Source organism: Polyodon spathula, chromosome 26, assembly GCF_017654505.1.
Source record: "Polyodon spathula isolate WHYD16114869_AA chromosome 26, ASM1765450v1, whole genome shotgun sequence".
NCBI lineage: Eukaryota > Metazoa > Chordata > Actinopteri > Acipenseriformes > Polyodontidae > Polyodon > Polyodon spathula.
In genome coordinates, this window is record NC_054559.1 from 2,528,354 (window position 1) to 2,793,780 (window position 265,427).

A 265,427-nucleotide genomic window follows, 5' to 3' on the forward strand; every position below is an offset into this window, starting at 1 on the left:
TTTGTATCATTTGATTTACACAACATGCCTACTACTTTGAAGATGCAAAATATTTTTTATTGTGAAACAAACAAGAAATAAGACAAAAAAACAGAAAACTTGAGCGTGCATAAGTATTCACCCCCCCAAAGTCAATACTTTGTACAGCCACCTTTTGCAGCAATTACAGTTGCAAGTCTCTTGGGGTATGTATCTATAGGCTTGGCACATCTAGCCACTGGGATTTTTGCCCATTCTTCAAGGCAAAACTGCGCCAGCTCCTTCAAGTTGGATGGGTTCCGCTGGTGTACAGCAATCTTTAAGTCATACCACAGATTCTCAATTGGATTGAGGTCTGGGCTTTGACTAGGCCATTCCAAGACATTTAAATGTTTCCCCTTAAACCACTCGAATGTTGCTTTGCAGTATGCTTAGGGTCATTGTCCTGCTGGAAGGTGAACCTCCGTCCCAGTCTCAAATCTCTGGAAGACTGAAACAGGTTTCCCTCAAGAATTTCCCTGTATTTAGCACCATCTATCATTCCTTCAATTCTGACCAGTTTCCCAGTCCCTGCCGATGAAAAACATCCCCACAGCATGATGCTGCCATCACCATGCTTCACTGTGGGGATGGTGTTCTCAGGGTGATGAGAGGTGTTGGGTTTGCGCCAGACATAGAGTTTTCCTTGATGGCCAAAAAGCTCAATTTTAGTCTCATCTGACCAGATTACCTTTTTCCATATGTTTGGGGAGTCTCCCACATGCCTTTTGGCAAACACCAAACGTGTTTGCTTATTTTTTTCTTTAAGCAATGGCTTTTTTCTGGCCACTCTTTGTAAAGCCCAGCTCTGTGGAGTGTACGGCTTAAAGTGGTCCTATGGACAGATACTCCAATCTCCGCTGTGGAGCTTTGCAGCTCCTTCAGGGTTATCTTTGGTCTCTTTGTTGGCTCTCTGATTAATGCCCTCCTTGCCTGGTCCATGAGTTTTGGTGGGCGGCCCTCTCTTGCCAGGTTTGTTGTGGTGCCATATTCTTCCCATTTTTTAATAATGGCTTTAATGGTGCTCCGTGGGATGTTCAAAGTTTCGGATATTTTTTTATAATCCAACCCTGATCTGTATTTCTCCACAACTTTGTCCCTGACCTGTTTGGAGAGCTCCTTGGTCTTCATGGTGCTGCTTGCTTGGTGGTGCCCCTTGCTTAGTGGTGTTGCAGACCCTGGGGCTTTTCAGAACAGGTGTATATATACTGAGATCATGTGACACTTAGATTGCACACATGTAGACTTTATTTAACTAATTATGTGACTTCTGAAGGTAATTGGTTGCACCAGATCTTATTTAGAGGCTTAATAGCAAAGGGGGTGAATACATATGCACGCACCACTTTTCAGTTATTTATTTTTTAGAATTTTTTGAAAGAAGTTATTTTTTTCATTTCACTTCACCAATTTGGACTATATTGTGTATGTCCATTACATGAAATCCAAATAAAAACCAATTTTAATTCCAGGTTGTAAGGCAACAAAATAGGAAAAATGCCAAGGGGGGTCAATACTTTCGCAAGCCACTGTATATTGTGAGCAGGTAGGTGCACACGAAGAAAACAGACAGTAGTTTCCAAAACAAAGCAAGTCTTTATTCCAGTATTCTATACGGCTTGCTCTTATATTGCAATGTCCAAAAGAAAGTAAACAGTTCAAACAAGATTTCAAACAAAACAAAACCACCAAAACAAAAATGCTGATCTAAACCAACTGGACCAATAACCACGTCCAGTTGGTGAATAGGTAATTCCACCTGGGTTTTGGGTTTTTCCTAGCTTGCTTGGTTTCTTCTTTAGGAAACCCTTCTCCTACCCTTATTCTGCAGTCCAGTCCCTTTGCGAATCCCAGCAGTGGACAGGCCATTCCTCGTAGCCCCTGTAGAGAACAGGGAATGACAGATGCAAAGGATCACAACGTTATCCGACCCTGATTCCAGTTATCCCATTCCGGTCTTATTGCAGATAATCCTCAGAAGTTCTCAGGCAGGCAAACAAAACAAACAACCCACCAGACTGGCGGCACATGCTCCATTTTACCAGCCAGGCATTTGGCTGTTACAGGCTACAGGTGTGGGCCAATTAAGGCCAATGATAGTCTAACAATAGTCAAACCCTAATTGCCTACCTAACCACACCTGCAGCCTGTCGGTCCGTTAACTCCTTGACGTCATGGCAGGCATGTATGCTGCCCACAGGTCCATCTGATCATTACTGGCAACCTCTCGACTCCTGGTGGTAAACTTGTGAGCTGGCTCACAATATATATATATATATATATATAAAATATTGGGTACGCATATTTCGAAAATAGTATTACATGTGTATTTGTTTTGTTCTCTTTCTTTGAACACAATCACACAGGGTCTGGGGTTCTTTTCAGGGTCTCAGTTTATTCACCAAAATTTGTAAAAAAGAAGGATTTGAGAGAGAGGTAGCACAGGGGAAGGGTACAAATGAATAGAGCAGGTAAAGATAGAAATAGGGTTTTGTTTTAAAGATAGGTGAACAATCTTATACAGAGCAAGAGGGTGGTGGCGGCCTCTGTAAGAAACAGATACACATTTTCATTCAGGGCCTGCCATCTCCCCATATGTTACATCATCTCTTGTCAAACAGTCAAATTTAACATGTTCTATACACACATTTGACTAAATCAACAATAGCGAAATCATACCTTTATTATGTGAAAGTATACACCCCCGCTATTTCTCTTTTCAGGTTTCCCAGAAAATCTGCGCAAACGATGCTTCAACACAGCTCTTTCTCCATCCAGAGATATTCGCGCTCTGCTGAAACTGTTCTGATGCACTCTCTTTTAACTCAGTGCCTTAAAGGGATAGTCCTGCATTTGGCCGATATATTAAAAAAACCACTTGCTTTTAACCACCCGTCACATTTAAAAACAAAGGGTTGATGTGTGTTGAAGACCAGGTGCAGGCGTCAAGTGTTGACATCCCTTCGCTGAAAAATATTCATAGCAGGATATGTTATTTACCCAGATGTATTTAAATTTTCGTCTGTAACGCTGATCAAAGGTTTTTTATTTTTTACTGGACCAAGCAGGGTGCCGGCGGGTAGTGCCCCCAAACCCTGAACACAGCCCATATAAGCAGAGCATTAAGACTGACTAACCAGTATATACTTTTTAATATCAACAATGAGCAACGCTTCAAGGGGTGAGTTTTTTCTTGTAATATTGGTATGGTTATTTTTGACTTACAGACTTTGTTTGAAATGTGTTGTATTTTAAGGATGTTTTCTGAATTTATAGAACAGTTTTGGTGGGAATTAAGAGAAAAATACCCAATGCATGATTTTATTTTGGCTACCTTTGAAATATTAGTTGTTTTTTGTTTGGTTGTCTATAATGGGTCTGAAGTCTCGACTGTTGTTGTTTTGTATTCTCAGGAAGTCTGCTGCCAAGAGATGTTTAAAGTATCCCCAGGAAATTAGAACCCCCCAGACATCTACAGTATCTACTCAAACGATTCCTAACCACCTGTCGCTTAACACTTCTCAAAGTATTGTTACAGCAGGTTGTATCGAGATATGTAGCCACATGCCCAGACTGCCAGCGAGTAGCGCCGGGTCGAATGCGCCCCTCCCCTTTGGTCCCACTACCGATTATTTCCACTCCTTTCAAGTGCATTGCAATGGACATAGTGGGACCTTTGCTACCTTCTTACTGTGGATCCATTGAGTCCACTAGTGCAGCTGCAATAGCCACCGTTAGCGCAGATTATGGCTAGAGTAGGGATCCCCAAGGAGATTTTGACCGATCACGGAACCAATTTTTTGTCCAATACTTACAGCAGATGTACAAAATATTGAAATACGTCCCATCAGGACGTTCGTTTATCATCCACAACTGGACGGTCTGGTGGAACGTTTTAATCAGACCTTAAAATCGATGCTGAGGCGATTCGTAACACAGGAGCAGAAACATTGGGCATCTCTTCTTCCCTACCTCCTTTTTGCAGTGAGAGAAGTGCCGCAGAGTTCAACTGGGTTCTCCCCCTTTGAGCTCCTGTAAGGCCAGCAGCCTCGCGTCATTCTCGCCCTGCTGAGAGAGGGGTGGGAGGAGCACAAAGGCCCGTCCAAAAATGTAGTGAAGTATGTGCTCCTACTAAGAGATCACCTGGATTTGGTCGGTCGTTTGGCCCAAGACAACCTCAGATCGTCTCAGCACCTACAGCAGCAGCATTACAACAAAAATGCACAGATTCAAACCTTTCGACCAGGGGACAAAGTAATGCTGCTACTTCCCTCATCAGAGTCAAAACTGTGTGCTAAATGGCAGGGGCCGTATGAGGTGAGTCGAGCTATAGGGAAAGTAAATTATGAAATTAGACAGCCCGATCGCCGGAATGAACATGAAATTTACCATGTTAATATGTTAAAACCCTGGCAGGCAAGGGAGGTCTTATTTATAGCTCCAAGGCAATATGGAGGATGATTTAGGCCCCTGTCCAGAGTCCAGAGAAGACCGATTTCAATGGGGGAACAATTAATTCCGGATCAGCAAAGAGAGCTGCGTAAGCTTATTGAGGAGTTCAGCGATGTTTTTTCTGACGTGCCCGGCAGGACAAACTTAGTTGAATATGAAATTATCTTTCCACCAGGTGTCACAGTGCGAGAGAGACCATACCGAATCCCGGAAAGTCGGCGAAGTGGCATTCGCAAAGAGGTATGGGATATGCTCGAGCTTGTGGTGATTGAACCTTCCAGTAGCGAGTGGTGCAGTCCAATTGTCATAGTGGCCAAGAAAGACGGTACCAACTGCTTCTGCGTTGATTTCAGAAAGGTAAACGCTATTGCTAAGTTCGATGCATATCCCATGCCTCGGGTCGACGAACTTTTAGACAGACTGAGAAAAGCGAGGTTTATTTCCACTCTGGACCTGACGAAGGGATACTGGCAAATCCCCTTAACCCGCAGCTCCAGAGAGAAAACCGCATTTTCAACACCAGAAAGGCTGTTCCACCTTAAAACCATTCCATTTGGGCTACATGGTGCGCCTTCTGCCTTTCAGAGACTGATGGACCAGGTTTTACGCCCACATCATGAATATGCAGCAGTGTATATTGATTACGTGGTTATTTACTGCTCCACCTGGCGAGAGCATTTCGCTAGGTTTACAACCGTTTTTCAGTCTCTAAGGGCAGCCTGGCTGATAGCTAACTTGAGGAAATGTGCGTTTGCCAAAACAGAGACTCAATATTTGGGATTTGGGAATGGAAGGGTGAGACCTGTGGTCACCAGAATCCAGGCTTTGGTTGATGCAGCGATCCCCAAAACTGGGCTTAGCCGGTTATTACCATCGCTTCATCCCCGAGTACGCCACAGTGGTTAACCCATTAGTCGACCTCACCAAAAAGAGTGCTCCAAATTTAATTAAATGGTCAGCTGAGTGTCAGGGGGCGTTTGATACTATTAAGCGTAGACTTTGCCAGGCCCCCACTCTTATTACTCCAGATTTCACCAAGGGATTCATCCTTCACACCGATGCATCGGATGTAGGTTTGGGTGCAGTCTTGTCCCAAAAAGTAGCTGGAGTAGAACACCCAATATTGTACCTGAGCAAAAAGATGTTACCTCGGGAACGTAACTACTCCGTAGTCGAAAAAGAGTGTTTGGCCATTAAATGGGCTACTCACTCTTTACGATACTACCTGCTGGGACACTCATTTGATCTAGTCACAGACCACGCCCCACTCATGTGATTAAGCACAATGAAGGACAGCAATGCCCGGATAACTCGGTGGTATCTGGCGTTGCAGCCCTTCATGTACCATATGGTACACCGTGCAGGGAAAGACCACCAAAATGCGGATTATTTTTCCAGTGAGGGGGGAGTAATGAGAAAGGTAGATTTAGCCGAGTGTTCCTTTGGCTCCACTCTGAGCGGTGGGATATGTGACAGAAATACAATGAGTTCTGGTGATAAATCTCCCCCCCGACCTGTGAGGGCACTAAAGAACGGGAGGAGAAGTATCTGGAAGGGCTGGCCTGACAGTTCGTTTCTGGGACCAGGAAGTTGGTCAGCCTGGAAAGAAGCGAGACTCTGTTGTAAGACCGTATTGACCTGAAAGGTAAACGAGGGGCAGCTGCAAGTAATAAGGCAGCTGCAACTGTTTACCTAGATGTCATGCGGGAGTATATATAGGGGCTAGTGTAACGCTTATCTTTTCGTTCGTTTGGGTTAACGCTAGGAGAGAAGGACTGAGAGAGGAGCTCTCAGAGAATATAAAGAAAAGTGTTATACGTGTTTTGTGTTATTTCTGTCTGTCTGTAATTGTCTGTCTTTGTCGCACTACTAGATAGTTAAAGCACACCCCCGGAGCTGTCGCCACGAAAGCACTATCTGGAGCACCACAGCACGAGCACCTGCACGTTTGCATTCACCCAGAACTGGTGACCGTGCCTTTGTTTTCTGTTCAGGACTGTACCGCGTTATTCACCCTCCGTGCGCTTTACACATTGTTGTGTACTGCCGGGGATTTATTATTTGACGGTCACCAGACCTGGAAACGGAACAATAAACACTTATTCACTAAATTACTGTTGTCTGTTCATCACTCCTGCACCGCATCACTGCTACACCTGTTCCCCTTACAGTAAAAAACAATGCATAACACATTAAATACAGTGGAAAGTGCATAATACATGATAGTAACATAATAGTAGCAGTGAAATAGTAGCAGCAGCTAATAGCAGATATCAGGCTTAAAGAGCATGGAAAGCAAGAGAGAACAGGTGGGTCTTGAGAATTGATTTAAAGCGTGCGATGGTGGGAGCATCATGCACCAAAGCTGGGAGAGAGTTCCAAAGAGTCGGAGCCATGAAGCTAAAGGAGCGTTGTTCAAGTGTAGTGCACTTTTGCTTGGGGATAACAAGCAGGCCAGAGTCAGGGGCCTCAGCTTGCTCGTTCCAGATCATCAATAGGAACTGAGTAAGCTTATTGAGGAGTTCAGCAATGTTTTTTTTCTGACGTGCCCAGTAGGACTAACTTGGCTGAATATGACATTGTCTCTCCCTCAGGTGTCATAGTACGAGAGAGACCTTACCAGATCCCAGAAAGTCGACGAAGTAGCGTTCGCAAAGAGGTGTGGGACATGCTTGAAGTTGGGGTGATTAAGCCTTCCAGGAGCGAGTGGTGCAGTCCAATTACAACAGCAAGAGAACATTCAAAGAGGAGATTAAATGTTTAAGAGATACAAATGGCAAAATCGTAGAGGAAGAAAAAAAAATAGCAAATATGTTAAATGATTACTTTTCACAAGTTTTTACAAAGGAAGATACTGACAACATGCCCCACATGTCATCCAGTTCCTATCCAGTTTTAAATAACTTTAGCATAACTGAGGCAGAAGTGTTAAAGGGACTAGGAGCTCTTAAAATAAACAAATCCCCTGGGCCGGGTGAGATCCTCCCAGTAGTACTCAAAGAAATGAAAGAAGTAATTTACAAACCGCTAACCAAGATCATGCAGCAGTCTCTTGACACAGGGGTGGTACCGACAGACTGGAAAATTGCAAACATAATACCGATCCACAAAAAGGGAAACAAAACTGAACCAGGTAACTACAGACCAGTAAGCCTGACTTCTATTATATGCAAACTTATGGAAACTATAATAAGATCCAAAATGGAAAATTACCTATATGGTAACAGGGTACTGGGAGACAGTCAACATGGTTTTAGGAAAGGGAGATCGTGCCTAACTAACTTGCTTGATTTTTTTGAGGATGCAACATCGATAATGGATAATTGCAAAGCATATGACATGGTTTATTTAGATTTCCAGAAAGCTTTTGACAAAGTCCCGCACAAAAGATTAATTCTCAAACTGAACGCAGTTGGGATTCAAGGAAACGCATGTACATGGATTAGGGAGTGGTTAACATGTAGAAAACAGAAAGTACTGATTAGAGGAAAAACCTCAGAATGGAGTGTGGTAACCAGCGGTGTACCACAGGGATCAGTATTAGGTCCCCTGCTATTCCTAATCTACATTAATGATTTAGATTCTGGTATAGTAAGCAAACTTGTTAAATTTGCAGACGACACAAAAGTAGGAGGAGTGGCAAACACTGTTGCAGCAGCAAAGGTCATTCAAAATGATCTAGACAAGATTCAGAACTGGGCAGACACATGGCAAATGACATTTAATAGAGAAAAGTGTAAGGTACTGCACGCAGGAAATAAAAATGTACATTATAAATATCATATGGGAGATATTGAAATTGGAGAAGGAATCTATGAAAAAGACCTAGGAGTTTTTGTTGACTCAGAAATGTCTTCATCTAGACAATGTGGGGAAGCTATAAAAAAGGCTAACAAGATGCTCGGATACATTGTGAAAAGTGTTGAATTTAAATCAAGGGAAGTAATGTTAAAACTGTACAATGCATTAGTAAGACCTCATCTTGAATATTGTGTTCAGTTCTGGTCACCTCGCTATAAAAAAGATATTGCTGCTCTAGAAAGAGTGCAAAGAAGAGCGACCAGAATTATTCCGGGCTTAAAAGGCATGTCATATGCAGACAGGCTAAAAGAATTGAATCTGTTCAGTCTTGAACAAAGAAGACTACGTGGCGACCTAATTCAAGCATTCCAAATTCTAAAAGGTATTGACAGTGTCGACCCAAGGGACTTTTTCAGCCTGAAAAAAGAAACAAGGACCAGGGGTCACAAATGGAGTTTAGAAAAAGGGGCATTCAGAACAGAAAATAGGAGACACTTTTTTACACAGAGAATTGTGAGGGTCTGGAATCAACTCCCCAGTAATGTTGTTGAAGCTGACACCCTGGGATCCTTCAAGAAGCTGCTTGATGAGATTTTGGGATCAATAAGCTACTAACAACCAAACGAGCAAGATGGGCGGAATGGCCTCCTCTCGTTTGTAAACTTTCTTATGTTCTTATTTTCTAATTGTCATAGTGGCCAAGAAATACAGCACCAATCGCTTCTGTATGGATTTCCGGAAGGTAAACGCTATTACCAAGTTCGATGCATACCCTATGCCTTGGGTCGACGAACTTCTAGATAGACTGGGAAAAGCGAAGTTTATCTTCTAAGACTCTGAGACCACTGGTGCGTTTTATTTTTAAGGAAAGGGAATAATGTCCTTAGGTACACTTTCCAGTGCTCCGGCTCACGAGGTGCGGAGTTGAGATATGCCACCCTAAATACATTGTCTTTATTTTACAACTTAAAAAATAGTCAGCACCAATTTTTTACCCCGGTTTCTCAAAAGGGAGGGGTTAAAATCATACGGTATAATAATAGATATAGGTGTCGACAGGTGAGTGTGGGGGGACGCTGGTGGGGGATCCTGCCTAGGACCTTCATCAGATCCAGAGTGGAAATTCTCAGTGCCATCCCCAGTCTATCTAGAAGCTAGTCAATCCGAGGTATGTGCTAGGCATCAAAATCAATGCAGAAGCGGTTGGTGCCGTCCTTTTTGGCCACTATCACAATCAGACTGCACCAGTCATTCCTGGAAGGCTCAATCACCCCAACTTCGAGAATGTCCCATACCTCTTTGCGAACGCCACCTTTCTTGGATCCATTAAGATCTCTCTCGCACTGTGACACCTGGGGGAGAGACAATGGCATACTTGACAAGGTTAGTTCTATCTGTATAGACGGGATGGACTGCACTTAAATAAAAAGGGAACCAGTCTACTTGGAGAAAAGATCCTCGAGCAGGTTCAGAAGCATTTAAACTAGAAAGGAAGGGGGGAGAAACCAACAAAAAAATGGAAGGGAGACCGCATCAAAACAAGGACAACTCAGGTAAGACAACCATTAAAAGTATTTATCTAAATAGTTAAACAAGGCAGTCTTCCCAGCGATAGCGAGTGGAAGCGACAGCGAGTGGCAGAGTACAGGCGTGGAAAAGTACAGAGCAGTTTAGAAGCAGAAAGGAGAAATTGCATCTTTAATTGCTTTAGTCAGAAAACAGAGGACATTGGGGAAACACAGCAGCAGCTCAAAGTCAAACAGCCGCATGTGTTTTTCTGATAACAAACAAGCTGAAACTCGGAGCAGCCGATTCAAATTCAGCGCCGTTCTGAGACACGGGCGAGGGGAGGAACCAACAGCACAGCAGAACAACGCAGTTAAACGAGGCAGTCTTACCAGCGACAACGAGTGGAAGAAGTACAGGCGTGGAAAAGTACAGAGCAGTTTAGAAGCAGTTTGAAAGCAGGTTGACGGCTGCGGAAGAAACTAAACTTCAAAAAAAAAAAAAACCCTCAACATGGTCTTCAAGCCAGTAATCTGTGACACCTGCTTGATGTGGGAAATCTGAGAAAACCCAACAGAGCTAAATCAAGTGTGCATAAGTGCTGCGCGATCCAGGACTTGCATAAACTAGTAAATATGCTAGAAATGGAGCTGGAAGAAGTGAGACAGCAACAGGATCTTGAGGAACTGGCTCACCCACAATTCATGGAAGTCTGCATCACCCCTAACAGACTGAAAGCCACCAAGGAGATAGAAGGTCATAACAGCTGGGTTCAGGTAGGCAGAAGCAGGGAAAAAAAGAAACTTCGTCAAACACAACCACCAGAAATCAAAACAACCAACAGATTTGAGTCACTTCAGAATTTTGATGAGCAGAACCAACAACAAGAGAATGAAAGGAACAACATCCAGGATCCCATTGACTGTGGTGACCAGACAGCAAAAAGAAGGGAAGGCATGATTGTTGGGGACTCCATATTGAGAAACACAGCAAGTTCAATTCGCAGTTTGGACCCCCTTACTACAACAGTGTGCTGCCTTCCGGGAGCCTCGGTCAAGCACATCACTGAGAACGTGGACAGGCTCCTAGAACGAACAGGAGACGACCCGGTAGTAGTCGTCCACATCGGTACAAACAACATTGGAAGAGACAGACCAAAATCCCTGCAAAACAAATTCAGAGCGCTAGGAAGGAAATTAAAAGAGAAAACCAAAACTGTGGTATTTTCTGGTATACTACCGGCACCTTGCAAAGGACCATATGGACAGCTGGAAATAATTAATCAAAACGCATGGCTGAAGACGTGATGCACACGGGAAGGCTTCACCTATCTTGATCATTGGACCACATTCTACAACGAGGACTATCTGTATAGACGGGATGGACTGTACTTAAAAAACAAGAGAACCAGACTACTTGGAGAAGTATCAGAAACAAAATTCTAGAACTTGAAGCTACTGCACTAACAGGTAACTATGATGTGATAGGTGTTACTGAAACATGGTTGTCTCAGAGGTCATAGAACCACTGGCAAACTCAGACCACAACATGGTCTCATTTGAAGTGTTTTTTAGAACCCTAAAAGTAATGACTAAAGCTAAGGTTTACAATTTTAGAAAAGCAAACTATGAAGGTATGAAACAGAGACTAACAGAAATAGATTGGAGTAAAATAGAGAAAACACCCACAGAAGAAGGATGGTTGTTCTTCAAAAATGTAGTACTAGAGGTGCAAAACAATTACATCCCTAAAGTAGACAAATCTAAATGTAAAACTAAATTGCCAAATGGTTTAATAGATCAATTAAAAAAAATATTCAGTGAAAAAAGGCACTTTACAGAGCATTAAAAAAGGACCAAAAAGAAAGTACGCAGAAAGAGTACACAGAACTGCAAACGCAAGTCAAAAAAGAAGTTAGAAAGGCCAAGAGAGAAATAGAAATGAACATTGCTAAGGGAGCTAAAACCAATTCCAAAATGTTTTTCCAATATTACAACAGCAACAGAACATTCAAAGAGGAGATTAAATGTTTAAGAGATACAAATGGCAAAATCGTAGATGAAGAAAAAAAAAATAGCAAATATATTAAATGATTACTTTTCACAAGTTTTTACAAAGGAAGATACTGACAACATGCCCCACATGTCATCCAGTTCCTATCCAGTTTTAAATAACTTTAGCATATCTGAGGCAGAAGTGTTAAAGGGACTAGGAGCTCTTAAAATAAACAAATCCCCTGGGCCGGATGAGATCCTCCCAGTAGTACTCAAAGAAATGAAAGAAGTAATTTACAAACCGCTAACCAAGATCATGCAGCAGTCTCTTGACACAGGGGTGGTACCGACAGACTGGAAAATTGCAAACGTAATACCGATCCACAAAAAGGGAAACAAAACTGAACCAGGTAACTACAGACCAGTAAGCCTGACTTCTATTATATGCAAACTTATGGAAACTATAATAAGATCCAAGATGGAAAATTACCTATATGGTAACAGGGTGCCGGGAGACAGTCAACATGGTTTTAGGAAAGGGAGATCTTGTCTAACTAACTTGCTTGATTTTTTTGAGGATGCAACATCGATAATGGATAATTGCAAAGCATATGACATGGTTTATTTAGATTTCCAGAAAGCTTTTGACAAAGTACCGCACAAAAGATTAATTATCAAACTGAACGCAGTTGGGATTCAAGGAAACACATGTACATGGATTAGGGAGTGGTTAACATGTAGAAAACAGAAAGTACTTATTTGAAGAAAAACCTCAGAATGGAGTGTGGTAACCAGCGGTGAACCACAGGGATCAGTATTAGGTCCTCTGCTATTCCTAATCTACATTAATGATTTACATTCTGGTATAGTAAGCAAACTTGTTAAATTTGCAGACTGCACAAAAGTAGGAGGAGTGGCAAATACTGTTGCAGCATGACATTTAATAGAGAAAAGTGTAAGGTACTGCATGCAGGAAATAAAAATGTACATTATAAATATCATATGGGAGATACTGAAATTGGAGAAGGAATCTATGAAAAAGACCTAGGAGTTTTTGTTGACTCAGAAATGTCTTCATCTAGACAGTGTGGGGAAGCTATAAAAAAGGCTAACAAGATGCTTGGATACATTGTGGAAAGTGTTGAATTTAAATCAAGGGAAGTAATGTTAAAACTGTACAATGCACTAGTAAGACCTGATCTTGAATATTGTGTTCAGTTCTGGTCACCTCGCTATAAAAAAGATATTGCTGCTCTAGAAAGAGTGCAAAGAAGAGCGACCAGAATTATTCCGGGCTTAAAAGGCATGTCATATGCAGACAGGCTAAAAGAATTGAATCTGTTCAGTCTTGAACAAAGAAGACTACGTGGCGACCTAATTCAAGCATTCCAAATTCTAAAAGGTATTGACAGTGTCGACCCAAGGGACTTTTTCAGCCTGAAAAAAGAAACAAGGACCAGGGGTCACAAATGGAGATTAGAGAAAGGGGCATTCAGAACAGAAAATAGGAGGCACTTTTTTACACAGAGAATTGTGAGGGTCTGGAATCAACTCCCCAGTAATGTTGTTGAAGCTGACACCCTGGGATCCTTCAAGAAGCTGCTTGATGAGATTCTGGGATCAATAAGCTAAACGAGCAAGATGGGTCGAATGGCCTCCTTTAATTTGTAAACTTTCTTATGTTCTTATATTCTTATGACCATTTTTCCCTCGCTTACCCACTTCGGATGCCAGATTGCATGTGGCCATGTCACACTCCATCGCAGATGGGCATGACTTGGTCTGATGACCCGGCTGGTGGCACCTAAAATAGAAAAGGAGAAAGGAGGGCACAAGGGTTAGATATTTGTCCTGCTGCTGGTAAGGCAACGGGCTGGGGGAAGAACCTCTACCCCAGCTTGGGGACAACCTTGATCTCCATGGAAGGGAGGCAAGGTTGCCCAACAGGACAGGCGGTCTAGGAGGTCGTTGGCCTGGTCCCGGTGGTGGGGGTGGTGGAACAGAGAGAGGAGGTGGTGCTCGGATGCTCCGCTGAACTGGAGTGGTGAGTAGCCCAGACAGGGATGACACCAGAGAGTCCTGAAAGTCCTCTACCAGTTTCACGGCTTGGTCCAGGGTGTTAGGGTTTTGGGCCGTATCCATGTTTAGGTCTCAGCGCTGACCACATGGCAAAACTGCTCTATTACAATGGCCTCCCCCATCTGTGCGCTTGTTTTTAGCGTGGGGTGAGCCAGTGTACCATGTGGTCACACAGTTTTTGCGCAACCACCCTGGGATGTGTATTTGGGGACCTTTTGTACTCCCTGAGCCTCACACAATGGGTTTCCTCCGTTATATTAAGACAGTGGAGAATGGCCAGCTTTACCAGGTCACATAAGAACATAAGAAAGTTTACAAACGAGAGGAGGCCATTTGGCCCATCTTGCTCGTTTGGTTGTTAGTAGCTTATTGATCCCAGAATCTTATCAAGCAGCTTCTTGAAGGATCCCAGGGTGTCAGCTTCAACAATATTACTGGGGAGTTGATTCTGGACCCTCACTATTCTCTGTAGAGCGGCGTCATCATCAGCCATTGCCTGGTATGCTGCCTGTGCTTCACCAATCAGGCAGGGTCCCAGCTGGCTTGTCCAGATCTGTCGGGGCCATGAAGTGGTGGTAGCCAACCGCTCAGATGCCACCAGGTATGCTTCTGGGTCATTCTCCACCGTCATTTTCTACGTCCTCGCCTTTGGGGCTGCTATAATGGATGCTGCTGCTGCTGTGGGCGGTATTGTCAGCCCAACTCTCTCAATCAGTGCCATGTAACGCTCCTCTCTTAGTCTCTCCTCAGACTCCCATCTGCTGTCCAGCTGCTCCAGCAGTGCCAACAGTGTTGCGTAGTCCATCCCACCCTGACACCACGTGTGGCAAAGTGATGAGTGATTACAGATGCATCCAGTGCAGAACAGATAAAAAAACAGACAGACAATGATTTCCAGATGCAATGGTGTTTATTAAATCAATTAGCAATGTCCAGAGCCTTATGGTGAACACCTGTAAATATTAAATGATAGAAGTGAGTACAGCAGCGTGTATCACTTCGTTTGAAAAATCCCACGGGTTTGACCTGCAATCAAAAAGTCCAGTTTAACACACCAACACTACACACAAAACACAAACACAGTTCTTAGTGACAATGAATAAGTGCTTGTGGTGTATTTACAGTTCTCTGTGAAAATGTAGGGGTGAAGGTGATGTCCGGGTTTATGCTGGCTTTCGCTACCACTCCGGATCATGCTATTGGTAGTCTATTAAAAAACAGACAACAGTTAACAGACACAAGACAAAACTCACGGTTCACAATATGGCAGCACAGACTCCTTGTAGGTTAAAACACTAACCATTTACCAAGGAACAGATCACTTATCTTATCAGATCGCCCCCTATTATACCCTCACTCATGACACCTAAGTTAACAAGCAAATCCGCTCCTCCAATCCTCGGATGCCACGCTGTCTCCCAACCAAATCATTCAGCTTGGGTGCCATAGCTCAGCCCCCTTCCTAAATGACCGTCTTCCACCTACCCTAAGGAATAAATTGTCATGCCATTTGATTAAGGATACTCTGTTCTTTTTACATAGTGCCCTCACAGGTCAGGAGGGAGATTTAACACCAAGAATCATTCAGTCTCTAACAATCACCCAGCATGTGCACTACTGCACGTACCCAGGACAGGTAATCTTGTCGGTATTATTGTGGGGCAGATGCATATGGTCTTTAAGCCCATAATTGTCTATCCTGCGCAGTACACACTGCTGTGTATTGCTGGGAGATTATTCTTTATTGGTCACCAGACCTGGATAAAAATAAAGCGCACTTTCCAAACTGGATTACAAGGCTCTGTCTGATTAATTACTGCACTACATCACTCCTACACCTGTTCCACTCAGCCACATTGTCACAACCACCCACAAACCGATGGCTTGCTGGAACATTTTAACAAAACTCTAAAAAAAAAAAAGTATGTATAAAGGTAATTGATAGAGATGGGAAAGACTGGGACTTGCTGCTTCTGTACTTAATGTTTGCTGTCTAGGAAGTTCCTCAGTCAACTATGGGATTCTCTCCTTTTTGATTATTGTATGGCCTACGCCCTGAGGTATTCTGGACATAGCTAATGAAATTTGGGAGGGACAAACAAATACAGGAACGAATGTAATTGACCATGTAATGGAACTCTGCAATATTGGTTCCAGGTCCAGCACTCGAAGAATATCATGGACATTTGCAGAGCTTTTTTGAGATGTTATAGTAATCAATATCGAACTGCTATTTTTGTCACTAGTCCTCTCCTAAATAGTCATACGCACAGATATTTCTCCATACACTTTTATGTTGTTTGTTCCCCACCCCGAACCAGAAATCTATGTCATTGACTACATCACAAAACACGGTACGTTGACACAAAATTTTGGACAAAATGGAGAGACTTTTTTTTGAAAAATTTGTCGCACACATTTTATTTGTCACGGTACACTTTATTTACCTGGACTTGGAACTGATGTGCCTGACACTAACAAGGACTGTTCGCGACTTATTTACCCTGGCGTTTCCCTTAAAATATATTTTTTTCAGAGTAAAACAGGTTTAAAAGACTCTGCAAATGTCTGTGATATTCTTTGAGCATTGGATGTGGAAGCATCTATCTTCTTTGTTTGTGTCCATGTTATCTCCGTGGTGAGGGGCAATGTGGATTGCACAAATCCGCCCCCTCCCCTTTTTTTTTCTCGGCTCCTATTGGTCTCACTCAGCCCTTGAAAGGTATTATTGGCTTTTTCCAGAGAAAAAACGACTAGAGACCTGTGCTTGATGTCTTTTTGATCATGCCGACATCAAAAGGAAAAGGAAACATATAATGTTGGGCCTGGTCCGACATAGGACTGCAAAGGGTTAAGCCTGATATCTGCTATTAGCTGCTGTGTTGCTGCTACTGTTACTACCATGTATTATGCACTTTCCACTGTATTTTATGTATTATGCTACTATCATGTCACTTTTCACTGTATTTAATGTATTATGCATATTTTTTTGAACTGTAAATCATGTATTATGCATGTAGTATGTAGTACTAGAGGCGCAAAACAATTACACTCCTAAAGTAGACAAATCTAAATGTAAAACTAAATTGCCAAAATGGTTTAATAGATCAATTAAAAAAAATATTCAGCGAAAAAAGGCATTTTACAGAGCGTTAAAAAGGGACCAAAAAGAAAGTACACAGAAAGAGTACACGGAACTGCAAACGCAAGTCAAAAAGGAAGTTAGAAAGGTCAAGAGAGAAATAGAAATGAACATTGCTAAGGGGGCTAAAACCAATTCCAAAATGTTTTTCCAATATTACAGCAGCAAGAGAACATTCAAAGAGGAGGTTAAATGTCTAAGAGATACAAATGGAAAAATCATAGATGAAGAAAAAAAATAGCAAATATATTAAATGATGGCTAGTGGCAAACACTGTCGCAGCAGCAAAGGTCATTCAAAATGATCTAGACAAGATTCAGAACTGGGCAGACACATGGCAAATGACATTTAATAGAGAAAAGTGTAAGGTACTGCACGCAGGAAATAAAAATGTGCATTATAAATATCATATGGGAGATACTGAAATTGGAGAAGGTATTTATGAAAAAGACCTGGGAGTTTTTGTTGACTCAGAAATGTCTTCATCTAGACAATGTGGGGAAGCTATAAAAAAGGCCAACAAGATGCTCGGCTACATTGTGAAAAGTGTTGAATTTAAATCAAGGGAAGTTATGTTAAAACTGTACAATGCATTAGTAAGACCTCATCTTGAATATTGTGTTCAGTTCTGGTCACCTCGCTATAAAAAAGATATTGCCGCTCTAGAAAGAGTGCAAAGAAGAGCGACCAGAATTATTCAGGGTTTAAAAGGCATGTGATATGCAGACAGGCTAAAAGAATTGAATCTGTTCAGTCTTGAACAAAGAAGACTACGCGGCGACCTAATTCAAGCATTCAAAATTCTAAAAGGTATTGACAATGTCGACCCAAAGAAATTTTTCGACCTGAAAAAAGAAACAAGGACCAGGGGTCACAAATGGAGAGGACAAAGGGGAGTTCAGAACAGAAAATAGGAGGCACTTTTTTACACAGAGAATCGTGAGGGTCTGGAATCAACTCCTCAGTAATGATGTTGAAGCTGACATCCTGGGATCCTTCAAGAAGCTGCTTGATGAGATTCTGGGATCAATAAGCTACTAACAACCAAACAAGCAAGATGGGCCGAATGGCCTCCTCTCGTTTGTAAACTTTCTTATGTTCTTAATAAGTCTCTCACGTGGCTTTACAGTTCTGGGTACAGCTACTAACAACCAAATGAGCTTTGAAATGAAAAGTTTGTAAACTTTCTTATGGTGTTATGTTCTTTAAACCTGTCTGCAAATGACATACCTTTTAATTAGGAATAATTCTGGTTGCTCTTCTTTGCACTCTTTCTAGAGCAGCAATATCCTTTTTGTAGTAAGGTGACCAAAACTGAACACAATATTCAAGATTACTAATGCATTGTACAGTTTTAACATTACTTCCCTTGATTTAAATTCAACACTTTTCACAATGTATCCAAGCATTTTGTTTGCCTTTTTTATAGATTCCCCACATTGTCTAGATGAAGACATTTCTGAGTCAACAAAAACTCCTAGGTCTTTTTCATAGATTCCTTCTCCAATTTCAGTATCTCCCATATGATATTTATAATGCACATTTTTATTTCCTGCATGCAGTACCTTACACTTTTCTCTATTAAATGTCATTTGCAATGTGTCTGCCCAGTTCTAAATGACCTTTGCTGCTGCAACAGTGTTTGCCACTAGCCCTATTTTTGTGTCGTCTGCAAATTTAACAAGTTTGCTTACTATATCAGAATCTAAATCATTAATGTAGATTAGGAATAGCAGAGGACCTAATACTGATCCCTGTGGTACTCCACTGGTTACCACACTCCATTCTGAGGTTTCTTCTTTAATCAGTACTTTCTGTTTTCTACATGTTAACCACTCCCTAATCCATGTACATGTGTTTCTTTGAATCCCTACTGTGTTCAGTTTGAGAATTAATCTTTTGTGTGGGACTTTGTCAAAAGCTTTCTGGAAATCTAAATAAACCATGTCATATGCTTTGCAATTATCCATTATCGATGTTGCATCCTCAAAAAAAAAAAAAATCAAGCAGGTTAGTTAGACAAGATCTCCCTTCCCTAAAACCATGTTGAGTGTTTCCCAGGATACTGTTATCTGGCTCAGTTTTGTTTCCCTTTTTGTGGATCGGTATTATGTCTGTTGGTACAACCCGTGTCAAGAGACTGTTGCATGATCTTGGTTAGCGGTTTGTAAATAACTTCTTTCATTTCTTTGAGTACTATTGGGAGGATCTCATCCAGTCCAGGGGATTTGTTTATTTTAAGAGCTCCTAGTCCCTTTAACACTTCTGCCTCGGTTATGCTAAAGTTATTTAAAACTGGATAAGAACTGGATGACATGTGGGGCATGTTGTCTGTATCCTCGTTTGTAAACTTTCTTATGTTCTTATTTCTCTGTATTTAAAGTAGTATGGATTTCGTTATTGTTACTGCATCTTGTAAAGTGCTTTGTGATGATGGTCCACTATGAAAAGGTGCTATATCAAATAAAGATTGATTGAAAGATTGATAGTCCCCCTCTGACATGTGATGGGTTCACATTACTGTCAGTCCCGCCCCTTTTCAAAGGTACACCTTCCACCTCCACTCCTAACAGAAAATGACTGAATGAAAAAACTGTGATTCTGTGACTTAACAGAAAATAAATTACAAAACATACTACAAAAGAAAGAAAAAAACTTTGATAACTATGGTACGAACTTCCATGGAACAAGATATTATATATGGATGATTCTGCTTTGAAAGATGCTCTGTGCTGTTACTGGAAGCAGTGGATTGGACAGTGGAGCAGAATGAATGAGTCTCCTGTTTAATATTTATAGTTTTCTTTAATTTTGCTTTGTCTAAAAAACCTGAATAAAAACCACTGAAATCTCCAGCATTCAGTTCATCTTTGATACAACCCATAAACCAGCTGAGTCTTCCAGTATCGGCTGCTTTCAGCAAGGTTTTAGACAGTGACAAATATATCATTTTATTATTATTTAAATGATGAGGCCCCTGGTAAACCCGCTCTGAATTAACTGATCACACTTAACTCATCACAGCAGGCTGTAGGGTTTCTATTTATTCATGTTGACTCCCCTCGTCTGGTGAAAACACCAGTTGAGCTTGTTTGAGCTGTTACATAGATACCCCATATCTCTGGTGGGAGTGTCGTTGGTATTTGAGCTGGTCTGATCTGTTATATTCACTCCTCCTGTCTCTGGTGGTATTTGAGCTTGTCTGATCTGTTATATTCATTCCCCGTCTCTGATTGGTATTTAAGCAAGACGGCACGAGAATGTGTTTTTGTGGGATGTCGCCATGCAGGTGCTTTATGAGGCATGTGTTGAGACGTGGCGAAATCCCACACCACCACACATGCTGGAGTGCCATATTGCAATTATATAATAGTTATGAAATCATTTTGAATGGAAAAAGAGAGAAAAAGTAAGTTTTAAAATATAGTTTTAATGAAAATGTGACATTCCACCCAAGAAAATAGTTCTCCAACTGTGTTCAATAGTAAACAAATAAATATGTAGTTAACATGTAGATAACAAATTGATAATCTGAATACTAACTTTTCAAACAATCATAGATAATTTTTTAACTAGAGAAGTGGTGTCAAACATACAGCCCGCGGGCCGAATCTGGCCCATAGAATATCGCAGAACGTAATTTTTTTAATCAATAGAAAAAATTGCAAAAAATGAGTACATGTATTTGAAGGCGGGATTTACTCTGCTGGAGCCGCTGCTCACTTTCCCTTGCTTCACTGCTGCTGCGAGTCGGTGGCATGTCCTGCCAGTGCACCATTGGCAGAGGTGGAGCAGGGGGGAGGAGTGTCCTGCCAGCACCCCTTTGTCAGGGGGAGAGCAGTGGGGGGGGGGGGTTCTCCTGGTGCCCTGTGACTGCCAGCTAAAATCAGCCCCACACGCTGGTGGTGTTGCTGTTCACTCTATTTGCTAAATACAAGAGTTATCAATTTTGGAAGATAAAAGTTGTTTGCTTGGATTCTATCCGGCGCTACAACATATCAATATTTAAGAAGCAAGTCAATAGGGATCCGTTTCCATCTGTATATTTATGATACTGAAATGACCCGTACAGTACTCAACGTTTTAATTTCCTTTCATGATGCAATCCTAGTTTTTGTAAGTGGAATGCACAAAAATATTAAATAAAAACAGTGAGTAAATAGTTTTTTTCATTGTACGTGCCCCATTTTTCACATTTATTTTATTTGAAGTGTTTATTCAAGTTAAAACCTAATGTTATTACTTTATGAAAATGTGTCTACTACCACTTTGTTTTTACTTGAAATAGACAAAAGATTTTACTGAAATGCTTTTTGTTTTGTAGTTAATTCACAAGAGTAAAGTAAGGCCTTTCTTCTGGGATATTTTTCAACTTTAATACAGTTTTACATATAATGGCTTTAACGTTTTAAAAACAAATATCCAAAATGACTATCTAAATCTTGAACGAATATGCCAACATAAAACTACCATGTTCTTCCCAGAATTAATAAATAAATGTTCTTCCCAGAATAAATAAATAGCAAAATATAAATAGGTATGGACCAATTATTTATTAGCACTCACCAAAAGATAAAGACAAAGAATATTAGTGACTGCTACTGCTGCTCCTCATACCTGGAACCTCTTTGCTTGAACCAGGGCATCAACATCTGGAGCAAATGGCTGGGCTGAGGATAGCTTGAAAATCAAGTTAAGTCGAGAATTACATTTTGATTTGTTGATGATCATGACGGAGAAAGCCTGCCACTTCGCAGGACACACTATTTCAGCAGCTTTTAGCAGCATTTCTTCAAAATCTCTCCATCAGAAAATGGTTTAGAAGAAATACTTATTTTGTGAGTAATCACAAAGCTTGCCTTAACAGCATCACTTATGCTACAAGCATTAGTAAACATCGATTGCCGCTTTTTCAATGACTGTGCTAATTCAGATTATCTTCACATTAAACTTTCCTGTATATTTACCATATTTCTTGCCATGGTTTGCTTCATAGCATCTTTTAATGTTGTATTATTGCATTTCCATTGAAAACACAACCTTGAAAGTAGCTTATTTGGCCTCTATATGGCGCAACAGTAATGTCCCGTTACTGTCTTTAGTTACCATTCTTTGAGTCGAGCACTGGAGAGCAAGTGCACGGCTATGCTTCGAGTAAATTATGGTAAGCCCTGCTTCTTTGGATATGTGCTTCTTGTTCATCAAGGAGAGTCTGAGGTACGAGGAGTGGGTGGCAGTAGAGGGCTGTAGCATTTGGTGGCAATTCTTTTAAATTGATGCGATGAGAAAGTGAATTAATAAACAATCTCTGAAAGTCAAAATCAACAACCATTTAATCAGACATAGTGAAAGAAAAATGTATACGAAAACAGACAGAACTGCCATTAGGTAAGTGGAGTAGTGATATGTTTGTTTACCTGTGATAAGGCCGTAGTTCCAAACCGTGGGGATGTCTGGAGATATCACCACGGCTCTGATGTAACAAAACCCACTGAAATGAATAGCATGGCAATCCTTACCATTGTATAATTCACGTTGTCTGATCTGTTATATTCCCCCCCCCCCCCACTGTTATAGTCACTCCCTATGTCTCTGGTGATATTTGATATCTGATCTTTTATATTCACCCCCCCACCACCACCCCTGGTGGTATTTCAGGTTGTCTGATCCGTTACGGCGAATCCCCCTCTCTCTGGTGGCACCGCTGGTGGTACTTTAGGTTGTCGGAGCAGCGGAACCTCTTTCCGCAGTCGTTGCAGGGGTAGGGCAGCTCGCCCGTGTGGATGCGCTGGTGCTTGATCAGGCTGCTCAGGTGCCGGAAGCTCTTGTCGCATTGCGCACAGTGGAAGGGAGTCTCCCCGCTGTGGATCCTCTGGTGCGACTTGAGGCTGCCCAGCTGGTTGAAGCTCCGTCCACACTCCCCGCAGCTGTATGGAGTCTCCCCAGTGTGAATGCGTCGGTGGATGCGCAAGTCTCCCAGCCGACGGCAGCTCTTCCCACAGTCCGGGCAGCAATACAGAGTCTCAGCGGTGTGGATCACCTTGGGGAGAGGAGGAGGATCAGTCCACTACATTAATAAACTACTTTTAGAACTGCTTTCACAGGCCCTGATTAGCACTAGTCTTCCTCACCTAAAGTAACATTCGATAGTCCAAGATTTTTAGTGCTAGTCAGGGTCTGTGAAACAGCCATTAAACTTTACATATTGTGAATGGTGAGAACCAACAGTAGTATCATCACTGGAGCTGCCATGCAGATCTCTGACAACAGTTTTTGAAAAATTGTTAAACATCACGAAACACTAAGGAAAGTTCAACTGTTTTTTTTTTGTTTTTTTTTTTAAACCAGGAGATTTACCCATTGAGACCGATACCTCATTTACAGGGGGTCTTGGAAAACAATGAAAAGAGATCAAAGAATACAACTGTAGCAGGGCAGGAGCCCTGCACACGAAGAGTCGGTTTTGTGTGCAAATATTATAAATTAGTGTGTAAATTGTTGTAATTAATTTAAGGAAGTACCTGATGCTCCTGGGATAGCCTGCCTACTGTGGATAATCAGCAGGTAGGTGCCGGCGTTTCAACTTCAACCCCTGTCTTGATCTCCTGCCTGTCACTCAGCAGCGAATGCACACACCCAGAAGCAAGACCCTGTTACATATGGTGGTAGTAGTGGGATTCGCTGCGTTTTGCCGAGGCAAGGCGGGACATCAGGAGGAGATCAAGACAGGGGTCGAAGTTGAAACGCCGGCACAGGCGCGCAGGATTTATTCACATACAAACAGAAAGTGAAAGTAAATACAAATGGTCATGTGACGTTACCAACGATGGTAACGCACAGAGGACTGCTACAGCAAGCTGTACAAAAAAAGTAATGCTAAATAAAACAGCACAAAAAACTATCAAAATAAAGGTGCCGTAATAATGGTGTGCGCTACTCCCTAAGACATGGAGGTCCCGCTTTATACACCTCACTCACTATATATTAGTAGGATTTACAATCCCTGAACTAATCTTTTCTGTTCAATCATAAACAAACCCCAACTTCCTACTACTAGCAGGGCCGTCGGCGGTTTCGCTTCTAATCCCGGGTCACTCTCACAGCGACCAGGATTACGCAGCCAGGTCTCCATGTCTGGGTAGCATGGACGATCTTTTGCCCATTGTCCGTGGCTTTGCAGCAGCCCCGAGGTGAACAAACAGGACCTCTTTATACCCGATGCCATGCTGGAACACACCTACCTGCTGATTATCCACAGCTGGCAATCACACACAGCAGGCAGGCTATCCCAGGAGCATCAGGTACTTCCTTAAATTAATTACAACAATTTACACACTTATTTACAATATTTGCACACAAAACCGACTCTTCATGTGCAGGGCTCCTGCCCTGCTACAACAATAAATAAGACATACAGTGCCTATAGTAAGTTAAGGGGAAAAGATTTTTTTACTGATAAAAAAAATGATATATTAAAAATACAAAACTGAAAGATCATAATTGGAGAAGTCTCCACCCCCGAGTTAATACATGGTAGAAGCACCTTTGGCAGCAATTAAAGCTATGAGTCTGTTGGGATAGGTCTCTACCAATTTTGCACACCTAGATTTGGCAATATTTGACCATTCTTCTTTAGAAAACTGTTCAAGTTCTGTCAAGATCCTTGGGGAGCACTGATGGACAATCTTCAAGTCATGCCACAAATTTTCAATTGGGTTTAGGTCAGGGCTCTGACTGGGCCACTCAAGGACATTTACTTTTTTGTTCCTTAGCCACTCGTGTAGTTGTGGCTGTGTGCTTTGGGTCGTTGTCATGCTGAAAGGTGAACTTCCGTCCCAGTTTCGGATTTCTTGCAGAGGGCAGCAGGTTTTTCTCAAGGACTTCTCTGTACTTTGCTTCATTCATTTTCCATTCTACCCTGACAAGTGCCCCAGTCCCTGCCAATGAGAAACATCCCCATAACATGATGCTGCCACCACCATGCTTCACAGTAGGGATGATGTTATTTGGGTGCTGCGCTGTGTTGGGTTTGCCCAAACATAACGCTTTGCATTCAAGGTGAGCTTTCTTGAGTAATGGCTTCCTTCTTGCCACCCTACCATAAAGGCCAGATTTGTGGAGTGCTTGGGATATTGTCACATGCACACTTTGACCAGTCTTGGCCATAAAAGCCTGTAGCTCTTGCAAAGTTGCGATTGGCCTCTTGGTAGCCTCTCTGATCAGTCTCCTTGCTCAGTCATCCAGTTTGGAGGAACGGACTGATCTAGGCAGGGTCTTGGTGGTGCCATACACCTTCCAGTTCTTAATAATTATCTTGACCGTGCTCCAAGGGATATTCAAGGCCTTTGATATTTTTTTATACCCGTCCAAGGGATATTCAAGGCCTTTGATATTTTTTTATACCCATTCCCTGATCTGTGCCTTTCAACAACTTTGTCCCGGAGTTCTTTTCAGGAACTGCTGAATTTATCCTCTAATCATGTGAACCACTACAATTTAACACAGGTGGAGGCCACTTAACTTGGTGTGTGATTTTGAGGCGATTGGTTACACCTGAGCTAATTTAGGATTGCTATTACAAGGGGGGTGGACACTTAATTTTCTACAAATTTCTAGAATATTTTTTCACTTGGAAATTGTGGGGTAGGATGTGTAGATAAATGAAAAAAAAAAAAAAAAAACTATTTTAATGCATTTTAATTCCAGGTTATAAGGCAACAAAGTGTGAAAATTTTCAAAGGGGGTGTAGACTTTCTATAGGCGCTGTATCTATTTGTTGATGTTGACTGAAGGAGGAGAAGCAATTTCCAAATGCAATCTTAAAACCAGAGAAGGAAATATTCACAAATAACATCTTCACACTAGGATGGAAACAATTCCTTGTCTACGTCAGTTGATGTGCAAAAGATAATTCTCCCGTTTGTGTTTGAACTCTGGAAACAGTCAAGGATTCTGTTTACCTGTTTAAACTTCCCTCTCTTACCTGGTGTGATTTGAGGTGCCAGTCTCTCTTGAAGCCCTTGCCACACTCTGTGCAGGTGTAGGGAGTGTCTGTGCTGTGGATGCGGTGGTGAGATTTCAGCTGGCTGTCTCTCTTGAAACTCTTGCCACACTCAGTGCAGAGATGCGGTGCCTCGCCTGTGTGATAGCGCGTGTGTTTCTGCAACGCAGAGAGCAGGGAGAAGCGCTGCCCACACTCTGGGCAGCTATGAGGGCCCCTGTCCAGGGCGGCCTGCCGTTCGGGGGCCATAGGTTGGTCCAGCTCCACGGGCTCCTCTTTAATGTGGACCGGCTCCGGTTCCTCGATCACGTGGACTAGCCCCAGCTCACTGACATCCTCTGCAATGTTGTCCCACTTTACTGGCCTGTCCTCTTTAATGTGGATAGACCCCATATTCTCCTCCTCCTCCTTTTTAACAGAGACAGACTCCACTTCCTCTGCCATGCTCTCTGGGTCTGTCTCTCCTTTCTCCTCCTCTTTAATATGGACCTGGTCCATCGGTAAAACTCTTCACCTGTGAGGTTCAGAATCAGAGCACAGAGGAATTTATTATGAGCCACATTATTCCATTTTTTTCTTAGCCTAATCTAAAATAATTGAATCTGTTCAGTCTTGAACAAAGAAGACTACGCAGCGACCTGATTAACCATTCAAAATTCTAAAAGGTATTGAAAATGTCGATCCAAGGGACTTTTTCGACCTGAAAAAAAGAAACAAGGACCAGGGGTCACAAATGGAGATTAGACAAAGGGGCATTCAGAACAGAAAATAGGAGGCACTGGAACGTGCCCCAGTAATGTTGCTGAAGCTGACACCCTGGGATCCTTCAAGAAGCTGCTTGATGAGATTCTGGGATCAATAAGCTACTAACAACCAAACGAGTAAGATAAGCCGAATGGCCTCCTCTCGTTTGTAAACTTTTTGTTCTTAAGTGTTCTTTGTTATCTGTCATTTCTTTAGTTTATTTTTGTGTTTCTATCGTGTTCCCGAAGAGATGACATCATCCATTTACTTTCCTTTCCGAAATCCAAACTAACACAAGCGTTTAATAGACTAACAATAGCTCTACCATCTCGGTAAAAGAAATAAACCGATAGTATTATCTTGGAAAATATCGCGGACGTGCTGCAGACACTGTTCAAAACAAACCCGACTCATCTCTTCATCTCCTCGTCAAAACAACCTGTCCAACACTGCCCGCCCCCTCGGTGGCTGGCCAATCACAAGGCCAAGTTTTTTTTTTTTTTTATTAGTATAAAACAAATAAGCATGTCAGTGACATTCCTCTGTTCATCATGGCTGTAAATTCAACTGCAGAGTAACAAGAAAGAGTCTGACTTTCAGACATGATGTGCAGATGTGTTCAGACACCCCGGGAATATTCTCTACGTTATGATGAAGACATACTAAATGTTAAGAAGAACAATGCAGTGACTAATAAGAAAAGGCAAGATACTTGAGTTGGAAAGGAGTTATTTTTTTAACTCTGGACTGCAGTTCGATGTAAAACTACCGTCTACTGTTGAGTTTCTGTGAATGGATGGAGTAACGTCAACATTTGCACTGACCATTAAAAGTACAACCAGGTATCCTTGTTTTGAATTATTTACAGGTTATTAAATAAACAAAGTAACTTGACTTAGATTCATCTGATGTCAGTACTTGATGGCTAGTTGTAATTAGTAATGTTAAACTATTGTAATGTAGAAATGTATTCTCTATTGTTTGGCCAGGATACAATATTTACACAATTAAGTTATAATTAAACAAATATAGAATATTTAGGTTGCTATAAGATAGGTGTTATTTTATTCTGAATACACTACAACAAAAAATTATTTGATGGTTTGCGCAATATTATGCTACTGTTACTTTGACTGGAAGAGTTACGCGCTGTGACGTTGCTGCTCACAGAGTTCTGTTTTTTAATTCAGTAAACAAAAGGAAAAACTTGTGCCTAAGGTAATAGGGTACTGAACGAAGAAATCTAGTCTTGTACATTGTACACTTTGCGAACCCGGCTAAACCTTACCGGCGTACATTGTTATGCTGTCTGCTTGTACACACGCATTTGCTTTTTACTCTTGGGAGCGTAAGGGACCAGAGTTCAGGTAATCGAATACACAAAAATGTTGCACCCTGTGTATTCAAATAGGAAACTACTCGCAATTTCCATCCCTAATCCTAACAATAAACAATATTCAGAACGCAAAATAACAATCCTTCTCAGAGCATTGTCGCCAGTGTAGCCTCTCCCAAGTCAGCGCCAGTCTTGCTGATTGATACCAAGATTGTAAATGGCATTTTTGACCTTAACATGTCGGATCCCAAGTCAATAAAGTAGCCAATTCGATCGCGTATCTGGGTGTTGATCGGGACATCTTACTGTGAGACTGGATATGATGCAAGTGAAGTGTTGAATTCACAACAAATAAAGATGCTGTTTTATTTGCAACTCTGGGAAACTGATGCCAAACAAGGCAGAACATTACTTTTTTTTAGTCATAAAAGCCTCCACTTTAATGTTCTTCTTGATTTTTTTTCATAATTACTTTTATTTATTGATTTCAGCGCTTTCCTTCTGGCTTATTGGTTGCTTAGTTGTAGAAAACCTGATTTGTAAAAGATTTAACATATCACAGGAACGAGTATCAACTCAGCACTTTGGTACGCAGTCTCAGATTCTAACTGTACAACGAATATGAAGTGCGGTGGGAAAGTTAGGATTAGTTCGTAGTTTTGTTTTTAATGAATGGTTTGTAAATCAGTTTTCAGCTTTTTGGTATACTGGCCCAATTTCCTGGATTCATAAAACGGAAGACATGTGCACTATTGTGACAGAAATACAATGAGTTCTAGTTGTAAATCTCCCTCTCGACCTGTGAGGGTGCTAAATAGCGAAAGGAGAAGTCTCTGGACGGGCTAGCCTGACAGTTCGTTTCTGAGGTCGGGAAGTCGGTCAGCCTGGATGGAAACAAGACTCTGTTGCAGGAACATATTGACCTGGAAGGTAAATGAGGTAGCAGCTGCAAGCAATAGACACAGCTGTAATAGTTTACCAAGGGGTCATGTGGGATAGCATAAAGGGGCCAGAGAAACACTAATCTTTTCCTTCGTTTGGCTTAAGACACAAGGAACCAGAAGGACCGGGAGATTGTCCCTTGAAAATAAGAGAAAGTATTCATGAGTGTTCTGTGTTTCTTTTGTCTGTTAGTCTGTGTTTTGTATAATCACCAGACAGCTAACACGGATCTGGAGCTGTCGCTTTCAGCCAGCACGAACTGGATCAAAAGATTATCACCCACCACGAGCACCCGGACTGGTGACAGTGTTCTGTATTATTGTGGGACAGATAAAAGACGCTTTATTATTATTTGGTTGTGCAGAACCAGTTGTGTTTTTCCTCTGTGCTTTAAACACGTGTGTATTGCCGGAAACTTATTGTTTGGTCAGAAAAGTGCTCAACACAGACTGAAGTGTTCCTTCAAGCAGTACTACAGGAGACAAAGATAGACAAGGAATGGAAGAGGCGTCATCACAGGCGCAGACAAGTATGCTTTGGGAAGGCACAGGTAGATGAGGGCACACAGACAGACATTTAGCCTATACATGCAAGAATATGTGAAAGAGCATGAAGCAATATATTTCCAACAATGAAGATGATGAACAAGACCAATAATGGCAACGAGTGCAAGAGATGAGAATGCAAGGCATTGCAGATCCAGGGCTGGGGTGTTGGAGCCTTTTTTTTGGTTGTACATTGTCAATGTTTTTTGTTGCAGATGTGACTTTTGAGCTAATAAGGGAATGGTCACAATGCCTTTGAAGTTGTACAAAGAGCGATGAAAAAAGAAAAAAGAACAATTGCGTGAATGTTGGGCCCCAGCACCTTTCCAACTGTGCCTATTTGCTTGATGTTTGACAAGGTTGCCCCAATTGCTTCTCCTAACTTGGGCTTTTGTGTTTGATATCACCACTTTAAACAGCTGTTGTGTTTTTCTAACTTGTTTTTTTACATTGACAATGTTTTTGTTACAGCTATCACTTTTTTGTTTACTTGATCAAATAACACTATGTAACACAATTTTTGTTCCTGGGTAGTAAGTGTTATTTCCTAATTGCTTATGCCTCAAAAGTATAGAAAATGGCTATTATTCCCCACAAACTTTGCTTTTGTAAGCAGGACAGTGATATTTCAAAATATCACTATTTCCAATGGGAAAACGGGCAAATGTGTGTCTTTTCGTTCACATAAAGTCAGAAAAAAACAACATATGAATCCAAAATTAACATGTATTTATATTAAAGTAATACAAAAATGACTACAAAAGATTTAGAAGTGAGTAGTTTTTCGAGATTTACGATTATAAACATGTTGCTGTTTATAAATAAGAACTCAACTTTATTATGAATATTGTGTTATTATGTTTTAAGCAACATACTACGATAGTGTTCATTATATAATTGTTTGTTTATTTGTGTTAAAATGTTTAGTAAAACGTGACTTACTGTTTGACCTCGTTAGTACAACCGGCCCCCTTTGCTAACGACATCTTCAGTCTGGGTCATAACCAAGTATAAATCTCCACATTTTTTATTTCTAAAGATGCAACACATTTCAGTAAATTCAAACGATAAACTTCACATCCCACGCAGAAAGAGAACACAAACGGAAAACACCATTAAGTGGGGTTGGCACTGCATGGGAGATGACAGGAGGTTTCAGAGTTCCTGTCACATTTTTCTAAGTATTATTTGTGAATGCTTATTTACCATTGCTACATCCTGTTAGAAAATTGCCTTCCTTGCATTTTTTTAAATTATTCATTGTTTAATCATGAAATCACAATTTACAAGATTACACTACTATACTCCTCCTGGGCTCTGCCATAATAGGGTCACACAACTGTGATACTGTACGTCGACTGGCTAAGTGGATATGACGGATTTTGCTAAATTAGCCTGGCGTATAGTTATGAAAAGAAACGTCATTTGAGTTGTATTTAACATAGTGTATATAGTGTTTTGAGGACAAAGGACGCTGAACATCAGAAAGTAGGCACTGTGAAACAAATGATCCTGCTTTAAACTCAGCTTTGGTGAAAATATAATATATACACATATATTATATTCCTGATTGTGCAGCTGCATTTGTGCCATATAAAAATGAGAAACATCATCCGTGTGTGTGTCCCCTTCTGTCTGCAGTTATTGTTCTTATACAGTTCTACGGTTATGCACCACACAGCACTGTGAACATGGTTTATATTTTCTGCACTCTTAAATTAAGGACAGTTCACACACTAGTACAGCCAGTTTGGTCCGTCAGCCCCATTGACTCACTCATATGTGTTTGTGGGTCCCGATGAGACAGACATTCGGACACAAATAAGCCCTGTATGAAGCTAATTTGATATGAATCATATGCAAAGTTTGAAATGTGCGCATGGATTTCAGAACCAAACAATAATAATGAGAAAGCATCTTCGAATTCAATTAGATAACTTCTCTGAGCACTTTGTTGGCTTTTTTGCATAGCTGTTTTTAACTTGAGTCAAGGTATGTGATTAATAAGGACAATTAAATGATATTCCTTTCTGAATGTACAATACATCTTTTCATCTGCAACCGGCAACACAATAGGGGAAAAACAGCTAGTTTATTTACTTATTATATATAAGTTGCCACACACACCCACAGCCACAGACAGCCCTTCCTCACCCCAGAGCACTACTCTGCCTCTCAAGGTAACATCCACATATTATACAAATAACACCGGAAGGGTAATGCATTTAACAATATTGGAACTTTACAATAACTAATAATGAAATGCAACAATAATAATTCAGCTTTCCCCTACCATATTTCTCACTCCCAGCATCCTCTGCTACAGATTAACTTAAGTGAAGAAAACTGGCTCTTAGTATGGCACTCCATTCGCCAACAGGTGGCAACATCGAGTCAGTCCAGCTGTGCCCATCACAATATAAACACGTATTAATTTCTACATTTATTTAAAAATATTTCTAAATGTATTTATTCCTCCATGCATTTGTTTAAATCATTTATCTATTTCTACCAAATAAATCATTACTTTATTTTTAATTAACACTAGAACCGCCACGGTAGTCATTTGGACTTTTTCACTTTTAAAATTTAAACTACTCTGCGTGTTAAAGATCAGCGGTTGTCTGTTCTTGACTTTTGCTAAATAGTTATAGTAAATATCCTGCTGGCGTTTGAAAGACAGAATCGCAAAAACAAAAAAGTTATAAGCACTTCTACCTAGAACCGCCAAAAGTAGTCATTTTAACGGTATGTTACATTACATGCTTTTGTCAATATAACCTACAATACGCTATTTTGTATATGTATACAATCCTGTTTGTTATCTCTACCTCCTCCTAGTTTACAGCAGTATGTATTTGAATAAAATATTGCTCTTGAAGTCTAGATATATATTATCCAAATCTCTATTGTAATCTTATCATTTCCTTGGAGAACTACCGTCTGGCTGTCGACGTGAGCATAAAGTCTGCTGTCTTATAATATTACTATTACAAGAGTTTTTTGAGAAATCTTGATACTTTTGCATTTTTATTTTGAGAGCAACTACAGATATATTTGCATTGGCAGCAGGAATTTGTAACGACTTCACTGAAAACAGCATTGCCTGTTTCAAGCTAAACATAAAACAATACATGGACAAGCAGATGTTTCTGACAAAATCACTGTGTTGGTGGACACAATACATGTCAAACAAACCTGTCAAATTTGGGATCAAGTTTTGGCTGGCAGTGGACAATACCCCTACCTCTGCAAAGATGAAACTCGTCCAGCTGGTCAGAGACTGGGTGGCAATGTGGTACTTTAGGCAGTAACCGTGCTTAGGAAAAGGGATGAACGTTACCAATGACAATTTTTATTTCACTGTAATTAGCAAAACAGTTGAAGGGGGAAAAAAAAAAAAAAAAACACAGCCCGATTGGAACAGTAAAAGCGAGAAGAGAGTTTCCACCATCTGTGCAAAACTCTGTGAAAGCAATCACCGGTGTCCAGTTGCTGTATTTTACAATGTACTGGACATGGCAGCTGTCAATTTCTTCGTTTTGTACAATGAATGCACAGGGGAAAATATCTTATGAAGCCAGCCACAGAGCTTTGGCAGAAACATTTCAATCAGAAAGCTGCAAAGAGGCAGGGAAACGCAGCTCAACCATTATGTGGTAAATCCACACAAGCTGATAAACGTTACATCCGTGTGGATTGTGCTAATATGGGGGCTACTTTGAAGTATGTTCCCTGAATGCACATTCCCGTTACACAATGTGAACAGAGTTATTTTTTCATTATAGTAATTATTTCGATTTTACAGTTTTGTATGTAGGCCTACATATAACCAGTTTACAGCTGGTTACACAATAGTTTCTTTTGAAATGTTTATTTTATTATAGTTTTCATTTTTTTAAGTCGTGCTATGCTGTAGGCTAATGTGAAGGAAGTGGTTAACATGTAGAAAACAGAAAGTACTTATTAGAGGAAAAACCTCAGAATGGAGTGTGGTAACCAGTGATGTACCACAGGGATCAGTATTAGGTCCTCTGCTATTCCTAATCTACATTAATGATTTAGATTCTGGTATAGTAAGCAAACTTGTTAAATTTGAAGACGACACAAAAGTAGGAGGAGTGGCAAACACTGTTGCAGCAGCAAAGGTCATTCAAAATGATCTAGACAAGATTCAGAAATGGGCAGACACATGGCAAATGACATTTAATAGAGAAAAGTGTAAGGTACTGCACGCAGGAAATAAAAATGTACATTATAAATATCATATGGGAGATACTGAAATTGGAGAAGGAATCTATGAAAAAGACCTAGGAGTTTTTGTTGACTCAGAAATGTCTTCATCTAGACAATGTGGGGAAGCTATAAAAAAGGCTAACAAGATGCTCGGATACATTGTGAAAAGTGTTGAATTTAAATCAAGGGAAGTAATGTTAAAACTGTACAATGCACTAGTAAGACCTCATCTTGAATATTGTGTGCAGTTCTGGTCACCTCGCTATAAAAAAGATATTGCTGCTCTAGAAAGAGTGCAAAGAAGAGCGACCAGAATTATTCCGGGCTTAAAAGGCATGTCATATGCAGACAGGCTAAAAGAATTGAATCTGTTCAGTCTTGAACAAAGAAGACTACGTGGCGACCTAATTCAAGCATTCCAAATTCTAAAAGGTATTGACAGTGTCGACCCAAGGGACTTTTTCAGCCTGAAAAAAGAAACAAGGACCAGGGGTCACAAATGGAGTTTAGAAAAAGGGGCATTCAGAACAGAAAATAGGAGACACTTTTTTACACAGAGAATTGTGAGGGTCTGGAATCAACTCCCCAGTAATGTTGTTGAAGCTGACACCCTGGGATCCTTCAAGAAGCTGCTTGATGAGATTTTGGGATCAATAAGCTACTAACAACCAAACGAGCAAGATGGGCCGAATGGCCTGCTCTCGTTTGTAAACTTTCTTATGTTCTTATGTGAAAAAAAAAAACCTTGTTATTTTTGTAAATAATTACTTTGCTTTTACAATTGTATATGGGCATACAGCAGTTTATATATATATCTTTTTTGAAATGTTTCTTTTATTATAGTTTTTCATTTTAATACATCATGCATTATATGCGTGAATTTTGAAAATAAAGTATTTTATGTTTATTTTTTCATTTAAATACGGTGTTGCTGCTATGCAAATATTAGATATGATGTTCACAAATAAATCTTTTTAGTTGTATCTGACAGATCCAGGATCAGTAAGAGAAAAATACAGAAAACGATTTTCAGAATATAATAGTACAAGGTTATGGCTAAGGTTAAGGTTAAGGTACAGTTACGTAAGGTTTGCCTATCTGGACTATTTTTCGTTTTTTGTTTCTCTCACTGATCCTAGATCAGTACTTGGGGCAACAATCTGCCCGGAGCACCACATTCTACCAAAAGGGAAACCAGATATTTTGAAACAGGAAATAGAGCATTTCTAGAATCAAGCAAAACCTTTGTTTTCAGCAAACCATGGTAAAAAATAAATTTCTGTGATGTGCTGTTTTAAAATATACATACATTGTTTAATATAAATGGTGTGGATCTCAAACTGCTTGCAATCCCTGGTTTATTTTGACGCTGACCAACATGTGGAATCACATGATTGTTAGATGTCTAGTTATTTAGCGTTTCTGTTTGAATAGTCACTACACACTTAAAAAAAGTAAAAAGGAAGAGGAAGGAGAATAACAATTTTACCTTAGTTTGACTACTTATCTCATTGTGTATAAGAGGTATTTACGTTTTTTTTTCACATTTGATGCAAGAAAGTTTCAAACTTTAGGTGCTGGTACAGATGGTAATTTAAGTGATTTAGTTTTCCGCTGCAACATGGTGAAAACAGCAAAACTCTTGGAGCTGCACAGAGACTCACAGTATTTTCAAACAAGTTTTTCTAACGTGTACGAGGAACTACCATTCCTCTTAATCACGGTAGTTTCAGACAAGTTTTTTTTTTAACTTGTTCTCTAGATAGATAGATAGCTAGACAGACAAAAAAATACTAGTTAAATGTAACCGGCCCAGTCGGGCCTGTGGTGCTTCATAACTACAGGCCAAACTGCGACCTCCACTGGCCCCAGGCCTCCTTGTCAAACCCTGGGCAAGGTGACTCCATACACCCCCAGATTCTGACAGTAACTTGTGTGGAATCATTTTCTGTTGCAAATTTCATCATAAATCGGATAATCGTGCTAGATTATACCTCCCAGCAGGGTATTAATACATTTGTACAAGGTAAAGGTGTAACAGCAATGCTGCAGCCAGACACATTGACACAAACAATGAGCCACAAACAAACATAGCCATAGATACACTAACAGACAAAACACAAAAACTAACACACTGAGCCACAGACACATAGTCTAGACACACTGACAAAGCCACAACACACATAGCTAGCCTAAAACACACACACAGTCTGACAATGACAGAGCCACACACAAATAGCTAGCCTATAAACGCAAATACAAAATCCCACACAACCTGACAAGCAGGCACAGCAGTCCTACAGTTACTATAGGCATGGTGAACCACATTCTCACAGCGCCGGCTTCTGATTGGCTGAGCCATTAAAGGCCACACATTCAGGGCCACAGCAACCTCCTTCGAGACAAAATCCCGACGTGGCTGAGTGATACCAGGACAAAAAGCCACAGAGGCACAGAGCACTGCACTCGCCTAGATTTATGGGTGTTTAAGGGCTCTGGGTGAGCATGTTACTGTGTATCCTCAGATACTACTGTGACCTACTTAATGTAGAACTCGGCAGGTTGCTAAATTACCAGTGCAGGTACAGCAAGTGCAGAATTTAAAGCTTGTAACGCGGCCTGGACCGGTAAACAAAACACTCACACCCGCAACATAGAGAGTTTAACGGGGTTCCACTTGCAGGCAGGTCACATTCATTTTTTTTTTGTACTTACCCTTTTCTTGAGTATTCTTTGGCATCTGTTTTCTTTTTCTTTTTATTTTTGTGTGTTTCTATCGTGTTCCTGAAGAGCTGGCATCATCCGTTCACTTTCCTATACAAACTCTGAAGTAACAATAAACTAACTATCGTTTCGGTAAAAGACATAAACAGAAAATATGATTTCTGACAATATTGCAAACACTGTTCAAAACATACAACCCACCTCTCCGTCTCCTGTCCCAAAGCAACCTGTCTTACACCGCCTGCCCTCTGGGCGACCGGCCAATCACAATGCCACGCTTAGATACTGGCAGTGGACAGCCCAATCAAACTTCCAGGCTGGGGCAGGTGTTTCGCGGCAGCCAATAACTTGCGAGGTGCTGCTCAGGCACAGCCACCATGTTTGTAATCTCGTCCGCCTTGTTAACCTATCAGTGACCGGCCAAAGGTGTTTACATACAATATTTATATTGTATATTTAATTTGTTGTAGGTGTCGTCTTCTTCTTCTTAGGAAGTTATACATTATCATGTTTGTTGTGCATCTGTTCATATTGTTTTAATACAATAATAAAAGTCGTTTTGCAGTTATTCTGACAGGGTGGGATTATTTTTGAGTGAAAGCGCGATTCAGGGTCACGAGATGTACCGAGTAGAAACCACGCATCTTAAAACTGCACAGCGTGCGAATGTGATTAGCTGGCTTCGTTGTCAGTTGCTGAGTTCTGACGTGTGATTGGTCAGTAGCGGGAGGGAGGGGACGACCGTGTTGCGTTTTGGGAAAGATCGTTTTGTTATGTCCACCGCTGGTTCCAGTCAATGAGAGGACTTTCTTCGGAATTCCGGAGATTGTCGAAGATCAGTGTACAGTGTATGTGTTCAAATATGTGTTTGAATGTGGAGATACAGAAAAAAAAAAAAAAAAAAAAAAAACATTGTGAAACGTTTAAACTAAATAATAATAGCGCATTAGGGAAAACGAAAGAAAAAGTCAATCACAGAAGAAAACTGCCTCAACAGAGATTGTGTAAGAAACACGTTTTACAAAACTTTGATACAACCAATTTGGGACATTTCTTTCACTTAAAAAAAAAAAATGAATATAAACTGAATACTGAAAACAGGTTGCAATGCTGTATTCTGAAATTCTATAGTGCTGTTGGTCCATAGAATACAGTGCTGCATTCTATAATGCTGTTGGTCCATAGAATACAGTGCTGCATTCTATAATGCTGTTGGTCCATAGAATACAGTGCTGCATTCCATAATGCTGTTGGTCCATAGAATACTGTGCTGCATTCCATAGTGCTGCACTCCAGTGCTGTTGGTCCAAGTGTTCGTTTCTGCCTGATGTCTAAACCCCGCCCAACGCCTTTTACAGTTACTAACAGCACTGATATTAATAAAATTCCTATAAAACTTTCAAATTTCCATAAACAGATTATTTTATGCTGGTCTCTGTTATGCTTGTTCCTTTAATAATGACAAACAGGGCGTAGGTTTATAACCTTTATTAACAAACGTAAACTAGCTAATCGGATACAACTCAGAATTACCATACCGAGCTCAGCTCCCCGGTTAGTAACATATCCATGTACGTCATTTCCGCTCTGCCCATCGGGAACTGGAGTCCTTGTTATTAACACATAACAACACATCTTCCCCCCTTTAAAAGAAACTACTTTTCTTTATAAATAAGGAAGTTTTAAACAGAACACGTTTGTTTCATTTTTTCCTTTTTACTCCGTCTACCCCATCCTCAGCGTATCTCTGTTTACACAAACATACTTTTTTACTTTTTTTTAGTCTGTCAAGTTGTTGCCTAACCACATTCCCTATGCTATTGCAATTTAGCAAGTTTCAATCGACAGCGACAGCGAGTGGAAGCGACAGAAAGTGGGAGAAGTACAGGCATGGAAAAATACAGAGCAGTTTAGAAGCAGAAAGGAGAAATTGCATCTTTAATTGCTTTAATCAGAAAACAGAGGACATTGGGGAAACACAGCAGCAGCTCAAAGTCAAACAGCCGCATGTGTTTTTCTGATAATAAACAAGCTGAAACTTGGAGCAGCTGATTCAAATTCAGCGCCGTTCTGAGACACGGGCGAGGGGAGGAGCCAACAGCACAGCAGAACAACGCAGTTAAACGAGGCAGTCTTCCCAGCAACAGCGAGTGGGAGAAGTACATAAGAACATAAGAACATAAGAAAGTTTACAAACGAGAGGAGGCCATTCGGCCCATCTTGCTCGTTTGGTTGTTAGTAGCTTATTGATCCCAAAATCTCATCAAGCAGCTTCTTGAAGGATCCCAGGGTGTCAGCTTCAACAACATTACTGGGGAGTTGATTCCAGACCCTCACAATTCTCTGTGTAAAAAAGTGTCTCCTATTTTCTGTTCTGAATGCCCCTTTTTCTAAACTCCATTTGTGACCCCTGGTCCTTGTTTCTTTTTTCAGGCTGAAAAAGTCCCTTGGGTCGACACTGTCAATACCTTTTAGAATTTTGAATGCTTGAATTAGGTCGCCACGTAGTCTTCTTTGTTCAAGACTGAACAGATTCAATTCTTTTAGCCTGTCTGCATATGACATGCCTTTTAAGCCCGGAATAATTCTGGTCGCTCTTCTTTGCACTCTTTCTAGAGCAGCAATATCTTTTTTATAGCGAGGTGACCAGAACTGCACACAATATTCAAGATGAGGTCTTACTAGTGCATTGTACAGTTTTAACATTACTTCCCTCGATTTAAATTCAACACTTTTCACAATGTATCCGAGCATCTTGTTAGCCTTTTTTATAGCTTCCCCACATTGTCTAGATGAAGACATTTCTGAGTCAACAAAAACTCTTAGGTCTTTTTCATAGATTCCTTCTCCAATTTCAATATCTCCCATATGATATTTATAATGTACATTTTTATTTCCTGCGTGCAGTACCTTACACTTTTCTCTATTAAATGTCATTTGCCATGTGTCTGCCCAGTTCTGAATCTTGTCTAGATCATTTTGAATGACCTTTGCTGCTGCAACAGTGTTTGCCACTCCTCCTACTTTTGTGTCGTCTGCAAATTTAACAAGTTTGCTTACTATACCAGAATCTAAATCATTAATGTAGATTAGGAATAGCAGAGGACCTAATACTGATCCCTGTGGTACACCGCTGGTTACCACACTCCATTCTGAGGTTTTTCCTCTAATCAGTACTTTCTGTTTTCTACATGTTAACCACTCCCTAATCCATCTACATGTGTTTCCTTGAATCCCAACTACTTTCAGTTTGAGAATTAATCTTTTGTGCGGGACTTTGTCAAAAGCTTTCTGGAAATCTAAATAAACCATGTCATATGCTTTGCAATTATCCATTATCGATGTTGCATCCTCAAAAAAATCAAGCAAGTTAGTTAGACACGATCTCCCTTTCCTAAAACCATGTTGACTGTCTCCCAGTACCCTGTTACCATATAGGTAATTTTCCATTTTGGATCTTATTATAGTTTCCATAAGTTTGCATATAATAGAAGTCAGGCTTACTGGTCTGTAGTTACCTGGTTCAGTTTTGTTTCCCTTTTTGTGGATCGGTATTACGTTTGCAATTTTCCAGTCTGTCGGTACCACCCCTGTGTCAAGAGACTGCTGCATGATCTTGGTTAGCGGTTTGTAAATTACTTCTTTCATTTCTTTGAGTACTACTGGGAGGATCTCATCCGGCCCAGGGGATTTGTTTATTTTAAGAGCTCCTAGTCCCTTTAACACTTCTGCCTCAGTTATGCTAAAGTTATTTAAAACTGGATAGGAACTGGATGACATGTGGGGCATGTTGTCAGTATCTTCCTTTGTAAAAACTTGTGAAAAGTAATCATTTAATATATTTGCTATTTTTTTTTCTTCATCTATGATTTTGCCATTTGTATCTCTTAAACATTTAATCTCCTCTTTGAATGTTCTCTTGCTGTTGTAATATTGGAAAAACATTTTGGAATTGGTTTTAGCTCCCTTAGCAATGTTCATTTCTATTTCTCTCTTGGCCTTTCTAACTTCCTTTTTGACTTGCGTTTGCAGTTCTGTGTACTCTTTCTGCGTACTTTCTTTTTGGTCCTTTTTTAATGCTCTGTAAAGTGCCTTTTTTCGCTGAATATTTTTTTAATTGATCTATTAAACCATTTTGGCAATTTAGTTTTACATTTAGATTTGTCTACTTTAGGGATGTAATTGTTTTGTGCCTCTAGTACTACATTTTTGAAGAACAACCATCCTTCTTCTGTGGGTGTTTTCTCTATTTTACTCCAATCTACTTCTGTTAGTCTCTGTTTCATACCTTCATAGTTTGCTTTTCTAAAATTGTAAACCTTAGCTTTAGTCATTACTTTTGGGGTTTTAAAAAACACTTCAAATGAGACCATGTTGTGGTCTGAGTTTGCCAGTGGTTCTCTGACCTCTGTTTTAGTTATTCTATCTTCGTTATTTGAAAAGACTAAATCAAGGCATGCCTCCCCTCTAGTCGGTGCCTTCACAAATTGTGTTAGGAAGCAGTCATTTGTCATTTCCACCATTTCTATTTCATCCTTCGCGCTACCCACCGGGTTTTCCCATTTTATTTGGGGGAAGTTGAAATCCCCCATTAGTATGGCTTCTCCTTTGCTACACACATTTCTAATGTCATTGTATAACAGATTATTGTGCTCACCGTCTGAATCTGGCGGTCTATAGCATGCTCCTATTATTATGCCTTTTGAATTTTTGTCTGTTATTCTGACCCATATTGATTCGGTTTTATTTTCTTTGTCCAGGTTTAACACCTGGGCTTCAAGACTGTTTCTTATGTATAGCGCTACCCCTCCTCCTCTTCTGTCCTGCCTGTCTTTCCTATACAGTGTATACCCACAAATATTATATTCGTCCCCATCACTCTCAGACAACCAAGTTTCTGTAACACCTATCACATCATAGTTACCTGTTAGTGCAGTAGCTTCAAGTTCTAGAATTTTGTTTCTGATACTTCTAGCATTTAGATAAATACATTTAATGGTTGTCTTACCTGAGTTGTTGTTCTTGTTTTGATGCGGTCTCCCTTCTGTTTTTTTTGTTGATTTCTCCCCCCTTCCTTTCTAGTTTAAATGCTTCCGAACCTGCTCGAGGATCTTTTCTCCGAGTAGACTAGTTCCCTTGTTATTTAAATGCAGTCCATCCCGTCTATACAGATAGTCCTCGTTGTAGAATGTGGTCCAATGATCAAGATAGGTGAAGCCTTCCCGTGTGCACCACGTCTTCAGCCATGCGTTTTGATTAATTATTTCCAGCTGTCCATATGGTCCTTTGCAAGGTGCGGGTAGTATACCAGAAAATACCACAGTTTTGGTTTTCTCTTTTAATTTCCTTCCTAGCTCTCTGAATTTGTTTTGCAGGGATTTTGGTTTGTCTCTTCCAATGTTGTTTGTACCAATGTGGACGACTACTACCGGGTCGTCTCCTGTTCGTTCTAGGAGCCTGTCCACGTTCTCAGTGATGTGCTTGACCGAGGCTCCCGGAAGGCAGCACACTGTTGTAGTAAGGGGGTCCAAACTTGCTGTGTTTCTCAATATGGAGTCCCCAACAATCATGACCTCCCTTCTTTTTGCTGTCTGGTCACCACTGTCAATAGGGTCCTGGATGTTGTTCCTTTCATTCTCTTGTTGTTGGTTCTGCTCATCAAAATTCTGAAGTGACTCAAATCTGTTGGTTGTTTTGATTTCTGGTGGTTGTGTTTGACGAAGTTTCTTTTTTTCCCTGCTTCTGCCTACCTGAACCCAGCTGTTCTGACCTTCTATCTCCCTGGTGGCTTTCAGTCTGTTAGGGGTGATGCAGACTTCCATGAATTGTGGGTGTGCCAGTTCCTCAAGATCCTGTTGCTGTCTCACTTCTTCCAGCTCCATTTCTAGCATACTTACTAGTTTATGCAAATCCTGGATCGCGCGGCACTTTACGCACACTTGGTTTAGCTCCGCTGGGTTTTCTCGGATTTCCCACATCAAGCAGGTGTCACAGATTACTGGCTTGAAGACCATGTTGAGGGTTTTTTTTTTAAGTTTAGTTTCTTCTGCAGCCGTCAACCTGCTTTCAAACTGCTTCTAAACTGCTCTGTACTTTTCCACGCCTGTACTTCTTCCACTCGCTGTCGCTGGGAAGACTGCCTCGTTTAACTGTGTTGTTCTGCTGTGCTGTTGGCTCCTCCCCTCGCCCGTGTCTCAGAACGGCGCTGAATTTGAATCAGCTGCTCCGAGTTTCAGCTTGTTTGTTATCAGAAAAACACACGCGGCTGTTTGACTTTGAGCTGCTGCTGTGTTTCCCCAATGTCCTCTGTTTTCTGATTAAAGCAATTCAAGATGCAATTTCTCCTTTCTGCTTCGAAACTGCTCTGTACTTTTCCACGCCTGTACTTCTCCCACTCGCTGTCGCTGGGAAGACTGCCTTGTTTAAGTACAGGCGTGGAAAAGTACAGAGCAGTTTAGAAGCAGGTTGACAACTGCAGAAGAAACTAAACTTCAAAAAAAAAAAAAACCCTCAACATGGTCTTCAAGCCAGTAATCTGTGACACCTGCTTGATGTGGGAAATCCGAGAAAACCCAGAGGAGCTAAACCAAGTGTGCGTAAAGTGCCGCGCGATCCAGGATTTGCATAAACTAGTAAGTATGCTAGAAATGGAGCTGGAAGAAGTGAGACAGTAACAGGATCTTGAGGAACTGGCACACCCACAAATCATGGAAGTCTGCATCACCCCTAACAGACTGAAAGCCACCAGGGAGATAAAAGGTCAGAACAGCTGGGTTCAAGTAGGCAGAAGCAGGGAAAAAAAGAAACTTCGTCAAACACAACCACCAGAAATCAAAACAACCAACAGATTTGAGTCACTTCAGAATTTTGATGAGCAGAACCAACAACAACAAGAGAATGAAAGGAACAACATCCAGGACCCTATTGACAGTGGTGACCAGACAGCAAAAAGAAGGGAGGTCATGATTGTTGGGGACGCCATATTGAGAAACACAGCAAGTTCAATTCGCAGTTTGGACCCCTTTACTACAACAGTGTGCTGCCTTCCGGGAGCCTCGGTCAAGCACATCACTGAAAACGTGGACAGGCTCCTGGAACGAACAGGAGACGACCCGGTAGTAGTCGTCCACATCGGTACAAACAACATTGGAAGAGACAGACCAAAATCCCTGCAAAACAAATTCAGAGAGCTAGGAAGGAAATTAAAAGAGAAAACCAAAACTGTGGTATTTTCTGGTATACTACCGGCACCTTGCAAAGGACCATATGGACAGTATTATCTGGTATTATAAAAGGACCAAAAAGAAAGTACGCAGAACGAGTACACAGAACTGCAAACGCAATTCAAAAAGGAAGTTAGAAAGGCCAAGAGAGAAATAGAAATGAACATTGCTAAGGGAGCTAAAACCAATTCCAAAATGTTTTTCCAATGTTACAACAGCAAGAGAACATTCAAAGAGGAGATTAAATGTTTAAGAGATACAAATGGCAAAATCGTAGATGAAGAAAAAAAAATAGCAAATATATTAAATGATTACTTTTCACAAGTTTTTACAAAGGAAGATACTGACAACATGCCCCACATGTCATCCAGTTCCTATCCAGTTTTAAATAACTTTAGCATAACTGAGGCAGAAGTGTTAAAGGGACTAGGAGCTCTTAAAATAAACAAATCCCCTGGGCCAGATGAGATCCTCCCAGTAGTACTCAAAGAAATGAAAGAAGTAATTTACAAACCGCTAACCAAGATCATGCAGCAGTCTCTTGACACAGGGGTGGTACCGACAGACTGGAAAATTGCAAACGTAATACCGATCCACAAAAAGGGAAACAAAACTGAACCAGGTAACTACAGACCAGTAAGCCTGACTTTTATTATATGCAAACTTATGGAAACTATAATAAGATCCAAAATGAAAAATTACCTATATGGTAACAAGGTCCTGGGATACAGTCAACATGGCTTTAGGAAAGGGAGATCGTGTCTAACTAACTTGCTTGATTTTTTTGAGGATGCAACATCAATAATGGATCATTGCAAAGCATATGACATGGTTTATTTAGATTTCCAGAAAGCTTTTGACAAAGTCCCGCACAAAAGATTAATTCTCAAACTGAACGCAGTTGGGATTCAAGGAAACGCATGTACATGGATTAGGGAGTGGTTAACATGTAGAAAACAGAAAGTACTGATTAGAGGAAAAACCTCAGAATGGAGTGTGGTAACCAGCGGTGTACCACAGGGATCAGTATTAGGTCCTCTGCTATTCCTAATCTACATTAATGATTTAGATTCTGGTATAGTAAGCAAACTTGTTAAATTTGCAGACGACACAAAAGTAGGAGGAGTGGCAAACACTGTAGCAGCAGCAAAGGTCATTCCAAATGATCTAGACAAGATTCAGAACTGGGCAGACACATGGCAAATGACATTTAATAGAGAAAAGTGTAAGGTACTGCACGCAGGAAACAAAAATGTGCATTATAAATATCATATGGGAGATACTGAAATTGGAGAAGATATTTATGAAAAAGACCTAGGAGTTTTTGTTGACTCAGAAATGTCTTCATCTAGACAATGTAGGGAAGCTATAAAAAAGGCTAACAAGATGATCGGATACATTGTGAAAAGTGTTGAATTTAAATCAAGGGAAGTAATGTTAAAACTGTACAATGCACTAGTAAGACCTCATCTTGAATATTGTGTGCAGTTCTGGTCACCTCGCTATAAAAAAGATACTGCTGCTCTAGAAAGAGTGCAAAGAAGAGCGACCAGAATTATTCCGGGCTTAAAGGGCATGTCCTATGCAGACAGGCTAAAAGAATTGAATCTGTTCAGTCTTGAACAAAGAAGACTACGTGGCGACCAAATTCAAGCATTCAAAATGCTAAAAGGTATTGACAGTGTCGACCCAAGGGACTTTTTCAGCCTGAAAAAAGAAACAAGGACCAGGGGTCACAAATGGAGTTAAGACAAAGGGGCGTTCAGAACAGAAAATAGGAGGCACTTTTTTACACAGAGAATTGTGAGGGTCTGGAATCAACTCCCCAGTAATGTTGTTGAAGCCGACACCCTGGGATCCTTCAAGAAGCTGCTTGATGAGATTTTGGGATCAATAAGCTACTAACAACCAAACAAGCAAGATGGGCCGAATGGCCTCCTCTCGTTTGTAAACTTTCTTATGTTCTTAATAAGTCTCTCACGTGGCTTTACAGTTCTGGGTACAGCTGTCAGACCAAAGTCTGTTTGATTCAGGGAACTGTGATCAACCTGTTCACTGATGGTGGCTTTTGACCATTCTGGAGTGTTTTTTTGATGAGTATCAGCCTCTTGGTTTGAAGTTTGATAACGAGGATCCACACGATTTCTCCTCAGAGCTGTTCCATGCTCTGTCTGGATCTCATAAGAACAAGGTGCGATTTCTTGTTTCACGCATCCTTGCTGTGTCCAGGTTCCTGTGAAGTAGTCTCTGAGTCGTACTTCATCTCCAGGCCTCGGGTTGGGTAGCTGTTTTGCACTCTTGTCATATTGCTGTTTTTGTTTCTTCTTCTGTTGCTCTTTAGCGTGTTTGACTTTGTGTGCTCCCTTAGGTGTCAGCAGGTCTTTGTGCATTGGAAGGTTGGTGCATATGCGTCGTCCCATCAACATCTGGTCTGGTGACAGGCCGTTCTGCAGTGGCGCCACTTCCGGATAGTTAGAGTAGTAATCAGTGACTACAATGTGACTTTTTCCATTACAGTCAAATAGGTCAACTCCAACTTTGAAGTAGGGTCTGTCGGGCACAGGATGACACATAAGCGGCTCTGCTTGCTGTTTGGGTCTGTAGGTGAGACATATTTCACATGAAGCTGTGGTCTGGCTGATATCTTGGTTCATTCCCGGCCAGTACATAACTTCTCGTGCTCTGCGTTTGCATTTTTCCTCACCTAAATGTCCTTCATGTATCTTTTGTAGCATTTCCTTGCATAGTGCTGTCGGAATCACAAACTTGTTTCCCTTGAAGATGATGTCATTCACGACGGAGAGTTCTTCTCTGCACGTCCAATAGTTCTGGATTCTCCTTGTACAGTCGTTCTTCTGTGCAGGCCATCCTTTCAGTATTCTCTCTAAGCTCTTTCATTGTCTCATCTGATTCTGTCTCTTGTCTGATCTGCTCAGTTCTCATGGCAGACACAGGAAGTGATGTCACAATCATGTCGACATAAGCTTGTATTTCTACACTTTTCTTGTTATCTGCGCTTTCTTCCTTGTCTACAGCTCGAGAAAGAGTGTCAGCCACAAACATGCATTTTCCCGGTGTGTATATCATCTTCACATCATATTTTTGCAGTCTGATCAACATGCGTTGTATCCTCATAGGACAATCGTTCAATGACTTGGCCATGATGGACACCAGCGGCTTATGGTCAGTTTCTACTTCAAAGGCTTGTCCGTAGACGTACTGGTGGAACCTTTCACTTGCATATGTGCTGGCTAGGAGTTCCTTCACTATTTGAGCATATCTGGATTCTGTGCTCGTTAAGACTCTCGACACTCAACAGGTTGTCAGGTCTCTTCGTGCCGTTGGAGTAGCACTGCACCTAGGCCATACTGTGATGCGTCTGCAGAAATCCTGGTGCTCCTCTCTGGGTCATAGAACTTAAGCACCAGCTCCTCCATTATTGTCTTTTTCAGGTTTTTGAAGCATTCTTCCTGCTGATGGGACCACATCCACTCAGTTTTCTGCTCGAGAAGACACCTGAGTGATGCTGACTGCATTGACAGTTGGGGTATGAACTTTGCCAGGTATGTCACCATCCCTAGAAACCGTCTAACTTCATTTGGTTCTGGGGACGTTCCATGTTCTCGATGGCTGATGTTTTCCTTGGGTCTGGCTTTACTCCTGCCTCGGAGAGGACATCTCCCACGAAGGTAAGTGTTTTCACGCCAAACTTTCAAACTTCTTTTCGCCAAAGTTTACTTTTCGTGTCAAGTCTAGTACTTGTCTCACTCGTGCGTCATGTTCTTCTCGCGTGGACGCCCATATGATGATGTCATCCATCATGGTCTCTACCCCTGGTATATGCTCGAATATCATATGCATTGTCTTGTGGTAGACCTCTGGTGCTGAAAGAATCCCGTATGGTAGACGAAGAAATCGGTACCTGCCTTTGGGTATATTGAAGGTGCATGGCTTCGAGCTTGCCTCGTCTAGCTTCATTTGCCAGAAGCCTGATGACGCGTCCAGCTTACTGAACCACTTGGCACCAGCAAACTGCAACATGATCTCTTCTCTTGTGGGCAACTTCAACTTGAGATCCCTTGGGTCTAGACATATCCGCAGCTGTCCGTTTTTCTTGGTCAGTGTTACCAGCGAACTCACCCAGTCTGTAGGTTCATCATTTCTCTTTATCACTTTCATCCTTTCCATACGTGCAAGTTCCTTCTTAAGTTTTCCTCTCAGTGCAAAAGGAACTTTCCTGCAGGCATGGACAACTGGAGTCACACTCTCATCCACTTGTATTTTGTGTTCACCAGGTAAACATCCAAGTCCCTTAAAAACATCTGCGTACTCCTTCAGGAGTGAGTTTTGGTCGTTTTCAGTCTGTGATGCTACTACAAACACTCTCTTTACCAGGTTGAGCCTTTCACATGTTCTGAGTCCTAGGATTGGCTTTACGCTCTTCTCCACGATCAGTAGCTGTGTCTTGATCTGTTGTCCCCTGTGTTTGAAGGTTACCATGCAGCCTCCTTTGACTGGTACATTTTCTCCGGTATAGCCAGTCACTTTCACTTTCACAGGGTGAATTTTGCTCTTAGTTTTTAGCGTCTTGTAGTCATCAGTGGATAATTGGTTTACCTGGGCTCCAGTATCAAGCTTGAATGGCATTATAGTCTCACTTACAGTCAATGGCACAATCCATTCAGCTTTATAATCATCGCAACTCTGCACAGAATCAACAAAGAATTTTTATGGCTCTTCACTGACTGTGTGGACCTTTTTCTTTGCAGCCCCAGCTCTGCAGCATTTTGAGAAATGGTTCCTTTTCCTGCAGTTGTTACATGATTTGCTGAATGCTGGACATGACTTCGGTTTGTGACTGCCTCTGCATCTGCCACATTTGTTCTCTGGTATTTTCTCTCTCTCTCTTGCGTTTGTTTTGTAGAGCGTTTTGTGTGCTGCTCCTCTCTCTTTAATGCATGCATGACTGTCTCATCCCTGCACAGCTCCTTAGCTTGTGCACAGGTGGTCTCTGCTGCTCTACACATGTTCACTGTCAAATGTCAAATCTTGCTCACGTAGTAATCTTTCCCTAAGTCCATTATCAGGTATTCCACAGACTACTCTGTCTTTGATGAGAGAGTCTTTTAAATTTCCAAAATAACATGTTTTACTCAGTGTGTGTAGCTCAGCTATATACTGATCAAAACTTATTCCCTGTTTCTGATCACAGGAGAAAAACTTGTATCTCTCAAACGTGATGTTCTGGCTTGGTACAAAGTACTCCTCAAACTTAGCCATGAGCACATTCAAAGTTAAATTTGCCTCGTCAAGTTAAAAGCTATTATAAATATCCAAAGCATCTTCCCCTATGACATGCAGAAAAATGGACGCTTTCAGTTTTTCATAGTTTCCCCCAGCTCCACTTGCAGCTAGATATATATTGAATCTCTGCTTGAAACGTTTCCAGTTATCAGCAAGATTGCCAATCAACTGCATAGGTGTGGGCGGGCTTAACTTATCCATGACGGGAAACACTCCTGGTACAAGAATTTCTCTTACTTGGTTTGATTGCTGATCATCGGCAACAGTATTCTCTCCTGCTTGGGTGAGTTGCTCCTCAGTTTCACTTGCACTGGTATTGCTTGTTGTTTTGCTCATCTGTGTTAGCTAGCGTTTTCTCTCCACTACTCATGCTTCCCTTTCAGCCTCGTGTAGCAGCTGTTTACTTTCGTTTTCACTCGCGGCACTTGTGGCATTTTACTGAGTCTTTTCTTTGTTTGCTCCGTCTATGCTCGCCAACATCCCACGGCTGACACCATGTTATGTTTGTTCCTTTAATAATGACAAACAGGGCGTAGGTTTATAACCTTTATTAACAAACGTAAACTAGCTAATCGGATACAACTCTCAGCTCAGCTCCCCGGTTAGTAACATATCCATGTACGTCATTTCCGCTCTGCCTGTCGGGAACTGGAGTCCTTGTTATTAACACATAACAACACAGTCTCTGATTTACAAAAATAATTTCTCACCTCATAAATATTTCATTTGGAACAACAGAGATATTAGATTAAAAAATAAGTCTTTATTTTTCCGCAATTGGTTTGTTAAGAATATACTCTTAGTTAGTCAACTTCTCCATGCTACAGGTCAACTTTTCAGTTCTGCGGTTTCTATCTGAATTTACATTTCCTGTCACAGTTAAGGGATATGCTATTGTTTTTGATGCCATTCCCTGTGCTGTGAGAATGCTTTACAGAGTGCAACCAAAGGTGCTTCTTGCCCTTTGCCCTCTTTAGAACCAAATGATATATTTATGGGACATGATTACCTTCTTCATGACAAAAAGAATAACAATAACGAGATCGGGTCTCTTATTCAAAGTGACAGTATCTCTGTTGCCTCTGCTGTTGCATACTGGAATTGTGTTTTTGTAGGTGTTAACTGGGAAGACTCCTGGGCACTTTGTAGAAAATACTTATTGACCAACAAGGTTAAGGAGATATCATATAGGATTATCCATAAATGTTACCCAGTTAAATACAACCTAAAAAAAAAATTAAACCTGGCATTGACCTTAACTGCGCCTTCTGCGATATTTACTCTGAAACTATAACTCATTTATTTGGAATTGTAGTTACTGATTTTTTTTTTTTTTTTGGACTGACCTAACCAACTGTATACATAAACAGATAAATAATAAAATAAAATTTAATTAAATTTGGGATGCGTCTTATTCGGAATAATAAAATATGTGAAAACAGACCTAAATGAAATTTTTCTGGTAATTCTCTTGATCTTGTTGGCCAAATTCCATATCCATAAATGTAAATTTACTCTCCAAAAACCTAATTCGTTCATGTTTTCAAAAGAAATTGAACAATATGTTAGTATAATAAAGAAAATCTAATAACAAAAAAAGCTATAAAGTCTATGTATAATTATATGTTGCGATTCTTGCCCCCGTCCATGATAATTTTATATTACAACTGATGTCTATTGATTGAAACCATTTTGCCTCTATTTTCTGTTTTGCTTTTTTCTTGATTTCCTATCCTGCGACAGTCAAAAAAAAAAAAGTTACTAACAGCATTTAAATTGACCATATAATTAATATCGCAACGAATGTATTAATATAACTGTACTGTTAAAATAAATAATACAAAAATCATAAACATCAAGATTCTTTTTTAAAATTCTCTTGTCAGCACGCGGTGATGACGTAGAGGCAAGCAAACGGTTAGCGTAACAGAGTGACGTGCGGTTCGGAGAGAGAGAGTTTAAATTTGAATTTGAAGTTCAGTTTGAGAGAGCGAGAGCGGGAGAAGGACAAGGACAAGCACACGTGCAACATGGAGTTTTAATCGTCGAGCAAAGACAGGTCTTAATTGTGCCTACAGGTACCTGTTTTCATGCTGCCAGCTAACATTTTAAAATAATGACAGCTTTTGTATTATATTATTTTCAAGACAAATCAATGGAGGTAGGAAGGGATGATTTACATAGGAACATAAGAACATAAGAAAGTTTACAAATGAGAGGAGGCCATTCGGCCCATCTTGCTCGTTTGGTTGTTAGTAGCTTATTGATCCCAAAATCTCATCAAGCAGCTTCTTGAAGGATCCCAGGGTGTCAGCTTCAACAACATTACTGGGGAGTTGATTCCAGACCCTCACAATTCTCTGTGTAAAAAGTGCCTCCTATTTTCTGTTATGAATGCCCCTTTGTCTAAACTCCATTTGTGACCCCTGGTCCTTGTTTCTTTTTTCAGGCTGAAAAAGTCCCTTGCGTCGACACTGTCAATACCTTTTAGAATTTTGAATGCTTGAATTAGGTCGCCACGTAGTCTTCTTTGTTCAAGACTGAACAGATTCAATTCTTTTAGCCTGTCTGCATATGACATGCCCTTTAAGCCCGGAATAATTCTGGTCGCTCTTCTTTGCACTCTTTCTAGAGCAGCAATATCTTTTTTATAGCGAGGTGACCAGAACTGCACACAATATTCAAGATGAGGTCTTACTAGTGCATTGTACAGTTTTAACATTACTTCCCTTGATTTAAATTCAACACTTTTCACAATGTATCCGAGCATCTTGTTAGCCTTTTTTATAGCTTCCCCACATTGTCTAGATGAACACATTTCTGAGTCAATAAAAACTCCTAGGTCTTTTTCATAGATTCCTTCTCCAATTTCAGTATCTCCCATATGATATTTATAATGTACATTTTTAATTCCTGCGTGCAGTACCTTACACTTTTCTCTATTAAATGTCATTTGCCATGTGTCTGCCCAGTTCTGAATCTTGTCTAGATCATTTTGAATGACCTTTGCTGCTGCAACAGTGTTTGCCACTCCTCCTACTTTTGTGTCGTCTGCAAATTTAACAAGTTTGCTTACTATACCAGAATCTAAATCATTAATGTAGATTAGGAATAGCAGAGGACCTAATACTGATCCCTGTGGTACACCACTGGTTACCACACTCCATTCTGAGGTTTTTCCTCTAATCAGTACTTTCTGTTTTCTACATGTTAACCACTCCCTAATCCATGTACATGTGTTTCCTTGAATCCCAACTGCGTTCAGTTTGAGAATTAATCTTTTGTGCGGGACTTTGTCAAAAGCTTTCTGGAAATCTAAATAAACCATGTCATATGCTTTGCAATTATCCATTATCGATGTTGCATCCTCAAAAAAATCAAGCAAGTTAGTTAGACACGATCTCCCTTTCCTAAAACCATGTTGACTGTCTCCCAGGACCCTGTTACCATATAGGTAATTTTCCATTTTGGATCTTATTATAGTTTCCATAAGTTTGCATATAATAGAAGTCAGGCTTACTGGTCTGTAGTTACCTGGTTCAGTTTTGTTTCCCTTTTTGTGGATCGGTATTACGTTTGCAATTTTCCAGTCTGTCGGTACCACCCCTGTGTCAAGAGACTGCTGCATGATCTTGGTTAGCGGTTTGTAAATTACTTCTTTCATTTCTTTGAGTACTACTGGGAGGATCTCATCTGGCCCAGGGGATTTGTTTATTTTAAGAGCTCCTAGTCCCTTTAACACTTCTGCCTCGGTTATGCTAAAGTTATTTAAAACTGGATAGGAACTGGATGACATGTGGGGCATGTTGTCAGTATCTTCCTTTGTAAAAACTTGTGAAAAGTAATCATTTAATATATTTGCTATTTTTTTTTCTTCATCTACGATTTTGCCATTTGTATCTCTTAAACATTTAATCTCCTCTTTGAATGTTCTCTTGCTGTTGTAATATTGGAAAAACATTTTGGAATTGGTTTTAGCCCCCTTAGCAATGTTCATTTCTATTTCTCTCTTGGCCTTTCTAACTTCCTTTTTGACTTGCGTTTGCAGTTCCGTGTACTCTTTCTGCGTACTTTCTTTTTGGTCCTTTTTTAATGCTCTGTAAAGTGCCTTTTTTTCGCTGAATATTTTTTTTAATTGATCTATTAAACCATTTTGGCAATTTAGTTTTACATTTAGATTTGTCTACTTTAGGGATATAATTGTTTTGCGCCTCTAGTACTACATTTTTGAAGAACAACCATCCTTCTTCTGTGGGTGTTTTCTCTATTTTACTCCAATCTACTTCTGTTAGTCTCTGTTTCATACCTTCATAGTTTGCTTTTCTAAAATTGTAAACCTTAGCTTTAGTCATTACTTTTGGGGTTTTAAAAAAACACTTCAAATGAGACCATGTTGTGGTCTGAGTTTGCCAGTGGTTCTCTGACCTCTGTTTTAGTTATTCTGTCTTCGTTATTTGAAAAGACTAAATCAAGGCATGCCTCCCCTCTAGTCAGTGCCTTGACAAATTGTGTTAGGAAGCAGTCATTTGTCATTTCCACCATTTCAATTTCATCCTTCGTGCTACCCACCGGGTTTTCCCATTTTATTTGGGGGAAGTTGAAATCCCCCATTAGTATGGCTTCTCCTTTGCTACACGCATTTCTAATGTCATTGTATAACAGATTATTTTGCTCACCGTCTGAATCTGGCGGTCTATAGCATGCTCCTATTATTATGCCCTTTGAATTTTTGTCTGTTATTCTGACCCATATTGATTCGGTTTTATTTTCTTTGTCCAGGTTTAACACCTGGGCTTCAAGACTGTTTCTTATGTATAGCGCTACCCCTCCTCCTCTTCTGTCCTGCCTCTCTTTCCTATACAGTGTATACCCACAAATATTATATTCGTCCCCATCACTCTCAGACAACCACGTTTCTGTAACACCTATCACATCATAGTTACCTGTTAGTGCAGTAGCTTCAAGTTCTAGAATTTTGTTTCTGATACTTCTAGCATTTAGATAAATACATTTAATGGTTGTCTTACCTGAGTTGTTGTTCTTGTTTTGATGCGGTCTCCATTCGGTTTTTTTGTTGATTTCTCCCCCCTTCCTTTCTAGTTTAAATGCTTCTGAACCTGCTCGAGGATCTTTTCTCCGAGTAGACTGGTTCCCTTGTTATTTAAGTGTAGTCCGTCCCGTCTATACAGATAGTCCTCGTTGTAGAATGTGGTCCAATGATCAAGACAGGTGTAGCCTTCCCTTGTGCACCACGTCTTCAGCCATACGTTTTGATTAATTATTTCCAGCTGTCCATATGGTCCTTTGCAAGGTGCCGGTAGTATACCAGAAAATACCACAGTTTTGGTTTTCTTTTTTAATTTCCTTCCTAGCTCTCTGAATTTGTTTTGCAGGGATTTTGGTCTGTCTCTTCCCATGTTGTTTGTACCAATATGGACGACTACTACCGGGTTGTCTCCTGTTCGTTCTAGGAGCCTGTCCACGTTCTCAGTGATGTGCTTGATAGAGGCTCCCGGAAGGCAGCACACTGTTGTAGTAAGGGGGTCCAAACTTGCTGTGTTTCTCAATATGGAGTCCCCAACAATCATGACCTCCCTTCTTTTTGCTGTCTGTTCACCACTGTCAATGTGATCCTGGATGTTGTTCCTTTCATTCTCTTGTTGTTGGTTCTGCTCATCAAAATTCTGAAGTGACTCAAATCTGTTGGTTGTTTTGATTTCTGGTGGTTGTGTTTGACAAAGTTTCTTTTTTTCCCTGCTTCTCCCTACCTGAACCCAGCTTTTCTGACCTTCTATCTCCTTGGTGGCTTTCAGTCTGTTAGGGGTGATGCAGACTTCCATGAATTGTGGGTGTGCCAGTTCCTCAAGATCCTGTTGCTGTCTCACTTCTTCCAGCTCCATTTCTAGCATACTTACTAGTTTATGCAAATCCTGGATCGCGCTGCACTTTACGCACACTTGGTTTAGCTCTGCTGCATTTTCTCAGATTTCCCACATCAAGCAGGTGTTACAGATTACTGGCTTGAAGACCATGTTGAGGGTTTTTTTTTTTTTTTTTTTTTGAAGTTTAGTTTCTTCTGCAGCCGTTAACCTGCTTTCAAACTGCAAATTTGATAGATGGGGAAGATCAGACGGAATACAGTAAAACAATAACCCAGTGCCAAGCAGTTGACGATGATGAGGGCTGGGCGCAAGTGTATTGGCCCAGTTCTGCAAATAATGCACGTAAAAAATCTGTGGATGCAGCAAATTTTGCTAAGTACCCCGCGAAGATACTAATGATGAGTGGTGAGTATATGGCTGTAATTGTTCGCTTATTTGGAAGTTTAAATGTGCAGACATGCCATACAAGTTGCAATGTAATAAATTACATCATTAATACAAACGTTTGTTTTTAAATCCTATGTAACTGAGAAACTTTTAAACCGATATTCCAGAGTTTATTTCAAATAGAAATGTAAAAAAAAAAAAAACGTTTATTATAATTAACGGCTTTACCCTTTTTAATAATCAACAGCACTGGCCGTCCAAGCAGTAACGAGTTCGGAACCACATTACTTTTGATTCAATAACGTTTTTATTGTTCCTTAAGTCATGTACAGCAAAGTCACCTGCTCTAATAGCATATCGCTCCTCCCCCCGATGGACCTCTGGGCTGGCAATCATCTCAGTAGTGCACAAGACATTGTTAGGACTGCAGGGGGGCTAGCACGCTACATACAATACGTTATAAATCAGTAATTTGTCATAGCTACATTGCTTTAGACATTAAATGTGTTTTTGTTAACTGGTGCCTACAATTACCGGGGGGAAAAGGAACAATTTTATAAGGGGAGAAGATATCTGGAAACCGGAGACTGTCCAGAGAGAATAAAATTAAATAAAATAAATAAAAACATAAAAGATTTGCTTATGATGAAGAGAGCGATAGGGTCAATTGCAACGAACTTGCAGAGTTAGTACGGAGCTGCGTACTAGCTAGTACGGTACTATCTCGGGATCACCCCCAACTGCGTACTAATTTAATACAAATTGCAAAGAAAAAAAAAATGCGGAACAAAGTTGAGGACTAGCTGATCTCCAGCTTTAGACGATAAGGATTGTGGTTTGTTTTGGTGTGCTTCTAAGCAAGAACTGCGGAGGACCGGGGCTCAAAATCTGAGCGATTGGTACAAATTATATTTTAATAGGGTGTTTTTTAGTAAAAGCTTTTTTTTAAAACGAAACCTAAGCATCTCAGTTTATTTATTTTGAATTATTCATACTTAAGTTTTAAACTTGAAAGGGTATATTTACGCACAACAAATACTGAGTTGGCCCTTAGCTTTTTTTTTTTTTTAAATCAAAATGAGACCTCCCCCACGCAAGCATCGACAAACTTGCTTTGTGTTTGTATGTAGTCTAAACATTGAATACAATATGTATGTATTTATTTTAAATATTTAAAAAAAGAAAATGCATTGCACAGACAGAGATTGAACCCAGCACCTGCAGCCCAGCGCCGATCCGCTGTACGAGAGCCGCGACACCTTATCAATGTATCAATATAGTTGTATTGCGTCACCTACCAGTCCTGACCCCTATTCCATGCAAGCTACAGACTACTAAAAGCATACATTGACAAGTATATTGCAATGCCATCCCTATATATAATTATGTAAATGTATTTTATATGTAAAATATGGGTACGTGGATTTGTGATTATGAATTGTTGAGTTACAAAAATTGTCAATACATTTTGGGAATGCACATTTGTTCCACTTAGTAGGGTACTATAAATCGTTAGTCTACAAAAAGGATTAGACTAACTTAGGTCTCGTACTAAGAGCTCGTATCCTCTAGAGTAGGGGTTCCCAAACTATGGGGCGCGCCTCCCTTGACGTGTCAAGGTAAGCGCGAGCTGTGTGGTTTTTTTTTTTGGAGGTTGGACGATTTGAAAAAAAACGAATACATTATAATATTTTAAATATATTATATTTAAAAATAACTAAAATAAAATTACACAAAAAGCTTTTGTTTAGCGTGCTAATGTTCCTATCAACTGTGAAACGTCACACGTACATTGTGTTGTTCCCCCTCCCCGCCCCCAAGTAAACTTAAAAACTTTATCAGCAGCGCGCATACAGTGAGAAACAGCTTTAATGAGAAATTGGTTGTTTTGTGACAAAGGTAGAAAAACGTAGAATGCAAGCCGAAGTGAGGGCAGTTGAGGTGATTCCAGTAAAACGCAGAAACCTGAAATATAAGGAAGCATATTTAAAACTGGGCTTTACATGGAGCGGGTCCAGCGGTGCACCGAATCTCGAATGTGTTTTAAACAGCAAGAATTGCAAACCACGGTGTGCAGCCCTGCAAGCTACGCCGGCATCTCGAAACAACGCACCCTACCTTAGTATCTAAACCAGTGAAGTATTTTCCGAGGAAGCTCAATGAGTATTTATTTATTGCCTTTATGTAGCGCTTTTTATACAAAGTATCGCAAAACGCTGTACAATACAGTAGTTTGTATAGCATGTCACACATACAACTGCCATAATCAAACCATTTAAATAACAGTATACACAATAATACAAAAGCAGCAATTAAGTTACAGTAAAACCCACTAAGAAGAAAGTTAACAGGACAAAAAAAAACATTTTAGTTGCCTAAATGTGTACTCTTTTTAAATAAATTTTTCTGAAACTCATACTGCTCTATATTGAACAAATCCCATCTACTTTTTTATTCATTTTTTGCAACATATAGGATTTTCAGTTTGTTGTATTGTTTTAGTAAACTAGGGAGGCACAATAACTCCACTGCTCTAGAGGGCAGCAGGAGTTATTTTTTGGTTTATTGCAACTGAGACATTTTTTATTATGCAGCTGACTTAACTTCAGCTGCCAAGTTCGTTGCAATTGGTATTTAACTTGCATACTAGTTTAGAACAGAGCTGCATACTAACCACGGGATCATCCCCAGTTAGTACGCTGCTTTCAGCTCATTGCAATTAACCCATAGCGATGAAGTAAAAAGAAAGAAGGTACAATCTCTTGGTGTTTATAATTAACCGAAGAGGTACACCAGTTTCAAATGTGGGTACTGTACATTTGCAGCAAAATTCCACAATAATTTATGTTTCTGTTGTGCAGCATTTGTACGTTTTTATTGTGGATTGCTCATTTTCAGCACACATTTTCTAAATGAAAGCAGAGCATTTAAGAATGTCTATTCCGATGACATTATACATTGACAGCAGATTAATTTGGGAGAGCGATGTTTTTGTATTTCTCAATGTTTCTCTTTATATCTGAAATGACATTCTATCATTTTAGCACTGTTCAAAAGGAAGACATGAAGGTTGTGCACCAAGAGGCAGCAAACAAAATGATAGAGGATTTAAAGAGAGAGCTGGCTGTTAAAGGGGGAAAGGCAGAAGGAGAACATACCTTTGAAGCTGACCATGATGTAGTAATAATAATTTGATTCTGACATGGATGATTACAAAAGATATCTTCGGTGATAAATGGGCAAACTTATAGATGTAAGTACTGGAAACAATCAGGTAGAGCGACTTAACATATCTATACCAGATTGTAGATTACTTTTGACATCAGATTTATATTTAAAAAAATTGTAACATTAATAGATTAAGCATTTCTGTTAATTGTATATGCAAAGTACTAATCAGCTCAAACTTAACAAATATAACTGTCAAAATCAATCTGAAACAAAGTGCCCTGTTTGTCTAAACATGATTCTGGGCAACCCTGGGCAGCTGCTGAATTCCTTCTCTTGTTCTCCATAATTAAGTGTATACTAATGTCTTATGATCTTACCATGATGTGTGATGTTCTTAAATAATTACCAAAACTGTTTTAATGTGATTTTTATCAAGGATAGAAAACAGTATTAGTGTATGCACATTGACCTAAAGGTGTACTTTAAGGATTATAGATCACTTTTTACATGCTTTATTTTACTCTTTTAAATGTGCATAAAACACCAAAGAACTTTGTTATACCTAATATACCATTTTGTGTACAATTATCAACTGTGGTCTGTCAACTTACGTCATAAAAGAATTGGTGTTTTCATTTCTACAAAAAGACAATTTACTTTGCCCATACAAGTGATCACTTGCTGTTTTGCTAGATCATTAGCCATAACAATAACAATACTGATTAGAAACTATGTACATAAGATACACATTTATATAAATCCAGTGTCATTTGAGTTTTTTTTTTTTATATATTGCTTTGTAACTTGCTGTTGACTTGGATATAGATGAAGAAGTTGAGCTTGATGAAAGGTGGAAGAGCAACAGAGTCTTAGAGGAAGGAGTTAAAAAACTAAAGGAAGAAAGGGCAGCTAAAGCCCAGTAGATCAAGAGGATAGGAATTGCCGAGATATTCTAAGTGTACTAAAATGTGAAATTCATGATTCCAGGGTAGTTGGTATCTATTTAGGCAGCTGCTTATGCAAAATGTAGATGGCCAACCTTACATAATTGCATTACGGAAACAGCTGGCTCTCTGGAGTCCTTGGACAAAATATGTCTCGTAGTTTTAATATTTCAAAAACAGTGTACTAAGTAAATAAGTCTTAACTCCTACTAACAAGGAAAATCTGCATGATTTATGAATTGACCTGGCTTCCCAGTGCTAAAGTGACCAGGCAATCCAGAAAGTGAGCCTACTGCTGAAAATGCTAAAAAGCTTAATTTCCTAATATGGAGCAAATATTTTGTAACCACTCCGCATGATAAACATATTAATATTGTTTGAAACAATTTTATTCAAAGCATTTCAATGGTTCTCTGTGTCAAAGTGTAGACTACACTTAGAGAAAGTGTAGTTATCTTGGGCTAGATCCTTTTAGTTTTAGCAGTATTTGAGTGTGGTCCAATAAACACATTCAGATTACACTTTTTACTTTTATAATGTTTGTGTGTATGCAACAGTACTTTAAAGCAGCAATTAGTCCCATTTTAAAGAGCGGAAGGTGTAAAAACAAGCTTTGCAGGCAGGACCAGCTCACAATACAGCTATCAATGGTTTCTTTTTAAATTTGTTTTTATATAGAACTGCCTGCAATGGTAACCAGTTTCAAAGCTCTATGGAACAAAATGTGTCTTAAGTCCAAATCCAGTGAGTCTCAAAATTCTTTCACTTCAAGCTATGATATGCCAAGTTCCCAATAGTTTTCACCATCACCCAGCCTCTCATCACTAGCTTCTGAATCTAGCTGTTTGCATGAAAATCAGGTAAAAGAGCCTAATTGCAAAACACAACCTAGCTTTTCAACGTATGTTCATGCAAGTTTTTGGTAATACAGCGGCTCTTAAAAGTATTTTAGTGGAGTTTTTGCCACTGATCAACACAAAAAAGTCCATAATGTCAAAGTGAAAAATAAAATCTACAAATTGTTGTAAATTAACATAAGTATTCACCCCCTTTGCTGTGACACACCTAAATAAGCTCTGGTGCAACCAATTGTCTTTAGAAGTCACATAATTAGTTGAATGGAGTCCACCTGTGTGCAATTAAGGTGTTTCACAAGATTTCAGCATAAATACACCTGTCTCTGGGAGGTCTCACAGTTGGTTAGTACATTTCCTAACAAAAACTACATCATGAAGACGAAGGAACATTCAAAGCAAATCCAGAATAAGGTTCTTCAAAAGCACCAATCAGGGGTAGGATATAAGAACATTTCCAAGGCATTGAATATCCCCCAGAGCACAGTAAAGTCCATTATTAAGAAATGGAGAGAATATGTCAGAAATGTGAACCTATCTAGAACAGGCCGTCCTCAAAAACCGAGTATCCGGGCGAGAAGGGAACTAGTGGGAACCACGAAGAGGCCTATGGCAACTCTAAAGGAGTTACAGTCTTCCATGGCTGAGCTGGGAGACACTCTGCATACAATTATTTTCTGTTTTGTATTTGTAATTAATTTAGAACAATTTGTAGATTTTATTTTTCACTTTGACATTATAGGCTTTTTTTGTGTTGATCAGTGGCAAAAACTCCTAATTAAATCCATTTTGTTTCCATGTTGTAACACAATAAAATGTGGAAAAGTCCAAGGGGGGTGAATACTATTGAGAGCCACTGTATCTTGGTTACTGTATTGCATGCTTTGCTGTCTGTGCAGTTATGTGTTGGAGACCAAACATACATTTAATTTGCAGCTTTGTAAGTATGTTTTGTTGTAATGCACTGAGAATATATAGTATATTTTCTATATTCACACATGTATATTTAGTTCTAGTTATTCATTATTTAAAGGTATTTTATTTGTGTTTTTTTTTTTTTGTTATACTGTACCTGTTCAGATTCTTTAAATAGGGCACAGATTATGTTAATAGCTAAGAAGATAGGTATGTATGCAGATAACCAAGGCTTGGACAGAAAAGTATCGAAACAATAAAAGCCTTTGTTCTACATTGTATTTTCAGTTTTATTGCTGCATCCTTTTATTGTTCATAAAAATCCCTTACAACCTTTTAACCTTAATTTTCAGTTTATCCTCTCTATATATATATATATATATATATTATATATATATATTATATATATAATATATATATATATATATATATATATACCCACATGTAACAATTAAGGGAATCTAATTGCAACCGGATCAACATTTGTGTTCCAAGGCACAAGGTTCCGTGTTTAACTTGTCCTATGTTTGTACACATGGGTGTTACTGGGTTTAGAGGCACAAGTTCAAACTCAACCGACAAATTTCCGAGCGTGTGTGTGGTCTGCGGTGTGTAAAAATGGACACGACAAATTAGCTGCGAAAACACAGTGCACACCAGAAGCGATCACAGAAACGACGCAACAGCTGGAAACTTGCCAGATATTTCAGAAAGTATGATTACTAGAAAATGGCTTATTTATTATTATAGGTCAGGGAAATTAGGTACGGGGTGCCCACCCCTTGTGTGCATTTTATTATTTATGTAGGTATTCATTTATTATTATTATTATTAGTAGTAGTAGTAGCATATAAATATATTGTGTTTATGTGCGGACAGATGAAAGCTGTCTGACATGATTATTTATTATTTAAGATGATGGCAAAAAGCAGTGCGTTTTGTTTATTTAAAAACCTTGTGCAGAAGGTGACCATCTCCCGAGTTAATTCATTGATTAATTGTTGCTAATTGGGACATGTTCAAATATATAAAAGGGCACTCTGACAAAAGTGAAAAAAACACTAACAATTATAAACAAGCATATTTAAGATATAGCAGTTGTTTCTCTATTAAGAAGTCTTCCCAGCGACAGGAGGCAGTCTTCCCAGCGACAGCGAGTGGGAGAAGTACAGGCATGGAAAAGTACAGAGCAGTTTAGAAGCAGTAAGGAGAAATTGCATCTTGAATTGCTTTAATCAGAAAACAGAGGACATTGGCGAAACACAGCAGCAGCTCAAAGTCAAACAGCCGTGTGTGTTTTTCTGATAACAAACAAGCTGAAACTTGGAGCAGCTGATTCAAATTCAGCGCCGTTCTGAGACACGGGCGAGGGGAGGAGCCAACAGCACAGCAGAACAACGCAGTTAAACGAGGCAGTCTTCCCAGCGACAGCGAGTGGGAGAAGTACAGGCGTGGAAAAGTACAGAGCAGTTTAGAAGCAGTTTGAAAGCAGGTTGACGGCTGCAGAAGAAACTAAACTTCAAAAAAAAAAAAAAAAAAACCCTCAACATGGTCTTCAAGCCAGTAATCTGTGACACCTGCTTGATGTGGGAAATCTGAGAAAATGCAGCGGAGCTAAACCAAGTGTGCGTAAAGTGCAGCGCGATCCAGGATTTGCATAAACTAGTACGTATGCTAGAAATGGAGCTGGAAGAAGTGAGACAGCAACAGGATCTTGAGGAACTGGCACACCCACAATTCATGGAAGTCTGCATCACCCCTAACAGACTGAAAGCCACCAGGGAGATAGAAGGTCAGAACAGCTGGGTTCAGGTAGGCAGAAGCAGGGAAAAAAAGAAACTTCGTCAAACACAACCACCAGAAATCAAAACAACCAACAGATTTGAGTCACTTCAGAATTTTGATGAGCAGAACCAACAACAAGAGAATGAAAGGAACAACATCCAGGACCATGTGTACTGCATTTAAATAACAAGGGAACCAGTCTACTTGGAGAAAAGATCCTCGAGCAGGTTCAGAAGCATTTAAACTAGAAAGGAAGGTATCAACAAAAAAACAGGAAGGGAGACCGCATCAAAACAAGAACAACAACTCAGGTAAAACAACCATTAAATGTATTTATCTAAATGCTAGAAGTATCAGAAACAAAATTCTAGAACTTGAAGCTACTGCACTAACAGGTAACTGTGATGTGATAGGTGTTACAGAAACGTGGTTGTCTGAGAGTGATGGGGACGAATATAATATTTGTGGGTATACACTATATAGGAAAGAGAGGCAGGACAGAAGAGGAGGAGGGGTAGCGCTATACATAAGAAACAGTCTTGAAGCCCAGGTGTTAAACCTGGACAAAGAAAATAAAACCGAATCAATATGGGTCAGAATAACGGACAAAAATTCAAAGGGCATAATAATAGGAGCATGCTATAGACCGCCAGATTCAGACGGTGAGCAAAATAATCTGTTATACAATGACATTAGAAATGCGTGTAGCAAAGGAGAAGCCATACTAATGGGGGATTTCAACTTCCCCCAAATAAAATGGGAAAACCCGGTGGGTAGCACGAAGGATGAAATAGAAATGGTGGAAATGACAAATGACTGCTTCCTAACACAATTTGTCAAGGCACCGACTAGAGGGGAGGCATGCCTTGATTTAGTCTTTTCAAATAATGAAGATAGAATAACTAAAACAGAGGTCAGAGAACCACTGGCAAACTCAGACCACAACATGGTCTCATTTGAAGTGTTTTTTAAAACCCCAAAAGTAATGACTAAAGCTAAGGTTTACAATTTTAGAAAAGCAAACTATGAAGGTATGAAACAGAGACTAACAGAAGTAGATTGGAGTAAAATAGAGAACACACCCACAGAAGAAGGATGGTTGTTCTTCAAAAAATGTAGTACTAGAGGCACAAAACAATCATATCCCTAAAGTAGACAAATCTAAATGTAAAACTAAATTGCCAAAATGGTTTAATAGATCAATTAAAAAAAATATTCAGCGAAAAAAGGCACTTTACAGAGCATTAAAAAAGGACCAAAAAGAAAGTATGCAGAAAGAGTACACAGAACTGCAAACGCAAGTCAAAAAGGAAGTTAGAAAGGCCAAGAGAGAAATAGAAATAAACATTGCTAAGGGGGCTAAAACCAATTCCAAAATGTTTTTCCAATATTACAACAGCAAGCGAACATTCAAAGAGATTAAATGGTAAAATGATGCAAATGGCAAAATCGTATATCAAGAAAAAAAATAGCAAAAATATTAAATGATTACTTTTCACAAGTTTTTACAAAGGAAGATACTGACAACATGCCCCACATGTCATCCAGCTCCTATCCAGTTTTAAATAACTTTAGCATAACCGAGGCAGAAGTGTTAAAGGGACTAGGAGCTCTTAAAATAAACAAATCCCCTGGGCTGGATGAGATCCTCCCAGTAGTACTCAAAGAAATGAAAGAAGTAATTTACAAACCGCTAACCAAGATCATGCAGCAGTCTCTTGACACAGGGGTGGTACCGACAGACTGGAAAATTGCAAACGTAATACCGATCCACAAAAAGGGAAACAAAACTGAACCAGGTAACTACAGACCAGTAAGCCTGACTTCTATTATATGTAAACTTATGGAAACTATAATAAGATCCAAAATGGAAAATTACCTATATGGTAACAGGATCCTGGGAGACAGTCAACATGGTTTTAGGAAAGGGAGATCGTGTCTAACTAACTTGCTTGATTTTTTTGAGGATGCAACATCGATAATGGATAATTGCAAAGCATACGACATGGTTTATTTAGATTTCCAGAAAGCTTTTGACAAAGTCCCGCACAAAAGATTAATTCTCAAACTGAACGCAGTTGGGATTCAAGGAAACACATGTACATGGATTAGGGAGTGGTTAACATGTAGAGAACAGAAAGTACTGATTAGAGGAAAAACCTCAGAATGGAGTGTGGTAACCAGCGGTGTACCACAGGGATCAGTATTAGGTCATCTGCTATTCCTAATCTACATGAATGATTTAGATTCTGGTATAGTAAGCAAACTTGTTAAATTTGCAGACGACACAAAAGTAGGAGGAGTGGCAAACACTGTTGCAGCAGCAAAGGTCATTCAAAATGATCTAGACAAGATTCAGAACTGGGCAGACACATGGCAAATGACATTTAATAGAGAAAAGTGTAAGGTACTGCACGCAGGAAATAAAAATGTACATTATAAATATCATATGGGAGATATTGAAATTGGAGAAGGAATCTATGAAAAAGACCTAGGAGTTTTTGTTGACTCAGAAATGTCTTCATCTAGACAATGTGGGGAAGCTATAAAAAAGGCTAACAGGATGATCGGATACATTGTGAAAAGTGTTGAATTTAAATCAAGGGAAGTAATGTTAAAACTGTACAATGCACTTGTAAGACCTCATCTTGAATATTGTGTTCAGTTCTGGTCACCTCGCTATAAAAAAGATATTGCTGCTCTAGAAAGAGTGCAAAGAAGAGCGACCAGAATTATTCCGGGCTTAAAAGGCATGTCATATGCAGACAGGCTAAAAGAATTGAATCTGTTCAGTCTTGAACAAAGAAGACTACGTGGCGACCTAATTCAAGCATTCCAAATTCTAAAAGGTATTGACAGTGTCGACCCAAGGGACTTTTTCAGCCTGAAAAAAGAAACAAGGACCAGGGGTCACAAATGGAGTTTAGACAAAGGGGCATTTAGAACAGAAAATAGGAGGCACTTTTTTACACAGAGAATTGTGAGGGTCTGGAATCAACTCCCCAGAAATTTTGTTGAAGCTGACACCCTGGGATCCTTCAAGAAGCTGCTTGATGAGATTTTGGGATCAATAAGCTACTAACAACCAAACGAGAAAGATGGGCCAAATGGCCTCCTCTCGTTTGTAAACTTTCTTATGTTCTATTGACCCTAATAAAAGGAACAGGTTGGTGAAACTTACACCCACATTATGGAGCAAGTGAATTGCTGGCTGCTGCTGGCGATCTAGCAGTTGGTAGGGTCAGTGGATGGAGCAGGAGCAACAACGATTAATCGATCCAGTGGGCCTCTGATGGTCCTTCCAAGTGCTAATACTGCAGGAGAGAAGCCAGTGGTTTCATGTTTGGCGGTGTTGAGGGCGAAATGGAACTCATGTAGCCACTGATCCCACAGCTGATGGTTTTTTCCAACGAAGGATGCCACCATGGTTTTTAAGGGGCGGTTAACCCGTTCCGTCAGGTTGGTCTGTGGGTGGTAGCTGGTTGTGAGTTTTTGTACGACTCTCTAGGTTTTGCACATCTCTGCAAGTAGCTGGCTCGTGAACTGAGGACCAAGGTCTGACAGAATATGTTGCAGGGTTCCCCATTGGGTGAAGATTTCCTGCGTCAAAATATTCACAATCTTGGTGGTCTTCCTGTCCCGTAACGGAAATAGCTCAACCCACTTTGTGAAGTAATCGACAATTACCAGGATGTAAGTATTACCTTTTTAACTTCTCAGCAAAGGTCCCATTAGGTCCAGACCCAACATCTCTCCGGGCTCCTTCACAGTAGTGGACTGGAGTTGACCTGTGGGTTTGGTGTTGGAAGGTTTGTACCTCTGGCAGGTTTGACACTCCTTTATGTGGCGCCACATATCTTTATGAATGGATAGCCACCATTCCAGCTCCAGCATACACAACAAGGTCTTCATCCTGCCCAGGTGACCTCCCAAAGAGTTGTCATGGTAATGTAGGAGGAAGGAATCCATCAGCTGTTCCAGAATAACCAGCTGGTATCGGAATCCTTGTTCCTTGTTGGATGGGCAGCCGGCGATACACCAGTCCTTGCTGTTGGATGAATGTGATATGATTATTACTGTCAGTCTTTGAACCTTTGTTACAGATGATATCGGAGATAGTTGGGTCTTTGGACTGAGCGGCGAAATCTGGTCCATGGTGGTAGGAAGATCCATGCTACTCGCAGAGGCATTGCTGACACATACTGCTGCAGAGGGAGTTGAAGGAGGTACAAGAGGAGCTAGGGAGAGTGCATCAGGTACCAGATTAAGACTGCCTTTCCTGTAAATAACAGTAAAAGTGAATTGTTGTAGGCAAAGAGTCCAGCGGGTCAGTCTGGAAGAGGTTTTCGGGTTATTGAATGCCCAGGAGAGTACAGCGTGGTCTGTGACTACCTCAAACTCTACCCCCTCCAGATAATGCCGCCAATGCAGTTCTGTGTACTCTTTCTGTGTAAGTTATTTTTGGTCCCTTTTTATGCTCTGTAAATTTAGTTTTACATTTAGATTTGTCTATTTTAGGGGTGTAATTGTTTTGCGCCTCTAGTATACATTTTTGAAGAACAGCCATCCTTTTTCTAAGGTTGTTTTCTCTATTTTACTTCAATCTACTTCTGTTAGTCTCTGTTTCATACCTTCATAGTTTGCTTTTCTAAAATTGTAAACTTTAGCTTTAGTCATTACTTTTGGGGTTTTAAAAAGCACTTCAAATGAGACCATGTTGTGGTCTGAATTTGCCAGTGGTTCTATGACCTCTCAGACAACCATGTTTCAGTAACACCTATCACATCATAGTTACCTGTTAGTGCAGTAGCTTCAAGTTCTAGAATTTTGTTTCTGATACTTCTAGCATTTAGATAAATACATTTAATGGTTGTCTTACCTGAGTTGTTGTTCTTGTTTTGATGCGGTCTCCCTTCGGTTTTTTTGTTGATTTCTCCCCCCTTCCTTTCTAGTTTAAATGCTTCTGAACCTGCTTGAGGATCTTTTCTCTGAGTAGACTGGTTCCCTTGTTATTCCAATGCAGTCCATCCCGTCTATACAGATAGTCCTCGTTGTAGAATGTGGTCCAATGATCAAGATGAGTGAAGCCTTCCCGTGTGCATCACGTCTTCAGCCATGTGTTTTGATTAATTATTTCCAGCTGTCCATATGGTCCTTTGCAAGGTGCCGGTAGTATACCAGAAAATACCACAGTTTTGGTCTTGTCTTTTAATTTCCTTCCTAGCTCTCTGAATTTGTTTTGCAGGGATGTTGGTCTGTCTCTTCCAATGTTTTTTGTACCGATGTGGACGACTACTACCGGGTCATCTCCTGTTCATTCTAGGAGCCTGTCCAAGTTCTCAGTGATGTGCTTGACAGAGGCTCCCGGAAGGCAGCACACTGTTGTAGTAAGGGGGTCCAAACTGCGAATTGAACTTGCTGTGTTTCTCAATATGGAGTCCCCAACAATCATGACCTCACTTCTTTTTGCTGTCTGGTCACCACTGTCAATGGGGTCCTGGATGTTGTTCCTTTCATTCTCTTGTTGTTGGTTTTGCTCATCAAAATTTTGAAGTGACTCAAATTTGTTGGTTGTTTTGATTTCTGGTGGTTGTATTTGACAAAGTTTTCTTTTTTTCCCTGCTTCTGCCTAGCTGAACCCAGCTATTCTGACCTTCTATCTCCCTGGTGGCTTTGTCTGTTAGGGGTGGTACAAACTTCCATGAATTGTGGGTGTGCCAGCTCCTCAAGATCCTGTTGCTGTCTCATTTCTTCCAGCTTCATTTCTAGCATACTTATTAGTTTATGCAAGTCCTGGATCACGCGGCACTTTACGCACACTTGGTTTAGCTCTGCTGGGTTTTCTCGGATTTCCCACATCATGCAGGTGTCACAGATTACTGGCTTGAAGACCATGTTGATGTTTTTTTTTTTTTTTTTTTTTATATTTAGTTTCTTCTGCAGCCGTCAACCTGCTTTCAGACTGTTTCTAAACTGCTCTGCACTTTTCCACGTCTGTACTTCTCCCACGCTGTCGCTTCCACTCGCTGTCGCTGGGAAGACTGCCTCGTTTATAGCTGCGTTGTTCTGCTGTGCTGTTGGCTCCCCCCCTCCCCCGTGTCTCAGAACGGTGGTGAATTTGAATCCGCTGCTCTGAGTTTCAGCTTGTTTGTTATCAGAAAAACACACGCGGCTGTTTGACTTTGAGCTGCAGTGTTTCCCCAGTGTCTTGTGTTTTTTGATTTAAAGCAATTAAAGATGTCATTTCTCCTTACTGCTTCTAAACTGTTCTGCCCTTTTTCACACCTGTACTTCTCCTTTTAACTTTTAAATCTCTCCTGTCCACACCCGTTCTCCACTTAAGTACACACAACCCCGAGTGAGTGAAAACATGCTGCTTTTTTGCAGCTGTACAGAGACTCGATTGCTAATCATTCATTCGATTGTAGTCTCGGTACAACTGCACGTGAAATAATTAAGTGCAATTTCCCATGCTTACATATTATTACATTTTACCTGCACGAGAAGTGCTGTGCAATCCTCATGCCTAAATGCAAATATACATTTTTAATCACTCGTGTTACACAGACCCATTTATATCCCATGTACCAATAACTATACATAAACACCAACATTAACACACTACATACAAAATAAAACACTAATAAACACAAAGGAGTTGGACACTCCGCCTCACTTATCTAATCAGATTCGAAGTAAAAACCCAATCCCCACAGCATGTCAATAAAGACAACAGAATTAAAAATCTGAGAATTGCTTATATTAAAATGAATTTAACCATGAATTTCCTTGACAGAGCTGTGTTCCTCTCCAGAAATATTAGTGTGAGCTATATTCCTCTCTCCATTTAATATTAACCTGTGAGCTGTGTTCCTCTCCATTAATATTAATCTGTGAGCGGTGATTCTCTCCAGAAATATTAGTATGAGCTATATTCCTCTCTCCTTTTAATATTAATCTATGAGCTGAGTTCCTCTCTCCAGTAATATTAATCTGGGACCTGTATTCTTCTCTCCAGAAATATTACTCTGCGAGCTGTGTTCCTCTCTCCAGTAATATTAATCTATGAGCTGTTTCCTCTCCTGTAATACTACTGTGAATGGTGTTCCTCTCATATCTCCAGTAATATTAATCTCTCAGCTGTGTTCCTCTCCAGAAATGTTAGTGTGAGCGATATTCCTCTCCATTAATATTAATCTGTGAACTGTGTTCCTCTCTCCAGTAATATTAACATGCGACCTGTGTTACTGTCTCCAGTAATATTAATCTGTGAACTGTGTTCCTCTCTCCAGTAATATTACTCTGAGCTGTGTTCCTTTCTCCAGTAATATTAATCTGCGAGTTTTGTTCCTCGTATCTCCAGAACTATTCATGTGAGCCGTGTTCCTCTTTCCAGTAATATTAATCTGTGAGCTGTGTTCCTCTCTCCAGTAATATTAATCTGTGAGCTGTGTTCCTCTCTCCAGTAATGTTAATCTGTGAGCTGTGTTCCTCTTTCCAGTAATATTAATCTGTGATCTTTTTTGCTGTCGTATCACCAGTAATATTAATCTGTGAGCTGTGTTCCTCTCTCCAGTAATATTAATCTGTGAGCTGTGTTCCCCTTTCCAGTAGTATTAATCTGTGATCTTTTTTGCTCTCGTATCGCCAGTAATAATTAATCTATGAGCTGTGTTCCTCTCTCCAGTAATATTAATCTGTGAGCTGTGTTCCTCTCTCCAGTAATATTAATCTGTGAGCTGTGTTCCTCTCTCCAGTAATATTAATCTGTGAGCTGTGTTCCTTTCTCCAGTAATATTAATCTGCGAGTTTTGTTCCTCTCATATCTCCAGAACTATTCATGTGAGCTGTGTTCCTCTCTCCAGAAATATTAATCTATGAGTGGTGTTCATCTCGTATCTCCAATAATATTAATCTGTGAGCTATTTTCTTCTCCAGTAATATTAATCTTGAGCTGTGTTCCTCTCTCCAGTAATAAATCTGTGAGCTGTGTTCCTCTCTCCAATAATATTAATCTATGATCTGTATTCATCTCTCCAGTAATATTAATCTGTGAGCTGTATTCCTCTCTCCAGTAATATTAATCTGTGAGCTATTTTGCTCTCGTATGTCCAGTAATATTAATCTGGAGCTGTGTTTCTGTCTCCAATAGTATTACTCTGTGAGCTGTTTTCCTCGCTCCAGTAATATTAATCTGTGAACTATGTTCCTCTCATATCTCCAGTAATATTAATCTGTGAGCTGTGTTCCTCTTGTTTCCCCAGTAATATTAATTTGTGAGCTGTTTTCCTCGCTTCAGTAATATTAATCTGTGAGCTGTGTTCCTCTCGTATCTCCAGTAATATTAACACTATGTAACACAATTTTTGTTCCTGGGTAGTAAGTGTTATTTCCTAATTGCTTATGCCTCAGAAGTATAGAAAATGGCTATTATTCCCCACAAACTTTGCTTTTGTGACCAGGACAGTGATATTTTGAAATTTACCTATTTCCAATGAGAAAACGGGTGAGTGTGTGTCTTTTCGTTCACATAAAGTCAGCAAAAAACAACATATGAATCCAAATTAACATGTATTTATACTAAAGTAATACAAAAATGACTACAAAAGATTTAGAAGTGAGTAGTTTTTCGAGATGTATGATTATACTGTAAATCACTTTCACGAATCAGCCCCCAAATGTAGTCTCCCATCATGTTCTCGTTATAGTGTCCTTGGTAGCGGCGTTCAAAGTCCAGTATATCCTGGTGGAAGCACTCGCCTTTCTCCTCCAAGTACGCTCCCATGTTCTCCTTGAATTTATCAAAAGGAGCGTCAAGGATATGGACTTTGAGGGACATCCTACAGCCCATTATGCCGTAGTTCTTCACCAGAGTCTCAACCAGCTCCACATAGTTTTGGGCCTTGTGATTGCCCAGGAAGCCGCTTTCTCCTTACTAGTGAGCTTCTTGGGGAATTCATTGCACTCCAGGATCTTCTTTATCTGTGGTCCGACGAAGACACCGGCTTTGACCTTTGCCTCAGACAGCTTAGGTAAGAAGTCTTGACGGTACTTGAAGGCTGCCGACTCCTTATCTAGAGCTCTGACAAATTGTTTCATAAGGCCCAATTTGATGTGCAGTGGTGGCATCAGCACCTTCCGGGGGTCCACCAGTGGCTCCCACTTGACGTTGTTCCTCCCCACAGAGAACTCGGTCCGCTGTGGCCAGTCCCGCCTGTGGTAGTGCGCCTTGGTGTCCCTGCTGTCCCAAAGGCAAAGATAGCAGGGAAACTTAATAAAACCGCCTTGGAGACCCATCAGGAATGCCACCATTTTGAAGTCTCCTATGACCTCCCAGCCGTACTCATCATACTTCAAGGCGTCCAGCAAGGTCTTGATGCTGTTATAATCCTCTTTGAGGTGCACCGAGTGAGCCAGGGGAAGAGATGGGTACTTGTTACCATTGTGGAGCAGCGCGGCTTTGAGGCGCCTGGATGAGCTGTCAGTGAAGAGGTGCCACTCATTCTGGTTACAGGCGATTCCGATTGCCTCGAACAGACTGGTCACATGGTGGCAGAAGCAGAGCCCATCTTGACGGCTGAAGAAGCCGGAAAAAGGTTGGTGACGCTTCCTCTGATCTGCTACCTGCACACTTTCATCCAACAAGTTCCACTGCTTGAGCCTAGACGTCAAAAGCTCAGCATTGGACTTGGTGAGACCAAGATCTCTAATCAAGTCGTTGAGGTCTTTTTGGTTGGGATAGTATGGGTTTCTTTCCTCAGCTCCACCTCTGCAATTGTCATCTGGATCTACAACGTCTTCCTCGCTCTCTGACTTGCTGCTCTCTCCCCGGAGGAGTGGGTACGGGGAGCTCATGGCAGTGTGGCACCGGGGCGATAGATGAAGGAAGGTCCGGATACGTGATAGCAGGTGCATTCTTGCCAGTCCGACGTTTGGAAGGGTCCACCATGCAGAAGTAGCAGTTGCTTGAGTGGTCAGTGGGTTCCCGCCAAATTCTTTGGAAAGCGAACTTTATGGCTCTCTTTTCCCCTCTGTACCATCCTACAAAAATACATTTATTTCACCCATGACTAATGTGTAAGAGATTTTTCATATATGATATATTTTTTCAATAACATTGAAAATTGTAAAACATTATAAAATTAAAAACTTTTACAATTTTAAAAATTCTAACAAATTTTATAACATAAAATTCCGAGCAACAAATGTCCATCTTACCTTCCAGAGTTTTTTTGCAGTGCTCGCAGGTGAAATGAGGTGCCCAGGGTTTGTCTTGATCCCCAACATGCATGCCGAAATATGCCTTGGAGGCCTCACACATCTTAGCAGATGCTTCCACGGAGTACTTTTTCTGCTGTTGTCTTGATAAATTGGCCGCAGACATAGCAAAATGCATCTGCCGGATTCTTGCAGCCTCTTGATGCCATCTCAGAAAAATGCAGATATGTATCCACTTAGGCAGCTGGAACTAAACTGAACTGGTGGGCTTAAGGCCCCTGTATTTATACTACTATTTATATTACTGGAAAGTTCTAGAAGTTACTCCAAGTTTACTCAGCACTGAATCTATCTGGAATGTTCTAGAAAACAGGTAAATTTCAAAATATCACTGTCCTGGTCACAAAAGCAAAGTTTGTGGGGAATAATAGCCATTTTCTATACTTTTGAGGCATAAGCAATTAGGAAATAACACTTACTATCCAGGAACCAAAAAAAAAAAAAAATTGTTACACAGTGTAATCTGTGAGCTGTGTTCTTCTCCAGAAATATTAGTGTGAGCTATGATCCTCTCTTCATTAATATTAATCTGTGAGCTGTGTTCCTCGCTCCAGTAATATTAATCTTTGAGCTGTGTTCCTCTCGTATCTCCAGTAATATTAATCTGTGAGCCGTGTTCCTCTCGTATCTCCAGTAATATTAATCTGTGAGCTGTGTTCCTCGCTCCAGTAATATTAATGTGTAAACTGTGTTCCTCTCGTATCTCCAGTAATATTAATCTGTGAGCTGTGTTCCTCTCCAAAAGTATTAGTGTGAGCTATGTTCTTCTGTCAATTAATAAGCTGTGAGCTCTGTTCGTCAGGTATCTCCTTTAACATTAATCTGTGAGCTGTGTTCCTCTCTCCGGTAATATTAATCTATGAGCTGTATTCCTCTCCAGTAATATTAATCTGTGAGATGTGTTCCTCTCTCCAGTAATATTAATCTGTGAGCTATGCTCCTCTCATATCTCCAGTAATATTAATCTGTGAGCTGTGTTCCTCTCTCCAGTAATATTAATCTGTGAGCTGTGTTCCTCTCTCCAGTAATATTAATCTGTGAGCTGTGTTCCTCTCTCCAGTAATATTAATCTGTGAGCTGTGTTCCTCTCTCCAGTAGTATTACTCTATGAGCTGTGTTCCTCTCTCCAGTAATATTAATCTGTGAGCTGTTTTCCTCTCTCCAGTAATATTAATCTGTGAGCTGTGTTTCTCTCCAGTAATATTAATCTATAACAAAACAAAAAAAAACAAGTTAGAAAAATGCTTTTTAAAGTGGCGATACCAAACACAAAAGCTCAAGGTAGGAGATGCAATTGGTGCAAACTTGTCAAGTATCAAGCAAATAAGCACAATTGGAAAGGTGCTGGGGCCCCACATTCACACTTTTTTTACATTGACATAAATTTTTTGTTATAGATATCAGTTCTTCTTTTACTTAAATCAAATAATGAATAAAGCGAAGGAAAGATATTTGAGAATGTGCATGGTAAATAAACAGACAGACAAGACAAAAAAGTAATATAAGTAATAAAAGAATTGAGAAGATTTTAAAGTAAAATAATAGTAGAAGGGACTTTTGGACCATATTGAAAGTGTAAACATTGTATTTTAGTTGCAAATATACACCCATGAGTGGTGAAACTGTATGTCTATTTTGGTAGGTATTGATATTTACGTAGGTACAAATGTTATGAATGGTTAAAAAGGTACATATGCACGTCAGTGCTAAAGGGTAGCATACTAACACATTTTAATGCTGAAAAAAACATTGTCCTTGTTACAGAGGTTTTATGAACTTAGGTCAACGTAAGGCATTTGTAAAGCATTAGATCTCTTCATAAAAGGCTATATCCATGTCCTTTGCATTTGTTGGCCATGGTTTGACTTCAATGAGTGCATCATTTGCATGCACCCATTTTCCAGTAGCACCCACAGCAAGAAGAGACACATAGTGTCCTGAAGTAAATCCCTGTCCTTGGTGTATGATAATGGAAGCTAATTGGTCATTAAGACCATAAGAAAGTTTACAAAAGAGAGGAGCCCATCTTGCTCGTTTGGTTGTTAGTAGCTTATTGATCCCAGAATCTCATCAAACAGCTTCTGAAGGATCCCAGGGTACAGCTTCAACAACATTACTAGGGAGTTGATTCCAGACCCTCAAAATTCTTCATGTTAAACAGTGCCTTCTATTTTCTGTTCTGAATACCCCTTTGTCTAATCTCCATTTGTGACCCCTGGTCCTTGTTTGTTTTTTCAGGTTGAAAAAGTCCCTTGGGTCGACATTGTCAATACCTTTTAGGATTTTGAATGCTTGAATCAGGTTGTCACATAGTCTTCTTTGTTCAAGACTGAACAGATTCAGTTCTTTTAGCCTGTCTGCATATGGCATGCCTTTTCAACCCTGAATAAATCTGGTCACTCTTCTTTGCAGTCTTTCAGAGCAGCAATATCCTTTTTGTAGCGAGGTGACCAGAAATTAACACAATATTCTAGATGAGGTCTTGCTAATGCATTGTACAGTTTTAACATTACTTCCCTTGATTTAAATTCAACACTTTTCACAATCTATCCAAGCATCTTGTTGGCCTTTTTTATAGCTTCCCCACATTGTCTAGATGAAGACATTTCTGAGTCAACAAAAACTCCTAGGTCTTTTTCATAGATTCCTTCTCAATTTCAGTATCTCCCATATGATATTTATAATGCACATTTTTTTATTGCCTGCGTCCAGTACCTTACACTTTTCTCTATTAAATGTAATTTGCCATGTGTCTGTCCAGTTCTGAATCTTGTCTAGATCATTAGACAAAGGGGCATTCAGAACAGAAAATAGGAGGCACTTTTTTACACAGAGAATTGTGAGGGTCTGGAATCAACTCCCCAGTAATGTTGTTGAAGCTGACACCCTGGGATCCTTCAAGAAGCTGCTTGATGAGATTCTGGGATCAATAAGCTACTAACAACCAAACGACCAAGATGGGCCGAATGGCCTCCTCTCGTTTGTAAACTTTCTTATGTTCTTATGTTCTTATTTTGTAACAATCTCAACTCTGGCGGCAAATCAGTTATTTCAACTAATTGATAGAAATTGTATTCCTACCTATAATTACAAAAAATTAAAAGGTAGGTGAGCTGAGTGCCAGAAACCAAGAATAAAAATGCTGGGTAAGACAGTAATCCCTATAATAAATATGTATTGAGGTGTGGAGAACAACAAAATAGAAATACTGGTTGTGAGTCTGCCAAAGAAAACAAATAAAGAAAAATACATCCACAATTAGAACAAAAAACAGAATTTTCCCGCAGAATTGGGCTACTTCAAAAACACAGTCCTGGGAAATATTAAGGAGTCACTGGTTGATAATGTAATTAGATTGCTGGTGTAACTTTAAAAGATTGAACTGGTTTTCATGTTTGCAGTATTGTTTCGGATACAGTACCAGCATTAGTATTTCAATAAAGGGATTACGCTGTAATTCTGTTGCTGGCCTGGTACGAATGCTGATTTGTCCTTTCAGAACTTCTGTACGAATTTGTTGATAGTGACGTGTGGATGAGCTGTACTGGGGCTTGTAGTTATCAAATTTATACTAGGTGTCTTTTCTTCCGAAAGCTTTGAATTTTTCTTTTTTTTATGCATAGGCGTACGTGTTAATAACGTGCTTGCTTTCAGGTAAAACAAATAATTGTGCTCTTTTAAAGTGACTTTGGGCTATAAACCCAGCAGAAATCTGGCAACCCTGCTGTGGGTGAGTGAATGGAGGAGAGTAAGAGCGTGAGAGAGACGCAGAGAGAGAGAGAGAGAAAAATTAAAAACAAAACATATAGGTTCAGTGAAGGCGATTGCCCAGCCTGACCTGAGTTTTGTTATTTTTATTGTCTTCATGATTTGTTTTATTTAGAAACTTTATTTTACAGAAAGCTCTGTGACCAGTGTTTTCTGTTTGTTTAAATAGTTACTTTTATTTTTGTTATTTATTTAAATAAACAGCACACCGTGCGTCTTTTGGACTGCAGTACCTGGGTGTGTTTTGCTTCCTCATTCTGGCCTGACGTCACCACTCAGTCATAAGAACATAAGAACATAAGAAAGTTTACAAACGAGAGGAGGCCATTCGGCCCATCTTGCTCGTTGGTTGTTAGTAGCTTATTGATCCCAAAATCTCATCAAGCAGCTTCTTGAAGGATCCCAGGGTGTCAGCTTCAACAACATTACTGGGGAGTTGATTCCAGACCCTCACAATTCTGTGTGTAAAAAAGTGCCTCCTATTTTCTGTTCTGAATGCCCCTTTTTCTAAACTCCATTTGTGACCCCTGGTCCTTGTTTCTTTTTTCAGGCTGAAAAAGTCCCTTGGGTCGACACTGTCAATACCTTTTAGAATTTTGAATGCTTGAATTAGGTCGCCACGTAGTCTTCTTTGTTCAAGACTGAACAAATTCAATTCTTTTAGCCTGTCTGCATATGACATGCCTTTTAAGCCCGGAATAATTCTGGTCGCTCTTCTTTGCACTCTTTCTAGAGCAGCAATATCTTTTTTATAGTGAGGTGACCAGAACTGAACACAATATTCAAGATGAGGTCTTACTAGTGCATTGTACAGTTTTAACATTACTTCCCTTGATTTAAATTCAACACTTTTCACAATGTATCCGAGCATCTTGTTAGCCTTTTTTATAGCTTCCCCACATTGTCTAGATGAAGACATTTCTGAGTCAACAAAAACTCTTAGGTCTTTTTCATAGATTCCTTCTCCAATTTCAATATCTCCCATATGATATTTATAATGTACATTTTTATTTCCTGCGTGCAGTACCTTACACTTTTCTCTATTAAATGTCATTTGCCATGTGTCTGCCCAGTTCTGAATCTTGTCTAGATCATTTTGAATGACCTTTGCTGCTGCAACAGTGTTTGCCACTCCTCCTACTTTTGTGTCGTCTGCAAATTTAACAAGTTTGCTTACTCTACCAGAATCTAAATCATTAATGTCATATCCTGTCACAGTTTCTAACTAACAAACAAACTGACTAACAAATGCCACACCCTTCTCTCTCCACCAAAAACTACCTCCGTAAACCAGTCAGTTGCCTGTTATAAAGAAATGGCTTAATGAGAACAAAGATAATTTAATTAAATGAGAACCAGGGCATTACAATAAAAGCACTTAATTAACCAGGTAACTAAGATCTACTGCAAAAAAATAGCTAAGTAGTGTGGAGTAGAAAACATTAGATTGAATAAATTTATTTTCAGCATTTACCACAAAACTCTTGAAAACATTACATTTGATTCCTTTATATTTAATGGCTTACGAATTTTTATTAGACATGATAATAACCTGGCCAGGTTTTCTGCCAGACAAGGAGCTTGCTGACTGCTGCACTTAATTATGCTGCACAGATGTAGTTGATGCTAAACTGCAACAGTGTTTGCCCTTCCTCCTATTTTTTTTTGTCATCTGCAAATTTAACAAGTTTGCTTACTATACCAGAATCTAAGACATTAATGTAGATTAGGAATATACAGAGGACCTCATACTGCTCCTTGTGGTACACCACCTCACTCCATTTTGAGGTTTCTCCTCTAACCAGTACTTTCTGTTTTCTACATGTTAACCACTCCCTAATCCATGTACATGCATTTCCTTGAACCCCTTGCTTCGTTCAGTTTGAAAATTAATCTTATGCGAGACTTTGTCAGAAGCTTTCTGGAAATCTAAATAAATCATGTCATATGCTTTGCAATTATCCTTTATCGATGTTGCATCCTCAGAAAAATCAAGCAGGTTAGTTAGACACAATCTCCCTTTCCTAAAACCGTGCTGACTGTCTCCCAGGATACTTTTACTATATATGTAATTTCCCATTTTGGATCTTCTTATAGCTTCCATAAGTTTGCATATAACAGAAGTCGGGCTTACTGGTGTGTAGTTACCTGGTTCAGTTTGGTTTCCCTTTTTGTGGATCGGTATTACGTTTGCAATTTTCCAGTCTGTCGGTACAACCCCTGTGTCAAAGAGTACTATTGGGAGGATCTCATCCAGCCCAGGGGATTTGTTTATTTTAAGAGCTCCTAGTCCTTTTAACACTTCTGCCTCGGTTATGCTAAAGTTATTTAAAACTGGATAGGAATAAGTTGACATGTGGGGCATGTTATTCATATCCTCCTTTGTAAAAAAATTGTGAAAAGTAGTCATTTAATATATTTGCTATTTTTTTTTCTTTTGGCTATGATTTTGCCATTTTGTATCTCTGACATTTAATCTCCTCTCTTGTTCTTTGCTGTTATAATATTGGAAAAACATTTTGGAATTGGTTTTAGCCCCTTTAGCAATGTTCATTTCTATCTCTCTCTCTTGGCCTTTCTAACTTCCTTTTTTGACTTTGTTTGCAGTTCCAAGTACTCTTTCTGTGTACTTTGTTTTTGGTCCTTTTTAAACTCTCTGTAAAGTGCCTTTTTTGTTGAATTTTTTATTTCTATTAAACCATTTTGGCAATTTTGTTTTAAATTTAGGATTTGTCTACTTTTGGGATGTAATTGTTTTGCGCCTGTGGTACTACATTTTTAAAAAACAGCCATCTTTATTCTATGGATGTTTTCTTTATTTTACTCCAATCTACTTCTGTTAGTCTCTGTTTCATACCTTCATAGTTTGCCTTTCTAAAATTGTAAACCTTAGCTTTAGTCATTACTTTTGGGGTTTTAAAAATCACTTCAAATGAGACCATGTTGTTGTCTGAGTTTGCCAGTGGTTCTTTGACCTCTGTTTTGGTTAAGGTATTGACAGTGTCGACCCAAGGGACTTTTTCAGCCTGAAAAAAGAAACAAGGACCAGGGGTCACAAATGGAGTTTAGAAAAAGGGGCATTCAGAACAGAAAATAGGAGACACTTTTTTACACAGAGAATTGTGAGGGTCTGGAATCAACTCCCCAGTAATGTTGTTGAAGCTGACACCCTGGGATCCTTCAAGAAGCTGCTTGATGAGATTTTGGGATCAATAAGCTACTAACAACCAAACGAGCAAGATGGGCCGAATGGCCTCCTCTCGTTTGTAAACTTTCTTATGTTCTTATGTACTTAAAGGAGATTTAGTGCACGTGTCGTTTTATTAAAAACAAAATTTTAGTAAGAGAACTGAATCGTTAGGGGAAACTCATTGGTCCAATAAAATAAATTTTGCTGAGGTATAAATATCCGGGGTTGAAGCATGTATAGTCGTTTAGAAGAGGGTTTCCCAGTCATTGTGAAATAATGTATTTTATACTCCTGTCGAGTGCGGAAACACTAATGAAAGTCATTGTACACGTCATTTATTATTATTATTATTAATAATTTTATTAGCAGTTACCACCAATAGCTCAAGCCATGCGAGCCCCCCTGCACTCCTCAGGCACAACGACTGTGCCACCCTGAGTGTGTACCGGTGTTAAAAAAAAAAAAAAAAAGTACTTTATTCTAAGCTCTTTGCACAAATTATTGACCATTCGGGACTGATGCTGAACAAAAGCTAGAGACTTGCATTTTACAACGCAACGAAGTACAGTGTGGATATACTTGATCAAATGGCACGGCTGTATTCTGTGGTTGTTTTATATAACATTTTGGACCTGGCAGTCATCAACGCTTTTGTTTTGTACAAGGAGTGCATCTGCAACACAATCACTCGGAGGGGCTTCATTTTGCAGCTAGCCCGAGCTACGGCAGAAACATTTTGATAAAAGACATGAAAGCGGGCTGGCAAATTCCCCTCAACCTTCAGCCAGCACTGCGCCCACTCGCACATAAGACTGCCAGGTTGCTAAATACAATAAAAAGAGAAGTTTTGATGTCTGCGCCCATTGTGAAAAGGCAGTCTGTGGCAAATGCACTGGTACATGTGCATAAATAACTAGTTATTTATGTTTTATAATTGTATAGGTGCGCACAGCTTTCTACAATTGTTTACAAAGTTTATTGCATAAAGTCTGTTACAGTTTTCAGTGTTCATGTATATGTTCTCTTTTTGAAAAAAATAAGAAAAAAGTTTAATTTTCAATGTAAATAGAGTTTCTGCTCTGGAAATGTTATATATGATGTTCATAAAAAAATTAAGTTGTATCTGATTGTTTTTTTTTTTTTTTTTTTTTTTCATATCAAAGCCGTTTTAAAATGGAGCTGCACATTTTGTGGGTGCAGATTGTTGTATGTAGTCCAAAATCTCGGTGGTTCTAGTGTTAAGGGTTCAATTAACTAACTGAGAATTCAGCAGGAATGAAAACCAGCAGACACAGGGGATTGGGAAATCTGGGTTAGAAGACAGTTTTTTTTAAAATTTTGCACAACCCCAGTGCTGTTATTGAGGTGGCCTTTAAGTGTGGGAGTCCGGGCCACCAGATGAAATCGTGCCCGTTGAAGAACAGGTATAGGCTACTGCAGGTGGGGAGGATGTAGGGGCGATAGGAGAGCACAGGCAGAAGAGCCGTCGTTCAGATCACCAACAGCACTACCCGACCCTCAAGATCAGGACAAACCACCACAGCCAGAGATGGATGCGGAGGAGCAGTAAGAAAGGAAGCATTCTGGGGAGTGGAGGATCCCTGAAAGTGAAGGTGTGGAAGTGTTTATCACTCCAAAAATAAGAAAAAAAAACAAAAATGATAAAAATTCGGCAGAGGGCAAAGGTAAAATATAACACGGCTCTGAGACGCTGCGCATTGCTGATCCCAGCACTGAAGGGGATCCTGTCCAGCCCGATTCACAGCCACTGACAGCAGAGGAGGAAACGGACGCTGACCTGGAAGAGGACAAGAGCTGCGAGGAAGGGGATGACATGGATGAGGCGAAATCTCCAACTCCTCGTTGTTCTCCAACATCCCCGAGAGCCAAATTGCTTGCTGTAGCATTGTATGACCGCTTAAAATGATAAAGAATTTCCTTAAACGAAAGGACAATGTGCACAGAGTCACATCTCTAATTACAGTGCCGTGGAGAGGGCAGTGTGCGCCAAGTCACATCTCTAATTACAGTGCAGTAGAGAGGGCATTGTCTTTTAGAAGTTAAAGCTAGACTGAAAGATGAAGTCACTTGATGACACTTTTTAAATATAGAAACGCTGCAGAACCTCATCCCCCTTCATCTAGAGAGCAGCTGAAGTTTTAAATTCTGGTGGCCTGTTTCACATCTGGAGGAATCTGCGCCCTAATACAAAACAATAGACCTGGTCACATAATCTTTCACAAGGCACTGTTAGGACTAGACTGGATAGATTCTACACTCGCCAGCACTTTCTATCTAATAGAAATAATTCCCACCAGCCTTTCTGATCATCACTGCTATAATCTTGGTATAAAAAAGTTGACCCAAGAGGTAAAACTGTTCCCAAATCCAAATCTCTGCAGCACCCTCAATAAGTAATTGTGTTTGACTCTATCAAAATCCTTCATGGACCACTTTTAAAATAGCCTTCCTTTTCCTTAGAAATAGCTAGACCGTAGAACAAGATCAGGTAGGTATGTCGAGCAGTGGGCAAGCTTTAGTGACTTGTGTACATGCACTGGAATCCTGAGAACAGAGATCAAGGATTAGTGAAAACAGGATAGGATGACCTGTAGAAAAGTTTGTGGAAGAACTAAATGCTGGATATGACCACCTTTTTGGAAGAAGAACGTTTGTGAAGGCAATGTAGCCTGACTAAGACTGTGAGAGTGAGTGAGTGAGGGAAGGTGAATCTTGAAAGTGAAGGAGTACATCTTACATAACAGGATATCTTTTGTACAGTGCTGAAGGAAGTTGAAAGAAACATACTGAAGTTACAAACAAATGACATGAGGAGTAAAAACATGCTTCTCCATTAAAGTTATTGCACATCTGCTGTCCTGGATTATAGAGCGACTGCATCGTTGGCTGGTCAGGGAGAGAAGAGAACTGGAGCAGGAGTTGTATAGGCAGACTGGCAACATGACAGAGTGGAGTGACAAAACAATGCAGACTGAACATGTCAACAGCCCATCTAATACATCTGTGATAATAGTTAAAAACTGCTTTAATATGGCAGTGTTAACATTTGAACGGCTTTATGTCAGCATTGGTATGGCAACGGTCAAAATTCTGTCAGGTTTGAATACCTATCAACTGGTGTTAAAGAGCAGGTATTGTCTGTGTGATGTACTCTAAATGTGGATATAAATAAGCTGAGGTATATCTGCATGGGATAGAAATAGACTAAGTGATAAAAAAAAAAAAAAAACACTTATAATATATAAGGTGGTGCATCCAGTAAAGGCGCTCTGCGTGAGTGCAGGATGCGCCCTATAGCCTGGACGTCGCCGGTTGAAGTCTGGGCTATCGCGCTTGATGGATAGGAGTTCAGGAGCGGCCAATTGGCTGAGCGTCGCCAGAGGGGGTAAGGGTGTCGACTGGCGGAGGCGGTCAAGGGTGGTCCGCGACGAGTTAACCGACTCGCGCGGTTCCCCCGTGGGCTTGCCTGTTAGTTGCCCGGGAGCTGTGTTGTCCTCCTACGCTGTAGCTCCTGGGCGGCTGCATGGTGAATCCGCAGTGTGTAAAGAAGCAGTCGGCTGACGGCACACGCTTTGGAGGACAGCGTGTGTTCGTCTTCGCCACTCCCGAGTCAGCACAGGGGTGGTAGCGGTGAGCCGAGCATAAATAAATAATAATTGGCCATTTCAAATTGGGAGAAAATAAAAAAAATTATTAGCAACGACTAAATAAAATAAATAAATAAATAAATAATATATTCATCCAGCTTTGGTAGCTTCTCTGGATAAACTCCACAGATTATATCTCTGTACTGACCTGATGCCCACAGCATATGAAGATTTGGGTTATAGAATTCAGAAGTGTTACACAGAGCAACTGCGGTTAACGTTTTGCACTGTGCTCAGCATTGTAGCCCTGAAAGGAACATTCATGAAAACTGAAATGTAATCAATACTTTAGCACAAGACCAAAGGACATCGTTGGAAATTAAGTGAGGATATAGGTCACAGGGTAGGAGACACTTCTTGCTCAGGGGATTGAATGGGCTACCAATTCATGTTGATGCATCACTGGGATCCTTTAAGACCAAACCTTTAAGACCAGATCTGACAAAGTTTTGATATCTATCAGCTACTATGAAACGGACAAGCTGATTAGCCTTGTTCAAAAATTGTCTTATGTTATTATAATTTTTAATCCCCCCTTCCCCACAAGTAAGCAATGAATAAAACAAAAAAACAGGAAAAGCTCAATATAAAACCATATTTATACACAAGAATAAAAGCAACTTTACAAGTTGAAGATTCATTTTTTTTTGCATATAAATAATCAAACACTTAAAATCGTTAAACAATAAATACTCAAAATAATTTACAATATAATAGTCAGAGCACACTGGAATTGTGTTTTTCTATGTACAGATAAATATACCTAGATACACACACATGTCCAAATTGGTGGACGGATATGGCTTTTCAATTGCTGTTAAAGGTTTTCTCTCATTTCTATACATAATGCTGCTGTACAAAGCTCCACTGCAAATATTTATTCATCTACACCTGCCTGCAGTGCTTACAATTGAAACTTTTTAGGTACACAAAAAGAAAAAAACACGACCCAAGCACTGAGAATAACTGCAGAATAACTTGCCGTTCTTAATTTTCCTGTTCAGAAGACTAGTTTTAGGCACTGGCCCACTATGGATGTAACACTCACCACTGCATAAAATAAACAGCAAATATACCTTCCAGTCATTCCACACTCCACCAGCCATGGTACAACTGGTACAGATTGTTTTTGCATGCACTTGAAGATGCACTTTTTTTTTTTTTTCCAGGATACCAAAATATGTGGTAAGCAGGAGATATTATTGGGGTAACAAGTGCATTCTCTGATCATTTTATATTTATTCATCTGCGTGAATACTTTAGGGTTAAGCATTTCAAATATTTTAACAAAACACACATTTGTGGGAATTGTAGAAACTGAACGAATGGCCTCGTTTTCAGATTAATTTGCTTGACTGATTTTTTAAAATAACTATTGACCAGGATAAGCAGTAGTGCAGTTTGGAACCAAAATACAGGTTTCTCCAAAAACTAGCCCCCCTAGCCCAGAAAGGCTGTATTGTGGGAAACCAAAAGTATTGGAATGGTAAAAGCAGTAATTCAGTCCTACATGCGACAGCTGTCTAAGCTTTACGAGCTGAAGGACATTACTGTACATTTTTACTGTTTTTTTTATTTTTTATTTCTTTACTCCAAGCAAAACTGGGCTACTAATAAAAACAGTCCATGTTCAATGTCAGAATGCTCTTTCATGTTCAATGTCAGAATGCTCTTTCATTGTTAAATTTGCTACAATGATTTAATTGAGACAAAAATGTACAATACGTAATGTCTCTATCCTTAGGAAGGTGGATCAATGCAGCATATGAAACACATTTTCTTAATCACTGAACTTCCACAAAGACCAATAGCCGATTAGTAATAATAACAATAAGGCATAATTGAATCAGTCCAACTTCAGATAATCACAAACTTAAAGTCAAATTCACGAGGAACTCTAATGGTATTTTTCTGTCAATGTTTTGTAATGGATTGTAGGAATTTATTTGAAAATAGCTGGTAGAGAGCACAGAATACTGAGGATGACTGGTGCTCTATTCATGGGGTTTGAATTTTTAGCAATAGCACACTCCATATTTAAAAGGGATAATTCACTCATATTCTGTCCTTGGGTGAAGCCCCTTTTTCTCCTCATTGTGCAGCAGGTTCTAAACTGAGCCAACTTTCAGTTCTGCCAAAGTGACTATGTTAGGTAGTGTGTGTACCCTTGCTCTTAATGCATATGTAGCTATGACAAGTTATGTTTATCTTTAAAAGAAGATTTAACTTGCCTTTAAGAAATTGTAGAATCTGTGCCTTAAATCCCAAAGGAATGACGTAGTTCTAAACTCAATCTGGTTATGACTCATTTAAGTGGTGCTGCCGACCAGTGCAAAGACACAAAACAACTTGATTTTCAAAGTTTGGTACTTTATAGTAACTCTTTCAGCACAACTCCTGAACAATATCATGTTCATATTCACCAAAGGTAGTTTTAGTTGTAGTATAAAGAAACTAAGGGTTGCCTTTTTTCAGGACACTTAAAGGCTAAAAATCCTCACCATGGGTCTTCAGGACAACATTGCTTGGTCGCCTGGAGAGTGAAATTGTCCCCACACTTTCACTGGCTCCTTTCCTGTCAATAACCAGTCAGCTGCTTCCCTTATTGACTGACCTGCTATCAACCACACTGCGGACATGACCTAGGAAGCAGAAACTGAGAACGTTCTTACACTTACATTAATACCAGATAATCATGTTTTAAAATGAAAATGTTTGCTAAAACATTGACTTATTTCAAACATAAATATTTATGGAATTATTTTGTAAGCTAAAACCACCAGACAACTGGACTAAGTCTGACTAAACTCTACTCATTCCCAGAACTCCAAAGCAATAGGATGAGCCTATATTTGGACTGATCTGGGCCAGCACACAGAGCTCAGTGAACCTGCTGACAACTTGGAGGGTCAGGAACTCCAGCTTAGAGACTGTCATTGCACAACTTGGCAGAACCCCAGGTTCTTCCTGCAGGTCTGGAGGACTAAATACACTTCCATGTCCTTCACTGAGTGAGGTCCAGCCCCCCGCCCTCAAACAGCAGCCCGGACCTGGGCAGAGGTGGGGGAGGTGCCTCTGTGACAGACAGCTCCTCCCTGCAGAGGAGTGGGGGCGGGGGCTCTGTGATGGACAGCTCCTCTGTGACGGACAGCTCCTCCCTGCAGAGGAGTGGAGGTGGGGGCTCTGTGACAGACAATTCCTGTGCAAGGTCGTTGAAACGTGCAATGTAGTCCACACTGTTCTCACTCATCATGCACGCGAGCTGAGAGTCCATCTGCAATCACACAAGGGACAGTTATCAGAAAGGGTTTCATCGTCTATCTAGGTGTTCCTGCACAGAAAACGCTAATATTAAAACCCTGCCCACACTGTGTATTTTAAAATGGGACTAGTGGTTTAAACTATTTAGAAATTGCTCAATACGAGCAGCATTTTGAGAATTGAACTTGAAACTCCACACACAAAGTCTCTATGTTGCTTGGGTTAGCAGAAAAAATCAATCTCTTTGCCAGATCTCATTGTGATATAATCTTAGTGGAGCTAGAGTATCCCTCCTCCATAAAACCCCATCACTTCATTATCATTGTCCAATTTAGAAGAAAAAAATACAGTAAAGAAAAATGGGTGAAGGAGGGTGGGATATAGGTGTGTGCAGAAAAGAAGCCATGTTACAGGTACGGCTGTGTTCGAAGGTTCGTTCGCTAGCCAAAGATTCAAAGGTTGTTTTAATCCTTTGCGGTCCAATGTCAGACCAGGTCCGACATTACGATTTTCCCTTTCTAGTCCAATCATTGAAAAGACGTAAAGAACAGGTCTCTAGTTGTTTTTTCTCTGGAAAAAGCCGAGAAAACCATTCAAAACGAGTAATCAGGAGAGGATTTGTCAGTATGCACGTCTATAAAGAGGTATGTGAAAAATACAGTAAATACGGGGTGGGGCTGGAGATGCAGTACTGAGTGTCCTGTTGATATGCAGTGCCTTTTAAATCTGTTTTACTGTGAAAAAAAATACTTTTAAACAGCGCATGAAAAAAAAATAGTGGATGTGAAAATAAATTGGACATGATGCGCCTGACAGGCGCTGAATAAATAGACCAATAAGGGTTAATAGAGGTCTTGAAAGGAGGCCCAGGTAGCAGCATTACAGTATTTGACCAGATTTCGATTTTGCCCATATAGCAGCCACTCCCTTTACTTTGATAAAACCTCTGGGCGGGTCCACCATTCGTGAGGAACCATCTCTTTGCTGAGCAGGTCTGCAATGCTGTTGTCGAGTCCGGGTAGACAGGTTACCTGGATAGTGGATAGTATCCTGCACCAGTTCCAGATTCTTATAGATAGAAGGCAAATTGCTAAAAATATTGTGCTGTTGGCCCGTCTCCTATTTTAAAGTGACCTGCTATCTGATGGATTGTGGACACCTTCTCTTCCAGGAGATACTCCTGAGACTGTCCTGAATTGGGCCCTGTGACAGGGAGTCTTGGCAGGCCCGGGGATGCTGTACGGAGTTTACAAATAGTCTGTGCCACAGTTAAAGACTACTGCATGGCCACTGTCACACAGACAGGCGCTGAGGGAAAGCTTTCTTGTTGACATCAGAAGGACAGCTGCTATGGAAACCCCACAACTGCAGGACGGTGCCTAAGGCGGCTGCTCAGCCAGGCCTGTCACAACGACCCACAGTCACTGGGAGGCTGGGCCAGGAAACAGCAGTAGATCAGGTTAGGGGATGTTGATCCTAAACAGTACAGAGAGGGTTACCGTAGAGCAGTAGGTTCCTGGAGTGGGACATTCCTTTTAGTGGGACTAGCGCTCTGTGTCTGCCTCGTGATTATTCAGTGACGACCCAGATGTGTAACACAGCACACTGCTACAGGCTCCCAGGAAGACAAACTGCCGGGGCGAGAGATCGCTTTTCTTTATTGACCAGTAGGCCCAAGTCTTGGAAAAGGCAAAGAGCTCTGTCTCTGTATTCTAAGGCCTTCTCCCTGGAGGGAGCCTGTACCAACCAATCGTCTATATCAATGGTCCAAAGTGGTGCCCGTGGGCAAGTTGGTGCCCACAAAGCCAGGCCATCGTGCCCGCGGCAACTGTTCTTAAATTATGGGTCGTGAACACGTAGAGTGAGAAAATAAAGAAAGCTTTAAACACTTTTTCCAACAGAAGCGCCACAGCAGTCTGTTTACAGTAATGCTCGCTTATAATGTGCTTGTACGTACGCGACATTTTTTTTTCTTCTAAATGGCTTCTGCGATACGATCAACCAATTGAATATCTGCATTTTCTCTGCAGTAGCCCATTGATAAGTTAGCTGGGTGGGACATAAACTGGGTGAAAAAAACACCATTACCACCAACAACAACTGCAAACATATCAGTGCAGTCGACTGGGTCTTCAGCTGGCTTCCACCAGTGTGACAGGTGCTCAGCTAAGCTGCCCAGGCAGAATGAACATCAATCCTGCGCCAGGTGCCTAGGGCCAGAACACGTGGCCAAGGCACAGGCAGGTGAGCTGGATTGCTCTCCATGTCAGAAGTTCTTGAGGAGAACTAAGCGACAGAGAGCAGCCCTATCCCCAGCAGAGTCTCTCTCCTCCAACCAGGGGAGAATCTGCGGAGGCTCTTGGACCCCCCCCCCCCGCTACAGTGACCAGGGAGCTCTTACGCTTAAATGGGACACCCTTCCCTACCCCACCACCAGTACAGAGGCGCAGACACCTCTCAAGGGAGGTGAGATGGTCACTGCCGAGGCGGTATCACTCGAGGGGAAGCTCACCAGGGGACAAGCGGTCGCCGCTTAGGCACCGCTTCTCTTCTCCACGCAGGCGTAGATGTTCACCGTCACAGTCACCTCGAAGGCACCCAAGCGGCGCTTCGTGGAGCTGGCAGAGACTGTAAGGGCTCAGCAGACCATGTTGGAGACCCTATTGAAATCTCAGGGCAGGCTGCCCCCTACCACCGGGCAGCCCCAGCCCCCACAGTCTCGTTCGCCATCCCCTCTGCCTAGACCCCCTAGCCCAGACAAGCTCTCCTTGTCCGCTTCTAGATCGGACGTCTCGGACCCAGCCACCTCCATCGGTCAGGCCACGGTGGGGGGCTCCTTAACGACCTTGCCACGTGTGTCGCAGAGGGAAGAGTTCCGGGCCCTAACGCAGCATGTAGCTGCAGCCACGGACGTTACTTGGCCGGCAGAGCAAGAGGGAAAGGGGAACCGCTTCCGCCAACAGAAAGGGCACCCACAGCATGCCCTCCCCCTATGACAGGACTTCCTGGAACTGGTGCACTCCTCCTGGAGCAACCCAATGTCTGCACCCTCAGCCTCCAGAGTAGCAGTCTTTTCTACAGCAACAGGTCAGGCATCAGGGAGGTCGCTGGCGGCGCTTGTGGCCGCCCACCGGCATCTGTGGCTGACACAAGCCAAGGCTGTGGAGACCGAGAAGGTGGCGCTACTGGACGCCTCCATTACACCGGGGCAGACTTTTGGGGCGACCATTGATGTGAGCCTTGCCGTCAGCGCCCAAGGTGGCATGGGCAGCCTGCCGCGGTGAAAGGGTCTGAACATCACCCTCCACCCCAGAAAAGGCAAGCAGGCAGAGGCAGGGCCAGTGGCAGGGGACCACCACAGGCCAGGGGTAACCCGTTTCCAGGCCATGAAGACCGCCCCTGAGGGGCCCTGGCTGCCACCAAACCCCCCCAGAACCAGACTGACCAACGGCAACGACCCAATGCAAGGCTGCACCCAGGACTCCTGGGTGCTAGCGACAATGAGACACTGATACGCTTTAGAATTCTGCATAGGGCTGCCACCCTTCAAGGGTGTGTTCCCCACCACCATCGAAACAGCGAGGGCGATACTCCTTCAAGAGGAGATCGCCAATCTTCAAAGGAAGAACGCTGTACGCTTGGTAAGCCCAAGCGATGCTCTCAGTGGCTTTTACACCAGGTACTTCCTGGTGCCCAAAAAGGACGCTGGTTTCAGACCAATTATGGACCTCAGGGTCCTCAACTTGTTCCTCAAATAGAGGAAGTTCAACATGTTGACAGCACAGCATATCATCCAGTCCGTCCAACCGAGCGACTGGTTCACATCGATCGACCTGCAAGACGCCTAATTTCACGTCCCGATCTGTACCGCGGACAGAAAATATCTGTGCTTCGCCTTTCAAGGCAATGCGTATGAATTCTGTGTGCTGCCTTTTGGCCTCTCGCTGGCTCCCCACAATTTTGCAAAGTGCATGGATGCAGCACTGGTTCCACTCAGGCTGCAGGGTATTCGGATCCTGAACTATCTGGACAATTGGCTAGTTTGCGCCCATTCAAAATCATGCTCAGAGGCATACACAAAACAGGTCATAGATCATGTGACGAAGTTAAGGCTCTCAATACATCAACAGAAGAGCAACTTCATACCGTCTCAGACCACAGTGTTCCTGGGGATAAAACTGAACTCTGTGAGCATGCTTGCCTCACTGTCGGAAGACAGGATTCAGTCGTTGGAGGCCACACTCTCCTTATTTAGAAAGGGCGCTCTCCTACAGGTCAGAATATATCAAAGGTTGTTGGGGCTGATGGCAGCCGCCTCAAGAATCCTTCCATTATGGCTGCTGAGAATACGCCCGCTTCAAGCTTGGGTAAATATGGGAGAAGTTTTGTCCGGCACGAGTCGACCTCTTTGCCACAGCCGAGTCCACTCATTGCCCCCCTATGGTTCTCCATGGAGAGAGATGGGGGCCCCCTGGGAGTAGACACGATAGCTCAGCCGTGGCCATAGGGGCTATTGTATGCATTTCCTCCACTACCATTATTACCCCTGACACTAGAGAGGATCAGGGTGGAGAGAGCACAGGCTTTGATGGTTGCACCCAGATGGCCGAGACGCCCCTGGTTTGCTCTCCTCTCCAACATGTTGTAGGATCCGCCGTGGCAGCTCCTGCAGCGCAAGGACGTCCTGAGCCAAGCGGAGGGGCTATTATGGCACCTGAACCCAGCCCAGCTCCAACTCTGGGTCTGGCCGTTGAACGGAATCATCTATTTAGACAAGGTTTGCCAGATGCAGTAGTAGAGACACTTCAGTCTGCTAGGGCGCCGAGCACTAGAGCCCAATACTCATATAAATGGAAAGTTTTCCCCAAGACTGGTGCATTGCCGAAGGTCACGATCCAGTGACTTGCCCTATTTAGATGATATTAACCTTCTTACACACTTGTTTGACGCAGGAAAATCAGCATCCACTTTGAAGGTATACCTGGCAGCAATATCAGTGTGCCATGACAACACTGACTCTGTGTCCCCAGGGGCACATTTCCTGGCAGTACAATTTCTTAAAGGGGCTCAGAGGTTTCATCCTCCCATGAAAAGTATGGTCCCCAACTGGTACTGCGGGCCCTTATGGGTCCCCCATTTAAGTCCATGGCATCAGCACAACTGCGCCCTGTTTCACTGAAAGTGGCATTTTTAATAGCCATTATGTCTGTCAGACGAGTAAGTGAGCTTCATGCGCTGTCCATCGATGACACATGGCTTTCACTGGGAATGACTCGCGGGTAACATTAAGAACAAATCCATCCTTTTTGCCAAAGGGGGTATCCTCATTCCATATTAACCTTTCAATGGTTTTGGAAACTTTCAGACCTCCCCCGCACGAGTCCAAGGAGGACCGTAGACAACACACACTATGCCCAGTTCAGGCTCTGCGCTGTTATTTGGATAGGACGGCATCCTGGAAATAGTCCAACCAGCTGTTTGTCTGCTATGGGTCCCGCTCTAGAGGTCAGGTCCTATCGAAGCAAGGTGTAGCGCACTAGGTGACAGATGCGATATGCTTGGTGTATGAACAGACAGACTCCCTGTTAAGTGGGACGTTACAGCCCATTCTACCAGGGGCCAGGCAACTTCGTGGGCTTTCCTTCAAGGCGCCTCCTTAGATGAGTTATGCTATGCTGCTACATGGACAGGTAGTCAGACATTTGTGCGATTTTACCACCTTGATGTGATAAACCGGACGAGACCCTCTCTGGGCTCTAGAGTTTTGCAGGCGACACGCCCTTAGGCGTCACGTGAGCTCCGTTGCTATCGCTGTGGGGCTGTACTGTCGGTAATCTGGAGCCACGACAGCTTTGGTACAGCTTTCCCATTCAGTAATGGTTGTCATTCGAATTGAAAGGTAACATTAGTTTATTACCATAACCATGGTTCCCTGAAAAGAGAATGACAACCATTACCCTTTGAGGTCGTGTCCCCAGCTGACCTGTTTTCGAAAGAAAATGGCGATGTGCTACTGTGAGGACTTCCCTCTTCAACAGGAGGTGGGCGGGACTTCCCCCTCACAGCAGGGTCCTGATAGGGCAGATTTTGTATATTTGCTCAGAGATTGACGGTCAGAGAGGCTCTTCCCATTCGGTAATGGTTGTCATTCTCTTTTCAGGGAACCAAGGTTATGGTAATAACTTAAAGTTACTAACTGAGGCCTTATCAGAGTGAGCCAATATATATACACACACACACACACACACTCACTCTACCGGTCAAAAGTTTTAGAACACCCCCATTTTTCTAGTTTTTACTGAAATTTAAGCAGTTCAAACCCAGTGAATAACCTGAAATGGTACAAAGGTAAGCGGTAAACTGCCAGAGGTTAAAAAAAAAAAGTTTAGGTTACCAAAAACGGAAAAATAATGTACATTTCAGAGTTATACAAAAAGGCCTTTTTCAGGGAACAAGTAATGGGTTAACAACTTACATCTGTTCTGCAGCCTTGAAAGTTGATGCTAACAATTCCTACAGGTGTCCCAACTTTTGTTGATTACGTACAAACGCTTTGTCTGTATAAAAGCAGTGTTAGAACAGACTGTGTTACTACACCCTCTGAAGCATTATTTGGACAATATTATACTGCAGGAAGTAGTATATTGCTATCATAATGGCAAGAAAAAGGCAATTAACAAAGGAAGACAGACAGACCATTATAACCCTTAAAAGTGTAGGTCTTTCCTTTAGAGAAATTGCAAAGAAAGCCAAGGTGTCAGTGAATACAGTTTCCTACACCTTCAGAAGGCACTTGGAAACTGGAGGAAACTGACAGGAAGAAGTCTGGCAGACCCAAAGCCACAACAGAATCAGAAGACAAGTTTCTGAGAGTCAACAGCTTGTGTGATAGACGGCTCACAGGACAACAGCTTCAAGCACAGCTTAACACTGGTCGAAGTAAGCAAGTCTCAGTTTCAACTGTGAAGAGAAGACTTCGAGCTGCAGGTTTGACAGGTCGAGTGGCAGTAAGAAAGCCATTGCTAAGATGGCTAAATAAGAAAAAGAGGTTTGTCTGGGCCATGAAGCACTGCCAGTGGACTATTGAAGACTGGAAGAAGGTCTTATGGACCGATGAATCAAAATTTGAAATCTTTGGTTCATCACGCAGGGTTTTTGTACACTGTCGAGTAGGCGAAAGGATGGTTCCTCGGTGTGTGACACCAACTGTCAAACATGGAGGAGGAAGCGTGATGGTCTGGGGCTCTTTTGCTGGATCCAGAGTCGGCAACTTGCACAGAGTGAGTGGCACCCTGAACCAAAACGGCTACCACAGCATTTTGCAGCGCCGTGCAATACCCTCTGGTATACGCCTAGTTGGGCGGCGTATACCAGGGGTTCATCCTACAGCAAGATAATGACCCAAAACATAACTCCAGGCTATGTCAGAACTACCTTAGAAGAAAAGAACAAGACAGTAGGCTTCAAATCATGAAATGGCCAGCACAGTCTCCAGACTTAAACCCCATCAAGCTGGTTTGGGATGAACTGGACAGAAGGGTGAAAGCAAAGCAACCTACAAGTGCAACACATTTGTGGGAACTTCTGCAACAGTGTTGGGAAGAACTTTCCGAACAAGATTTGATTTCCATTGTAGAAAGAATGCCACGAGTGTATTCGGCTGTTATATGATTTCTTTTTTTATCTCCAATTGTTTATTTTTTCTATGCTTTAATTTCAGGGTACATTGAGACATTAAACTGCGTAAATTTCAATAAAAACTGGAAAAATTGAGGTGTTCTAAAACTTTTGACCGTGAGTGTGTGTGTGTACGTATATGTATATGTATATGTATATGTGTATGTGTGTAATATATATATATATATATATATATATATATATATATATATATATATGTATGTGTGCGCGAGAAGGCAGTGTGTAAGATAAGAACCTACGCAACAATAGTCAGCGTGCTCACAAACAACCAATTTAGATCAATTTATGCCCGTGGTAAAATGACTTTGAGGACCACTGGTCTATATAATGGTAAACATGGAAGCCCATACCCCAGAGTAGAGTCCTGCGCAGGTCCGACTTTTACAACCCACTTCCAACCCGGACCCTCGACTACAGGATCCTACCTGAACCTGCAACCTGCTGCAACACCGTCTTCTTACCCGCGACCCGACCCTCTTTAATAAGACCTGCAACCTGACCCAAACCTGCAGGTGTTTGTCCTTTACCTACTGCCTGCGTCAACTGACTTTTTAACGCTCTCACATTCACACACAGCTATCATCTACCATTCTCCACAGATTGAGTTTACACAACAGACTATACAGCATGGTAGCTTTCTCTAGTAGTCTGGACATATTTTAACATTGTAACATATTAACTACCTCTATACTATAAAATACTTGTCTATTCCTTTCGTGCTAACAGTTGAAAGGAAGCTACACCTGTGCTTTTGCAGAGATGATGTACCAGTTTTGTGGCTGTCGTTTACAAAAACATGGCAGGTTTTACAAGTAATGAATCTAGTCACATGTTCATTATCTTCATTCCTTATGATTCCAAAAGAATTGTACACTTTTACCTCTCAAACTATTATCCAATGCACAATATAAACCCTGAGCTATCTTTTGTTTCACCTCGTTAATATAACCAAGCCGACCTGATAAAAAGATCTTGCGACGTATCAAACAACCGAGAACAAAACTGTTTAGTCCGCTGACCCCCCCCTAATCGCCTCCTGCTTTAGTGCAGGAAATACAGGTACATTTACGTTCTAATACGTTGCATGTGAAAGGGTTACAGACAAGTACGCTGAAAGGACAGAAAATGTTTTTGGCGATTCAAATTCAAATCCGACCCACACCCGAACATTCCAAAATGAACCCTACTCGCTTTTGCAGGTCACCCGCGGGTCCTCAACCTGATGCAGGACTCTACCCCGGAGATGAGCTACCACCTTGGCCATCAATTGGTGAACACCAAGGGGGCTGTGGAGATCCCTAAAGGAAGCACTGTGAACTGGTTTGGACAGATTAAAGTAGGCATCCTTCAGGTCTATAGAAACTGAACTGCTTTGATGATGGTGGCCAGTGATACCATCTGGAACCATTCTGAAAGAATGGATCTGTTCAGACCTCAGGTTTAGAATGGTTTGAACTTCCTGTTTCTTTTCTGAATTAGTAAATACCAGGTGTAGTGGCCATGCCTTTGAAAAGATGAGGGGACCCATTCTATGGCGAAGGAGCATGTATTTCATCGCCTCTTGTAGAATGACCCCCTGCAGGGGTAGACCAGTCCAACAGTGTCCAGATGATGCCTGCAGATGGTGACTGAAACTGGAATGGTATTTTGTAGTTGTACTGTATGAGCCCCAGGACCCAGGTATCTGACATTATCTTCTGCAGCATGCTAGAAAATGAGAAACCCTTCTCCCTAATGATGGCCTGTCTTGCATCATTCATATATGACAGGGAATCCTTAAGATCAGTGTCGAATAGGAGTTCCCCCATAAAGGATAACTCCAGTATTTTTGATTGTGTATCTAGGGTAAAAGAACATATCTTCATCTGAATACACTGCCTCAGAGATAACATTTGCCACAGCTCTACCATTGGTGTCAATGCTATCGCATGCAGCCTGCAGTTGGATATTTTAAGCATTATTGCTCTCTTCTGCAAGCTGCATAGCCAGTTCTATGTTCTCAGGAGTACATGTCTGCAGGAAAGCAGGAGCTGGCTCCACAGCTTGTGCTGTTATTTTTCAGTATATACCTGATAGATGCTGATGTGCATGCTGCACGTGACAGAGTCCTTCTTCAGAAATGTATCAATCTTCTTATCTGCCCGATCCAATATGGAGGACATGTAGGACGCACCCGCAGCTGGTGTGGCCATGATGGTATCCATCTTGGGTTTTTTAAAAAGATGATCCCTGTGGCCTGCTGGCATCCTGTAGAATGTATCTATCCTGGGGAGATGTGGCGTAGAGAAAGCACATTTTCCCCCATATAGCCCAGAAGGGTTAAGGTTCAGGTCTGGGTATTAACAATGAGAGAGAATGAAATCCTTCTCGGACCAGCATCTGCACTTGTGTATAAAGGTGAAGGACCTTCTACGCTCCCTGAAGCGTCATCATATTGCAGTAGACTCAATGACATCATCATTAGTAGTATTGCTCCTGTGCACTCAAGGGTGTTTCTGTACCATAAACTGCCACAGGGGCTACAGTGTGGAGGCAGAGCCTGTTCTGAGTCCTCAAACTCAGACACTGAAAGAACAGGCTGGAATTTCTGGAAGCTGAGCCTGTTCTTTCAAACTCAGACACTAAAGCCTAAAAAAAACAAATAAAAACAAATAAGTATGCAAGCATCTATACTAAGTCTGTACCCAAGCACAAGCAGCAGAAATTTGGACAATGATACTGAAATGCCATGGGATTTTATGAAAGAGGGACACTGACTTGGTTGCCAAAAAGGATTGTATCACAATGTTCTCTGGTTAAAAGATCAATTTGTTACTCCTGACCCAAGCAACACAGGAGACCAGGAGTTCGCTTTATGTGTGGAGTTCATCATACAAGGTAAGAAACCATATTATTTAGTGTGGTTTACTTGTATTATTACCTAACTTTTACTCTGAATTTACTCTTTTTTTGTAGTGGCAATTAAGATGACACAGGTGTTTCCTGTAGAATATAAGATTTGTCAGTTTTGCTTATGTAATCCTGGTTATTCAAAGGAAGTCCTCCATTAGCACTTGTGTGCTTTTTCATTCTGAAAACCCATTTTATTGGTTCATTGAATAAACATGGTGCTTTAACACCAGAATTGAACTGTCTGCATCATATCCTGCTCCAGAATTACAAACAACAATAAACAAGCAGCTGACCTCTCCCACGTCTGCCAGCGAGCGCGAGACAAAGGAGTCGCGGGAGCTCCCGTCCAGCAGGCTGGGGCCCAGCAGAGCGGTCCCACTGGAGTGTCCCGAAGAGGCCAACAGCGCCTTGCGACCTTTATCAGGAGAGATCAGGCTTGCTGGACAGGGGAGACAATGGGAGTTGCCCACATTATTTAATGGTAATAATTGGTTTCAAGTTAACAATAGCAGTATACTGCTTATTAAAAAAAAAAAGTATATATATATATATTAAATGCAGTAAGATGAGAGGACAGAGTTGAGTTGGGAATTAAGTCGAGGGAAGGAGTCACAGTGGTGAGGGCATGGAATGGATTACCTAGTCACTTTGCTGACGAATCACTGAGATCCTTTAACCCTTTGCAGTCCTATGTCGGACCCTGTCCGACATCATCAAAAATACGTAAAGCACAGGTCTTTAGTCATTTTTTCTCCAGAAAAAGCTGAGAAAACCTTTCAATGGCCAAGTGAGACTGAAAGGAACCGAATGAAACCGAAAAAAGGGCGTATCTCATAGCCCCATACATTACAGAGATAACACGGACATAGCAAAGGAAATAGATCCTTTAATGGAATTGGTACCTAGTCACTTTGCTGACCAATCACTGAGATCCTTTAATGGAATGGGTTACCTAGTTACGTTCTTTGTGAATCGCTGGGATCCATTCCCTTTGCAGATGGTCATTAGAGTTGCAGTCGAATTAGATCAATTATATAACTCCATACAACAAGTGTGTTATTTTATTTTTTTCAAATTGGCATAAAAGCCAGTCAGATTTCAGACAAATCAACCAAAACCAGCGAGGTGGGTCTATAAAACACTGAGCTATTTTATATAGCAAAATGTATTTTTTAGTTTTCTGTCGGGAGATTTGACAATCAAATGTACCAAGTTTACCTGAAATCACACTAAACCCCACAATGTTTAGAAAACCCAAACAGAAATTAAATCAATATTTACTGTAGTACAATACCCATAAGAGAAACTTCAGGGATAACTCCCCAGTCAAAATGCATTTCACCAAAGCCACAAACTAATAGAGATAATATATTTTTATGCAGTGCAGCATTTCAGTAGCTATGGTATCGACTGGGGTATACTGTGGATTCAAAAGCACAAAAATTACTGGAGAGCAGACTAAATCTTGCTGCATAACCATGTAATTTCAAATTTAAAAACATGATATCTGGTACTAGACTAGATTAAAGAAATCTGTTTGCAAGCCTTCCTTTTATAATGTCTTGCCCTTCCTTGGTCACTTGGAAGGTGAAATTGTCCCCACCCATTCAATGGTTTCTTACCCATCAATAACTAACTGCTCCCACCTATTGACTACTTTCAGCCAGTAACATGACCTAGAAGACACTGCTGGGGTGAAATAACTAAGGAAGTGAAAAGGTAACAGACTTCCTGGTAGGCATGGCAAGTCAACTGCCAACTTTCTTTAACCTAGTCTAGTACCAGATGTGTTTTAAAATTAAAAAGCATGTTTATAAATAAATGTCTTTACAACAACTACACATCTGAGACCCATGTAGTCAAGTGCAAATGGGGTAAGATTGAAATGGAGAGGTCCTGGGCTCCTGTACTTACACAGCAAGCAGCCCAGAGAGGAGTCGCTGGAGTCACTGGGGTACCACTGGGGGTCGTGGGTGGGGGAGGCGATCCAGCTCCTCTGGGGGCTGTTGGAGGGAGAGGGCATGCTCTTGGAGCTATCATTGCCATTTAGTTTAGCTGGAGACAAAGAGGAGCCACCACCTGGGGGGGGGAATAAACACTAGTCATTTACAAATGAGGAGGAGGCCATTCAGCACATCTAAGCTCATCCGGTTCCTAGCAACAGATTGCTATCAAAACTTTTTCAAGTTGGGTCTATAGAATCACAGTGATTCTGCCTCAACAATACCACAGCTCTGTGAGAGTCTTCTATCCTTTGTCCTAAGTCTCCGCTTCCAGCTGTATGTGATCCTGCTTTCTGTGCTGCGTGTAAAGTGTTAGCTAAAGAACTACTTTTTTCCAGGCTAAACTGGTTTTGTTCTTTCAGCCTGTCTTCAGAGCTCATTTTTACACCCTGGGATTAGTCTGGTTGCTCTTCATTGGACTCACTGCAGGGCCACAATGTCTCTTTGGTGCTGTGGTGACCAGAACTGAACACAGTATTCACGGTGCAGTCTGACCAGTGCACAGTACAACTTCATCATGTAATGTTAAAGCTACATACCCAAGCATTCTACTTGCCTTCTGATTGCTTAACCCTTTGCGGTCCTAAGTCAGACCAGGTCTGACATTACAATTTTTCCTTTCCAGACAATGTCGGACAGGAAAAAGACATACAGCACAGGTCTCTAGTCGTTTTTTTTTTCTCTGGAATAAGCCGAGAAAACCTTTCAATCGCCGAGTGAGACCGATAGGAGCCGAATGAAGCCGTAAAAAAAAGGGTGTATCTGATAGCCCCGTGCACCACAGAGATAACACGGACATAAACAAAGGAGATAGCTGCTTCTGCATCCGGCACTCAAAGAATATCATGTGTGTAAAAAAAGAAAAAACAGCATGTATGAAAATAAACTGGACCTGTCACTTGAACAAAACTGGAAACAGGAAAACTGAATTTAGTTTTGTAATCATTAGAAGATCAAATATTCTGTCTAAAGGGCTACATTGCCTTATAAAAGAGAAATTAAAAGTTTCGGATCGCTCAACAGCAAAAACGAAACACATTATTATAGTTCAACTAAATCCAAGTGAAAAATACCAGTAAAGAACCAAACTATCTTCAACAGAAGTAAAGTGACCATGATAATATTGCTAAGGTAAGAGAATGCTTTTCTCCTTAAAAAAAAGTGCTAAACTAGGTTTTTAAATCTATGTACCTCTTATTAGTATCCTTACAAAAGATTCCCATAGTAAAATCATGATGTAACAATGTAATAAAGCATAGTGAAAGCATAGGTAAGCATTGTAAAGCATACATTCAGAAACATGGTAAATGACAAAAACAAGGAAAACAAACTATGAAATAGTAAAAGAAACTAACTAAATTCAATGACAAATGATTAGACTAGAAGCCATTCTCGATGCCTTCTTGTCCACCCCAAACTGATCAAGTATGAAGGACATTTTAATGGCCACAATTTAGAACTGCTCTGTGTTTAATAGCTATAGCTATACAATGGTGGTACATGCCTGGAATAGCCATGGGGAAAGCTGCACAATCACTTCTGTAAAGGACAAAATGACGATCTTATTATGCTGAAGATCTTTGCTTGTATTTTATACTTTGATTTGAAAAAGTTTCAAGAGGTACTGCACATGCTGTAGCTCAGTTCAAGTCCCATGACCTTGGTGACTTGGGTATTGATGGAGAGGTCTGGCTGCCATTGGTTTTGACTCACCATACTGTGCAGAGTTAATGACCAGCTCAATGATGGAGTCGCTGATGTGTGTGGCCGGCTCTCCCTGTAACAGCACATCCTCTGGGGGTCCTGGCAAGGAGATATCCAGCAGTGACGAGACGTTGGGAGGAGAAAGGAGAGAGCTGGGCACCTCGGATGAAGAGGTGGACAGCCCATTATGCAGTGTGGACTGAAACACAAAACATAACCAATCACTACAACGCCAAGAAAAGGGTTTAGTTTACTGCCAATAAACATTTCGAAAATCCATAAATGACACAGCCTGTCAGCTGTTAGTTTTTGTTTATGCTTTAGGATGCAATCGCAAACTGGCTCATGCCAGCTGTTACTTTTCAGTTCATGTGTTACATTGCAATCACAAACTGACTCGATGGCATTCTGGTTCTAAACATCTCAGGTTCACGTGTGGAGTGTAAATAACGTTGCTTGTTTAATGTGATAAATAATTTTTTTCATTCTTTCTGGAACAGGTGATGGTATAGGAAAAAGGCATGCAGAGTTCAAAGTTATTGTTTCAAATGATATATAACCAACCTTCGATACGATCATTCATGAATGAATGAATGAATGAGTGTGTGTGTGTATATATATATATATATATATATATATATATATATATATATATATATATATATATATATATATATATATATATATATATATATGATTTCCATTACAGCATGACAACCGTCTGGATTGAGCTAAGTAGGGTACATCTCTGGGGTCTTCAAGTGGGCACCTTCCGTCCTCGGTGTTTCGTCGACTAGCCCACGACAGCGAGTGGGAGAAGTACAGGCGTGGAAAAGTACAGAGCAGTTTAGAAGCAGAAAGGAGAAATTGCATCTTGAATTGCTTTAATCAGAAAACAGAGGACATTGGGGAAACACAGCAGCAGCTCAAAGTCAAACAGCCGTGTGTGTTTTTCTGAAAACAAACAAGCTGAAACTCGGAGCAGCTGATTCAAATTCAGCGCCGTTCTGAGACATGGGCGAGGGGAGGAGCCAACAGCACAGCAGAACAACGCAGTTAAACAAGGCAGTCTTCCCAGCGACAGCGAGTGGGAGAAGTACAGCGTGGAAAAGTACAGAGCAGTTTCGAAGCAGTTTGAAAGCAGGTTGACGGCTGCAGAAGAAACTAAACTTCAAAAAAAAAAAACCCTCAACATGGTCTTCAAGCCAGTAATCTGTGACACCTGCTTGATGTGGGAAATCCGAGAAAACCCAGCGGAGCTAAACCAAGTGTGCGTAAAGTGCCGCGCGATCCAGGACTTGCATAAACTAGTAAGTATGCTAGAAATGGAGCTGGAGGAAGTGAGACAGCAACAAGATCTTGAGGAACTGGCACACCCACAATTCATGGAAGTCTGCATCACCCCTAACAGACTGAAAGCCACCAGGGAGATAGAAGGTCAGAACAGCTGGGTTCAGGTAGGCAGAAGCAGGGAAAAAAAGAAACTTCGTCAAACACCACCAGAAATCAAAACAACCAACAGATTTGAGTCACTTCAGAATTTTGATGAGCAGAACCAACAACAAGAGAATGAAAGGAACAACATCCAGGACCCTATTGACAGTGGTGACAAGACAGTAAAAAGAAGGGAGGTCATGATTGTTGGGGACTCCATATTGAGAAACACAGCAAGTTCAGTTCGCAGTTTGGACCCCCTTACTACAACAGTGTGCTGCCTTCCGGGAGCCTCGGTCAAGCACATCACTGAAAACGTGGACAGGCTCCTAGAACGAACAGGAGACGACCCGGTAGTAGTCGTCCACATCGGTACAAACAACATTGGAAGAGACAGACCAAAATCCCTGCAAAACAAATTCAGAGAGCTAGGAAGGAAATTAAAAGAGAAACCCAAAACTGTGGTATTTTCTGGTATACTACCGGCACCTTGCAAAGGACCATATGGACAGCTGGAAATAATTAATCAAAACGCATGGCTGAAGATGTGGTGCACACGGGAAGGCTTCACCTATCTTGATCATTGGACCACATTCTACAACGAGGACTATCTGTATAGACGGGATGGACTGCATTTAAATAACAAGGGAACCAGTCTACTTGGAGAAAAGATCCTCGAGCAGGTTCAGAAGCATTTAAACTAGAAAGGAAGGGGGGAGAAATCAACAAAAAAACAGAAGGGAGACCGCATCAAAACAAGAACAACAACTCAGGTAAGACAACCATTAAATGTATTTATCTAAATGCTAGAAGTATCAGAAACAAAATTCTAGAACTTGAAGCTACTGCACTAACAGGTAACTATGATGTGATAGGTGTTACAGAAACGTGGTTGTCTGAGAGTGATGGGGACGAATATAATATTTGTGGGTATACACTGTATAGGAAAGACAGGCAGGACAGAAGAGGAGGAGGGGTAGCGCTATACATAAGAAACAGTCTTGAAGCCCAGGTGTTAAACCTGGACAAAGAAAATAAAACCGAATCAATATGGGTCAGAATAACGGACAAAAATTCAAAGGGCATAATAATAGGAGCATGCTATAGACCGCCAGATTCAGACGGTGAGCAAAATAATCTGTTATACAATGACATTAGAAATGCGTGTAGCAAAGGAGAAGCCATACTAATGGGGGATTTCAACTTCCCCCAAATAAAATGGGAAAACCCGGTGGGTAGCGCGAAGGATGAAATAGAAATGGTGGAAATGACAAATGACTGCTTCCTAACACAATTTGTCAAGGCACCGACTAGAGGGGAGGCATGCCTTGATTTAGTCTTTTCAAATAACGAAGATAGAATAACTAAAACAGAGGTCAGAGAACCACTGGCAAACTCAGACCACAACATGGTCTCATTTGAAGTGTTTTTTAAAACCCCAAAAGTAATGACTAAAGCTAAGGTTTACAATTTTAGAAAAGCAAACTATGAAGGTATGAAACAGAGACTAACAGAAGTAGATTGGAGTAAAATAGAGAAAACACCCACAGAAGAAGGATGGTTGTTCTTCAAAAATGTAGTACTAGAGGCGCAAAACAATTACATCCCTAAAGTAGACAAATCTAAATGTAAAACTAAATTGCCAAAATGGTTTAATAGATCAATTAAAAAAAATATTCAGCGAAAAAAGGCACTTTACAGAGCATTAAAAAAGGACCAAAAAGAAAGTACGCAGAAAGAGTACACAGAACTGCAAACGCAAGTCAAAAAGGAAGTTAGAAAGGCCAAGAGAGAAATAGAAATGAACATTGCTAAGGGAGCTAAAACCAATTCCAAAATGTTTTTCCAATATTACAACAGCAAGAGAACATTCAAAGAGGAGATTAAATGTTTAAGAGATACAAATGGCAAAATCGTAGAGGAAGAAAAAAAAATAGCAAATATATTAAATGATTACTTTTCACAAGTTTTTACAAAGGAAGATACTGACAACATGCCCCACATGTCATCCAGTTCCTATCCAGTTTTAAATAACTTTAGCATAACTGAGGCAGAAGTGTTAAAGGGACTAGGAGCTCTTAAAATAAACAAATCCCCTGGGCCGGATGAGATCCTCCCAGTAGTACTCAAAGAAATGAAAGAAGTAATTTACAAACCGCTAACCAAGATCATGCAGCAGTCTCTTGACACAGGGGTGGTACCGACAGACTGGAAAATTGCAAACGTAATACCGATCCACAAAAAGGGAAACAAAACTGAACCAGGTAACTACAGACCAGTAAGCCTGACTTCTATTATATGCAAACTTATGGAAACTATAATAAGATCCAAAATGGAAAATTACCTATATGGTAACAGGGTACTGGGAGACAGTCAACATGGTTTTAGGAAAGGGAGATCGTGCCTAACTAACTTGCTTGATTTTTTTGAGGATGCAACATCCATAATGGATAATTGCAAAGCATATGACATGGTTTATTTAGATTTCCAGAAAGCTTTTGACAAAGTCCCGCACAAAAGATTAATTCTCAAACTGAACGCAGTTGGGATTCAAGGAAACACATGTACATGGATTAGGGAGTGGTTAACATGTAGAAAACAGAAAGTACTGATTAGAGGAAAAACCTCAGAATGGAGTGTGGTAACCAGCGGTGTACCACAGGGATCAGTATTAGGTCCTCTGCTATTCCTAATCTACATGAATGATTTAGATTCTGGTATAGTAAGCAAACTTGTTAAATTTGCAGACGACACAAAAGTAGGAGGAGTGGCAAACACTGTTGCAGCAGCAAAGGTCATTCAAAATGATCTAGACAAGATTCAGAACTGGGCAGACACATGGCAAATGACATTTAATAGAGAAAAGTGTAAGGTACTGCACGCAGGAAATAAAAATGTACATTATAAATATCATATGGGAGATACTGAAATTGGAGAAGGAATCTATGAAAAAGACCTAGGAGTTTTTGTTGACTCAGAAATGTCTTCATCTAGACAATGTGGGGAAGCTATAAAAAAAGGCTAACAAGATGCTCGGATACATTGTGAAAAGTGTTGAATTTAAATCAAGGGAAGTAATGTTAAAACTGTACAATGCACTTGTAAGACCTCATCTTGAATATTGTGTTCAGTTCTGGTCACCTCTCTATAAAAAAGATATTGCTGCTCTAGAAAGAGTGCAAAGAAGAGCGACCAGAATTATTCCGGGCTTAAAAGGCATGTCATATGCAGACAGGCTAAAAGAATTGAATCTGTTCAGTCTTGAACAAAGAAGACTACGTGGCGACTTAATTCAAGCATTCAAAATTCTAAAAGGTATTGACAGTGTCGACCCAAGGGACTTTTTCAGCCTGAAAAAAGGAACAAGGACCAGGGGTCACAAATGGAGTTTAGACAAAGGGGCATTCAGAACAGAAAATAGGAGGCACTTTTTTACACAGAGAATTGTGAGGGTCTGGAATCAACTCCCCAGTAATGTTGTTGAAGCTGACACCCTGGGATCCTTCAAGAAGTTGCTTGATGTGATTTTGGGATCAATAAGCTACTAACAACCAAACGAGCAAGATGGGCCGAATGGCCTCCTCTCGTTTGTAAACTTTCTTATGTTCTTATCTCAAGAGGGCTCAACAGTGATTCTGGCATCCCAGCATCACACCCCTCCATCCCCCACTCAGCTCAGCCCAGTTGCTGCTCCTTTCTGCTGCTTCAGATAAGTTCTTCACTGTGCGACGCAACTCTTGGCCACTGAACCCGACATCTCTAAAAACCAAGTTGTACAGTGTGCCACAAATCCTCGAAAACCCACCTCCACTGGGTAAACTCGGACTCTCCATTCTCGCTATTCCGCTTCAGCAGCTAGTTGAGCATACCAAAGTTTCTTCCTCTCATACACTTCATCCACAGCATCCTCCCATGGCACTGTTAACTCTACCAGATGAACAAGGCATGCTGATCAAGACCACAAGACAACGTCTGGTCGAAGGTTAGTGGTGGCAATCTCAGGTGGAAAAATAAGTTGTTGACCAACATCTGCCAGCATCTTCCAGTCTCTAGCAGCTTCCAGTTGTCCTGGGTGAGGCTTGGTTTTAACACCTTTTCTTGGTGGTTGCTTTCCTGGATGGAGGAATATTGTCTTTTGTGTGTAATGCTTTGATGGAACTTGTGGCAAATTATTGGTCAGGTTACGCTTGTCTTCCAATGCTAAGGCCAAACATCACAGCACCTGGTCAGGGCGCCAAGTAAACCGTCCTTGGCTATGACCCACCTTACATCCTGTCAAAATGTATCTCCTGGTTAGAGCAGAGATTGGTAGCTGCAGTATTCCTTTACCATAAAGTCCCACTGTGCTGAGGCAGCGTGGAACTCCCAAGCATTTCCTGACGTATGAACTGATTAAAGCTTCCAGCTTCTCAACTGTTGTCAAGGAAACCTCGTAGTTAGTGGCCACAGCAGTCTTGGCAGTAGACCAAACTGAAAACGCCAGAGTTTCAGTTTGCCCGGTAAAGCGCTGCTGTCTATGCTCTTCAACCCTGCCACTACTTGTTGTCTAACTTCTCCCACACGAACTGTGTCCTTTAGATCCCCGTCGTACCATCTCCCTAGACTTTTCACTGGCTTCTCAGACACTGTTGGTATTGCCTCCCCTTTAATGTAGAACCTTTTATCTACTACTTAACCTTTAATTATGGAGATGCTCCTTGATTTAGTAGGCTTGAATTGCATTCATGCCCATTCAATGTTATTGGTTAATTTGCCCAATAACCGATTAATACAGGCTACTGTTGTAGTGAATGTTGTCAGGTCATCCATGTATGCTCGAATTGGTGGTAGTCGCATTCCAGAAGCCAAGCGCTCTCCTCCCTCTACCCATTTTGATACCCTAATAATTACTTCCATTGCCATGGTAAAAGCCAGTGGAGAAATGGTACATCCTGCCATTATTCCAACTTCTAGGCATTGCTAAGTAGTGCTACATTCTGAAGTTGGAAAACTAAATTGCAAATCTCCAAAGTAGACTTTCACTAAATTTGTACGCTAAAAAAATTAAATGCTGCCCAAAGAAGTTCATGTGGCACTCAACCATATGCATAAGCCAAATCCAGGAATGTCACATGGAGCTCCTTCCTCTCCTTTTTTGCTGATTGGATTTGTTGCCAGATTACACTGATGTGTTCTAAGCATCCTGGGAAACCTGGAATGCCTGCTTTCTGTACTTGTGTCAATGAAGCAGTTCTTTAATAGGTAGATTGACAATCTCTGAACAATAATGCTGAGGAAAATCTTGCCTTCTACATTTAATAGGGAAATAGGACGAAACTGACCGATGCTTGCAGAATCTTTTTCTTTTGGTATAAAGACTCCACCTGCTCGGCGCCATGCTCTTGGTACAACTTGTTTTTCCCATGCCACTTTCATCAATTTCCACAGGATTCGTAGAACTCCAGAAGCATTCTTGTACACTCTGTATGGAACTCCATTAAAATGATGATGCCCTTGCTTTTTTCACAGCTTGCTCTACTTCTTTCCACTTAGGTGCACAGTCCTCCATTTGGTATTCGGGTGGATTGATAGGTGGGATGTCTGAAGGAGCATAGGCTCCTGCCTTTTTGAATCTGTATGTGTTTCCTCCAAATATCTCTCCAGCTCAAACTTAGATGATTTTAGTGTGCCATTTTTCTCAGTGGTGAATGATTTTAGCGTGCCATTTTTCTCAGTGGTGAATATCTTCTTTACAAATTTAAATGGATCTTTATAAAAGTTAGTTCTCACACACTTTCTTTTTGTAGCATTCCATAGCTGTTGCAAGCTGATCTTTTATGACCCTTTGTAATAGATTGAGTCCCTCCTTCTGACTTTGTTCTGCTTTTCTCCATTGCTTCCGCAACTGCCTCCTTTCTCTAAGCGTTCAATCTCCTGCTGCCGTCTAGACTTTCCAGGAATAGTTTTGTTCTTTTTCCTTCCTTTTTTCAATTCCAAACCTCTCACTTCCATATGCATAGATGATGTCCCCAAATTTATTCAGCTTCTTTTCAACTGTTTCATTTATCCTTTCCAAAGTAAAACAGATATCCGTGTTTACTGTGTCCCACGCAGTTCTCACAAGCTCTTGGCCATTTAACTCCAGGCTTGTGCCCGTTGAGGTTCTTTTCTCTCTTACGCTGGTTCAACTTACTGGGTTCACAAGGATCATTAGGTTCATCACTAGTTGTATCCACGCAGGTCCTCCTCACATCTATGACAGGGGTGCTGATATCCTGCGAACTGTGGTTTGCTTACTGTCACTGGATTTCATTTGACTGACTTTGTAAGAAGTACTGATCAATGCAAGGCCCTTGTCCTTTCTCCTTCAAGCATTTCATTCTCCCTTGCTAAATCTTCAAACCCCTGACCATTGTCGCCTTGCTCCAGCCTCAGACACAAACCTGAAGTTCCATGTCTTTGTTAACTGCAGATCTTGAACTAGTCTTTTGTGAAGTACTCTCCATTCTCATATTCGTTTCCTGTTCTAAGTCGTTAACCGTGTTATCCAAAGTTGAGTCATCTTCTGTCCCCGCTCTCACAGACTCTAGGGTTATTTTTCTTTTTAATTTCTTAGAAGCCTTGGGCGGGTGTCTCCAGCATCCTGTTTACTTTTGAAAACACAGAGCTGGATACTGCCGACCAGGGTAGCTAACCCTTGCCTCCTGTCAGCAGTCTCTCCACACTGTCACAAGGTGTTTCCCTTGTTGCCAGCTGCACTATTCACAGCAATCACTGGATATATCCAGATATTCATGATTTCCATTACATGAGAGTAGAGATGTTAAGAACATAAGAAAGTTTACAAACGAGAGGAAGCCATTCGGCCCATCTTGCTTGTTTGGTTGTTAGTAGCTTATTGATCCCAGAATCTCATCAAGCAGCTTCTTGAAGGATCCCAGGGAGTCAGCTTCAACAACATTACTGGGGAGTTGATTCCAGACCCTCATGATTCTCTGTGTAAAAAAGTGCCTCCTATTTTCTGTTCTGAATGCCCCTTTGTCTAATCTCCATTTGTGACCCCTGGTCCTTGTTTCTTTTCTCAGGCTGAAAAAGTCCCTTGGGTCGACATTGTCAATACCTTTTAGAATTCTGAATGCTAGAATTAGGTCGCCACGTAGTCGTCTTTGTTCAAGACTGAACAGATTCAGTTCTTTTAGCCTGTCTGCATATGACATGCCTTTTAAACCTGGAATAATTCTGGTCGCTCTTCTTTGCACTCTTTCTAGAGCAGCAATATCTTTTTTATAGTGAGGTGACCAGAACTGAACACAATATTCAAGATGAGGTCTTACTCATGCATTGTACAGTTTTAACATTACTTCCCTTGATTTAAATTCAACACTTTTCACAATGTATCTGAGCATTGTTGGCCTTTTTTTATAGCTTCCTCATATTGTCTAGATGAAGACATTTCTGAGTCAACAAAAACTCCTAGGTCTTTTTCATAGATCCCTGTGGTACTCCACTGGTTTCCACATTTCATTCTGAGGTTTCGCCTCTAAACAGTACTTTCTGTTTTCTACATGTTAACCACTCCATAATCCATATACATTTTTTCCTTGAATCCCTACTGCGTTCAGTTTGAGAATTAATCTTTTATGTGGGACTTTGTCAAAAGCTTTTTGGAAATCTAAATAACAAACCATGTCATATGCTTTGCAATTATCCATTATCGACGTTGCACCCTCAAAAAAAAAAATCAAGCAGGTTAGTTAGATAAGAGCTCCCTTTCCTAAAACCATGTTGACTGTTTCCCAGGATACTGTCGGTCGGTACCACCCCTGTGTCAAGAGACTGTTGCATGATCTTGTTTAGCAGTTTGTAAATAACTTCTTTCATTTCTTTGAGTACCATTGGGAGGATCTCATCCGGTCCAGGGGATTTGTTTATTTTAAGAGCTCCTAGTCCCTTTAACACTTCTGCCTTGGTTATGCTAAAGTTATTTAAAACTGGATAGGAACTGGATGGCATGTGGGGCATGTTGTCTGTACCCTCCTTTGTAAAAACTTGTGAAAAGTAATCATTTAATAGGTTTGTTATGTTTTTATCTATGATTTTGCCATTTGTATCTCTTAAACATTTAATCTTCTCTTTGAATGTTCGCTTGCTGTTGTAATATTGGAAAAACATTTTGGAATTGGTTTTAGCTCCCTTAGCAATGTTCATTTCTATTTCTCTCTTGGTCTTTCTAACTTCCTTTTTGACTTGCTTTTGCAGTTCCGTGTTTGGTGAAAACCAAACACTGCCTTCAAACAGAAAAACCTCATCCCAACCATCAACCATGGTGGTGGGAGTGTGATGGTTTGGGGCTGCTTTGCTGACGGCTTGCCATCATTGACACAACCATGAATTCTGCATTGTATCAGAACATTCTAGAGGAGAATGTCACGCCATCTGTCCATGAGCTGAAGCTGAACCGAAAGTGGGTCACGCAGCAAGACAATGATCCTAAACATACAAGCAGATCTACAAAAGAATGGCTGCAGAAGTAGAAATTCTGCATTTTAGAATGGCCTAGTCAAAGTCCGGACCTAAACCCCATCGAAATGTTGTGGCAGGACCTGAAGCGAGCTCTCCATGCAGGGAAGCCCTCAAATGTCACAGAGTTGAAGCAGTTCTGTAAGGAGGAATGGGTCAAAATTCCTCAAAACCGATTTGAGAGACTGACCAACAGTTACAGGTTACGCTTAGTTGAATTCATTGCTGTTCAAGGGGGTGCCACCAGTTACTGAATCTAAAGGTTCACATACTTTTTCACACATGGATATTGAATGTTGAATCATTTCTGGATAAATAAATGTTGAAAAAGTATCATGTTTTTGTGTCATTTGTTTAATCAGGTTATCTTTATCTATTATTAGGACTTAGATTAAGATCTAATAACATTTTAGGTTTTAAATATGTGAAAATCCTAAGGGGTTCAAAAACTTTTTCTCGGCACTGTATATATATTTTTATAAAGTAAGCCTATTTTTTGTAAATCTAAAGCAGTTTTATATGCAAATAAATAATAACTTTTTTATTTTTGGTTTGTGTAAGATTGGCTGTTTACAACTACTTTTAGCAAGCCAGGATGGTATACCTTCCCATAATGCACTATTTTGTCACACACTTCATTTATTTATATCTTTACATATAAATAGTTATATTTCCATTTATATTATATATTTACGCACAGGTAATACAGATAGGCCAGACCTGAGGAGGCATTGCCTACTTTAGGCCACATCAAAAAGCTGGTTTAAATTTGGATCATGTGACCTGCCAAGACGTATAGACGCCTGAGTCTGCTGTTCTCTTCCACCCGACAGTTTTTTTTATTTTCCTTTAAACTTTATCCAAGCATTTATCAACCACTTCGATAAAAGTTGTTATAAAAATATCAGAGATGGAAATGAAAAGTCATACAGACACATGAGTTCCTCACCATTAAAGAAAAAGTTAAAGGATATGACCCCCTCCCCGAGGTCACAGCTGCGTGCTACCATTGCGGAGTTGCTGAAACAACAGCTCAGGGATTTGCAGCCCCTAATGAGACAAAAGATTTGGGAAAAACTTCACGGTTTAACGGGGAGGCTTGGATCCTAAAGTTTGACAATATGCAGGTAACTGTTCAGGTGGTCAAACAGGACTCACTGTTGATAGATTGCAGGAGAAACTGGTCCAGTACAAGGCCAAACATCACCAAAATAATCTAAGGCTTGTTGGGTTATATGAGGGCAGAGAGAAGGATGATCCTATCAAATTCCTCCAATGTAATCTTCCTAAACGGATTCTGGCTTTGGAGGGCAGATCTACTGAGATCAAAAGAGCCCACTGCATCTACAGCGGAAAGGAAGGCCATAGAAATAGGCTGCAAACCTTGATTTTCAAGCTGCTGCGTTACAACAACCGCCAGGCCATTCTCGCTGGAGCTTGGACCATCTCCACCCTGCAGCATGGTGGCTGATCACTTTGCTTTTTTCCGAATTACAGCAATGTCACAGCTCAGAAGAGACGGGACATGGCGCAAGCCAGGAAACGTCTGATTCAGAAGGGGATCAAGTCTTTCCTGATTTATCCAGCTCTGGTTAAGGTGTTTCATGGGGGGAAACACTGGCTATTTAAAACACCTATGGAAGTTGAAGATTTCACGGTCTCATTGGAATCTGCGGGTCCTATTTCGGCAATTGGCAACGAACGCAACTCAGCAAGGGATCTGAACTGTTAAGCGATGTCTGAAGTTAACCGAGACCTAAAGTTTGACAACACTGACATTACAGATTGCTCAGCTTATTGACAAATTATTTGTTAATGTGGTTGCATTTGTGCTATACTGTAAAGTTGTTTCTGCAGGGTTAGGTGTATAAGGTTAAAAATAAGCCAATATACATTATATATATATATAATGTTGTGTGACAAAGTGCCCGCCCCTGTGTGTATTTTCTGTTATATGTTGCGTGTGGTGTGTTAAATGTTGGTGTATAGTCATTGGTACACGGGATATAAACGGGTCTGTGTAACACAAGTGTTTAAAATGCATATTTGTATTTAGGCACGAGGATTGCACAGCACTTCACGTGCAAGTAAAATGTAATATGTGAGCACGGGGAATTGCACTTTATTAATTCACGTGCAGTTGTACCACGACTCCAATTGAATGATTTATTAGCAGTCGAGTCTCGGTACAGCTGCATAAAAGAAACATGTTTTCACATACTCGGGGTTGTGTGTTCGGTGAGTGGAGAACGGGATTGGAGACGGAGGTAAAGAGAATAAAACTAATAATAACGTAAAGTAAAAGAAGCTCACTGTTTTTTGTTTAGTCCGTTTTGTTTGTCTATTTATTTTGGCGAATGTGCTGTGTCCTGTTTTTGTATTGTTACAACAATTTATTTTCTGTCTCTTCTGTTTATTTATTAAATGCTGAGTGAAAGCATTCCCTCAGCTCCACCAAACTCCACCTCTCTGTTGCTTATTTCCTGACTCTGGTCTGACGCCACCCACTCCGGCCTTCTTTGTGACATGTGGTGTCATCATGGGATTACCAGCGCCCCCTAGACGCAGACCAGAGCAGGAACAGCAATTTCTTGTTTTTAAAAAAAAAAAAAATGTCAGAAGACGCCGTCAGGCTGAGGGACTGGATCCGGGACAATGCTGGGCTGGAGGCACAGTTCATGCCCATAGCCATCCGGGTCCTGTGGCTGATGGACAGGGAGCAATGGGAGGCATACGAGAGGGAACACTCCCCAAACTCCCTGGAGGAAGGTGTGGATTTGGTCCTCTGCTACCTGGAGGCAGCTATAAATGGAACAGCATCCCAGGCGGGGGGACCGTGGGGATCCAAAGCCCAAGGGGGAGCTGTTCCCATCTACCCCAGCAGAGGGTGAGTGCCTGCTGGGATCACTTCCCCTAACGTCACCACCTGGAGAAGAGGAGCAGGTGCTTCCTCTGCCTCCATCATTGCCTGCAAGTGAGGGAGAGCTGCACCAGTCCCCTGCAAGTGAGGGAGAGCCGCACCAGTACCCTATAATAAGAGTAGACACTACATGCCGCTCCCACCTCCGCAGCCAGGAGACTAGACTCCGCTCCCACCTCCGCCGCCAGGAGACTACACGTCTCCACCACCACCATCGGCAGGAGCAGAGCAGCAGGAGCTGCCTCTGCCTCCGCCACCTTCACCGGCAGGAGACTACATGCTTCCGCCACCTCCATCGGCAGGAGCAGAGCAGCAGGAGCTACCTCTGCCTCCTCCACCAGCAGAGGGTGAATGCCTGCTGGGTCCCTGTCCACCAGCAGAGGGTGAATGTCTGCTGGGTCCCTGTCCACCAGCAGAGGATGAATGCCTGCTGGTATCACTTCCTCCACAAGCGGAGGATGAATGCCTGCTGGTATCACTTCCCCCACCAGCAGAGGATGAATGCCTACTGGTATCACTTCCCCCACCAGCGGAGGATGAATGCCTGCTGGTATCACTTCCCCCACCAGCAGAGGATGAATGCTTGCTGCTTACACTTCCCCCACCATCACGAGAAGAGGAGCTGGAGCTGCCTCCGCCTGCATCATCATCAGGGGGAGAGGAGCAGGAGCTGCCTCTGCCTTCACCAGAAGGACCAGGACTAGATGCTGGCGGTCCGCAGCAGCCCTTGCATAGGCTGCTGAGGGAAGCACGGAGAAGAACTGCTCGGCCGCAGTGGCCGAGAAGAGGGCCAACACCCGCACCCCAGCTTGTCCTGACTCCCTGTCTCGCTTCGCCCAAGGATGCCTACCTGGCATCGCCTGGGGTTGCCTGTCGCACCGCATCGTCTGGGGTCGCTGGAACTGCTTCGCCAGGGTTTGCAGTCGGCTCTGCTTGGCCGCAGGGAGCTGCCAGCTATGAAAAAGGGGGGAGAGGTCAGGAGACCACCCTTCCCCACAGCAATTTCACTGCAGGAGTTCTGGGGGCTGGAGTCCCCCCAGAGGGAGCTGCCGGCTATAAAGGGGGAAGAGGTCAAGAGACCACCTTCCCCCGCAACTGTTTCGCTGCCGGAGATCTTGGGGAATGTCTGGAGACCACCAAACCCAGCAGCTTTTCCGCTGCTGGATTTGCCCCAGCTGAAGAAGTCAGTCTGTGAGCTGTCAGCACATCTGCTGACAGCCGCACCATTGGCAGCATTTCCACTGCCAGTGGTACAGCGGGAGGAGAGATTCGCCCCACTGTCAGCACGTCTGCTGACAGCACGGCCAGTAGCAGCCTGGCTACTGGCAACATTACCGCCCATCAACCCCTTAAAGTTCCTGTTCTTGGCCCAGGACTTTGTATATTTTATACTGCACTTCACGTGTAAGTAAAAAGTGTGGCTCAAACTACTACTGAGCTGATGGAGGTTCAGATCATAAAAAATCTGGTTGTATTTCTATTGAATGATGACTTGAAGGAGGACGTGTCTATTTGGAATCTGCAATGTAGCAATGAATGTTATACACGCATGTGTGTACTTGTAATCTGCAATCTATTTCATAGCTGCCCACACAAACGGATGATGGTATCTCACCTTCAATTTTCCTCCAAAGCAGACCTGTATGTCAGCTTTTGCAATGGGTAATATTTTGTGCTCCTAAAAGACAACAGGTGATACGGGTAAAAAGCACCTCTGTAAACCAGTTGTTGAGGGTTCAATTCCAGTTTGGAGCACTCCTCAACAGATCTCAGAATCACGCAGTCAGGTACACCAGAGTGCCACTTTTAACCTAACCGTAACTTAGTGACCAAAATTGAATCCAGTATGAAGTGCAGTCTAACCAGTGCAATGCAAAGGTCCGGAGCACTCACCTCTAATGGGCTGAGATCAGCTTTGTTCTGTTCTGGTAACTCTGGCCCTGTCTCCACTGTGATTGTGCCTGGTGATAGCGGAGTTATTTCTGGTGCTCTGTCAGGGCCATCGCTTCCAGGGATGATGCCTGCGGACTTAGCTGCTAAATCAATTGCACCTGTGGAGAAGGCACATAACACACATATTCTATGGGTGTAACGATACACCACTCTCACAATACATATTGCAACATGCAAGTCAGCATACAATATGCATCACAATCATGGTCCACATTGTCTTCTTGTATGATGCATAATGAGATCAAATGGTCATTTAAGTGATGGGCCATTCTGTTAAAAGACAACAAGATAAGGAAAGTATGTACCCACACCAGCTAGAAAGCACATATCCTTCATTCACCCAGTTTGTGAGTTACATTGAGCTGTGTTGTGCTTTTGTTCTTGTATCATGATACTAAATATACACATTTCAAGTATGAAAGTATCACAAATCATCCATGTATGTTGTTAGAAAAATAAGATATCATAGATTGGTGGTAATTAAGGTGGGGCAACAATCAAAAACAGGAACTTTTTTTGGTTAGTGTTACAGAACACCCTGCAGTTTTTAGAAGACATTACTGTTCCTGTACCCAGTGTTGTCCATATTTTTTCAACATAATCCCAATTGTCTTTATATTTGTATCAACAAACACAGCATACGTAACAACTAGATAATTTAGTTTTTTCAACAATTGGGAACATTCAGGAGAAAGATAATTTTTCTTCTACACGTCGCTGTGTATCCTGATCACTCTCCCTCCTGCAGCAACGCCGGTGCTCTGATTAAAATGAGTGGTGTAGTGTGGGAGCCAGCACTGCTGCAGGAGAGAGTATGACCTAGATACACTGCGATCCTGTGGCAAAGTGCCCTGCCCCTGTGTGCATTTTGTGTTGTATGTTGTGTGTTAATGTTGGTGTATAGTCATTAGTACACGGGATATAAACGGGTCTGTGTAACAATGTATATTTGCATTTAGGCACAATGATTGCACAGAACTTTACATGCAAGTAAAATGTAATAATACTTTGAGCATGGGGAATTGCACTTTATTAATTCATGTACAGTTGTACCGCGACTCCAACTGAATGATTGATTAGTCTCGGTACAGCTGCGTAAAAGCTGCATGTTTTCACTCACTCGGGGTTGTGTGTTCGGTGAGTGGAGAACGGAATTAGAGATGGAGGTAATTGTAATATATATAATAATAGAAGCTCACCGTGTTTTGTCTGTACAGTCCTTTTTGTTTGTCTTTTTGTTTTGGCTACGAGTGCCGTGTCCTGTGTCTTGTTTGTCTTACAACCTTTTATTTTCTGTCTGTCTGTTCATTATTAAACGCTGAGTGAGGCCATTCGCTCAGCTTCACCAAACTCCACCTCTGTTGTTTATTTTCTGGTTCCTGGTTTCTGGTCTGACGTCACCCACTGCAGCCGTCTTTGTGACATGTGGTGTCATCGTGGGATTACCAGCGCCTCCTAGGACGCAGACCAGAGCAGGAACTGCAGTTTCTTGTTTAAAAAAAAACAACCAAAAAAACAAAAAAAAAATGTCAGAAGACGCCGTCAGGCTGAGGGACTGGATCCAGGACAATGCTGGGCTGGAGGCCCAGTCCATGCCCGTAGCCATCCTGGTCCTGTGGCTGATAGACAGGGAGCAATAGGAGGCATATGAGAGGGAACACACCCCAACTCCCTGGAAGGTGGTGTGGAGTTGGTCCTCTGCTAGCTGGAGGCAGCTATAAACAGAACAGCAGCCCAGGCAGGGGGACCGTGAGAGTCCAGCGCCCAGATGGGGGGACTGCGGGAATCCAAAGCCCGAGATGGAGCTGTCCCCATCTCCACCAGCAGAGGGTGAGTGTCTGCTGGTATCACTTCCCCCACCGTCACCACCTGGAAAAGAGGAGCAGGTGCTGCCTCTGCCTCCATCATCTTCCCCTGCCAGTGAACGTGAGCCGCACCAGTCTCCTGCCAGTGAGGGAGAGCCGCACCAGTCCCCTGAAATAAGGGTAGACTACATGCGGCTCCCGCCTCCGTCGCCAGGAGACTACACTCTGCTCCCACCACCTACACTCTGCTCCCACCACCTACACTCTGCTCCCAGACTACACGCCTCCACACCTCCATCGGCAGGAGCTGAGCAGCAGGAGTGGCCTAAGCCTCCACCACCTCCACCGCAAGGAGCAGAGCTGCCTCCACCACCTCCGCCAGGAGCAGAGCAGCAGGAGCTGCCTCTGCCTCCACCACATCCACTGCCAGGAGCAGAGCAGCAGGAGCTGCCTCTGACTCCGCCACCTCCACCAGCAGAGGGTGAATGTCTGCTAGGTCCTTGTCCACCAGCAGAGTGTGAATGCCTGCTGGGTTCCCGTCCACCAACAAAGGGTGAACGCCTGCTGGTATCACTTCCCCCACCATCACCAGGAAAGGAGCTGGAGCTGCCTCTGCCTCCATCACCATCAGGGGGAGAGGAGCTCCGCACCGCCTGGGGTTGCCTGTTGCTCCGCACCGCCTGGGGTTGCCAGCCGCTCCACATCGCCGCACCATTGGCAGTATTCACGCTGCCAGTGGTACAGCGGGAGGAGAGATTCGCCCCACTGTCAGCACGTCTGCTGACAGCATGGCCAGTAGCAGCCTGGCTACTAGCAACATTGCCGCCCATCAACCCCTTAACGTCCCTGTTCTTGGTCCAGGACTTTGTATATTTTATACTGCACTTCATGTGTAAGTAAAAAGTAATAATATGTGAGCAAGGGGAATTGCACTTTATTAATTCATGTGCAGTTGTACTGGAACTCCAATTGAATGATTGATTAGCATGTTTTCAATCACTCAGGGTTGCGTGTTCGGTGAGTGGAGAACGGGACTGGAGACAGAGGCAATTGTAATAAATATAATAACAGAAGCTCACCGTGTTTTGTCTGTATAGTCCGTTTTGTTTGTCTTTTTGTTTTGGCTACGAGTGCCGTGTCCTGTGTCTTGTTTGTTTTACAACCTTTTATTTTCTGTTTGTTCAAATGCTGAGCGAGACCATTCGCTCAGCTTCACCAAACTCCACCTCTGTTGTTTATTTCCTGGTTTCTGGTCTGACGTCACCCACTGCAGCCGTCTTTGTGACAGATCCTTAGAAGAGAAATTATCTCTCTCCTGGCAAATGCTCTCGAGTGAATGTTGAGAAATGATCTCTCTCCTGGCAAACGCTCGAGTGAATGTTGAGAAATGATCTCTCTCCTGGCGAATGCTCTCTAGTGGATGTTGAGAAATCTATTGCTAAGCTGATTTATGACCCATGATGCGTGACTGAAAATGTAAAGAGTCGGCAACATGTTTAAAAATAAAACAGACAACAAAGTTCACAGCACAGCAAATGGAATGTGTTTTGTGTAAACATTGCAGGGTGTTCTGTAGAATAAAATAGTTATATCCTAATCTGAAATATACAGAAGCTCAACATGCTGAAGACAAAGTGATTCCTTACTGGAGAGCTGGTGAGAACATGGTGCAGCAGCGCCATGAGAGGAGAGGGAGCAGGACACGGCTGCTTTGGACAGAGGGGGCTGGAGGGGCCGGAATGAACCCGTGCCTGTAACACATGAATCATTACAGCAGTTAAAATACACACATGCACATACCCACCATAATCAATACACACGAGAATATACTCATACCCGCCGTAACTCTCCTCTCCTCTCACATCCCTATTCCAAGTGAAAAAGTGCCTGTCTCTTTGAAAACATGTATACATCTGCATGATGCAGCCTATCATTTTCTAAACATGTGGTGGGGATTTATTCTCAGAAGTGTTTGTTGAAGCAGAAATTGATCAGACTGGTGCTATAGAAGGTTTTAGAGAGATGTTCAATTACAATAAAATCTCCAGTGATCTGATACCAAGTGATATTGACTGACGTGTGGCTGCATGCTCTTTGTTATTGAGAAATTGCTTAATATAGAAAACAAAAGCAGCAATAATTATTACAAAAAAAAGAAAATGGATATTTTTCCTAATGAGGTTTTAAAACATGACATGTCTTCATTAAGGACTTGGTAAATGTTACAGTTCCTTCTGTAAAAATAGCTGCTGAAAAAGTTATCATCCATTAAAACATCAATAAACTTAAATGCAGACATACTAAAAGAAACTACAATGCAATGCCAATGACGTGAAAGCAAAGCAGAGGGAAGGCTACCTGTGGCAGAAGAGTTGGAGAAGATGGAGAAGGAGCACACATGCTGGGAGGGCTCTCCAGTCGTCCTGGGGAGCAGAGTTCTCTATAGAAACAGGACAGAAGAACACAAGAGCATTTACAGACGAGGCAGCGATTCGGCCCATCACTCAACACGAGTTGGTAACCCATTCCATCAGATCACTGTAATGTAAATGTGATGCGATTAACAGACAGACAGGCCCCTCCTTAAATACTAAGCCTCCTGCCCCCATCTCCCATTTCTCAGCACCCACCACTAAGCCCTCACCCCCAGCTCCAAGCCCCCACCCCCATCTCCAAGTGGGGTAGACCCGTGTCCCACCTACGTGCCGCCATCTCCCAGCCCTCACCTCCTAGCCTACCGCCCCAGACCGTCTCATACCTGTACTACCAAGGGTTTGCGGAGGTGACGGTTCCTGAACTTCCTCTGTTTGGGTAGAAAGATATCCGACCTCATCTGGAAATAAACACACTTCTTAGAACAACATGTTTAATTAAAAATGTAAAAGTCCATTCTCCAACATGCTGTTTAAAGCCAATAGATTTCAATAGGGGTGAACTACTTTGGGATGGATCGTCATGAGCAGAAACTGATGGGTGGAGTTAGAAAAAAACTCATAGACTTAAAACATCAAACAACTTATCATAGTGGTGGGTGACATACCTCAAAAAATATACCATGATATCAAGACAATATTTTATAAGTAATTTGCCAAAAACACAAGTTATGCATCTCTAAAGTTACCCAAAAGTTACATAATTCAAATGTATACATCTTTTTTGTTTTATTCTTTATTTAAAAATATTACTTGTAATACAAGCAAAAAAAACATTTATGTGGTTATTTTATTATTCAAAAAAAAACTGTTAAATGGGGTGGTCACGTGACCTCCAGACGCAATGGTCGGCGAGAACTAGAACTCCTAACCCTAACCCTTCTTTTTAGTTCATTTCAAGGCTAAATTTACTTTTCTTTAACGATTTTTCTAACTCCCTCACTGTCAGAATGTCAGAGCATAAAAAAGACCTGCTTTCACCAGCTACAAACCCATCTGGGAAACGTTTCAAACCATCGTCTCAAGCTCCTTCGGACGCCATTTCCTAAGTGCTGGCTAAACAACAAGGAGCCATCGAGTTGATGATCTCTAATGCCATTAGCAGTGTGATGGAAGGGGTGAATACTTCGCTTTGAGAGAACAGAGATACTATACAATCTCTTAAAACCGATATTGACAAACTACATCTTAAATTAGTTGACCTTGAAGATAGATCCAGACGCAACAATATAAGGATCTGCGGGCTGACACTGAACTGAGAGGGAGATGATCCTGTTGGCTTTCTGTAAATAATGCTTCCAAAATGGATACCCCCACGTGCAGGCGACCCCATACTGATTGAGCGTGCTCACAGAATCTACGGTGGCAATTCCAAAGGCTCTGAAGTATCACGCACCATGATCTACAAGGTACTCCGGTACAAAGATCGTCAGGCCATTCTGCAGGCGTCCAGAGAAATGGGCCCTATTTATTTAACGGTAACGATTCTATGCCGACTACAACATGGCTACTGCACAGAAAGGCCTTTGTTGAAACTCGGAAAAAACTACAAGGAGGTGAGTGCTACATCTTTCCTCATTTATTCAGCTACCTTACGAGTCTCTTACAACAGAGAGCAACTCTCTTTTCATAGGCTACTGAGGCAGAACATTTTTTTAAGGGAAATCAACAACAGTCGCTACACAAGTAGAAAGCGGCTCACCTTTCAATCTGACAAGGAGACCCAGGACACAGCAAATTTGATGGAGGTTCCGGGGTGAATACAGATGACCACGGCGCTGCTTCGATGGATCTTGTACTAGTATCTGGCTCAACATTATATCTTCTAATTTCAATAAGGGAAACTTATTCACCATGATCAGTCTGGCTTTATGAAGGGGCGCTTTGCTGCAGACAACGTCCGCCGTCTACTACATATAATACATGAAGCAAAAGATCTAAACACTCCTTGTGCTGTCCTATCATTAGATGCGGAGAAGGCATTTGATAGACTTGAACGTAACTTCCTTTGGCTGGTATTAGAGAGATTTGGTTTGGGTAAAAATGTTATCAATATGATTCATGCAATGTATGCCAATCCTTCTGCTATGGTCTCTACTGGTGGTTCACATTCCAAAACATTTAATATTCTGAGGGGAAGCCGGCAAGGATGCCCTTTATCACCCATGCTGTTTGGTCTTTCACTTGAACCACTAGCACAAAACATTAGGCAGAATGCTACAGTGCCTCCCATCAAATTTCAGTCTTCCATATCATCGTATGCTATATCATTGTATGCAGATGATATTCTTTTGTATAGTGCAGATATTCAAAATTCTATTCCAAAAACTTTAACAACTTTCAGTGAATTTAGTGACTTCTCGGACTATAAAATGAACTGGGAAAAGTCGGCCCTGATGCCTCTTAATGCAGCTGCAGGTAGGGTCTTACCCTCTATCATTCCAATTAATAAACAATTTACATACCTAGGCATTAATATACAACCTTACCTTCAATCCATTGTCAAAAATAACTATCATATAGTACTAAGGGAGGTGAAGGGAGATACAGAGAGGTGGACAGTGATGCCCGCCTCCCTACAAGCTCGAATTGATACAGTCAAAATGAATATTCTTCCTCTAGTTAATTTTATTAGTGCCATGATTCCATTCCCACCACCTATAGAGTACTGAATAAAATTGACTCTATTAAGGAATTTCTTGTGGAATGACAAACAATCACAAATCAAGTTAAATACACTAAGTGCAGAAAAGCAGACAGAGGCTTAGCTGTCCCTAATTTTAAGTTATACCACTGGGCTTTCCAGTTACGCTCCCTCAGGGTATGGTAAATCCAATGTCTGCTGTGTCCTGGAGAGATATTGAAGAGGCACTAGTGTCTCCCAAAAGACTACAAGACCTCTTATTCACAGGTCTCACAAACAAAAAAATGTGCGCTACATTATGGTCCTATCATTGCTAATACTATAACTAATTTCAGGGCAATAGAAAAACATGAGGTATAATATTAAATGGCACCAACATTCACCTATCTTGCATAATAATGCTCTTTGGTCAGGTAACCAACCCTTTGTTTTCGACTCCTGGTCTGGAAAAGGCATTAACATTCTTAAGGACAAATAGAATAAGGACAGGCTTATTAATTTCCAGGAATTGAGTTCAAACTTTAACCTACCAGGATCATCCTTTTTCTTATATCTTAGACTGCGTTCTGCTTTTACATGCTTATGGGGTTCTTGAGGATCACAACTTGCATTACAGTGGATTGGGTCTCGGGTGATTCCTCTAAAGGGATAATTTCAACTATATACTCACATTTCCTAAAACCTTCATATAACCCACTGACATTGTCCAAATTATGGGTGAAAGATCTAGCCTTAGAGGGTGGGCTAATTGATTGGAATGCAGTCTGGGACAATATATTTAATGCATCTGAAATCACCATTCAATTAATCACCATCACCAATCACCATCTAATTAATTTTAAATTATGTCACAGGTCATACTGGACTCCTTGTAAGAGATACCTTGTGAGAATCGCCTCAGACCCTCTATGTAAACTCTGTACTCAACACACCTGGCACATTAATGCACATGATCTGGGAATGCCCTTAAATTAATTTCTTTTGGAGCCAGGTGATATCTATACTGTCTGGAATAATTAAACGAGACATACCAATTAGATCTAGTTGGACTGTTACTTACTGATGATACAAAACTTCTGTTTACTGGAGTGCCAGTGGAAACTTCAGCTTGTTGGTTTAACAGGAGCAAAGAAACTGATAGTACAGCACTGGCTCCCTCCTCAATAGTTATCGTATTTCACAAACACAGTTATGTTAGAACTATCTACCACCAGAATAAACAGGGCAAAAAACACCACTTTAGAAATCTGGAAAGGAGCTGCTACTGTCTGAAGTTTGATTGTCATTGCATTGGATAAACTATGTGACTGTTGGGATGCATTATCTATCAGCTAAAGTCTGTGTCAATTTATTCGCAAGAGGTCCGGGGAGGGATGGAGGATATAGTAGGTTATGAAATAGTTTTTTTTTTGTTTGTTTGTTTTTATTGTGAAAACCAATAAAAATGTGATCATAAAAAATGTTAAATGTGTTTATTTTATAAATTAATAAAAGAGATATGAACATAAGCATGGGTTGTAAACGACAGGTACTAATGTCCTACTGAGTCAGTGGGTCACGTGACATTGCAAGTGCAGTGTGTGCACATACATTGTTACAACAGAAAGAAGTGTGTAGGTTGGAGCAGTGTCTCCGATATGGGAGAGACAGAACACTGTGTTGGATTTTTCATATAGTGCAGTGAAGGATAAGCCTGGCACAGTGATTCAGACAGTCCGTTTGCATTCAGTAAAGAACAGGTAATTTTCTCCAGTTTTGTAATAATACCACTTATAGCTTATATAGCTGTACCTGCTATAAACACTCCATCGTAACGTTTGGGTAAAACAGTATAAATGCATGTGTTTCATTGCCTCTGTATTGTCAGCTATTTTTTTGTGGATAAGGAAAATTTACAAGAAATAGATGTGTAATTAGCTAGAAATGTGCTAGAAATTTCGATATGATAATGCAGAACTACAAAAGATTTAGAAGTGAGTAGTTTTTCAAGATTTACGATTATACTGTAAATACAGTATAATCGTAAATCTCGAAAAACTACTCGCTTCTAAATCTTTTGTAGTCATTTTTGTATTACTTTAGTATAAATACATGTTAATTTGGATTCATATGTTGTTTTTTTCTGACTTTATGTGAACGAAAAGACACACATTTGCCAGTTTTCCCATTGGAAATAGTGATATTTTGAAATATCACTGTCCTGGTCACAAAAGCAAAGTTTGTGGGGAATAATAGCCATTTTCTATACTTTTGAGGCATAAGCAATTAGGAAATAACACTTACTACCCAGGAACAAAAATTGTGTTACATAGTGTAATTTTTATTAAAGCTATAATGAAAAATAAAGCATTTTTCTGGACACACTATTACAATTGTTATGACGAGTAACTGTATTTAAATTATTAAAGATGAGTCGCTTCAGCATTTAAATAAAAAAGACTTCCGATTTAATACTAATAATTTAAATTTTTATATAGTGCCTTTCATGGTGGACCACCATCACAAAGCGATTTAGAAGATACGAGACTAGGGTGTGTGAACTACGCATCAGCTGCAGTCACTTACAACAAGGTCCCACCCGAAAGACAGAGCACAAGGAGGTGACTTGTTCAGGGTCACACAGTGAGTCAGAGGCTCAGCTGGGATTTGAACCGGGAACCTCCTGGTTATAAGCCGGTTTCTTTTTTAAACCATTGGCCCACACAGCCTCCCTCAAGCCCATTTAGTGGTTTCTCAGAAAAAAAAGTAAATTAAACCAATTTTACTATGAATGTGTTTCTCAGGTGTGATTGAGATACACAAAATGGATTAACAGGTATCAATTACATTTAAGGAGAGTAGAAAAAACAATGTAAAATACCTATTTATAGACATATATGCAGTAATTCATAGAAAGCTATTTACAGTAGATGCTGGTTATTAGCAACCCTGATAGACAACTTTCAGTTATTGACAACATTTTCACGGGAACCAATCCCATTCCATATACTTTAATCTTAATGGATTTCGGATATTAGTAACTGTGATGCTTAATAACAACTTTTTTTTACAATTCCTATGGATACGGCACACACACAAATACATTGCACGCAAGCATTGCAGCGTCTATTTATATATCAGTTTTCATAACGCAGCTGTACATTTACTGAGTCTGATTGTCGTTATCATGGCTTCAATATGTGTAGACCTTTCTATAGCGATAAAGTTCGATTTCTGGAGACACTAAGTGAACCCAGTGCTAAACAAGTGCAGAAAAGTTTGGCATTTCAAAATCTGTTGTATCCTGCATTTTGAAATTGGCTACGAAGCTGCATGCACAATTGAGAGTGATTTACTGTTGGAGGTGGCGAATCGTAAAAAAAACAAAACATTGGACAGCTACTTCTTTTAGATGATACTTCTGTATTAAATATAAGTCCTGTATACCAAGTTTGTTCAGTGTTTTTAACCCTTTATGGTCCTATGTTGGACCAGGTCCAACATTAGGATTTTCCCTTTCCAGTCCGAAAAAACGTAAAGCACAGATCTCTAGTCATTTTTTCTCCGGAAAAAGCAGAGAAAGCCTTTCAATGGGCGAGTGAGACCGACAGGAGCCGAATGGAGCCAAAAAAAGGGCGTTATCTCATAGCCCCATACACTACAGAGATAACACAGACATAACAAAAGGAGATAACTGCTTCTGTATCCAGCACTCAAAGAATATCACAGACATTTGCAGAGCTTTTTGAGATGTTACAGTAAAATCAGCGTGTGTGAAAATAAATTGGACCCGAAGCGCATGACAAGCGCTGAATAAATGGACCGCAAAAAGGTTAAGGATATTGATAGTACGTTGTTGTACAATGCATTACTGGGTATACTTTTTTGTTTTACACATCCGTGTAGTATTAATAAACAGTTGTTTGTTCTGATATTTGGTGGTTGAGGTGTTTATTTTTTAACACTGTAATGAACCAAGATGTGTACTTCAGTGTACTGTTTCTACAACTATAGCATACATCATTTTTCCATATACAAACACTTGAAAATGTGGCTTTACTGGGAATCGAGGTTGTTAATACGGGGCATCTACTATATTTTAAAATGCTCAGAGCCCTTGCAGCTACTCGCTTCACCCAGCCGACTTCCATTTTTCTCTGCTGTTGAGACCACACAGAAATGGATGCATACTAAACCCCTTACACAGCGTCTTTAGAAATGTTTTAAGTTTAACATTTAAACTATATATTTTTAAAAGTTTAAATGTTTATTAACTTAAACGGAATATAGCACCCCTAAACTAAATAGATTTATCAATTAACTAAATGCAAAGTGAGTGAACACTTTTCCCAATCTACATTAATGATTTAGATTCTGGTATAGTAAGCAAACTTGTTAAATTTGCAGACGACACAAAAGTAGGAGGAGTGGCAAACACTGTTGCAGCAGCAAAGGTCATTCAAAATGATCTAGACAAGATTCAGAACTGGGCAGACACATGGCAAATGACATTTAATAGAGAAAAGTGTAAGGTACTGCACGCAGGAAATAAAAATGTACATTATAAATATCATATGGGAGATATTGAAATTGGAGAAGGAATCTATGAAAAAGACCTAGGAGTTTTGGTTGACTCAGAAATGTCTTCATCTAGATAATGTGGGGAAGCTATAAAAAAGGCGAACAAGATGCTCGGATACATTGTGAAAAGTGTTGAATTTAAATCAAGGGAAGTAATGTTAAAACTGTACAATGGACTAGTAAGACCTCATCTTGAATATTGTGTGCAGTTCTGGTCACCTCGCTATAAAAAAGATATTGCTACTCTAGAAAGAGTGCAAAGAAGAGCGACCAGAATTATTCCGGGCTTAAAAGGCATGTCATATGCAGACAGGCTAAAAGAATTGAATCTGTTCAGTCTTGAACAAAGAAGACTACGTGGCGACCTAATTCAAGCATTCCAAATTCTAAAAGGTATTGACAGTGTCGACCCAAGGGACTTTTTCAGCCTGAAAAAAGAAACAAGGACCAGAGGTCACAAATGGAGTTTAGACAAAGGGGCATTCAGAACAGAAAATAGGAGGCACTTTTTTACACAGAGAATTGTGAGGGTCTGGAATCAACTCCCCAGTAATGTTGTTGAAGCTGACACCCTGGGATCCTTCAAGATGCTGCTTGATGAGATTTTGGGATCAATAAGCTACTAACAACCAAACGAGCAAGATGGGCCGAATGGCCTCCTCTCGTTTGTAAACTTTCTTATGTTCTTATGTTCTTATGAACAGAAGAAAAATCTAAATCAGATCCATATTTGGTGTGACCACCCTTTCCCTTCAAAACAGCATCAATTCTTCTAGGTACACTTGCACAAAGTCAGGGATTTTGTAGGCATATAGTCAGGTGTATGATTAAACAATTATGCCAAACAGGTGCTAATGATCATCAATTCAATATGTAGGTTGAAACACAATTATTAACTGAAACAAAAAAAGCTTTGTAGGAGGAATAAAACTGGGTGAGGAAGAGCCAAACTCAGCTAACAAGGTGAGGTTGCTGAAGACAGTTTACTGTCAAAAGCCATACACCATGGCAAGAATGAGCACAGCAACAAGACACAAGGTAGTTATACTGCATCAGCAAGGTCTCTCCCAGGCAGAAATTTCAAGGCAGACAGTGGTTTCCAGATGTGCTGTCCAAGCTCTTTTGAAGAAGCACAAAAAAACGGGCAACGCTGAGGACCGTAGATGCAGTGGTCGGCCAAGGAAACAAAATGCAGCAGATGAAAGACACATCATGCTTACTTCCCTTCGCAATCGGAAGATGTCCAGCAGTGCCATCAGCTCAGAATTGGCAGAAAACAGTGGGACCCTGGTACACCCATCTACTGTCCAGAGAAGTCTGGTCAGAAGTGGCCTTCATGGAAGACTTGCGGCCAAAAAGCCATACCTCTGACGTGGAAACAAGGCCAAACAACTCTATATAACTATACACGAAAACACAGGAACTGGGGTGCAGAAAAATGGCAGCAGGTGCTCTGGACTGATGAGTCAAAATTTGAAATATTTGGCTGTAGCAGAAGGCAGTCTGTTCGCCGAAGGACTGGAGAGCGGTACACGAATGAGTGTCTGCAGGCAACAGTGAAGCATGGTGGAGGTTCCTTGCAAGTTTGAGGCTGCAAATGGAGTTGGAGATTTGGTCAGAATTAATGGTCTCCTCAATGCTGAGAAGTACAGGCAGATACTTATCCATCATGCAATACCATCAGGGAGGCATCTGATTGGCCCCAAATTTATTCTGCAGCATGACAACGACCCCAAACATACAGTGAAAGTCGTTAAGAACTCTGAATCTTCATCGTAAAGTAGAACGAGGAGTCCTGGAAGTGATGGTATGGCCCCCACAGAGCCCTGATCTCAACATCATCGAGTCTGTCTGGGATTACATGAAGAGAGAGAAGCAACTGAGGCTGCCTAAATCCACAGAAGAACGGTGGTTAGTTCTCCAAGATGTTTGGGCCAACCTACCTGCCGAGTTCCTTCAAAAACTGTGTGCAAGTGTACCTAGAAGAATTGATGCTGTTTTGAAGGCAAAGGGTGATCACAGCAAATATTGATTTGATGTAAATTTTTCTTCTGTTCTCTCACTTTGCATTTTGTTAATTGATAAATATAAACTATTAACATGTCTATTTTTGAAAGCATTCTTACTTTACAGCATTTTTTCACACCTGCCTAAAACACAGTACTGTATATATATATCAGTGTGTGTGTGTGTTTGTGTTTCAATGCCTCTGTATTGCCACCTACTGAAGGAAATCTCCAATTTTTTTTCTTATAAATTTGCAATAATGTAATTTGGTGCTGTCAAATGAAATCATGTCCCCACTTAATTTAGAGATTGTCACGCAAGTTCTACCAATGATGAAGTTCTGTGAGCGCTAACTGTAAATAATATTCATAATCCACTTATAAATTATACAAATCATATTGTATGAAGCTTGAGTGTGCTGCTAAAAGACATGTCTTTTTATTGTGTGTGTATGTCGCACACTTAGCTTGTGATCCAGCTGCTTTTTAACACCAGGACTGAAAGCCTATCCCTGAATTAGTATGACCCCTCATTCACATCAAATTCTAATATTCAGCACAACTGGATGATGGATCTTCACGTGTGTCATTCGATCCCACTTCAATGTACAGTGTCTGGGAGGCAGCCCTGGCAGATGAAGTGCAGTCAGCACACTTACGCTGATGGAGTCTAGCTGCTGCCTGAAAGCCAGCTCGGCCTCTCTGTTAGGGGAGAACATCTTGCCATGCCGGCTGTTGGGAGGCAGTGTGGTGGGGACGGCAAACACACCGCTGTCCACATCTCCACTGCCTTTGCCAGCGCTGCCCAGGACCCCCAGAGACCGGGGCAGGTTCCGCACACCTGCAGGCAATGACACTGGAGAACATTAGAACAGAAGAAAATTGAAGAACTGTAGAGGACTGATCAAAAAACTCAAGCATAGACACACACAGAGGTATAGATCTGATTATTCTAACAATGTCCCCATGCATTTGGGCTTGTATAGTCACAGTACCGTCACATTACAGTGATCCCCACAGACCAGATCTTACATCAGATCTTCAGTGATCAACATAGATCACGTATGATTCACTTACACCAGATCTTCAGTTTGAAGAGATCTGAAAGACGGAAGCAGCTGTTCGCTGCTCATACACAGTGTTTTAATAATAAGATCAAATTTTTTGGCTAAATTTAAATCTTCTGTCAGAAAAAAAAGCAATATTGGCCCCAAATGGAGACTGAGCGTTAAACGCAGCCCCTCTTAGCTCACCTGGACACACCGCAGTGGGGGAAAAGGCTTTGCCGCACCGCACAGCGGCCTGGTTTCGCCCGCAGCTGGGACTGCGAGCGCCGAGAATCAGGGCCTTCCCCGGCGGCGTGAAGGACTGCTCCTCAGGGACAGACTTCTGGGGAGAAGTGAAGCTCAACTCGGGGACCTGCAAGGAGTGAGGTGAGGTGAGCTCAGTGGAGTGGAGGTACCAGCTAGAAGAGGAGAGGAGGGGAGGGGAGAGGGTGGAAACTTACCGGCTTGGGATTCACTTCGCTAGAAACCAGCCTCAGCAGACACTTCAGCATTCTCTGTGTGTGATGATCTGTGTTGTTGCTCTTGTGGACTGGAATCCAGTCATATTCCAGCTGCAGCTTCCCCGGCTTTCCCAGCATGAGATAGAGTTGGGCCAGCGTGATGTTCTCTGAGCCACGACTGCTCCAGCCTTCCTGACGGATCTGCTGAAGTAACCCCCTGTCGTCCTTCCCTGAACAGCCCTCTGCAGCCCCATCTTCTCTAGTGCAAGCATCTGTCATGGGCGACTCGCAGGACATCCCCTCACTGCTGGAGGGGGCAAACTGCTCCTCCCCACATTCTGCCACTGTAATCCTGGCAGGGTCTGAGGATCCAACCCCCTCCCTCCCTGCTGACAAGTGCTCTTGAGAACAAAGGCAGCTCTCCGGCACTACCAGGTCTTGGCAGGATCTCATGTACCTGGGGAAAGGGTCCAACATAGACAGCTCCTCCGTGTCCATCCCTCCGCACACACAGCTCCGCTGCTCCCCCTGCTGGTCTGTTGAAAGTGCATCCTCCTTGCTCACACTGGGAGGGGAGATCGGCTCCCCAGTCCTGTCGCTCGGACAATTATGCCGCCCCCCACTGCCCCTTTCCTCAGCTCCCCCCAACTCCAACTCTCCCTGGCGGGGGTCTGTCCTTGCTCGGCTCGGTCCCTTGGGGGCCCCGTGGATCCCCAGGATCTGCGCAGGGGGGAACTCCTTTGCGCTTGGCCGGCACTTGCTGCTTTCCTGCCAGTGCACGGTGCAGAAGGCTTTGGAGTGGACGACACGAGCCACGCCTGGGAGGACTGTCAGGGTGCAGTTTTCGGTGGGGTAAAGGTACAGATCTTCCTTCTCAATGGCAGGGAACCGTGGTGCGCCGTCTTGCACCTGGCGCTCATCCAGGGTCTTCTGCTGCAAAGCCAGGGTGGGTTAAGGAAGAAGAACTTCAAGACAGTACTAGACATTTTCGAAACATTTTCTAATTGGGGTCACACTGAATCAAAGATGCATGTTTTCTCAATCACTCATAGCAAGTGTAAGAACCTCACTTTTCCCATTACAAAGCTGGTTGGTTCCTGACAGGAAAGGCAGACCTGAAGGCAGACCACGAACAGTTTCCTTACTTAAGAATTTCTAATTTCATGCTTCTGTATTTAAAATGTCATGTCTGTGTTTAATCCAAAGAGCTGAAAGGATACAATGTGGATGTCCTGGACTGCCCACTTCTGCTTGAGAAACTCAATGAGACTAGACACTTTCCTGTGGAGCTCGACCACCATCCTGCAGACAGAAGGACAGGCAGCTGTAAAAACAGTGATCCGGGGAAGCACAGGTCTCCTGGCTTCTTTTATTTTTTAAAACTGTCTCAGTTTACAGATTTTTACCAAAAATGTATAGGTTTTACAAAAGTTATAGATCTGTATTTATCGATCTGCACCCAAAAATATGCCCCACTGAAAATACAGATTTATACCAAGAAAACCATGACTTTACATTCAGTAGATACATTTACATAAATAAACACAAAAGAGTTTTGGTGTAATAGAGGTCTGTCTGTTTAACACACTGAAGTGCTGATACAGGTTATCTTCACCAGCTTTAAATTCACAAAGAACAGAAGCAGACAAGCTGCTTCCCTGACCGGCATTATTTTTATTTTATTTATACATGTTGACAAATGTCCATGTAATTTTATAAGAAACAAAAATAAAAGGGCCTTTTGACTTGCATTTTCAATTGCTTTGGGGCTGCTGCAAGATTAACTGTTTTGCACACTGAAAGCTACAACATTATAATGCAGGTGGCACTGCTCTCCCATTGATTTCTATGGAGCTCAGGTATTCTGTTATTACTCATTAACAGAATGGCAAATAATGCATAACGACTCTTACTAATGACATCTGTTCTGTGGTCACGTTTATTTTTTCTTTACTAGATCTTGTCGTGTCTGAGCTGTGTGAACTGGTCTGGAGTCCTGCTGTGCTGTGCTGTTGTCATGTCTGACCTGTGTGAACTGGGCCAGCTGTTTTGTGGTGTCTGAGCTGAGTGAACTGGTCTGGCTGTGCTGCGCTGTGGTGTCTGAGCTGTGTGAACTGGTCTGTTTGTGCTGTGCTGTCTGAGCTCTGTGAACTGGTCTGGCTGTGCTGTGCTGTGATGTCTGAGTTGTGTGAATCATTGTATGATGTACTGTATTTTACTTTTACTTTGTATGTGTGTGCGTATATATAAAGAACAGTCATCATTATTATTATTATTATGTTTACTTGTTTTGTGTGTGAAAAATGATGGGGAATCTTTATTATTATTAATTGGTATTTATTTTAATGTTTTATGTGGGTGTGTGTAAGCCAGATAATGGGTGGAGACAATCAGTTCTAGCATCTGGTTCAGTCACTGAAGAGGAGGAGGGCCCTGACTGAGGAGATCGAGGGCTTGGTCGCTATGAAAGAGGACCTCCCTGATGAAGAGCTGCTGCAGGAGGATGAGAAGGAGAATGATCTGGAGCAGCGATTTTCAAACTGGGGTACGCGTACCCCTGGGGGTACTTGAGTGCTCCTCTGGGGGTACGCGAGAAAAATCCTGTAATGGTGGACAATGAATTTTTATTTATTTATTTATTTATTACCACACTGTAATACTTTGTAACTTAGCAATCAAATGTGTAACTTAGCAAACAATGTTGAATCTCCTTTCAAATAAAACCACAACTTTCTGTTGGGCGAGGTTAACTATAAAACACCCAACCGGCTGTTGACAGTGAGTAAGCGTTGAGCGCACACATGGCTAAATTACATATTTAAATACAGTAGCAGGGCGGTGGTTCTGCAGTCTGTATGCTAAAAAGAAAAAAAAAAAAAATCATTGTATGATGTTGCTTCTTTTAAAAACGTGTAGTATTTACTAGGTGCATTTGCTTTCTGGAGTTTAAATGTTCAGTGTTTGTAGTTTAGTTTAATCAGTTCCATGTGTTTTATCTAAGTTTATGTTTTTAAATAAAAGTATTATTGAGTTTAGCAGGCAGCTGTGCCGCCATACTTAGACAGTGAAATCACTGCGCTGGAGCTGGAGCGTACACGGCTGTTATCTTTACTTGTAATTCTTCATGTTTCTTTTGACTAATTTGTTGAAGAACTCCTTTGTTGAGTAATTGCATTAGCCTACGCATGTACGCCACTAATTATTAGGCTAAAAAGCAAAAGCACGGTATTATTATTATTACAAAAATAGAATCGCAGATTTAAAATAAATTATAATGTATGTGTGTATATAATATATATTATATTATATATATATGTGATATTATATATATATATATTAGATATGATAATACAGACACACATATATATTTATGTGTGTGTGTGATACGGGATATATATATATATATATATATATATATATATATATATATATATATATATATAATAATCAATCCCTAAGTCCTGGATTGGGAAGTGTATGAAATTGGATTCTGTACTCCAGACCTATTGAGTGTGTTCATATCATATAGCGAGTGCCCACCAACAGTCTGGCAGCTGATTAACATGAACAGACGACTGCACTAAACACTAACATGTAAGCATTTTGCTAAAAGTCATTTACAAATGTCACCTTTCTACTTTAATCAAATTTTGTTTTTGGAAATATTCACTTTAAAACAATGTGCTTATTCTGGCAGGATTCAATACTGCACAAGACACACATAGCATTTTAGATGTGCAGCTCAAGTGTTAAACTATAACAATCGAGTTAAATAAATAAAATTTATAAAAAACACACATATTTAATGTGTTATTCAATATTCACATAGTTCTGCATGCTACCAAATTTTTTAAAAAGATGCCTGTATTTGTAAATTTGTACCTTACCTAGCTCTGCAACTGTTCAAGCTATTTCAATTCTGATTTCAGATGTGAAATCCTTGACAAATTGTGAAGCTACAATATAGGCTACATATTTTTCTAAAAAAAACTTGGATAGAGGTTGAAATTGGCAGTTTTAAAATGATTTATTAATATTTTTCACATTTCGATACTTTTAATTTTTAAAAAAGAGCACAAAAATATACAGAAGGATATACTTCAACTCTCTGATGTTAATCAGGTTAGGCTGAATAAGAAAATGGTGATACTGTCAGGGTGAATAGTGGTTTTATGCTCGTAGGGGCACAGCAGCACGTTGTCGTCCTCTTCTGCCAATTGTCTTTGGTGTAAGTTTTCAGGTTTGGGTGTCTTAAACGGGAACTCCCATTTTGTAATGATTAATATCCCCTCTGTGCTACTGTGTCTTACCGGAGGCGTGGATTGTGTGCCAGGCTCTGCACTCGTGCCCAGGAGCGGTTACTGCGTGGCTGCAGCTCTACATGCACCCTCAGGGGCAGCCTCACAGGCTTCTGGTCCTCCTCGTCACTGACCCCTGAATGATCAGAGTAAGGGAGAGAACACACACACACATTAAGGCTGTCTGAGCAGCAACGGGGGCTGGCTCGCAGCAGCAATGGGGGCTGGCTCAGAAGTTCCTGTCTCTCTAGCAGAGGTCGCGTCGACCTCAGAAACTGGTAAGTAACTGATCGCATTTTACAATTCCAAAAGGTGCAGTAACATAGTAACGGGGTTTAGTGTATACTGGTAGCAAACTAGCAATACCAATATTTGAATTATATTCACCTGTTTGAATTAAACAAAAAGTAATTGCTGTGTGTGCAATTTCGGACGGACGGAAGTGCAGTTATGGTTGCAATCTAGTACAGATAAATGTCATTCTAGAACATTGCATTACAAATAGTGTCACAAAACAGTATATTAGCAAATGGAGCACCACACATTAAAGACATGATTTATTAACATAAATACACAATCTCACAGCCATGACTTGTTACTATGACAACACACCTTCCAACATCCACTGCGTTTAGAAGTTTAGCGTTTAATTGGCTGTAGTGTTTCTTTTCAGCAGTAGTTATTAAAAAGGGTTATTTATTATTCATGGTGTAACATATATCTAGTCTTTCATACATTAATCTGTCATTTATTTTAATATATGTTGTTTCTTGTTATGGGTTTGTGGCAGTGTGCCCCGTCCCTGTGCATATTTTTGTGTTATATGTTGCGTGTGGTGTATTAATGTTGGTGTATGGGTATTGGTACACGGGATATAAAGGGGTCTGTGTAGCACAACTGATTTAAAATATATTTATATTTAGGCTTGAGGACTGCACATCACTCCACGTGCAGATTAAAAAGTATATAGTGTATGGACATGGGAGTGCATTCATTTAATTCACATGCAGTTGTACCGAGATTCCAACTGATTGATTAATTAGCAATAGACTCTCGGTACAGCTGCATAAAAGCATGCACGTTTCACTCACTCGGGGACGTGTGTTCGGGAAGTGGAGAACGGGTGAGAGTCGGAGTTAAATCTACACACAAAATTAAGCTCACAACAGACAGAATCAAACTCACCTGACAGAATCAAGCTCACCCGACAGACAGAATCAAGCTTCTGAGAAACAGAATCCAGCTCACCTGACAAACAGAATCCAGCTCACCTACAGAATCAAGCTCACCTGACAACAGAATCAAGCTCACCTGACAAACAGAATCAAGCTCATACGAAAGAATCAAGCTCACCTGACAGACAAATCAAGCTCATCCGACAAACAGAATCAAGCTCACTCGACCAACAGAATCAAGCTAACCTAACAAATAAAATCAAGCTCACCTGACAGACAGAATCAAGCGCACCTAAAAGAATCAAGCTCACCCAACAGAATCAAGCTTAACTGAGACAGAATCAAGCTCACCTGACAATCAAGCTCATCTGACAGACAGAATCAAGCTCACCTAACAAACAAAATCACACTCACCTGACAAACAAAAATCAAGCTCACATGACAAAATCAAGCTCTCGACATAATCAAGCTCACCTGATAGACAGAATAAAGCTCATCCGACAGAATCAAGCTTACCTGACAAAATTAAGCTCAACTGATAGAATCAAGCTCAGCTGACAAAAAGGATCAAGCTCACCCAACAGAATCAAGCTCACCTGACAAAAAGGATCAAGCTCACCCAACAGACTCAAGCTCACCCGACAGAATCCAGCTCACCTGACAAACAGAATCAAGCTCATCCGACAGAACCAAGCTCACCTGACAAATAAAATCAAGCTCATCTGACAAACAGAATCAAGCTCACCCGAAAGAAACAAGCTCACCTAATAAACACAATCAAGCTCACCTGATAAACAGAATCAACCTCACCCGACAGAATCAAGCTTAACTGAGACAGAATCAAGCTCACCTAACAAACAAAATCACGCTCACCTGACAAAAATCAAGCTCACACGAGTAATGTTGTTGAAGCTGACAGACTGGGATCCTTCAAGAAGCTGCTTGATAAGATTCTGGGATCAATAAGCTACTAACAACCAAACGAGCAAGATGGGCCAAATGGCCTCCTCTCATTTGTAAACTTTCTTATGTTCTTATGTTCCAAGCTCATCCGAAAGAATCAAGCTCAGCCGACAAAATCAAGCTCACCTGACAAACAAAATCAAGCTCACCCGACAGAATGAAGCTCACCTGACAAACAGAATCAAGCTCACCCGACAGAATCAAGCTCATTGAGGTCGCAGCAGCAAAGGTCACTCAAAATGATCTAGACAAGATTCAGAACTGTGCAGACACATGGCAAATTACATTTAATAGAGAAAAGTGTAAGGTACTTCATCGTAGGAAATAAAAATGTGCATTATAAATATCATATGGGAGATACTGAAATTGGAGAAGGAATCTATGAAAAAGACCTAGGAGCTTTTGTTGACTCAGAAATGTCTTCATCTAGACAATGTGGGGAAGCTACCTAAAAGGCAAACATCATGCTCGGATACATTGTGAAAAGTGTTGAATTTAAATCAAGGGAAGTAATGTTAAAACTGTACAATGACAGAGTAAGACCTCATCTTGAATAGAACCAAGTTCAGTTCTGGTCACCTCACTATAAAAAAAATATTGCTGCTCTAGAAAGAGTGCAAAGAAGAGCGACCAGAATTATTCTGGGCTTAAAAGGCATGTCATATGCAGACAGGCTAAAAGAATTGAATCTGTTCAGTCTTGAACAAAGAAGACTACGTGGCGACCTAATTCAAGCATTCCAAATTCTAAAAGGTATTGACAGTGTCGACCCAAGGGACTTTTTCAGCCTGAAAAAAGAAACAAGGACCAGGGGTCACAAATGGAGTTTAGAAAAAGGGGCATTCAGAACAGAAAATAGGAGACACTTTTTTACACAGAGAATTGTGAGGGTCTGGAATCAACTCCCCAGTAATGTTGTTGAAGCTGACACCCTGGGATCCTTCAAGAAGCTGCTTGATGAGATTTTGGGATCAATAAGCTACTAACAACCAAACGAGCAAGATGGGCCGAATGGCCTCCTCTCGTTTGTAAACTTTCTTATGTTCTTATGTTCTTAACAAACAGAATCGAGCTCATCTGACATACAGAATTAAGCTCACTTGACAAACAGAATTGAGCTCACCTGACAGAATCAAGCTTACCTGTACACAGAATCAAGCTCACCCAACAGAATAAAACTCACCTGACAAACAGAATCAAACTCACCTCCAAATAGAATCAAGCTCACCAGACAAACCAAATCAAGCTCACCAGACAAACTAAATCAAGCTCACCAGGCAGAATGAAGCTCATCTGACAAACAGAATCAAACTCACCTGACAGACAGAATTAAGCACATGTGACAAACAGAATCGAGCTCACCTGACAGAATCAAGCCTACCTGTACACTGAAATCAAGCTCACCCAAGAATAAAACTCACCTGACAAACAGAATCCAGCTCACCAGTCAAACAGAATCACGCTCACCAGACAAAAAGAATCAAGCTCACCCGACAGAATCAAGCTAACGCAACAGACAGAATCAAGCTCACCCGACAGAATGGACGAGCTCCACACCCTTGGAAACGGTACAAGATTACTGAGTTCGGGGAGCTACAGTGTTATTACTGATATCGTATTTATAGAAAATGTAAACATTCATGACATTTCCTCTATTTAAAAAGGGAAAGATTTCCAGATTGTTCCCTTTCATTAGCACCAGCACAGGCCCATCTCTCCCACTTTCTTCCTACCATATACGCACCATCAGGGTCACACAGCTTCTTGAGTGCCCGACACATGGGGGCTTTAATCTTCAAATTCCTGCCCTTGTAACGGACTGTGGTTGCCCTGTACGAAGAGAAAAAGAGGGGAGTAAGATATAAAGACTAAGGGTGTAGGGACACATCATCGCAATATTAGATGGTCCTGATGGGCTAATAAATCTGACACGGAGAGTATGTATTCCTACCAACTGCAAAACAAAGTTATTTATTCAAGAACCACTTGGTGAACTGCAATGAGCTATGTTATGCTTTTGTATCACGTATGGAAAGAATCCTGGATCATCAATACACAATGAACCGTTTCACCCCTAATAAAATACATATTTTAAATAAGTCACTGAGACTACAGGTAATTAAATAATTAGATGCATCCCTTGTGCATTTAAATTCATGTGCAGTTTTTAAAGCATATGGAAAGCATTGACTTTCATCAAACATGATATCTAAATCACAAAAAAGAGGCCATTAAGCATTTGCGGTCCATTTATTCAGCATCTGTCAGGCATGTCAGGTCCAATTTATTTTCACAGGTGCTGTTTAAAAGTAATTTTATTCATAGTAAAACAGATTTAAAAGGCACTGCATATCAACAGGACACTCAGTACCACATCTCCAGCTCTGCCCCACTCCTGGTTCGCTGCATTTTTGACATATCTTGTCATAGTAGTGCATACTGATAAATCATCTCCTGATAACTCATTGTATCACCAAACTCTTCAATAATGTATCAAAGTCATTAATTTATTACTATAACATCTCAAAAAGCTTGGCAAATGTCAGTGATAATTCTTTGAGCGCTGGATGTGGAATCAGCTCTCTTATCTGTGACAGAGAAAGAATGAATCTTGGTTATAAATCTCTCTCCCAAACAGTGTGTCCTGGACTGGATGGTGAGACAATTAATTCCAGGGCAAGGTGGAAGTCAGCCATCTAGAAAGGGGGTGAAGCCACAGTACACCAAGTCATCGCCCCAGACAGGAAGCAATGTGGCAAACATGGATTGGAGGAAACAGCTGCACTCACTAACTAAGGAGGCATGACTGACTGTACAAAAGGGGACATGGCTAAGCAATCTGTTCCTTTGTTATGGTTGCGAGAGAACCAGTAAAACAGGATCATAAAAATACTGTGAGTGTTTAGTGTTTGTTTGTTTTCTTGTGTCTAATTATACTTGTTTGTTGCTATTAGATGGCTAACACGTACCAGGAGCTGTCGCTTAAGGCCAGCACCAATCCGGACAACACTTACACGACTGTACACATATAAACTGTATTTCACTACTTGCATGATAATACTCACTGTGGACTTGAGATTGTGTGTGTGTGTGTTATTTCAGGACTATAACCCATTGTTTAAAACCGTGCAAAACACATTGCTGTGCATTGCCTGGGATGGTTATTTACAGTCGCCAGACCAGGATTGCAAATAAATTAAAGAACTGTTTGGACCGTGAACTTTGTTGTCTGTCTTCTCTTACTCATTACATCACCTCTACACCTGTGCGCTGCAAGCCACTTTGCCACAGGTACCAGATATCATGTTTTACTATTTTTAAAGCTTTCTATGTGAGATCTTACAGATGGAAGAACACAAGGAAGATCTGTAAAATGATTATTTAAAATCAGTGTGCAAGACAGTTACTGCCCCATGCAAATCCCTATTGCGCCGTTTATTAAAGAAAAAAAAAAAATTTGAACAAAACTAATTAACTATCTCTCTCGCCTCTCGCTCTCCCGTTCTCAACTTCTGAACACCCACACCTCGAACATGGAGAGCTGCAGGCTTTCTATACAGGTGACCATCTCCCGATTAGCAATAAATTAATCACTTAATTCGGGAGATGGTCACCTTCTGCACAGGTTTTAATTATTAACGTGGATGGGCTTCCCACGCACGCTGCAAAACAAAACGCACGGCGGTTCGCCGTCATCTACAACTACAAATATAAATCAATAAAAAAATACAAAATAACACAGGGGCGGAGGGGGAGACCCCGTTCTAAAATAAACACTGTACAGGGCTGCAGTGCCCCTTCAGAAGCAAAGGGTTGCATTTTCTAATAATATTTACAGTAAAAATGCATGTTGAAAATTATGCATAATAATAATAATAATAATAATAATAATAATAATAATAATAATAATAATAAACGTAGTGTGGATCCATTATACTGACAAGTCCTGAAGAGGCTCCAATCCATCTTCAAATGCTGCTTCACAGATGCTGAATCAGCGCTCTCCAACCCAGAAAGTTGATCATTTTCGCCGTCACTTTCACTATTATCCATTTCCTCCAAAACTTCAAAAAGACTGAATCGACTTCTTTTGGGATGCTTTGGGACACTGCTCGTCATTTTGTTCGATTTTATAAATTTTACAAATTGAAGAATGATCAGAAAACAGTAAGAAACCTTGATCCTAAGTGTGTAATACTGCACTCTTGCTTGCAAATATGTGTCTTGTTTACATACGCACATCAACTACTCTTCAATGGATTAGGCTACAAACAAAGTCAAGGTATGATTGAACAGCTTGTGATTTCACCATCTACAGATACCTGTAAGGCCAGAGGAGCAAAACCCGCAGCTAGTCGATCAGAGTTGTTTTTGAACCGTGAGTACTAGACACACTGCGAAGGGAATATCTCAGCAGTGAAATAAGAACATAAGAACATAATAAAGTTTACAAACGAGTGGAGGCCATTCGGCCCATCTTGCTCGTTTGGTTGTTAGTAGCTTATTGATCCCAAAATCTCATCAAGCAGCTTCTTGAAGGATCCCAGGGTGTCAGCTTCAACAACATTACTGGGGAGTTGATTCCAGACCCTCACAATTCTCTGTGTAAGTGCCTCCTATTTTCTGTTCTGAATGCCCCTTTGTCTAATCTCCATTTGTGACCCCTGGTCCTTGTTTCTTTTTCACGCTGAAAAAGTCCCTTGGGTCGACACTGTCAATACCTTTTAGAATTTGGAATGCTTGAATTAGGTCGCCACGTAGTCTTCTTTGTTCAAGACTGAACAGATTCAATTCTTTTAGCCTGTCTGCATATGACATGCCTTTTAAGCCTGGAATAATTCTGGTCGCTCTTCTTTGCACTCTTTCTAGAGCAGCAATATCTTTTTTATAGCGAGGTGACCAGAACTGAACACAATATTCAAGATGAGGTCTTACTAGTGCATTGTACAGTTTTAAAATTACTTCCCTTGATTTAAATTCAACACTTTTCACAATGTATCCGAGCATCTTGTTAGCCTTTTTTATAGCTTCCCCACATTGTCTAGATGAAGACATTTCTGAGTCAACAAAAACTCCTAGGTCTTTTTCATAGATTCCTTCTCCAATTTCAGTATCTCCCATATGATATTTATAATGTACATTTTTATTTCCTGCATGCAATACCTTACACTTTTCTCTATTAAATGTCATTTGCCATGTGTCTGCCCAGTTCTGAATCTTGTCCAGATCATTTTGAATGACCTTTGCTGCTGCAACAGTGTTTGCCACTCCTCCTACTTTTGTGTCGTCTGCAAATTTAACAAGTTTGCTTACTATACCAGAATCTAAATCATTAATGTAGATTAGGAATAGCAGAGGACCTAATACTGATCCCTGTGGTACACCGCTGGTTACCACACTCCATTCTGAGGTTTTATCTCTAATCAGTACTTTCTGTTTTATACATGTTAACCACTCCCTAATCCATGTACATGTGTTTCCTTGAATTCCAGCTGCATTCAGTTTGAGAGTTAATCTTTTGTGCGGGACTTTGTCAAAAGCTTTCTGGAAATCTAAATAAACCATGTCATATGCTTTGCAATTATCCATTATCGATGTTGCATCCTCAAAAAAATCAAGCAAGTTAGTTAGACACGATCTCCCTTTCCTAAAACCATGTTGACTGTCTCCCAGGACCCTGTTACCATATAGGTAATTTTCCATTTTGGATCTTATTATAGTTTCCATAAGTTTGCATATAATAGAAGTCAGGCTTACTAGTCTGTAGTTACCTGGTTCAGTTTTGTTTCCCTTTTTGTGGATCGGTATTACGTTTGCAATTTTCCAGTCTGTCGGTACAACCCCTGTGTCAAGAGACTGCTGCATGATCTTGGTTAGCGGTTTGTAAATAACTTCTTTCATTTATTTGAGTACTATTGGGAGGATCTCATCCGGCCCAGGGGATTTGTTTATTTTAAGAGCTCCTAGTCCCTTTAACACTTCTGCCTCAGTTATGCTAAAGTTATTTAAAACTGGATAGGAACTGGATGACATGTGGGGCATGTTGTCAGTATCTTCCTTTGTAAAAACTTGTGAAAAGTAATCATTTAATATATTTGCTATTTTTTTTTCTTCCTCTACGATTTTGCCATTTGTATCTCTTAAACATTTAATCTCCTCTTTGAATGTTCTCTTGCTGTTGTAATATTGGAAAAACATTTTGGAATTGGTTTTAGCTCCCTTAGCAATGTTCATTTCTATTTCTCTCTTGGCCTTTCTAACTTCCTTTTTGACTTGCGTTTGCAGTTCCGTGTACTCTTTCTGCGTACTTTCTTTTTGGTCCTTTTTTAATGCTCTGTAAAGTGCCTTTTTTCACTGAATATTTTTTTAATTGATCTATTAAACCATTTTGGCAATTTAGTTTTACATTTAGATTTGTCTACTTTAGGGATGTAATTGTTTTGTGCCTCTAGTACTACATTTTTGAAGAACAACCATCCTTCTTCTGTGGGTGTTTTCTCTATTTTACTCCAGTCTACTTCTGTTAGTCTCTGTTTCATACCTTCATAGTTTGCTTTTCTAAAATTGTAAACCTTAGCTTTAGTCATTACTTTTGGGGTTTTAAAAAACACTTCAAATGAGACCATGTTGTGGTCTGAGTTTGCCAGTGGTTCTCTGACCTCCGTTTTAGTTATTCTGTCTTCGTTATTTGAAAAGACTAAATCAAGGCATGCCTCCCCTCTAGTCGGTGCCTTGACAAATTGTGTTAGGAAGCAGTCATTTGTCATTTCCACCATTTCAATTTCATCCTTCGTGCTACCCACCGGGTTTTCCCATTTTATATGGGGGAAGTTGAAATCCCACATTAGTATGGCTTCTCCTTTGTTACACGCATTTCTAATGTCATTGTATAACAGATTATTGTGCTCATCGTCTGAATCTGGCGGTCTATAGCATGCTCCTATTATTATGCCCTTTGAATTTTTTTTCACCCAGAATTCTGACCCATATTGATTCGGTTTTATTTTCTTTGTCCAGGTTTAACACCTGGGCTTCAAGACTGTTTCTTATGTATAGCGCTACCCCTCCTCCTCTTCTGTCCTGCCTCTCTTTCCTATACAGTGTATACCCACAAATATTATATTCGTCCCCATCACTCTCAGACAACCATGTTTCAGTAACACCTATCACATCATAGTTACCTGTTAGTGCAGTAGCTTCAAGTTCTAGAATTTTGTTTCTGATACTTCTAGCATTTAGATAAATACATTTAATGGTTGTATTTATTTGTGCTTCTTCAAAAGAGCTTGTACAGCACATCTGGAAACCACTGTCTGCCTTGAAATTTCTGCCTGGGAGAGACCTTGCTGATGCAGTATAACTACCTTGTGTCTTGTTGCTGTGCTCAGTCTTGCCATGGTGTATGACTTTTGACAGTAAACTGTCTTCAGCAACCTCACCTTGTTTACTGAGTTTGCTGTTCCTCACCCAGTTTTATTCCTCCTACAAAGCTGTTTCTGTTTCAGTTAATAATTGTGTTTCAACCTACATATTGAATTGATGATCATTAGCACCTGTTTGGCATAATTGTTTAATCATACACCTGACTATATGGCTACATAATCCCTGACTTTGTGCAAGTGTACCTAGAAGAATTGATTCTGTCTTGAAGGCAAAGGGTGGTCACACCAAATATGGATCTGATTTAGATTTTTCTTCTGTTCACTCACTTTGCATTTAGTTAATTGATAAATATAATCTATTAACATGTCTATTTTTGAAAGCATTCTTACTTTACAGCATTTTTTCACACCTGCCTAAAACTTTTGCACAGTACTGTGTGTGTGTGTGTGTGTGTATATATATATATATATATATATATATACACACACATATACATATATATATATATATATATATATATATATATATATATATATATATATATATATATATATATATATATAGATATATATAGAGAGAGATAGAGAGAGAGAGAGAGAGAGAGAGAGAGAGAGAGAGAGAGAGAGCGAGAGAGAGCAAAAGTCATTTTGCATACCAGTTTAACTATTTCAGTTAATATACAACTAACTGCACTTATTCAGTGTAATGATTAGTAAATAACACCAAGCTACGGTGATTAAAAGAAGATTAAAACATTTTCTTGTTTACATAAAATAAAGTGTTTTGGATCAGTAAGCTGGATTTACATTGTTTAATGAATGCAAAACTGCTTTACCACTGTGCTCTCAGCCTGTATACAAATTTGACAGCCAGGGTCTTTAAACTATGCGCCACATATGTTCACTTCTTATTGGTTAGTTTCCCTAGTTAAAGGTGTGCAGCTCCAGGATCAGATGAACATTACAGATCAGTGGAGCCAGATGCAGATCCACTTAGTAAAACACCTTCTCATGATCCGACTCCACTGATCCTGGATCCATTCCTGTTTTTTGACCAGCAGGCACAGTTTGAAACTAAGTAAAATTAGTAGACAAGAGTGGTGAAGGTATGGAATGGGCTACTATGCTATGTTGTTGATGCAGAATCACTTAGATCCTTTAAGACACAACTTGACAAAGTTTTGAGATCAATCAGCTGCTAGGAACTGGATGAGCTTAGATGGGCCTAAGTTTCATGACAATTGTATAAGAGGTTCTCTAGATAAATGCACACATGTAAGTGAAGTGATGTATGGACAATGTCAGATTCTTGGGATATAAGGGGGTGTTATGTCTCAATAATTTATGCTAAATCATATTAATACCAAGTTTCACGACAAGTGGATAAGTGTATGACCGTCTCCACTATACCCCCCCAGTGGGGGAAAGATGTTTTCAAACCACACAGGGTATTTTACTACGTTTCTGTAGTTCTTCATAGTACCTTCCTGTAGTGCTGCACCAACAACACACTAAACAAGAGCCGACTATCCATAGGCAAGCTATTGCCCCACTTACCCAATCTGAATGAGCTCATTGAGTTTAGCCGCATTCTTATCATCCATGCCTGGAAAAAGAGCAACATTGTGTCAGTCCCTGTGCAAATACAGTTGGAGGGTTTGAAATTCCATCTGAATAAATGAACCAACAACTGTGCAGGATTCGTCACAATTCAAAACGTTACCTTATATTTCAAAGTAATTCCAAGCAGAGAACACATAACACAATCCCAAATTAGTGCACCTGAACACAACACAATCCCAAGTTAAAGTGCCCCTGACTGTTTGGTAATTTCAAAGAACGAGTGAGAATCAAGTCATTGCAAAGGGTTTAGATATGCTGATATCTACTGTCTAAAGACAATGGTCATAAAACGTGCCCCAAAATAGCATTAAATTGCAGATCTGTTTTATATGTGGCTACAGCAGGTGCCTAATCATTGTGTCTGGTTAGCTTCTAGTAAGCAAATAAAGACACATCAAGCAAAAAACAAATAGCTAAACATGAAAAGGACAACCCAGGAAATGATATGCTGCATATTGATTTTTCATAAATAATAATAATAATAATAATAATAATATTCCACCTACTGCACACACATTAAATGAACTCTGAAAGCCTGCTGAATTCTGACTATAGAGGTGGGAATCTTCTCTACAAATGCTTCAGAGCACAAGGCAAACAGGAATGTGCTTCCAAATGTTCCTTTCACAGAGAGTTAGTGAGCATGGCAAATAAGGATCTAAGCACAAACGATCGACAATCATATAGAGCACATAACAAAATATTAAATTATTATTATTGGCAAAATGTAGAGGATATGCCAATTTATGTAGTGCAAGGAAAGCGTTTTTAACTGTAAAAGTAAAGCACTGTAGTACCATAGAAAACCTTATTAATTTGAAAGAACATATCAAATCCTCCACTTACAGCCCCCAATCTTCTTTCTGAGCTCTGCATAGCAGATCAATCCGTATAGCTCCTGAGACGACTTCTTCAGCCCTCTAGAGAACACTGACAAGAAGAGACACATTTACACTGACGTCACTTAAGAGATATCTTATTTGAGATCACATTTCTAATTGCAATTTACAGCATGGCAAGTGACACTGTGTAGAAGTTCAATACATGACTCCAGACATTCCGTGTTTGAAAGTACAACGTAGGGTCAATGAGATCTCCAACTATTTTCTGGAACCCTCACATTAGTCACAATAGTAGCTGACTGGAATTCCAATGACAAAATCAGCTTCTGATATTTACTACAAGCAAACATGTGTAATCATGAAATTGTCTTCACACTCATTAACAATAATTCAACAATATATTTGTTTTAATTGGATTCTGCAATATCGTATTGCATGACCTAACCTCTATGAAGCTGGAAGTGAATGCTGCTTGGACTTTGGTTTGTAATTTACAAGACATTTGAAGTTTGCACGTGAGACCTACACCTTGAATGCATGGCAGGGGGAATTTCACTTATTAGGTACAATTTAAAGCTGGTAGATATCATTAAATACTATTTTTTAACATGCTGGCTGCCCATTCCAATCCTCTCTCTCACCGTTATTGAACTCGATGTATTTAGAGATCTTGTGCCAGGTGCGGTAGTAGAAGTGTCGAACCTGCTCCTTGTTCTTGACCATGCTGGCCGGTTTGCCTTTCTTCTTGTACTTCAGCGCAATGTTATTCTGGATGGCTTCAAAATCCTTGCCATGCTGCACGGAAGAACAAAGAAGCAGTAAAAAGGAGGTACAACATGTTAGTCACCATCGTAAAAAAAATACAAGCATAATTTGAAACACTCACTGATACACTGATACAAAATCATGAACATCAAGTGCTGCCCAGAAACCAAAACGGTCTGAGGACAGAGGGGAGGAGCTGCACAGAAACCAACTGGTGAGGGCATGGGATGAGCTACCTAGTCACGCTGTTGATGCTGAATCACTGGGATCCTTTAACCCTTTGAGTAGTATGAACGTACCGTTACGTTCTGCAACTTTAAACTTGAATTACTGAGCCTACAAAACCCCTGAGCGCACAATATTGTAACACTGGGTTTCTGTGACACCTTTTATTGGTCTCTTGTGCCCTATGCCAGATATTGACTGAATTACATACAATTATCCCAGTCACAAAAATGTCAACAGCGTTTGTCACCCAGCTAAAATCGCTCAGTGAGAAATAAGTATTAGGAATAATACTGAATTCAGATTTAAATTCAAATATATACATTTCTTCCACTGAATCAGATGTCAGTGAGTGTGTCAGTGAAGACATAAGCGAAGAATATTTACCATCAACATCAAGTGACAGCGAAGAGGCGGCATCAAGCTCTGTGCGTTGTTCCATGTTTCAAGGAGTACCTCACATGCTGAAGCATTACTTTTTTTTTTTTTTTTTTTAGTAAAAACCTTTCCCTATGACTAAATTAAAATATTTATTTATTTGAGGTAAAAAATTATTTGTCTGTATTCCATCAATATTCATTACATACATACAAATATACACTGAGTGTACAAAACATTAGGAACACCTTCCTAACATTGAGTTGCACCCCCTTTTGCCCAGAACAGCCTCAATTCGTCTGGGCATGGACTCTACAAGGTGTCGAAAGCGTTCCACAGGGATGCTGGCCCATGTTGACTCCAATGCTTCCCATAGTAATGTTGTTGAAGCTGCCACCCTGGGATCCTTCAAGAAGCTGCTTGATGAGATTCTGGGATCAATAAGCTACTAACAACCAAACGAGCAAGATGGGCCGAATGGCCTCCTCTCATTTGTAAACTTTCTTATGTTCTTATGTTCTTATAGTTGTGTCAAGTTGGCTGGTAATGATCTCTGCTCTAATCCCACAGATCCCACAGATGCTCAAATGGATTGAGATCTGGTGACTAGGCAGGCCATTGCAGTAAGCTGAATTCACTGTCATGTTCGTGGACCCAATCCTGGACAATCCTAGCCTTGTGGCATGGGACATTATCCTGCTGAAAAAAAAATTCATTAGCAGATGGATACACTGCTGCCATGAAGGGATTCAACTGATTGGCAATGACGTTCAGATATCCTGTGGCATTCAAACGTTGCTCCACTTTTATCAAGGGGCCCAATGTGTGCCATGAAAACACACCCCACACCATCACACCACCAGCAGCAGCCTGCAATGTTGACACGCTGCATGATGGATGCATGTACTCATGTGGATTTCTCCGTACCCTAGTCCTCCCATCAGCGTGAAACAGCAGGAACCGGGATTCATCAGACCAGGCAATGTTTTTCCAATCCTCCAGTGTCCAGTGTTTTCGTTCCTTAGCCCACTGCAACCGCAGTTTCTTGTGTTTGTTGAAATAAGTGGAACTATTAGGTCATCGGCTGCCATACCCCATTCGTGTCAAGGTACGACGAGTTGTGCACTCTTTTATGGGTCTTTCGGCACCAATGTTGTACTGGACTGTCAGCTGACTAACTGTAGCCTGTCTGTTACTCTGCACAACTCGTCTCACCCTCCTTTGGCCTCTTCAATCAATGAGCCGTTTTCGACCACTAGCCTGCCGTTGGCTGGATGTCCTTTGGGTGGTGAACCATCCTTGATACACACGGGAAACTGCCGAGTGAAAAACCCAGCAGCGTTGCAGTTCTTGACACACTCAAACCGGCGCGTCTGGCACCTACTACCATACCCCATTCAAAGGCACCCCAGATGTTGAGGGGATCCTCCCAATTGAACAAGCAGGTTTCCAAGCAGGAGGAAGTACTTGTGAACAAGTCCTGGCTCTAGCTACCTTCATCGAAAACGGCTTCCAGCGGAAGTTTAAAACCGGCGCCGTTTTCTTGGATTTAACTGCAGCGTACGACACTGTCTGGCGCACAGGCCTCTTGTTAAATTTTTGCCAGCTTGGGTTCCAGATGTCGTGGAGTTCCTGCTACGAGACCGGAGGATACGAGTACACATGGGTGAAGAAGCGAGCAGGTGGGATTTAGCAGAACAGTCTCCCACAAGGATCTGTTCTCGCACCCACTCTCTTCAATGTGTATGTCTCGGACCTCTAGCAAGTTCATATATGCGGACAACATCTGCTGTGCCACTCAAGCCCAAGCTTTCGAAGAACTGGAAGAGCGTCTCAACATCGATATGGCAATATCCGACTACTGCAAAAAGTGATGACTCCAACCAAGCATCACAAAAACTGTCTCAGCAGTTTTTCATCTGCACAATGCAAGTGCTTCACAGGAACTGAATGTAGTCCTAGATGGTAAACGGCTTAAGTGCGATCACAGCCCAATTTACCTCGGTGTTACCCTGGATCGTTCACTGACATTCCACGACCACCTGATAGAGACAGCCGCGAAAGTCAGCACACGAAACAATTTGCTGAGTATGTTGGCCGGCATATCATGGGGAGCACGAACACCGGTCCTCCGGTCCACAGCCATTGCTCTCTGCTACTCAACAGCTGAGTACTGTGCCCCAGTCTGGTGTCACAGTTCGCATGCAAAGAAAATTGACACTCAGCTGAACTCTGCATTGCAGACCATCTCCGGCACTTTTCGCTCAACTCCGGTCCAGTGGCTACCGGTGCTAAGCAACATCACACCTCCACACATTCGGCGCAAGGAAGCAGTGGTCAAAATCGTCAACAAGATCCAGGATAACCCGGCACTTCCATTGCATGACTTTATCCTCCATCCACCAAAGGTGCGTCTGGAATCAAAGGTGCGTCTGGAATCTAGACTTCCAGTCTGGCTGTCACTTCCCAGTGGCAAGAGGAGTGGTTCCAGAGCAACATTAGCAACCAATTCCTCATTGCCGACCCAACAGACCGCCCAACCGGCTTTGACCTGCCACGCCAAGACTGGACTTTACTCAATCGCTTTCGTACTGGTCACGATCGGTGTGCAGCGTGTCTTTATGACTGGGGCCTCGTAGACAGCCCACGCTGCTCACGTGGGCAGAAACAGACAATGCTTCATGTTGTGGAAGACTGCCCGCTGACAAGTTTCCCGGGTGGACTCAGTGCTTTACACACACCTGTTGATTCAGCAGTTGCTTGGCTGCGCAAGAACAGCACACGCTAAGAAGAAGATTCAAAGGCACTTAAATCTTTTGTCTTGGCCATTTTCCCCTCTGAATGGTACACATACACAATCCATGTCTCAATTGTGTCAAGGCTTAAAAATCCTTCTTTAGCCTGTCTCCCCTTCACCTACACTGATTGAAGTGGATTTAACAGGTTACATCAATAAGGGATCATAGCTTTCACCTGGATTCACCTCGTCAGTCTATTTCATGGAAAGAGCAGGTGTTCCTAATGTTTTGTACACTCAGTGTATAGCTTTCAGTTTGTTTGTACAATGTACTCATAATAATCAAGTGCATGCATAAGAAAAGAAAAAAAAAAAAAAAAAAACTCACTCCCGTAGGACCGGCAGTGCATTTTAGAACTCACTAATCAAAGGGTTAAGACCCAACTTGACCAAGTGCTGAGATTATAATTGTCACTTCCTAGTAGTTGACTAAACAGGTCAAACAGGCCATTTTATCAGAACAGCATTGGGAGCAGGTTGTTGCATAATTAAGGGATAATGGCATTGTTATGGCTTGTTACAAGGTACTCCTAAGCCAATAAAGTCTGAGATCGGAAGTAAAGGGCATTATTTGAACAAGGGAGTTTCATTATTTTTGATGAACACACCACTATCAATATTATTCCACTATCACTATTATTCTACTTTTTTAAAGTATTTATTACCTGTTTGTCTAAATGGATCACTTGGTCCACTGACAAGGTTAATGGTGAAGCTTTTCCTCAGTAAGCAGTGACACTAGAACAGATGTCATTCACTTGGGTCATCTTCTCAGAAATGCTTTGTTGATTATTATACAATGGCTCCAAAAAACACAATGTTGTCTTCTAATATGATAATGAATACCTCATAGAGCCCCTCAAAGAAAGAGTTCTTGTCCTCTGCACTCCAGGACTCCCACTGCCGTCGCACCTTCTTCTTGTTCCCCTCCTCCTTGTCAGCAGACCCCAGGCTCCGAGGAGCTGGCTTCGAGGTTCCCACTGAGGCCTCAGGAGGGCCAAACCCTGCCAGGATTGCAGCCCCATTCTCAGCTCCTGCAACACAGCCAGTACCCATCAGTCAATGGACCACAAACCAAATATACTGACACTAAATAGAACACTGTGCTAACACAGGGTTGTTTTGGATATTTAGATTTTGTATTCATTATATAGGTCTCAAATGGGAAGTTCTGAAAGTTGCATGATATTGGTTAGCAGTTTGTAGATAATTTCTTTCATTTCTTCGAGTACTATTGGGAGGATCTCAACTGGCCGAGGGGATCTGTTTATTTTAAGAGCTCCTAGTCCCTTTAACACTAGCACCACCATAGCCACTTTTTGAACAGCTTTTGCAATTGAAATTTAAATATCTCTGAGTATGTGAATATCTTGTGCATGTCCGTTCTTAAGTGTTACTAAATATTTGAATTAAATACACATACAGTGTTTCAGCTGCAGAATCATAAAAATTAATAAGCTATAAGCACGTGCTTCTGCAACCACCAGACCTGCAGTTTATGCAGCATATAGAAACTTAATACAATACAATTTAGTCTGGGCTTTGTAATAAAATCAAACTCATTGTGAAAGAATGTATTATATATATATATACACGTATTATATGACACATAGACTTCACCTATCTTGATCATTGGACCACATTCTACAACAAGGACTATCTGTATAGACGGGATGGACTGCACTTAAATAACAAGGGAACCAGTCTACTTGGAGAAAAAATCCTCCAGCAGGTTCAGAAGCATTTAAACTAGAAAGGAAGGGGGGAGAAATCAACAAAAAAACAGAAGGGAGACCGCATCAAAACAAGAACAACAACTCAGGTAAGACAACCATTAAATGTATTTATCTAAATGCTAGAAGTATCAGAAACAACATTCTAGAACTTGAAGCTACTGCACTAACAGGTAACTATGATGTGATAGGTGTTACAGAAACGTGGTTGTCTGAGAATGAAGGACCAGGGGACAAATATAATATTTGTGGGTATACACTGTATAGGAAAGAGAGGCAGGACAGAAGAGGAGGAGGGGTAGCTCTATACATAAAAACAGTCTTGAAGCCCAGGTGTTAAACCTGGACAAAGAAAATAAAACCGAATCAATATGGGTCAGAATAATGGACAAAAATTCAAAAGGCATAATAATAGGAGCATGCTATAGACCGCCAGATTCAGACGGTGAGCACAATAATCTGTTATACAATGACATTAGAAATGTGTGTAGCAAAGGAGAAGCCATATTAATGGGGGATTACAACTTCCTCCAAATAAAATGGGAAAACCTGGTGGGTAGCACGAAGGATGAAATTGAAATGGTGGAAATGACAAATGACTGCTTCCTAACACAATTGGTCAAGGCACCGACTAGAGGGGAGGCATGCCTTGATTTAGTCTTTTCAAATAACGAAGACAAAATAACTAAAACGGAGGTCAGAGAACCACTGGCAAACTCAGACCACAACATGGTCTCATTTGAAGTGTTTTTTAAAACCCCAAAAGTAATGACTAAAGCTAAGGTTTACAATTTTAGAAAAGCAAACTATGAAGGTATGAAACAGAGACTAACAGAAGTAGATTGGAGTAAAATAGAGAAAACACCCACAGAAGAAGGATGGTTGTTCTTCAAAAATGTAGTACTAGAGGCGCAAAACAATTACATCCCTAAAGTAGACAAATCTAAATGTAAAACTAAAATTGCCAAAATGGTTTAATAGATCAATTAAAAAAAATATTCAGCGAAAAAAGGCACTTTACAGAGCATTAAAAAAGGACCAAAAAGAAAGTACGCAGAAAGAGTACACAGAACTGCAAACGCAAGTTAAAAAGGAAGTTAGAAAGGCCAAGAGAGAAATAGAAATTAACATTGCTAAGGGAGCTAAAACCAATTCCAAAATGTTTTTCCAATATTACAACAGCAAGCGAACATTCAAAGAGGAGATTAAATGTTTAAGAGATACAAATGGCAAAATCGTAGAAGAAGAAAAAAAAATAGCAAATATATTAAATGATTACTTTTCACAAGTTTTTACAAAGGAAGATACTGACAACATGCCCCACATGTCATCCAGTTCCTATCCAGTTTTAAATAACTTTAGCATAACTGAGGCAGAAGTGTTAAAGGGACAAGGAGCTCTTAAAATAAACAAATCCCCTGGGCCGGATGAGATCCTCCCAGTAGTACTCAAAGAAATGAAAGAAGTAATTTACAAACCGCTAACCAAGATCATGCAGCAGTCTCTTGACACAGGGGTGGTACCGACAGACTGGAAAATTGCAAACGTAATACCGATCCACAAAAAGGGAAACAAAACTGAACCAGGTAACTACAGACCAGTAAGCCTGACTTCTATTATATGCAAACTTATGGAAACTATAATAAGATCCAAAATGGAGAATTACCTATATGGTAACAGGGTCCTGGGAAACAGTCAACATGGTTTTAGGAAAGGGAGATCGTGTCTAACTTGCTTGATTTTTTTGAGGATGGATAATGGATAATTGCAAAGCATATGACATGGTTTATTTAGATTTTCAGAAAGCTTTTGACAAAGTCCCGCATAAAAGATGAATTCTCAAACTGAACGCAGCTAGGATTCAAGGAAACGCATGTACATGGATTAGGGAGTGGTTAACATGTAGAAAACAGAAAGCACTGATTAGAGGAAAAACCTCAGAATGGAGTGTGGTAACCAGTGGTGTACCACAGGGATCAGTATTAGGTCCTCTGCTATTCCTAATCTACATTAACGATTTAGATTCTGGTATAGTAAGTAAACTTGTTAAATTTGCAGACAACACAAAAATAGGAGGAGTGGCAAACACTGTTGCAGCAGCAAAGGTTATTCAAAATGATCTAGACAAGATTCAAAACTGGGCACACACATGACAAATGACATTTAATAGAGAAAAGTGTAAGGTACTGCACACAGGAAATAAAAATGTACATTATAAATATCATATGGGAGATACTGAAATTGGAGAAGGAATCTATGAAAAAGACCTAGGAGTTTTTGTTGACTCAGAAATGTCTTCATCTATACAATGTGGGGAAGCTATAAAAAAGGCTAACAGGATGCTCAGACATAGATGCACTAGTAAGACCTCATCTCGAATATTGTGTGCGGTTCTGGTCACCTCGCTATAAAAAAGCTAATGCTGCTCTAGAAAGAGTGCAAAGAAGAGCGACCAGAATTATTCCAGGCTTAAAAGGCATGTCATATGCAGACAGGCTAAAAGAATTGAATCTGTTCAGTCTTGAACAAAGACGACTACGCGGTGACCTAATTCAAGCATTCAAAATTCTGAAAGGTATTGACAATGTCGACCCAAGGGACTTTTTCAACCTGAAAAAAGAAACAAGGACCAGGGGTCACAAATGGAGATTAGACAAAGGGGCATTCAGAACAGAAAATAGGAGGCACTTTTTTACACAGAGAATTGTGAGGGTCTGGAATCAACTCCCCAGTAATGTTGTTGAAGCTGCCACCCTGGGATCCTTCAAGAAGCTGCTTGATGAGATTCTGGGATCAATAAGCTTGATGAGATTCTGGGATCTGGGATCAATAAGCTACCCAAGTACTTTCCAAGTACTAACAACCAAACGAGCAAGATGGGCCGAATGGCTTCCTCTCGTTTGTAAACTTTCTTATGTTCTTATGAACTCATCAGGACGCCGACTCTTCCCACGAGGTGAAGCCATCCAAACTTTAAAAACTGGAAAACCATCTTCTTTTGTTTTGATATATTTTTTCAGCTCCTTGGTTAGCAGTTCTCTTGAGTTTAAGATTTTGTGAAAGCTAATAAACAGAAAAAAGGAACTTTCTAGAAATTCAATACTGTGTCAAGTGGTTTCTTTAGCAGGCTAATGTTCTATTGAAGTATCAGGCTACATGATAACTTGATAGGATATATATATATATATATATATATATATATACACACACACATTTATACACATATATATACATATATTATTATATATATACACACATGATATATATATATATATATATATATATATATATATATATATATATATATATATATATATATATATATAAAAAATGTTGCCGTTGTTCTTTGTTGAAATTAATGTTCAGCTTTCATATTTTGTTATGTACTACTCATTCAATCAAACCAAGTAGTGTAAGAAGTTGCTTGTATTGTTCATGACGTTTTTCAATTCAAGTAAGCTTATTTGTGTATAATAAAATGACAACAGAGCTGCAGCCAGTGCCATCTTACTTAAACAGACTCAAGTTGAAATCGTGGCAGCAGACTGGCTCTCTTAAGCGCATGCAAGAAATTGCAGAATTGCATACAACTGTGTTGAATTTAAAATGAAAGCAGCATGAGATTTAATTAGAAGTAACGGCGTTATGACGCTGCACGTCCAGAGGATTGGTGGCTGTGCCTCAGCACCGCATGTACACCCCTTACCTACCTACGCTATAGTGACGTGGCATGTTGACTTTGAAACCACACCCACTATAGCGTTTCAGTGGCGGTATAGCCTTTCACAAAGGTAGTAATAACGGTTCAGTGCAGTCTCTGAACCACCTTGCAAGGTGGTTCAGAGATGGCATAAAATATGACGGTTCTGTGGTGGTATAGGCAATTCACACAGATCTATAAGCTGCTTCAGTGGCGGTTCTGAAGCGTCACAACTCCTCTGTGTGAATGCTAACCGACCTGAAAGAACTATATTTTACACAGAATATGTTGCTAAGTGGATATATCTATTGTGACATCTCTGGAAATGTTTGGTGTGTTTGTCACTTCTCCGGACCTTTTACACTGTCCTCTAGCACAAAAGAAAGTCAAACTTCCAGGAATGCAAGTTAAACAGGATGGTACCTGTGTGTTTATTATTTACAATACTTCAAAAACACCCAAAATAAACAAACAAAAGCCTAACTCCTTAATAGAGTACTAACTATAACAGAAAGATTCCCTAACTAACAGTCCGGGCAGCTAAGCTGCTTACCAGCTCCAAATACCAGGACTCTCTTCCAGCTCACTCTCCCACTCTCCAACAGGTTGACCCTGCCCTTTTTAAAAGGCTCCCAATTGTTTAACTGGTGGCAGCTGTTCAATCAATTACACAATCACCTTGTCCAATTATGCCATCTAACATGGCCTCCTGGGAATTGAAGTCCTGCTGCGCCAGATCGGCAGGACTACATTTCCTTAAAATGGGTACAGACTGTGCATAATCCGTGGCCCAAAATATCGGCCCTCGACCACAATGCCCCACATTTCATTACACTATCCTATGACGAACTTTTTCACATTATGCACCCATCATTTTTTTTTTTTTTAATTATTCTTTCTGATCCTAGTTCCTGAGGGTTGTGGCTACCACTGATACTGTTACAGTTTTTAGGTAGGTGATGACTAAATAAGACTTATGGAGACCTTTCTAAAGAAAAATGTATTTGAGTACATTTTAAAACTAGAGTTGCTAGCAACTATAAAGGCTGCCAAAGAAAACATGGTTCAGTCATCACAAATAATCACCGATACAGCTCGCTACATTTCCTACAGTTAGTTAATGGGTACTTCAGTTGTATCGTGTACAGAGCATAATCTTACGCTGAAGTTTAAGTGCACTTATCTGTGTTAGATACAGCCGAGGAGCTATAGGCCAATTTGTGGGTTTTGTACCTTAGCAGGGGTCAAAGGTCATGGGTGATGACATTTTTTTTTTATAGAGCACATGACTTCCTATATGTGTTCCATTATAACTCTGACCATATTGGCACGCCCTAGGAGATAAAATTTAAACATTAATTCCAACATGGCCACCAAACCATGTGACCAATCTTCTTTTGATTTTAGTTGTTATTACTTTATTATGAGCCGCACAACTGTACCAACATTAAAGAGCATACGTTCAACACTGTTCTTGTTATGGGTCATAAGTCGTTTTTCAATTATCAATATGACCGCCAGACCACATGACCAAAACACACCATTTTGAAAACGACAGTACTTCACATTACCCTCTACTATCATACTCAGTTTCACGTATCTATTGTATTGCAGTATGGATTTATACTTTAATTTATGTAAATATACCACTCGTGAAATTGTTCTTTTGCTCACTGCATCCATGTTTTTTTTAACGAAAAAGCAGGGATTTTACAAAACTTAGAAAGGACCTTGTCCTGAGCAAACCTGACAATTTAGGTGCCGATCAACATTGCCGTTTCAGACAAGAAGATCTTTGAATATTATGCGCAAATCCAATGCGGCGAGCAAACCAACCATCCAATTGATTTTTTTTCAAAGTTTTCTTTTTATAATAGGCCATTTGCTGACATTGTCAGATCTCCATCAAGTCGTTTTTGTCAACAAGAGTTTTGAAAATTGTCCAATATTTTCACGAGATGTAGCCTAGTAGCCAAACTGTGAACTTTTTCCACTCGCGGACGCCAGTCTGGTTGTCCACACATAGGCATCTGCTTACATATGTGTTTTCATGAGTCTGCGACAAACTTTTGGCGGAAAAATAATAATTACAACTAGAGTTGCTAGCAACTATAAAGGCTTCCAAAGAAAACACTGTTCAATCATCACAAATAATTGCTAATACAGCACTTTGAAAGCAATGGATGAAACAAGGCTGACATGGTTTAAAGGTTACTGTTATAAACAATTACTGGTTCAGTGATTATTTTAAAGTGCATTATGTAATGGTGAAGTTAAGAACATTGATCCGTTGTCATCCATTACTTTCTATAGGGATGCATCACAACAAACATTTGAAAGTAATGGGGCTATCATTTTCATAGAGCACATATGACTTCCTATATGTGCTCAATATGAACAATGACTAACTGCATTCCCTGAGGAGCTATAGGCCAATTTGTGGGTTTTGAACCTTAACAGAGGTCAAAGGTTTGGGTGATGAAATTTTTTATAGAGCACGTATGACTTCCTGTATGTGTTCAATCAAAATGATTGCCATATCTGTGCTCTTTAAGGTCTTTTTTTTTTTTTTTTTATCAGAAATGTTAATTTTTGACCTTTAGCAGAGGTCAAAGGTTACGGGTGATGACATTTTTTTCATAGAGCACATATAACTTCCTATATGTGTTCCATTATAACTCTGACCATATCGGCACACCCTAGGAGATAAAACGTTAATTCCAATATGACCGCCAAACTAGTTGACCAATCTCCTTTCAATTTTAGTTGTTATAACTTTATGGACCGCACAACTGTGCCAACATTGAAGAACATACGTGCAACATTGTTCTTGTTATGGATCTTAAAAGTAGTTTTTCAATTATCAATATTGCCACCAAACCATGTGACCAAAAAACGGCATTTTGAAATCGACAGTACTTCACATTAACCTCTACTACCATACTCAGTTCCATGTCTCTAGTCTATTGCAGTATGGATTTATACTTTAATATATGTAAATATAGCACTTGTGAAATTGTTATTTTGCTTGGTACATCCATGTTTTTTCACGGTAAAGCGGGGATTTTACAAAACTTAGAAAGGACCTTGAGCAAATGTGACAATTTTGGTATCGATCAACATTGTGGTTTCAGACAAGAATATCTTTGAATATTTTGTGCAAATTCAACACGGCTGGCAAACCAACCGTCCAACATCGCAAAGCACTTAACAAAAGTGAAAACAGAAAAAATAAATTAAATAAATAACATACAAAATATATTAAAACAGTTTGAATTAAAAATACAATTGACAGTAAAAGTCATTAGAATGCCAATTTAAACAAATGAGTTTTGAGGCGGGATTTGAAAATAGACAGAGACTCAGAATCACGGATCTCAGAAGGAAGTGTGTACCACAGCTTAGGAGCATAGGAGGAAAAAGCCCTGTCACCCAAGTGTACACAGTTTAGTCAGGGGAACAACCAGAAGGCCGGCATCGGAGGACCGCAAAGCATGACTAAGAGTAGGTGGAAACTAACTCAGAAATGTAAGAGGGAGAGGTACCTCTATTGGCTTTAAAAGTCAGCAGCAGTACTTTGTAGTCAATGCGGTATTTGACCAGTAACCAGTGCAATGATTTCAGTATGGGGGTTATGTGACCACCAGAGCGAGACCAGAATTCTGAACATACTGGAGCTTTTGAAGGGTATTCTTTGACACCTCAGTAAGTAAGGCATCACAATAGTCAAGTCTGGAGGACACAAACGGATGAACAAGCTTTTCTGCAGCAGACAGCGACAAGACAGGGTGCAGCAGAGCAATGTTCTTTAGATGGAAAAAGGACAACTTGGTAATATTCCTGACATGCGGCTCAAAGGTTAAGCTAGAATCAAAAATGATCCCCAAGTTTCTCATTTTAGAACAAAACTCCATTAGCACCCCGTCATTGGTCATGTTTTGACAATGGATTTCCGCAGTTGATGCAGGGTTCTTATTAGCATCACTTCAGTCTTGTCGCTGTTGAGCTGCAGAAAATTCTGTGCTTAATGTCAGCAAAACAGTTGGTGAGCACAGAAACAGCCAAGTCAATATAAGGTATGGTTTGCAGATAAATCTGAGTATCATCAGCATAAATATGGAAATTTACACCGTGATTTCTAAAAATGTGGCCGACTGGATGCATATATATGCTAAATAAAATTGGTCCCAGTATGAAGCCCTGAGGAACACCAGAAGAAACCAACCAACTCTTCTGCACAAATTCCCAGAGATGTAGGGCATTTGTGGGTAGCTTAGCTTTGACTCTTCTATCCAGTTCATCCCATACAAGTTCTATGGGATTGAGGTCTGGAGACTGGGCAGGCCAGGTCATTAGACTGAGCTGTCCTTCACTTTCTTTCTTTGCCAAATAGTTCTTACACAACTTTGAGGTGTGTTTCGGGTCATTATCTTGCTGAAGAATGAAGGACTGCCCAACTAGCTGTAATCCTGCTGGAATGGCATGCCTCTGAAGTATGCTATGATAGCCATGCTGGTTGAGCTTGCCATGGACTTGGTAAAGATCACCAACTCTGTCACCAGCAAAGCAACCCCAGACCATGACACTACCTCCTCTCTGCGTCTTACAACTACTCGGCGGTTCAAACCCAAATATTTCAAATTTTGACTCATTGGTCCATAAGACCGACCTCCACTCCTCAAACGTCCAGTTTCTGTGTTTTTTGACCCAGGCAAGTCTCTTCCTCTTATTCTGCACTCTTAACAATGGTTTCTTTGCAGCAATTCTTTCAGTTAGGCCAGCTTCACGCAATCTCCACTGAACAGTTGATGTTGAAACATCTGTACTTCTAGTAGCATTTAGCTGAGCTTGTACTTCAGGGGCAGTAAATCGCCGGTTTTGCAGACTTGTGACTCGAATTAACTTGTTCTCCGATTCTGAGGTCACCCTTGGCCTGCCTGACCTTGTTCGGTCCTCATGAGTGCCAGTTTCTTCAAATCATTTGATGGTCTTGGCCACAGCAGTTACAGAACTAAAGTTCTTGCGATTTGTCTTAAAGATTGGCCTTCATTTCTTAAGTAATTACAGTCTTTATTCTTTGCTTAACTGAACGTATTTTGCCATTTTCTGCTCCTTTACATTCAGGAATGACAAACTTGTGCCTATGTTACCTATATTTATAGTAATCATGGACCCTCACCTGTTAACAATAATTGGTGACAAAAGGTTAATTAGGAACAAGCTAGTTAACTCAGAGAACATCTAACAAAGACACTTTTATACTTATACACATTTCAGACTTTTAACTGACTGGGGCTTCAGACTGAAATACCCTTGCTTTGGGTGACCATTTCACTGAAATTGACAAGATTTACATTTTCATTTAAAAATAAAATTTTTGAATGCAATTCACTTATGATTATCAGCTTATATAAGTACACATATCATATAATGAAATATTAAATGTTTATAGACAAGTTTAAACAGTGAAAACCATAGATAATCATGAAAAACCTGGTTTCAAGCAGGTGTACTCAAACTTTTGACTGGTAGTGTGTATGTATGTGGTAGTGTGTATATATATATATATATATATAATATATATATATATATATATATATATATATATATATACATACATACATACATACACACACACACACACACACACACACACACACACACACACACAAGGAAAGTTTGTCACTTGTGAGGCCACAAGAATTTTGAAGTGTATCTGGCTCGACTTTTTTTTGCTGGAAGAATGTGTGTTGTGCTAATTGACAAAACATATTGCATGTTTACATTTCTTACAAGTTTTATTTTATATTTGTTCACCTTTCAGTGCGCCCTAATGTTTTTATTGATTCAATGATCCTTAAACTTTGATTTGGTTGAATATGTTACTTTCTTTAAAGAAATGTGTTAATCATGATGCAAATTACTTATTTAATACTAATTTTACAAATAATTTTTATCTAACAATTAATTATTTCTAACCACATTTAAAAACAGCACAGTATAGAAAATACATGGTATAATTAATTAATAAATGGTACAATAATAATCTACTGAGTTAAGTATGATGCAATCACAAATGCGATGTACATTTTTTTTTTAAATAACATCACAACTTAATGCTGAAAGACTTGATATTTCGATTTTTCTAAAGAAACCTATGAACCATCTTTGTACTTTAATATTTCTCAAACACATTGCTTAGTATTTTTTTCCTCTCTCAGAAACATGGTAAGGAGATTTGCTAATTGAGTTAAATCTCATATCCTAGAAACTCTAACTGACATACTGCTTTGTCTTTAAACTCAAACAAGTGCTATACTACTGTCACAAAGACGGTTGGAGTGGGGGACGTCAGACCAGAAACAGGAACCAGGAAATAAACAAAGATGGAGTTTTGGGGAAATGAAAGAACAGAACAGTAAATAAAAAGGCTGTAACAAACAAAACACAGGACACAGCACTTTCGCCAAAACAAAAAAAATCAACAAAACGGACTATACAGACAAAACACAGTGAGCAGATATTTTTAACTACTATTACTACTATTATTACCTCCGTCTCCAATCCCGTTCTCCACTCACCGAACACATAACCCTGATTGAGTGAAAACACGCAGCTTTTATGCAGCTGTACCGAAACTGGACTGCTAATTAATCATTCAACTGGAGTCTCGGTACAACTGCACGTGAATTAATAAAGTGCAATTCCCCGTGCTCACATATTATTACTTTATACTTGCACATGAAGTGCTGTGCAATCCTCGTGCCTAAATACAAATATACATTTTAAACACTTTTAAACACATTAACACACAACATACAACACAAAATACACACAGGGGCGGGCACTTTGCCACAACTACTTACTGGTAAATAAATATCATTGATTAAAATCTAAATCTGACTAAATCTGTGTATAGATCTGAAATATTTCGTCAAGCAGAGATGAGTTTTTCATAAAAACCATGATACAAACCGTATCGTGGCTTGTGTATCGTGACACTGGTGTATCGTCTCACCCCTAAGTTGTTTAATTACTATAACATGACATATTTTGTGTTTTATTTGTTTTACTGTAAAGGTTACGTATTTAATCACATGCAGATCAATGTAATGTAAAGCATCCAGTGATCAATAACAAAAGCAAGAAAAGTATTAACATTATGATTACATACCAATACAAAGAAACGAAATGGCGGATGAGAGGTGTTTCGCCTCGTGTTGTTTATTTTCAGTAGCAGGCTCTACAGTCTCAAGGAAGAGGGCAAGCCTAACCCCAGAACATGTTGATATGCTGGTGTTTTTACATGCAAATACTGTGGACTAGAAAAAACACAACTTTGTTTGCCACATGTCTGACTTGGAGACAAAATATAATTCATGTCATTAGATTCCTCAACCAATTATTATTTTTTAAAAAAGGGCTATAAAATATATGAAGAAAACAGGTTATTTGTTTAAAGTAGTCACACTGAGAAATGTAATACTGTAGAAAAGTTAGACAATTTTTGTTTTACAAGTAAAAGAAAATGACTTTTTTTATGTCATTCCATTGTTAGAAAAAAATGAAAAAGCAGTAATTAACATACATAATTGTTTTTTGTCTTATGAAGTGGTCAACTTAAAAATAAATAGTTTCTGATGTAAAATGCTAAAGTTTGTTTATGGTATGTTTTATTTAGCTGCCACCGTTTGAAATTGGCAGGTTTTTTTTCAGGATTCTTTATTTAATACTTTCTTTCCAATACTTTAGAAATTGTAGAGGATTTTTTTGTTACTGAAATAGAAAAGCAAAGGAAATGTAATCACCTCTAGACATGTAATGCACAGGGTGCATAAAACTCTGTTAAAATGGTTCAACTTGCTATCTATTGAGTGATGTGTTGATAGTTATCCGAATAATCGATTAATCGAAGCAACAACTGATAGATTAACTCGATTACATTAATAATCGCTTCATGCAGCACTGCTGACAAACCTGCATCCATTCGGTTTCATTCTTGCATCGCAATAACATCACAACCTGTTTGATGCAAAAGCAGTCACTGGTTTTGTTTACACGAGCCTTATCAGTATTAAAATACGCTGGAGTTGAAATGGAAAGGAGTTCAGAAGTTCAGTTCAGAATACAATGCACAAACAGCAAAGTGGTACAGAGCAGCAAGTTCCCAAATAACCAGTTATCATCTTCCATGATTTATTAATATATGTTTAAGTGCTGACTAGGCATCCTATTTGTCTCTGATAAATTAGCAATCATTCTACTGCTGGTATCATGTCACGAGGAAAGTGATACCCAAGGTAACTGGCTCAGACCTTTTAAAGCTGAAGTATGCCACCACAATAATGTTACATTCTTCCGGAAAACATTAGGACTCTTGTGCACTGTATCAGAAAGTAGTGTTTGTTCCCAACCTGGTAGTTTGTACAATATCTGTGGGGCCACCAAACTATATCCCTATATCTTGAACCCACCCTGACTGCCCCTTTGAAAAAGATGCTTCTGCTATCCGTGCTGCAATAGAAGGTTTAATAACTATGCCCGGTATAGTCGAGGAAGTGACCCTGTTCACTATTAATGATGTGGCTGTTTGTTAACAACCACCTTCAGTGCCGGAGGACGAGAAAGAGGCCCCGGGGCAGAGCCTTATTGTGGGCCCTCCTAAACTTGAATGCAACACTGGGTTATCAACATAAAACACGCCAAGTGCTCATTATTTAACACTATTCATTCCCAGAATGTGACATGCATGACAATATTATTATTTGTTTTGTATTATCTATTGCATTTATATAGCGCTATTTATACAAAAGTATCGCAAAGCACTGCACAGTATGGTATGGTACATAGTAGAAAAAAAGAACAAACCACAATACATTTGTATAGCATGTCACACATACAACTGCCAAGTCAGACCATTTAAATAACAGGATACACAATACAAAAGCAGCACTTTTAAAGTTACATTAAAACCAACTAAGATAAGAAAGCCATTTTATAAAAGTGCGTTATTAGTCTTGACTTGAAAACTGTAACAGTCCCAGCTTCTATGACAAACGAAAGCAGAGCATTCCATAATTTAGGAGCTCTACAAGAAAAAGCCCTCCCTCCCGTGTTGCTTTGTTGACCCTAGGAATAACCAGCAGGCCCGCATCCTGTGATCTCAGAGTGTGGTTTGGAAGATACAGGGTTAGTAACTCCTGAAAATATAACTAGGTGTTAATCCATTCAGGACCTTGTAAGTTAACAGCAAAATCTTAAAATTCTATACTGCACAGGGAGCCAATGTAGAGGCCAAAATAGGGGTAATGTGTTCACTTTTCCTGGTTTTAGTCAGAATTCTAGCAACAGTATTCTGAACAAGCTACAAGCAGAATATCACACGTTTTGAGACACCAAAAAAAAGTGCATTACAATAATGAATTGTAGATTAAACAAAAGCATGCATTAGTCTATCGGCATCAGATACGGAAATAAATGATCTATGTTTGGCTATATTTCTCATATGGTTAAAAGATAATTTAGTAACTTTCCTAATGAGTCTCAAATGATAGATCAGGATCAAAGATGACCCCCAACTCTTAATTTCTAGATTAAGTTTTGATGCGAGACTGCATGGGTCGAGCTCATGTAATCCCACATTTCCTTTTAGTTGGCTGTGTGACCCCACTAGCATAACCTCGGTTTTATCTGAATTCAGCATTAGAAAATTCTGTGACATTTAATGCTTGATGTCTGTAAGGCAAGTAGCTAATAACACCCAGGCTGAGGAAATTCCTGGCTTTAGGGACAAATATAGCTGGACATCATCAGCATAGCAACAGAAGTTAACGGTAGCATCTACAATGAAAACAGCAAGGGACCTAGAATGGAGCCCTGTGGAACACCACAGACAACTTTCGAAAATGCTGATTCTACCTCCCCAATAGAGATGAACTGATACCTATCAATATGATTTGAACCAGGACAGGACAAGGCCAGACAGTCCTACTGTGCTTTCAAGACGATTCAGCAGGATGGAATGGTCTAATATCAATAGCAGCATTTACATCAAGAAGAATTAAAACTGATGGAAAGCCCAAGGCAGCAGATCATTCACAACTCTGACAAGGGCTGTCTCGGTGCTATGTGCAGCACGAAAACCAGACTGAAACTTCTCAAATATACCATTAACAGTTAGAAATGTTTGTAATGGAATTGCAACAACTCTCTCTAGCACCTTATCTGGTAGGTTGGAGATTGGCCTATAGCTATTAAGGACTTTAGGGTCCAAAAGCATAGGCTTTACCACAGCTACCTTAAGTGCTGGAGTCCTCCTAACAGAAGGTGTCTGTGGAATGATGTCTAGTATTTTATTTTTAAAGAAATGTAAGAAGTCATTGCAGCTGTGAGAGGAGCCAATGTCAAGGGTAGGACTATTAGGAGGATTAATTAATTTATCTAAGGTAGCAAAAAGAAATCTAGGATTATTTTTGTTTCAATTAAAATTAGAATAATATGATGATCTAGCCAACTTCAGAGCCTTCCTATATTTAACCAGGTGGCCCTTCCATGCAATGTAATGAACATGCAGTTTAGATTCGTTCTATTTTACGACCCTCATATTTCATCTTGAGGGGTATCAATAACCACCGGCCTACATGTAATAAGAACGGTTTCACCACCTAATTGCTTTGCATTTGGAATGCATCTTTACTCCCAACACTACACTATCACAAGCTAACGGAATCACCAGTCCCTTCAAGGAAACTCATATGAATTAAATTATGCAAGACAACCCGAAGAGGGTTTTATCATATGTAAGGCCACCCTCGTGTCGTTAAGCGTCCTGAGCCGAAGGCGAGGGTGACTAACATAACGACAAGTGCCTATTAGACGGTGAAGTTCTCTTATGAGGGTTCTATTGCTATTAGAAAATGGATACGTTAAATTTTTTGTTATTCTTCAGTTCAGGTACCCTCGTACAGAAAAGCTGCAATATGTGTTCACAGTCAAACTTGTTCACAGTGTGTACTCAAAGTCAAAGCCTCCTTCTCCTGGCATTACTGTGATGTGCTTAAATAAAGTTGTTGCAGTTGTTTGATTTCAACATGTCATTCAAACCGGAGACTAGTTGCTATAGTATAGTGGTAACTGTATATCCGCTGACAGTAAACCCTATTCTCGATTACTTACTTATTTGCTATACTAAAAGTAAACAGAATAGTCTACATTGATAGACAACATTCAGAGGGAGTGTACAATAACTGAGTTGTTCTTTCAACAAGCAGAAAAAAGGTAAAATACACAATACTGTATTTACATATTTTCAGGCAGATTGATTTGGCACAGTGACTACACACAATTTGAAAGATGACGTTCAAGGTCCTTTATAAGAGATTTTAACTCTTGTACTGGCCAATAAGGTTAAAGTAAATGTCCGATCCACTTTCTACTTGTACCAGAGAGGATAAAAAGTGAATTACTGGCATTGATTGCTACAATGATACAAATATCTGCAAATCTAAATGTGAAGGATATTATCACTGTTAAATATTTTTCGTTTTAGTGTTTTCAAAACTGAATGTAGCACTCACCTGTATGCAAAACTACTCAACTCGCATTCCAGAAGCACTGGAAAAGATGCACAAAGTATTCCAGAGCCTATTCTGAAATACTGTACACTCACCCACAAAAAGTATTTAAGGTCAGTCACACTGTATCATTTATAATAACACATTTTAACTCCAGACTTTTTAAGCACAATATTTTATCAAAGTGCTACAAAACTAACACGAATAACATTCCTTTATAATAAACAAACCACAAAAGCTCTGACCCATAAGAGGAGCCCCTTTGAGCACATCAGGATCATGGTCTCCAAAAATAGGTAGTCCCGTGCCCCCCCTTTTGAGGCACTTACCTTTCCCCCTGGCACTGCTATGGCCATTAACATAAGCAATGGAATCCTTTCTAAGCCGCTTGCTCGGAGGTCGGACGCTGGACCTTAGGAAGTGATGCTGGTCCTGGCTCTGTTGTAACTGCAGGTTTGAGCAGGGCGGTGACAGGGCCGAGGAAGGTGATGGTAATGATGCTGGTGTTAAACTGGATGAACTCGCTGGTGATTGATGAAGATTTTCTCCTCCGTCTGTCTTTGTACTGTGGCCGTTCTCCTCTTCCCCGCAGCATTCAAGCTTTCTACTCCATTTTCTCACCCCTTCATCCCCACTGATTTCCCCCAGCTTTACTGTCATCCTGTCAAAACAACGCAAAATAATACTTTAGCATTTGCAAACAGCTCTAATTCCAACAACTTAAAAAGGCGACACATTTTTTTTCTCTCTCAACATGGCCGCCGTTGTTTGTTTCAAATCCATTTTCACTGTCCGACACAACAACCTGAAAAATGTTCTTAATTCATTCATGGGATCTGAAACCCCCTCGGCCGAGTTAAATGCGGTTTGTAGTTTCTTTCTTTAAAGACTGTTTCGCTTTGAAAGTCCATCAACTGTTATTATACGGATCAATTGATAAAACAAACTGCTTCAGTTTAGCGCCCTGCAAAAAACAAAACGACATTAATCTATCTGTAACACAAAGCGTTGGCTAAAATCAACCGAAAATTAAAGTGCTTGTATTAAAATATAAGCTACCCATTTCGGTGTTCCTCTGGAGCGGCTGCTATCTTCTTTCTCTTCACCATGGATCCGAGGTCTTTGAAGTTAAAGATTCGTTTAAATTAAGCATATTCTTTAACGAGACCGGGCTATGACTGACTGTCTCCTCTCGTACTGTTGTTCAGGGCTGGTACTCGGCTCTATGTAGGAAATATTTTAATCCGCTCCAAAATCCACTCTGCTTCAACTAATAATAACTTTAAATCGAAAAACGCAATAAACACACAAATTGATACAAAATAATTCTCACAACACGGGCTTTCTAATCGTACGCTATACAAGAACATAGGTCTGAACAATGTTTTATACTTTCACACAGAAATGAAAGCTACGTTGCACAGATTTTTCCCTTGCTCGCTGAACTTTGGTTTCTGCTACGTCATCAATTGATGGAATTAAAAAAATGTTTCTACATAACTCAAAAACTTGTAAATATAAAACAGATAGTTATTTATTAATTGTATAAACTGTCCACTTAGAATTACTAAATGTCATCAAAATATAGATAGAATGACATCGAATATCTCGTCTGTGACAACTGCATTTCAAAATGTTACTATACAAACGATACATGGGCATGGACACACAGAACCAAAAATATTTTTTAAACCCATAACAAATCTAATACAATAAACAAAGCCAGTGTCGTATTTCTTCGTGGTATTTTGCTATAAACGTTACTTTTCAGAATATTTGGACAATGCGATTAAGACTATTAACTTGTCATTTCATTTGTACATTCCATTATAATTTGTTTTCTCTACCATAACTTGTATTGTAATTTTATAATGTGAGTTTCATATATTACATAGTCATCGCTAGTATGTTTATTTAGTTAACACGGACATTACAATTATTACATGTGTAGCTGCCGGTCGTATTTACGAAAAATGTGGCACTTGTATTAGACACATTGAATTACATAGAAGTGTATATACTCGACAAGGCACAAAGTATTACATTCTTGATGTATGTTACCGTATTAACTACAATGCGTTTATTCAATTTACATAGCAGCAAAACGGGCAAAAAGCTGCAATCCCATTTGATCAATGTCTGCAGTGTAAAGCATCTTGTATTTGCAGGATTCCAGTTAACAATTATTAACCCGCAATTAAGGATAATAGCAATAACAAGGTGAACCAAATCATATTATCCGATGTTAGTGTGTATTTTATTTGCCTCTAAATAAATAGGAGGTACATGTATTTTTGACTTGTTAGCTGGGGCACAGCCAAAGAGTGAGCGCCGTGTCCCCGATCTCAATTCTCTATTCCAGATCCCCTTGACAAGGTAATAGTCTCTCACACTGCGTGCCCTACTTCCCCTCGCACAGCTGCGTTCCTTCTGAAATATTCAGCTACATTCAGATCAAGTCGGTCATTTACAGGAAAGACAGCTGCAACCGCCCGACCTGAATCTCCATCCCATCCCTAAGACAGGCTGGAACAAATCTGAACAACAACTACGTTAAATGATGTTTACAAATACAGTACAATGAATACCAAAAGTACACGATTGTTACCATGTAACGTTACAGCATATGTCTCGCTAAGTACACCAAGAGTGTGTGTGTGTGTGTGTATATATATATATATATATATATATATATATATATATATATATATATATATATATATATATATACACACACTTGGTGTATAATATCTTGGTGTACTTATATATAATTCTCTCTTGAGAAAGATCTCGTGGAAAGAGAGCTCCCGTCCTGTCACAGTTCTGTTCACTCACTACCCAGTCTGTGTTGACATCAGTTAACACTTCGACACCAGAACCCCTGTATTTTGATTAGTTGTTATTTTATCGTATAACGTTTGAAATCCATAGATTTCCTACCCTTGCTACGAAGGCTTTTCCGCTCCTTGTTTCGCAGCAGCTCTGGTATTCAACCGCTAAATTGAACAGATTTCCGCGACCTTGCTGTCATAGTCATTCCCAACATTGCGCACCAACCACAGTCCACAAACAAAGTCTGCCATTGGCTGTTAAACAGCTGCTCCTAGTGTAAGGACTAGTTGGCCAATCAAAATGAAGCCCTGGATATACGAAACGACTATGCAGAAAGTGATCATCTCTCTCATTCATTATGGGTGTCCCTGACTACGTCTCCATGGTACAGATTGGCTGGTTGTTCCACCCTGGCAACAAGCGAGACTGACAAGCAAACCGGCCAATAAATGAACGGGTTAGGGGCCTGGCAGAAATGTCGGCACAGCACTAAGAGCTGATGGGGTGACTGTGTTGATTCAACCTGGTCCGACGACGTTGTTTGGTTTCTCCTATGCTAGTCCAACAAAAGGTATTACCTCTCCTCTGTCTATCATCTCTGGACTGTTTGCTAAGGCTGCAATTCCACCTATCAACGACCTTTTTAGGAGAAACACACACAGCTCACTACAGGACTATGCAAGTGTGAATGACAGCGGAAATAACAAATCATAATGTTTTTTTTTTGTTTTTTTTTTTAAACAAAGATGTGTGATTTGTCACCTCTGGCGTAATTTAATTACAGTGCATTCAAAGTATTTCGATAATTACCGACACGGCACAGCACAGCACAGCACAGCACAGCACAGCACAGCACACGGATTGCTTTTTTTTTCTGTTTGTTTGTTTGTTTGTTTTTAGTATTTTAGTCCTGCGTAAGTTTCTAAGTAAAAATGAGTACTCGCTAGTAGCACGCCGACATTACGGCTTGGTGAGTAAGGTCTCGTCTGGCTGTTTTGTGGGGGGATTGTATTAGTTTTAAGTTGTGTTTAGAAACCGACATGTTTTAGGAGTGTGGCCAAGCTACGTTATATTTGCATTCCATAAATATAGTAAACAAAACTGCTTGTGTTAATTCACTGAAGAATGTGAGGTTACCGTACTATCTGCAAAAAACTGCTACGGAGGGATATCACTGTCAAAAATATTATTATGCGTAAAATTAATTTGTACTTGTAATTACAAATCTAAAATACCAGTACAAAAAATAACAGAGTGCAAATCAGGAAATTACGAGTTCAAATAAAAAATATGGATACAAATCACAGTTACGAGTTGGGTAGAGCGTCAAAAATACGTCCAGGACAGGATATTGATTTGGGGAAACAGTAGATGAGTATGCGTCCAGAACCTTGCATTGCTGGTAGAAGGGAAGGGAGTGGCTGCATGCTGGTGAAATGTGTAGGTGGAATGTTCAACTTTTTTTGTGTACTCGTATTTTTGATTAGTACTTGTAATTACAGGTGCAAATCAAAAATACATGTACAAAAGCTGGTCAGATGGTACTGTAGAACCCCAAACCTGCGAACTGACCGCTCTACCGAACCCCTACTTTCAGCTGGCAGTATGCAATCACTCAATGTTGCAATGCAAGCATAGGCACTTCTACATAAGCGGCATGCTGGTCATGGAGAAGGCAGACATGGACTTTAATCTGCATAGCCCAGAAAGTGAGTGGCTTGACCTCCACATTTTTAAAACTTAATTAGACACTGATTCAACCCCCTAGAATTTGAGAGTAAAATGCCTTGTGGACAAGAGGCAGCATGTGATTCTACACATTTAACCTTTTACAAGATAATTGCTCATTCAATATTGTGTTATTATACAGAAATACAACTGGAACTTACTCATCTGTGGTTCCAAGACATCACCATTTTTAAATGTTGTTTATTGTCCTAATATTTACCTGTCTTGAAAGGAATATTTTTATATTAAATATGGGCGTAACATGGTCACCATGGTGCCTGTTACATGCAAAGCTTCAAGTAACATTTTATTATCAAGGATCTTTCAGAAAATAGTACATGTGAAAACCAGCAATAATTATCATTTATATATTTGCAGTTATTTATTGACATCCAGAAATTTTCAACCTGTACGGTCTCTTTTTAATAGCAAACATGACCAAATAGCATGGCAAACATGCCTTACATAGCATGGACTTGTATTCCCTGTGTAGGTCTTGTGTACAGTCTGAAAGAAGCAGACACTGCTGCAAGCATATATTTTTATTTCTTTGTTTTAATGTGGTCAGCGTGAACAAATTAATTTAAAAATAAAAACCTGAAAAGTCTTCACTAGATAAGTATTCACCCCCTTTGCTATGACACTCCTAAATAAGCTCAGGTGCAGCCAGTTGCCTTCAGAATTCACACAGGTAGTTAAAAGGAGTCCATCTGTGTGCAATAAAAGTGGTTCACAAGATTTCAGATTAAATACAACTGTTCCACAGTTGTAATACAACTCCGGGATAAAGTTGTGGAAAGGGACAGATCAGGGGAGGGGTATAAAAAGATTTCATAGTCATTGGAGCACAGTCAAGCCAATTATTAACAAGTGGAAGGTATACGGCACTACCCAGAATCTGCTTGGAGCAGGCCATCCTCCCAAACTGAGCAGCCGAGTAAGAAGGGCATTGTTCAGAGAAGCCTTGGAATTTAGACCTGTCTAGTCTGACCACAAAACCTTTTTTCCACATGTCTGCAGTATCATCTACATGCTTTTTCGCAAACTCCATACGTGCTGTCTGCTCCAAACCAGTTTCCTGCTTGCCCAGCTGCTTAGTTTGGGAGGGCGACCTGATCTGGGTAGCATCTGGGTGGTATGACCCTCTCAGCACAGTGAAGTCCATCATTAAGAAGTGGAAGAATGCAGTAAACCGTTTAATAGTAAATTCAAGCTAAATGTAATTGTACCTTGCAGTGTAACAGAAGCATGCTCTGCTTTTGTCTTGGTTACCCTGCAACCCATTTACTTATAATGTATTTATTATAGTGATTATTTTGTCAATTAGAACATAAGAACATAAGAAAGTTTACAAACGAGAGGAGGCCATTCGGCCCATCTTGCTCGTTTGGTTGTTAGTAGCTTATTGATCCCAAAATCTCATCAAGCAGCTTCTTGAAGGATCCCAGGGTGTCAGCTTCAACAACATTACTGGGGAGTTGATTCCAGACCCTCACAATTCTCTGTGTAAAAAAGTGTCTCCTATTTTCTGTTCTGAATGCCCCTTTTTCTAAACTCCATTTGTGACCCCTGGTCCTTGTTTCTTTTTTCAGGCTGAAAAAGTCCCTTGGGTCGACACTATCAATACCTTTTAGAATTTTGAATGCTTGAATTAGGTCGCCACGTAGTCTTCTTTGTTCAAGACTGAACAGATTCAATTCTTTTAGCCTGTCTGCATATGACATGCCTTTTAAGCCCGGAATAATTCTGGTCGCTCTTCTTTGCACTCTTTCTAGAGCAGCAATATCTTTTTTATAGCGAGGTGACCAGAACTGCACACAATATTCAAGATGAGGTCTTACAAGTGCATTGTACAGTTTTAACATTACTTCCCTTGATTTAAATTCAACACTTTTCACAATGTATCCGAGCATCTTGTTAGCCTTTTTTATAGCTTCCCCACATTGCCTAGATGAAGACATTTCTGAGTCAACAAAAACTCCTAGGTCTTTTTCATAGATTCCTTCTCCAATTTCAATATCTCCCATATGATATTTATAATGTACATTTTTATTTCCTGCGTGCAGTACCTTACACTTTTCTCTATTAAATGTCATTTGCCATGTGTCTGCCCAGTTCTGAATCTTGTCTAGATCATTTTGAATGACCTTTGCTGCTGCAACAGTGTTTGCCACTCCTCCTACTTTTTGTGTCGTCTGCAAATTTAACAAGTTTGCTTACTATACCAGAATCTAAATCATTAATGTAGATTAGGAATAGCAGAGGACCTAATACTGATCCCTGTGGTACACCACTGGTTACCACACTCCATTCTGAGGTTTTTCCTCTAATCAGTACTTTCTGTTTTCTACATGTTAACCACTCCCTAATCCATGTACATGCGTTTCCTTGAATCCCAACTGCGTTCAGTTTGAGAATTAATCTTTTGTGCGGGACTTTGTCAAAAGCTTTCTGGAAATCTAAATAAACCATGTCATATGCTTTGCAATTATCCATTATCGATGTTGCATCCTCAAAAAAATCAAGCAAGTTAGTTAGGCACGATCTCCCCTTCCTAAAACCATGTTGACTGTCTCCCAGTACCCTGTTACCATATAGGTAATTTTCCATTTTGGATCTTATTATAGTTTCCATAAGTTTGCATATAATAGAAGTCAGGCTTACTGGTCTGTAGTTACCTGGTTCAGTTTTGTTTCCCTTTTTGTGGATCGGTATTACGTTTGCAATTTTCCAGTCTGTCGGTACCACCCCTGTGTCAAGAGACTGCTGCATGATCTTGGTTAGCGGTTTGTAAATTACTTCTTTCATTTCTTTGAGTACTACTGGGAGGATCTCATCCGGCCCAGGGGATTTGTTTATTTTAAGAGCTCCTAGTCCCTTTAACACTTCTGCCTCAGTTATGCTAAAGTTATTTAAAACTGGATAGGAACTGGATGACATGTGGGGCATGTTGTCAGTATCTTCCTTTGTAAAAACTTGTGAAAAGTAATCATTTAACATATTTGCTATTTTTTTTTCTTCCTCTACGATTTTGCCATTTGTATCTCTTAAACATTTAATCTCCTCTTTGAATGTTCTCTTGCTGTTGTAATATTGGAAAAACATTTTGGAATTGATTTTAGCTCCCTTAGCAATGTTTATTTCTATTTCTCTCTTTGATACCTGATTGCCCACTAATACTTGTAACACTTTGTAATTAACAAAGACAATACATTGTTGAAATACTGTTATTTAATTTCAAAACATACCTGTCCGCCCCCCCCCCCCCCCCCCAATCTTTTATTAAAACAGATTCCTGCTTTGAGCAATGAATGACAACGTAATAATAAATAATAAACTTGTGATCGTCAAAAAACACTGGATTACTGAATTCTGAGAAGTATGGACATTTTCACAAACTGGTGTACAAACATTACAGATCGTGGTATTGACTCCAGCATGGAGTAGGTCATTTAAAATGGTGTCTTGGATATGAATATCTTAGATTTGAGAACTCCAACGTACACATTTCTTAAAATAAGAACTGCATTTTGAACGTACAGATATTTACATTTTTATTGTGATGTAATTGACACCATATGTAACGTGCAAAACCTGAATTTTAATTATCTGTATGTCCAAAATACAGCATATTTTTGAAGTGTATTTGTGGCAAAGTGGCTGCTAATTGAACAGGTGCAGAGGTGATGCAGTGCAGGAATAATCACAGACAATTGTAATCCAGTTTGGAAAGATATATTTCTATTTTTTTTTTTAAATCCGGGTCTGGTGACCAAATAATAAACTCTGGTTATACACAGCAATGTGTAAAAGCTGGAGAACAGAAAACAGGGTTCCAAACAGTTCCAAAACAATACGCACACGTTACCTGCCCCACAGTACTTGCTACGGTCACCAGTCCAGGAGGGTGCAATAGTGCTCTTGGTGGGTGATAAATTTATTTTCAGTGACTTGTAGTGCAGTGTTGATCTGGTTTAAGGGCTGGCCCAAGGCAACAGCTCCGGATTCATGTTAGCCATCTAGTGATTACTAACAAACAAACCAAACACTCACAAATATCTTTTTTTACACAGTTTTATCTGCGTCTCTCATGGTCCTTCCAGTCTCTTATTTCAAACTAACCGAAGAAAAAGATTTACGATACTCCGTCGCCTTTATGCTGTCACACATGACCCCTCTGTAAACGATTGCAGCTGTCTCCTATTCCCTGCAGCTGCTACATTGTTTACCTTCCTGGTCAATACGTTCCTGCAACGCAGGCTGACAGACTTCCTGACCCTGGAAATGAACTGTCAGGCCAGCCCATCCAAAGACTTCCCCTTTCACTACTTAGCATCCTCACAGGTCGGGAGAGAGATGTACAACCAGAACTCATTATGTTTGTCACAGTATTTAATTATTTTTCACTAAAGTAAAACATTGAAAGTATATAGCAAAAGTTTCTTAATTCAAGGTACATGACGAATGCACCGATCATGTCACAAATCGTTAGGTTATTACCATAACCCTGGTTCCCTGAAACAGAATGACAACTATTACCGAATGGGAAGAGCCCTCTCTGACTGCCAATCGCTGAGCATATATAAAAAAGCTGCCCTATCAGGGCCCTGCTGCGAGGGGGAAGTCCCTCCTACCTCCTGCTGAAGAGGGACGTCCTCACAGTAGCATATTGCAATTTTCTTTCAAAATCAGAGGTCAACTGGGGACACGACCTCGAAGGGTAATGGTTATCATTCTTTTTCAGGGAATCAGGCTCATGGTAATAACCTAATGTTCCCTTTCAAGTGGAATGACAACCATTACCCTTCGAGGTCGTGTCCCCAGTTGACCAATGATTTTGAAAGAAAATTGCAATACGCTACTACTCCAGATTACTGACAGTACAGCCTCACAGCGATCGTATCGGAGACCACATGACGCCTAAGGGCCCAGAGAGGGTCTCGCTCGGTTTGCAACATCAAGGCGGTAAAAACACGCAAATGTTTGACTACCTGTCCATGTAGCAGCATTGCATAACTTATCTAAGGAGGCGCCATGAAGGAAAGCCCACGAAGTTGCCTGGCCCCTGGTAGGATGGGCCGTAATGTCCCCCAGTACAGGGGAGTTCGTCTGATCATACGCCAAGCGAATAGCATCTGCCAACCAGCGCTCTAGAATGTGGTTTGATAGGGCATGACCTCTAGAGCGGGACCCATAGCAGACAAACAGCTGGTAGGACTGTCTCCAGGACGCCGTCTTATCCAGATAACAGCGCAGAACTGGACATAGCGTGTGTTGTCTACTGTCCTCCTCCTGACTCGTGCAGGGGAGGTCTGAAAGTTTCCAAAACCACTGGTTGGTTAATATGGAATGGAGATGCCACCTTTGGCAAAAAGGCTGGATTTGTTCTTACTGTTACCCGCAAGTCATTTCCCGTGAAAGCCATGCATGTGTCATCGATGGACAACACATGAAGCTCACTTACTCGTGTGGCAGATGTAATGGCTATTAAAAACACCACCTTTAAGGAAACAGGGCGCAGTTCTACTGAAACCAAGGGCTCGAATGGGGGGGCCCATAAGGTACCAGTTCTAGATCCCACTTGGGGACCATACTTTTCATGGGAGGACAAAACCTCTGAGCCCCTTTAAGAAATTGCACTGCCAGGAAATGTGCCCCAGGGGACACAGTCAATTTTGTCATGGCACACTGATATCGCTGCAAAGTATACCTTCAAAGTGGATGCTAATTTTTCTACATCAAACAGGTGTTGTAAGGTGGTTAATATCATCTCAATAGGGCAGGTCACAGGATCGTGACCTTCGGCAATACACCAGTCTTGGGAAAACTTTCCATTTGTAAGAGTACTGGGCTCTAGGGCTCGGCACCCTAGCAGACTGTAGTGTTTCTACTACTGCATCTGGCAAACCTCATCTGAATAGACAGCTCAGTTCAACGGCCTAACCCAGAGTTGGAGCTGGGCTTGGTTAGAGTGCCATAATAGCCCCTCCGCTTGGCTCAGGAGGTCCTTGCGCAGCGGGAGCTTCCACGGTTGACCCGACAACATGTCGGAGAGGAGAGCAAACCAGGAGCATCTCGGCCATCTGGGTGCAAACAGCAAAACCTGTGCTCTCTCCACCCTGATCCTCTCTAGTTTCAGGGGTATTAATGGTAGCAGAGGAAACGCATACAAGAGCCCCTGTGGCCAGGGGTGAGCTAGCGCACTCCCAGGGGGCCCCTGCCTCTCTCCATGGAGAACCATAGGGGGGCAATGAGTGGACTCAGCTGTGGCAAAGAGGTTGACTCGTGCCGGTACAAAACCTCTCCCAAATCTGTTTCACCACTTAAGGATGCGTCAGCCACAAATGTCGGTGAGCGGCCACCCTCGCCGCCAGCGACCTACCTGATGCCTGGCCTAACTCCCCCATTAGGTCAGTCATCGCCTTTGCCACCACCTGGAGCTCCCCTGTGTCTGCCTCTCTGGATCTTTCCTGCAGCCTGTCTGGTAGAGCACCAGCATAGCCATGGAGTTCGCTGCTCTGACAGCGCTGCCGACGCGTACGCTTTCTTTAGCATGGCATCTGTTATCCTGCAAGGCTTAGAGGGACAGGTTGGGTCCTTATCCCCCTTGGTGAAGGTGGAACCTTGCACCAAAACCGTGACTGTGTCCCCAATAGTGGGGAATGTGCCAAGGCCCGCTTCTTGGGCTCCTGCAGTGTGTAGCAGAGACTCTGCTGTTCTGGAGGCTGAGGGTGCAGACATTGGGTTGCTCCAGGAGGAGCGCACCAATTCCAGGAAGTCCTGGCACAAAGGGAGGGCTTGCTGTGGTTGCCCTTTTTTCTGGAGGAAGCAGTTCCCCTTTCCCTCCTGGTCTGCCAGCCAGGGAACGTCCGTGGCTGCAGCTGCACGCTTAGCGCCCGGAACTCTTCCCTCCGCTACACATGCGGCAGGGGCGGTAAGGAGCCCTCAACTGTGGCCTGCCCGATGGAAGTGGCTGGGTCCAAGACGTCTGATCTCAACGTTGTCCTGCGATTTTAGTAGGGTCTCTAGCATGGTCTGCTGTGCCCTTTCAGTCTCCGCTAGCTCCGCAAAGCGCCACTCAGCCGAGCTTGGGCGCCTCCTATGAGGATCATCTGCGCCTGCATGGGGAAGGGGAGCGGTGCCTGTGCGGCGACCGCCTGTCCCCTGGTGAGAATCCCCTCGAGCAGTACTGCCTCGGCAGTGACCATCTCTCCTCCTCTGTACCGGTGGTGGGGAAGGGGAGGGTGACTCAGGTGTGCAGGAGAGCTCTCTGGTCATTGTAGCGGGGGGAGTCCTAGAGGACCTCAGCTGATGGCCTTGGACCACTGACATCATTCTCCCTTGGCTTGGGGAGAGAGACTGCTGGGGATAGGGCTGCTCTCCTGCGCTTAGTTCGTTTAGAGAACTTTCGCCAAGGGCAAGCGCAGCCGTGCTAGGTGAGCCAGAGGCTTCAGAGGGGCACTAGGCCCGAGCTGTTTTGGTGTTTTTGTGGTCGCTGTCGCCGATTTTAAATCGGCACAGAGCACGACGACACAAGCCCGCGGGGTCTCCTTACAGCACCAGAACAGCTCTCCACACGGTATCTGAAAAACTACACAAAGACTTGTGCAGTGAAAGAGTGTAATGGCCGCTTACCAATCTTAAAAAGAGGGGTCAAAACCAGCTCTAGTCAGTAAACTAATGCGAGAATTAGTAGGCGCACTCTCTAAAACTCTCAAAAGCGTGATTCTACTGTGGATAATTTTAAATCTTACGATAAAAAATGACAAATCAGCCAAATTCAAAAAAAAAAGAAAGCACAAAGCAATCTGTGACCTGTCTCGGTGAAGAGAGAGAGAAAATGGCAATATGTTTGTTTGTTACTGTGAGGACGTCTCTCTTCAGCAGGAGGTGGGTGGGACTTCCCCCTCACAGCAGGGCCCTGATTGGGCAGCTTTTTTACATATGCTCAGTGTTTGGCGGTCAGAGCGGGCTCTTCCCATTTGGTAATGGTTGCCATTCCATTCCAAGCTTCTTAAATATGTCAGGTATAAATTATTAACTTATGTTTTTCTGAGTGTGTAACGTAACAAACATTTAAAAACATTTATCTTAATAACTTTTCATAATAGATACAAATGTTACAATGCCTACTAGTACCAGGTATTGGAGACTGACCCATATCGCACTGACAAATTTAATTACATTATTTTAACATTAAATTCTTAAACTCGTGTTTTTAATAAGTTATAAACAGTGAGTTTAATATTATAGACATCTTTTTCCAACAGTTGCCTCTGATGATGGTTCCAGTTGAGTTTGTAGCTGGACTGGGGTGTTTTTACACTTGAATCTGTGTAGTTTCACATTTTTCTTATTCTTACAGTGAATGGCTGCAAAGACAGCAGGGCTAGCCAGAGATTGGGTAATGTGTTGGTTTTTCTGGTGTAGTTTCCTAGTAAGTGAAGACATTGTATTCTGAGAGATGTAGTTGTTTAGTGCAAATTTTAGCAGAGGCGGGAGGGGAGGTAGACAAGCTGTGTAGCAAAATTTCAATGCGTGTTGTAGTTTAAATTTAATGCATATTTTGGATTTGTTAATGCATATAAATGGCAGGTATGCAGCTTATCTGAACCACTGGCAACAGCTGAACTAAAAACTAGAGCCGTCAGTGTGATGGCTATGATGTGCACTATAGCAACAGTGTGTACAGATAATAAGAATACAAATTGTCAATGAAATATTTAATCCCAGTTTGGTAAGTGATTCTCCACGCAATTTGATAGCCCTAGAATCTGATATTCTCTGTCTGCTAAATAACAGTTTCATTAAAATTATTGGATAACAGTTCTCCTAAAATATGGAAAAATATCAAGTGTGCTATATCCCCTTTGTATGGAAATTTTAGCGAAGACATACTAGTACTTTTTTAACAAGCATAATGTTTGGAGAAATTACTACAGTGTTCTATCATTATTTTGTATTTGACTTAGTGATATAGAATGGTGAACTATTGAAAGGAACAATGAACAGTGTTCATTGAGATTTCATTTAGAAATCACAAGTATTTCAGCTAGTAACAGTATTAAAGCATGGAGGGGTTTTGCTTCAGCAGACCAATCAGGTGAACAATGCTGCTTGTTGTATTGCTGCCTTTCCAGGGGAAATAACTCCATTAGATACTGGTGGAGTTCTTCACGAGTAAGAAAGGAGGGTGCTTAACAGTCTCCAGGACAGTATCAGGGCTCAGGCAGGCATGTTATAGTTCTGTACCACCCCTTTTGATATTTCAATTCTGCGTTTTTGTGATTAGAATAGAACACTTTACCTTTATGGACATTTGACAAGGTCTTTGAAGCACAGCCCTTTTTGTTTTCCTTTTGCAAGAAATGCTCCTGGCTGCGTTTTATTTGGACAATAATAAATGTGCCTTCTCTTTCAATCCTTCCTTGCTGTAACTATTTCTTTAATCTCTTTCCTGTGTCCTATGATTATCTTTCTTTAAAGATAGTTTAGCTCTTCTGATTTGATTGCATTATTTGACATGTGCTAGAGTTTGGCAGGACTGTCCTCTCCCTGGTTCTGCCTTCTCTCTTCCTAGATATCGGGACCACATGTGCCAGTCAGCTGGAATTAAAACAGCCACTTGGGTTTGTGTGGATTGCTGCTTTAGAGAACAGTGGTCCACACAAACCCAGGCAGCTGTTTCTTCACTTGTTTATTTTAAATGGTAAATAAGCCATGTGGGAATGAAGTCAGTAATGTACCTCTGTCTGCAGGCGGCAAAGACAGTGGGATATTTGGAGGGGTGCAGTTGAGCCAGTCTCCGCACCACCCCCGCCCTCCCGGAGGAAAGTCCAGCCACATCTTCAGAGATTCAGTGAGCAGCTCCATCGCTCCCATCCATCCCAACAAGCCAAAGGTGGGGGACACACTCGCTCACGTGCACACACGCTCACTCGCACTTGCATGCTCACTCACGTGCACTCGCTCGCATGCACTCGCACACATATTTGCATGCATGCACTCACTCACATGCATACACACACTCACAAACAAGCTATCAAATTCCCTGATGCCTACCTTAATAGTAGATTTTGTATTGCAACTCCACAGGGTCACCATATTACTGTAAGTGCGTCCCTGGCTGTGCAGAGAATGAGTTGAATGATTGTTGTGTAAAGTTGGCAAGGTTAGTTTGCTGCATAGAGTACAATACTTACAATACAATACTCTCACTGTTAAACACTTGGTAGTGCTGACTTAATAAATACTCAACTCGATGACAAATGAAACATTTCCACTAAAATCTAGTTGAAATGTTTGTCGTTGACTTTTAGTATTTCAAGAATAAATCCTGCAATAAGTCATGCTGTTCTGTATATCTGTACTAACAAAACTGACTCTGATTCACGACAGGCTGCACACCAAGTTACACATTACATAATATTCCATTATTCAAATTATAATGCAATACTATAACATTATTAATTAGTTTGAATTTACCAAGACAAAGCAATGTACAGCCCCTGGGTAGCTATTGGGAGTCAAGATGTTTATTGCTCCTTTTTAAATAAAATTTATCTGGCCCAATTCTTACTAAATTCTAGAAAGAACTAAATGTGCATTTGTATTTTATGAACAAAAACTACCAGCAGAAAATATATTGCAAAGGACAGATTTCCCAAATGCTATGTCTGCTTTTGAAAGACCTGTGCAATAGACTGTAACCCTCCTGACCCCTACTTTTAGAGCCCCTGCCGTAGACCCCCTTTTAAACCCTTTTTTTTCCTAGTAAAACATTAGGTGTTTTCCCCATCATACACAAACAGATGCATACATTCAAACCAAAGGTATCCCCCTCAAACAAATACTTTGCAATCCTAAGATATGCCCATAAGTAACTAGTTTACAAGGGACAGCTTGTTAGTTAAATCTGTGCACGGTGGTGACAATTAAGACAAGATCCATGTGAGAAATCAATATATTTCAAGAGATCAGTGAGCGATTGGATTGTTTGTTTCAAATGAATGAGGGACGGTCTCCGCTTTGTGAAATGGGGTAATTTTGAAGTTGCAGCAGCGCAATAGAAACAGTTGCCACAATGACTGTACCTCTGCTTCACAGGATACCAACATCTTTGCGGGAAAGTCAACCGAGGAGAAAGGTGAAACCAATATCTCTTATTTTATACAGATAGGCAAAGTATATATTGTCTCTGACAAACTTGTTGTAGCGGTAGTCCGAACCATGCTATTGTAATTTGGGGTGTTGATTTCCATGGCTTGATGTATTGAACACATTTAAACCTGAACAGATTGAGAATGTATCACTGCATAAGCCATCGTAAGAAGCCCTCTTGAGTGTTCTATTTGTTCTAGATCTTCTGATAGGACCACAAGTTTGTCCTGAGCATGAGCGCTGTTTCTTTTTTAGGAGTGGAGTGTGTGGTACAGAGGAGCTAGCAGAAGCAGCAGGAGGCAGCCACTCAGCCTAGTGTAGATGAGCACGAGCCTAGACTGGGCCCTCGACCCCTGGCTCACAACAAGGTCATCCAGCCTCCTGGGGGCAAGTCCAGCATTGTCTTCTACTAACGAGAACCAGCCATTGTCTTTGCACTCTCTCTCTGTGTTTCCGTTTCCCGCTCTCTTCTCTTTAGCTCTATGTGAACTAATAAATGTAATGTAAAAGGCAGAAGCAGCTGGTCTCTGCCTGCCTGCGTGTGACCCCGGGAGGGTGGAGGCAGGTTCCTCAGGTCATGTTCTATAGTGAAACGGCCTGCTGTAGCCCTGCTGGAACGGAGTCTGCATCGCCGTCCCTGTATCCTTCATCTTCCCCCGGCACTGAACAATCCAGTCTGACCAATCTCATTCCTCTTATTATAGTCGGTTCAAGTACCAGGAAGCACTTGAGCCCAAAGCAAGGACTTTATTCTTTTTTGGTTTATTAGCTTGTTTTTGTTTACCATTGCTGGCTAGAGACAGAGTGTGGTATTATAAATGAAAAGCTGCAAACACATTAAACCTGTAGGACAATGTGTACACTGTTTATTTAAAAAATAAATAAATACAATATTCTTTGTGGTAGGGTAGTTCCCTAGTTTATGTAGGGGTTTTATTTGTGCAGTAGTAGTTTCTGTTCTCGCAGTCTATCGAAGTGCCAGTCTTTATACATGTTTTTTATAACATACAAATGTGCCTGGCTGGCACCGAGCATATAAGAAAAATCTGTTTTTGTGCTGTATATCTCAATAAATTCCTGTGTTCATACTTTTTTTTTTAACTACTGTCATTTCGTACTTTTGAGAGTCACTTTTAAAGTGCTACTGTAACTAGCCCTAAATCAGCTAAGGTGCAAATGATTTGTTTGAAGGTCACAGTGAAATGGTTTCAGCCTGTGTGTACTCAAAGTGGTTTAACTTGTAGATAATTTCCCTCAGGTATATAAAGACTTTCAAGCTGCAACTCAAATAGTGATCCAACAAAGCAACCATGAAGACCAAGGAGCTTTTGAAACAAGTCTGGGATAAAGTGGTAGAGGGGCACAGAGCAGGAGCAGGGTACAAGAAAATGTCAAAGGCACCGATTATCCCACTCTGCACAGAGGAGTCCATCATTAAGAAGTGGAAGATGCATCATACCACAAAGATGCTACCCAGATCAGGTCGCCCTCTCAAACTGAGCAGCCGGGCAAGCAGGAAACTGGATCGGGATTTCACTCGGACGGATGATCTTGAGAGAGTTCTGTGTCTGAGATGGGAGTCAGTGTTCACACATCAACAATAAGCTGGTCACTACACAAAACTGGCCTGTATGGACGGATGGCAAGAAAGAAGCCATTACTGAAAAAGCCTCATCTTAAAGCGGGTATGGAGTTTGCAAGAAAGCATGTAGATAATATTGCAGAGATGTAGAAAAAGTTTTAGTGGTCAGACGAGACAAAAATTGAACTTTTTGGTCTAAATTCCAAGCGTTACGTCTGGCGCAAGCCCAACACTGCACATCACCCAGTCAACACCATTGCAGCTATCAAGCATGGTGGTGGCAGCATCATGTTATAGGGATGCTTCTCTTCAGCAGGGACTGAAGCTTGTCAGGATAGAGGGGAGAGTGCATGGTGCAAAGTATAGGCAAGTCCTTGTGAAAAACCTGTTCGAGTCAAACAAGATTCTGAAACTGGGAAGGAAATTCACATTTTAGCAAATGTGAAGACACTCCCTATATTCTATAAAATAGAATACAATATAAAAATTAAATGAAGCCACTCTTTAAAAAGAAGCCAAAACAAACAAAAAATACACTGGTGCAAAACACAACAGATCCAACATTTTTCATTCCAGTTTCAAAAGTTCTAGTTCAGTGGGATCTCAGTCTTTCAGAGTGTTTCTCACATGAGCAGAACAAGCTCTCCCTCCTCACCCACGGCACAACCCCCCTCCCAAATGCACCAACGTCTCTCAAAAATGTCCAGGTCGTGCACCATTTTAAAATAGGCAAAAAACTGGAAGAGTGTCGGACGGGGATGCCTGGAGATCGCTTAGCACCTTCTCCAGGAAATGCTCTGATCTATTATTCAGTGCAGGGGTTAAAACCCTGCTGGCTTTCCAACTAAAAAGGTTAAAATCAACCCATAAAAAAGCAGAGCTAAAAACCTCACATTTAAAAATGAGGTTAAAAAATGGGCTCTTCAAAAACCCACTGTGTGTTCTGTGATTCTTCTGACCTTGTGATCTTTAAAAGTCTCCAAGCATTTAACAGATTCTTATAAAAAAAACCCTCCAACCCTGCCTCACTAAAACAATCAAGAGATATTAAAAACAAATGTCTGTCAAAACCCAGCTTCCCTGCCTTCTGCAATAAACAAAATTCCAGATCTCTCCAGCTCAGCTGTGGAGTGTACAACAGCCTCTGGGCAGCCTGCAGCCTAAACGCTGCCATCCTGCTAGGAATGTCAGTGAGCCCCTGCCCTCCCTCTTCATGGGGGAGAACAAAACAGCTGGGTGCAGCCAGTGATGCCCGCTCCAAAAAAACTGCACCAGGTATCATTTAACAAAACCAGGAAAGAATCCAGGCACACCAGCTTTGCCAAAGCATGGATACGACCCCAGAAGGATAACAGAGAGGAGCCACTGCCAGCTCTGTAGCCTCCTGTTCACCCTGTCCAGCATCCCCTCCCAATTCTGCTGCATGAACTGCTCATTCCCAAAATAAATACTTCAATGTTTAAAAGGGTGTGAGTGTCTGTGTTTCGTGTGGGTGATAGTAGGAGTTTGGTTGGGAGAGTTGGAGAGCAAGCGGATTATTGTGAGACTGGAAAAACAAACTATTGGAAAAGGTATTTGGTCTACGGTTTTGGATTGTGAATTGGTTTTGAGGACGAGGGAGCATGCTTAGCCTGCCTTGTTATTAGTTAGATAAAGAACTGTTTAGATAGGGCCCGAGAACAGGTTTGATTTTGTTTTGTTTATTTTTCTTTTTATTATTGTAAACAATAAACACGCTACAGGTTTCCTGGCATCCTGTGTTTAAAGCATTTATTTGGAGAAGAAAACCGTGTGACTGGAGGGCAATCCATCATATATATATATATATATATATATATATATATATATATAATCACCCCCCCCCCAGGCGTGGTATATATCATGGGAACCGCACAGCCGTGGTGGTTTATACCTTCTATATGGATGGATGGAACCCCAATGGAAATTTGTAATTTCTAGACATTTCTCAAATAAAGAATTTTAGGAAAACTCTTTTGTAGCAATAGTTTTGCTTTTGTAGATGAGGAAAAAAGTTACAAGAGATAAATGTATTCAATCATTGTTTTGCAAAACGCCAAAAATGCTAATTCTAAAGTATACATACCTTTTGATGCTATAATAGTATTTACTACAAGGTGGTAGACATTTCAATATGATAATCCAGAACCTAATTTTAGACAAGTCTAGAAAATGCTGGCTTGTAGGTGAACAATCTTAGAGTATAAAAGGGTTAGGCATAGGATGATTACCATCATTATCAGTAAGTAAATATGGGAAAAAAAGTATAGCGCTATCTGAAGACCTTAGGCAGAAAATTATTGTCAAAAAGCTGGAGAAGGATAGAAGAATATTTCCAAGCATTTGAGTATCCCAGTTTCAGCTATTCTATTATCAAGTACAAGACTCCCTTAGTCTGCAAGAAAGACGGTTATTTCACCAAGAACAAGTAGAAGAATTGTAAGGAAGGTTAATAACAATTGGAGGGGGTGGGGTAGGGGGCCGCCGCGAGACACAACACATATCTGTCTAAAATACAAAATAAAACTACAAGTTGCAAGCAACTTTAAGGCTTCCAGTCGTTCATAGCAGAACAGGATATGGTTTCAGACTCATACAAACATTTTGTTAATTGGAATGCATCACTTTATAGTGTGTGTTTTTTGTAGGATAACTGTTAGTATTTTATAAATGTTAATTTAGTATTAATTGCGATATCTGATTAGTTGTGAGAGTGCGTTGCGCGTTGTGGAACTTTCAGCCGCATATTTTAAATACCGTCGCTGTCAATTTTCTGTACAGCCCAATATCACATTAATGTTATGAAAAATTGGCAAATTATATATAAAAATGTTAATTCTACACTCCTTAAAAAAAATAATAATAATAAGTAGGCACACTTTATTTTATTAAAAACATTATATGATTTACTGTTAGATGTGATAATGGTATTAAGAAGTATATGTTGCACGGTAAGGCAGTATCATTTTTATTAGGAATTAACAGTTCTCATGGTCATCAGCGGCCTTTTGTGGTGAGATTTTCAAAAGCAGTCTTTGCATTACCTAAAATAATTAGTTCAGTTAAACATACAGTCCCAAAGTTGCGCCAACACTTTCATGCCTAAATGGGTTACACACGCGGCTTGGTTGCAACACATTCAGGATCTGTGATTGTTTTAACCCAGTTCAGTCGTAGACATAACTGAATTCCGACTTTTAAACAAACTGTACTCGTGTGACTTGTAAAGCCGAAGTATTGTACATTTTATTGTTTCGATTGGCTTCTGGTTTAAAAAGCATGGTGCAGTTTTTTTTTTCTTCGTATGGATGCTGTACAGCTGCGACAGGGCTTTAAAAAATGTTTTCTTAGTTTACAGTATGTGTCGTTGTATACTGTACTGTGTGTATGTGTAAAATAATATCAGCTTTTCCACTGTAATTACTGTGTTTGAAGTTACATGACTTAGTGAAACTATTTTTACTAGACGCCAGCGAAAAATGGCTGCTTCAAGAATTTTTTTTTTCCCAGACTCTCCTGTTTTCCAGGGTAACAGCTGCCCCAGTGGTGGGAATGTGTCATTTCAGGGTGAAAAATGGGCAAAACTGGCATGTCACCCATATTGATTGGTTCATGGTGGCGATGTTTGTTCATTTAGGAACTTTTCCTGAATAACATTTTTAGAGGACACTACAAAGATAACATTGTTTTTGTATGGTGTTGCAACGTGGATGGGAAGCAAAATAAAGGTTTCAACAAAAACAAATCTCACACACAAGCATATTGGTCAGACTGAGCAATCGCCTTCACAGTTCCTATATTTTAGCAGTTTCTTTTAAACATTTTTTCTCTCTTGCCATTTTTGCAGGCTTTTATGCAGGTGACCATCTACCAATTGGCAATAAGTTAAACAATTAATAAATAGGGAGATGGCCATCTTCTGCACAAGGTTTTTTAATGTGGATGGGGCTTCCCATCCAGGCAGCAACACCATACAAAAACAAAACGGCTACGCCGTCACATTTATTAAATAAATACAACTAACCAATAACTTAAAAACATAGCAAAGTTTACAAATGAGAGGAGGCCATTCGGCCCATCTTGCTCGTTTGGTTGTTAGTAGCTTATTGATCCCAGAATCTCATCAAGCAACTTCTTGAAGGATCCCAGGGTGTCGGCTTCAACAACATTACTGGGGAGTTGATTCTAGACCCTCACGATTCTCTGTGTAAAAAAGTTCCTCCTATTTTCTGTTCTGAATGCTCCTTTGTCTAATCTCCATTTGTGACCCCTGGTCCTTGTTTCTTTTTTCAGGTCGAAAAAGTCCCTTGGGTTGACATTGTCAATACCTTTTAGAATTTTGAATGCTTGAATTAGGTCACCACATAGTCTTTTTTGTTCAAGACTGAACAGATTCAATTATTTTAGCCTGTCTGCCTTTTAGGCCCGGAATAATTCTGGTCGCTCTTCTTTGCATTCTTTCTAGAGCAGCAATATCTTTTTTATAGTGAGGTGACCAGAACTGAACACAATATTCAAGATGAGGTCTTACTAATGCATTGTACAGTTTTAACATAACTTCCCTTGATTTAAATTCAGCACTTTTCACAATGTATCCAAGCATCTTGTTGGCCTTTATTATAGCTTCCCCACATTGTCTAGATGAAGACATTTCTGAGCAGAGGACCTAATACTGATCCCTGTGGTACTCCACTGGTTACCACACTCCATTCTGAGGTTTCTCCTCTAGTCAGTACTTTCTGTTTTCTACATGTTAACTACTCCCTAATCCATGTACATGTGTTTCCTTGAATCCCTACTGCCTTCAGGTTGAGAATTAATCTTTTATGCGGGACTTTGTCAAAAGCTTTCTGAAAATCTAAATAAACCATGTCATATGCTTTGCAATTATCCATTATCGATGTTGCATCCTCAAAAAAATCAAGCAGGTTAGTTATACACGATCTCCCTTTCCTAAAACCATGTTGACTGTCTCCCAGGACACTGCTACCATATAGGTAATTTTCCATTTTGGATCTTTTTATAGTTTCCATAAGTTTGCATGTAATAAAAGTCAGGCTTACTGGTCTGTAGTTACCTGGTTCAGTTTTGTTTCCCTTTTTGTGGATCGGTATTACGTTTGCAATTTTCCAGTCTGTCGGTACCACCCGTGTCAAGAGACTGCTGCATGATCTTGGTTAGCGGTTTGTAAATTACTTCTTTCATTTCTTTGAGTGCTACTGGGAGGATCTCATCCGGCCCAGGGGATTATTTTAAGAGCTCCTAGTCCCTTTAACACTTCTGCCTCAGTTATGCTAAAGTTATTTAAAACTGGATAGGAACTGGATGACATGTGGGGCATGTTGTCAGTATCTTCCTTTGTAAAAACTTGTGAAAAGTAATGATTTAATATATGTGCTATTTTTTTTTCTTCCTCTATGATTTTGCCATTTGTATCTCTTAGACATTTAACCTCCTCTTTGAATATTTTCTTGCTGTTGTAATATTGGAAAAACATTTCGGAATTGGTTTTAGCCTCCTTAGCAATGTTCATTTCTATTTCTCTCTTGGCCTTTCTAACTTCCTTTTTGACTTGCGTTTGCAGTTCTGTGTACTCTTTCTGTGTACTTTATTTTTGGTCCCTTTTAAACGCTTTGTAAAGTGCCTTTTTTCGCTGAATATTTTTTTTAATTGATCCATTAAACCATTTTGGCAATTTAGTTTTACATTTAGATTTCACCATTTCAATTTCATCCTTCGCGCTACCCACCGGGTTTTCCCATTTTATATGGGGGAAGTTGAAATCCCCCATTAGTATGGCTTGTCCTTTGCTACATGCATTTCTAATGTCATTGTATAACAGATTATTTTGCTCACCGTCTGAATCTGGCGGTCTATAGCATGCTCCTATTATTATGCCCTTTGAATTTTTGTCCGTTATTCTGACCCATATTGATTCGGCTTTATTTTCTTTGTCAGCACAGGATGGATTCATGGAATTATTTTGTTAGCTACACTCACTTTAACTGTACAACTGTGCATTAGGTTTCTCAAATGAAAATGCAAAGCAGATTTATATTTTAAAATGGTAAAAGTGAGTAGATTTACTCAATCTCAGGGACTGCAGCTGTGCTTCATGTGATGCATTCTATACCAGGAAGGGTTGGGGTTTCAGACAATGCACACATAACCATGATGATACATTTTAAAAACCAGGTAAAATGAATAAAACAACATGCATAAAAACAATTTTATTCATAAACACTACAGAAGGTACAAATCTATGATTCTTGAACAAGCTAAATAATGAAAAGTGATCAGTGAAATGGTAATTAGTGTCATGACAGATCACTGTTTGATACTCCACTTCTGTAGTGAGTCTACTTTTTAAAGCCTCCTCTATGTACAATTGAGGTTCTAAACTAACATCACCATCAGTCAGCACTAACCTCTCTGTCCCTCCCAAAACCATCCTTCACATTGTAAAAGGGGAGGCTTGACTTTCAAAATGCACTTTCCATACTGAGAATATGGTTTTGGCCTCAACACTCATTTCTACTGTCTCGTATTGCACTACATGTATTGAACACTTAGTTATTATGGCAACTGCCTCATGCAGAAACAGCTTATTTGTATATACAGAGGGTTCATAATTTGTGCAACATTGCTGTTTTGTATTTTTTAATTCTACTTAAATGCGGATGTCACTGAATAACCTTTCAGGGTTCAAGCAGTGCATCACAGCGTGGAATATCATCCTCCACAGCGTGTCTCAGTGTTGTATATCATTCTTCACAGCGTGTCTCAGTGTGGTATATCATCCTCCACAGCGTGTCAGTGTTGTATATCATCCTCCACAGCGTGTGTCAGTGTTGTATATCATCCTCCACAGCGTGTCTCAGTGTTGTATATCATTCTTCACAGCGTGTCTCAGTGTGGTATATCATCCTCCACAGCGTGTCAGTGTTGTATATCATCCTCCACAGCGTGTCTCAGTGTTGTATATCATCCTCCACAGCGTGTCTCAGTGTTGTATATCATCCTCCACAGCGTGTCTCAGTGTTGTATATCATCCTCCACAGCGTGTCTCAGTGTTGTATATCATCCTCCACAGCGTGTCTCAGTGTTGTATATCATCCTCCACAGCGTGTCTCAGTGTTGTATATCATCCTCCACAGCGTGTCAGTGTTGTATATCATCCTCCACAGCATGTCTCAGTGTTGTATATCATCCTCCACAGCGTGTCTCAGTGTTGTATATCATCCTCCACAGCGTGTCAGTGTTGTATATCATCCTCCACAGCGTGTCTCAGTGTTGTATATCATCCTCCACAGCGTGTCTCAGTGTTGTATATCATCCTCCACAGCGTGTCTCAGTGTTGTATATCATCCTCCACAGCGTGTCTCAGTGTTGTATATCATCCTCCACAGCGTGTCAGTGTTGTATATCATCCTCCACAGCGTGTGTCAGTGTTGTATATCATCCTCCACAGCGTGTCTCGGTGTTGTATATCATTCTCCACAGCGTGTCTCAGTGTGGTATATCATTCTCCACAGCGTGTCTCGGTGTTGTATATCATTCTCCACAGCGTGTCTCAGTGTGGTATATCATCCTCCACAGCGTGTCTCACCCAGTGTTGTATATCATCCTCCAGAGTGTCACACAGTGTTGAATATCATTCTCCACAGCATGTCTCACCCAGTGTTGTATATCATCCTCCTGGTGCTTTGACAATATGTGAATTATGAATTGCCCTGCATATTTTAAGATAGCAGCCCACAACACTCGGCAGGCTCCCCCAAAAGCTGCTACAGCCAGGTGGTGTTAATAGATCCTGACGCCTACCAGGTGCAGACTACTTCATCTGTGCGCTTCAGGAATCCTTACAAAGACATCACTGATATCCTGGCTTATAGAGACAGGGAAGTACAGAACTGAAGCACTTAGTGGAATATCCTGCATTACAGTTTTTTACAATTGCTTTGACACATTTTTTGAAACCGTTCCAAAGTGCAAAACCCCTAACACAAAAAGCCAAACAGAGTTGTAAAATTCTGACCTTAAGACACATTTTATCATGTTTACATACAAAATGCAAAACTCTTTATCACCTGCTCAAGGTCTTTAAGTACTGTTGTCTTTCCTAACAACCTATTTCAAATGCTAATCTGGCAAAATACTTAATTATTTGAGCAACTGGCAAAAATTAGTGCTCATTGTTGCAAATGACCTCATCCATGTGAGAAAGGAAGGAAGGTTAATTGATAATCATACAGCACTACATGAAAACTCTTCAGGAAACAGCAGCAGTTTGTGACAAAATGGAGCAATTGGATAAAGTTGCTAGACGTGGTTAACAACAATGTGTGACAGTCTCAAATGAAATTAGAGCAACAGTGATTGAGCATGTCATAAACAGAGGCTTGACAACAAGCTGGTCATGTTGTCCAACCAAATTTGAAGAGGTCTACTATCGGTTTAATTATCAGAACATTTTGGACTGAGAATCGGTATGTGTACACTACTGAAATTGTATGTACAGTATTACAGAAACAATGTTTATATTACTGCAGTGTTGGACTGAAATTTCTTCATTTCAGAACTGAAAGGAAAGATGCCAGTGGCGGACGTCGCTATATTCTTACTGCAGAGCAGGAGATGGCCATAGTGGACATGGTGCTGCAAAAAATGACATTCACATAAAGGACATCCAGCAAAACATCATTGCAGATGTAGAAATGTTTCAAGGGGTTGATGGCATAAGTACAACCACTATTGGATGCATACTGAAATAGATTTATTTGGTGCCTTTTCAAAGAAATGAGGAGTGAAAGCATTGCAACATAAATACGTTCAGGTAAGTGTACAGTAATTTTGCTAGTACTACAGTGACAATATGAACAATGAAATGCTTTGTGGCTGAGAACTGTGTATTTGTGTATATTCTTTTGATAGGTGGCCTGTGTTCTGCAGTAAAGAGGGCAGTCAGCATTGAATTGTGAAATGACAGTAAACCACATGAATTAATCTTGTTTTTCAGAGAAGGATGGGAGTTGGATGCGGGAGTCAACCACCATGAGTTCCTCTATGTTGATGAAGTGGGCTTCAATCTGGCCAAACGTTGGCGCCATGGTGGGAATGTTATTGACCAGCATGCCACAGTGGATGTGCCTGTGCAGGAATATAACAATGTGTGCAGCCATATCACAAAATGGGAGTTGTGGCACAAAATCATGTGCTAGGCCATACAATTCAGCTGAATTTTTTGGATGTTCTGCATAATCGCCTCGTACATCCAAATGCTGGAGTTACATTTGTCGTAGTCTGGTACAATGTCAATTTCCATCATGCATTGGTAGTACAAGCGTGGTTTGCAGCGCATTCAGACTTCAGCATGATGTTCCTGCCACCATATTCCCCATTTCTCAACCCTATAGAGGAATTTGTTTCAGCCTGAAGGTGGAAGGTGTATGACCGCCACCTTTATGAGCAAGCCACCCTTGTCCAGGTCACAGAGGAGTCGTGTGGTGCCATCACACAGCCAGGGGTGGATAAAGCACTCCAAGAGATCTTATCCATGGTGATACTGCATTAATCGGAAAGCGGGTCTTTGTTTCCACATATCTGCATGAAACGAACTGAAGCAAAGCAGTACAGAAGAATTGCCACAAGAACACACTTACAAACTATATAACGTTTCAATTGCAACGCATTAGCTGAACTGAGTTACGTCTGATCAATGGAACTATTCCCATTGGGAAAACTGCCAACAACAAAGATAATGTTGCAAGCCTTGGAGAACAACAAGCTGATCTTCATTTGAAAAGGGAACTGTTGGTTATTGCGAGCCTACGCAATACAATGTGTAGAGTACTGTCTACATTGGAACTGCAGATCTGGAGAGCTGCAGTATTCATCAACACATATTGACGTCTGTATATGGAAATCGATAAGTATTCAACATGTCTAATATTAAATACTTTATGACTCGAGAAAGTAACTGAAGCAAATGCTATCAAGTTAAGTGGAAACTGTTCTAGGAATAAAATATAACTTCCGGTTTTAGAGTGTGTAAGAAATGTATTGTTTGTTTGAAATGTGCAACTCAAAACAAGTTGCCTCGTAAATGCAGAGAATTTCATCATTGCCCCATTTGAGTTAATTTGAATATATAATCAACTGAGGTTGATAACATATTATTAGTTTGATACATCACGTCTAAACTAAATTAACATGGTAAAACTAATTTGCTAAATTAGGTACTGGAATGTTGCATTCCGTTCTGAATGGGAAGTTGAATTAATTCTTGTGCATATTTACATGATCGATTACAACGAGAAACGGGTATTGAAAATACTAATGCAAAGTAGACACTTTGTGTGATAAGACATATTCAGTATTAGTATATTAACCACATATGTTAATGATGTTATGGTCGTTGTAATCGTTTGACTATGGAATCAATGAACTGCATATTACTATTCACGCATATCTCTAACCAATACACTTTCCTTTCTGTAATATTAGATTAGTTGTGCACCCCTTTTTCCCTTAAATAAATGATTGTTTTATATTTCTGACACGTTGTGTGGATGTCAATTGTTGTCAAGGGAATCAGAGTTCTACATGATATCACAGAACTCTTATGATATGTCTCAATTATTGACATTTGGCCATTCTTAAACAGTGCACCTAGAGACTAATTTATATATAAATAAATTGTATACCAAAGTCACTACAATACCAAATGCATATTGTGTCTTTATTTTGTATATTTACAATACTGCAAGATATCATTTTGTTCACTGTGATTTAGATCACCTTTTTATTCGATTTAAACAAAAAGATGCATGTTTTATGTCTGTTTATATTGGTATTATTTTGTGTTCAATAATATTATTTGTTGAGCATTATTTTAATCATAAATCATAATGTTATTATGCTCAAATGATTTTAAAATTTTGAACTATTTGATGATTTGGTGCTATGAATTGCTTTTGCATTATGTATTAATCACATTTTACTCGAAGGCTTTAATTTTGCACTGTTTACGGGACTTTGATACTGGAGTGAGTAGTTTGGAGTTTTGAGTTAAGAGTTTTTCACTTTGAAACTTTTTCAAAAAATGTGTCAAAGTAATTGTAAAAAACTTTAATAGACAGGAGAGTACAGAATTGAAGCACACAGTGGAATATCCTGCATTAACAGATAGGGGAGTACAGAATTGAAGTATACAGTGGAATATCCTGCATTAATAGTGACAGGGGAGTTCAGAATTGAAGCACAGGCACCGTCTTTCCAACCAATTGGACAGTCTTAATTCATGTTAAGTAGCCTTACTGTTCCTGATGGTATGTTGCTTCTTGGACAAGAATCAGCTCAGTTCTCTTACTTTACTAGTGGATGGGTGTATACAGGGCACCCCTTTATTGAAATCCGTCCTTTGTGGAACACTGTTTCTCTGCTAAGTTCGTTCACTCAGGCAGTGGCTAGCAAGTTCATTGTTTGGTTCATCTGTCTACCGTGTGCAATAGAGTAAAGTTGGCAGTTTATTGCACAAATTTGTTGGTAGATATATGAACCAAAACCGTGAACTTGCTACAGAGAACAACTTTGAGGCTTGCTAATTAATGGCACGATGGTCATTCTCCCCCAGCAACGGGGATGTCTCTGGAGGCTCGTTGGGTTCCTCCTGGGTCTCCTGGGAGCGCTTTGTGGTATTATTGAGGGTCCCACCCTGGAAAAGAATGGGAATCTTTAGACATAGACAACAGATTGAACTCTACCACTGCCATGAATTTTGAGAACTTGTTATATGGTATGAAGTACCAGGTATTCTTTACTTCATACTGTTTTGCATTTCACTCATCACATCCTGGTGGCTGTTTAAAAATCAGAAGTTAAAGTGCCTCTGTGGTTCAAAAAACATAAACCCAACACTTTGTCAAGTCTGGTCTTAAAATATCCCAGTGATTGAGCATCATCAACCGCATGCCTCAGTAACCCAATCCATGCCCTCCCCACTCTGTGCATCTGGTACACCAGAGTGTAACGTGAACCTGTTCCCCTCTAGTAATAATACCACATGTCCAATGTAGTACTTGTTAGTGATGTAATATTACTGGTAGGCATCACAATCATGTAGTCAAAGATACATGTGTTCTGCAACAAGCCCATTACATTCCAGTGCAGTACATTCAAACTGAAGGTGTTGCTGTTTTAAATGTAATGCTCCTGTAATGTCATAGACACAGCATAACAACATAGCAGTGTTGCAGCACTGCATATTGTACTGTAGCAATATTGCAGTATTCAGGTGTTGCAGTATCGCAGTACTGCAGTGTAGCAGTACTGCGGTGTTGCAGTATTGTGGTGAAGCAGTATTGCAGTGTAGCAATATTGTGGTGTTGCAGTATTGCGGTGATGCAGTATTGCGGTGTAGCAGTATTGCGGTGTAGAAGTATTGCAGTGTAGAAGTATTGCAGTGTAGAAGTATTGCAGTGTAGAAGTATTGCAGTATTGCGTTATAACAATCACATCAGCTTCACAATCAACTGTGTTGAAATGATAGAGTTCAAACAGACTAGAAATGTCAACGATTAAAGTGATTGTAGCCAGCTGAAATTCCACACTGTCCCCACTAGCACATCTAGTAGTGTAGTTAATAGGATTGTACACAGGTTAGATTAATTACATTGTGTTAGTCCTGCTGCCTCAATATAGCCCCACATTCTCATATTCTCAATAACCAATGCTACTGCTAAGAGAAGTTTGCTCACATCTGAATGCAAACGCAGTTGTGTAAATGCAGGAGTGACTCAGGGACATGCTTTCCTTACCTGTCGCTTGTCTTCAAAGTTGAGAATGAGTGAGCAGACGATGCAGCCGATAGTGTTGGCCAGCATGAAGAGCATCACCTGCTGCCATCGCTCCAGAGGGATCTTCACAGCACTGCGAGAAAGGGCACATCACAATTCACAAGCCTCTCCTCTCAGACTTTACTCTTCATATACTTAGATTGAGGATTTGAAACTGAAGAGTAGTTTCATTTTACCCAGAGGTTCTAGAACACTGAAAATACCAAGTCTGTATCTTAAAACATCCTTATTAGAATTACCAGTTTCTAGCCATGATAATTAAGAATCCCAGTCAATGGTAATTAACCCCCTGCGGTCCTATGTCGGACCAGGTCCGACATTACAATTTTCCCTTTCCAGTCCGATGTCGGACCATGTCCAACTTCATCAAAAAGACGTGAGATCACGAGAGGATTTACCAGTATGCATGTGTGGCAGGCTGGCGAGTGGATAGAGGCCCAGAGACAGACTGCAGTTCAAAAAAATAACTATATTTTATTATAAATAAACACAAAATGAAAGGGCACAAGGGCCAAAACAAAGCAATTTAAACACAAAAAAGATAAAAAGCAAAACTGGGCTGGGCAATGCCTTCACTGGATTCAAACTTTCTAAACAACCAAAAAAAAAAACAACCTGCTTCCTCAGCTCCCTCTCCCCAAATGAGAAGCAGAGGCCTCCTTTTATATCAGGTAGCTGGGCGCTGATTGATAGTTAATCAACCTAATCAACTAATCAACCCCAGCCACCTGAACATAATAAACCCAGGCAGGTAGGGGAAGTTAACCCCATCCCTGCCAATTTAAAGGGCAGAGCTTTGCTCTGCCACACACCTCCCCCCATGTACAACGTACACCGGCCGCAATCGGCCAACTCCCCCCTTCCCCCCACCCTCCTCCCCCCAAGAGTCCAATTATGTCCCTTGGGTGGGCTGTTATGGTGGGTGGTGGTGGGCGGGGTTGATGTCGGAGCCCCCAAGCCTTCTTTGGTTGAGGGGGCCCCGAATCTCCAAGGTAGCACGGCGACGGCGGCCCGGCTCCCTCTGGTGGCGGAGGCGGCGACGGCGGCCCGGCTCCCTCTGGTGGCGGAGGCGGCGACGGCGGCCCCCGGCTCCCTCTGGTGGCGGAGGCGGCGATGGCGGCGGCGGCGGCGGCGGCCCGGCTCTCCTCTGGTGGCGGAGGCGGCGGCGGCGGCCCGGCTCCCTCTGGTGGCGGAGGCGGCGGCGGCGGCCCGGCTCCCTCTGGTGGCGGAGGCGGCGACGGCCCCGGCTCCCTCTGGTGGCGGAGGCGGCGGCTGCGGCCCGGCTCCCTCTGGTGGCGGAGGCGGCGGCCCGGCTCCCTCTGGTGGCGGAGGCGGCGGCCCGGCTCCCTCTGGTGGCGGAGGCGGAGGCGCAGCCCTGCTCCCTCTGGTGGTGGAGGCGGCGGCCCGGCTCCCTCTGGTGGCGGAGGCGGCGACTGCGGATCCGGCTCCCTCTGGTGGCGGAGGCGGCCCCTCCCTCTCGGGCTCTGAGGGCGGCGGCGGCGGTCCCTCCCTCTCTGGCTCGGGGAGCGACGGCGGCTCCTCACCCCTCTCTGGCTCTGGGAGCGACGGCGGCCCTCCTCCCTCTCTGGCTCTGAGGAGGCGACGGCGGCTCCTCTCCCTCTCTGGCTCTGGGAGGACGGCGGCCCGGCTCCCTCTCTGGTGGCGGAGGCGGCGGCTCCTCCTCCCTCTCTGGCTCTGGGGAGCGACGGCAGCTCCTCCTCCCTCTCTGGCTCTGGGAGCGACGGCTCAGCTCCTCCTCCCTCTCTGGCTCTGGGAGCGACGGCAGCTCCTCACCCCTCTCTGGCTCTGGGAGCGACGGCGGCTCCTCACCCCTCTCTGGCTCTGGGGACGACGGCAGCTCCTCCCCCTCTCTGGCTCTGGGGACGACGGCAGCTCCTCACCCCTCTCTGGCTCTGGGAGCGACGGCGGCTCACCCCTCTCTGGCTCTGGGGAAGGCGGCTCACCCCTCTCTGGCTCTGGGTAAGGCGGCAGCACCTCTCTTTATTGGAGTGACCGGCTCTCCCATGTCTACCGCCAGGTAATTAACCACCATGAGGGCAACCTCTGGGAAGGACGCCGGGTGGTGTTGTTCCTCCCTCTGGGAAGGCGGCACCTCTCCCCATCTCGACGCCACAGGCGTGTTGATAACTATGGGGAGATCGTGGACGAGGTCTGCCTCAGGGTGCATCAACCAGTCCCAGATCTCCTGGGATGGTGGTGAAGGTGGTGGTGCTGGAGGTAGTGGGGTGGCCCCTGATGCCCGGGGTGAACACGGCACCTCTTCCTGGGCCTGGTTGTAGGGGCATCCTGCCCAGTTGTGGCCGTCCTCCTCACACCGGCCACACCAGTTTGCCGGTGGCACGTCTGGGCAGGACCGCCAACGATGGTCCTCCTTCCCACACCAGGAACACCAGGGGAAGAGGCTGGCCGGGTCCTCCAGCGGTGGCTGCAGCAGCTTACATTTCTTCAGCTGCTGCTGCTTTTCCTGCCTTTGTCGCTGTCTGCTCTTCTTTCCCATTTTTTTTTTTTTTTTTTTAAAAAAAAATTAAAAAAATATCCCAAAAATTCCACAAAACAAAACAAAAATACTGCTCTGAGCCTCTAGGTGGCGCTATCCCACTTTGACACCAAATGTGGCAGGCTGGCGAGTGGATAGAGGCCCAGAGACAAACTGCAGTTCAAAAAAATAACTATTTTATTATAAATAAACACAAAATGAAAGGGCACAAGGGCCAAAACAAAGCAATTTAAACACAAAAAAGATAAAAAGCAAAACTTACAAAAATAACAGTTTCCAGGCTGGGCAATGCCTTCACTGGATTCAAACTTTCTAAACAACCAAAAAAAAAACCAACCTGCTTCCTCAGCTCCCTCTCCCCAAATGAGAAGCAGAGGCCTCCTTTTATATCAGGTGGCTGGGCGCTGATATAGACAGTAAAAAGAAGGGAGGTCATGATTGTTGGGGACTCCATATTGAGAAACACAGCAAGTTCAGTTCGCAGTTTGGACCCCCTTACTACAACAGTGTGCTGCCTTCCGGGAGCCTCGGTCAAGCACATCACTGAAAACGTGGACAGGCTCCTAGAACGAACAGGAGACGACCCGGTAGTAGTCGTCCACATCGGTACAAACAACATTGGAAGAGACAGACCAAAATCCCTGCAAAACAAATTCAGAGAGCTAGGAAGGAAATTAAAAGAGAAAACCAAAACTGTGGTATTTTCTGGTATACTACCCGCACCTTGCAAAGGACCATATGGACAGCTGGAAATAATTAATCAAAACGAATGGTTGAAGACGTGGTGCACACGGGAAGGCTTCACCTATCTTGATCATTGGACCACTTTCTACAACGAGGACTATCTGTATAGACGGGATGGACTGCATTTAAATAACAAGGGAACTAGTCTACTTGGAGAAAAGATCCTCGAGCAGGTTCAGAAGCATTTAAACTAGAAAGGAAGGGGGGAGAAATCAACAAAAAAAACAGAAGGGAGACCGCATCAAAACAAGAACAACAACTCAGGTAAGACAACCATTAAATGTATTTATCTAAATGCTAGAAGTATCAGAAACAAAATTCTAGAACTTGAAGCTACTGCACTAACAGGTAACTATGATGTGATAGGTGTTACAGAAACGTGGTTATCTGAGAGTGATGGGGACGAATATAATATTTGTGGGTATACACTGTATAGGAAAGACAGGCAGGACAGAAGAGGAGGAGGGGTAGCGCTATACATAAGAAACAGTCTTGAAGCCCAGGTGTTAAACCTGGACAAAGAAAATAAAACCGAATCAATATGGGTCAGAATAACAGACAAAAATTCAAAAGGCATAATAATAGGAGCATGCTATAGACCGCCAGATTCAGACGGTGAGCACAATAATCTGTTATACAATGACATTAGAAATGTGTGTAGCAAAGGAGAAGCCATACTAATGGGGGATTTCAACTTCCCCCAAATAAAATGGGAAAACCCGGTGGGTAGCGCGAAGGATGAAATAGAAATGGTGGAAATGACAAATGACTGCTTCCTAACACAATTTGTGAAGGCACCCACTAGAGGGGAGGCATGCCTTGATTTAGTCTTTTCAAATAACGAAGATAGAATAACTAAAACAGAGGTCAGAGAACCACTGGCAAACTCAGACCACAACATGGTCTCATTTGAAGTGTTTTTTAAATCCCCAAAAGTAAAGACTAAAGCTAAGGTTTACAATTTTAGAAAAGCAAACTATGAAGGCATGAAACAGAGACTAACAGAAGTAGATTGGAGTAAAATAGAGAAAACACCCACAGAAGAAGGATGGTTGTTCTTCAAAAACGTAGTACTAGAGGCGCAAAACAATTATATCCCTAAAGTAGACAAATCTAAATGTAAAACTAAATTGCCAAAATGGTTTAATAGATCAATTAAAAAAAATATTCAGCGAAAAAAGGCACTTTACAGAGCATTAAAAAAGGACCAAAAAGAAAGTACACAGAAAGAGTACACAGAACTGCAAATGCAAGTCAAAAAGGAAGTTAGAAAGGCCAAGAGAGAAATAGAAATGAACATTGCTAAGGGAGCTAAAACCAATTCCAAAATGTTTTTCCAATATTACAACAGCAAGAGAACATTCAAAGAGGAGATTAAATGTTTAAGAGATACAAATGGCAAAATCGTAGAGGAAGAAAAAAAAATAGCAAATATGTTAAATGATTACTTTTCACAAGTTTTTACAAAGGAAGATACTGACAACATGCCCCACATGTCATCCAGTTCCTATCCAGTTTTAAATAACTTTAGCATAACTGAGGCAGAAGTGTTAAAGGGACTAGGAGCTCTTAAAATAAACAAATCCCCTGGGCCGGATGAGATCCTCCCAGTAGTACTCAAAGAAATGAAAGAAGTAATTTACAAACCGCTAACCAAGATCATGCAGCAGTCTCTTGACACAGGGGTGGTACCGACAGACTGGAAAATTGCAAACGTAATACCGATCCACAAAAAGGGAAACAAAACTGAACCAGGTAACTACAGACCAGTAAGCCTGACTTCTATTATATGCAAACTTATGGAAACTATAATAAGATCCAAAATGGAAAATTACCTATATGGTAACAGGGTACTGGGAGACAGTCAACATGGTTTTAGGAAAGGGAGATCGTGCCTAACTAACTTGCTTGATTTTTTTGAGGATGCAACATCGATAATGGATAATTGCAAAGCATATGACATGGTTTATTTAGATTTCCAGAAAGCTTTTGACAAAGTCCCGCACAAAAGATTAATTCTCAAACTGAACGCAGTTGGGATTCAAGGAAACACATGTACATGGATTAGGGAGTGGTTAACATGTAGAAAACAGAAAGTACTGATTAGAGGAAAAACCTCAGAATGGAGTGTGGTAACCAGCGGTGTACCACAGGGATCAGTATTAGGTCCTCTGCTATTCCTAATCTACATTAATGATTTAGATTCTGGTATAGTAAGCAAACTTGTTAAATTTGCAGACGACACAAAAGTAGGAGGAGTGGCAAACACTGTTGCAGCAGCAAAGGTCATTCAAAATGATCTAGACAAGATTCAGAACTGGGCAGACACATGGCAAATGACATTTAATAGAGAAAAGTGTAAGGTACTGCACGCAGGAAATAAAAATGTACATTATAAATATCATATGGGAGATATTGAAATTGGAGAAGGAATCTATGAAAAAGACCTAGGAGTTTTTGTTGACTCAGAAATGTCTTCATCTAGGCAATGTGGGGAAGCTATAAAAAAGGCTAACAAGATACTCGGATACATTGTGAAAAGTGTTGAATTTAAATCAAGAGAAGTAATGTTAAAACTGTACAATGCACTTGTAAGACCTCATCTTGAATATTGTGTGCAGTTCTGGTCACCTCGCTATAAAAAAGATATTGCTGCTCTAGAAAGAGTGCAAAGAAGAGCGACCAGAATTATTCCGGGCTTAAAAGGCATGTCATATGCAGACAGGCTAAAAGAATTGAATCTGTTCAGTCTTGAACAAAGAAGACTACGTGGCGACCTAATTCAAGCATTCAAAATTCTAAAAGGTATTGACAGTGTCGACCCAAGGGACTTTTTCAGCCTGAAAAAAGAAACAAGGACCAGGGGTCACAAATGGAGTTTAGAAAAAGGGGCATTCAGAACAGAAAATAGGAGACACTTTTTTACACAGAGAATTGTGAGGGTCTGGAATCAACTCCCCAGTAATGTTGTTGAAGCTGCCACCCTGGGATCCTTCAAGAAGCTGCTTGATGAGATTTTGGGATCAATAAGCTACTAACAACCAAACGAGCAAGATGGGCCGAATGGCCTCCTCTCGTTTGTAAACTTTCTTATGTTCTTATGTTCTTATGATTGATCGTTAATCAACCTAATCAACTAATCAACCCCAGCCACCTGAACATAATAAACCCAGGCAGGTAGGGGAAGTTAACCCCATCCCTGCCAATTTAAAGGGCAGAGCTTTGCTCTGCCACACAGTCTATAAAGAGGTATGTGAAAAATACAGCGAACAAGGGATGAGGCTTGGCTGGAGATACAGTACCGAGTGTATTTTTGCAATTCAAAGCCTTTTAAACTTGTTTTACTCTGAAAAAAAAAAAAATTAAACAATGCATGCAAAATAAACAGCGCATGTAAAAATAAACTGGACCTGACAAGCACTGAATAAATGGACTGCAAAGGGTTAAGAATCCCAGTCATGACTATTTTAAAAGGTAAGTAGCAAATCTGAAGGAGCCTGTCAGTAACATCCACCCCTGCCACGGCTGTGAACTGCAACTCCGAGCTACCAGCGTGATGATGGGCACGACACACATCAACAGCCTGTATGGAACAGTATAGACCAGGATTGTTACATTACAATTGATAAGTAAGAAAATTAGTCTAATTTCATTATTAATCTCACAGTCAACAACTGTGTGAGTTTCCCTGCAATAAAAAAACTAGTCTGTCACAATGCAGCTGACAGCAGGGAAGCACAATGAACTTAACCAGCCCGTCACCATGCAGCTGACACCAGGGAAGCACAATGAACTCAACCAGCCCGTCACTATGCAGCTGACAGCAGGGAAGCTCACACAGGTGTAAGGTGGAGAATCTCTACATTTAGTCTCACACTGATGATGTGAAAAGCAACTGTGTGGAACTACCCAATTATTAAATTTTGTATATGCTACTTCTGCCTAGTCCAGCTATTTTTCACTATCCACTATTGGGATGTGACGCTCTCCAGGAGACGGTACCTGGACTCTGTTCCCAGGATCTGCCCCACAATGAGGTTGCACAGGCCGATCCCGATCATCTGCACGGAGGTGGCTAGACCCATCGCTGTCCCCAGAGTGGCCTGGGGAACCACAAGAGGAATAGAGGGCCACATACTAGCCTGGAAGAAAATACAAAACAGATAAAGAAGCAACATACAACAATGCAAATATCACAGCGTACATTATAGACGAACATTAACATACCAGACCAGGTCATTCAGCACATCAGTACTTGTCTGGTTCAAAGTCGCTAATTATTCTTTATTCTAGGCTAAATACATATAGGCCTAGATATTCGAAGCGATGCGCAATCCCCTCGAAAAAATTAGTGCTTTTGCACAAAAAATTATATTTTCCAACACATCAAAACAAAGTTGCACGAAGTTGGAAAATACCAGTTTTTTGCTCAATTTGCAAATGTGTTTGTGCCTCAAAAAACCACCTGCGCTTTCAATACCAATGTAGCAGAAATGCACAAGAGCTACGCAGCTATCACAGGTGTACAGTACATACCAATATTCCTCAGACAAGTCTACACTCAAACGTAACCTGCACATGGAATGCAGAATTAAAACTCAACACACATCGGTAGCACTGGCACCCCAAAGTTGCATGCCCACCCCCATAAATATATAAATAAGCTATTAAATGGAGAAATGAAAGAATGGACCACAGGATACTGTAGGCTATTCAACATATAACTTAAATAAAAATACATTGTAGTGACTTGCTAACTGGATAAATGTCAACATGAAGGAAACGGACAAAACTGTCTGGGAGTGATGGGGATGAATATAATATTTGTGGGTATATACTGTATAGGAAAGACAGGCAGGACAGAAGAGGAGGAGGGGTAGCGCTATACATAAGAAACAATCTTGAAGCCCAGGTGTTAAACCTGGACAAAGAAAATAAAAAAGAATCAATATGGGTCAGAATAACGGACACAAATTCAAAGGGCATAATAATAGGAGCATGCTATAGACCGCCAGATTCAGACACCAAGCAAAATAATCTGTTATACAATGATATCAGAAATGCGTGTAGCAAAGGAGAAGCCATACTAATGGGGGATTTCAACTTCCCCCATATAAAATGGGAAAACCTGGTGGGGAGCATGAAGGATGAAATAGAAATGGTGGAAATGACAAATGACTGCTTCCTAACACAATTTGTCAAGGCACAGACTAGAGGGGAGGCATGCCTTGATTTAGTCTTTCGAAATAACGAAGATAGAAAAATTAAAACAGAGGTCAGAGAACCACTGGCAAACTCAGATCACAACATTGTCTCATTTGAAGTGTTTTTTAAAACCCCAAAAGTAATGACTAAAGCTAAGGTTTACAATTTTAGAAAAGCAAACTATGAAGGTATGAAACAGAGACTAACAGAAGTAGACTGGAGTAAAATAGAGAAAACACCCACAGAAGAAGGATGGTTGTTCTTCAAAAATGTAGTACTAGAGGCGCAAAACAATTACATCCCTAAAGTAGACAAATCTAAATGTAAAACTAAATTGCCAAAATGGTTTAATAGATCAATTAAAAAAATATTCAGCGAAAAAAGGCACTTTACAGAGCATTAAAAAGGGACCAAAAAGAAAGTACACAGAAAGAGTACATGGAACTGCAAACGCAAGTCAAAAAAGAAGTTAGAAAGGCCAAGAGAGAAATAGAAACGAACATTGCTAAGGGGGCTAAAACCAATTCCAAAATCTTTTTCCAATATTACAACAGCAAGAAAACATTCAAAGAGGAGGTTAAATGTCTAAGAGATACAAATGACAAAATCATAGATCATAGAAAAAAATAGCAAATATATGAAATGATTACTTTTCACAAGTTTTTACAAAGGAGGATACAGACAACATGCCCCACGTCATCCAGTTCCTATCCAGTTTTAAATAACTTTAGCATAACCGAGGCAGAAGTGTTAAAGGGACTAGGAGCTCTTAAAATAAACAAATCCCCTGGGCTGGATGAGATCCTCCCAGTAGTACTCAAAGAAATGAAAGAAGTTATTTACAAACCGCTAACCAAGATCATGCAGCAGTCTCTTGACACAGGGGTGGTACCGACAGACTGGAAAATTGCAAACGTAATACCGATCCACAAAAAGGGAAACAAAACTGAACCAGGTAACTACAGACCAGTAAGTCTGACTTCTATTATATGCAAACTTATGGAAACTATAAAAAGATCCAAAATGGAAAATTACCTATATAGTAACAGTGTCCTGGGAGACAGTCAACATGGTTTTAGGAAAGGGAGATCATGTCTAACTAACTTGCTTGATTTTTTTTGAGGATGCAACATCGATAATGGATAATTGCAAAGCATATGACATGGTTTATTTAGATTTCCAGAAAGCTTTTGACAAAGTCCCGCACAAAAGATTAACTCTTAAACTGAACGCAGTAGGGATTCAAGGAAACACATGTACATGGATTAGGGAGTGGTTAACATGTAGAAAACAGAAAGTACTGATTAGAGAAGAAACCTCAGAATGGAGTGTGGTAACCAGTGGAGTACCACAGGGATCAGTATTAGGTCCTCTGCTATTCCTAATCTACATTAATGATTTAGATTCTGGTATAAAAGGTATGACAGTGTCGACCCAAGGGACTTTTTCAGCCTGAAAAAAGAATCAATGACCAGGGGTCACAAATGGAAATTAAGAACATAAGAAAGTTTACAAACGAGAGGAGGCCATTCGGCCCATCTTGCTCGTTTGGTTGTTAGTAGCTTATTGATCCCAAAATCTCATCAAGCAGCTTCTTGAAGGATCCCAGGGTGGCAGCTTCAACAACATTACTGGGGAGTTGATTCCAGACCCTCACAATTCTCTGTGTAAAAAAGTGCCTTCTATTTTCTGTTCTGAATGCCCCTTTTTCTAAACTCCATTTGTGACCCCTGGTCCTTGTTTCTTTTTTCAGGCTGAAAAAGTCCCTTGGGTCGACACTGTCAATACTTTTTAGAATTTTGAATGCTTGAATTAGGTCGCCACGTAGTCTTCTTTGTTCAAGACTGAACAGATTCAATTATTTTAGCCTGTCTGCATATGACATGCCTTTTAAGCCCGGAATAATTCTGGTCGCTCTTCTTTGCACTCTTTCTAGAGCAGCAATATCTTTTTTATAGCGAGGTGACCAGAACTGAACACAATATTCAAGATGAGGTCTTACTAGTGCATTGTACAGTTTTAACATTACTTCCCTTGATTTAAATTCAACACTTTTCACAATGTATCCGAGCATCTTGTTGGCCTTTTTTATAGCTTCCCCACATTGTCTAGATGAAGACATTTCTGAGTCAACAAAAACTCCTAGGTCTTTTTCATAGATTCCTTCTCCAATTTCAATATCTCCCATATGATATTTATAATGTAGACAAAGGGGCATTCAGAACACAGGAGGCACTTTTTTACAGAGAATTGTGAGGGTCTGGAATGAACTCCCCAGTAATGTTGTTGAAGCTGACACCCTGGGATCCTTCAAGAAGCTGCTTGATGAGATTCTGGGATCAAGAAGCTACTAACAACCAAACGAGCAAGATGGGTCGAATGGCCTCCTCTCGTTTGTAAACTTTATGTTCTTATGTTCTTAAAATGTATATGTAGCACTAATCTCCACTTTTTATTTTACAAACAGCCTGTCAACCCGTGTTCTGAGTTGCTCTGTCCCGTGTTCCTTACACTATACATACACATATTTATAGAAGCGTGGATTGTAAAACAAACCCACAATCCTGAAAACCCTACTCTATTCGGAAGCCCCGAAGACGGGAATCTCAGCATGGAGCCGGCCAAGAATGCTGCCTGTGGATGCAGTCTGCACATGTGTATCTGTGACGGAAACATGAGTTCCGGTGATGAATCTTCCTCCCGACCTGTGAGGGCGCTAAAGAACGAGAGGAGAAGTATCTGGAAGGGCTGGCCTGACAGTTCGTTTCCGGGTCAGGGAAGTGGGTCAGCCTGGAAAGAAGTGCGACTCTGTTGTAAGACCGTATTGATTTGAAAGGTGAACGAGAGGCAGCTGCAAGTAATAAGGCAGCTGCAACCGTTTACCTAGATATCATGCAGGATTACATATAGGGGCCAGGCTAACGCTGATCTTTTCCTTTGTTTGGGTAACGTGAGGAGAGAGGGACTGACAGAGGAGCTCTCAGAGTGTATTGCGTGTTGTGTGTTGTCTTTATAATTGTCTGTCTTTTTCGCACCACTAGACAGTTAACGCACACCTCCGGAGCTGTCGCCACGTAAAGCACTATCCGGAGCACCACTGCACAGAGCACCTGCACGTTTGAATATCACCCAAGACTGGTGACCGTGCCTTTGTTTATGTGTGAGACTGTACTGCGTTTGCCATCCCCGCGATTTACACATTGTTGTGTACGGCCGGGGATTTATTATTTGACGGTCGCCAGACCTGGAAACAGCACAAATAAACACTTATTCACTGAATCACTGTTGTCTGTTCATCACTCCTGCATCACATCACCGCTACACCTGTTCCCCTTACCAACCACTTTGCCACACGTGGTGTCAGCTCCGGGATTATGGATCGCAACGCACTGGCGGAGCTGCTGCAGGAGCTGGACAGCAGACGGGATGCAGAGGAGAGAAGGAGGGAGGAGCGCTACACAGCGCTCATTGAACGGGTAGGGCTGGCCATGGCGGCAGTAACAACCCCTACCGTAACATCACCGATGTCGCCCCCGAAGGCTAGGGCGATGAAAATGACAGCGGAGGATGACCCGGAGGCATTCTTGGTGGCGTTTGAGCGACTGGCCACCGCGGCAGGATGGCCACAGGAGTTCTGGGCGAGCCAGGTGGGACCCTGCCTGATTGGGGAGGCTCAGGCAGCTTACCAAGCCCTGAGCGACCAGTACGCCACCGATTATGACCTTGTCAAGCAGGCTATTCTCCGCCGCCTCAACATTACAGCGGAGACTCATCGGACACGGTTCCGGGAATTCCGGAGAGCCCCGGAGACACGCCCCAGGGTGGTCGCAGAGCGGTTGTCCATGGTCCATTGGCTGACACCCAACAAAAAGACAGCGCAGCAGATGGGGGAAGCCATTGTGGTAAAACAATTCTGCCATGTGGTCGGCGCCGAAACTCGGGCGTGGATCCGGCGCCACAACCCCGACGCCCTGGAGGAGGCTGTCGAACTGGCCGAAAACTTTGAGGACTCCCTGACGTCGGCCCGGGTCGGGATATTGTCAGACCCTGCCCTTCACAGTCACCAACCTCTCCCTCCCTCTCCTCCAACACCACCACCACCCTCGTTCCCGGCACCCAGACAGCCGACCCCGTTGGGCCCCCTTGCCTTCCCCCCATGGAGACCGAGGTTTGCCCCCAGCTGGGGTAGAGGTGTTGCCCCTGCCCCGTTGCCCTACCAGCAGAGGGACAGATATGTAACCTATGCGCACTCTGTCCCCCCTCTCTGTTTCAGATGCAACCAGCCGGGACACCGTGCCAGGTCCTGCCCCGCTGCCATGGAGTGTGACGTGGCAGCGTGCAATTGGGCATCTGAAACGGGTAAGCACGGGGAAAAAGGTCGGGAGGGGCCCTGTCTGATTGACGTTGTTTTGGGAAATGTGAAAACCCACGCGTTAGTGGACACAGGGTGTGAGCAAACCTTGATTAGGACAGCTCTCTTGGGCGGTGTGTCATGGCGGCCACAAGGTCAGGTGGCCATCTCCTGTATCCATGGAGACACGGCGACATACCCCACATTAAAAGTATACTTATCGGTAGGACTGATAAAACGTCACCTCGTAGTCGGGGTGGTGGAAAGGTTGCCACACCCAGTGATTCTGGGCTGAGACTGGCCAAACTTTAAACAATTAATGCAAATAATGGCAGTCTCAGCCACACACGTAAACGTGGCAGAAAAAAAGAGAACGAATTGGTGATGTGTTCCCTTTTCATCCTGAAATGTTTTCCCCTCTTTTCCATCCTAGAAAAACAAATAAGGAGAGACGGATCGCGAAATGGGAGAGAGCGTCTTTGAGACACGGCTGGGGTCTGGTGTAATGGTAACAAACGCCAGTCAAAGGGAGTGGGAACGCAGTGTGACCGAGAGAGCGAGGTTACTGGACCGACTAGGGCAGAGGCTAGTCCAGCCCCTCTCGATGTACCGGACCTGTGGTACTCAAGCGCGGGCACAGTGTGGGGCCAACATAACGACCCGTCACTAGTGCACGCTTGGGGGCAGGTCCGATCCATTGACGGTAAGGATGTTGATGGCGCTGGGGCGCTAGTATATCCACATTTCAGTATCAAGGGGCGATTACTGTATAGGGTAAACCTAGCCGCGGGCACAGGACAGCCTGTAACACAATTATTGGTTCCCCCGTCTTGTCGGACCGAGGTCATGAGGCTGGCGCATGATATCCCTTTTGCAGGGCACCTCGGAGCCGAGAAGACGAGGGAACGGATATTGGCTCGATTCTATTGGCTCGGTCTTCATACTGATGTGTCGAGATATGTAGCCACATGTCCAGACTGCCAGCGAGAAGCGCCGGGTCGAGTGCGCCTCGCCCCTTTGGTTTCCACTCCTTTTGAGCGCATTGCAATGGACATAATGGGCCCTTTGCTACCTTCTGACTCCGGGTACACGCATATATTAGTAGTGGTGGATTACGCAACGCGATACCCGGAGGCAGTTCCATTGAGGTCCACTAGTGCAGCTGCAATAGCCACCGAGTTAGCGCAGATTATGGCTAGAGTAGGGATCCCCAAGGAGATTTTGACTGATCACGGAACCATTTTTTTGTCCAATACGTTACAGTAAGTGTACAAAATATTGAAAATACGTCCCATCAGGACATCCGTTTATCATCCACAATAGGATGGTTTGGTTGAACACCTTAATCAGACTTTAAAGTCGATGCTGAGGCGATTCGTAACACAGGAGCAGAAACATTGGGCATCGCTTCTTCCCTACCTACTTTTTGCAGTAAGAGAAGTGCCACAGAGTTCAACGGGGTTCTCCCCCTTTGAGCTCCTGTACGGCCGGCAGCCTCGCGGCATTCTCGACCTGCTGAGGGAGGGGTGGGAGGAGCACAAAGGCTTGTCTAAAAATGTAGAAGTATGTGCTCCTACTACGAGATCGCCTGGATTTGGTCGGTCGTTTGGCCCAAGACAACCTCAGATCGGCTCAGCACCGACAACAGCAGCATTACAACAAAAATGCACGGATTCGAACCTTTCGACCGGGGGACAAGGTAATGCTGCTACTTCCCTCATCTGAATCGAAACTGTGTGCTAAATGGCAGGGGCCGTATGAGGTGATTCGGGCTATAGGGAAAGTAAATTATGAAATTAGACAGCCCGATCGCCGGAATGAACATGAAATTTACCATGTTAATTTGTTAAAGCCCTGGCAGGCAAGGGAGGTCTTATTTATCGCCCCAGGCAATATGGAGGATGATTTAGGTTCCTGTCCAGAGACCCCGAGCACAAGAGCGATTACAATGGGGGAACAATTGGCTCCGGATCAGCAAAGAGAGCTACGGAAACTTATTGAGGAGTTCAGCGATGTTTTTTCTGACGTGCCCGGCAGGACAAACTTAGTTGAATATGACATTATCTCTCCACCAGGTGTCACAGTGCGAGAGAGACCGTACCGGATCCCGGAAAGTCGACGAAGTGGCGTTCGCAAAGAGGTATGGGATATGCTCGAGCTTGGGGTGATTGAGCCTTCCAGGAGCGAGTGGTGCAGTCCGATCGTCATAGTGGCTAAGAAAGACGGCACCAACCGCTTCTGCGTGGATTTCAGAAAGGTGAACGCTATTGCTAAGTTCGATGCATATCCCATGCCTCGGGTCGACGAACTTTTAGACAGACTGGGAAAAGCGAGGTTTATTTCCACTCTGGACCTGACGAAGGGATACTGGCAAATCCCTTTAACCCGCAGCTCCAGAGAGAAAACCGCATTTTCAACACCAGAAGGGCTGTTCCACTTTAAAACCATGCCGTTTGGGCTACATGGTGCGCCCGCTGCCTTTCAGAGACTGATGGACCAGGTTTTACGCCCACATCATGAATATGCAGCAGCATATATTGATGACGTGGTGATTTACAGCTCCACCTGGCAAGAGCTTTTGGCTAGGGTTAGAGCCGTTCATCAGTCTCTAAGGGCAGCCCGGCTGACAGCTAACTTGAGGAAATGTGCGTTTGCCAAAACAGAGACTCAATATTTGGGATTTTTAATGGGGAATGGAAGGGTGAGACCTGTAGTCACCAAAATCCAGGCTTTGGTTGATGCAGCGATCCCCAAAACCAAGACTCAGGTGAGGTCACTACTGGGCTTAGCCGGTTATTACCGCCGCTTCATCCCCGAGTACGGCACAGTGGTTAACCCGTTAGTCGACCTCACCAAAAAGAGTGCTCCAAATTTAATTAAGTGGTCAGCTGAGTGTCAGGAGGCGTTTGGTACTATTAAGCGTACACTTTGCCAGGCTCCCACTCTTATTACTCCAGATTTCACCAAGAGATTCATCCTCCACACCGACGCATCGGATGTAGGTTTGGGTGCAGTCTTGTCCCAAAAAGTAGCTGGAGTAGAACACCCGATATTGTACCTGAGTAAAAAAATGTTACCTCGGGAACGTAACTACTCCGTAGTCGAAAAAGAGTGTTTGGCCATTAAATGGGCTACTCACTCTTTACAATACTACCTGCTGGGACATTCATTTGATCTGGTCACAGACCACGCCCCACTCAAGTGGTTAAGCACAATGAAGGACAGCAATGCCCGGATAACTCGGTGGTATCTGGCATTGCAGCCCTTCATGTACCACATGGTACACCGTGCGGGGAAAGACCACCAAAATGCAGATTATTTTTCCCGGGAGGGGGGAGTAATGGGGAAGGTAGATTTAGCCGAGTGTTCCTTCGGCTCCATTCTGAGCGGTGGGATATGTGACGGAAACATGAGTTCTGGTGATGAATCTTCCTCCCGACCTGTGAGGGCGCTAAAGAACGAGAGGAGAAGTATCTGGAAGGGCTGGCCTGACAGTTCGTTTCCGGGTCAGGGAAGTGGGTCAGCCTGGAAAGAAGCGCGACTCTGTTGTAAGACCGTATTGATTTGAAAGGTAAACGAGAGGCAGCTGCAAGTAATAAGGCAGCTGCAACCGTTTACCTAGATATCATGCGGGATTACATATAGGGGCCAGGGTAACGCTGATCTTTTCCTTCATTTGGGTAACGTGAGGAGAGAAGGACTGAGAGAGGAGCTCTCAGAGTGTATTGCGTGTTGTGTGTTGTCTTTGTTTGTTTATAATTGTCTGTCTTTTTCGCACCACTAGACAGTTAACGCACACCTCCGGAGCTGTCGCCACGTAAAGCACTATCCAGAGCACCACTGCATAGAGCACCTGCACGTTTGAATATCACCCAGGACTGGTGACCGTGCCTTTGTTTGTGTGTGAGACTGTACTGTGTTCGCCATCCCCGCGCTTTACACATTGTTGTGTACGGCCGGGGATTTATTATTTGACGGTTGCCAGACCTGGAAACACAAATAAACACTTGTTCACTGAATCACTGTTGTCTGTTCATCACTCCTGCATCGCATCACCGCTACACCTGTTCTCCTTACCAACCACTTTGCCACAGTATCCCTTACTCATACTCCTGCTGAAAGCCCCTCCCAACTGCCCCCCGCTTACCACACCCCCTGCTCCCACCACACCTGTATGGCATGGTCAACAGCATGGAATGCAGATCACGGGTGTCAAAGTATGCTTACTATATCAATGAAAAATAAATAACAATACTTAAAGTCAGCTGTGTCCTTATACCCGAGTGTGGAATTACTGGGTGAGTGGCATAAAAACGAGAATTACAACTATAGGGATGAGTGGCATTGTAAACGAGAATTACAACTATAGGGATATTTTAAGGAATGAGCCCTTGGGCACTGCATGTAATGGAAACATTCTGCGCATTGCAAGCCTGTCGTGCTTATCGCAAAACTTTGGCCTTCGAAGCAACTCAAATAATTTTGTGCTTAAGCATATGAAATTTGCACACATGCATACATTTGTATCTAATGTTTATTATTACCACAGGCATTAGCATGGCTAATAAGATAAATATTTAAAAGGGCCGTCACAGATTCTACAGAATTCAAACCAATGAATCTATACTGTGCTATTTGCTGGGAAGTGAGTTTATGATTTCTCTACTTTTGTCTCCATAATTTTGGCAGATGTCACACAAATATGAGTATGTTACCTATTCTAATTCATTTACATTTTTTTACTTTCTTGTTTTCTGTTACAGTACCATTGTTTTTTTTCTTTCCTTTCTAAGTATTAGCCATGATCCCGCTTATCAAACCGCTATTGCTCCCTGTCTGGACTGATCCGATTTTTGATCTGATCTGTTTTTTTTGTAAGAACTGTAAGTCGCCCTGGATAAGGGCGTCTTTTATAAGAAAATACACACATACATTAACAACAACAACAATAATTAATACTATTAATAATCCAGCTGGAATCACCTGTTTTGTTATAGCATGCCTATAGGAAGTATTCACCCCCCCTTGGTTACAACCTGAAATCTTGACGCATTTAAATAGGAATTTTTTTCCTTTGATTTACACAATCTACTCTGACACTCCTAAATAAGCTCAGGTGCAACCAGTTGCCTGCAGAATTCACACAATAAGTTAAATTGAGTCAATCTGTGTGCAATTAAAGTGGTTCACAAGATTTCAGATTAACTACATCTGTCTCTGTAAAGTCCCACAGTTGGGTAGTACATTCAATGCAAAGATACTACCATGAAGACCAAGGAGCTTTCAAAACAATTCCAGGATAAAGTTGTGGAAAGGCACAGATCAGGGGAGGGGTATAAAAAGATTTCAAAAAGGCATTAAATATCCCTTGGAGCACAGTCAAGTCGATCATCAAGAAGTGGAAGGTATACGGCACAACCTAGAACCTGCTTAGAGCAGGCCTTCCTCCCAAACTGAGCAGCCAGGTAAGAAGGGCATTGGTCAGAAAAGCCACCAGAGGCCAACGACAACTGCAAGACCTACAGCGTTCTATGGCTGAGATGGGAGAAACTGTCCATGTGTCAACAATAGCTCAGGTACTCCAAATCTGGCCTGTATGGAAGAGTGGCAAGAAGGAAGCCAATTCTGAAAAAAAGCCCATGTAAAATCCCACATGGAATTTGCAAAAAGGCATGTGGGAGACTCTGAAAAGATGTGGCAAAAGATTCTGTGGTCCGATGAAACAAAAATTGAACTATTTGGCCTAAATGCAAAGCGTTATGTCTGGCGCAAATCCAACACAGCACATCACCCAGGCGGCACTATGCTATGGGGATGCTTTTCATCAGCAGGGACTCTGAAGCTTGTCAGGGTAGAGGGCAAAATGGATGAAGCTAAATACAGGCAAATCCTTGAGAAAAACCTGCTTCAGTCTGCAAAAGACCAAAGACTGGGACAAAGATTCACCTTTCTGCAGGACAATGACCCGAAGCACACAGCCAAAGCGACACTTGAGTGGCTTAAAAACAAGAAAATGAATTTCCTACAGTGGCCTAGTCAAAGCCTGGACTTGAATCCGATTGAGAATCTGAGACTTGAAGATTGCTGTCCACCAACGATCCCCATCCAAGTTGACTGAGCTTGAACAATTTTGCCAAGATGAATGGGCCCCAAACGACTCACAGCTGTAATTGCTCCCAAAGGTGTTTCTACCAAGTATTGACTCAGGGGGGTGAATACTTAGCTAACCAAGACATTTCAGTTTTTTTATTTTTCATTAACTGTTGTTTCACAATAAAAATGATCTTGCCTCTTCAAAAGAGTTGAGTAGGTTGTGTAAAATCTCATTTAAATGCATCAAGATTTCAGGTTGTACCACAACAAACTGTGAAAACCTCCAAGGGGGTGAATACTTACTATAGGCACTGTATATATAGTCAAACCCATTTACAACGTACCTGGGATATAACATACACACTGATATAAAGAACCAGTATCACGAAACCAAGAAAATCGTATTAAATCCTGTTTAAATTCTCCTTTTAGTACGTACTCCGATAGTGCATACTTCCCGTTATTACACACGCACTGCTATGGCACGGAGTGGTCTGTGCTGTGCATATTGCATACTTGTAGACCTATTTCTTGCTGTTTGAAATTGACCTTGCCCTCTGTTACTGTACATTACTGGAGAAATCTTAAAGGGACGAAAGCAGTCAGAATTATGCTGTCAAAGAGCTCAAGTTTAAAAAGCAGCAGTCACTGAGGCAGTCGTCTAAAGCCCTGTCCACATTAGAGCAAAAAAAAAAAAAAAATCAACAACCAAGTTCAAAACCCATTTACTTGAACCCTAGCCCAACAGTGTTAGAAAGTCCAGATGGCCGTAATGAAAGTGTTAGTTTAATCCAGCTGTTGTTAAAAAAAACTGTTTTTAAAAATGACTGTATCCCAGAAACCACTGTAATGTATGCACGTTCTTCTACACCACTTGTAAATGTTGTTGTTTATTTTCATTGAACACAGGAGCAGAACGGAGGAGCTATAAGAAAGTGCCTCAGTAATCAAAAGGGGAATAATTTGTATGGGAGAAAAAATGCCCACACCATAATAAATAAATTAGATGGGGCGGATAAGACATTCTTTACTTTTAATAAAAGTCAAAATGAAGACCTTTAACCTTCTAATATGTGATGTGATCTAACATCATATAAAAAGTGTTATGGACACAGTTTGCGTTTTTTGTTCTACAGGACATTAGACATTATCTGACTGTACCAATGGAATATGACAAGAATAAATCCTCCTGTATTTTAATTCGGGCTTGTCTTTCTTTTATTCTCGTCTCATGAAACCAGGGGGATTACGGCAATGTACTACCGCAAAACACTAGGGGATATCAGAGGATACTGTGTAACCAGACTGGAACACGGTTCACATCCAGATTACAGTTACACCAGTTTATCTAACCCAGTTATGCAGACAGCCAAGTTTCAGACAGTTATAAACCGTGTGTAGTGTAGAAGCAAATCGATTTATCACTTTTAAACAGGTTTTGAACCCTTAAATCGGTTCTAAAACGCTAATGTGGCCAGGGCCTAAAGACTTCGTAAAATAGTGTACAGGCAATGATTACTGTACTGTACCTGAACTGACAGTTTGTATAGTAATGTTTATTGACTTATTATTTTTTATTATTATCAGTTTTATTATTTCTATAATTTATTATTACTATACTGTATTTGTTAATTAGTTTATTGTACTAATTACAGTATAGTGTTATTCTGTACAATTACATGTTTTTTGTTATTTTTTATAATTCATTTAGCTGAGCATCTTTATCCAAGGCAACATAGAATTACTGTATTAAATATTTAAAATACAGACTGTTACATACTGTATAGTAACATACAGTACTACTTACATGTTACATTGTTTTATATTGTTTCTTCTGTAATACCGTTATACTACATACATTGGATATGTACGTTAATAAGTACCAGGTTTTGATTTTTGTGCTGATTTGGCGGGTATGTGCATGTATCTGGGGTATTTGTGTATATTTTTTAAAAACCTTTTCTTTCATATATATATATATATATATATATATATATATATATATATATATATAGATATATATATATATATATACAGTGCCGAGAAAAAGTTTGTGAACCCCAATGATAATTATGGAAATTCCACAGTTTTACCATGATAGCCTTCTTGAATCAAAACTTTTCTTAAATTTTCAGTTGGGTTTATATTAACCAATTCCATGTCTTTTGAAATAAAATGATGTATGAATTAGACAAACAATGAGTAATTAAGATTCAGGGTATGTGAAAAAGTAAGTGAACCCCTGGTTTTATCAGCTCAATTAAGGGGATAATTAGAATCAGGTGTTTAAATAATTAGGTAGATCTTCAGGGTGAGTTTGGGAGGCCCCACTCTATATAAAGATCAGAAACTTTGTGAGTTTGGTCTTCACTAATGAAGACTTCACTAATGTTAGTGTTCATGACTCAACTATCAGAAAAAGACTGAACAAGAATGGTGTTCATGGAAGGATAGCCAGGAGGAAACTACTCCTCTCTAAAAAGAACATTTCTGCCCATCTGAAATTTGCCAAAGAGCACACTGATGATCCACAAGACTTCTGGAACAATGCTCTCTGGACAGATGAGTCAAAGGTAGAACTTTTTGGCCTTAATGAGAAATGTTATGTTTGGCGAAAACCAAACGGCTTGCCATCATTGACACAACCATGAACTCTGCATTGTATCAGAAGATTCTAGAGGAGAATGTCAGGCCATCCGTCCGTGAGCTGAAGCTGAACCGAAAGTGGGTCATGCAGCAAGATAAATAAATATATATATATATATATATATATATATTATTAAAAAACTTGCTTGACAAACCTGAGGGTCAATTAATTCAACTTAAACAGGCTGAACTGTACCAATACAATAACACTATGTAACACAATTTTTGTTCCTGGGTAGTAAGTGTTATTTCCTAATTGCTTATGCCTCAAAAGTATAGAAAATGGCTATTATTCCCCACAAACTTTGCTTTTGTGACCAGGACAGTGATATTTCAAAATATCACTATTTCCAATGGGAAAATGGGCAAATGTGTGTCTTTTCGTTCACATAAAGTCAGAAAAAAACAACATATGAATCCATGTATTTACAGTATAATCGTAAATCTCAAAAAACTACTCACTTCTAAATCTTTTGTAGTCATTTTTGTATTACTTTAGTATAAATACATGTTAATTTGGATTCATATGTTGTTGTTTTCTGACTATGTGAATGAAAAGACACACATTTGCCCATTTTCCCACTGGAAATAGTGATATTTTGAAATATCACTGTCCTGGTCACAAAAGCAAAATTTGTGGGGAATAAGAGCCATTTTCTATACTTTTGAGGCATAAGCAATTAGGAAATAACACTTACTACCCAGGAACAAAAAATAAATAAATTGTTACACGGTGTAATCATAGCCTAGTTTACTACTGTATAAGTAGGGCCACGGAAAATTCACAATTTCATGGAAATCATGTATTTGACTCCTACCGTGAAAAACTTTTTTTTTCTTATTTTGAATATAATCATTACATATATGTGGACGGAACCTTGTATGACTGCTGGGTGTTTTCCATTACCTTAGTACCTCAGAAAGCGCCTGCATTTCACTTCAGTGATTAGGCGAGTGAGGGCTGGAGTGATATGCAAGGAGTTAAGGCTTGCTTTTTAAAAAGCGTTACTTTGTGCCTCGTAAAACTGGTTTTGTGCTTGGCACACACTTTCGAATATGGCAGGATCTTGCAAATTGTCGGCCACTCCCGCCAAATTGCACTATGCAGACATTATATTTGTGCACAGCGCAAAACGGATTGCAGCACACAAACAGAAGTTTCGAATATGGCAAATTTTGTGCAGAACGGCTATTCACGACGCGCATAACCGTCTGCGCTGTGCACAAACCTTTCGAAGATCAGGCGATAGTTCTTTTAACCTACAGATAAACAGTAATGTAGTATTACTTTTTTTAACATTTGGTACAGTAGAACCTGTCATATCTGATCCTGTGAGATATGATCCCCTCTATTAACTGAACAAGAACCTGTCATATCCGATCCTGCGAGATACGATCCCCTCTATTAACTGATACAGAACCTGTCATATCTGATCCTGTGAGATACGATCCCCTCTATTAAGTGATACCGAACCTGTCATATCTGATCCTGTGAGATACGATCCCCTCTATTAAGTGATACCGAACCTGTCATATCTGATCCCCTCTATTAACTGATACAGAACCTGTCATATCTGATCCTGTGAGATACAATCCCCTCTATTAACTGATACAGAACTTGTCATATCCGATCCTGTGAGATACGATCCACTCTTAACCGATAGGCTGGTCCCAACTAAACGGTATGGATGGGAACTGATCAATGCACACTGAGTTATGGGTCTAAAACAGTAAATTCAGCTCAAGCAGGACAGAATGGATTCAGTTGTATTAAAAACCAGCCAGTTGAAAAGATAAGAGGGGCATTGCTGCAGACCAGAGGCAGTTGGAATGCAGTTTCACCTTTACATGTTGGCTGTCACCAACTTCAAAGCAGAACAGGAACGTAAGGAATTCATACAATTACTGTACCATTAAAAAAAAAAAAAAACTAAAACAAAGTTTTTTTTTAACAACACTGCAACCTTCAAAAGCAGTTTGCTTTTGTGTACATGCTTTTACTCCATTTCTTTCAGTGCAAAAGAAAAAAGAAACTGCTGGATTACTCTGGCTTGGACTGAGTAAAAGCGTTATTAAATGCAGTTTTGTAAATTGCTAAATACTGTATTACAGTGCACTGCTTTTAATATTAGATTTAGTGCAATCATTTTTACTGCTTCTTTCTTTAGCATACTGTGCAGTACTGTACTTTGGTGACGTTGATAAAGCAACTATAATGCAGTATAAACACTCCCTGAGATATTTTCACATATCTGATGGATACCTGGAACAATGGGATACAAGTGTGTTCCCTGTACACTGGGAGCCTGTGTACTCACTGCGGCAAATGAGTAGGTGACGCCGAGCCAGAGGGTGGAAACCAGAGGAGGCACAAAGGTGAAGGCAAGGAGGGCAAACACAGGCAGCGTGAGGACAGCACAGCCAACAGCAAACACACCACGCAGCCCCACAGAGTCCTGCAACACAGAGAGACATGCTGGCTACTGACTCTTACAACCACAGGCTAAATAAATAGCCATGTATCATGTACTTTAATTCACTTCTGATTTTCAGCACACCCCAGAAACCTTACAAATTTGAGCTCAGGTGCATTGTGTTGGGCCAGTTGAGTTCATTGTGCTTCCCCGCTGTCAGCTCCATTGGTTTTTTTTTGTGTTTTTTTTTGTTGTTATTTTTCTCCCAATTATTATATAATTTAGGCTCAGCTCACCTCTACCACCCCTGTGCTAACTCAGGAGTGGCGAAGACGAACACGCGCTGTCCTCCAAAGCGTGTGCCGTCAGCTGCCCAGTTCTTTACACACTGCGAATTCATCATGTAGGCATCCAGGAGCTAAAGCGTAGGAGGACAGCGCAGCTCCTGGGCAGCTAACAGGCAAGCCCACAGGGGTCGCTGGTGTGCGGTGACCCAAGGACACCCTGGCCGACCTAGACCCTCCCCCCCACTGGCGACGCTCAGCCAATTAAGTGCTGCCTCCTGGGAGCTCCTGTCCACGGTCGGCTTTGGAATAGGCTAGAGTTGAACCGGAAATGTCCAGGCTATAGGGCGCATCCTGCACTGATGCAAAGGGCCCTTACTGGATGCGCCACTCGGGAGCCCCCTGTCAGCTGCATTGTGAAGGCTGGTTGAGTTCATTGTGCTTCCCTGCTGTCAGCTGCATGGTGACGGGCTGGTTGAGTTCATTGCAGTTGCTAATGAGATGCAATGAGTCTGATGTTTTACATTATAGGGAGGCTTGTGGGGAACTAACACGAAGCATCGTGTAATCAACAAATCAATCAAATGGATTTTACATAGTGCCTTTCATGCTGAGGCATCCCAAAGCACTTCACAGTAAAATCAAGTATACACTATAAAAACTTAAATATCAATACTAAAACATTCAAAATAATAAAAATAAAAAAATAAACACAGTCTAAAAACAATTCAATACACAATATAACACAGCATCTAAACAGCTGATACACAAAACTCGAACACTCCATCCTAGACTACAAATAGGCCTTTGTGTAAAAATGCATTTTAAGTTTATATTTAAATGTATTTAATGAATCAGTCAAACAAAGAGACCAACAATGGTCTTTAGTAGATATTGCTATGACCTTAAATAATAATAATAATAATAATAATAATAATAATAATAATAATAATAATAGGATGTGAAAAACAAAACAATACTGAAAACCAAACTACATGAATCAAATGTAAGCAAAGGGTTGTTTTAAATGTGTACCTTTAAGTACAATATTGGTGAATAATATATTAATTCAGTGAAACATTTTCACATGTTATCATATAGACATTAAAGTATATGAGGCAAACAAAAATATTCCAGTTAATCTCCTAATATATACTGCCATCATTTTGAAGGTCTCAGATTTTCCTACATGTAAAAAGCACACATTATGGTAAAGGTGAATGTGAGTTTTGAATGGTAATTTATTTGACCCTGTTAGAGAAGAATATTTATCGAACGCTACTTCAATGCTTCACTTCCGGTCAAACTGAAGAGACTGCAAGAAGCTGACATTGAAAACACGTCAGTCACAGGAAAAGCATTTCAATATTTCGTTATGTGGGTTTTCTTTTCTGGTTAGGGTTAGGGTTAGGAAATTTCAAACAATGTTTCAAACAATGTGCTTGGGAAGAGTCGTTTTCTAAAAAAAAAAAAAAAAGAAAACATACGTTCTGAAGCAGCCCATGTGTGTCGGATGCGATCCTTCAGCAGGAAGTGCAGCACGGAAAAGAGCGCAGGAGACTTTCGCCAGTTTTATTGTTTATGAATACTATGAAAAAAATATTATTCGAAATCAAATCCACATTTAACACAGTGTGTGCCTCCTTCATATAGGAAACTGTGAGATCCTCAGAAGAAGTGATGGTAATACATCTGAGATGAGATATACTGGAATTGTTTTGTTAGCTATATGTTCTTTAAGTCAATACACAGTTTAGTTCTTTTCCTACTACTCCAGGAGCAAGCGAGGACATGTACTCACAATCAGTATCCCCACCGTGGCTGACAGCACCAGGGAGCTGTCATACACAGCACCAGCAATGTAGGCTGCCTCCCTCTGGCTATATCCAGAGTACTTGTCCTGGATAAACTTGCTGCAGACAGACACAGAAACACACATTCGCTATTAGCTATTTAGTATTTAATCAAAAGTGTAAATTACAGTTTTTCAAAAGGTGAAATGTAATGTAACTTAAGAGGGTAATGAAGGGTGCAGTGACAGCACCTGTACTTGGAATTCTACTGGCTTGTAAACTGTTACATGCAGATATATCACATGCAAAGATAGCAAAAAGGGTTAGCACTAAATAATAAATTGTTGACTAGTGGAACAGTGACTGGTAGTCGACGAATTGCATTTCTCGTCACTGTAAAGTTATTGTGAAGCGTGTGGCTTCAGATGGACAGAAGTGCAGTTGTGGTTGCAATCATAAGAACGTTTACAAACGAGGCCGTACTGCCCATCTAAAACCATCCTGTTCTAAGAAGTAGATTGATCTCAGAACTTGTCAAGTCACGTCTTTAAGGATCCCAGTGGTTCAGCATCAACAGCCCGGCTAGGTAGCCCATTCCATACCCTCGATGTGTCTGCTTCCCTCTATCCTCCCTACCTAAGAGTTGGGAAGGAAACCGGACCCTGGGGGACACCCCTGGACAGTTGAACTGAGAGGGAGTGTTCAATTGAATTGAGATTCACATAAACGAACAGAAGGATCTGAAAATTAACTTTTTAATTGTTTTCAGCTCTTAAACAGTTGCAGATTTCAAGTAACTTATAAAATGTTACAGCTAACTTGAAATCTGCAACTGTTTACTTGTTGAAAACAAGTAAAACTGTCTAATTAAGCAAATTATCAATTCAATTAAGGGTACAGTGAAGTAACTGAGAGCTCAGTTGGAATGAAAACCAGCAGACACAGGGGGTCCCCAGGACCGAGTTTGAGAAGACCTGCTCTATACTAAGTCTATTTCCACTTAATTTCCAAATGTGTCCCCTGGTCTGGTTTCTTCACAGCTCATTCCTTTAGCCCGGGATTAGTCTGGTCCCTCTTCAGAACTCCGTTGTAGAAGAACATGATGGTAAGGACCAGGAGCCAGTAGCGGAGAGGAAGATAGCGAAGGTCCTGAATCCGCTACAAGAAAATACACAAAAAGCAGGGCTGTCAAGCGATTAAAAATATTAAATCGTGATTAATCTCGCCATTAAAAATAATCTTAGTTAATCTTGGTTTTAAATGCATATTTAATTGATACAATTACTGGTAAGCTGTCACTAAGTCAAAAAATGACTGACATGCTAAATGACTAAATCAATAAATTTTATTATTATTATTATTATTATTATATTATTTTGAGTCATCCAATGACAGAAACTTGCATGTAAGTCCGGTGACTGGAGGGGTCAGCTCATGGACCAGTATTGGAGCCCTTTTATGACTGACTGTGTCCCTAAAATTAGTCTGGTCCCTCTTCAGAACTCATTCCTTTAGCCCTGGGATTAGTCTGGTCCCTCTTCAGAACTCATTCCTTTAATTAGTCTGGTCCCTCTTCAGAACTCATTCCTTTGGCCCTGGGATTAGTCTGGTCCCTCTTCAGAACTCATTCCTTTGGCCCTGGGATTAGTCTGGTCCCTCTTCAGAACTCATTCCTTTAGCCCGGGATTAGTCTGGTCCCTCTTCAGAACTCATTCCTTTAGCCCGGGATTAGTCTGGTCCCTCTTCAGAACTCATTCCTTTAGCCCGGGATTAGTCTGGTCCCTCTTCAGAACTCATTCCTTTAGCCCTGGGATTAGTCTGGTCCCTCTTCAGAACTCATTCCTTTAGCCCGGGATTAGTCTGGTCCCTCTTCAGAACTCATTCCTTTAGCCCTGGGATTAGTCTGGTCACTCCACATTGGACTCTCCCCAGGGTCACAATGTCCCACTGGTGGTGTAGTGACAGTCTCATCAAAACCTCCTTGGATTTGTACTCCACTCTTTTGGCTATATATGCAAGCATTCCCTGCACTGTGTGGTTGCCGATAAAGAAGAGTGTATTACAACACGAAGATCTTTTGTCTTGGTGAGCCAGTTCTAGTTCTATCCATTAACATACAAATTACACACTAGAACTAATAGCTTTAATAAAATCCAAGCAGTTTTAATAAATTAGTTCACAAACAGAAAATCTTATGAAACAGTACATTAACAAACAGATCGTCAAATACGTGACTTTTTAAAAAATATATATTTTTACCTCAACTGTTCAACACTAGTTACAAAAGACACACTGACAGCTGTAGGGTTACCTGGCATCGGCTACAAAAGGAAAGACTCCGTTGTAGAAGAACATGATGGTAAGGACCAGGAGCCAGTAGCGGAGAGGAAGATAGCGAAGGTCCTGAATCCGCTACAAGAAAATACACAAAAAGCAGGGCTGTCAAGCGATTAAAAATATTAAATCGTGATTAATCTCGCCATTAAAAATAATCTTAGTTAATCTTGGTTTTAAATGCATATTTAATTGATACAATTACTATCATCCATCTGAACCCATCATAAAAAAAGCCTGTTGTCCTATTTCTGGATTCATATTGTTGCCCCCCCCCCCCTTATTTGTATTTATCAATAATTGTACTGAATGTATAATAATATAATATTTAATATTATTTATTATTATATATTATTATTATTATGTTCTTCTGTAAGACCTTACATGGTCTTGAACGTTCTTATATTCAAGAGCTGCTGACCCCGTATCCTGTACCTGGTCATTCCCTGAGATTGGAAAATACTGATCTGACAGTCCCTAAAATTCATTTGAATTCTGTCGGAGCCAAGGCACTTAGTTACAATGCCCCTTGTCTTTGGAAACTTGCTCCTGATTCATATCAGGGATGCTAGCAGAATTTAATCTTTTAAATCATGTTTGAAAACATATTTTGTTTGAGTCTGTTTATTTGTAGCTGGAATATATTTTAGACGTAGGCTTTTTTATATTTCTTCTGCAAAGTTCCCTGGAATGCTTGCATGAAGAGCGTTATACAAGTGAAATTTGTATTTTATTGTCGTTGTATTATTAATTATTATTATTATCATCATCAGAAAAACAACCCATCATAAAAAAAGCCTGTTGTCCTATTTCTGGATTCATATTGTTGCCCCTTGTAGTTTTATATTTATTTATACAGAAATCAATTCCAGTATTTGCTGTTAAATTGTTTGAACCAACTACTAAAATCACAACGGAGTCAGTTTATAACTCACCTGAATGCATTTCAAATTATACTGTATATTCTTCATCTAGACAATATATAAAAAGGCCAACAAGATTTGGATAATTGTGAAAAGTGTTGAATTTAAATCTTATCAGTATCCTTATAGAAAGAGTGCAAAGAAAAGCATATATGCATCTATATATATAAGCATATATATAATATATGCGGGACATATAGAAAAAGGGGCATAGGAATCAACTCCCCATAATGTTGTTGATATATAACAAACTAGAAAGAGAGACACTTCCAAAATTATTGGCACCCTTGACAAAGATGAGCAAAAAAGGATGTATAAAAGAAACAACACAGGTAACGAGCTGTATTATATATTGTACTTTGTTAATGATTCAAGGGAATCAACCAAAATTACACATTTCACAAATTATAAATTTATTTACAAAAAAATGATGTGTCACAATTATTGGCACCCTTGTTTTCAGTACTTTGTGCACCCTCCCCTTGCAAGGATAACAGCACTGAGCCTTTTTCTATAATTTTATATGAGATTGGAGAACACATTGGAAGGGATCTTAGACCATTCCTCCATACAGAATCTTTCCAGATCCTTGATATTCTTTGGTCTGCTCTTATAGACTGCCATCTTCAATTCAAACCACAGGTTTTCAATGGGATTCAAGTCCAGAGACTGAGATGGCCATTGTAAAATGTTGATTTTGTGGTCAATTAACCATTATTTTGTGGATTTTGATGTGTGCTTGGGGTCATTGTCTTGCTGGAAGATTCACTTGCGGCCAAGTTTCAGTCTCCTGGCAGAGGCAACCAGGTTTTTGGCTAAAATGTCCTGGTATTTGGTAGAGTTCATGATGCTGTTGACCTTAACAAGGGCCCCAGGACCAGTGGAAGCAAAGCAGCCCCATAACAAAGATCCAGCACCCTATTTTACAGCAGGAATGAGGTTCTCTTCTGCAGACGCATCCTTCTTTGGACGCCAAACCCAGACCTTCGTCTCATCTGACCACAGCACCCGGTTCCAATCCAAGTGCCAATGCCGTTTAGCAAACTCCAGAGCTTACATTTGTTGGTTGTTCTCAATAAAGGCTTTTTTTCTGGCAACCCTTCCAAATAGGCTATTGGCATGGAGGTGGCGTCTAATTGTATATTTGGAGATTTGGTGACCCCAAGATGCAGCCAAGGTTTGTAATTCTCCAACTGCCGCCCTTGGATTCTTCTTTGCCTCCCAAACCGTCGTCTTCATTGTGTGTCGGGGCAAGATGCACTTGCGTCCTCTACCAGGCAGATTTACCACTGTTCCACAGGTTTTGAACTTCTCAATTATTACCCTAATAGCGGTAAGTGGTATATTTAGGTTTTTAGCTATTTTTTTGTACCATTGCCTGATTTATGAAGGTCAACAATTTGACTCTTTTCATTTGTGAGTTTTTTTACCTTTCCCCATGGTGATGGATGGGTGACAAATGGAATTTACATGTGTGTTACCTAATTTTATTTATAAGAATCTTTAGAGGTGCCAATAATTTTGACACCTGTCTTTTTGAGAGCAGCAGTTACCACTTTCTTGTATTAGCAGAGAGGAGGTCATGGGTACTAGCAGCACTCATCACCTTCTTGTATTAGCAGAGAGGAGGTCACAGGCACTAGCAGCACTCACCACTTTCTTGGACTCTTGCTGTATGAGCCCGTCCAGCCCCAGCTGTTTCATGCCCATCTTGTCCAGAGCGCTGACCGTGATGGCTGCCAGGAAGCCCAGCACACACAGCAAGGTACCTGCCAGGACAGCTTGTTAGTTCATCTTTAAATAGAAGAACATTTATGAATGAGAGGAGGCCATTCGGCCCATCATGCTTTGTTTCTAGTTGCTGATTGAGCTCTAAAACTTTGTCAAGTCGGATCTCATTGATTCACCATGACTAGGTAACCCATTCCATCCCCTCACCACTCTGTATGTGAAGTGGCGCCTACTCTCTGCCCTGTTTATCTCCACTTTCCAACGGTGTCTTCGGTCTGCTTTCTGAGCTAAAACTATTGGTTAAGATTGTCAACATCTTTTAAGATTTAAAAGATTTAAATCAAGTCCCACACACCCTAATTCTTCTTTGCTTTTGCAAATACATTGGTGCTGTGGTTACCAGAATTAAACACATCATTCTAAGTGCTGTCTCATCAGTGTGTTATACAGCCTCTACACTGCTGGCTATATACCCCGGCATTCCATTACAATACCAAGGTCTTTCCCTTGGTGTGTCTGCTCTATTTCTATACCATACATCTGTATTTCAGTCATACATTTTGCATGTCAAATATAAATTTCAGCCATACTGTGTATAATAGAGTAGCTTGTGTACTATGCAAGCCTAATCTTTTCTTCATATTGAGTAGTATGTATGTTTAATATATAGTTACGCATACATTACAGAAATAATACACCTCTCTTCTGTAATAAATTCACTTCCTCTCTCACCTCCCCAGAGTGTCCACTGGATCCCGAAGTGCGCCTCTACGCGCTGGGTAAGGAAGAAATTGAGTACGCTGCCCAGCCGAGAGAAAGCCAAGGCCAGGCCGAATGCCAGGGCCAGCTCTTTCCCCTTGAACCAGAACGCCGTGATCCTGTTTTGCACAACTGGAAGAAAAGCAACACAGTCACAAACACGTGGAAAAACGAAACTTATAAATACAAACTTATAAATGCACTATTAAAAAATTATCCCATTTTAAAATAGCTCTTGCTGATGAACCAAAAATCGAGGAACGAACATTGCAAAAAAATAATTAGCTCAAATTGTAGCCATGAAACTATCAAAAGTATTAGGTAAGGGGTAAACAACAATAAGTGTAAAGTTGCCATGAGTTCCTTGGAGGTAGTTTGAAATCCCACTTTCACAGACAAAAGTGTCTGCTGGAAGTGAAGATTGGCGCGAGGACTGTGTTTTAGATGTAAAACATAAAGTGTAATCAGAAAAATATAAATGCAAACGGAATGGGAACCAGGAAAGGAGAGCAAAGTTATTTATTGTATTGATCGATGAAGAAATAATATCATTGCCAGCCATGTGCTCTCAGCTTGTTTGAACAATAGTTATGAAAGAAATGCAAAAGCTATATGGATGTGTAATGCTCAACAGAAATCGCAAGCCCTTTTCTAAGTGTTGAAATGTGCCATACAATTAAATAATTGTTAAAATGATTATGGCGTAACAAAACGGAATTTGCTTTTCTGTTGAATTGTTCTGACTGTGGTTTCGTTGACAAATCAAGTTTTCTGTGGATTTGCTGATCAGCAACATATCTGCCCCGCACTCCCCTTCTCTTCAAAGCCACACAGACACTTTAGTTAAAAGATTTGTAAAATTAATCAAATCAAAAGATCAAAAGGGTAACGTCACATCAATGTTTTAATTACAGAATCTTATTTTATTAACGTAATAGCATCAATTCCAGAAATCTTACCTGCTGTTCACTTCCATTTGTTATATTATAGTAAACACATATTTGTATTTTAAAACATCAAATCTGGTAATACTCTGGGTCAATGAAATCTCCATTTGCAAGCCATGCTTTCAGATAGTGTTGCACTTGCGTGGCCTTGAAAGTAAAATTGTCCCCAGCTCTTCAAAAGCTTCTTTCCTGTCATTAACCAACCAGCTGTTTCCCTTGAATGACTGACATGCTTTCAGCCAGTAACAACCTTCACCTGGAAGACAATGCTGAGGTGAAGTGACCCAGGAAGTACAAGTGTAACAGATTTCCTGAGAGTAAGGCACAGAAACCGAGAACCTTTTTTAAACTACTGCAGTATCAGATGTCATGTTTTTAAATGAAACAGTGTCACACTTCAGACCTATGCAGATAATGGAGGTGCAAACCATTTACAGTCGTGTTTTTCTTTGACTACCAATGACATGTCTTTCTAAAGCTATGCGCATAAACTCAGAAAATTCCCCTCACAGGGTCAATTTGGGAGTGTATAGTAAATCTTAAACAGCCAAACACAACTGATTCTTATTAAATTACTTTTAGAATTTAGGAAATTAGAATTGAGGCTAAAGCCTTCATCCATGGTCATACTGCTTTTCAATGTGACATTTTACACTGTGGCCAGTTTTCAGTGCTGTTTTGTTTCAGGCCAGTTGCCTTACTGGTGAGAGAGCCATTCCCAGATCCAAAAATCAGGCGGCCAGTCAGCATCAGGGGCAGCAGGTAGGCGGTCCCTTTGAAGTGTGAGCCCAGGGCAAAGACTGCTGATCCAAGAACAGTCAGGAATGAGAAGAGGAACACACCAACTGTGGAGGACAAGGGAAGCACAGTTAGCAATGAGAAGTCATTTTCTGTTAACTCACAGAAAATGTTCTCTTGTGAAGAGTGCAGTCTTTTGAAAAGGGGCGGTACTGACAGTGATGTGAACCAGTCACATAAAAGACAGAGGGTCTGATCTTCGATCTTCGCGCAATTCCCGCGCTAAATTTGTGCTTCGCAAAAATACCGCTTAGCACAAAAAGAGAGATATTCCAATACAGCACAAGGCAGTTGCGTGACACTGGAATATAGCAGTTTTTTGTGCAATTCACAAATCTGTTTGTTCCTCACAAAACCATCTGCGCATTCACTACCAATATAGCAACTGCACACAACAGTCAAGTGAGAATGCAGAACGATCTACCGTTACCATTACCCAGACAAGCTGCTATCATAGTGTACAGTACGTAATATCCCCTTATTCTCCACACAAATGTAACCTGCACACGGAATGCAGAATCACACCTCAACACATATCGGAAGCATTGGCACCCCAAACTGCGGCATTAAAATACAGTATTTATTCAAACTATAAAAAACTTAAATATATTGTAGCGACTTGCTAATAAAATGTCAACAAAAAGTCAGCTGTTTAGTAGCTCAGAATTACGCTGCATACAAACGGCCCGTCTCTTTTCACTAACCTGTTGTCGTGGCCGTCAACACTATTCAGTACACATATTTATAGAAGTATAGACTGTAAAACAAATCCACAATGCTGAAAACATTTGGAAGCCCTGATCTACATGTGTATCCCTTAATAATTCTCCTGTTGAAAGTCTCCCCCTTCTAACTGCCCTGCCTCACCATGCCCACTGCCCATATCATGGCACAGTACAGGCAATGGCATGGTATGCAGATCATGCATGTATACCAGTAGGCCTACTTCTGATATTAATGAGAAATAAATAACACTATTAAAAAATAAAATCAACAGTCAGCTGTGTCCTTATATCTTGTAGAATTTCCTGGTGAGGGGCTTGAAAAGTGAAAGGAGCCTTTGGTTGAGCCTCGTGAGCACTGCGATGTAAACTAGTCCCACACAGCTCTTTAACAAAACTAATGTTGCTGAGGATAGGCATTTAGCAATGTGCACATTTTATAGAATCATTCTGTGCACTGCAAAACCCTAACGATCCTCACAAACTTTGCCATATTCGTTTAAATTTAGCCTTTAGAGCAATTCAAATCATTTAGAGCAAATGCATATGACATTTGTCCACATGCAAACATTTGTATCTAATGTTTATCATTATCATAGGCATTAGCATGGTGTCCGATATTATTATTTGTTATTATTATTATTATTATTTATTATTATTATTATTATGTATTGTTTAACCTTGTGAGGGTGTGTGACTGATCAGCTACTGATTATTTAACTAGCTGACAGTCACGCATCCTTATTTAATCTCGTTCAGACTGTGGCCAAGGGGTAATAAGGTAATTTAATTAATAGCTAGTTAACCCCTCGGCCTTCTGTCTGCACTCGAGGTGGAGTGTAAGAGTGAGGAGAGACGTTAAGTCTGTGCGAGGGGATTTAAAACTAAACTAAAAACAATCGCTTTATGTGCTGGCTAAAACCAGGCATGATACTTGTTTGTTTTGTTCACTGCGGTTTTATTTATTATTTGTTTATTCGTTTGGCCAACGTGCCCTTTGTTTTGTTTGTTTAAATCTTTACTTTTCTATTATTATTAATAAAACACCGAGCGTCCCTGTGCCTCAGTTTCACCCGCTACTTCTTGAGTCTGTTTCTGGTCTGAAGTCCCCCTGCAAGCCATCCTGGTCACAGGCCATCACAGATTTTTACAGATTTACCTGATGCTGTTCCCTAAGAAGAAAGGTGAATTAATGATGCCTCTGATTTTGTCTTCTTAATTTTGACAAGTGTCTCACAAATATGAGCAGGCTACATTTCACCTATTCAATTAATCAGTGCAGTGTTTTTTACTTTTTAGTTTTCTGTTACAATCTGTTTTTTTCCTCCTGTAAAATGTACCAGTGGTCACCTGCATGTTTTGTCCATCCATAATTAAATACTCTGCTGCAGTTACTACTTGCTCGTATCCAACTTTGCTCTTAAATATAACTATATTTAATGTATTGCAACTGCTCTTATTTAAACTGCCCTTAAACTGATTTACGCATTCCATTTTGCACTCGTTATTAGTCCGATCTGATCTCAATTCTGCTTCCAAGCTGATAGCTGGGAAGCCTTATGGTTTTGTTAGGATTAATATTATAGCCTAACTGAAATTTCTGTTAATTGATTTTTATGATGTGTGTGTTTTTAACTGTAAAATCGCCAATAAGTGCGTCTGCTTAAAACACAAAACATCCTGGAATCGCCTGTTTTTTTTTTTTTTTTTTTAATATATACTGTATATTAACGCAATTCATTTGAATAAAATAAAACTGGTTGAACGAGCAGTGGAATGAATGTAGCCCCTCTTGAACAATAACTTTGCATTCAAAACGCCCAATATTAAAATCAATGTAAATATCAAGGTAAGGAAATGCAAACTGTTGATGGATCGATGTGTAGGGAGGGGTTTTATACTACTGTGTAAGGGTCTGTTTTTACTGTTGTTGATTTAATTATACAGATAGTTGTTTTGTATCTGCCAGCTCGGTCTATGTTACATATCATACTATACCGTACTACTGTAGGCCTACTCCTCATTCTGCACCAAGAATGTACCAGCTGAGGAGGCTAGTTAAGCCTGATTTACCTTAGGTTCAAATTGACGCAAGCACTGGACAGTTATGTTAAAGCCCTCTGTCCAGTATACTTTCTGCAAGTAATTAAACAGTTGAACTTCTTACAATGTTCACTGCGAAGTGTGCATGTGATACTGGGGTGAACAGTGTGTGTTGTCCAACCACCCTTTGACAGAGCGGGACGTGCTGAATCGGTGCTGTCTGAGAGTGTGAGGAGAGGGAGAGGATAAGATGAGAAAGACAGAGGATGGGAATGATATTGAGAGAAAGCTACATTCAATAGTATTAACAAAGCCTTTGACTTAGCGGTTAACAAAGTTATTATATAGGTTCTTGTTTACTGTTTAACGATAAAGAAAACTAAGCAATTAGGCTACTACCTGGAGAATAGTTAGCTGTTTATCATCGTATTGAGACCCGCCAACTCTTCAAACTGTGCATTTACTGGAAAATAAAACAGGAGCTTCATTCAAGAGGATCAGCAACCTGATCCCTGTGGCATCGAAATCCAGTTTGTGGAGTTGCCTGGCGGATCGGAGGATAAGAATAAATACCAACGGCAGCTGTTTTCTGTGTTTCTGGATGCGTAAAGTAAATAGTAGCCTAATGTTTCGGTCTGAAAGAACGGTCGAGATAGCAGCTTCCTGCAGCTTTTATTTTTTTAAACATATTTTAAAACAGTGAATCGTTCTTTGGACTTCCTGTCCTATAATCCTATATAATAGGTGTGACAGAAATACAATGAGTTCTGGTGTTAAATCTCTCTCCCGACCTGTAAGGGCGCTAAAGAACAAGAGGAGAAGTATCTGGAAGGGCTGGCCTGACAGTTTGTTTCCGGGACAGGGAAGTCGGTCAGCCTGGAAGGAAGCGAGACTCTGTTGTAGGACCTATTGACCTGAAAGGTAAATGAGGGGCAGCTGCAACCATTTACCTAGATGTCATGCGGGAGTACATATAGGGGCCAGGGTGACTCTTATCTTTTCTTTCATTTGGGTAAAAGCTCAGCAGAGATAAGGACTGAGAGAGGAGCTCTCGTGCAGAAAGTGAAAAGAGTTGTGTATTGTGTTTTGTCTGTTTTGTAATTGTCTGCGTTTTGCACAACCAGACAGTTAACTCACCTATCCGGAGCTGTCGACCAGGGTCAGCACAATCCGGATCACCACTGCACGGAACCGTCACGAAATACAGTGTCTTCACCCACCACAAGCACGTCTGCACTCACCCAGGACTGGTGACCGTGTGTTCATTTTTTGTTCAGGACTGTGCCCTGCTTTGTTATCCCCGCGCTTTACACATTGTTGTGTATAGCCGGGGATTTATTATTTTACGGTCACCAGACCTAGATTATAAATAAAAGCACCTTTGCACTGGAAACCGTTGTCTGCCTGTCACTCCTGCATCGCATCACCGCTATACCCGTTCCCCTTACCAACCACTTTGCAGATAGGTCTATTGTAGATGTGGATGTAGTTTTGTGTGATCACTGGGTGTTTCCCATAGTGGTACCATGGAAAGCTCCTGCAATTCTGTGCTTGTGTGAGTGCTGGAGGGATGTGCGTCAAGTTAAGGCTTGCTTTTTAAAAGCGTTATTTTGTGCCTCGCAAAATTGGTTTTGTGCTTGGAAGATCGGGCCCAGAGACTATTGACCGGTGGTGTAAGGATGTTAGGGTAATAGGTAAATCTATTTTTCCTCTTATGATGAGGTTTTAACCAATAACAGGCCAGGATTTCTGCGTCAAATGCACACTAATATTACTGCACGTATTATAAAAGTATGTTAAAATGAAAAAGATAGATCAGCATTGTAAAGTCCCGAGAAGTAACATGGCCAACCACAATAAACAATGTTAAATGCAAATACAACGGCACAAGCATGGGGGAAGAAACTGCAGAATGACTGTTGTAAACTTTTATAAGGGTGAGAGCAGCTTGCTGGTTTATAACACATTCATTAAACAGACACTCACAGCGATTGCCCAGCTTGTCAATGAGGAATCCAGCCAGGATCACCACCACTGCATTACTGTGAATGAGAAATGCACTGTAGTTACAAGAGACCCACAATCTCATTCACTAATAGAGAAGCATTGTGTGTAGAGTGGGTTGTAGTGTACTGAAGTGTATGCGTGTGTGAGACTCAGGTCCATGTATTGACAGTGTAAAGCAGATTGTAGTTTATTTAAGTGTGTGTGTGTATGAGACTCAGGTCCATGTATAGACAGTGTTGAGCAGGTTGTAGTGTATATAAGTGTGTGTGAGAGACTCAGGTCCATGTAGACAGTGTAGAACAGATTGCAGTGTATTGAATTGTGTGTGTGTGTGTGTGTGTGTGTGAGAGAGAGAGACTAAGGTCCATGCATAGACAGTGTAGAGCAGATTGTAGTGTACTGAAGTGTGTGTGTGTGTGTGTGTGTGTGTGTGTGTGGGAGACTCAGGTCCATGTAAGAACATAAGAAAGTTTACAAACGAGAGGAAGCCATTCGGCCCATCTTGCTCGTTTGGTTGTTAGTAGCTTATTGATCCCAGAATTTCATCAAGCAGCTTCCTGAAGGATCCCAGGGTGTCAGCTTCAACAACATTACTGGGGAGTTCATTCCAGACCCTCACAATTCTCTGTGTAAAAAAGTGCCTCCTATTTTCTGTTCTGAATGCCCCTTTGTCTAATCTCCATTTGTGACCCCTGGTCCTTGTTTCTTTTTTCAGGTCAAAAAAGTCCCTTGGGTCGACACTGTCAATACCTTTTAGAATTTTGAATGCTTGAATTAGGTCGCCGCGTAGTCTTCTTTGCTCAAGACTGAACAGATTCAATTCTTTTAGCCTGTCTGCATATGACATGCCTTTTAAGCCCGGAATAATTCTGGTCGCTCTTCTTTGCACTCTTTCTAGAGCAGCAATATCTTTTTTATAGCGAGGTGACCAGAACTGAACACAATATTCAAGATGAGGTCTTACTAGTGCATTCTGTCACATCTCGTCCAACATCACATAACCACACACACACACATACACTCTGAGTTGTGAGGTGTATCTGATCTGTCGCATCTCATCCAACATCACATAACCACACACACATTGGTGTGTGTGAGTCCAGGTGTATATCTGTGTAGAGTAGGTTCAACATCACATAACTTGTGTGTGTGTGTGCGTGTGTGTGTGTGTGTGTGTGAGACTCAATTTGTGTATATATGTCAGTGTAGATAGGTCATCCAACATAACATAACTGAAGGTAGTGGTGTGTGTGTGTGTGTGTGTGTGTGTGTGTGTGTGTGTGTGTGTTTGTCACTCACGTCCATGCATAGACAGCGTAGAGCAGGTTGTACTCCTGGGGGCTCATTCCCAGCCCCTCCACACAGTCGGAGCTGTTTGTCATGGTCGAATTCACACAGGTCAAGTTCTACAGAAACAGAAAAAACTGTCAGAGAACATGGCACCTTTATATCTACCCCTTTATTAGGCTGTAAACTAACATTAACATACTTTGAAAATATTTAACACAAATTTATGCTATACCAGTTTTAAGAAACCTGTTTGATATCAATGCTTTTACATAAAGTTTGATGTTCATTCTACCTGGAAATTGTCCCCACCCTTCAATTCTTTCCTGTCAATAACCAATCAGCTGCTTCCCATTGACTGATCTGCTTATGACCCAGAAGACACTGCTCAGGTGAAATCAGAGAAAATGTGTTATACTTAATAAATGAAAAAATGCATGTGTTCTAAAACACGTGTTTCTTTCAAAACTTCACATTTGAGATCTGTGTTGCTAATGGAAAGACTAATGGAACAATTCTGCTACAATTACTTAAATTGGATCAATTACAATAGCAAAGAACATTTCGTAAAAAGGTGTGGCCTGGACATGAAATTATTTATTGAGAGAGGCCCAGAGCTGTCTCTCACCTTTTGGTAAGCAGAAAATACCCAACTAAAAATCTTGAAGTATTAACTGCTGACATGGACATTTTAACTGATTTAATCATAATGTGTGAACCTCAGTCCTGATGTTTTCTCAGTCTTGCTCGTTGCTTGGTTTCGGCCTCCAGACTTACCTGGTTTTTGACTAGCAAGCAAAAAAAAAATAATAATAACATTTTAAAAAAAAGCTGATGTGGCTCAATTGCTGGGAGAAAAAGGCCTGTATTTTTTCAAGCAGCAACAGTGAGCAGTTAACTCCTCCTACGCAGAGCTGAAGCACAAGCAGACTCTTATTTGAGCTGTCACCGTGTCACAGTGGAACTCACACAATGAATATGCTGCCTGGCAGAACCTGTTAATTGGTTTATGGCTGCGGTCCAGAGCAGGTGGGTTATGTGGTAGGGGTAGAACGACTATTTGAGAATCAAGTAGTCAAGGTAAACATAGTCAACTTGTCATCACTTAATAAATCATCTATTTGAAAATGTCTAGTGCTCTATTTGTGTACCTACAGACTAGTAACACTTTGCTGTTTGTGCATTATATATGTAGACCCCATGACCACTAATACGCACGCACGCACGGTTACTGAAAGTCGCGTGGTAAGTCAAAGCACACTCTCCCATAGGAACAATGTTATAAATTGGGGTTATGTTCCTGACTCTTCAGCCAGATAATACAGTTTTACAAAAATGACCCGTTATATTGTACTCCTGCAAATATTTATTTAACTCTTTACGCTCAGCCCGGTGATTACACGCATATTACTCTGACATCTACCTGACTTGTTTAAAAGTACAGACTAGGGGCTTTCCAATGATGTAGTGTGTGTGTGTGGTACTCCTAGCATGAAATACGATCATCGTGTGACAGAGTTCACAGCTTAGGTTTCGTTTTCAGTCAATTGCTCTTATCAGGTATTGTTAATAGCAAAAAAAAAAAAAAAGTGAAATTGTGAAAAGTGTTGAATTTAAATCAAGGGAAGTAATGTTAAAACTGTACAATGCATGATACAAAAAATGAGTCCAAAGAAGAATGACCAGAATTATTCCAGGTTTAAAAGGCATGTCATATGCAGACAGGCTAAATTAACTGAATCTATTCAGTCTTGAACAAAGACGACTATGTGGCGACCTGATTAAAGCATTCAAAATTCTAAAAAGTATTGACAATGTCGAACCAAGGGAGTGGGGTCATAAATGGAGATTAGACAAAGGGGCATTCAAAACAAAAAATAGGAGTCACTTTTTTACACTGAATTGTGAGGGTCTGGAACCAACTCCCCAGGAATGTTGTTGAAGCTGACACTGGGATCCTTCAAGAAGCTGCTTAATGAGATTCTGGGAATAAGCTAATAACAACCAAACGAGAAGGATGGGCAAAAAGGCCTCCTCTCATTTGTAAGCTTTCTTATGTTCTTATGTATGTAATTCAATTAATGCAACATTATTCAGTAGGTTTCATTTGAATAAGAAACTAAATTAGTCCATTCTATAGGGTGATGCAAAACATTTGCCAATAGTTGTCCAACACCATGAAGAAATGCATGGGGGTCATTCCACGCCAACTCAAACAGAAAAGGGACATTTTGTTGCCCATCTGTCTCAGATTTTCCTAGAAAAATTCACCTGAGGGGTTTTCAGACACGCTGAATTCATGAATGATAGACATTATTTATTTATTTATTTTATTTTTTTAAATGTCCACTTCGACCTGTGACTTCACAAACGGCAATGGTTCAGTTGGCATGGAATGACCCATGTGTCCAGCACTATGAAGGGTTCATAATAATTAACCCAGCATGTTGGATGCAGGGACCGTGTTCCTGTGGGAAAGCTGTTAGTCTTTTACTCACCCCCTGGAACTGATCCTGGAGGACACTGGGAATGTCGAAACAGAAGTAGGACCCGAAGGTGAGCAGACAGTTGAAGAACAGCACCAGGAATCTGTAAAAGGCTGCAGAAAGAGAGTTCAAGATATAGCACCATGATTCTAACTCCTGGGTCCATGTTTCTATAGAAAACTCCACCCCCCTTGGGGTCTGACATGCTGGTTTGGGGTACAAGCAGGGCTCAGGCTGAGGGTTTTAGTTCCGTATTAACGTGCCTGTTATTGTACTTTACTGGTGAATTGAGTATGGAGATTGAAATTGTTCCCACCCCTTAAATTACTTTTTTTTTTAACGTCATTAATCAACCGCTTCCCCTATTAATGTACATATAATCAGTCATTTAGCAGACGCTTTTATCCAAAGCGACTTACAAACACTACAGGGTGAACTATGCATCACAACTGCAGAGTCACTTACAATAGGACCTTCGTTTTATGTCTCATGCAAAGAACTGTGCACAATAAGGTTAAGTGACCTGCTCAGGGTGACACACAGCGAGTCAGTGGCAGAGCCAGGATTTGAACCTCCTTGTGTCAAACCCTTTTCTTTAACCACTGAACCACCATGTTTTTAGCTAGTAAACAAGTGCAAGTGGGAACATTTAACCCAAGGACATGGCACAGAAATGGAGTGCTTCCTTTAACTTAAAATAATACAATCTGTATCTGTTTAAAATGAATATAAATGGGTCCTATAACTTGTGTTTCTTTCAAAACCACATTTGAGACATTTAGCTAATGGGAGTACAAAGCAAGTTGAGAAATATTGTTAGCTATAAAAAAAAGTGAATTATTTCTATACTGTGCTGTACTCAACTGCTTTAGAATGTACAGCTGAGTGCAAAGCTAGTTTCCTGTATTGCACATCCAATATCTAAACAAATCAGAACTCCATTAGTGGCACACACATGCTATTACTGAAACAAATTCAAAAAAGCTGAAGGTGATTCCACACAACCCTTTATATTCAGCAGGGGCATTTCAGTGTGGTGATAAGCAGAGGGTGGTATTATTAGGAGCCTGGGTAAGCAGAGTTAACTGTTTTGCACTAGCCGTAATCTGGAGAGTGACAGAAAGTTTCAAGGGGACTGCAGTAACTACATCATATTAAACAGTACTATTTCAACGTCAGAGACTGCATTCATGTTTTTTGTTTTCAGTAAATAGAAATTGAATAATTATGCACGATTCAGAACGTGATACTGCCTGCTGTTTATGAAATATCGCTGGTTTCAAATCCGAATGCACTGCACGTGTCATTCATTTGATTTTTGTCTCGCTCCTAAACAGAAAAATGAGGAAAGCTATGTTCATCATTCAAGTATGCATAAAAACACATCAGCGTTATTCAAACTCACTCGGGATGCAGAGACAGCGCGTGACAGAGTACAGACTGGGCGGATGTTTACATCGTATTCCAGTTTTCACTTATCCAAAACTCGTACGTCACGTCACAGAAGGTAATTGTTTGCCACGGAGACTCACCCTTCTCTGCAGGCTTGGCCATGGCGGCACACAGGAACCGAACCCTCTCGCATTGATTGAACAAGTCCACTCTCTGTTGCACTGGACCAACTTTCAGCTCTAATTGTTTATTCTCTTGATTGTTTGTGTGCTGCTTGGTTCGGACCGCACTAACCGCGTCTCTGCACAGAATCGCGGAGATACAAATTGTTTGAGGGCCTCTCCGTGACGTCACTGAACTCCTCCCACAGAAATATGTGCAGATTCTGCATAGCTCAGCTCAGATTTGAAAAGTCACTGCGGTGATTTATACAATCCCATGGTACACATGCTGTGTTCTAGTAACTCCTAAAAATCCTGCGTCGCATATAGGAGTCTGCCTCTGACGTCACCGTCTGCGTAGACGAGCTAGGACATATTTAGGAGGTTTCCCAGCACAGTCTACCGAGCAAACATGGCAACCAACTTCATTGATTTTGCCATTGCAGAAGAAATATAAGTAATTGAAGTTCCTTTCGTGCTCCACCGCCTTCATCAATTACAGCAACCTGAGAAAACGTACATATTGCAAACGATGTAGACAGTACAAATACATTTTGCATAGTTGTCAGTATTTTATTAGCCAAAGCCTTTTTACAATTAATTAAATGCTACATTTTAAACAAATACATGTATGTCTCACAATGATTGTATTTATTATAAGGATAAACAAAATGTAACAGAAAAGTATAGCAAAATATAATTGCATAAGATGATGGAGTCCGGTAACCAAACTAGTTTATCCAGGGATATTATTAGTTCACTGACACTCTTGATTAAAATATTTTCTATCTACCTGGCTTCTGTGTGGGGTATTTCCTTCTTTAGAATAAAACCTAGCAATTCAGTCAATACAACAGGTTGCACTGCTGATTAGATCTAATCTTAGACTACTCAATGTTAATCAGCATTGAGTAGTCCCAGATTAGTGCTGATCGGGTTCTGTGAAACCACTAGTTACTGTTCTGCTTTATGATTATGTCATTTATCTGATGCCTATTATGCAAGACAACTTACATGGTAAAAACAAAGACTAACATACAGTGCTCTATACATACATTATAGAGTAAGGGTAATAAAATTAGAAAATACATCAATATACATCACATTGAATATAGAAGATGATTAAAAAGGTCTACAAGTGTATTCTAAACAGATCCATCGTGAAGAATCATCTAAAGGTGGTAAGATTTGGTATAGTCCTTATAGCTCATTCTACCACTGAGGGGCAAAGGAGGAGAAAGAGCAGGCACGAGCAGCTGGACACGTGAAGGCACAACCAATTGACCAGCAGCAGAGGAACGGAAAGGGAGAGAGTGGATATAGGGAAAGACAAGGTACTGTAGATAAGAAGCAGTGTGGTAAAAGAGAGCTCTGAGTAAGGAGTAATAGGAAGCAAGTGTAGGGTATAAAACAGGGGAAACACATTGCGATGAAACATTTAACATTTCAAAGCATAAAGTGTGTGTGTCTGTGACAGAGATATAATGAGTTCTGGTTGGAAATCTTCCTCCCGACCTGTGAGGGCACGAAATAGCGAAAGGGAAAGTCTTTGGACGGGCTGGCCTGAGTTCATTTCCAGGGTCGGGAAGTTGGTCAGACTGGATGAAGGAATATATTGACTTGGAAGGTAAATGAGGTAGCAGCTGCAAGCAATAAAAGCAGCTGCAATAGTTTACCAGGGGGTAGCATAAAGGGCTGGAAAATCATTTATCTTTTCCTTCACTTGGGTTTGTGCTTTAACCTGGAAGGACTGAGAGAGCTGCAGTAGTGACTGTTGGAGAAATAAAAAGAGAATTGAAAAGAGTATTCGTAAGTGTTGTGTTTGTTTGTATTTATTTGTGTTTATTAAACCACCAGACAGCCAAGACGTATCCAGAGCTGTTGCCCTGGGCCAACACAAGCCGGATCAATACTGCACCAAAAGTCACAAAATAATTTTGTTTATCACCCACCACGAGCACGACTGCATGCCTCAGATAATTTGGGATTATTATTTGGGACTGTAACACTGTTTTCATTTCTGTGCAATACACATAGTCGCCAGACCTGCATTAAAAATAAAAACACTTTCCAAACCAGATTACAATTGTCCATGATTACTCCTGCACTGCATCACCTCTACACCTGTTCACAATCACCAGCCACTTTGCCACACGTGATGTCAGACACGGGATGGATCGCAACACACTGGCGGCACTGGAAAACAGACGGGACTTAGAGGAGAGAAGGAGGGAGGAGCACTACACTGCGCTCATTGAGCGGTTAGAGCTGGCAATTTCAACAGTGCCAGCCCCTACTGCAACACCAGTAATGTTGACACCGAAGGCTTGGGTGAGGAAGATGTCGGTGGGAGTTCTGGGCAAACCAGCTGGGACCCTGCCTGACTGGGGAAGCTCAGGCAGCCTACCAGGCGATGAGTGACCTCAATGGCGCCGACTATGACCTGGTCAAACAGGGACATAAGGCGAGGTCATGCCCCGCTGCCATGGAGTGTGATGTGTCCGCATGTAATTGGGCACCTGAAAAGGGTAAGCGCTGGGAAAATGGTCGGGAGGGGCCTTGTATGATTGATGTAGTTTTTGGTCATGTGAAAACCCGCGCATTAGTGGACACGGGCTGTGAGCAAACTTTAATTAGAACAGTTCTCCTGGGCGGTGTGTCATGGTGGCCACAAGGCCAGGTGGCCATCTCCTATATCTATGGAGACACGGCGGCATACCAAAACCCCTAAAAGTGTATTTAGCGGTAGGACTGATAAAACGTCACCTCGTAGTAGGGGTGGCGGAAAGGTTGCCACACCCAGTTATTCTGGGCCGAGACTGGCCAAAATTCAAAGAATTGATGCAAATAATGTCATTCTCAGCCACACATGTAAACGTGGCAGAAAAAAAGAAAAAGGAAAGAATTGGTGATGTGTTTCCTTTTCACACTGAAATGTTTTCCCCTATTTTCCATCCTAAAAAAACGAATTAGGAGAGACGGACCGCAAAATGGGAGGGAGCATCTTTGAGACAAGGTTGGGGTCTGGTGGGAAAATGCTTGAATGGTAACAAATGCTGGTCAAAAGGAGTCAGCTTCAACAACAACGCAGTGGTCCTTGTTTCTTTTTTCAGGTCGAAAAAGTCCCTTGGGTCGACATTGTCGGGAATGGGCCACGTAGTCTTCTTTGAGGTTCAATTCTTTTAGCTGGGCCATCCAGGGCCCGGAATAATTCTGCTACTCCAGCCCTTTCTAGAGCAATATACCGGACATGTGGTACTCAAGAGCAGACATAGTGTAGGGCCAACACAATGACCCGTCATTAGTGCACTCTTGGGGGCAGGTCCAGTCTATTGAAGGTAAGGATCTTGATGGCGCTGGGGCACTAGTATATCCACATTTCAGTATCAAGGGGCAATTACTGTATAGGGTAAATCTAGCCGTGGGCACAGGACAGCCTGTAACAAGGTTATTAGTTCCCCCATCTTGTCAAACCGAGGTCATGAGGCTGGTGCATGATTTCACTTTTGCAGAGCTCCACGGAGCTGAGAAGACAAGGGAGCGGATATTGGCTTGATTCTATTGGGTAGGTCTTCATACTGATGTGTAAAAATATGTAGCCACAAGCCCAGAATGCCAGCGAGTAGCGCCGAGTCGACTGTGCCCTGCCCCTTTCGTCCTACTGCCGATTATTTCCACTACTTTTGAACGCATTGCAATGGACATAGTTGGCCCTTTGCTACCTTCTGACTCGGGGTATACGCATATATTAGTAGTGGTGGATTATGCAACGCGATGCCCAGAGGCAGTTCCATTGAGATCCACTAGTGCCGCTGCAATAGCCACTGAGTTAGTATGGGTTATGGCTAGAGTAGGGATCTCCAAGGAGATCTTGACTGATCATGGAACCAATTTTTAGTCTAGAATGTTACAGCAGGTATATAAAATATAAAAAATACGTCCCATCAGGACATCTTTATCATCCACAGACGGAAGATTTGGCACAGATGGAACGCTTTAATCAGACCTTGAAGTCCATGCTGAGACGATTTGTAACACAAGAGCAAAAATATTGGGCATCGCTTCTTCCCTCCCCCCCCCTCCTTTTTGCAGTGAGAGAGGTGCCACAGAGTTCAACAGGGTTCTTCCCCTTAAAGCTCCTGTGTGGCCGAATGCCTCTCAACATCCTTGATCTGTTGAAACAGGGGTGGGAGGAGCACAAAGGCTTGTCCAAAAATGTAGTGAACCATGTGCTCCTACTAAGAGCTTGACTAGATTTGGTCGGTCGTTTGGCCCAGGACAACCTCAGATCGACTCAGCACTGACAATAGCACCATTAAAACAAAAATGCCCTAATTCAAACCTTTCAACCAAGAGACAAGGTAATGCCTCTTCTTCCCTCATCAGAAACGAAATTATATGCTAAATGACAGGGGCCATATGAAGTGATTCGGGCTATAGGGAAGGTGAATTATGAAATTAGACAACCTGATCGCCGTAATGAACGTGAAATTTATCATATTAATTTATTAAAGCCCTGGCAGGCAAAGGAGGTCTTATTTATAGCCCAAGGCAATGTAGAGGATGGTTTAAGCCCCTGTCCAGACTCCTAGCACAAAAATTATTTCGATGGGGGAACGAGCTTTCCAGGAGTGAGTGCTGCAGTTCTGTTGTCATAGTGGCCAAGAAAGAGTTGGAAAGAAAGAGGCTCCAACTGCTTCTGCATAGATTTCAGAACGGTAAATGCTATTGCCAAGTTCGATGCGTACCCTATGCCTCGGATCGATGAACGTCTAGATAGACTGGGAAAACCGAGGTTTATCTGGACCTGACAGAGGGATACTGGCAAATCCCCTTAACCCGCAGTTCTAGAGAAAAAAAAAACACATTTAAAGCACCAGAAGGCCTGTTCCACTTTAAAACCATGCCATTTGGGCTACATGGTTCGCCCGCTGCCTTTCAGAGACTGATGGACCAGGTTTTAGCAAGTTATTACTGCCGCTTTATCCCCGAGTATGCCACAGTGGTTAACCCTTTAATTGAACTCACCAAAAAGAGCGTGCCAAATTTAATTAAGTGGTCAGCTGAGTGTCACGGGGCGTTTGATACTATTAAGCATAGACTTTGCCAGTCTCACTTTAATCACAGTAGATTTCACCAAGAGATTCATCCTCCACACTGAAGCATCAGATGTAGGTTTGGGTGCTGTCTTGTCCCAAAAGGTAGGTGGAGTAGACCATCCGATATTGTACATCAGCAAAAAGATGCTACCCAAAGAACGTAACTACTCTGTAGTTGAAAAGGAGTGTTTGGCCATTAAATGGGCTACTCACTCTTTACGATACTACCTGCTGAGGCACTCATTTGATCTTGTCACAGACCATGGCCCACTCAAGTGGTTAAGCATGATGAAGGACAGCAATGCCCGAATAACTCGGTGGTATCTGTCATTGCAGCCCTTCAAGTACCACATGATACACTGTGCAGGGAAGGACCATCAAAATGCAGATTATTTTTCCCAGGAGGGGGGAGTAATGGGAAAGTTAGATTCAGCTGAGTGTTCCTGCGGCTGGACTCTGAGCGGTGGGATACGTGATGGAAATATGAGTTCTGGTTGGAACTCTCCCTCCCGACCTATGAGGGCACGAAAAAGCGAAAGGGAAAGTCTTTGGATGGGCTGGCCTGACAGTTCATTTCCAGGGTTGGGAAGTCGGTCAGCCTGGATGAAGGCCAGACTCTGTTGCAGGAATGTATTGACCTGGAAGGTAAACAAGGTAGCAGCTGCAAGCAATAAAAGCAGATGCAATTGTTAACCAAGGGGTCATGTGTGATAGCACAAAGGGGGCGGAGAATCATTAATCTTTTCCTTCACTTGGGTCTGTGCTTTAACCTGGAAGGACTGAGAGAGCTGCAGTAGTGACTGCCGGAGAAATAAAAAGAGAACTGTTTATTAAACCACCAGACAGCAAACACGTATCTGGAGCTGTTGCCTTGGGCCAGCACAAGCCGGATCAAAACTGCACCAAAAGTCACAAAATAACCATGTTTATCACCCACCACGAGCACGACTGCACTCTGTTTTCATCTCCGTGCAATACACATCGTTGTGTATTGCTGGGGTTTATTATTTGGTCGCCTTATAAGACCTGGATTATAAATAAAAAACAAGTTACAAACTAGATTACAATTATCCATGATTACTCCTGCACTACATCACCTCTACACCTGTTCACAATCATCAGCCACTTAGCCACAGTTTTCCTAACTATCATTGCTGATATTCTATTATATGCAGTCTAGAGTTAATTGCACCATTACAAGCATAATGTAATCTGCTCACTGTTTGTAAATTGCCATCATATTCCTTGTAATACAGTTATGCCTGTTCTGTTACTTCATATATATATATATATATTCCATATTCCATTGCACAGCCTTCTAACATTTATTGTAGATTTTGGTTGTCATGGGTAATTACGTAAATACAGACATACCCTATACTCAGACTAATGGAGGTGCACAGACAATACAAACATACAGAAATGAATTCCAAATTAAATATTGATTTGTATACAACATATTAAAGGTCCAACAGTTTTTTTTTCCAACAGTACAAGAGATGTCCTTTAAACAGGCCAAGATTTCATCTTCTCTCTCCTCTCCTTCTGTCCTGATTCCATAGCCTTTGTTCCCCAGCATTTGTCCATTTGGTGACAAGCCTCTCAAGTACTTTAGTGCGTCTCAGTGGATGTTGCTCATAACTGTGCAGAAATGACTGTGGAGGATCTGATTTCTTCTTCCTTTTCTCCCCTACTTTGAGGTGCGATGTGACTGGTGTGATGAATGAACAGTCTGTATGGGTGTCCTGTGTTCCAGATGTCTGGGTGTGTGAAGGACAGGGTGTGCATGGTTCTGGAGAAGGTGTTATGTGAGGCGATGCTTGAGGTGGGTCTGTGTCTGTAGGAAACTGGTGTGGAGATGATGAATCCTGATGCAGGTGGTGTATCCATTAGAACATAAGAACATAAGAAAGTTTACAAACGAGAGGAGGCCATTCGGCCCATCTTGCTCCTTTGGTTGTTAGTAGCTTATTGATCCCAAAATCTCATCAAGCAGCTTCTTGAAGGATCCCAGGGTGTCAGCTTCAACAACATTACTGGGGAGTTGATTCCAGACCCTCACAATTCTCTGTGTAAAAAAGTGCCTCCTATTTTCTGTTCTGAATGCCCCTTTTTCTAAACTCCATTTGTGACCCCTGGTCCTTGTTTCTTTTTTCAGGCTGAAAAAGTCCCTTGGGTCGACACTGTCAATACCTTTTAGAATTTTGAATGCTTGAATTAGGTCGCCACGTAGTCTTCTTTGTTCAAGACTGAACAGATTCAATTCTTTTAGCCTGTCTGCATATGACATGCCTTTTAAGCCCGGAATAATTCTGGTTGCTCCTCTTTGCACTCTTTCTAGAGCAGCAATATCTTTTTTATAGCGAGGTGACCAGAACTGAACACAATATTCAAGATGAGGTCTTACTAGTGCATTGTACAGTTTTAACATTACTTCCCTTGATTTAAATTCAACACTTTTCACAATGTATCCGAGCATCTTGTTAGCCTTTTTTATAGCTTCCCCACATTGTCTAGATGAAGACATTTCTGAGTCAACAAAAACTCCTAGGTCTTTTTCATAGATTCCTTCTCCAATTTCAATATCTCCCATATGATATTTATAATGTACATTTTTATTTCCTGCGTGCAGTACCTTACACTTTTCTCTATTAAATGTCATTTGCCATGTGTCTGCCCAGTTCTGAATCTTGTCTAGATCATTTTGAATGACCTTTGCTGCTGCAACAGTGTTTGCCACTCCTCCTACTTTTGTGTCGTCTGCAAATTTAACAAGTTTGCTTACTATACCAGAATCTAAATCATTAATGTAGATTAGGAATAGCAGAGGACCTAATACTGATCCCTGTGGTACACCGCTGGTTACCACACTCCATTCTGAGGTTTTTCCTCTAATCAGTACTTTCTGTTTTCTACATGTTAACCACTCCCTAATCCATGTACATGTGTTTCCTTGAATCCCAACTGCGTTCAGTTTGAGAATTAATCTTTTGTGCGGGACTTTGTCAAAAGCTTTCTGGAAATCTAAATAAACCATGTCATATGCTTTGCAATTATCCATTATCGATGTTGCATCCTCAAAAAAATCAAGCAAGTTAGTTAGACACGATCTCCCTTTCCTAAAACCATGTTGACTGTCTCCCAGTACCCTGTTACCATATAGGTAATTTTCCATTTTGGATCTTATTATAGTTTCCATAAGTTTGCATATAATAGAAGTCAGGCTTACTGGTCTGTAGTTACCTGGTTCAGTTTTGTTTCCCTTTTTGTGGATCGGTATTACGTTTGCAATTTTCCAGTCTGTCGGTACCACCCCTGTGTCAAGAGACTGCTGCATGATCTTGGTTAGCGGTTTGTAAATTACTTCTTTCATTTCTTTGAGTACTACTGGGAGGATCTCATCCGGCCCAGGGGATTTGTTTATTTTAAGAGCTCCTAGTCCCTTTAACACTTCTGCCTCAGTTATGCTAAAGTTATTTAAAACTGGATAGGAACTGGATGACATGTGGGGCATGTTGTCAGTATCTTCCTTTGTAAAAACTTGTGAAAAGTAATCATTTAACATATTTGCTATTTTTTTTTCTTCCTCTACGATTTTGCCATTTGTATCTCTTAAACATTTAATCTCCTCTTTGAATGTTCTCTTGCTGTTGTAATATTGGAAAAACATTTTGGAATTGGTTTTAGCTCCCTTAGCAATGTTCATTTCTATTTCTCTCTTGGCCTTTCTAACTTCCTTTTTGACTTGCGTTTGCAGTTCTGTGTACTCTTTCTGCGTACTTTCTTTTTGGTCCTTTTTTAATGCTCTATAAAGTGCCTTTTTTCGCTGAATATTTTTTTTAATTGATCTATTAAACCATTTTGGCAATTTAATTTTACAGTTAGTTTTATCTACTTTAGGGATATAATTGTTTTGCGCCTCTAGTACTACATTTTTGAAGAACAACCATCCTTCTTCTGTGGGTGTTTTCTCTATTTTACTCCAATCTACTTCTGTTAGTCTCTGTTTCATACCTTCATAGTTTGCTTTTCTAAAATTGTAAACCTTAGCTTTAGTCATTACTTTTGGGGATTTAAAAAACACTTCAAATGAGACCATGTTGTGGTCTGAGTTTGCCAGTGGTTCTCTGACCTCTATTTTAGTTATTCTATCTTCGTTATTTGAAAAGACTAAATCAAGGCATGCCTCCCCTCTAGTCGGTGCCTTCACAAATTGTGTTAGGAAGCAGTCATTTGTCATTTCCACCATTTCTATTTCATCCTTCGTGCTACCCACCGGGTTTTCCCATTTTATTTGGGGGAAGTTGAAATCCCCCATTAGTATGGCTTCTCCTTTGCTACACACATTTCTAATGTCATTGTATAACAGATTATTGTGCTCACCGTCTGAATCTGGCGGTCTATAGCATGCTCCTATTATTATGCCCTTTGAATTTTTGTCTGTTATTCTGACCCATATTGATTCGGTTTTATTTTCTTTGTCCAGGTTTAACACCTGGGCTTCAAGACTGTTTCTTATGTATAGCGCTACCCCTCCTCCTCTTCTGTCCTGCCTGTCTTTCCTATACAGTGTATACCCACAAATATTATATTCGTCCCCATCACTCTCAGATAACCACGTTTCTGTAACACCTATCACATCATAGTTACCTGTTAGTGCAGTAGCTTCAAGTTCTAGAATTTTGTTTCTGATACTTCTAGCATTTAGATAAATACATTTAATGGTTGTCTTACCTGAGTTGTTGTTCTTGTTTTGATGCGGTCTCCCTTCTGTTTTTTTGTTGATTTCTCCCCCCTTCCTTTCTAGTTTAAATGCTTCTGAACCTGCTCGAGGATCTTTTCTCCAAGTAGACTAGTTCCCTTGTTATTTAAATGCAGTCCATCCCGTCTATACAGATAGTCCTCGTTGTAGAATGTGGTCCAATGATCAAGATAGGTGAAGCCTTCCCGTGTGCACCACGTCTTCAGCCATTCGTTTTGATTAATTATTTCCAGCTGTCTTTCATCCTCTTGTTGTTGGTTCTGCTCATCAAAATTCTGAAGTGACTCAAATCTGTTGGTTGTTTTGATTTCTGGTGGTTGTGTTTGATGAAGTTTCTTTTTTTCCCTGCTTCTGCCTACCTGAACCCAGCTGTTCTGACCTTCTATCTCCCTGGTGGCTTTCAGTCTGTTAGGGGTGATGCAGACTTCCATGAATTGTGGGTGTGCCAGTTCCTCAAGATCCTGTTGCTGTCTCACTTCTTCCAGCTCCATTTCTAGCATACTTACTATTTTATGCAAATCCTGGATCGCGCGGCACTTTACGCACACTTGGTTTAGCTCCGCTGGGTTTTCTCGGATTTCCCACATCAAGCAGGTGTCACAGATTACTGGCTTGAAGACCATGTTGAGGTTTTTTTTTTTTTTAAGTTTAGTTTCTTCTGCAGCCGTCAACCTGCTTTCAAACTGCTTCGAAACTGCTCTGTACTTTTCCACGCTGTACTTCTCCCACTCGCTGTCGCTGGGAAGACTGCCTCGTTTAACTGCGTTGTTCTGCTGTGCTGTCGGCTCCTCCCCTCGCCCGTGTCTCAAAACGGCGCTGAATTTGAATCAGCTGCTCCGAGTTTCAGCTTGTTTGTTATCAGAAAAACACACGCGGCTGTTTGACTTTGAGCTGCTGCTGTGTTTCCCCAATGTCCTCTGTTTTCTGATTAAAGCAATTCAAGATGCAATTTCTCCTTTCTGCTTCGAAACTGCTCTGTACTTTTCCACGCCTGTACTTCTCCCACTCGCTGTCGCTTCCACTCGCTGTCGCTTCCACTCGCTGTTTTATTTGCTCTGCAACGGTGATTACTAACAGCAGCATTTATAAGCGCTGAACTAAGCAGCGAATAAAAACGCGAAAAAAATTGTTTCAGACAAGAGTAGAAAAGTAGAAATGGGTATTCAAACATACTCTGAATCTGTAAGGTTCATTGTACATTTAGAATAAATGCCATCACCAAGCATTGGTCAACCTGAGCTTTAGAATATTTAGTATTTAAACAAGGAGCTAAACTTGATTGAAACTTAGTCTGGTTAGATGTGGCCATATATTTGAGCAGGTTCTACACATTTGCTGTACACTGTATTTTTATATGCATCATAAACCATGAATTGTTGTGAATAATGCTGTAGTACAATAAAGCATATCTTGATTTGTTGTGGATGCAGAACAAGTACTGCAGTTAGTTATAATATAGTGACATTTACAACGTAACTTGTATACCTCAAAGTACTCCCACTTAATTCTTCCAACAACCGTCTCTCCTTGTTTGTCCTTGGTTTGCTTGTACGTCACAAACATGTTGTTCCATTTCCTTTGGATCCTTTCCACAGAGAATGTGTACCCATGTGCCAGGAATTTTGTACTGGTAGAACTGGGTTTTGTTCTTCTATACGGTTCCCAGGTCTGTCGGGTCAGCTCAATCAATAGCAATGTTGTTTTGGGATCAAACTCTGGGTGAATGAAACATACTGAAGATTAAACATGCACACATAACTGGACAATATGAAGTAAAGTAGAAATTAGATTAGGGCCACTCAACTCTGGATCCAGTCATGTTGTTGTTTTAAACACAGCACAGGTTCTGTTAGTGCATTGAGCCTGTTCAGAGGCAATAGAGAGTTGAGTGCTATACTCTACATTGATTAAGCTAGCTTTTATCTTGTATTCAGATTGACATGTTCATGATTTATCCCCTTATAAGAACGTGGCATTTTTGCACATGTAATTAGAATGGCAGTACCTTCCAATGGTGGAGCCATGTTCGGAACCTGGGTACTGCATGTAGGCTCATTTGCTAAAGCAGGAGGAAACACACCACAATTACTCCCATCTCATGAATATAATGTTACCCCTCTTTAGGTATACCTGATATACTTTCTTGTCTAGAACATTGCATGTCCTCATAGTAGTTGTAAGACTGAAGCAGGGTAGGATTTTATTACCGTATACACCATAAAAGTCTGTTGGAGATGCACCATCCACTATTATGTCAGCAACATACTTTCAATACATTTCCAGGCATTTAGGTTATGAAAGAGGATTACAAACAAACACAAGTGAACTCTCCCTACAATGCAGTTTAGAAATATGCACACATATAACTCACCTTTTGATTGGATCGTGCTCTGGCACTTCAGTATGTCATTGAAAAGCCTATTGGCATATTCAAGATCTGCATGAAATAGGATGAGCAAAGATTAGTTGATATGTAACTGCGGCATTACATGAAGTGGGAATATGTATTGTATCAAGAGGAGCTAACAGGTCTGAAAGGGTATCAAAACAAATACCAATGCAAATGCACAAGCACAAAAGGTTGTTGTAGTTATTGTATTACAGGGTTCTGAAGATGACAGAGGCTCTCTGTAAAACATTCAATCATGTTGCCTTATAACAGCTTTCGGATGTCTTCAAGAACATATTTGTTGCAATAGTTATAGTGACAAATCAAACATGAACACGCAGGTCTGGCTGCCGCCAAGCAGTTTGCCTTTCCGCGACAGGTTTTGCTCGCAGACCTACGTCATTTGACGCGAAGTCGACGCACTCTCCCAAAAGCCTGCGGATGTGTTCACGATGCCTTTTCGCCATCTGCATAGCAGACAGGGTCTGCGCCTGACGTCGCCGGTCAACACAGGCTGCACTCGGGCAGCTTTGGAAGATTTCCCAGCACACTCGACTGAGCAAACATGGAGACGGACTTGATACATTTTCTGATTGCAGAAGACTATAGTATTTTTTTTTCACTGTTCCCTTATAGCTAGACTGTTCCAACATAACTAGACTGGTAAAAGAACCACTGGCAAACTCAGACCACAACATGGTCTCATGTGAAGTGCTTTTTAAAACCCCAAAAGTAATGACTAAAGCTGAGGTTTACAATTTTAGAAAAGCAAACTACGAAGGTATGAAACAGAGAAGGATGGTTGTTCTTCAAAAATGTAGTACTAGAGGTGCAAAACAATTACATCCCTAAAGTAGACAAATCTAAATGTAAAACTAAATTGCCAAAATGGTTTAATAGATCAATTAAAAAAAATATTCAGCGAAAAAAGGCACTTTACAGAGCATTAAAAAAGGACCAAAAAGAAAGTACGCAGAAAGAGTACACGGAACTGCAAACGCAAGTCAAAAAGGAAGTTAGAAAGGCCAAGAGAGAAATAGAAATGAACATTGCTAAGGGAGCTAAAACCAATTCCAAAATGTTTTTCCAATATTACAACAGCAAGAGAACATTCAAAGAGGAGATTAAATGTTTAAGAGATACAAATGGCAAAATCGTAGATGAAGAAAAAAAATAGCAAATATATTAAATGATTACTTTTCATAAGTTTTTGCAAAGGAAGATACTGACAACATGCCCCACATGTCATTCAGTTCCTATCCAGTTTTAAATAACTTTAGCATAACTGAGGCAGAAGTGTTAAAGGGACTAGGAGCTCTTAAAATAAACAAATCCCCTGGGCCGGATGAGATCCTCCCAGTAGTACTCAAAGAAATGAAAGAAGTAATTTACAAACTGCTAACCAAGATCATGCAGCAGTCTCTTGACACAGGGGTGGTACCGACAGACTGGAAAATTGCAAACGTAATACCGATCCACAAAAAGGGAAACAAAACTGAACCAGGTAACTACAGACCAGTAAGCCTGACTTCTATTATATGCAAACTTATGGAAACTATAATAAGATCCAAAATGGAAAATTACCTATATGGTAACAGGGTCCTGGGAGACAGTCAACATGGTTTTAGAAAAGGGAGATCATGTCTAACTAACTCGCTTGATTTTTTTGAGGATGCAACATCAATAATGGATAATTGCAAAGCATATGACATGGTAGAAAACATGTAGAAAACAGAAAGTACTGATTAGAGGAAAAACCTCAGAATGGAGTGTGGTAACCAGCGGTGTACCACAGGGATCAGTATTAGGTCCTCTGCTATTCCTAATCTACATTAATGATTTAGATTCTGGTATAGTAAGCAAACTTGTTAAATTTGCAGACGACACAAAAGTAGGAGGAGTGGCAAACACTGTTGCAGCAGCAAAGGTCATTCAAAATGATCTAGACAAGATTCAGAACTGGGCAGACACATGGCAAATGACATTTAATAGAGAAAAGTGTAAGGTACTGCACGCAGGAAATAAAAATGTACATTATAAATATCATATGGGAGATATTGAAATTGGAGAAGGAATCTATGAAAAAGACCTAGGAGTTTTTGTTGACTCAGAAATGTCTTCATCTAGACAATGTGGGGAAGCTATAAAAAAGGCTAACAAGATGCTCGGATACATTGTGAAAAGTGTTGAATTTAAATCAAGGGAAGTAATGTTAAAACTGTACAATGCACTTGTAAGACCTCATCTTGAATATTGTGTTCAGTTCTGGTCACCTCGCTATAAAAAAGATATTGCTGCTCTAGAAAGAGTGCAAAGAAGAGCAACCAGAATTATTCCGGGCTTAAAAGGCATGTCATATGCAGACAGGCTAAAAGAATTGAATCTGTTCAGTCTTGAACAAAGAAGACTACGTGGCGACCTAATTCAAGCATTCAAAATTCTAAAAGGTATTGACAGTGTCGACCCAAGGGACTTTTTCAGCCTGAAAAAAGAAACAAGGACCAGGGGTCACAAATGGAGTTTAGAAAAAGGGGCATTCAGAACAGAAAATAGGAGACACTTTTTTACACAGAGAATTGTGAGGGTCTGGAATCAACTCCCCAGTAATGTTGTTGAAGCTGACACCCTGGGATCCTTCAAGAAGCTGCTTGATGAGATTTTGGGATCAATAAGCTACTAACAACCAAACGAGCAAGATGGGCCGAATGGCCTCCTCTCGTTTGTAAACTTTCTTATGTTCTTATGTTCTTAAGTTTGCTTACTATACCAGAATCTAAATCATTAATGTACATTAGGAATAGCAGAGGACCTAATACTGATCCCTGTGGTACTCCACTGGTTACTACACTCCATTCTGAGGTTTTTCCTCTAATCAGTACTTTCTGTTTTCTACATGTTTTCTACCATGTCATATGCTTTGCAATTATCCATTATTGATGTTGCATCCTCAAAAAAATCAAGCGAGTTAGTTAGACATGATCTCCCTTTTCTAAAACCATGTTGACTGTCTCCCAGGACCCTGTTACCATATAGGTAATTCTCTATTTTGGATCTTATTATAGTTTCCATAAGTTTGCATATAATAGAAGTCAGGCTTATTGGTCTGTAGTTACCTGGTTCAGTTTTGTTTCCCTTTTTGTGGATCGGTATTATGTTTGCAATTTTCCAGTCTGTCGGTACCACCCCTGTGTCAAGAGACTGCTGCATGATCTTGGTTAGCGGTTTGTAAATTACTTCTTTCATTTCTTTGAGTACTACTGGGAGGATCTCATCCGGCCCAGGGGATTTGTTTATTTTAAGAGCTCCTAGTCCCTTTAACACTTCTGCCTCAGATATGCTAAAGTTATTTAAAACTGGATAGGAACTGGATGACATGTGGGGCATGTTGTCAGTATCTTCCTTTGTAAAACCTTGTGAAAAGTAATCATTTAATATATTTGCTATTTTTTTTTCTTCATCTACGATTTTGCCATTTGTATCTCTTAAACATTTAATCTCCTCTTTGAATGTTCTCTTGCTGTTGTAATATTGGAAAAACATTTTGGAATTGGTTTTAGCTCGTAAAGTGCCTTTTTTCGCTGAATATTTTTTTTAATTGATCTATTAAACCATTTTGGCAATTTAGTTTTACATTTAGATTTGTCTACTTTAGGGATGTAATTGTTTTGCGCCTCTAGTACTACATTTTTGAAGAACAGCCATCCTTCTTCTGTGGGTGTTTTCTCTATTTTACTCCAATCTACTTCTGTTAGTCTCTGTTTCATACCTTCATAGTTTGCTTTTCTAAAATTGTAAACCTTAGCTTTAGTCATTACTTTTGGGGTTTTAAAAAACACTTCAAATGAGACCATGTTGTGGTCTGAGTTTGCCAGTGGTTCTCTGACCTCTGTTTTAGTTATTCTGTCTTCGTTATTTGAAAAGACTAAATCAAGGCATGCCTCCCCTCTAGTCGGTGCCTTGACAAATTGTGTTAGGAAGCAGTCATTTGTCATTTCCACCATTTCAATTTTATCCTTTGTGCTACCCACCAGGTTTTCCCATTTTATATGGGGGAAGTTGAAATTATATTTAGTATGGCTTATCCTTTGCTACACGAATTTCAAATGTCATTGTATAACAGATTATTTTGCTCACCGTCTGAATCTGGCGGTCTATAGCATGCTCCTATTATTATGCCCTTTAAATTTTTGTCCGTTATTCTGACCCATATTGACTCGGTTTTATTTTATTTGTCCAGGTTTAACACCTGGGCTTCAAGACTGTTTCTTATGTATAGCGCTACCCCTCCTCCTCTTCTGTCCTGTCTGTCTTTCCTATACAGTGTATACCCACAAATATTGTATTCGTCCCCATCACTCTCAGACAACCAAGTTTCTGTAACACCTATCACATCATAGTTATTTGTTAGTGCAGTAACATCAAGTTCTATAATTTTGTTTCTGATCAAGTTCTAGAAATGTATTATTTCTGGGAAGACTGCCTCGTTTAACTGTGTTGTTCTGCTGTGCTGTTGGCTCCTCCCCTCGCCCGTGTCTCAGAACGGCGCTGAATTTGAATCAGCTGCTCCGAGTTTCAGCTTGTTTGTTATCAGAAAAACACACGCGGCTGTTTGACTTTGAGCTGCTGCTGTGTTTCCCCAATGTCCTCTGTTTTCTGATTAAAGCAATTAAAGATGCAATTTCTCCTTACTGCTTCTAAACTGCTCTGTACTTTTCCACACCTGTACTTCTCCCACTTGCTGTCGCTTCCACTCGCTGTCGCTGTTTACAAAATAACCTGTAGATATTGTGCAAAATTTGATAATCTGAATTATTAAAAAAAAAAAAGATGTAGAACAACTAAAAAAAAAAAAAAAAAGTCTTAATGTACCTAAGCACTTAAGCACAGGTCTACAATAACCTGTGGGATAGTAAATTTAAAAAATAGAAGAAGAATAAATTAATTGTTTTATATTAATATTTTAATAACCAAATTGTTGTAAGAAAATTAGTTATTTGAAAATGTAATCAAAGCAGATGTGTTCTCTCTTTGAATCTATGTCTGAACGCTTCCTTCACGAAGAGCAGTGTTATGCACTACAACTGTCATTGACTGCAACTGAACATTTGGTATCTTTTTTGGTATTTTTTTATTATATTTCTAAGCAGACACTTGGATTTAGACACTATTAAGGGTGATTTACAAGATTTCAAGATATCACATTATTTTACATACAATTGCCCATGTACACAGTTTATTTTTGCAGTGCACATAAATGTAGATGACAGAATAAAAATTCAAAAAATATGTTGATGTATTCAAAGTAATTAAATGATTAAAAAAAAGCATTTATTTCTGGACATTTAAAAAAAACAAAAACAAAAAAAAAAACAGGACCTTTGTGCCAATTTATACGCCGATCGGCATGATGGTTTCAGACAAAAAGATCTTTGCAGATTTTTGGCCAAACCAACAAGGACCTGGTTTTAACAAATCTCACTCTAGACCACAAGGGCAGTCTGTGCAAAAAGGCACAGACCTCTACCATAAGTTGATGGTCCAAAATTCTCTCTAAAACCAATATAGTTGCCTAACCATGTGACCTATGGACTCATTTTGTATGGGACAAGTTCATACATGTCTCTACCACTTTTCATAAGTTTGGGTGCAATGCTGTTGATTTTCTGGACATTTTTACAAGTTTGGCGGAAGAATAATAATTCCAGTAGGGTTCCACAGCAACTTTGTTGCTTGCCCCCTAAAAATATATATATATATATTTTTACCCATTTATACAGTTGGGTTATTACTGGAGCAATCTACAATGCCTCGTTTATCTAGGTTAAGTACCATGCTCAAGAATACAACAGCAGTGTCCCCTACCTCGAAGAGTACAACAAGCACACAAAAATGCAAATGCACACTAATTAAAAAAAATATATACCACAAAATAAGTCCACGTTTCATATTTTTCTTTATATAAAAGATGGTAGAACTTTAAAATAAAATCCCTGAACATAATATAAATTATTATTTTTATATTATTATTTAAAAAATAAAAACTCTTTCTGGCTTGAGTTCCAGCCAAACAAGATACGTTGGGACTGAAGCTGTTTAAGAATTAATTAAATAAACTCTCAAGTGTACTTTGGTCTATTTTAAATATAGTAGTCACCCAGTGCATTCTGTGCATTTTGTGTTTATTCTGAAGAAACTTTATTCAGGATTTTAGAATTCATATCAGGAATTTGGAGATATAGGCCTATATCCATCAAGGGTTTTACACCAATTTGCAATTACTGACACTTTTTCTAAATTGAATAAAATAGAAATGAAAGTGACCACGCATAAATCACAGCGCAATCAAGCCCTCCGCTCAGTTCTTCTTTGTTTCAGGCTAAACAGATTAAATTCCTTAAATTTATCTTCATAACTCATCCCTTTAAACCCTGGGATTAGTGGGAGACTAATACCAAGGTATACTTTTTAATTACTGTATTATTATTAGTATCATTAGTAATAATAATAATAATAATAATAATAATAATAATAATAATAATAATAATACATTGTAATTTTAGTTCTTTATTTTGTATTTCTAAAACACAAGGAGATTGCAAAAAATACATTGTTTTAATGGTAACATAAATTAACTGAATCAATAGTTTCATACTTTTAAAATAATTGCCAGAAATCCATGGAAATAAATATGGCCACATTGACAAACACATATTTATATATTTGTCAATATATTATATATTTTTCACATACATTAAACTAAAATATTTTTAAAGGATAAATAATATTTTCCTATCTACATTTGCAGTATATTAGGATACAATTACCTTTTCATATGGCCAGGCGACAGGCGGAGATACAATCTAGTTATATTACTGCCCCCTAAAGGCCATGTGCTGTATTTCTCTAATAATTTAAGTGGAATGCAAATAATAACATAAAACATGACAGCTAGGTTAAAACAGCTACATGGTATGAACATTTTTTAAAAGCAGTGAATGATTAATTTGTATGTAGTGTTATAATCATAAAGCTGTAACACCAGTTTTTTTAAAAATATTAAAGTAAATTTAGCAAACACAATAGTCCCATAAATGTACCCAACTTGCACGTCCATGAGCTACACAGGTCTAACATGTGCAGTTTGGAAAGAAAACCATGTTATTGAAAACATGGACTTTCATTTTAAAACAGACTTCTGGTGCTACAGGTTAAAGATTTGTTTTTTGTTTGCTTGCCTTGCCTTCCAGGAAGTCTGTTACTACTTTACCGCCTTGGTCATTTCATTTCAGTGACAAATACGTATTGTTATCATTGCAACATTATGGATGAACCTGGCGTAATTCTTCAAGATTAATGCCACACTATGGACTAAGCCGCTCCCCGTCTCCTGGCAGTATCATTGGGAAACACACCGCTCGCTGGTCGAGATGTGCAGAGTTACTGCAGCATGAGACATCCTGCTCGAGCTTGCTCACTGCAGACTCGCTGACGTCACCGCAGTGGTCAGCAGGCCGTGTTAGCTGAGCTGGGAGGGTCTTGGTTATTCCACACAGAACACAGGCGTCGTCAGTGAACCAGCGCTTTACTGGAAATACAAATCAAAATGAATATGATATAAAATAGAGAACGGGGACAGGGAAAGCGTTTTATGTATTTCTTTTGTTGTCCATGTTTTGGTTGCATGGTTGGGCGGCAGGTGCATTACAGCCGGGGGCAGATTTCATTGTTTTTTTTACAATTTTTTTAACAAAATCGACATTAAAATGGACAGACGCAGACAGATTAGAATGCTTACTGCTTTAGATTAAATTGAGTTTTGTTTGGGTTAAGACGGTACCGGTGGCAACGGGAAGCATCTTGCAAAAACAACGAAGGCAGCATCCTGGCTAAGGATTGCTGGGAATGCTGTCGCACCCCCTGCGTTCAATCTATTATATTACTGAATATACGAAATAAATGCACGTAGCTTTAAGAATTCTGAGATTTTGTACAGGAAAATCGTTGCCTCGTAATTATTCGAGCAAAATTACATATTTAATCGAACTGCAATTGATTACAAAATTGTATACTAAATAATTTTAAAACAAAAGAAACAAAATATTCCTAATTCGTGTGGAAACATTTTTCTTCGCTGCCCACGGAGTCCTAGCTAGCCCACGGATTGTCTCCGCCTGTGCTGTGTTGCTGCAGGAGATCAGCGCCACAAAGACTGGCAAGATGATGGAGATTCAGATAGACGAGGCGGTGTACCAGGATGAATACGGCTCTGTATCGGTGATGTCGGAGCGAGTGTCGGGCCTGGCGAACAGCATCTACCGCGAGTTCGAGCGGCTGATCTGTTGCTATGACGAGGAGGTGGTGAAGGAGCTCATGCCGCTGGTGGTGAACGTGCTCGAGAACCTGGACTCGGTGCTGACAGAGAACCAGGAGCACGAGGTGGAGCTCGAGCTGCTGAAGGAGGATAACGAGCAGCTCCTCACACAGTACGAGAGGGAGAAGGCGCTGCGCAAGCAAGCTGAGGAGGTAAGCGCTATACTGTAACAACGAGGAATACACGTAGCACCACTTACGTGGCTATCATTTTTCTATCAGAACTGTAGCCTACGGGAAAATGACAAAAAAAAAAAAAAAAAATTGCTGTGTTGGATTTTTTTAAATTTTGCATTTATTTAGAACACGTAGTATTTTTTGTATTCTGATTGGTCCAACTCAATACGTGTACTAACAATTTGAAATGTGTACTAAATTACTTAGCAAAGTGCTCTGCTGTAAACCCAGCAGTGTGCGGCTCTGGTGTGCACTCCGCCGCTGGTTTGAACTGGCCCTAGAAGAACAGAACCATTAAAAATCTCTTACCTGGAAAGTTCGAAAGCAGCTGTGTGTTATCTACACTGAAATGTATCTATCTGGCTGGTGCATGAGTTGCTTAGACTGCAGCATGAGAATATTGTATTCTGTGTCTTCAAGGAGTGGCAGACCTCCAATAAAACAACTGCTGAGCAGCCTGTACTGTAATGTAAGTGGCCAGCAGTCTTTTTACAGAGACAGACAAAATGCTGTATGCAGCTAATAAGGACTAATGAGAACAAATTACAAGCAAATTCAATGTAAGTTACAAGAAACTAGTGTACAGAGCACTGGACAGGATGAATATTGAGGTGCCATTCAGGGAACCTTCAGTTATATCATATAGCAGGTAGCCTTCAATGGTTCAAAAGACTTTGGGTGACTTGTGAAACAAGATATGCCATGTCAGGTGTTACCATACTAGTATTTGCTGGAGGAAATGTCATTGTGGTTGGGGAAGAATAAATAATAAATCCCCTTCATGGTCCTGTCATTGATTCCAGTTGAATTTTGTAACGCTACCTCAATAAGAATTCAGTATACTTTTAGTAATAATTTTATTAAAGGTATGTAGTAGTGCATTGTCATTTTCATTATTTAAAACAAATGTTGCTTCCATTTACTCAAATACTGTACTTGGAAAACATATAGAACATAACAGTTCAGTGAAGGCTCACTCCTTACAAATTTTCAAATGTCATCAAATCACTTATAAAAACGTGAGCTACGAGGGAGAAGGTCAGTCGGTAAGTCACTGATTTGAAAAGGATAGGACTGTATGTGCTGCAATGCACTTTTCAAGGATATACTTGCAGTGGTACAGAGAGGGTTAATAAATACATCTACGGCTCTGACCTGACTGTAATTTTATAATCACATTGCATTTACTTATTAAAATAAGTATATTCACACTGTACAATTACAGACGTGATACCAGGAAGCAGCTGTAACTAGACTAACTGTCTAATATAGACTTAGAAACACTTCACACAGAGTGGTGAGGGGATGGAATAGGTTAGCACTAAAAGCCCTGTGGCAGTCATTTTGTCAGTTTTTGGTTTTAAAATGTAATTTTCTCTAGTCGTGTAACACATGGGGCTGCACGTTCATGTACCTTTCTGTCCGTGTGTATTAAATATTCTCACAGAGCATGAAATGCGCGAGTGTAGAAATAAAGGATATATATTACATTATACCTAAAAGCCCTGGGAGCAGTCACGCTGATGGCCACACAGAAAACAATTGTATTTTGGTAATTCATAACGGTGTTCTGCTTTATTATTTGTATTTACCAGTCTGCAATGTGTCAGATTAGTCTCTACTCTCTGCCTGAGTGAATGGCTGACAGGCTATTGTTTTCAGTCAGCCTTTTGAAGGCTGGCGCCTGCTTGTCACTGCTCTGCAAGTCAGTTGATTAGCATCGGGAGTCCGGGACTAGTGAAAATAAATACCAGAAACTGTGCAGTTTTAGTACACAACATAATATGGAGTTGATGTTTTGGATCAGATGGCACGGAAGTATTCTGTGAAATCTGGCTCCCAATGGTGGTCTGTTCAGGTGTTTTACAATGTGTTGGACCTAGCAGCCATCAACTCCTGGGTACTTTGCAAAGAATGCCCAGAGAAGAGTTTACCAAGGAGAGAATATATTTTAGTTACCACAGGAACCTTGCAAGAAGCATTTGGAATAGAGGAAGTCTGCCAAGCATGTACCCACAGCAGAAGCTGGCAAACCCGTTGAGAGCTGCAAGAGATGCCAATGCCAGGTTGGCAAGTGCAGTAAAAATAAAACTTCAGACAGCTGTGCCCTATGCAGAAAGGCGCCGTGGAGATGCACATTATCTGTGTTGATTG

The 265,427-nt window shown here is 40.9% G+C and overlaps 5 protein-coding genes across 34 annotated transcripts in view; 2 read left to right on the top strand and 3 right to left on the bottom strand.

The window, feature by feature from the left end:
• Positions 1 to 21,343: 21,343 nt before the first annotated feature.
• Positions 21,344 to 36,840, bottom strand: LOC121301101 (gastrula zinc finger protein XlCGF7.1-like). Of its 2 annotated transcripts, none has more exons than XM_041230238.1 (3): positions 36,722 to 36,840; positions 25,976 to 26,507; positions 21,344 to 23,032 (listed from the first exon to the last, which is right to left on the bottom strand). In XM_041230238.1, exons 2-3 carry the CDS (start codon positions 26,489 to 26,491, stop codon positions 22,664 to 22,666), a joined length of 885 nt encoding a protein of 294 aa, XP_041086172.1. In that variant the 5' UTR covers positions 26,492 to 26,507; positions 36,722 to 36,840; the 3' UTR covers positions 21,344 to 22,663. The 2 variants fall into 2 exon arrangements, with proteins under 2 accessions (XP_041086172.1, XP_041086171.1); XM_041230237.1 differs by having other exon boundaries at positions 36,512 to 36,837.
• Positions 36,841 to 84,428: 47,588 nt separating this feature from the next.
• LOC121300723 (protein cramped-like) lies at positions 84,429 to 171,721 on the bottom strand. Of its 6 annotated transcripts, XM_041229457.1 has the most exons (21): positions 171,602 to 171,721; positions 169,721 to 169,781; positions 168,991 to 169,322; positions 152,502 to 152,689; positions 148,132 to 148,285; positions 147,495 to 147,578; positions 146,583 to 146,631; positions 139,388 to 139,473; positions 135,518 to 135,641; positions 132,428 to 132,509; positions 131,208 to 132,140; positions 130,954 to 131,119; positions 130,360 to 130,556; positions 120,817 to 120,891; positions 120,417 to 120,498; positions 119,705 to 119,809; positions 116,194 to 116,351; positions 101,457 to 101,646; positions 99,655 to 99,819; positions 98,034 to 98,179; positions 84,429 to 87,163 (listed from the first exon to the last, which is right to left on the bottom strand). In XM_041229457.1, exons 2-21 carry the CDS (start codon positions 169,768 to 169,770, stop codon positions 86,894 to 86,896), a joined length of 3,636 nt encoding a protein of 1,211 aa, XP_041085391.1. In that variant the 5' UTR covers positions 169,771 to 169,781; positions 171,602 to 171,721; the 3' UTR covers positions 84,429 to 86,893. The 6 variants fall into 6 exon arrangements, with proteins under 6 accessions (XP_041085391.1, XP_041085392.1, XP_041085390.1 ...); XM_041229458.1 differs by lacking the exon at positions 171,602 to 171,721 and having other exon boundaries at positions 131,208 to 132,137; positions 169,721 to 170,130; XM_041229456.1 differs by lacking the exon at positions 171,602 to 171,721 and having other exon boundaries at positions 169,721 to 170,129.
• Positions 171,722 to 171,851: 130 nt separating this feature from the next.
• LOC121300466 (jupiter microtubule associated homolog 2-like) lies at positions 171,852 to 185,601 on the top strand. Its single transcript, XM_041229040.1, has 5 exons — positions 171,852 to 171,878; positions 171,956 to 172,064; positions 182,980 to 183,122; positions 184,328 to 184,405; positions 184,666 to 185,601. The coding sequence occupies exons 1-5, from the start codon at positions 171,852 to 171,854 to the stop codon at positions 184,792 to 184,794; spliced, it is 486 nt and encodes a 161-aa protein (XP_041084974.1). The 3' UTR covers positions 184,795 to 185,601.
• An 11,335-nt stretch (positions 185,602 to 196,936) lies between these two features.
• mfsd1l (major facilitator superfamily domain containing 1-like) lies at positions 196,937 to 242,818 on the bottom strand. 3 transcript variants are annotated; one of them, XM_041230165.1, is made up of 13 exons: positions 242,456 to 242,816; positions 240,936 to 241,036; positions 238,450 to 238,556; positions 237,130 to 237,185; positions 232,282 to 232,425; positions 230,607 to 230,765; positions 229,797 to 229,912; positions 227,198 to 227,298; positions 224,895 to 225,006; positions 222,714 to 222,851; positions 206,103 to 206,242; positions 198,800 to 198,911; positions 196,937 to 197,697 (listed from the first exon to the last, which is right to left on the bottom strand). In XM_041230165.1, exons 1-13 carry the CDS (start codon positions 242,475 to 242,477, stop codon positions 197,584 to 197,586), a joined length of 1,422 nt encoding a protein of 473 aa, XP_041086099.1. In that variant the 5' UTR covers positions 242,478 to 242,816; the 3' UTR covers positions 196,937 to 197,583. The 3 variants fall into 3 exon arrangements, with proteins under 3 accessions (XP_041086099.1, XP_041086100.1, XP_041086102.1); XM_041230166.1 differs by lacking the exon at positions 242,456 to 242,816 and adding an exon at positions 242,329 to 242,444; XM_041230168.1 differs by lacking the exon at positions 206,103 to 206,242 and having other exon boundaries at positions 197,612 to 197,697; positions 242,456 to 242,818.
• A 19,371-nt stretch (positions 242,819 to 262,189) lies between these two features.
• mapk8ip3 (mitogen-activated protein kinase 8 interacting protein 3) overlaps positions 262,190 to 265,427 on the top strand; it is a 210,818-nt gene continuing 207,580 nt past the window's right edge. For 17 of the 22 annotated variants that reach the window (XM_041229731.1, XM_041229742.1, XM_041229741.1 and 14 more), the window contains exon 1: positions 262,191 to 263,249. In XM_041229731.1, coding sequence (XP_041085665.1) covers positions 262,944 to 263,249 — 306 coding nt within the window. In that variant the 5' untranslated portion in view covers positions 262,191 to 262,943. Of the gene's footprint in view, positions 263,250 to 265,427 lie in introns of all 22 variants that reach the window. The other 5 variants (XM_041229732.1, XM_041229743.1, XM_041229734.1 and 2 more) reach the window with 1 other exon arrangement.

Bases quoted from the DNA above. Each gene is read 5' to 3' on its own strand.
- LOC121300723 (XM_041229457.1), bottom strand. From the start codon at position 169,770: ATGGTGAAGAGAAAGAAGATAGCAGCCGCTCCAGAGGAACACCGAAAT. The intron at 147,579-148,131 runs GTGAGAGAGAGG...TCTTCTTGTCAG, and splicing joins ATACATCGAGTTCAATAACG to TGTTCTCTAGAGGGCTGAAG. The intron at 131,120-131,207 runs GTAAGTTTCCAC...CACTCCTTGCAG, and splicing joins GCGAAGTGAATCCCAAGCCG to GTCCCCGAGTTGAGCTTCAC.
- LOC121301101 (XM_041230238.1), bottom strand. From the start codon at position 26,491: ATGGACCAGGTCCATATTAAAGAGGAGGAGAAAGGAGAGACAGACCCA. The intron at 23,033-25,975 runs GTAAGAGAGGGA...CCTCTCCCCAAG, and splicing joins GGCACCTCAAATCACACCAG to GTGATCCACACCGCTGAGAC.
- LOC121300466 (XM_041229040.1), top strand. From the start codon at position 171,852: ATGGGTGTCCCTGACTACGTCTCCATG. The intron at 171,879-171,955 runs GTACAGATTGGC...TGAACGGGTTAG, and splicing joins TCCCTGACTACGTCTCCATG to GGGCCTGGCAGAAATGTCGG. The intron at 172,065-182,979 runs GTATTACCTCTC...CTCTGTCTGCAG, and splicing joins CTATGCTAGTCCAACAAAAG to GCGGCAAAGACAGTGGGATA.
- mfsd1l (XM_041230165.1), bottom strand. From the start codon at position 242,477: ATGGCCAAGCCTGCAGAGAAGG. The intron at 227,299-229,796 runs GTGAGTGCTGCT...ATTTTCTTGTAG, and splicing joins AGCAAGAGTCCAAGAAAGTG to CGGATTCAGGACCTTCGCTA. The intron at 197,698-198,799 runs GTAAGGAAAGCA...ATTCTTTTCCAG, and splicing joins ACTTTGAAGACAAGCGACAG to GGTGGGACCCTCAATAATAC.